The 280,000-nt window shown below is 46.2% G+C and overlaps 9 protein-coding genes across 14 annotated transcripts in view; 4 read left to right on the top strand and 5 right to left on the bottom strand.

Annotated features, from left to right (window-relative positions):
* Window positions 1-7,338, bottom strand: part of LOC131198287 (uncharacterized) — a 14,321-nt gene extending 6,983 nt beyond the window's left edge. Inside the window, exons 1-4 of the mRNA XM_058182773.1 lie at window positions 7,168-7,338; window positions 6,380-6,487; window positions 4,772-4,855; window positions 3,537-3,593 (exon numbers count right to left, since the gene is read on the bottom strand). Coding sequence (XP_058038756.1) covers window positions 3,537-3,593; window positions 4,772-4,855; window positions 6,380-6,487; window positions 7,168-7,338 — 420 coding nt within the window. The remainder of the gene's footprint in view (window positions 1-3,536; window positions 3,594-4,771; window positions 4,856-6,379; window positions 6,488-7,167) is intronic.
* A 15,722-nt stretch (window positions 7,339-23,060) lies between these two features.
* On the top strand, window positions 23,061-27,944 carry LOC131196757 (cathelicidin-related peptide Oh-Cath-like). Its single transcript, XM_058179998.1, has 4 exons — window positions 23,061-23,248; window positions 23,809-23,916; window positions 26,282-26,365; window positions 27,814-27,944. The coding sequence occupies exons 1-4, from the start codon at window positions 23,078-23,080 to the stop codon at window positions 27,889-27,891; spliced, it is 441 nt and encodes a 146-aa protein (XP_058035981.1). The 5' UTR covers window positions 23,061-23,077; the 3' UTR covers window positions 27,892-27,944.
* Window positions 27,945-33,563: 5,619 nt separating this feature from the next.
* LOC131196755 (cathelicidin-6-like) lies at window positions 33,564-38,360 on the top strand. Its single transcript, XM_058179996.1, has 4 exons — window positions 33,564-33,798; window positions 34,343-34,450; window positions 36,042-36,125; window positions 38,077-38,360. The coding sequence occupies exons 1-4, from the start codon at window positions 33,613-33,615 to the stop codon at window positions 38,197-38,199; spliced, it is 501 nt and encodes a 166-aa protein (XP_058035979.1). The 5' UTR covers window positions 33,564-33,612; the 3' UTR covers window positions 38,200-38,360.
* Window positions 38,361-47,077: 8,717 nt separating this feature from the next.
* KLHL18 (kelch like family member 18) lies at window positions 47,078-68,011 on the bottom strand. 3 transcript variants are annotated; one of them, XM_058179952.1, is made up of 10 exons: window positions 67,790-68,011; window positions 57,115-57,245; window positions 55,678-55,818; window positions 54,540-54,738; window positions 52,360-52,520; window positions 49,848-49,984; window positions 49,052-49,289; window positions 48,626-48,730; window positions 48,432-48,543; window positions 47,078-47,464 (listed from the first exon to the last, which is right to left on the bottom strand). In XM_058179952.1, the coding sequence occupies exons 1-10, from the start codon at window positions 67,928-67,930 to the stop codon at window positions 47,078-47,080; spliced, it is 1,752 nt and encodes a 583-aa protein (XP_058035935.1). In that variant the 5' UTR covers window positions 67,931-68,011. The 3 variants fall into 3 exon arrangements, with proteins under 3 accessions (XP_058035935.1, XP_058035936.1, XP_058035937.1); XM_058179953.1 differs by having other exon boundaries at window positions 49,052-49,274; XM_058179954.1 differs by lacking the exon at window positions 48,432-48,543 and having other exon boundaries at window positions 47,126-47,464.
* A 283-nt stretch (window positions 68,012-68,294) lies between these two features.
* On the top strand, window positions 68,295-106,173 carry KIF9 (kinesin family member 9). Its single transcript, XM_058179941.1, has 21 exons — window positions 68,295-68,320; window positions 71,948-72,054; window positions 72,159-72,324; window positions 73,622-73,728; window positions 74,193-74,417; window positions 74,906-74,989; window positions 75,120-75,212; window positions 75,703-75,850; window positions 78,255-78,319; window positions 81,200-81,277; window positions 82,425-82,493; window positions 82,903-83,007; window positions 84,295-84,350; window positions 90,593-90,683; window positions 90,869-90,999; window positions 92,662-92,862; window positions 94,851-95,059; window positions 99,251-99,430; window positions 99,608-99,723; window positions 105,448-105,552; window positions 106,033-106,173. Exons 2-21 carry the CDS (start codon window positions 71,953-71,955, stop codon window positions 106,138-106,140), a joined length of 2,439 nt encoding a protein of 812 aa, XP_058035924.1. The 5' UTR covers window positions 68,295-68,320; window positions 71,948-71,952; the 3' UTR covers window positions 106,141-106,173.
* An 11,878-nt stretch (window positions 106,174-118,051) lies between these two features.
* SETD2 (SET domain containing 2, histone lysine methyltransferase) lies at window positions 118,052-185,643 on the top strand. 3 transcript variants are annotated; one of them, XM_058179916.1, is made up of 22 exons: window positions 118,059-118,323; window positions 121,405-121,548; window positions 133,269-133,284; window positions 134,037-138,451; window positions 139,936-140,067; window positions 141,705-141,833; window positions 144,399-144,522; window positions 145,526-145,603; window positions 146,805-146,902; window positions 149,465-149,591; window positions 152,501-152,635; window positions 161,746-161,874; window positions 164,678-165,328; window positions 176,619-176,667; window positions 178,053-178,212; window positions 179,458-180,136; window positions 180,681-180,815; window positions 181,924-182,063; window positions 182,208-182,319; window positions 183,253-183,333; window positions 183,788-183,889; window positions 184,685-185,643. In XM_058179916.1, exons 1-22 carry the CDS (start codon window positions 118,286-118,288, stop codon window positions 184,844-184,846), a joined length of 7,836 nt encoding a protein of 2,611 aa, XP_058035899.1. In that variant the 5' UTR covers window positions 118,059-118,285; the 3' UTR covers window positions 184,847-185,643. The 3 variants fall into 3 exon arrangements, 2 of the variants coding, with proteins under 2 accessions (XP_058035898.1, XP_058035899.1); XR_009154811.1 differs by lacking the exons at window positions 178,053-178,212; window positions 179,458-180,136; window positions 180,681-180,815; ... (3 more) ...; window positions 183,788-183,889; window positions 184,685-185,643 and adding an exon at window positions 169,625-170,256 and having other exon boundaries at window positions 118,055-118,323; XM_058179915.1 differs by lacking the exons at window positions 161,746-161,874; window positions 164,678-165,328; window positions 176,619-176,667; ... (6 more) ...; window positions 183,788-183,889; window positions 184,685-185,643 and adding an exon at window positions 154,538-158,375 and having other exon boundaries at window positions 118,052-118,323.
* Window positions 185,644-193,102: 7,459 nt separating this feature from the next.
* On the bottom strand, window positions 193,103-220,181 carry LOC131196740 (tumor necrosis factor receptor superfamily member 16-like). Its single transcript, XM_058179973.1, has 6 exons — window positions 219,745-220,181; window positions 212,373-212,505; window positions 210,765-211,148; window positions 198,217-198,436; window positions 196,773-196,918; window positions 193,103-195,669 (listed from the first exon to the last, which is right to left on the bottom strand). The coding sequence occupies exons 1-6, from the start codon at window positions 219,793-219,795 to the stop codon at window positions 195,362-195,364; spliced, it is 1,242 nt and encodes a 413-aa protein (XP_058035956.1). The 5' UTR covers window positions 219,796-220,181; the 3' UTR covers window positions 193,103-195,361.
* Window positions 220,182-223,204: 3,023 nt separating this feature from the next.
* Window positions 223,205-244,795, bottom strand: LOC131196744 (D-serine dehydratase-like). 2 transcript variants are annotated; one of them, XM_058179979.1, is made up of 9 exons: window positions 244,693-244,795; window positions 243,342-243,384; window positions 241,452-241,603; window positions 239,556-239,836; window positions 237,437-237,614; window positions 234,387-234,508; window positions 229,007-229,196; window positions 227,336-227,441; window positions 223,205-226,934 (listed from the first exon to the last, which is right to left on the bottom strand). In XM_058179979.1, the coding sequence occupies exons 3-9, from the start codon at window positions 241,598-241,600 to the stop codon at window positions 226,845-226,847; spliced, it is 1,116 nt and encodes a 371-aa protein (XP_058035962.1). In that variant the 5' UTR covers window positions 241,601-241,603; window positions 243,342-243,384; window positions 244,693-244,795; the 3' UTR covers window positions 223,205-226,844. The 2 variants fall into 2 exon arrangements, with proteins under 2 accessions (XP_058035962.1, XP_058035963.1); XM_058179980.1 differs by lacking the exon at window positions 243,342-243,384 and having other exon boundaries at window positions 244,693-244,791.
* Window positions 244,796-249,575: 4,780 nt separating this feature from the next.
* Window positions 249,576-280,000, bottom strand: part of NBEAL2 (neurobeachin like 2) — a 161,784-nt gene continuing 131,359 nt past the window's right edge. Inside the window, exons 36-55 of the mRNA XM_058180000.1 lie at window positions 278,127-278,284; window positions 277,297-277,430; window positions 276,098-276,205; window positions 273,509-273,604; window positions 273,071-273,195; window positions 271,005-271,145; window positions 270,578-270,708; window positions 269,173-269,282; window positions 268,231-268,348; window positions 267,465-267,562; window positions 265,726-265,842; window positions 264,011-264,100; window positions 262,893-263,002; window positions 262,623-262,795; window positions 260,423-260,517; window positions 260,166-260,282; window positions 258,637-258,798; window positions 256,953-257,101; window positions 255,724-255,859; window positions 249,576-253,502 (exon numbers count right to left, since the gene is read on the bottom strand). Of these exons, the coding sequence (XP_058035983.1) occupies window positions 253,401-253,502; window positions 255,724-255,859; window positions 256,953-257,101; window positions 258,637-258,798; window positions 260,166-260,282; window positions 260,423-260,517; window positions 262,623-262,795; window positions 262,893-263,002; window positions 264,011-264,100; window positions 265,726-265,842; window positions 267,465-267,562; window positions 268,231-268,348; window positions 269,173-269,282; window positions 270,578-270,708; window positions 271,005-271,145; window positions 273,071-273,195; window positions 273,509-273,604; window positions 276,098-276,205; window positions 277,297-277,430; window positions 278,127-278,284 (2,470 nt within the window). The 3' untranslated portion in view covers window positions 249,576-253,400. The remainder of the gene's footprint in view (window positions 253,503-255,723; window positions 255,860-256,952; window positions 257,102-258,636; window positions 258,799-260,165; window positions 260,283-260,422; window positions 260,518-262,622; window positions 262,796-262,892; window positions 263,003-264,010; window positions 264,101-265,725; window positions 265,843-267,464; window positions 267,563-268,230; window positions 268,349-269,172; window positions 269,283-270,577; window positions 270,709-271,004; window positions 271,146-273,070; window positions 273,196-273,508; window positions 273,605-276,097; window positions 276,206-277,296; window positions 277,431-278,126; window positions 278,285-280,000) is intronic.

Raw genomic sequence — 280,000 nt, 5'->3', positions numbered from 1 at the left:
TCGAAGCATTGTCGAGGGTGACATCACACGGTTGTGCAAAGGACACTGATTGTGCAAGGCCTAATTGTTGTGGGTTTGCCCCTCCCGTTTGTTGTAAGACCCTTCGAAGGAGGGTTGTGATGAGGCCAACTCCAGAGAGGAGAAGGACATGCTGAGTCACTTGAACTTCGTGGGGAAAGTCCTCGCAAAAGACGGAACCCACAACTCAGCCGGTGTGGGGTGAGAAGTGCAACAGGGAGCATTTGGTTCTGACTCTTAGCAGAACCTGGAATCCCAAAAAGGGAACTCTTGAATCTGTGTCTCACGATATCACCTGGTTTTATTATGTACTCCTTTGTTCCACTGATTATTATTTTGCCTTTATTATTTTTATAAACCATTCAAGGGGGCTAATATTCCATCCTCCTATTTTCCCCACAAAAACAGCCCTGTGATGTGGGTTGGGCTGAGAGAGAAAGACTGGCTCAAGGTCACCTGCTTGGCATTCATGGCTACGGCAGGACTAGAACCTCAAGTAACATATCTGTCCTTGGATGGACCCCATTTTAATTTAAAGCACTAAGTAACACCATCGGTGCTAGAAGGGAGGGGGGGATTGTGGGGTCCTTGGTGCTCTCTGAAACTGGTATTTTTCTTGCAGGCATTTCATGACCCAAATAGGTAGCATTATCAATGCTAGAAGAGAGTGGGGTTTGTAGAGAGGAGGAGGAAGAGGAGGAGGAGGAAAGAAGACAATAACTATGGGCTCCTTGGTGCTCTCTGAGCTTGGTGGTTTTCTTGTAGTTTCATTACCTAACTAGGTAACATTATCAGTGTTAGAAGGAGAGGGGATTACGGGGGGGAGGAGGAGGAGGAGGAAGAGGAGGAGGAGGAGGAAGAGGAGGAGGAGGAGGAGAGGGGATCAATAAATCAATTGCTGAAGTCCAACCATGGTGACTGGAGACTTCTGGGAGCTGAAGTCCAATCATGCCGGCTGGAAAATTCTGCGAACTGAAGTCCGCATTTGGTCTTAAAGTTACCAAATCTGTGACTGCTGTCAATCACCCCCAATCTCGCCCCCTCCCCCCCCGAGACCAACTACAAGCTGCAGTTTACGGCCCCGACCAACGCCAGCCAGTGAAGGTAGGCCAAATGAAAGGTGAAGAAGACTCGAAGTCTCCTGGTTTTAGCTGTCTAAATTTTAGCAGGAGGAGAGACAAGGTGGGTTTGGGGGGGGAGGGGAAGCGTCACCCCAAAGCTGAAGCCCACCCAAATCCTCTACGCATTTGACCCGCAACAGTGACAATCCATTCCTCCATCCAAGCCCTGGCGGGACGTCCAGTTCTCAGCAGAGTAAAAGTGATTTTCCCATAAAGAATCAATCCCACCCCCCCCACCCTTCTGGATTCCTCACCTGTCACTTTTGAAAATCAGTGGGGTGTGTAATTGTGTAACAACCCAATTGGGCATTTTTGCCCAGTCAAGTGTGACCTCTCTTTGTGTATGTGTGTGTGTGTTTTGTGGTTTCTCAGAAACCGGGCGGGCCGATAAATCGTATTTTCAGCAAGTGAACACAATCGCTTCTTCCTTTGTTTGCTCCGCTTGAGAACACCAAAGCACAAAACTTTAACCTAGCAGATTAATACAGTTAGAAGGGACCATGGAGGTCATCTAGTCCGACCTGCTGCTCAAGCAGGAAGCCCTAACAGAATTACAGGATAACAGTTAGAAGGGACCTCGAAGGTCATCTAATTCAGCCGCCTGCTGTAGCGGGAGAACCTTTATGGAATCACAGAATAACAGGGTCAGAAGGATCTCAGAGGTCATCTAGTCCAACCCCTGCTCAAGGAGGAGACGGAGACCCCATTGCTGGCTGGGAAGGTCACATGACCCTGGGATGCTACATCTGCATTAAGTACAGGTAGTCCACAACCTACGACCACAATCGAGCCCAAAATTTCTGTTGCTAATTGAGACAGTTGTTAAGTGAATTTTGACCTATTTTATGACCTTTGTTGCCACATTTGTTAAGTGAATCCCTGCGGTTGTGAAGTGAGTCACGCGGTCGCTAAGTGAATCTGGCTTCCCCATTGACTTTGCTGGTCAGAAGGTCACAATAAGGGGATCACGTGACCCCAGGATATTGCGACTGTCATAAATACGAATCAGCTGCCAAAGGTCTGAATTTCGATCCTGTGACCATGGGGACGCGACAGTCGTAAGTGTGAAAAAGGGACCTCAGTCCCTGTTTTCAGTGCCGTCGTAACTTGAAACGGTCACTAAACAAAAGGCTGTAAGTCGAGGTTCTGAATTTGCCTCTTCTTTCTAATTTTATTTTTGATTCTCCTTCAGGTCAGCAGTGGGGATGGCCGGGTCTTTGGTAGGAGGAAAAAGCAGATCCAGAATTACGACAAAGTGCAAGTCTTCCCCCCCCCCCAAAAAAAAACCCCCCGGAGCAAATGCAGGAAGGATTTGTGGGTTTGGATGGTTAGGGAGGAAAGCAAGGAAGGATCTGGCTCTGCTGACCAGGGAGAGAATTTTGGAATTAAGGTTTATATTTGCTGCAAAGGAAATGGGAAATTCCTTGTCTTTCTTTTGAATTTTTCTTTCTGCATTCTGTTTCTTTTTTGTGGGTCTTGGTGTAGTAAAACCTTCCTTCCTTCCTTCCTTCCTTCCTTCCTTCCTTCCTTCCTTCCTTCCTTCCTACCTTCCTTCCTTCCTTCCTTTTTCCTTCCTTGTTTCTTTCCCCACCAGTTTCCCCTTCCTTCTTTTTTTTTCTCCCCTCCCTTCCTCCCTCTCTCCCTTCCCTCCCACCCGCTTTCTTTCTTTCTTTCTTTCTTTCTTCCTTTCTTTCTTTCTTTCTTTCTTTCTTTCCTTCCTTCCTTCCTTTCTTTCTTTCTCTTCCTTCTTTCCTTCCCTCCCACCCTCCCTTTTTCTTTCTCTTTCCTTCCTTCCTTTCCCCACCACTTTCCCCTTCCTTCTTTTTTCTTCTCCCCTCCCTTCCTCCCTCTCTCCCTTCCCTCCCACCCGCTTTCTTTCTTTCTTTCTTTCTTTCTTCCTTTCTTTCTTTCCTTCCTTTCTTTCTTTCCTTCCTTCCTTTCTTTCTTTCTTTCTCTTCCTTCTTTCCTTCCCTCCCGCCCTCCCTTTTTCTTTCTCTTTCCTTCCTTCCTTTCCCTGCCACTTTCCCCTTTCTTCTTTTTTCTTCTCCCCTCCCTTCCTCCCTCCCCTCCTTCCCTCCCACCTGCTTTCTTTCTTTCTTTCTTTCTTTCTTTCTTTCTTTCTTTCTTTCTTTCTTTCTTTCTTTCTTTCTCATCTTTACCATCAAAAGTGTTCTCCTCCCCCCCCCCAAAAAAAACCAGAAGATTCCAGTAGTTGTGGTCCAAGGGACATTTTATTATGCAATTCGGAACATATCAAAACGAGAGGTAAAAAAAATAATAAGTTGTGGAATTTGTAAGATGCAAGCGAAGTTTTCGAAAGCGAAGCTGTCAGAGATCTCGGAAGTGGAACGGATATTTTCCCCCTCCTCTGTTTCGGTCTGTATCTTTATCCGATCAGCCACGAAAAATCCTCCGGATGATGCTGAAGATTCTAAACCTAGTGATCCGTTTCAGCTGAATCAAGAAGATTTTGTGAAATCAAGCAGGGGAATTTCCTTTCAGGCCTTCTCTTAAAATATCCATAGAGCAGAATTTCCCTAAGTCCGCCACTTTAAGACACATGGACTTCAACTCCCAGTATTCATGGTGGCTGGGGGATTCTGGGACTTGGAGTTTTCCCATCTCAAAGTTATCAATTTTTGTAAAAAACAAAACAAAACACCACACCCCTCTGTGTACTCTGTGGTTGTATACTGTTCAGAAAGATCTTCAAATTTTGGCCACTTTAAGACGTGTGGATTTCAACTCCCAGAATTCATGCCAGCTGGGGGATTCTGGGAGTTGAAATCCACCCGTCTTCAACTTTGAAAAAAACTGATCTAGACACCTCCAGATTGATGTACTTACATAAATATTTGTTTAGTTTAATCTGTGTTTAAATTTAATTTAATGTGTTTGTTAGAACACATCTTCTGAATAAACCACTGACGGCAAGCTTTGATCAAGCCATTAATCATGCTTTGCAAAGCACAGAAGCTGGATTGACAGTGTCTTAAACGCAACATTATTTCGCAAAGACATGATGGCTTAGTGCATTGAGGTGCATTGCAGATGATAAAATGTCAATTACACGAAAAATTTTGAGTAGATTTTAGGCAAATGCAACACAATTATATTCTCCCAATATATGTGTTGTGTTGTGTTGTGTTGTGTTCTGTTTTAGGCTAGGGCTAGACTAAAGCAATATACAAGTACTCCTTGACTTACGACCACAACTGAACCCAAAATTTCTGCTGAGACACTTATTAAGTGAATTTTGCCCCATTTTATGACTTTCCCCCCCACATTTGAGGAGTGAATCACTCCAGTTGTTCAATTAGTAACCCCGTTGTTAAGTGAATCCATCTCCCCCACTGACTTTGCTCATCAGAAGGTCACAAAAGGGGATCACATGACCCCGGGGACACTGCAACCGTCATAAATATGAATCAGTTGCCAAGCGGTCTTAATTTTGATCGCACAACCATGGGGATGTTGCAACGGTCATTAAGTGTGAAAAATGATGATAAGTCTTTTTTTCAGGGCTGTCGTAACTATAGTGACATAACGGTCGCTAAATGAAATGTCCTAAATCGAGGACTGCCTGGGGTGCCTTCCTAATTTAAGGAAAAGGGATTAGAAACAAAAATTACCTCTTGATTAACGTCCTCACACTGGATGCTGTGAACTGGAGGTTGTTTTTGCGCCGAATAGATTCCGGAACAATCTTTATCCAGCTGTCCAAGACAATGCGACAAGGGTCAGCCGTGGAGAACACACAAAAGTTGCACTTCACAGAGAGACGGGAGGGGGGGGGGAGTCTTTATGGGGGAGCCACACCCAGAGGGCAGGAAAACAGGCAAGGTGGCCACTGTGTGGATTCCCAGCCCATAAGCAAAGGCCCTCTTCCTGGTCAGGGGCCACCACACCCCACAAGCAGAAAGGGACCCTCCCTGTCGGAGACCCACCCATCCACCCACCCAGAGGAGTCAATAGAAGAGGGCCTCAGATGGACCCCCAGCTCCTCCACTCCTGAGGACCTTCAGGACAGAATGAGGGAGTTGGGAGGGACCTTGGAGGTCCTCTAGTCCAACCCCCTGCTCAAGCAGGAGACCCTCTTTACCACAGAAGGTCTTCAAACTTGGCAGCTTTAAGACTTGTGGACTTCAACTCCCAGAACCAGCTGGAGAATTGTGGGAGTTGAAATCCACAAGTCTTAAAGCTGCCAAGTTTGAAGACCTCTGCTCTACGATGAGGTGTCTAATCTCTTCTTAAAAGCCCCCACCGATGGAGCAGGAACTCAAGCAGGAGACCCTATACCCTTTCAGACCCTGTCTCCTTGAAGGCCTCCAGTGATGGAGCACCCGCAACTTCTGGTGGCAAAGAGTTCCACCGATTAATTGTCCTCCCTGTCAGGAAATTTCTCTTTGGTTCTAGATTAGTTCACATCCGTTGCTTCTTGTCCTGTCCTTCTGGTGCTTTGGAGAATAGGTTGAGCAATCCCTCAAACATCTGCAGATGCTATCATGTCACCCCTAAGTCCTTCTTTTCATTAAAATAAAGGTAAAGGTAAAGGTTCCCCTCGCACATAAGTGCTAGTCGTTCCCGACTCTAGGGGGCAGTGCTCATCTCCGTTTCAAAGCCAAAGAGCCAGCGCTGTCCAAAGACGTCTCCGTGGTCATGTGGCCAGCATGACTCAATGCCAAAGGCGCACGGAACGCTGTTCCCTTCCCACCAAAGGTGGTCCCTATTTTTTCTACTTGCATTTTTTACCTGCTTTCGAAACTGCTAGGTTGGCAGAAGCTGGGACAAGTCACGGGAGCTCACCCCGTTACACGGCAGCACTGGGGATTCGAACCGCCGAACTGCCGACCTTTCGATCGACAAGCTCAACGTCCTAGCCCCTGAGCCACCGCGTCCATTAAAATAAAATTAAAATAATAAATAAATAAATAAATAATCATTAAAATAGCCATCCCCAATTCCTGAAACCGTCAGGAAACCGTTTTAGCCCCCTAATCATCTTGGTTGCTCTTCTCTGCACTCTTTCTAGAGTCTCCACATTAGTTTTTATACTTTGACAATCACAACTGGATTCACGAGTGCAGACTGATCACAGGCAGGGAGCCCTGGAGTGGTCCAGCTGGAGACCCCCATGATGTGCTTCTAACTTTGAAGCGTGCAAGACGTCTCCACCAACCCACCAACCCGAAGGAAACCCGCAAATGAAAGCAAGGCAAGCAAGGGCTGGAGATGCTCACCCCATCGTCTTTGAAATCGCACTGGGTCAGGTTGCTGGTTTGTGAGGAGGGACACACCGTCTCCTTGATGGAGAACTTCAGCGCCTGGGCCGTTTTGCTGTTGGGGTCCTACAGGAAGCAAAGGGGAGACAGAAAGAGGACACGGGATTAAAGGGACCCAGGGGATTTCCCCAACTCACAAAGTTCTTGCGACACAAAAGCCTCCGCCTTGGGAAACCCCAGAATGAAGTTGAACGCTTCATTCCTTCCTCCAAACAAGCCAGGTTTCTCGGCAGAAAGTGGATCTGCCCAGGAAATAATGCAAGTCTTTATATCATGGCTAGATAATCTGCAGGTTGGTTGGTTGGATGGTTGTTTTTGAGAGGTCTGCTTCCTTAAACTCAGAAATGGAGTGATGAGGGGAGTATGAACTGGGAGGGGAAGGAAAGGGAAGGGAAGAAAGGGAAGGGAAGGGAAGGGAAGGAAAAGAAAAGAAAAGAAAAGAAAAGAAAAGAAAAAAGAAATTCTGCCCCACTGAGATTACAGGGAAAGAGAGAAGGAGGAAAGGAAGGGAAGGGAAGGGAAGGAAAAGAAATTCTGCCCCACTGAGATTACAAGGAAGGACAGAAGGAGGAAAAGAAGGGAGGGGAAGGGAAGAAAATTCTGCCCCAGTGAGATTACAAGGATGCAAAGGCCCCCAGGGCAGGGAAACCCCCACCAATGGCTGGTGGGGAGCAGCAGAAGCCTGGGGATCCCACCACCTCTCCTTCCCATGGGGCCAAGACCCCCCCCAATCCCCCAAGACTTACCCAGTTTGGCTGGGGTTCAGCCTCCAGCAGGCGGAAGGCAAACTCGGAGGGTCTCTGCTGGTTGTAGAGGTTAACGGCCGAGGCGACGGCCTGCTCGTAGGTCAGGATCTGTGTCTGGGGGGCTGCGGCAGCCAAGCCCAGGAGCAGCAGAGCAGTCCAAGCAGTGGTCATCTCGCCCAGATGTCTTCTCCAAGGGACAAACTGAGTCTTGCTGGCACAGCCTGGAGATGCCACTCAGGACTGCCCTAGTTATAGCCCCTCACTTCCTCTCCAACAGGTGTCTTCCAGCCATCACCGCCACCGGCCCCACCCCTCAGCTCAGGAAATGTGGGTTTGGGGGTCCAACCGACCAGGGAGGGGGGAGAATACGGTTGGAGGGCTGGAGAAGCCCTGTCGAAATCCCTCTTGTGCAACAGAGCATTTGGGGAAGCTCCTGGGGGTCTCTGGGTTAGGAGGGACTGGAGGGATGAGGGGGGGTCTCCGTTTCAGGGGGGAGACCCCACCAGAATGGGGCAGCCAAGCAGCCCATCAATTGGAAGAAACTGAGTTGGGGGCTTTCGATCAGGATTATGGTTTCTGTTGTGCTTGTTTGTAGTTTATTTTCTTTAGGTTAACATTCTCATTCTCTCTCTCTCTCTCTCTCTCTCTCCCCTATCTATCTATCTATCTATCTATCTATCTATCTATCTATCTATCTATCTATCTATCTATCTATCTATCTATCTATCTATCGTCTGTCTCTTTCTCTCTCTCTCTCTCTCTCTCTCTCTCTCTCTTATTTATTTATAGCTGACCTCTATTATTTATACAAATATCTCAAGACACTGAACATATCCAACACATTTTCCTCCTCCTATTTTTCTCCACAACAACATTCCTGCAGAGTTCTGAGAGACCAATTGGGCAAAAGGTCACCCGGCCAGTTTTCCTGCCTAAGCTGGCACTAGAACCCCCAGTCTCCTAGTGATTGGCCCAGAGTCACCCAAATGCCTTTCATGCTGAAGGCAGAACTAGAATTCCCATCTCCTGGTGATTCACCCAGCCGGCTTTCACGCCTAAGGAGGGACTAGAACTCACCAAATGAAGTTATAGCTAGTAGCTTGCATGGGTTTGTTAAAAACAGATCATGCCAAATCAATCATATTTCATTCTATGACAAAATGACTACGTTAGCAGAGCAGTGAAATGCTGTGGACGTAGTGTATTTAGACCTCAGCAAGGCATTTGACACAGTAGACCACAACCGATTTCTGGGTAAGTTAGAAAAATGGAAGATAGACAGAATCACCACCTGATGGATTTGTAGCTGGGTGACAAATCATACTCAATGAGTCGTCCTTAATGCTACTACACCTACATAGGGCAGGGGTCTCCAACCTTGGCTACTTTAAACCTGGCGGACTTTAACTCCCAGAATTACTTACTTACGGGACCGCCTGCTGTTACCGCATGCCTCCCACCGACCCGTACGCTCTCACAGAGAGGGACTTCTCAGGGTGCCGTCCGCCTAACAATGTCGGCTGGCGGCCCCCAGGGGAAGATCCTTCTCTGTGGGGGCTCCTACTCTTTGGAATGAACTTCCCCCTGGTTTACGCCAAATAGCTGACCTTCGGACCTTTCGCCGCGAATTGAAAACATATTTGTTTATTATGCGGGCTAACAAACTTTTAAACTGTTTAGTTTTAAATTTTAAATTCTATTTATGTTTTAAATTGGGGTTTTTAGATTTTAAATATTTTAATTTCTCGGCCAATTGTGTAATAAGTTTCTTAATTTAGTTTTTAAATTGTATATTGTGTATGTTTTTAGCCTGGCTGTACACCGCCCTGAGTCTTTTGGGAGAAGGGCGGTCTAGAAATTTAATAAATAATAATAATAATAATAATAATTCCCCAGCCAGTTTGAAGTCCACCAGGCTTAAAGTTGCCAAGATTGGAGACCTCTGACATAGGGGGGAGTAAACAGTGGGATACCACAAGGTTCAATACTCTTCCATATCTTCCTAAGTGACTTAGACGGGAGAACAGAAGGGAAATTTGCAGAGGACACTAAGTTAGCATGAGTAACCCAGAAGACAAAATCAGGATCCCAAAAAGATCTTGACAAACCTGGACAATGGGCGCTATCCAACGAAAAGAATTTTAATGTGGAGAAAAGAAATGCAGGAAATAGCCAAAGGGACAAAGTGCAGATTAGGCAAAACCTGGCTCGAAAACAGGAACTGTGAGGTGGACCTTGGAGTCCTAGTGGACGATCCCTCGTACAGGTAGTCCTTGACTTACAACAGCTTGTTTAGTGACTGTTCGAAGTTACACCAGCATTGGAAAAAAATGAACCTTTTTCACAGTTACAACCTTTGCAGCGTCCCCATGAACATATGATCAAAATTCATTTTGCGACCCTTATGAGAAGCAAAGTCAATGGGAGAGATAGATTCATTTAACAACCAGATCACTAATTTATCAACTGCAGTGATTTGCTTAACCGCTTTGGCAAGAAAGGTCGTAAAATGGGTCAAAAGTCACTTAACAAATGTCTCGCTTAAAAACATATAGTGGGTTACAATTTAGTTTGCTACTGTTTTGCTCATGCGCACGGGAGCTCGTGTGTGTGTGTGTGTGTGATGCTTCTGTGCATGTGCAGAAGCATCTGGGCGGTTGGGTGGAGCCTCCTGCCGCTGCTGCTACCAGCTCGCCCAACCCAAGGTGAACTGGTAGCAACCCACCACTGAACATAAATTTTGGGCTCTACTGTGGTTGTAAGTCGAGGACTACCGATATATGAGCCAGGCAATGTGCTGCAGCAGCAAAAAAGCTAATACGATCCTGGGTTGTCTAAAATCAGGGGTCGGCAACCTTCAACACTCAAAGAGCCATTTGGACCCGTTTCCCAAAGAAGAGAAAACACCAGGAGCCACATAACGCTATCAGTGGTAAATGATAGTTGTAAGCCATACTTACTGTAAGCAATACTTATTGCTTCAAACGTAAAATGTTTTAATCTATAGTCACATACACTCCAATAACAGTATTGCTTACAGTATATGTTCTTATAAAATCTATATACCTGTATTTATTATTTTATTTTATTTTATTTATTCATACTTTTATACCGCCCTATCTCCCTAGGGACTCAGGGCGGTGTACAGCCATATAAAAAACACATAAAAATACAAAGTAAAACATTCATCTAAAAAAATTATTATATAGGCCAAATATTTAAAATAGACATATAAATAATAATAATAATAATAATAATTCCCCAGCCAGTTTGAAGTCCGCCAGGCTTAAAGTTGCCAAGGTTGGAGACCCCTGACATAGGGGGGAGTAAGCAGTGGGATTCAACCACAAGGTTCAATACTCTTCCATATCTTCCTAAGTGACTTAGACGGGAGAACAGAAGGGAAATTTGCAGAGGACACTAAGTTAGCATGAGTAACCCAGAAGACAAAATCAGGATCCCAAAAAGATCTTGACAAACCTGGACAATGGGCGCTATCCAACGAAAAGAATTTTAATGTGGAGAAAAGAAATGCAGGAAATAGCCAAAGGGACAAAGTGCAGATTAGGCAAAACCTGGCTCGAAAACAGGAACTGTGAGGTGGACCTTGGAGTCCTAGTGGACGATCCCTCGTACAGGTAGTCCTTGACTTACAACAGCTTGTTTAGTGACTGTTCGAAGTTACACCAGCATTGGAAAAAAATGAACCTTTTTCACAGTTACAACCTTTGCAGCGTCCCCATGAACATATGATCAAAATTCATTTTGCGACCTTATGAGAAGCAAAGTCAATGGGAGAGACAGATTCATTTAACAACCAGATCACTAATTTATCAACTGCAGTGATTTGCTTAACAACTTTGGCAAGAAAGGTCGTAAAATGGGTCAAAAGTCACTTATTTTATTTTTTTATTTTTTTATTTTATTAAATTTTTATACCGCCCTTCTCCCGAAGGACTCAGGGCGGTGTACAGCCAAGATAAAACACGAAATATATACAAGTTAAAACATTTAAAACCTAGCAAATTACAAAAAGGCTGAATATTAAAATTTAGTTTTAAAATTTTAAAAATATTAATAAAACCCCAAATTAAAATTTGACACTATTATGCCAGTCCCGCTTGAATAAATAGGTGTGTTTTTAGCTCATGACGGAAGGTCCGAAGATCAGGCGCTTGACGTAGGCCAGGGGGGAGTTCATTCCAGAGCGTCGGGGCTCCAACAGAGAAGGCCCCTTCCCCTGGGGGCCGCCAGCCGACACTGTTTGGCGACGGCACCCTGAGGAGACCCTCTCTGTGAGAGCGTACGGGTCAGTGGGAGGCATGTGGAAACAGCAGGCGGTCTCGTAAGTACCCGGGTCCTAAGCCATGGAGCGCTTTAAAGGTGGTAACCAAAATCTTGAAGCGCACCTGGAAAACCACAGGAAGCCAGTGCAGGCTACGGAGCAGTGGTGTTACGTGGGGCCACAGCTCCCGTTACCACTCGTGCAGCCGCATTCTGGACTAACTGTAGCCTCCGGGTGCACCTCAAGGGCAGCCCCATGTAGAGAGCGTTGCAGTAATCCAACCTAGATGTAACCAGAGCGTGAGTGACTGTGCATAAGGCATCCCGGTCAAGGAAGGGACGCAACTGGCGGACCAAGCGAACTTGGTAAAAGGCCCTCCTGGAGACAGCCGCCAGATGTTCATCAAAGGACAGCCGACCATCCAGGAGGACGCCCAAGTTGCGAACCACCTCCTTTGGGGCCACTAACTGCTTAACAGTCAGCTGCGGATGCAGCTGACTGTACCGGGATGCCGGCATCCACAGCCACTCCGTCTTGGAGGGATTGAGCTTGAGTCTGTTTCTCCCCATCCAGACTCGTATAGCTTCCAGGCACCGGGACAGCACTTCGACCGCTTCGTTGGGGTGGTCTGGGGTGGAAAGGTACAGCTGAGTATCATCAGCGTATAGATGATAGCTCACCCCGAAACCACTGATGATCTCACCCAGCGGCTTCATATAGATGTTGAACAGGGTAGGCGAGAGAATCGACCCCGAGGCACCCCACAAGTGAGGCGCCTCACGGTCAATCTCTGCCCCCCCGTCAACACCGACTGCAACCGGTCAGAGAGATAGGAGGAGAACCACCGATAAACGGTGCCCCCCACTCCCAATCCCTCCAACCGGCGCAGCAGGATACCATGGTCGATGGTATCAAAAGCCGCTGAGAGGTCTAATAGGACCAAGGCAGAGGAACAACCCCTGTCCCTGGCCCTCCAGAGGTCATCCACCAATGCGACCAAAGCCGTCTCCGTGCTATAACCGGGTCAGAAGCCGGACTGGAACGGGTCTAGGTAGACAGTTTCCTCCAGGTGCTGGGGAGCTGCCGACCATTCTCTACAACCTTCGCCACAAAGCGAAGGTTGGAGACTGGACGATAATTTCCCAAAATAGCTGGGTCCAGGGAAGGCTTCTTGAGGAGGGGCCTCACCACCGCCTCTTTCAAGGCGGCGGGGAAAACCCCTTCCATCAAAGAAGCATTTATAATCCCCTGGAGCCAGCCTCGTGTCACTTCCTGAGCAGCCAGCACTAACCAGGAAGGACACGGGTCCAGTAAACATGTAGTTGCATGTAACCTCCCCAGCAACCTGTCCACGTCCTTGAGAGCCATAGAATCAAACTCATGAAACACTTAGCAAATATCTCACTTAAAAACATAAACAGTAGTGGGTTACAATTTAGTTTGCTACTGTTTTGCTCATGCGCACGGGAGCTCGTGTGTGTGTGTGTGTGATGCTTCTGTGCATGCGCAGAAGCATCTGGGCGGTTGGGTGGAGCCTCCTGCTGCTGCTGCTACCAGTTCGCCCAACCCAAGGTGAACTGGTAGCAACCCACCACTGAACATAAATTTTGGGCTCTACTGTGGTTGTAAGTCGAGGACTACCGATATATGAGCCAGGCAATGTGCTGCAGCAGCAAAAACGCTAATACGATCCTGGGTTGTCTAAAATCAGGGGTCGGCAACCTTCAACACTCAAAGAGCCATTTGGACCCGTTTCCCAAAGAAGAAAACACCAGGAGCCACATAACGCTATCAGTGGTAAATGATAGTTGTAAGCCATACTTACTGTAAGCAATACTTATTGCTTCAAACGTAAAATGTTTTAATCTATAGTCACATACACTCCAATAACAGTATTGCTTACAGTATATGTTCTTATAAAATCTATATACCTGTATTTATTTCTAATTTGTTTAACCTTCTTTCGTTGTTAAGTTTCTAATCTCTGCAATCTGTTATCTAACCATTTGTACAATAAGTCCCATGTTGAGTAATACTCCGTTTCCCCTTTATCTTTAAATTGCAACGTTAAGCTGTCCAGAATGGCACATTCTAATCTTTTCTTTATTACTATTTCATCTGTAGGTGTACTTCCGTTTTTCCAGTTTTGTGCATATGTAATTCTAGCTGCTTGTTATTACATGTAACATTAAGTATATGGTTCTTTTATTGTATTTCCCCGGTTGCATACCTAATAAGAATAATTCTGGTTTTAGATCTATTGGTTGTGCTGTCATCTCTTCTAGCCACCCTTTTATCTTTGACCAATATTTTTTGGCCGATGAACAGATCCACCACATATGATAGTAGGATCCTGTGCCTATTTACATTTCCAGCCCTCTGGTGACATATTCGGGAACATTTTTGCCATTCTTGCTAGTGGCAAGTGCCATTTATAAACATTTTGTACAGATTTTCTTTATATGCTGTTGACATCGTTAGTTTGTAATTTCTTTCCCACAATTTTTGCCAATTCTAGAGTGTACCCAAATTTTTTGGCCCTGGTTTCCTTTACATATTCTTCTTCCATTTCAAAATTCAATAGGTATTTATAAAATGTATTTATTAATTTTTCATCTGTCCCTAATAGTATCTTGTCCAATTCTTGGGGCTGTCTATAAAATCCATATAATTCTGTTTCTTTCTTATGTCTCATTTGTATTTGGATATGTGGCCACCAGTCCAAGTCAATTCCCTGATTTTTTTTAGTCCCTGTTTAATTTTTAAATCCTCTTGTTTGTTTAGTATATCTTTGTACCTTACTATTTTATCCAGATCTAAAATATTAGGGTATATTAGAGCTTCTGTTATGTATTAACAGTTGTGCCTTTAAATATTTGAGCGGGAAATCAGCACGTTGCTGATTGGACGAAGCCTCCAGCAGAACTGTATAAAAGGAGAGGTTTTTCTCCCAGCCTGTTGCTGGGTTCACCATATATTAAAGAGCTGTTGTCACTACCCTGGTCTCCAGCCTCGTTACTTCCCGAACATAACATTGGCGACGAAGGTGGGATATCGAGGCTAAGGGGAACCAGAACCGATCTGAAGCACGCTAGTTCCGAACCCAGCAAACTCAGGGCAGAAACGCGGAAATGGCAAACACGCCACCCGCACCGTACAACCGGGCAAGGAGAAATGGGAACATATATGACCCGTTTGAAAGCTTTCTAGAAGCCAACGAACTACAGGATCCTGATAACGCAAACGGGCTTACTTCCTAAGCCATTGCGGGCCCAGGTAATCGAGATTGCGGAAGCCCTGGCAGAGCCAACGCCGATACAATCGGTATCGTGGCCGACTCTGCAGACTTTGCTGAAGAACCATTTCGCACCGGCGTCCGTCAAATCGTGCAGCGGTTTGAATTCGGAGCGTAGACAGATGGAGGCGAGTCCGCCGGTGACTACATGGCGCGTTGAAGGCGTCCAGGACTGTGGATACCGAGACTTAGGCGAAGTGCTACTCGAGCAACTCATCCGAGGGTCAAGGACATCCGCCTCGGCGGCGACTAGCCAGGAGCAACCTGTAGCCACCGCTCTGGGCGAGGCCAGAGCACACGAAATGTCTACTAAAGCAGCAGAGACTCTGCAAAGCCTCTTCAATCCAAGGCGGCGCCAAAGCACAGCGCCAGAGTGACCAGGAGGAATCGCATCCTGTTCGAGGACCACCTCCGTCCGAGTCAGTCTGCCCTCACAAAAGACCTGCCCATCACGTGGAAGGAACTCTGCCCAGTCTGTTGGGACTAGACTGGTTTCGTGCCCTGGGCATGGGGTGACTGGCATCTACAAGTGACTGCAATTTGAAAGACATTCTCTTTAACGAGTTCGAAGATGTCTTCAAGGACTGCCTGGGCAAGTACAAGGGGACCCCTATTTCCTTCAACTTAGACCCCAGGTAGCCCCATTAGGCTTAAGGCGAGGAGAGTCCTTTGCCCTAAAACCAAAATTGATAAGGAGCTGGACAAGCTCATAAATCAGGGTTTTGGTGCCAGTCGATCACGCAAAGTGGGAGGCGCCAATCGTCACCCATCAAGTCGGACGGGTCAATTAGAATTTGCGCTGACTACAAGGCGACGCTAACAAAGCCTTACAGAAAAGCGCTTACCGGTTCCGTGGTGCAACATTTATTGCACTCTTTGGGGCAAGGCAAGTCTTTGCAAAGTTAGACTTGGCCCAAGCCTACCAACAACTGCCAGTGACGCCCGCTGGCGAAGCCCAAGCGATTGTGGCCGCACAGGGGGCATTCAAGTGCACCGATTGCAATTTGGGGTTAGTGTGGCACCAGGGCTGTTCCAAAACCTGATGGAGCGACTGCAAGGGCTCCCAGGGTAGTTCCCTACTTGATGATGTCCTAATTTCAGGGAAAACATGGAGGAATTGGGGGCGGTTAAGAAAGGTCTTGAGCATTTTCCGGACAGCGGATTAAAAGTCAAGACAAATAAATGTCAGATAGGGAATTGAATCGTCGATTTCTTGGGCTACGGATAGACAAGAGGAATTCACCCTACTGAGAGCAAGGTTAAGGCAATTAGGAAGGCTCCAGCGCCCAAAAACAAAGCAGAGCTGCAGGCATTCCTGGGATTGGTTAATTTTCGCGGTCTTTTTAAAGAACAAAGCAACCGTTCTTGGAACCGCTGCATAGGCTCTTAGGAAAAATACTGTTTGGTCTTGGGGAAAGTCAGAAAATAGGGCTTTTGAAGCAGTAAAGAACCTGCTCTCAAGTGATAGCCTGCTCATCCAATATCACGACTCACTACCCTAGTGCTGGTTTGCGATCGTCCCTTATGGGGTGGGGCTGTACTCAGCCATAGACTTCCAAACGGCACAGAAGCCCCTATAGCTTTCTACTCTAGAACGATGTCCTCCCCAGAGAGGAACTACAGCCAATTAGACAAAGAAGCATTAGCCATTGTATCAGGGGTCAAAAATTCCATGAGTATGTCTTTGGGCGGAATTTTGAAATTGTGACTGACCACAGACCGTTATTGGGACTACTGGCTGGCGATCGCCAACGCCTGTGGCACTTTCGCCACGCTTGACTCGATGGACTATATTTTAGCCGCTTACTCATACAAGCTGCAGCATCGACCGGAAAGAAGTGGGGCATGCAGACGCTTGAGCCGATGCCCACTGCCAGGGGCGATCAAGACCCCACTCCGGGGACACCCATCCTCCTTATTGACTGACTCTGGCCCAGTCACATCAAAGGAAGTGGCTCGGCATCATACCGACATTGTGTTAAGGACTGTACCGGTTGGGTACAGAGAGGGTGGCCGCTGCGCCGGGCTTAACGGTTCAAAGAATTTGTTAAGAAACGTGATGAGCTCTCGCCCAAGGGGGTGCCTGTTATGGGGTGATCGTGTAATAATTCCTGTTGTTAAGGGGCAAGGTATTGGACCTCCTCCACGAGGTCACCCAGGCATCGTAAGGATGAAGGGTTAGCTAGAAGCTATGTATGGTGGCCACTCATGGACGCAGAGATTGCTGAGAGGGTAGGGAAATGCCAAGCTTGCCAAGAGTCCAGACCGCTACCCCAACAGCCCCAGTCAGAGAATGGGAAAAGCCCCAAGGGCCTTGGTCAAGAATCCACATTGACTTTGCTGGCCCTTTCACGGCCAAACATTCCTAGTGGTGGTGGACGATTTTCCAAATGGTTAGAGATCATACTTATGAAGTCCACCACAGCCGAAGCAGTAATCGCAACCCTGCGCCACCTATTCGCAACTCACGGGTTGCCGGACACTCTGGTGTCCGACAATGGGCCCCACCACGGCAGCCCAGTTTGAAGAGTACCTGGCAGAGGAAGGCATCCGACATGCCCTCTCTGCACCTTTCCACCCTGCGCCGAATGGTTTTGCAGAGCGTCCCCGAGCGCTAAGGAGGCATTGTCCAGGCTCAAGCCAGGTGACTGGCAAACAAAATAGACTTTTTCCTAGCCGCCCAGCACAGAACCCCAAGCACAGCCACTGGGAAAAGCCCAGCCGAATTGCTAATGGGACGAAAACTCCGTGCCCACTTGACTGCTTGAACCCCATTACACACCGAGGGTTACAAGGGAGCTAGAAAAACAAGGAAATGAGCATAGGCGACCGGGTGTCCCGAACTATGGGGACGGCCCTAGTTGGCTCGCAGGACAAGTAACAAGAGTAACAGGGCCAAAATCGTACGTGGTAGAGCTACCAGACAACCGAATGTGGCGCCACATAGATCAGTTAAGGAAACGAATAACTGACCAAACCAACCAACAGAGACAGGTAATGACCAATACCACTTTGAATCCACAGCTGACAATGACCGGGAGGCGCAAGACTTAGCTGAGGTCCCAGAGTTCCAGCGACGCCATCAGGTCCCGAGGAAACAGCAAGGAAAATTCCAAAATTAATCCAAGGGATGGCCAAGAAAAAGAGTCGGCTAATAATCCAGAGCCCGATGGCCCAGAGAAAGAGCTGGGAGGAGAAAACAGCCCCTCCGACCAGCTCAAACACCACCCAGAACTGAACCGCGAGGTCAGAAAGAACTAGGAGACGCCCAGGTTATTTGCGTGACTACGAAAAATAACATGTAAATAAATATGTAAATAAGACCAAGTGTTTTCTGGGAGGGAGGAGTGTTATGTATTAACAGTTGTGCCTTTAAATATTTGAGCGGAAATCAGCATTTGATTGGATTGCCTCCAGCAGAACTGTATAAAAGGAGAGGTTTTTCTCCCAGCCTGTTGCTGGGTTCACCATATATTAAAGAGCTGTTGTCACTACCCTGGTCTCCAGCCTCGTTACTTCCCGAACATAACAGCTTCCATCGTGAATAGCCAGACCGGTATTTTCATATAGTTATTCTGTTTGATTTTTTCCCATATTGACAACAGAGAATTTCTAATATAGTATCTTTGGAAGTGTGGTTTGCTTTTTCCATACCATATAGAATGCATGGCATCCCAACTGTAAATCATGCCCTTCTATCATCAATATTTTTTTGTTTGTTTGTTTGCATTTATATCCCGCCCTTCTCCGAAGACTCAGGGTGGCTTACACTATGTTAGCAATAGTCTTCATTCTATTTGTATATTTATATTCTTTTATTTTATTCTTTTATTCTTCAAATTGATCCATTCTTTTAGCTATGTGAGCAAACCAAAGCCTGGTAATACAGCTTCCAGTCCAGTAGCCCACATCCTCCCTTGTGTTTGGTGTTCGGCATTTTCAATTTGATTTTTGGTTTTTGGCCTTGCCAGATGAGCTTTGATATGTCTATTTAAATCCTCAAAAAACTTCTTTCCTAATTTTATCGGAATTACTTGAAATAGAATTTTCGGTAGAATGTTCATTTTTGTTGTGGCTATTCTTCCGACCAATGACAGCTGTAAATTTTTCCATTTGTCCAGATCCATCTTTATTTGCTGTATGAATTTAGTATAATTGTCTTCTTTAATAAATGTACATCTTGCTTTTAGCCAAATTCCCAAATAAAAAGTTAAATACTTTTTTGGTTATCTGCATGTCCATCTTGGACCTGTATACTGCACGAATCAAGAAGAGGGCCGTGAAAATATTTGCAGATCCCTCGCATCCTGGACATAAACTGTTTCAACTCCTACCCTCAAAACGACGCTATAGAGCACTGCACACCAGAACAACTAGACACAAGAACAGTTTTTTCCCGAAGGCCATCACTCTGCTAAACAAATAATTCCCTCAACACTGTCAGACTATTTACTGAATCTGCATTACTATTAATCGTTTCATAGTTCCCATCACCAATCTCTTTCCACTTATGACTGTATAACTGTAACTTGTTGCTGGCAATCCTTATGATTTATATTGATATATTGACCATCAATTGTGTTGTAAATGTTGTACCTTGATGAACGTATCTTTCTTTTATGTACACTGAGAGCAGATGCACCAAGACAAATTCTTTGTGTGTCCAATCACACTTGGCCAATAAAATTCTATTCTATTCTATTCTATTCTATTCTATTCTATTCTATTCTATTCTATTTTCTATCAGTTTGATTTTCTGTTTATTTGTAAGGTTCTTTGTCAATATCTTGGTCTTTTCCTTGTTTATTTTAAGTCTTGCACCGCACCGAACCAAAGTACTGCAACCAATTTTGGTCACCATACCAAAAAAAAAAAAAAGATGTTGAGACTTTGGAAAAAGTTCAGAGAAAAGCAACTAAGATGATCAAAGGCCTGAAGACTAAAACATATGAAGAACGGTTGCAGGAACTGGGTATGTCTAGTTTAATGAAAAGAAGGACTAGGGGAGACATGATAGCAGTCTTCCAATATCTCAGGGGTTGCCACAAAGAAGAGGGAGTCGGGCTGTTCTCCAAAGCACCTGAGGGCAGAACAAGAAGCAGTGGATGGAAACTAATCATGGAGAGAAGCTACCTGGAACTAAGGAGAAATTTCCTGAGGACAGTTTGCTAGATAGCTCATTTGTCATTATTATCAATATTCATTTTTAACATCAAATTGACTGGGATCGGACTGGACACTAGTCTAAGTTAGCTTCATTTGAAGAGACTTCTAAATCTTTCCAGAATAACGAATAAAATAAAATCTGAATGCATTTAACTCCGTGGGAAAGCCAAGAAGGGCAGGTCACCCCTTAAAATTCAGGGTGTAACTCCTGGACTTTCTCGAAATGAGATCCCTTCAGAGGACCACAAGTGAAAATCCACTTATATAATATATATATAATATATATAATATATATATATAATATATATATAATAGATATATAATAGATATAATATATATAACAACAGAGTTGGAAGGAACCTTGGAGGCCTTCTAGTCCAACCCCCTGCCCAGGCAGGAAACCCTACACCATCTCAGTCAGATGGTTATCCAACATTTTCTTAAATTTCCAGTGTTGGAGCATTCACAACTTCTGCAGGCAAGTCGTTCCACTTATTAATTGTTCTAACTGTCAGGAAATTTCTCCTTAGTTCTAAGTTGCTTCTTTCCTTGATCAGTTTCCACCCATTGCTTCTTGTTCTACCCTCAGGTGCTTTGATCCTTTTCACTCGCACGCCCTTGAAGAATGGCAAGAATGATGAAACCATTGATTTAATCAGCTCCAGGTGGAATCTGTGGTGGGATTAGACAATTTTTTGGGAAGGGACCATCATGCTCTACTCAACACCCCAAATTTTGAGGGGGGCATCTTGAGATCTCCCTGGAATGTTGAGAACATCCATCCCTCAACACCCCCTCCCAATGGCTTGAACCTACTGCAGGAACCACTTCCTAACTGTTGGACCAGGTCAACACGGCCAGGAGGTATCTGAAGAGGTTCCTCAAATAAGTGCCAAGTCAGCCAACGGTGGGGAGCGAACCTGCGGTGGAGCGTTACCCAATTTATTTCCTGAAGGAGAAAGACCTCCTCCAGATCCCCCACCACCAAAAAAACCCACCGACCCTGAAACCGTTTCCTCTCCAGGTGCCATGGGGGTTGTTAGACTTGTGTCATTCACCGCTCGGGTGGTAGACCAGCCAGGTCATTCTCTTACACACCCAACATTTGTGGCATTCATGCAACGTGAGTGGGTTTGGCCTGCCAGTTTGATGAGTTCCCTTTCTATCCCCACTCCTTCCTCCTGTAAATTCTTCATGAAGGTGTTGAAGAGTAGGGGGCCTAAGACAGAGCCTTGGGGCACCTCACTTTTGGAGAAGAGATTGGACTGAAATAGTTCCTATTAGAGTAGGGGGTTGAACTAGAAGACCTCCAAGGTGTCTCGCAACTCTGTTATTCTGTAATTCTATAAAGGTCTCGTGCTTGGGCAGAGGGGTTGGACTAGATGACCTCCAAGGTCCCTTTCAATTCTGTTATTTCTTAATTCTGTAAATGTCTCCTGCTAGGGCAGGGGGTTGGGCTAGATGACCTCCACGGTCCCTTCCAAGACTCCGGCTAGCCTTTCCTCCAAATCACATGGAGTTCCACTAAAATGCAATGCTCAATTTACAATCTTATATTTACAGATAGGACAGCGCTCCAGAGGGTCAACGTCATTGCCCAGAGGGTCATTGGTTGCCCTCTCCCCTCTTTGGAATAGCTTCATGGCTCCCGCTGCCTTAAGAAAGTTCAAAACACATCCTTAAAGATCCATCTCATCCTGGGGCCCCTTTTATTTGAACTATTACCATCTGGCAGACGGTACAGGACAATAAGAACAAGGACAAATAGGCTGAAAAACAGCTTCTACCCCAGGGCAGTAGCTATATTGAATTCTGCGGTATAGTGCAATACTAATGCAGTATCAGGGGTTTTCACTTCAGTTGTATAGAATGTGAAGGAGGTGTGTTTGTGTTTTGTTTTTATAGTTATAATGTACACTGAAGATGGCATTTAATTTCGTTGGTGCAATGACAATAAACTAAACTAAACAGAAGTTCTTTAGTGAATGTTCAAAGCTACAATGCCACTGAAATATAATTCTTATGACCCTTTTTCACACTTACGACCATTGCAGCATCCCCATGGTATTTGCGATCAAAATTCAGACGCATGGCAACTGACTCATAGTTGTGACGGTTGCAGAGTCCTGGGCTGACACGAACCTCCTTCGTAAGTTGTCGAAGGGGAAGCCGGATTCACTTAACAACCATCTGACTAACTTAATAACTGCAGGGATTCACTTAACAACAGCCAGAAAAGTCGTAAAATGGGGCAAAACACACTTAACAAATGTCTCACTTAGCAACAGAAATTTTGCACTGAATTGTGGTTATAAGCCGAGGACTATCTGCACACCTGTATTGTGGTTTGCCATTCTGGGACTTGAAGCCCACCCCTCTTAAAGCATAGCTGGCTTTGGGATTAATGAGCTGAAGTATGGGATACAAATTTATTTATTTATTTATTTATTTATTTGATTTTTATACCGCCCTTCTCCCGAAGGACTCAGGGCGGTGTACAGGCAAAATAAAACAGATAGTACAATATACAATTTAAAATGCAATTAAAAAACTTATTTTAAAATTGGCCTGAAAAGTATACAATGAACTAAAAACCCCATTTAAAATTAGTTAATAAAATTTAAAATTTAATAAAATTCAACAAATAAAGAATAGATGAATAGCTAGCTAGCTAGCTAGATAGATAGGGGAGAGAGAGAGAGAGAGAGAGAATGAGAATGTTAACCTAAAGAAAATAAACTACAAACAAGCACAACAGAAACCATAATCCTGATCGAAAGCCCCCAACTCAGCTTCTTCCAATTGATGGGCTGCTTGGCTGCCCCATTCCGGCGGGGTCTCCCCCCTGAAACGGAGACACCCCCCTCATCCCTCCAGTCCCTCCTAACCCAGAGACCCCCAGGAGTTTCCCCAAATGCTCTGTTGCACAAGAGGGATTTCGACAGGGCTTCTCCAGCCCTCCAACCGTCTTCTCCCCCCGCCCTGGTCGGTTGGACCCCCAAACCCACATTTCCTGAGCTGAGGGGCGGGGCCGGTGGTGGTGATGGCTGGAAGACACCTGTTGGAGAGGAAGTGAGGGGCTATAACTAGGGCAGTCCTGAGTGGCATCTCCAGGCTGTGCCAGCAAGACTCAGTTTGTCCCTTGGAGAAGACATCTGGGCAAGATGACCACTGCTTGGACTGCTCTGCTGCTCCTGGGCTTGGCTGCCGCAGCCCCCCAGACACAGGTCCTGACCTACGAGCAGGCCGTCGCCTCGGCCATTGACCTCTACAACCAGCAGAGACCCTCCGAGTTTGCCTTCCGCCTGTTGGAGGCTGAACCCCAGCCGAACTGGGTAAGTCTTGGGGGATTGGGGGTGGGTCTTGGCCCCATGGGAAGGAGGGGTGGTTGGATTCCCAGGCTTCTGCTGCTCCCCACCAGCCATTGGTGGGGGTTTCCCCTGCCCTGGGGGCCTTTGCATCCTTGTAATCTCACTGGGGCAGAATTTTCTTCCCTTCCCTTCCTTTCCTTTCCTCCTTCTGTCCTTCCTTGTAATTTCAGTGGGGCAGAATTCCTTTCCTTTCCTTTCTTTTCCTTCCCTTTCCTTCCCCTCCCAGTTCATACTCCCCTCATCACTCCATTTCTGAGTTTAAGGAAGCAGACCTCTCAAAAACAACCGTCCAACCAACCCGCAGATTATCTAGCCATGATATAAAGACTTGCATTATTTCCTGGGCAGATCCACTTTCTGCCGAGAAACCTGGCTTGTTTGGAGGAAGGAATGAAGAGTTCAACTTCATTCTGGGGTTTCCCAAGGCGGAGGCTTTTGTGTCGCAAGAACTTTGTGAGTTGGGGAAATCCCCTGGGCCCCTTTAATCCCGTGTCCTGTTTCTGTCTCCCCTTTGCTTCCTGCAGGACCCCAACAGCAAAACGGCCCAGGCGCTGAAGTTCTCCATCAAGGAGACGGTGTGTCCCTCCTCACAAACCCGCAACCTGACCCAGTGCGATTTCAAAGACGATGGGGTGAGCATCTCCAGCCCATCCTTACCTTGCTTTCATTTGCGGGTTTCCTTCGGGTTGAGGAGCTGGGGGTCCAGGTCAAGATCTCTTGTATTGAGTACTTTGGGGGGGGTTCCCTGCCATGAGGGGCCCCTTGTTTCTTGTGAAGTATGGTGGCCACTGACCAGGAATGGCCTCTTCTCTTATGGGACAGAAAGCATGGGCAATTCATGCTTCTTTGAAACAGTCAAAGCATCTGATGCAGTATTGTAATTTCTGTCTGTCTATCTATCAATCATCTATATCTATCTATCTATCTATCTATCTATCTATCTATCTATCTATCTATCTATCTATCTATCATCTGTCTATCAATCATCAATCATCTATCTATCATCTGTCTGTCTATCAATCATCTATCTATCTATCTATCTATCTATCTATCTATCTATCTATCTATCTATCTATCTATCTATCTATCTATCTATCTATCTGTGTCTATTTATTTATCTATCATCTGTCTATATGTCTCTCTATCTGTCTATCTATCTATCTATCTATTATCTGTCTGTCTATCAATCATCTATCTATCTATCTATCTATCTATCTATCTATCTATCTATCATCTATTTATTTATCTATCATCTGTCTATATGTCTGTCTATCTGTCTATCTATCTATCTATCATCTGTCTGTCTATTTATTTATCTATCTATCATCTGTCTATATGTTTGTCTGTCTGTCTGTCTGTCTATCTATCTATCTATCTATCTATCTATCTATCTATCTATCTATCTATCTATCTATCTATGCAGAAATATTTTACAAGAAGAGTTCTCCACTCCTCTGAATACAACAAAATACCTTATGCCACCAGACTTGAAATCCTGGGTTTAGAAAATTTAGAACTACGCCGCCTTCGACATGACCTGAGTTTAACTCATAGAATCATCTATTACAATGTCCTTCCTGTCAAAGACTACTTCAGCTTCAATTGCAACGATAAAGGAGCACACAATAGATTTAAGCTTAATGTTAACTGCTCCAATCTTGATTGCAGAAAATATGACTTCAGTAACAGAGTTGTTAATGCTTGGAATACACTACCTGACTCTGTAGTCTCTTCCCAAAATCCCCAAAGCTTTAACCAAAAACTGCCTACTATTGTCCTCACCCCATTCCTGGGGTGCCTACTGTTCCTGTCCTATTGTTTCCTTTCTTTATATTCAATTAATTTAGTTATTACATACTCATACTTATACATATACTTATATATTCTACAGTTATTTCATGCTTACGCTTATATATACTGTGTGACAAAATAAAATAAAATAAATAAAATAAAATAAATCTATCTATCATCTGTCTGTTTATCCCTTTTTCTCTATCGCTCCTTCTCAGCCTCCCTCACTCCTTTTCATTCAATCTCTCTCTGTCCCCAGCCCCTGTGCTTTTCCAGGAGAACAATAGCTGTAATCCTGGATCCCTGCATTGGCAGCGGGGTGGACTAGATGCTCTCCACACGATCCTCTTAACTTTAAACCCTATAAGTCCAGGCAGGTGTTTCTCAACCTCAGCCATTTTAAAATGCACGGACTTCAACTCCCATAATTCCCTCACAGGCGTTGAAGTTCAAGCATGCTGGCAGGGGAATTCTGGGAGAGGAAGTCTATGCTTGGACAACGGAGAGCACGGCACATACCCCACGGGCCATAACAGTCGGGGGGGGAGCACCTTGACCCCACGGCCAGTGTGGCTATCTTGCCTTTTTTTTCTCACCTCTGGGGGTGGCTCCCCCATAAAACAGGGGTCTCCAACCTTGGCAACTTTAAGACTTATGGACTTCAGCTTTGCTGGCTGAGGAACTCTGGGAGTTGAAGTTTATTTATTTATTTTATTTTATTTATTTTGTCACAACATCATACAAAAAGATTATATAGTATATAAATATATATATGAGTAAATGTTAGGAGGTATAAGCATATATATATATAGGAAGAAGAAAAGAAAAACAATAGGACAGGAACGGTAGGCACTTTTGTGCTCTTATGCACGCCCCTTATGGTCCTCTTAGGAATGGGGTGAGGTCAATATTAGAAAGTTTTTGGTTAAAGCTTTTAGGATTATGGGAAGAGACCACAGAGTCAGGTAAAGTATTCCAAGCACTGATGATTCTGTTATAGAAGTTATATTTTCTGCAATCTAGATTACAGCAGTTAACATTAAGTTTAAATCTATTGGTTGCCCTTGTATTATTGCAATTAAAGCTGAAGTTGACAAGGTTGGAGACCCCTGCCATAAAGACCCTCCTTTGCCTCTCTCTTGGTGTGTTTAAGTGCAACCTTTGTGTGTTCTCCATGGCTGACCCTTGTCGTATTGTTCTGGACAGCTGGATAAAGATTGTTCCGGAATCTATTCGGCGCTAGAACAACCCCCGATTTTTAACGTCCAGTGTGAGGACATTAATCAAAAGGTAATTTTTGTTTCTAATTCCTTTTCCTTAAATTAGGAAGGCATCCCAGGCAGTCCTCGATTTAGGACATTTCATTTAGTGACTATTCAAAGTTACGACAACCCTGAAAAATTGACTTAGGAACGCTTTTCACACTTACGACGGTTGGCAAAATCCCCATAGTCCCGTGATCAAAATTTCGATGCTTGGCAACTGACTCGTATTTATGACGGTTGCAGTGTCCTGGAGTCACGTGGTCCCCTTTTGCGACCTATTGGCCAGCAAAGTCAATGAGAAACCCAGATTCACTTAGCAGCCGGCTTATTAATTAATCAACTTCAGGAATTCACTTAACAATTGTGGCAAGAAAGATCGTAAAATGGGGCAAAACTCACTTAACAACAGAAATTTTGGGCTCAACTGTGGTCATAAGTCAAGTTTTACTTGCTATATAACTATAATATAATTATAATATAATTATAACATAATGTAATGTAATGTAATGTAATAAACATGATATATTGGGAGAATATAATTGTGTTGCATTCATCTAAAATCGACTCAAAATCCTTTGTGTGGCAATTAATCAACGTTTTAGCATCTTTACCACTGAATGCACTAAGTCATCATGTCTTTGCGAAACAATGGTGCGTTCAGGACATTGTCAATCCGTGCTTTGCAAACTGTGATTGATGGCTAGGTCAAAGCTTCCCATCGGTGGTTTATTTAAAAGATGGCCTATAACAAACCAACACGTGACCAGAATACAGGAAACTCCGACCTTCCATCCCAGTTTCCAATTTTACCAAAAGTCTGTTTGGGTCAGGTGTAAATATTATTTATCTTCCAACGATCTTTCTCTCTAAAATTGCTGTTTTCCTAGATAACCAATCTGGTCTTCTTGGATTAGATTAAATTAAATAGGCATTTATGCATGTTTATCAGTCTGGGGGTGTTTAGATCAGTGTTTTTCAAAGCTGAACACTTGAAGATGGCCAAACTTCCACTCCCAGAATCCCCCAGATGGCATGCTTTAAGGCAGGTGGACTTCAACTCTCAGGTTTCCTCAGTGAGCATCTATCTTATCTTAAAATAGCCAAGTTTCTTTTTTTTTCTTTTTTAAAAAAAATCGTTTAGATCAGGGATCTCCAACTTGGCAACTTTGAGCCTGGTGGACTTCAACTCCCAGAATTCCCCTCCCAGAATTCCCCAGCTAGGAGTTGAAGTCCACCAGGCTCAAAGTTGCCAAGGTTGGAGATCCCTGATTTAGATAGCAAGATCTGGGGTTGCTTATCTTAAAGAGAAATGGACTTCAACTCCCAGAATCCCCCAGCCACCATGAATTCTGGGAGCTGAAGTCCCCTTGTCTTAAAGGGGCCGACTTTGGGAAACTCTGCTCTATGGATATTTTAAGAGAGGGCCTGAATGGAAATTCCCCTGGTTGATTTCATGAAATCTTCTTGATTCAGCTACAACGGATCACCAGAATTCGCTGGAGGAGAGTGGCAAGGATTGCAGGTCGTGTGGCGCTTGCCCTGATCGGATAAAGAAACAGACCGAAACAAGTTGGGGGGGGGGTGTAATATCCCTTCCACTCCTCAGATCTCTGACAGCTTCAAGACTTTGCTTCCATCTTACTCATTCCATAGTTTGTGAGAGTTTTTTAACCTCTTTTTTTTAATACGTTCCGAATTGTATAATAAAAATCACGTTTGGACCACAGCTGTTCGTTTTTATTTTTACTTTGGAAGGAAATGCTTTTGATGGTAAAGATGAGAAAGAAAGAGAAAAGGAAGGAAGAAAAGGAGAAGGGGAAAGGGGAAGAGAGACGGGGGGAGGGAAGGAAGGAAGGGAGAGTGGGGAGAGAGAGAAAGAAAGAAAAGAAAAAGAAAGAAAGAAAGAAAGAAAGGAAGGAAGGAAGGAAGGAAGGAAGGAAGGAAGGAAGGAAGGAAGGAAGGAAGGAAGAAAGGAAGCAAGGAAGGGAGATGGAAGAAGGGAGGGAGGGAGGGTGGGAAGGAGAAAGGAAGGAAGGAAGGAAGAGGGAGGGAGGGAGATGGAGGAAAGGAGGGAGGGAGGGAGAGAGAAAGAGAAAGAAAGAAAGAAAGAAAGAAAGAAAGAAAGAAAGAAAGAAAGAAAGAAAGAAAGAAAGAAAAGGACAGGGGTTGTTCCTCTGTCCTAGTCCTATTAGATCTCTCGGCGGCTTTCGATACCATCGATCATGGTATCCTGCTGCGACGGCTGTGGGGGGGCTGGGAGTGGGAGGCACCGTTTATCGGTGGTTCTCCTCCTATCTCTCTGACCGGTCTCAGACGGTGTTGGCAGGAGGGCAGAGGTTGACTCCGAGGCGCCTCCTATGTGGGGTGCCACAGGGGTCAGTCCTCTCGCCTCTTCTGTTCAACATCTATATGAAGCCGCTGGGTGGCTTTGGGGTGCGATGTCATCTGTACGCTGATGACACCCAGCTGTACATATCCATCCCAGGCCACCCCAACGAGGCCGTTGATGTCATGTCCCGGTATCTGGAAGCTGTACGGGTCTGGATGGGGAGGAACAGACTTCGGCTCAATCCCTCGAAGACCGAGTGGCTGTGGATGCCAGCTTCCCGATACAGCCAGCTTACTCCATTACTAACTGTTGGGGGCGAGTCGTTGGCCCCCACGGAGAGGGTGCGCAACTTAGGCGTCCTCCTGGATGCACGGCTGTCTTTTGATCATCTGACGGCCGTCACCAGGGGGGCTTTTTATCAGGTCCGCCTGATCCGCCAGTTGCGTCCCTTTCTGGACTGGGTTGCGCTGCGCACAGTCACCCATGCCCTCGTCACATCTCGCCTGGACTACTGCAATGCTCTCTACATGGGGCTCCCCTTGAAGAGCACCCGGAAGCTCCAACTGGTCCAGAATGCGGCCGCGCGGGTGACAGAGGGAGCGCCTCGTGGCTCCCATACAACACCTATCCTGTGCGGGCTGCACTGGCTCCCGGTGGTCTTTCGGGTGCAATTCAAGGTGTTGATTACCATCTTCAAAGCACTCCATGGCTTAGGACCAGGCTATTTACGGGACCATCTACTGCCACAAACAGCCTCCCACCGACCTGTGCGCTCCCACAGGGAGGGCCTCCTTGGGGTGTCGTCGGTGAAACACTGTCGTCTGGCGACCCCCAGGGGTAGGGCCTTCTCTGTGGGGGCTCCTGCCCTCTGGAACGAGCTGCCTCCGGGGCTTCGCCAACTCCCCGACCTTCGGACTTTCCGCCGTGAACTGAAGACTCTTTTATTCCGTCGAGCTGGGCTAGCCTGATTAAGTAATTTTAAATGGGGTTTTAGTTTTTATATTACTTAGTTTTTAATTTTGGCCACTATTTATATAAATTTTAGTTTTATTGTATATTTATTGTATCTTTTAAATTGGCTGTTAATCGCCCTGAGTCCTTCGGGAGAAGGGCGGTATACAAATGCAATTAAGAAAGAAAGAAAGAAAGAAAGAAAGAAAGAAAGAAAGAAAGAAAGAAAGAAAGAAAGAAAGGGAGGGAGGGAGAAAAGGTGACTTACAAGCAGTAATTGTATTTATGGCCATAAGAAAATCTCCATGGTCATGTGATCCAAATTTGGACACTTGGCAACCGGTATATATTTACGGTCCGTATTTGTGATCTTCTCAACTGGTTTCTGACAATTGCAGTCAATAGGGGAAGCTAAATCCACTTAACAATCACTTGATTCCCTTCAAGAGTATGGCAAAGAGGTCATAAAATGGAGTCCAGTCATGTGATGACTCACTTAACAACTCCCTCACTTAGGGATGGACCTCCCGGTCCAATTGCAGTCATCAGTGGAGGTCTACCTATATCTCTCTGAACAGTCTCAATATTGGACGGATTCAGGAGACCAACTGAAACTTCTCTAGAACATTTTCAGTGGCAGATTGATCTACTGTTGCATGGTGTCCAGGAGTAGGAGGTGAAGAGTTTGCAGGGACCACTTTCTGATTTGATCCTCGGGGGAGATTATGGCTTCACCCTGGGTTAGGAACATGGTTTCTTCTAAGCTTATGGAATTTGAGAAGGTGGAGAAGGTTTCTTGAAATGCCTGGACCTGTAGGCCAAAGCTATACGTCCCTGGCTCTTTGACCATCCAGTCATCAGTCATTTCAGCCAGTTGGGATTAATTGACAGTGGCTGATCCAGGACAAGGCCTTAGATCCTCTAAGGTCCTCTCCTCTGAAGAAAACATGGTGCACCATCTGTTGAAGATCTCCTCTCCAACTTTGACCTGTTCTGAACTTCCTTCTTGAGGGACGCTGTTTGCAAAAGGGATGCATTGGGCAATCCAGAGTTGGGTTGGGAGATCCTAAGTAGGAAATGATTGGTTTCTCTATCCATGGTGTGGATAAAAATAAAAATATAAAAATCGAAATAAATAAATAAATGAATAAATGGTGTGAGGATGTCCTAGGAACTCCGTTTTTGCTGCTCCTGGTATTGTGTTGTTCACAGCTGAGGTCCGTTAAGGTCACCTTGGTCTGTTCCAGTTGTGAAGCATCTTCTCTTCACCCAACCCAGTTCATGCCAAGGATGTGATTTAAGGAGCTGCACCAGCAATGGAGAAGTTGACCTGACCAAGGATTGGGTCATTCTTGGCCTTGGTGGCTGACCATCAAGAGATGGTGGCAAGAACAGACACCCTGAGCTTCAGCGGACAGTGGGGTCCGACCAGACTTTAGGCAGCCTTTCACAGATCTGATATGAGATCCTTACATAAGTCTTCATCTTACGACCACAATTGAACCCAAGATTTTGGTTGTTAAGTGAGACATTTGCTAAGTGGCTTTTGCCACATTTGATGACATTTGTTGCCAAAGTTGTTAAGCGAATCACTTTAGTTGTTAAGTGAGTTACACGGCTGTTAAGTGTTTCTGGCTTCCCCCTTGACTTTGCTTGCCAGATGGTCGCAAAAGTGGATCACGTGAGCCTCCAAGATGCTGCGACTGCCGTAAATAGGAGTCAGTGGCCAAGTGCCCAAATTCTGATCACGTGACCATGGGAGGCTGCGATGGTCGTAAGTGTGGGAAAACAGTCATCTTCCCTTTTTTCCGGGCTGTGGTAACTTCGGACGGTCACTAAATGAACTGTTGTAAGTTGAGGACTACATCTATTTTCAAGGGTGCCGGATCTGTGTTTTGAAATAGTGTTTTGTTGTTAAGATGATTTGCATGTTCTAGTTACATCACAATTAATTTTGCAATAGGGAAGGGAAAGAGAAAAAGAGAGAGGGAGGGAGGGAGAAAGTGAAAAGAAGATAGGAAGGAAGGAAGTGGAAGGAAAGGAGGGAGGGAGGGAGGGAGGGAGGGAGGGAGGAAGGAAGGAAGGAAGGAAGGAAGGAAGTGGAAGGAAAGGAGGGAGGGAGGGAGGGAGGGAGGGAGGGAGGAAGGAAGAATATAGATGTGTAGGATGGAAGGGACCTTAGAGGTCTTCTAGTCCAACCCCTTGCTCAAGGCAGAGACCTTATAGCATCGTTATCCTGCCTATTTTTGAAAACCTGCAGTGAAGGGAGGGAGGGAAAGAAAGAGGGAGTGAGAAAGAAAGAGAGAGAGAGAAAAGGAAGGAAGGAAGGAAGGAAGGAAGGAAGGAAGGAAGGAAGAAAAAGAAAAAAGACTGAGAGGGAGGGAGAGAGGGAGGAAGGGAGGGAGGAAAGAAGGAAAAGAGAGAGGAAGGAAGGAAGAAAAAGAGAAAGAAAGAAAGAAAGACAGAGAGAGGAAGACAGAGAGAGAGGGAGGAAGGGAGGAAGAGAGGAAAGAAAGAAGGAAAAGAGAGAGCAAGAAAGAAATAAAGAGAGAGAGAGAGAAATAAAGAGAGAGAGAGAGAAATAAAGAGAGAGAGAGAGAAAGAAAGAAAGAAAGAAAGATGGAGAGAGGAAGGGAGGGAGAGAGGGAGAAAGGGAGAAAAGAAGGAAGGAAGGAAAAGAGAGAGCAAGAAAGAAAGAATAAGAAAGAGAGAGACAGAGAAAGAAAGAAAGAAAGAAAGAAAGAAAGAAAGACAGAAAGAAAGAAAGAAAGAAAGAAAAAGAGAGAAGAGAGAGAGGAAGAGGGAGAGAGGGAGGAAGAGAGGAAAGAAAGAAAGAAAGAGAGAGGAAGGAAGAAGAAAAGAGAAAAGAAAGAAAGAAAGAGAGAGAGAGAGAGAGAGGAAGGGAGGGAGAGAGGGAGAAAGGGAGGAAAGAAGGAAGGAAAAGAGAGAGCAAGAAAGAAATAAAGAGAGAGAGAGAGAAATAAAGAGAGAGAGAGAAAGAATAAGAAAGAGAGAGACAGAGAAAGAAAGAAAGAAAGAAAGAAAGAAAGAAAGACAGAGAGAGGAAGACAGAGAGAGAGGGAGGAAGGGAGGAAGAGAGGAAAGAAAGAAGGAAAAGAGAGAGGAAGGAAGGAAGAAAAAGAGAAAGAAAGAAAGAGAGAGAGAGGAAGGGAGGGAGAGAGGGAGAAAGGGAGGAAAGAAGGAAGGAAAAGAGAGAGCAAGAAAAGAAAGAAAAAGAGAGAGAGAGAAAGAAAGAGAGAACGAGAGAGAGAGAAAGAAAGAAAGAAAGAAAGAAAGAAAGAAAGATGGAGAGAGAGGAAGGGAGGGAGAGAGGGAGAAAAGAAGGAAGGAAGGAAAAGAGAGAGCAAGAAAGAAAGAAGGAAAAGAGAGAGGAAGGAAGGAAGAAAAAGAGAAAGAAAGAAAGAGAGAGAGAGGAAGGGAGGGAGAGAGGGAGAAAGGGAGGAAAGAAGGAAGGAAAAGAGAGAGCAAGAAAGAAAGAAAGAGAGAGAGAGAGAAATAAAGAGAGAGAGAGAGAAAGAAAGAGAGAGAGAGAGAGAAAGAAAGAAAGAAAGAAAGAAAGAAAGAAAGAAAGAAAGAAAGAAAGAAAGAATCTATGACATGGGAATCACTATCCCTGATTTATCGCCAGTGCTGCTTCCTATCCGCTCTGCTTATTGAGAGACTTTCTCAGCCCACCCCCCCACCCCCCCCACCCCGCCCCCAGACCTCCGTCCAAAAAAGCAGAAGTCAGTAAAAACCCTCTTCTTCTCCTCTCTCCCCCCACTCCTTCCTTACCTCTGAGCAAACGCCCCCTTTCGGGGAAACCCACCCTGGGGAGGGTTTTTTTCCTTTTCTTTTTTCTTTTAGCCGGAGTCAGCCAATGACAAACCGCGAGAGGGAAGGGCTGGGGAGGGGGCAGGCAGGGGTTTATAAAAAGGCAGGGGGAAAGTGGATGGAGGTCACTTGTACTTGCACCCCAAGATCTCCACAGCATGCAGACCGGCTGGGGCAGGTTCCTACTCATGCTCAGCCTCGCGCTGAGTACCAGCGGTTGGATTGCCGAGGGGGAGACCCCCAGCGACCGGGATGCCCTTTCCTCAGCCGTTGAGCTGTATAATCGGAACTCAGGACTGGATTCTGCCTTCCGGCTATTGCAAGTCAAATCTCCGCCAGCCGGGGTAAGTTTGAACCCTCGTCCCCCTTAAATTTGGGACCCCCGTTTTCTGACCCACATGTTCAGCTAGCCCAGCCCAGCCCCAAACATCTGCATCGCGGAATGGCTGGAATTTACAAACCGTTCCTCGACTTACAACTGTAATGGTTTTCACGGATGGGAAAGGCCATTAAGCAAGTGAGTTGAGCTGCATTTGTAGGGAAGGTGATTAAGCGGGTTGAGGGCCCCATTTTGCTGGGGGGGGTGTTGGTGCAGAGGCTGTTAAGCAAATGCCATGGTTCTTAAGTGAATCCAATTTTTCCTAAAACGGGCAGAAAACCATCAAAAATTAACAGTCCGGCAATGGCAACCGTCGTAAATGCGAGTCAGTTGCCAAGCACCCCAAAAGCACCTGACTGCAGGGTGTGAGATTTGACCATCAGAGCTTAGAAAATGCATTATAAGTAGCTCTGGGGAGATCGGCCGTAATTTGGAACGGCCACTAAGCAAGCGGTCGCTAAGCGAGGACTACTTTGCCTTTTTCCTCTGCTGGGGTTGTTCGGCTCCAGGAACCTTCGAATCCAGATCTTCAGAAGCTGGAACTGACCCTGAAGGAGACCACGTGTCCAAATTCTCTGGATTTGAACCTGGACGATTGTGACTTTAAGGAACACGGGGTAAGTTTTCTCTCTTGTTTCTCTACAAATGAACCATTCAACACAAAATTGTCTTGCACAATTCTGTAAATGCCGCTTCCTCTTTCGTTGCTGCCCTCTTTGTTTTGGGCGGGAGAACCTCAAGAAAATCACACTGGGGTGAAAAAAAATATAACACGCACCTGTTCTCTCTATAGGCCGTCCTCGACTTACAACCACAGGGTGAGCAAGACACTGGTTAAGGGAGTTTTGCCCCATTTTTCAACCTTTCTAGGTACAGTGGTTAAGTGAACCCCTGCAGTTATGAAGTTAGTAACATCGTTGTTAAATGAATCCCTGCAATTGTTAAGTTAGTAACGCGGTCGTTAAGTGAATCTGGCTTCCCCATTGACTTTCCCGCAAAAGGGGATCACGTGACCCTTCAGGTCACTGTGACCGTCGTAAATACGAGTCGGTTGCCCGGTGCCTGAATTCTGATCACAAGATCCTGGGGATGCTGCAGTGGTCGTAAGTGTGAAAAACGGTCATAAGTCCCTTTTTTTTAACGCTGTGGTAACTTTGAACGTCACTAAGTGAACTGTTGCAAACCGAGGACCGCCTATACTTCTTTAATTTTTATTTATTATATTTAAGACCTTTACTTTGATTCGGGAATGGACAGAGAATTAAGTTCCTAAGATTGGAGCAGTTACACGTAGCCCTCGATTTACGACCAATCGTTTAGTGACCATTCAAAGATACAGCAGCCCTGAAAAAGTGACTTATTCCTGGTCCTCACACTTACGACCATTGCAGCATCCCCACAGTCCACTTGATCAACATTTGCTTGCTTTGCAACTGGCATGTAAGATAGTCCTTGCCTTATAACCATCCATTTAGTGACCATTTTAAGTTACAACACCACAGGAAAAGAGACTTATTTTTCACAGTTACGACCGTTGCGGCATCCCCATGTTCATGGGATCAAAATTCAGGCGCTTGGCAGCTGACTCGCATTTATGACGGTCGCAGTGTGCCGCCGTCATATGAGCCCCTTTTGCGACCTTCTGACAACTCCATGGGGAAAGCCGGGTTCATTTAACAACTAAAAACTGCAGGGATTCACAACTGTCGCTAGAAAGGTTGTAAAACAGGGCGAAACTCAACTTAGCAACTGCCTTGCTTAGCAACATAAATTCTTGCCTGAATTATGGTCATAAGTTGAGGACTGCCTGTATTTACCCTGGTGGCAGCATCCCAGGATCACAAGGTCACTCTTTGCAAACTTCTGGCAAAGTCAATGGAGAGAGCTGGAATCACACTTAACGGCTGTGTGATTCACTTAACAACTGTGGCCAAAAAAATCTTCGTAAAAATGGATTCTGCTCACTTCTAGCAACCGCTTTGCTTAGCAATTCTGCAGGGGGGGGGCGTCATAAGTCAAGGACTACCTATGTAATGGTGCTCCAAGGTGGGTCAATTGACTCCCAAATAAGTAAGTTGAATCTCTCTTTAGATGCTAAAAATCACCGCGAGATTTTGAACCGGTCACTTTCTCTGAGCCCAGCCAACCTCACAAGGGTGTGGTTGACGTAAGCAAGACCTATCTTCGTCTTCTGTTTCTTGGATACAGGTGGTGAAAGAATGTTCTGGAACTTCCTCGGCCCAGCCGGGATCCCCCGTCCTCCAGATCAAGTGTGACACCATCACTCAAGGAGTAAGTTTCTCGGGAAAGTCTTCCTTTTCCAGGCTTCCGTTGCATTAAAGGTAGTCCTGGACTTACAACCATTCATTTAGTGACTGATCAAAGTTTGGATGCCCTTTGTGGGTGGGTGGCCGTTTTGTGACCGGCGCCTCAATGTCATTGTCGGGAATTGTGAGCTTTTCCATTGATGGAGGTTTCCCCCAAAAAGATTGGACAGCCAGTTTGGGCAAGGTGGGGGGGAGGGGGGTTGGACTAGAAGACCTCCAAGGTCCCTTCCTGTTAAGTTCGGGCAGTGAAGAGGCAGGAGACGATACAAGTGACAACAGCTCTTTATTGTGATCCCAGCGAAAACCAACAGGCAAAACCCCCTCTTTAAATAGTAATTTGGCTGAGGCATCAGCCAATCAGCAATGTGCATTTTTTAGGCATGAAAGCCAAATTTCCCTCCTAAAATTCAAATACATTACACTTCCAGTCGTAGGATTCTGTGTAATTCTATGTCCCATCAGGTAAACAATGGAAGGGCCAAAGGGCAGCCATATTTGCTCAGGTTTTAGAGCATCGGTTGCTGAATATCTGAGTTTGAAGATAGCAGGAAGTCCTGCTCCTTAGAACAGGGGTCTCCAACCTTGGCAACTTTAAGCCTGGAGGATTTCAACTCCCAGAATTCCCCAGCCAGCTTTGCTTTGCTGGCTGGGGTATTCTGGGAGTTGAAGTCCTCCAGGTTTAAAGTTGCCAAGGTTGGAGACCCCTGCCTTAGAAGATCTGGAGAACGTTTGCTTGAAGGTCTCTGTTGTGCCTCGCCCGCCCTCCTCTCCTCAGCCGGGTCCCTCCCATCTCCTACTATCTGAGCCAGAGACTGATAGTGAAGAAGAATGGCCTGGCATGCCTCCAGCCCTGGCACCATGCGTGGACAGACTGAGCAAACAAACCTCCCTCCTACAACGTGTGAGCACGAAGCCAGCCACGAGCTAGAATTGCCGGCAGCAGAGCAGGAGGACGAAAAGACACAGTGGATGGATCCCCGCTTCCGGAGAATGGAGAGGTGATGTCAGCAAAAGGAATGGAGGGGCAGGCCTGGATAAGTGCTGAGTCATGGAGCCACACCCCATGGTCTCTATAAAGGATCTGCTTTTTGGCATTCCTTGAATCAGGCAAAGTCTCATCTGGTTGCTGAAGTCACACCTTGGATTTCTGCCTGCCCTGAGAACTCTGACAGGAATTTGGCAAAGCTGCAGAGGCTTCGTGGCCACGCTTGAGACAGACTTCCCGGCCGTCAGAGGGGGAGGGGGACGCGACAGTCTCCTTTTCTTCTCGTGTGATCCCCATCCTCTTTTCCTGCACCTATCCCATCAACAACTTCCCTAGAGACAAGGAGTTCTAGTCCCACTACAGGCATGAAAGCCAATGGGCCAACCCACCAGGAGATGGGGAGTTCTAGCCTTGCCTTAGGCAGGAAAGCCGACTGGGTGACTTTGCTAGAAAACAGTGATTTCTAGTCCTGCCGTAGACAGGAAAGTCAGTTGGGTGACTTAGGGCCAATCCCTGGAAGAGAGGTGAGTTCTAGTCCCTGTGACCCTATCCATCTTTGGCATTCTGCCTTCCTTCTCCTTCTTCTTCTTCTCCGCGAACTTAAAACCTACTTATTTCATCTTGCTGGATTCGCTTAAATTTTAAATTATCAAATTGATTTTATGGGTTTAAATTTTTTTGTAAATTTTAGAGGGTAATATTATATCTATAAGTAGCCATATCAAATAGGTTTTTTAAGGGTTGTTTTTAGTTTTGTATTGTTGTTTTCTTTCTGTATTTTATTCTTGGCTGTACACCACCCGGAGTCCTTCAGGAGAAGGGCGGTCTATAAATAAAAATATTCTATTCCATTCTATTCTATTCTTATCAAAACCAGCTGAAGGACTCTTGATGAACTTCTGGTCTCACCTTCCTCTCTTCTCCCCTCCAGAACCGTCGTGTCAAACGGAACGATAAAGTCCGCAGGTTCTTCAGGAAGCTGAAAAAACGATTACTCACCGGAGGCGGGTCAGTCATCGCTCACGCTAAGCCGATCAGATTCCATATCGCGTGAGAAGATGCCCAGATGTTCCCACGCACGCCTGGAAGAAGCCCCCACCCAGTGAAGATGGTGAGGCGGCCTTCAAAACTGCACCTTCTCCCAATCTGGTCTTTGAGAGGCCTCCTCCATTCCTTCATCTTCTTGTTTCATAATAAAACTCCTTAAGTTCTGTTCATCCCTGCGTCATGTTTTCTACAGGTAGTACAACCTCGATGTATGACTCCCAACTGAGCCCAGAATTTCTCTTGCTAAGTGAGACATTTCTTAAGTGAGTTATACAACCTTTCTAGTCCCAGTTGTTAAGTGAATCACTGCAATTGTTCAGCTACTCACACGGTCGTTAAGTGAATCCAGCTTTCCCTATTGAGTTTGCTCGCCACAAAAGTGGATCATGTGGTCCCGGGTACAGTCTCAATTTGGATCACGTCACCTTGGGGATACTGCAATGGTCGTAAGGATGAAAAACAGTCACTTTTTTCACCATTGTTGTAATTTTGAACGGTCACTAAACAAACCATCATTAAGTTGAGGACTACTGAGACACATTTGGGCCAGGTAGTTCTTGACTTACAATAGTTCGTTTAGTGACTGTTCAAAGTTCTAATACTGAAAAAAAGTGACTTACGGCCATTTTTCACTCATGACCATTGCAGCATCCCGTGGTCACATGGTGTCCTGCTTAACGACCAGGAGGTCTTGATCCTTAAAATCAGAATCTATCTACTCTCAAGAGTAGTCCTCGACTTACGACCACAATTGAGGCCAACGTTTCCATTGGTAAGCAAGACAGTTAAGTTTTGCCCCACTCTGCGGCCTTTCTTGCCATTGTTGTTAAGCGAATCCTTGCAATGGTTCAGCTATTCACATGGTCGTTAAGTGAATCCGGCTTCCCTGTGGACTTTGCTTGTCAGAAGGCCGCGAAAGCAAATCATGGGACACACCCCAGGATGCCGCAAGCGTTATAAATACGAGTCAGTGGCCAAGCATCCAAATCTAGTTTGGATGACCCCAGGGTTGCTGCAGCGGTCGTTAAGTGTGAAAATCGGTCACAAGTCACTTTTGTAATTCTGGCCACTAAGCGAATGATTTTAAGTTGAAGACTGCATATGTATGCATGTATTTTATTATGTACCAAATTAAAAAATGGAGAAAAAAAGATTTGGTGCAATAAAATATGGGATGGGGAGAAACTTGGATAGGATTTCAAAAGTCTCTTTAAAATTTTCCACAACTTGATTTCTCAGCCTTGACTACTTGAAGACTTCGGATGTGGCGGGAAACAATGGTCCTATATGCATCTCGGAGGTCCCTGTTTTAAGGCGACCAACTACCCAGTTAGAAGCAAATACAGGAAGTCCTTAACTTACGACCACAATCGATCCAAACATTTATGTTGCTAAGTGAGAAGTTTCGTTAACTTGAGTTTTGGCCCCATTTTACGAACTTCCTTGTCACTGTGGGTTTTTTTTTTTGAATTGAAAAAGTTTTACAAAAAAAATTTTCCCCTTTCCCCCCTCCCCCCCTCCCCCCTCCCTTCCCAAAGCCCCTCCCCCGACTTCCTGGAACAAACACAAGTAAAAATAAAGCAAACATATACTAAAAAATTTTCCTTCCTAACTAAATTATAATCCTTCAATGCTCATCAATTCCTAACTTCCCCCAAAACAATCAAAAATAATACATCCTAATCATTCAAAGGCAGTCTGATAACTCTTAGTCTGATATCTGTTTTGAATATAGTCAATCCATTTTTTCCATTCACTTAAATATCTTTCTTGCGTATTGTCTTTCAAAAAGGCTGAGATTTTTGCCATCTCAGCCAAATTGGCAACTTTCAATATCCATTCTCCTATTGTAGGTACTTCTTTTTTCTTCCAATACTGTCCTATTAGTAATCTTGCCGCTGTTATTAAATTTAAAATCAACTTAGTCTCAATTACTGTACAGTCCGTGATAATTCCCAGCAAAAAAAACTTGCGGCAGGAACTTAGAACATTTTGTACAATCCACCAAATTCTTATCCAAAAAGCCTTAATATTTTTACAAGTCCACCAAATATGAAAATATATAGCGTCATCACAATTACATCTCCAACATTTTGCTTGCATATCTGGATATATATATAAAGGCCACTGTGGTTTTAAGTGAATCCCCACCACTGTTCAGTTAGTCACATAGTTAAGTGAACTTGGCTTCTCCCTTGCTTTTCTTTGTCAGAAGGTCACAAAAAGAGGGTCACGTGAACCGGGGACACTGCAACCCGTTGCAAAATTGAGCCAGTTGCCAAATCTCTGGATTTTGTGTGAGTATGCAAAGTCTCCCAAGGTCATTCGCACATACCCTGAATGCTTTAGCAGGTACCGTGTTGCTCCAAAAAGGCAACCCACCTTGAAAAGGAGCCCTAGCACGTTTTTGAGCACAGGCGATCAAATTAAGCCCCACCCACAAAATAGACCTAATTATGACCCCGCCCACCCTGGGGTACGGAGGGTGTACAGGTAAAAAATAAGCTGGGGGGGGATGGAGGGTGGAGCTGCCCTACTTACCAGGCCTCACACACCTCGACACCTGCCCTGCCTTCTTCTGCGGCCACTTGCCGCCACTCGCACGCATTGCCCCGGCCTCCGTTTCACTTTCAAATGCCCGCCAGAAGGCATCTGCAGCCAATAACAGAGCTCCGGAGACATGTGGCCGGCATGACCCAACGCCAAAGGCACACAAAACGCTGTTACTTTCCCGCCAAAGGTGGCCCCTGTTTTTTCTACTTGCATTTTTACGTGCTTTCGAAACTGCTAGGTTGGCAGAAGCTGGGACAAGTAATGGGAACTCACCCCGTTACACGGCAGCACCAGGGATTCGAACCGCTGAGCTGCCAACCTTTCGATCGACAAGCTCAACGTCCTAGCGTCCCCACCAGTCAATAATTAGAACCCTCCAAAAAGAAGGCCTACCCGTTTTTTCAGGGATTGAAAGAAAATAAGACCCAGTAGTCCTTGACTTATGGCCCCAATCGACCCCCAAATTTTAGTTGCTAAGGGAGACATCAGGAATTTTGCTCCATTTTACAATCTTTCTTGCCGCTGTTAAGTGAATCAGTGCAGTTATGTTAACAATACGGTTGTAAAGTAAGCTTGGTTTCCTCGTTGCCTTTGGCGGTCTGAAGCTCGCAAAAGGGGATTATGTGACTCCGGGACACTGCGACCATCATAAATATGAAAGTTGCCAAATGTCTGAGTTACGTGTCGGCACGAACACAAACATACATAAATTGTGTGTGTGTGTGTGTGAGAGAGAGAGAGAGAGAGAGAACCCAAACAACTTCAAAATGAAAGCCATCCACATGGGCCCGAAGGGATATCTATGATTATCTATGATTATGATTTATCCCTTGTTACAGTACTTGTGTGTACATTGAGAGCTTATGCACCAGAGACAAATTCCTTGTGTATCCAATCACACAGCAGCGGTGGGTCTTATCCGGTATGGCAATGAAGATGCTTATAGAATAGAATAGAATAGAATAGAATAGAATAGAATAGAATAGAATAGAATAGAATAGAATTTTATTGGCCAAGTGTGATTGGATACACAAGGAATTTGTCTTTGGTGCATATGCTCTCAGTGTACATAAAAGAAAAGATACCTTCATCAAGGTACAACATTTACAACACAAATGATGGTCAATAAATCAATATAAGTCATAAGGATTGCCAGCAACAAGTTATAGTCATACAGTCATAAGTGGAAAGAGATTGGTGATGGGAACGATGAGAAGATTAATAGTAGTGCAGATTCAGTAAATAGTCTGACAGTGTTGATGGAATTATTTGTTTAGCAGAGTGATGGCCTTCGGGGAAAAACTGTTCTTGTGTCTTGTTGTTCTGGTGTGCAGTGCTCTATAGCGTCGTTTTGAGGGTAGGAGTTGAAACAGTTTATGCCCTGGATGTGAGGGATCTGGTGGACTGGTAGCAATAAAAGTAACCTGGTTCTAAATGTTTATAAAACAAAAGGGAGCATCGTAGAGTTTAGAAAAAGCTGGCATGGTCATACTCCATTCAGTATCAAGGATACAGGATGTAAAGGTGGCCAACAGTATTAAGAGTCTGGGGGTGCAGATAATTAACAACCTGGTCTCTCCACACATCATCCTTAGTGAAGCGTGCAAACCAGCGTCCGCATTTCCTGCGTCGGATGAAGAGAGCATGTCTTTCTCCTTCTGTCCTGGCTACTGTTTACAGTGCAACAGTGATGCAGTTTGGTTTGGTGGCAGCAATGCCTCAGATAGAAAGTCCCTACAGAGAGTGGCGAGGACAGCAGAAAGTCCTTACAGAGAGTGGTGAGGACAGCAGAGAAAATTATAGGAAGCTTGCTTCCCATTATTCAGGATGCTGCTTACAAGCGCTATGTACTTAGAGCCCGAAGTATTGTTAGAGACCCCAACACCCACTTTATGATCTGTGTCTGTTGCTCCCCTCTGGGAGGAGGTTTCGAAATATTTCTAGGACTACCAGATTCTGGAACACCTGTTTCTTATGCTATCTGTCTAGTAAACTCGCAAGATTCATTTCTCTTGCCATGTACATGTAAACATCCGAACTAGAGTGTGTTGCTTTTCTGTGTCATATACGTGAGTATATACATACATTTCTATTTATTTATTTAGTCATGTTTTATGTAGTGTATATTGGAGGTGGAGACCCTTTGAGAGCTGTATGCCACGAAATTTCATTTTAATGCATGCCGATTATTGTGCATTCAAAGTGACAAAGTTATTCTAAGTCTAATTTTTACGGATAATTTTTTTTTTAAAGAATGAGGGCCATAAAACGGCCAGGTCCGATTTTAATTTTATGCATACATTAACTGAATCTTGTGATTTTTATCTTCCTTCCATCTCCCAAGCTCACTCGCACTTACCCTTATGTATAGTGGTCCTTGACTTACAACCACAAATTTTGTTGCTAAGCGAGACAGTGTGAATTTCCCCCCTTTTTACCAACTTTCTCACCCCGGTTGTTAAGTGAATAGCTCTGCAGTGGTTAAGAACACGGTTGAATCTGGCTTTCCTGTTGACTTCGCTGATCTGAAGATCGCTAAAGGGGATCATGTGACTCCGGGACGCTACGACCGTCATAAATATGAATCAATGGCCGAGCGTCTGCATTTTCATTGCCTGACCGTGGGGATACTGCAACAGTCATGTGAAAAAGACTTAAGCCCCCTTTTTTCCAGGGCCCTTTGTTACTTGGAACGGTCCCTAAGTGAATTGTCGCAAGTCCTCCGATTTCTAAAGCGATGTGGTACGTCCGTTTTCAGCCAAATTTAGCAGCCACCGAGAACGCGCTGGCGAAGGAAATAAAGAGACTCACAAAGCCCTTTGGATTTAAAGTTAAATATATTTGCAAGAGGGAGAACAGAGATACGGTCAGCTCCCCTCTTCTCTATACAGAGGCTTGGTCCACCCCACCCCACCCCACCCCCAAGGATCATGGAATGGTCCACATACATGATTTCACATTAACACGTGTCTACGGTTTTACATTCACATGGAGACGCTCGCCGAGGTGATCTGACCGCCCTCAGCAATCTGGAACACAGCTCACAATGTGTTAAAAGAGCCGAGATTCATTTGCATCCGTTTCGGCTGGAGGAGCATTTACAGGGTTGTTCACGTATGATGGAGACACAGAACACAGGCGGGAAACACGAGAGTCCTTCTAGACACCCTCTAGAAACCCCTTCCTGGTTTCAACGTTGGCTGGCCTTCGCAGAAAAAAAAACAAAAAAAAAACAAAAAAAAACCCTTTGGGCCGCACGATCCGCCAATAATCCTCTTTGCTGGATTTTCACAACCATGTGTGGCGACTGCAGGAACCATGGTGCTGGGAAAAGGCCTACGAGCTTGGTAGGGCACAACTGTTTCGGGAGCTTCCCATTTGATAAAACAAGGATTTCCAAGGCTGTTAAACAGGGACGTTTTATTACAAACTAGGTAACATCATCAGTGCTAAGAGGAGACGGGGTACGCAGGGAGGAAGAAGATGACTGTGGGGTCCTTTCCCTGGCCTTTTACAAAGCTAGGAGGCTGGGGAGCTAAACAGATAATACTCTTATAAACACTGATGATGTTACCTAGTTGGGTCACGAAACGTCTGCAAAAAATACCACCAACCTCAGAGAGCACCCAGGACCTCCCACAGGCGTTCCTCCTCCTCCCTGCAACCTCCCTTCCCCTCTAGCACTGATGATGTTACCTAGTTGGGTCACGAGACGTCTGCAAGGAAAATAACCCAGCCTTTGGGTTAAACCCCTGTCTAAAACGGCCTCTTCGTACTTCCAACATTTTCAGTGCTTTTAGCCAGCTGTATATTGGAACTGAAAAACCGTGCAGGGGGACACAAACACACACACACCACTCTTTCCAAGGAAAAAAAATTGTGCTCTTGGTTTCAGCTAAGAGGGTAGGGTTTTTTTTTTCCCTTAATTGCAAAGAACAAACCAGCATAGAAAAAGAAATTTGGCCTGATTTTTTTTAAAAAAAAACAAATACGACACCACCTGGATGGCTTCCCTCCCCCACCGTTTCTTACGCAACCTATTAAAACAGCTGTAATTTGGGTACGTGAGGATTTTTACATTCTCCCCCCCCCCTCCCCTGGCATGTGAATCTTGTTCATTTTACCCAATTGTTTGCCTTCCCTAGCTCGATTCCTGGCTTCATTCAAGGACAGCCGTTACAATTGTGCAGCAAATTGTAGGGTTTCTTGTTAGCAGCAAAACTAAAAGGAAAACCCAACGAATGCAAAACGTAAAATGTAGAGTTTCAGGAGGATTTCTACGTGGATCGAATCAGAAGCCAGATACTTGGGCTGAGATAAGTCAACCAGAATTTAATCAGAATTATAGGGACAGGAAAGTCATTTCTGTGCCAATCAACCATAGACGTTTCTGGTTGCGAATTGTGCGGTTGTGTTAGAGAACCAAGACCAACGAATTCCTGAGCCCACACCAAAATGATTTCTGATATATATTTTTTTTCCCTTTCCAAATTCAGGATGGATACTTTAGCTGGCAGAATGAGACACAGCAAGTCTCTTTTTGGGATGCAAGCTTTATCTCGGCTTGTTGTTACGCCCGAGCTGCAAGCTACCTCTGAAGATGAAGGATGGGGATCCTCTCCTGAATTTTGACGGTAAGCAAGGAAGTTGCAAATCAAAACCAATTTTCCAAACTCGGGTTGTCCGTGATAAACCCAGGTGGTCCCTACGAAGGCCATATCGTTAGGTACTTATGGGAGGTGCAGTCCACCCCAAAGGTTGGGGACCATGTTAGAGAAGGCTGTTTGTCAAACCGTGCCGACTTCCTTGGGAGGTCCTGCCACACGTGGGTGAGGAAATGGCAGAATGTGCTAGAAACCCATATGTTTATCCCAAACTATGGTATGATATGCTGGTCAGGGTGGCGGGGTACCAGATGCAAGTAAACGAAAGTTATTTTGCCCGTCATTGTAGTGTTTTACTCATTCAGAGGGGGAGGAAAGTCTCTCAGCCTCCTCGGGGGGGGGGCAGGAGAAGGAAAACAGAAGAAGGAAGGAGGAGGAGGAAGAGAGAAGGGGATGAAAGAAAAGGGGAAGAAGAGGAAGGAAGAAAAGGGGAAGGGGAAGAGGAGGGAGGAAGGAGAAAGAGAAGGAGGGAGGAAGAAGGAAAGGAAGAAAAGAGGAAGGGGAAGAACAGGAAGTAGGAAGAGGAGGAAAAGAAGGAGAAGGAGAGGAAGAGGGAGGAAGAAGGAGAAGGAAGAAAAGGGGAAGGGGAAGAGGAGGGAGGAAGGAGAAAGAGAAGGAGGAGGAAAGGGAGAAGGAGGAAGAAGGAGAAAGAGGAGGAAGAGGAGGAGAGGAGGGAGGAAGAAGGAGAAGGAAGAAAAGGGGAAAGGGAAGAAGAGGAAGGAGGAAGAGGAGGAAAAGGAGGAGGAAGAAGGAGAAAGAGGAGGAGGAAGAGGAGAGAAGGAGGGAGGAAGAAGGAGAAGAAAAGGGGAAGAGGAGGGAGGAAGGAGAAAGAGGAGGAGGAGGAGGAAGGAGAAAGAGGAGGAAGGAGGAAGAAGGAGAAAGAGGAGGAGAAGAGAAGGAGGGAGGAAGAAGGAGAAGGAAGAAAAGGGAAGGGAAGGGAAGAGGAGGAGGAGGTGGAGGAAGAGAAGGAGAAGGAGGAAGAAGGAGAAAGAGGAGGAGGAGAAGAGAAGGAGGGAGGAAGAAGGAGAAGGAAGAAAAGGGGAAGGGGAAGGGGAAGAGGAGGGAGGAAGGAGAAAGAGGAGGAGGAGGAGGAAGAGAGGGAGGAGAGAAGGGGATGAAATAAAAGGGGAAGGGGAAGGAGGAGGAAGAGGAGGGAGGAAGGAGAAAGAGAAGGAGGAGGAGGAGGAAGAGAGGGAGGAGGAAGGGAGGAGGAGGAGAAAAAAAAGAATTGATCAGTATTAACAGTAATACTTATGACCTTTCTTCTCTTCCTCTTCCTCCTCCCCATCTTTTCTCACCCGCCACCCCTCACTCCTACATAACCACAAAGCCTGAGGCAACAACCACAACGTTTGGCCGAGGGTCAGTAGCTTTCCTTTATCACACGCCTCCCCAGCTCTTTGGATTGACCCAATTCTGTGGGATCTCAAGAATTCCCCCCATACCCATGGACAGCGCACGGAGGGGTGTGTGTGTGTGTGTGTAGGGGGGGGAGGAGGCCACACCTGAAGCACCCCTTGAAATGATGTACCCCCTCGGCCGTGCCCGCATGGTTCCTCACCTTGCCCCTCCTACGGCTTGCATGCAATGCACGGGGTACCCCCAGCCTGTCCCCTCAAATGGCAATCAGTGGGACGCAGCCCAACCCCACCCCTCCCTCGCCACGCATCAAATGGCAATCAGTGGGACGCAGCCCAGCCCCACCCCTCCCTCGTGGCACACCATAGGGGCCACGAACGTCCAGCGGTTGCTCTCCGGGTCGTACATTTCTACCGAGCTGAGGTTGGACTGTCCGTCGTAGCCGCCCACGGCGTACAAGCGGCCGCAGGTGGTGATCAAGGAGACACGGCTGCGACGGGTGTTCATGGGCACCAGCAGGTACCACTGATCGGAGGCTGAATTGTAGACCTCGGCGGCACTGAGGAAGGCCGAGCCATCGTAGCCCCCGCAGGCGAAGAGCTTGCTGCCCAGGGAGGCCGCCCCGTGCCGACAACGCTTGTTCGACATGCTGGCCACGCTGTGCCACGAGGCGGTGTGGGGATTGTAGTATTCCACCTGGAGGCAGGGACAAAACCACGGGTCAGCAGAGGGCAGACGGACGCGACAGAGGTCAGAGAGGGGGATCAACTTCCAGAAAGGACGCGCAGCTATTTGGAGGGGCAACAAGGCCTTGGAGGCAGTTTTGAAAGAGAAAGAGAGAGAGAAAGAAAGAGAGAGGGAGAGAGAGAGAAAGAGAGAGGGAGAGAGAGAGAGGGAGAGATCAAATTCTTCAGGCGTTTATACCCTGACTTTGTTATTAATAAATAATCGGGGATGGCAAACATCTTATAATAGGCCTTTTGTCTCCTATTTTCCCTAAAACAACAACCCTGCGAGTTGACTGGCTGTCTCAGCCCCAACCTAGCTACTTTTCATGTCAAAGGCGGGACTAGATTTCCCAGTCTCCTGGTGATTGGCCCAAAGTCACCCAACTGGATTTTGTGGCTAACGTGGGACTAGAATTCACTTTCTCCTGGTGACTGGCCTAAAGTCACCCCGTGGCTTTTATGCCTAAAGTGGGATTAGAACTCACCGTCTCCCGGTGACTGGCCCAAAGTCACCCAGTCGGCTTTCATACCTAAAACAAGACTAGAACTCACCGTCTCCTGCTGATTGGCCCAAAGTCACTCAGCGGCTTTCGCACCTAAGGCGAGACTAGAACTCCCCGTTTATAACTAACCCCTAAATAAATAGTAAATAACAAAATAATAAGTTACGCTGCCTGAAAAAAACCAATAAGTTAACAGCTTCAGGGTTCTGCTCCAATCCTTCTCTTTTAGAGAAATGCTGGTTTTTAACAGAATAACAGAATCGGAAGGGACCTTGGAGGTCGTCTAGTCCAACCCGCTGCTCAGGCAGGAGACCCTATCCCACGTCCGTCAGAGGAACGGTTGTCAAATCTCTCTCTAAAAATCTCCAGCGTTGGAGCATCCGATTATTAGGGACGGGCCAGAAATAAACGACAGTCCAAAAACAGACTTACGCTATTGAAGATTTGCAAGCCATCGTGTCCGCCGGAGACGAAGATGCGGCCTTCAAAGACGGTGACGCCGGCCGCACTGCGGTTGGAGCTCATAGGGGTCACCACCGTCCACCTTCACAAGGTCAGCAAAGGAGAGGGGGGAAGTTGCGGCAGTGGCAACACACACCTCACAAAAAGTATTCAAAGATACTCACTTGTCTGTCTCGGGCGAATAGGCCTCCACCGAATTCAGGGAGGAGGTGCCGTCGTAGCCCCCGCAAACATAGATCTGTCCGTCTAGAACTACAGTTCCCATCGCACTGAAACAGGGCAGAAACCAGAAACTTTCAGAATGACCGACTTTAATAGCGCACTTTAAAGAACTGTGGCTCAACCGTCATGACTTTAAGGGGGGAGGACTTCCACTCCCAGAATCCCCCAGTCGGCTCTGCTTTAAGAGGGGAGGACTTCCACTCCCAGAATCCCCCAGCCGGCTCTGCTTTAAGAGGGGAGGACTTCCACTCCCAGAATGCCCCAGCCGGCTCTGTTTTAAGAGGGGAGGACTTCAATTCCCAGAATCCCCCAGCCAGCATGGATTGGGGACCCTTCCTGACCGTTGGGAAGCCCACCCCAACACGCACCTCCGTTTGCTGTTCATGCTGCCCCCTCTGGACCACGAATCGGTCTCGGGGTCGTAGATCTCCACGGTGCTCAGCCGCCACTGCCCGTCGTATCCCCCAATGGCGTACAAGAGTCCATTCACCACGGCCACGCCCACCCGGCTGCGGGGCGTGGTCATTGGCTGGCACTTCTCCCAGTGGTTGGCTACGGGGTCAAAGACTTCCACCACGTTCAGCGAGTCTCCTGCGTAGAAATTTGCTGCTGGCATTTTAAAAAGCGATCGGCAAAACTGACCGTTTGCGTGCGGTCAGCCTTAACTCTCTCTAAAGTAAGAATGCGCTGCAGGTAGCCCTCGACTTACGACCATGACGGATTCCAAAGATTTTCACTGTGAAGCAAGACGATTAAGTGAGCTGTCTCATTTTACGACCTCTCTTGCCGTAGTTGTTAAGTGAATCGCTGCGGTTGTTAATTTAGTACAGGCATGAAAGCTGGCTGGGTGACTTTGGGCCAATCACCAGGAGGCAGCGAGTTCTAGTTTTTGCCCAAAACCAGGCAAAAACACAAAAATGATCCATTAAAGTTTCCTCAATTATGGCAGCATTCACTTCATTACAGCAGATTCACTCAACAATCATGGTGACTCACTTAGTGACTGCTGCATTAAAAAAAAAAAAGTTATAAACTCGGATCGATCCAGGGAGGAGCTGCTTTAGGAATGTCATGACTAAAGACCATCACTGGCAAGTTTTGTTAATGGTCGTAAATCGAGGATTACCTGTCTAGACCTCGGGTGCTGGCGGAATTGAAATTTACCTGCTGAATTGAGTCCTCCCACCGCGTAGATCAAACCGGGGATGGAGGTGCAGCAACGGGGCCGGGTCTTGAAATCGAGGAGAGGTCGCTGGCGCTCCGGCATGAGGTGGTAGTCTTTGGCTTCATCCACAAGGTCCCTAAAAGAAGAATAAAAGTTGGAAGGGACCTTGGAGGTCATCTATTCCAACCCCCTGGTTTAAGCAGGAGACCCTTAACAGAATTACAGAGTTGGAAGGTACCTCGGAGGTCATCTATTCCAACCCCCTGCCCAAGCCAAAGACCCCTTACCGAATCATAGAATGTTAAAGAGATGGAAGGGGCCTTGGAGGTCATCTAGTCCAGCCCCCTGCTCAAGGAGACCCTTTACATAGAATTACAGTGTTGGAAGGTACCTCCGGGGTCATCTAGTCCAACCCACTGCTCGACCAGGAGACCCTATCCCAACTGGCTGTCCAATTTTTTTTTTTCTTGACAAACTTCCAGTGATGGAGCCAGGAAAATAGCTGAGCCAAGCTGACGAATACAATTCTTGTGGTGCCTTTCATAAAACCTTATACTCAGGGGGAACCCTTGAGATCATCAAGGCCAGCCTTCATTCCACGCAGAAATAGGATTAAAAGGCCCATGATTATGGGTAAGGACGAAAACCGGTATCTCCCGATTTAAAATATAGAGATGCCAATTTAGAAAGACCAGCATTTCATTCTATACGAAATGATTGCCTTTTTATATTTGCATTTCTGTGTACGAATATACCATATACTATGTAGTAAACATACTGTGTAGTATATACCAGGGGTCTCCAACCTTGGTCCCTTTAAGACTTGTGGACTTCAACTCCCAGAGTTCCACAGCTTTGCAAAGCTGGCTGTGGAACTCTGGGAGTTGAAGTCCACAAGTCTTAAAGGGACCAAGGTTGGAGACCCCTGGTATATACTACACAGTATAACATATACAAACTGTTTCCGTCTTCCGTATTCTTTGCCTTGAAATATTTCTTAAAGCATCCAGATCGCGCTCAGTTATGCATTTTTAAAGATTGCTGGCTTTATTACGGAGGGATTTTATTTATTTATGGATTTTATTTATTTTGTTGTCAGAAGGAAGTGCGGTGACGAATAATAATAGCCAGATCGCCATAAGAAGCACAGCACGAGCAAATAACCCCGAATGCTGAATACATTAGCTTTTAAATCAAAGCCACTGAATTATTTAATCCCCGTTAATAATTGCGAGATTTCCAGCAGAGCGCTACAGGGAATTTTCACCGAGAGACCGAAAGGGAGACTGAGGCACCCGATTCCTGCTGGATGAACTACCCTCAAAGCAAGCAAAAGGCCAAGAGGTTGCAAAATGGAAAGAAAGTTGTTTGCGTTTCCATCGGTTTCGTTTCACAATTACACAAAGTTGCATCCCATTGTAAAAGGCCTAACTAACACCAATAGATGCAAACTTGGAGTTACTTGTAAAAATGCAGGTTAACTGAAGCGGGGAGTTTGGGGGAGGGGGGAGGGGGAAGGAGGGGAGATGTTTGTTAAAATTTTGTAAAACTTTTTTAATAAAAAAAAAACCAAACACGTTAATCCTGGACTTACGACCACAATGGAGCCCAAAATTTCCACTGCTAAGCCGGACAGCTGTGAAGTGAGTTTTACCCCCCGATATACAACCTTCCTTGCCACAGTTGTTAAGCGAATTACAACAATCATTAATTTAGTGACACGGTCGTTAAGTGAATCGGGCTTCCCCCTTGATTTTGCTCGTCAGAAGGTCGCAAAAGGAGATCACGTGGCAGCCCCCCCTCCCGGGACACGGCAAACGTTCGAAGTTACAACAGCTCTAAAGAAAATGTGATTTATGAACGTTTTTCAGATTTACGGCTGTTGCAGCATCCCCTGATGGTCACCTGATCAAAGCTCAAGACCCTTGGCAACTGACTTGTACTTATGACGGTCACAGAGTCCCGAGGGTCATGCGATCCCCTTTTGTGACCTTCTGATGAGCAAAATCAATGGGGGAGTCAGATTCACTTAACAACCACGTGAGTAACTCGAACAACGGCAGGGATTCACTTAACAAGAGTGGCCAGGACGGTCACAAAATGAGGCAAAACTGAAACTTTCTCACTTTGTGACGGAAATTTGTGGTCATAAGTCAAGGACGACTTGTAGGCTGTCTCTTGGCAGAACAGTAGCACAACCATAGGATCCTTCCCTCCCTCCCTCTTTTAACCCTCCTACTTTCCTCTCCTTTTTTCTTCCTTGCTCCCTTCCTTCCTTCCCTCCATCATCCCCCTTCCTTCCTTCCTATCTTCCTTTCTCCTCTCCCTCCTTCCTTTTCTTCCTTTCTCCCTCCCTTTCTTCCTCTTTCCTCCCTCCCTTCCTTCATAACTGCCCATCTCACACTGTGACCAGTATACCACAAAACCCGAGGCAAACTCCTGTTAGTGTGTGTGTGTGTGTGTCGTGTGTGTGTTCTGAGGCCCTCCAACTGGGTCTTTTGTGCAGCCCACCTGCACTTGTAGCAGTTGCGGACGAGGTCATCCTGCTGCACGCGGTCAGACAGGAACTGTGGCCGGCAGAGGGGCAGCCGGATTCTGGACAGGAGCTCCGGCAGGAAGGCCTCCCGCTGTTCCCGGTCGTACCTGATCCAGGACAGAGCAGCTTCGTAGACCTGGCGGGAGAGAGAGAGAGAGAGAGAGAGAGGGAGGGAGGGAGGGGAGAGAGAGAGAGGAGGGAGGAGAGAGGAGAGAGGAGAGAGGAGAGAGAGAGAGGAGGAGGGAGGAGAGAGAGAGAGAGAGAGGAAGAGAGGGAGGGAGGGAGGAGAGGGAGAGCGGGAGGTAGGGGGAGAAAGGGAGGGAGAGAGAGAGAGGGAGAGAGAGAGGGAGGAGGAAGAGAGAGAGGAGAGAGAGAGAGGGAGGAGAGAGAGGAGGGAGAGGAGGAGGAGGAGGGAGAGAGAGAGAGAGAAGGAGGGAGAGGAGGGAGAGAGAAGGAGGGAGAGAGAGGAGAGAGAGAGAGAGAGAGGGAGGGAGGGAGAGAGAGAGAGAGAAGGAGGGAGAGGAGGGAGAGAGAGAGAAGGAGGGAGAGAGAGAGAAGGAGGGAGAGAGAGGGAGAGAGAGGGAGAGAGAGAGAGAGAGAAGGAGGGAGAGAGAGAGAGAGAGAGAAGGAGGGAGAGGAGGGAGAGAGAGAGAAGGAGGGAGAGAGAAGGAGGGAGAGAGAGAGAAGGAGGGAGAGAGAGGGAGAGAGAGAGAGGGAGGAGAGAAAGAGGGAGGGAGGTAGAGAGAGAGAGAGAAGGAGGGAGAGAGAGGGAGAGAGAGAGAGGGAGGAGAGAAAGAGGGAGGGAGGGAGAGCGAGAGAGAGGAGAGAGAGTGGGGGGAGCTCAGCATACACAGGAGCAGCTTCCAGGACAAAGAAGGCTCTGCGCGGGACACCCCGGCCCCCTGCTTTGATCACACCACAATTCAGACCAAAATTTATGTCACTAAGGGAAACACGTGTTAAGTGAGTTTTTCCCCCCATCTGCCAACTTTCTTGCAGTAGTTATTAAGTGAATCACAGGGGTTGTTAAGTGAACAACCTGGTTGCTAAGTGAATCTGGCTTCCCCGTTGATGTTGCATGTCGCAAAAGGGGATCACGTGATCCCAGCACACTGTGACAGTCGTAAATATGAGCCACTTGCCAGAATTTTGGTCACGTGACCATAGTGATGCTAAAATGGTCGTAACTTTTTTTCAGTGCCAATGTAACTGAGTGGCCACTAAATGAACTGTTGTAAGTCGAGGACTGCCTGTACAGTATTTATGCCTGTCTTAGCACCTCCATGGTCCCGTCGTAAAACACAGGTAGTCCTCGACTTACATTTCATTTAGTGACCGTTCAAAGTTACAACAGCACTGAAAAAGTTTACAGTGGTTGTGTTTTTCACACTTACGACCGCTGCAGCATCCCTTTGGTCATGTGATCAATGTTCCATAATCAAAAATTGTCGGCTTGGCAACTGACTCGTATTTATGACGGTTGCAGCGTCCTGGGGTCACGTGATCTCCTTTTGCGACCTTCTGAGAAGCAAACTCAATGGGGAAAGTCTGACTCACTCAACAACCATGTTAACTTACTTTACAACTGAAGTGGTTCACTTAACAACCGTGGCAAGAAAGGTTGCAAAACGGGGGCAAAGGTCAACGGAAATTTGGGGGGGAGGGGGGCTCAATTATGGCGAAAGAAAGTCAAGGTTGTCAGTTACCATATTTAGCAACGTCGTAACTTCGAATGGCTGTTAAATGAATCGGCATTAAGTCGAGAGCTACCTCTACAGAATAACAGGGTGTGTGAACAATTGAACTTTCAGGGAATTTACACTTTTGTATCTAAAGAGTGTGTGCAGGTAGTCCGATTTACGACCATTCATTTAGTGCAGGGGTCTCCAACCTTGGTCCCTTTAAGACTTGTGGACTTCAACTCAACAAAGCTGGCTGAGGAACTCTGGGAGTTGAAGTCCACAAGTCTTAAAGGGACCAAGGTTGGAGACCCATGGTTTAGTGAGTGTTTAAAGTTTAGCTGGCTGGGGAATTCTGGGAGTTGAAGTCCAACAGGCTTAAAGTTGCCCTGGTGTAGTTGGTTTAAAAACAAAACAAGTGAGGGCGGGGGAAAACGAAAACCCGAAGCGTATTTCAGGATTTGGAAGGGTCCCACCTGCTCCTCCATCTTCACGTGGAGTTCATCCCTAGAAATCAGCTCCAGGACATCTTCGTAAGGCAGAGCCAAGAATTCCTCCGACATGGAGACCTCCACGAAATGCTGGTGGACGAAGCGGTTGGCTGCATCGTACAGGAGGGCGCACATCATGGTCTCCGCAAACTGGCGCACGCCCAAGCAGTTCTTGGGGTGGAGCCTTCGGACAGCAGACAGAGATGGAGAGAAAGAGAGGGAAAGAGAGAGAGAGGGTTGAGCGGAAAACATCTGGCCAAGCCATGTGTGTGTTTGTGTGTCTGGGTGTGCATCACCGCCAAATCGTCTTGCACAGTGGGTATTGGCAGGTTAATTCTCCTCTAAGCCCTATCTGGGGATTGGCCTATGGTTTATTCCTGACATTAGTGGGCAGCAAAAATATCCTTTTGGGTGAGGCGAGATTTCCTCTTGGCCTCCTCTCCAAAGGCTAACCTGAGCTGCAAAGGAGAGGAGCGAAGGCTGCCATCTACTGGGATAATGTGGCATGACGTGCAAATGGCCTTGGGGGAAGGAAGGGAAAAGGATGAGGAAACCATTAGATAAGGGAGACAGGAGCTCCCCAGTCAGAAGGAGAAGTAGCTAAAGAAGGACCGATCTTAATGGATCAGTCGGATAACCCCCAACTCCTGGGAATCTCAAATGCCTCATTTGATCCCTTCCTGTGCAGAGGGGAGTGGTTGGCACGAATCCCTTCGTCCTGAGGCTGCGTTTGGGGAAAACACCATGGCGGCAACACCGTTTCGCCAAAAACAATCATTTTTGTCCAGTTTTCGGCAAACCGACGGTCTGTTTTAATAACCACGGTGAAAAAGTTGCAAAATCACAACAGGCCTGCTTTACGGCTGCCACAACCCTAGACTCTATGAGGGTCGTAACTCGAGGGCTACCTGCAATGTAAATTTCCTTGGTATTTCTGGCCCCGGGATATTGGAAATTCAAAAATAAGACTGGACCAAGGGGGTACATAGAAGGCAGGTGAGGGCTAACCTTTTTGCTGTCGCATGCCAAAAGGGGAGGGAGGGGGAGGCGGGTTTCCATCATGCGTGTGCCCACACCCATAATTCAATGCACCCCGCATTTTTTTTTTTGCATCCGCGCTCACCTCTCTTTGAGGAAGGAGCAACAGGCATCCTTGATGTTCTGCAGCTGCAGGAAACTGGCTCCCATCAAGAGGGACTGGACATTTTGCTGGTCTATGGCCAAATGACCATTGTAGGCAAAATTGATCAGAGCTTCCAGTGCGCTAAAAGGGGTCAAAGAAGGGCCGATAGTTATATCGCCTACTTAATTAAATTCATTTAAAGGACCGCTTCACGGAAAGTGACGTGGAGAGCAGTGTGCAAATACCCAGTTTTAGTAACCCAAGCCATCCGTAATACGTGTATCGCTACATAATTCAGAATTCTTGGTCAAATGGGAGACCCTTGCCGATTCTAGATCTTCGTCACATCATGCTTCTGGTCCTCAAGAAGGTAGATATCAATTAGAATACAATAGAATAGAATTCTTTATTGGCCAAGTGTGTTTGGACACACAAGGACACAACATTTAATCTGATGTTTTATTTTGTATCCTATATGTATTTTTATTTTGCCTGTGAACCGCCCTGAGTCCTTAGGGAGATAGGGCGGTATATAAATATGAATAAATAAATAAATAAATAAATAAGGAATTTGTCTTAGTGCATATGCTCTCAGTGTACATAAAAGAAAAGATACGTTCATCAAGGTGCAACACTTAATGGTAGTCATAGGGTACAAATAAGCAATCAGGAAACAATCAATATCAATATAAATCGTAAGGATACAAGCAACAAAACCACAATTTCTCCTATGAAAGGTGGCAGTCAAACATATTTTCTAATTGCTAGTTACCTCTTACATAGGAAATTCAGAGGGGGGGGGAGGAGGAGGAGGAGGAGGAGGAGGAAGAGGAAGAGGAGAACTTGGTTGTTTTCTTGCAGATAGAATGGGAATAGGAATAAGAATAGAATAGAATGGACACTAATTGGCATGCATTAAAATGAAATTTCATTGCAGGCAGCTCTCAAAGGCCACCACCTTCAATATACACTAAATAAACATGACTAAATAAATACAAAATTATGTATATACCCGCTTATATTATAGGACAAACAACACAGTCAGATGTGTACATGGCGAGAAAAATGAACCTCGCAAGTGTACCAGGCGGAAGGCGTAGAGAGCAAAGACGTTTCATGTCTGAATTAGGTAACACCATCAGTGCCAGAGGCAAACCATGCTCCCTTCTAGCACTGATGATGTTCCCTAGGTAGGTCATGAAACGTCTGTAAGAGAGAAACAAAGCTCAGAGAAAGCCAGTCCTCCTCCTCCTCCTCCTCTCCACAACCCTCTTCTCTTCTAGCACTGATGATGTCACCTAGTCGGGTCGTGAAACGTCTGCAAAAAAACCACCCAGCTCGGACAGCACCAAGCACCCCACAATAAAATAGAATTTGGCCCATCCCAAGGTGGGTGGGATGGGGGAAATGTCCTCAGCCTCCAACCCTCCGCTCTACCTCGGATCCAAGCCCTGCATGGCGATTTCCTCCTGCTTGCATTCCATCATATCATTGGTGAACATGGCGTGGAAGTAAGGAATGGAGGCTGCCAGGACGATGCGATGAGCGCTGAATTTGTGGTCTCCCACCTAAACAGGAACAGAAGCAGACAGGAATCAATTCTTCGACTCGCAGCTCGAAGGGAAGGGGCTAAAAGTCTCGTCTTGTCTGCAAGCTCTTCCAGTTTTTTTCTGTTTCTTTTTAAATTAAAAAACGAAAGACACTCTCAAATCCAAATCAATTCATGGTGAATGAAAAAATGTTGGCAGGCCCGTGTCGTTTTCTCTCTCTCTTTTTTTGGAAACAATAAATATTGGTTTGCAATTTTGCATTTTCTTTGTGCCTTTTTCCCCCCCTCCCCTGAATTTCTGTCTGGGTTTTTGGACTGGGCTCTCTTCCAACTGCCGACCACGCCTGACCCAGCTTAGCTTGGGGTGATCATCCAAGGTTGACAAAATGGTGCCAAGCATCTTCGCTCGGGGTAAGACCAAAAAAAAAAAAAAAAAAGGCCTTGTTTTTATTAAAGAAAGATTGCTAGCCGGATTAAATCGCTTTCTCTAACATGCCAGCCTGCATTTGAGCTACATTCGGCTTATTTAACTCCAGTTTATAGGAAGATAAATACATTAAAAACAAAACAACAACCCAGTAACGTTCGAAATGCAAAGGTTTGTAGCAGGGTTTGCAATCCGGCACCGTCCCAGATACAAAAACCCTGACATATGTACACAGGTAAGTCCTTGAATTGCAACTGTTCATTTAATGACCATTCGAAGTCACAGCAGCACTGAAGAAAGTGTCTTATGACCGCTTTGCACACTTACGGCCGCTGCAGCCTCCCTGTGGTGGTCACAGGATCACAATTCGGACGCCGCTTTTTTTTTTTTTTAACATTTATATCCCGCCCTTCTCCGAAGACTCAGGGCGGCTTACAGTGTGTAAGGCAATAGTCTCATCCTATTTGTGTATTTATATACAAAGTCAACTTTATTGCCCCCAACAATCTGGGTCCTCATTTTACCTACCTTATAAAGGACGGAAGGCTGAGTCAACCTTGGGCCTGGTGGGACTTGAACCTGCAGTAATTGCAGGCAGCTGTGTTTAATAACAGGCTTCTTACAGCCTGAGCCACACCGCTTGGCAACTGACTCGTATTTATGACGGTCGCGGTGTGCCAGGGTCACCTGAACCCGCTTTTACGACCTTCTGACAAGCAAAGTCAATGCAGAAAGCCAGATTCACTTAACAGCCGGGTGACTAACTTAACGACCGCAGCGATTCGCTTGATTAACGGGAGGCAAGAAAGGGTGTAAAATGGAGCAAAAGAAATGTCTCGCTTAACAGAACCTTTTGAGCTCAATTATGGTCGTAACTTGAGGACCCACCCACCCCCCAGGTCAGTCTGATCGCCTGTCATGGCCGAAAGAATAATTATTCTGCAATAATTCTGATTTTGCCTTGCAGGGATACGGTCTGGTTGTGCATGCCCCGTAATTGGCTGGTTTGCCACTTCTAGTGTACTTTAATTATATTTTATTAAATCTACCCCTGGATTTTTGGCAGAAGCTACGGCCACTCGTCACTCCTCCGCACTGTCTCCCCTCTCAAAGCTTTTATATCTCAAGGCCAACGCAAAATCTCTTTTTCTAAGAAGGACGCTTCAGAGAGCTCATCTCAAGCTTTGGGTTATTATATTAACGAAAGCAAAATTGCAAAAATGCCCTGCTATGAAAACAATCAAAGGCATCGCTGTAGCTGCAATGGTGGCCATACCTCTCGAGGGTCCTATGCCCTGGGGCAGGGGTCTCCAACCTTGGCAACTTTAAGCCTGGAGGACTTCAACTCCCAGAATCCCCCAGCCAGCAAAGCAAAGCAAAGCTGGCTGGGGAATTCTGGGAGTTAAAGTCCTCCAGGCTTAAAGTTGCCAAGGTTGGAGACCCCTGCCCTGGGCTGCCTTGCACACTCGGTGGTGCAACCAACAGGGAGAAATTACAATACCAGCTTGCAATGTTCTCACTCCTTTGAAGGAGAAAAGGAAGCAAAGCCAAGGGCTCCAGCGAAGCTCAGGCCGCTGCGACCCATCGCTCTAGGGCTTTTCAACTATGGGGTGGGGGTGGGGGCCCTCACAGAAAAAAGACTCGGCAGTATCAATAGAAGAGCATATTTTGTAGCTCAGGGTTGAAATGTGGGGTCCTTGGCGCTCTCCGAGCTGGGTGGCTTCCTTGCAGACGTCTCACCACCCAACTAGGTAACATTATCAGGGCTCGAAGGGAGGAGGCGTTTGCAGAGAGGAAGAGGAGGAACGACTGTGGGTTCTTCGTGCTGTGTGGTTTCCTTGCAGACGTTTCATGACCCAACTAGGGTAACATCATCAGTGCTAAAAGAGAGGAAAGTCTGCAGGGGGCAGGAGGAGAAGGAGGAATAGGGGTAGTTCTTGGGGCTCTTTGTGGTTTTCTTGCAGCCTAACCAAGGAACCGCTAAAAACATTGACCGGGCGAGCCACTTGTTCATAAACAGAGAGCAACCCCCACACACTCCTTCGAGCCCAGATGACGCTCCCTAGTTGGGCCATGAAATTTCTGCCAAGCCAACTACCCAACTCAGAGAGCACCCAAGATCGGTCACGTTGCCAGAGAAGACGGGCTGTTCAGTTTCCTGAAACCTGAAATGGGCTTCCGAAACCAGACGAATCTTTCCTGGGTTCCCCACCCACCCCCCGGGATCTCCTGTGCTAGGCAGGCAATGATGAGCCAGGTAAAAAGAAAACGGGAATCCAATAGGAGCTATTTATGCCCGGGGGAAAACCAAAAGATGTCTAAAATTGCCCGCTGAATCAGAATTACAGAGCAAGTCCTCTCTCAAGGAGAAGTGGTCCATTTAGTTCAGCGGGTCTCCAACCTTGGTCCCTTTAAGACTTGTGGACTTCAACTCCCAGAGCCCACAAGTCTTAAAGGGGCCAAGGTTGGAGACCCCTGTTCTAAATAACAACAAAACTGAATGCACAACACAATCAAAGGCTGGTGTGTGTGAGAGTGTATGTGTGGGGCAAGGGTCTTATTAATGGGTGGGGTGGGGCCCTCACAGAAAAAAGACTCGGCAGTATCAATAGAAGAGCATATTTTGTAGCTCAGGGTTGAAATGTGGGGTCCTTGGCGCTCTCCGAGCTGGGTGGCTTCCTTGCAGACGTCTCACCACCCAACTAGGTAACATTATCAGGGCTCGAAGGGAGGAGGCGTGTGCAGAGAGGAAGAGGAGGAACGACTGCGGGTTCTTCGTGCTGTGGTTTCCTTGCAGACGTTTCATGACCCAACTAGGGTAACATCATCAGTGCTAAAAGAGAGGAAAGTCTGCAGGGGGCAGGAGGAGAAGGAGGAATAGGGGTAGTTCTTGGGGCTCTTTGTGGTTTTCTTGCAGCCTAACCAAGGAACCGCTAAAAACATTGACCGGGCGAGCCACTTGTTCATAAACAGAGAGCAACCCCCACACACTCCTTCGAGCCCAGATGACGCTCCCTAGTTGGGCCATGAAATTTCTGCCAAGCCAACTACCCAACTCAGAGAGCACCCAAGATCGGTCACGTTGCCAGAGAAGACGGGCTGTTCAGTTTCCTGAAACCTGAAATGGGCTTCCGAAACCAGACGAATCTTTCCTGGGTTCCCCACCCACCCCCCGGGATCTCCTGTGCTAGGCAGGCAATGATGAGCCAGGTAAAAAGAAAACGGGAATCCAATAGGAGCTATTTATGCCCGGGGGAAAACCAAAAGATGTCTAAAATTGCCCGCTGAATCAGAATTACAGAGCAAGTCCTCTCTCAAGGAGAAGTGGTCCATTTAGTTCAGCGGGTCTCCAACCTTGGTCCCTTTAAGACTTGTGGACTTCAACTCCCAGAGCCCACAAGTCTTAAAGGGGCCACGGTTGGAGACCCCTGTTCTAAATAACAACAAAACTGAATGCACAACACAATCAAAGGCTGGTGTGTGTGAGAGTGTATGTGTGGGGCAAGGGTCTTATTAATGGGTGGGGGTGTGGAGGTGGGGTGTAGAGAAATCTCTTTGGAGCATTTGCTGAAGCATCTGGACTTTGCAGAAGGGGCATCTTAGCAGCCACTTTCCTCCAGCTCTAAAAAAAAAACACCTCCCTTACTCAGGCTGCAGTTTTTTGAGCAACCAGCCAGCCAGCCTGCCTGCCTGGCGAGCCTTTGGCAGCGGGAGGAGAGACCGTCACAATCTGGAACACTGGACGCAACCCAGAGAGCTTATTTTGTCAGACGGAGGTCAAGGCGAAGTATCTGAGCCAGAAGAATCCAAGGGAACGGATGTACGAAAAGTGGGGGGGGAGACCGCGCAAGGAGAGGCAGTTTGGCCTGAGGGTGCTTGGCTCAGAAACTGGCACACAGGGAGTTCTAGTCCCACTTTAGGCATGAAAGCCGGCTGGGTGACTTTGGGCCGCTCACCGGGAGATGGTGAGTTCTAGTCCTGCCTTTGGCATGAAAACCGGCTGGGTGACTTTGGGCCAATCTCCAGGAGATGGTGAGTTCTAGTCCCTGCTTAGACATTAAAGCCGGCTGGGTTTGGGCTAATCACCAGGAGACAAGGAGTTCTAGTCCTGCCTTAGGCCTGGAAGCCATCTGGGTGATCTTGGGCCAGTTGCCCTCTCTCAACCCAGCCCACCTCACAGGGTTGTTGTTGTGGGGAAAAGAGAAGGAGGAAGCGTTAAGGTACGTTCTCCACCTTGAGTAGTAGACCAAAATATATAAAAACAGGTGGGATAAACTCGTCAGAGGCAGGAACAGCAGGGCACCTGAAAAAGAGCTCGGTGACTCATGAGTGAAAGCTGAAGAGGAAGGAAAAACATTGTGCAACTGCCAAAAAAAACTAAATAGCATCCTTGCTAACAAGAGAGAGACGACAACTCTTCACACCCGGAACATCAGCACCAGTTCTTGGAAATGCGTCTTGGAAAAAGGGACATTGAACAAAGAGGTGTCTAGTCAGAAATTAGGTATTTTTAGCCTGGAGACAGCACAACCTGTCCTGTGTCATTGCAGAACACAACACACATACACACACACAAAAGCTAAGCAACTACAGGTTGTCCTCAGCTTAAGACAACAACTGAGCCCAAACTTTGTCACTAAGTAGTACTGTTAATTTTTTCCTCATTTTACGAGGACTAACTGTGTGCCTTTTTGAAACCGACACAATTGTAAGCCGCCTAGAATTACCTTGAGATAAGATAGGTGGCATATAAATTTTATCAATAAATAAAAGAAATAGACCCCTGGATATTGTGCTTCTTAGAGGAGTTCAATCTTTACAGGTACTCATAGCCATGATTGGCCCCAAAATTTTTGTTGCTAAGTGAAACATTTGTTAAGTAGAATAGAATAGAATTTTTATTGGCCAAGTGTGATTGGACACACAAGGAATTTGTCTTGGTGCATATGCTCTCAGTGTACATAAAAGAAAAGATACCTTCATCAAGGTACAACATTTACAACACAAGTGAGTTTTGCCCCATTTTAAGACCTTGACACAACTGTTAAGTGAATCGCTGTGGTCGTTAACCTGGTTGCTGAGTGAATCTGGATTCCCCACAGACTTCGCTTGTCGGAAGGTCGCAAAAGGGGATCACATGATTCCCCGGGAACACTGTGACCGTCGTAAACATGAGTCAGTTGCCGAACATCCGAATTTTGGGCATATAACTCTGGGGTGACGTTAAGGGTAAAAAAGTCATGAACTGCTATAAAATGCAAGGAAATAGATTTCAGCTGGACAGCAGCTGAACGACCAGGAAGAGGGGTCAACCGCTTGGTATGAAGAATGGCTGCAGTAATTGGGGATGGCTAATTTAATGAAAAGAAGGACCAGGGGAGACACGATAGCAGTCTTCCAGTATTTGAGGGGCTGCCACAAAGAGGAGGAAGGGGTCAAGCTATTCTCCAAAGCACCTGAAGGCAGGAGAAGAAGCAGCAATGGATGGAAACTCATCAAGGAGAGAAGCAACCTGGAATTAAGAATAAACTTCCTAACAGGGAAGACAACGGAACTGCTTGCCACCAGACGTTGTGTGTCAGCCTCCCCATGCTGCATTTATTGTTTTTTTACTGATAGTTAATTGTTTTATTGCTGTCTCTTTTTTTTTTGCTAAGCATAGGTAGTGGGTAACTATTCCTGATTAGGGTCTAGCTGCTTCGCCTGTTATAAAATGGAGGACAGGGGTGGGTGGGAGGGAGGAAGGACAGAAACGAAACCTATATTCAGAAACGAAACTTATTGTGCGTGGGATTATTCGGAGGTATCCAAGGGGTTAGAAGGCAGGCTGATAACACTCGCAGCTAACGGTCCGTGCATACCAGAGAGATGAAGCCATCTGGAGATGCTCCTCACGTGGCATCGGTGAAGAAGATGGATTGGACAAGAACTTTGGAGGATTAATGTGAAAACTTCCAAGGTCTCTTCCAACTCTGGTGGAATCTCAGTTGCTGGAGGGCTGGAGGGCTTCGTGGTGGGAATGGGGTTGGCCTAAATGAGCTCTAAGGTCCATTCCAATCCTTTTATTTTCTGATTTTATGAAAGGGTTTATACCTCCTCTTTTTGGATAGATTGGGGGGGGGGGGAAAGCAAAATAATAGTATAACCTCAAGCACCAAAAACATAAAATTGGCCCCCCGACTAAGCATAGAAGCTTTTTCGTGCTTACAGACCGTACCGCATTAAAAAGCAGTGATGAGCTACTTATATAAACAATAAATGGATTCCGGAGGCTGAAAATAAGAATTGTGGGAAATGGCCTCCAAGGAGGCTTCCTAGAAACATTTAGCTGCTAGGAATAAAATTGTTGGACTTATCCCAAGGCTAATGGGTAATGTCTCCTGGACTTGTGAACAAACTACCTCCTAGCCCTGGTGATGTTACCTAGTTGGGTCATGAAACGTCTGCAAGAAAACCCTCAAGCTCAGAGAGTACCAAGGACCGCAGGGATATGTTTGCAAGAAATCAACCAAGCTCAGAAAACTTACCCCACAATTCTCCTCCTCTTCCTCTACCCTGCAACACCCCCCCTTCTAACACAGATGATATGACCTAATTGAGTAACGTCTGCAAGAAAACCACCCAGCTCAGAGAGCACCAAGGGACAACCCCCCCCCCCCTCACAGTTCAAATCTCCAGATTATTCTGTCTGAACAATAATTTTCTACATTTGGAGGATTTAAAAAACACAATGAAAACCTTTGATAAGCATCCCAAAGGTGCTTCCCCCTCCCCTCAAGAGGCAACTGGACTTTCTGGTTTTTCTTCGAAGATGTTTCGCTTCTCATCCAAGAATGGATGAGAAGTTCTTTGGGTGAAAAGCGAGATGTGGTTCAAAGGAAAACCAGAAAGTCCAGTTGCCTCTTGGGAAAAGCACCTTCAATATTGTCTGTCAAAGACCTCCACAGGTCTTTGACAGACAATATTGAAAAATCGCAGAACGGTGCCCACTCTGTCAAACCACCCTCGTTACTCTGGTGCAGTTAAAAACCTGACTAACAAAAAGAATTCCTCCTTCCGTGAGTCATTCAATTCTTGGAAGAATATCTTGCGTGCAAAGTTAACATATGCGACTGGAGACAAGGTACCAGAAACTGGGCTGCAATTAAAATCTAATTTTCACAGGCTTCTCCCCAAGAATATATAAAAACCAGGCATAATTATCAGCGGGGTTTTTATTTTATTTTTTACAGTCAAGCCTCTGTAAAGTAGCCTGCGACACATTCTTAAGAGATTGTGCGATGCACAAACGCACAAACTATGCCAGAGGGGCTACACCCGATATTTGGGACATTAATCATCTTGAAGATGACGTCATGCCCCGGAATGACATAAGGGAAGAAAATTGTGTCGGAAACAAAATTTTAATTGGCAAAGGCTGAAAAAGGAAAACCCTTCAAAGACAGCTAGTCCTGGACTTACAACCGTCCATTTAGTGACTGAAGTTACAACGGCACTGAAAGAAATGACATGATCGTTTTTCACACTTGCGACCGTTGTGATTATGTGATCAAAATTCAGACGTCCGGCAAATGACTCGTAATTATGACGGTCGCAGTATCCTGGGGTTACGCGATCCCCTTTTCCGACCTTCTGACAAGTAAAGTCAATGAGGAAGCCAGATTCACTTAACAACCATGTTACTCACTTAACAACTGCAGTGATTCACTTAACGATGTGTGGCAAGAAAGGTCATAAAATGGGGCAAAACTCAACAAATATCTCAGCTAGCAACTGATATTTTGGGCTCAATTGTGGTTGAAGACTACTTGCACAGGTATTTCTTTTATAATGTGATTTTTACAGGTAGCAGCATCCTAGTCAGGGTAGGTAGGAGGGTGTGTATTGGTAGGCAATTGTTCAATGACCTAATTTGTTTAATGACCGTCTCTGCACTAGAAAGAGTGCAGAGAAGGGCAATAAAGATGATGAGGGGACTGGAGGCTAAAGCATATAGAGAATGGTTGCTAGAATTGGGAATGGCTAGTTTAATAAAAAGGACTAGGGGAGACATGATGGCAGCCTTCCAGTATTTGAGGGGCTGCTACAGAGAGGAGGGGTCAAGCTATTCTCCAAAGCACCCGAGGGCAGGACAAGAAGCAACAGATGGAAACTCATCAGAGAGAGAAGCAACTAAGGAGCTAAGGAGAAATTTCTTAAGGACAATTAACCAGTGGAACAGCTTGCCACGAGAAGTTGTAAATGGTCCAACACTGGAAGTTTTTAAGAATAGATTTGTTACTTCCAGACGTTTTCTATTTAAGCTCCTAACATCATGGTGTAAATTGTTTGTCAAGAAATTTTAAGATTTGAAGTTCAATAAATTTAAAAAACAGCAAGTCTAAGAAATGGGGGTTTAGGGTCCTTTAAACTGGTGACAAGTTTTCAGCCCAAAGCCAATTATCCTCTGATTTTCTATCTAAAATTATGATCTATGACATTTATACTACAGGGGTCCTCGATTTACAACCACAATTGAGCCACAATTTTCCACTGCTATGCCAGACAAGTGTAAGTGTAAGTGAGCTGAGGCTCATTTTATGACCTATCTTGCCATGGTAAATGAATCATGCAGTTGTTAAAGGAATCCAGCTTCCCCAATGGACTCTGCTCGTCAGAAGGTCGCAGAAGGGAATCACGTGATCCTAGGACATGCAGCGATCATAAATATGAACCAGTTGCCAAGCCTCCAAATTTTGGTCACGTGACCACGGGGATGCTGCAAGGGTCGTAAGTGTGAGAAATGGTCACAAGTCACTTTTTTCAGCGTCGTCGTAACTTTGATCACTGAGCAGACGGTTGTAAGTCAAGTACCACCTGTACTTTTCTATCCCGCTGCCTTTACAGAGGAAACCTAGCAAGAAAAGATTGACTGATTTGGTCAATTTGTACTGCTCCCTGTTTCTTCCATGTGAGTCTGAGAGGCCGCACCTGCAGAAAACACAGCCACAATACAAACAACCTGTCCCAAAATGTAATCACTCACACAGACCCCACCCCAAAAAGCAGGGGTTTCCCCCCCCCCTAAGCTGCAATAGAAGGCACTCAATTTTGGTGATCCTCAGCAGCGATGGTGCTAAAATGAGGGGGTAGTCCTGCAAGGAATCAGAAAGGCTGCTGGGGGCATGAGCCGCCCCCCCCCACCCCCGCAGCCTTCTTTAGAGGTTAGAAGGTAACGCAGGATCCCTTCAGCCCCCCTCCATCTCCTCCTCCTCTGTAACCTCCTCCCCCTTCTAACACTGAAAATGTCACCTAGTTGGGTCATGAAACTTCTGCAAGAAAGCAGCCAAGCTCAGAAACCACCAAGGACCAAGGACCCTCCTCCTCTCCTTCCCTCCCACTCTCTTCCCCTTCCCTCCCACTCCGGTTTCTTCTCCCCTCCCCTCTCCTTCTCTCCCTGGCCTCCTTTTCTCCCCTCTGCTCCCTTCCTCCCCATTTCCTCCCCTCCTTCTTTTCCTCCCTTCCTTCCTTTCCTTCCCTTCTGCTCCTTTTCTTCCTCTCCTTCCCACCCTCCCACATTTCTCTCCTTTCCTTCTCCCTCCTTTCCTCTCCCTCCGCTTTTTCCTTCCCCTGCTCCTCTTCCATTCCTCCCTCCCCTTTTCCTCTCCTTCTCCCCGCCCTCCTTTCCTCCCCTCTGCTCCCCTCCCTCCCCTTTTCCTCTCCTTCTTTTCCTCTCCTCCTCCCTCCTTCCTTTTCCTCCCCTCCTCCCTCCTTTCCTTCCGCTCCTCTTCTACCCCCTCCCATATTTCTCCCCCATCCCCTCCTCCTCATAACCCACCCACCCACCCACCCACTTAGCACTGATGATGTTCCCTGGTCGGGTCATGAACGCTCAGAGAGCACCGACGCCCCCCCCCCCAGATATTGTAAATTGATCAGGTTCTTAAGCGGGGATGGTAGGTGGAGGGGGATGGGTGGGGAGAGCCCAGGAGCGCCCAAAGGTCATCCAAACGGTCCCCCCCTCCCCACTTCTCCCCCGCCTTGCCCTCTCCTCCCTAATCCTCCATACCCAGCCCCTCCTTCTTGCTCCCTCCTCCTCCCCTCAGGGTCCCCCTTCCACCTGTCAATCACGCCCCCCCACCCAACCCCGGGCCCACCTTGAGGGTCACGTCGCACAGCTTCCCCTGCCTCCTGATCTCGCCCATCACCCCGTAGCCGCGGCTGGGCAGGTCGCCCACCGAGAAGTGCACCAGGTCCTCCGGGTCCAGCTCCGGGTCCAGCCCGGCCGCTTCCAGCATCTCGTCGGCTTCCACGCGAAACCCGGCTCTGCCGGGATCAACCGTCCTGATCGCTCGCTCGCTCCTCGCTCGATGCGGTTTGGCTCCGCCCGGCCACCGTCGCCTCGCTGCCGGGAGATCGCCAGACCGGAAACCAGGCAGGCCCCGCCCCCTCGTTCCGCCCTCGCTCGGCGGAAGCGCCCGTCGCCGCGGCAACAGAGCCTACGGAAGAAGCCGTCGCCACGGCGACGGCGTGCTCCGCGCATGCGCCGTTACTCCTCACTCCCTTCGGAGCCGGTCGTGAGGCGGATTTTTTTCCCCTGAGGGGATGGCGCCGCTGCCGCCTTCGAGTGGGCCCTGCTAGGTCGCGACGGCGGATGGCGGCTCTAGACGGGAAGGCCCCGGGGCAGGGTAGGGGGGCAGAGCCGCACCGCCCCCGTCCTTCCGGGTCCCCCAAATGTCTGAGGGCGCTTGAGGGGGGGGGATGGGGGGAAGGCCTTTCTTGGCTTCGTCTCTTCTTTGGCCTTGGAGGGAATTTCTGGCCTTCTGCCTGGTCTTCCCGCCCTTTTCTCTTATCTCTGGGAGCCTCTGCTGCCCCTGAGGAGTTTGTGGGTTTTTTCTTTGCTTTTTTCTTTCTGACAGCCCTGCTCTTCTCTTTATCTTTGAATTTAGGTGGGTTTTTTTTTATTGTAAGCAGCCCAGAGTCTGTTTATCATCTATCTATCTATCTATCTATTGTATCTATCTATCTATCTATCTATCTATTGTATCTATCTATCTATCTATCTATTGTATCTATTTATCTATCTATCTATCTATCTATCTATCTATCTATCATCTATCTATCTATCTTTCTATCTATCCATCTTTCTATCTATCATCTATCTATCTATCTATCTATTGTATCTATCTATCTATCTATCTATCTATTGTATCTATCTATCTATCTATCTATTGTATCTATTTATCTATCTATCTATCTATCTATCTATCTATCTATCTATCTATATCTATCTATCTGTACCTTGGTTGCCACAAAGAAGAGGGAGTCAAGCTCTTCTCCAAAGCACCTGAGGGCAGGAGAAGAAGCAATGGGTGGAAACTAATCAAAGAGAGAAGCAACTTAGAAATAAAGGGAAATTTCCTGACAGTGAAGACAATTAAACAGTGGAACAACTTGCCTGCAGAAGTTGTGAATGCTCCAACACTGGAAATTTTTAAGAAAATATTGGATAGCCATCTGTCTGAGATGGTGTAGGGTCTCCTGCCTGGGCAGGGGGTTGGACTGGAAGACCTCCAAGGTCCCTTCCAACTCTATCTATAGATAGATAGATAGATAGATAGATAGATAGATAGATAGATAGATAGATAGATAGATAGATACATGATGAATAGATAGAGATGATAGATAAGAGGTGATAGATAGATGATAGGTGATAGGTAACATAACATAATAACAATTATGTTATGTTACCTATCACCTATCACCTATCTATCACTTCTTATCTATCATCTCTATCTATTAATCATGTATCTATCTATCTATCTATCTATCTATCTATCTATCTATCTATCTATCTATCATCTCGATCATCTATCGATCATTATCATCACGATCATCTATCATCTCTATTGATCATCTATCAATCATCTATCATCTCTATCATCTATCTATCTAGCTGTCATCTATCGTCTATATCTATATCTGTTATCTATCTACCATCTGTTACCTATCTACTATCTATCATCTCTATCAACTATCATCTATCTATTCTATATATTGTATCTATCTATTATCTATCATCTATCCCTTTCTATAATCTCTGTCTTTATATCTTTCTTTCTCTCTCTCTCTCCAATCATCCATGCATCATACATACCTATTATTTCCATCCATCCATTCACTGAATATGTCTAGCCCGTCTATCTAGTCATGTCCTGTACATGTCTATCTGTCTATAAATCCCATCTGTCATATATACCTATTATCTCCATCCATCCATCCACCATATATTATTCCATGTATCTACGGTAATATCCATGTATCAAAAATTCATCCATTTTACGTGCCTATTATGCATCCAACTGTAGGTTCTTTCTTTTATCTTCTATCTATCTATCTATCTATCTATCTATCTATCTATCTATCTATCTATCTATCTATCCATCTATCCTGTACCTACTTACCTACCCATCTACTAATCATTTATCTATCTTTATTAGTTACCTATATTCTGTTATATTGATCTGTCATCTACCCATATTTATTTGTCACATCTATTTTCTCTAACACTCCACCTATTGCATTTATTTATCTGTTAGCTATCAAATGTCTTTTGCATCTATCATTACTCCTAAATGAGATGGGCAACACATAAATCAAATAAATAAAATTTATTAATTATCAACATTCTGTCATACTGGTTGATCTATCATTAACATCTATCCCTATGTTGCATCTATCTTTCGCATCTCTATTAATGATTTATATTCTGTCTTAATGATTTATCAACTAACATGGCATCTTTTGCTTCTCAATTGCATTCCGTCTTACTGATCTATCATCTGTTTATTGCATGGTTTACCTTTTGCATCTGTCATTATCTTCTACCTATCTCTATTATTTATATTTGTCTTATTGATCTATCCTCATTCGCATCTATTATCAGTTTTCTAACCATTCTGGTTAGTGATCTATATTCTTGATCTATCTATTACATCTTTCTGATTGCATCATTCATATCTATCAGTCATTAGCATCTATCCATTATTCAGCTATATCAGGGGTCGCCAACCTTGGCCACTTTAAGACTTGTGGACTTCAACTCCCAGAATTCTGGAAGTTGAAGTCCACAAGTCTTAAAGTGGCCAAGGTTGGAGACCCCTGATCTATATCTATCCCATTTAGAAACTGCCCAACTCTCTCACAGGAGAACTTTGGACAGTATACAGTTAAAATGTTAAAAACATAGAAGCTGAATATAAAAGTTAAAAGAGAGGCGAGACTAGATAAATTCAACCTTACAAGACCAAGGAAGGACTTACAGGGCACCCATTGGGAGTTGAGTAGCCTATAACTTACATTACTGAATAATAAAAATATTAATTTCCCTCCTAATTACTGTATTTTTTGGACTATAAGATGCACCGGTGTGTAAGACGCACCAAGATTTTGAAGAGGTAAGCAAGAAAAAAAAGTTTCTGCCCTCCCCAGCCGCCCGGGGCACTCTGCAGGCCTCCCAAGCCCTCTATGGATCTTGTTTTGGCAAGAACGGGGCGTGCAGAGAGTTTGGGAGGCCTGCAGAGTGCTCCTGGGGGTTGGGGAGGGCAGAAACGTGTTGCGTGGGGGGTTTGGGAGGCCAAAAACGGGGGCATTTTTGCCCTCCCCAGCCCACAGGAACACTCTGCATGCCTTCCAAAGCCTCTGCGCGCCCTATTTTTGCAAAAAACAGTCCCGTTTTTCGCAAAAACGGGACATGCAGGGCGAGGCTTCAGGAGGCCATAAATGGCTGCATTCAGTGCATAAGAAGCACCAACATTTCCACCAGGGGTGGGTTCTACTTAGCTTTACTTCTGGTTCACAAATCTTTGTTGCTAAGTGAACCAACCATTTGTTAAGTGAATTTTGCCACATGAATTTAAGCGAAATCCCTGCAGTTGTTAAGTCAGTAACACAGTTGTTCAGTGAATCTGGCTTCCCCGTTGACTTTGTTCTCAGGAGATCACAGAAGGGGATCATGCGGCCCTGGGACACGGTGACCGCCATTTCGTCTGTCTGTCTATCTGTCTATCCTACCCATCGTCTGATCTTCCTGTCTTATCATTTACCTCTATCTGTCCATCCATCCACTTTATGGCCATCATATATATGAACCAATTGCCGAGTATCTGAATTTTGATCACCTGACCGCAGAGATGCTGCAATAGTTGTAAGAGTGAAGAATGGTCATAAGTCACTTAGTCAGTGCCATCATCACTTCAAATGGCGAACTAAGCAAATTCGTAAGTCGAGGACCATCTGTTATTTCTTTCCCCCAGACCTCATGGCCACATCCATCAATTCGAAGAAAGTGAAGGCCTTCGCACGGGTCAAACCCACGGCCGACTTTCCTCAAGACGTCATCAAATTTGGAGCCGACAACAAGGTAAAAAAAAGGATTACGCTGGATAGCCTCTCCTCTCAGTCCTTTTTTCCATTGGTGAAATGGATGCACCTTAAAAGCAGAACTCACCCAGCTTCCCCTTCCAGACGATCGAGATTCATATCGAACGGGATCGTTCCAAAGGCATTGTCAACAACAAGCTAACCGACTGGTCATTTAAGATGGACGGAGTTCTCCACAACGCGTCGCAGGATATGGTTTATGATGCAGTCGCGAAAGAACTGGTCTCACAGGCCCTGAACGGCTATAACGGTAAACCATTAACAATCGCTGTTAGCAGAATAACAGAGTAGGAAAGGACCTTGGAGGTCTTCTAATCCAACCCCCTGCCCTTTCAAACAATTGACTGTCCAGTCTCCTCTTTTCTTTTCTTTTTTATTTACATTTATATCCCGCCCTTCTCCGAAGACTCAGGGCAGCTTACAGTGTATAAGGCAATAGTCTCATTCTATTTGTATATTTTTTACAAAGTCAACTTATTGCCCCCCCCAACAATCTGGGTCCTCATTTTACCTACCTTATAAAGGGTGGAAGGCTGAGTCAACCTTGGGCCGGGCTCGAACCTGCAGTAATTGCAGGCAGCTGTGTTTTAATAACAGGCTTCTTACAGCCTGAGCTACCACGGCCCTTGAAACCCTCCAGTGACGGAGCACCCACAGCTTCTGCTGCCAAGCTATTCCACTGTTTAATTGTCCTCACTCACTGTCAGGAAATTTCTCCTTAGTTCTAAGTTGCTTCTCTCCTTGATAAGTTTCCACCCATCGCTTCTTGTTCTACCCTCAGGTGCTTTGGAGAATAGCTTGACTCCCTCTTCTTTGTGGCAACCCCTGAGATACTGGAAGACTGCTATCATGTCTCCCCTAGTCCTTCTTTTCATTAAACTAGGCATACCGAGTTCCTGCAACCATTCTTCACCCTAGGATTGCATTTTTTGGCATCTAATCCATGTATCGGCATTGGTACAGATTCATTGCAACCTAGAATCAAGCAGAAAATTTCAGGACAGTGGGAACAATTAATCAGTGGGAAGGCTTCCCTCCAGAAGTGATGGGTGCTCCGTTACTGGAGGGTTTTTTTTGAAAACTGGACTGGACAACCATTTTGTTTGAAAAGGGTCTCCTGTTTAACCAGGGGGTTGGACTAGAGCAGGGGTGTTAAACTCAAGGCCCAGGGGCTGAATCCGGCCCGCAGAGTGATTAGATCTGGCCCATGGGGCCACCCTGGAAACAGTGAAGGACCAGCCCCCGGTGCCTCTGCCAGCAAAAACAGGAGGGTTGCATGCGGCAGGAGGCCATCGCAGCCCAAACGGAGCTCGGGGGCCCTTTTTCACTGGCAGACCACCACAGGCGCCCCCGACACGAGTGACATCAAGCTGACCCTTCCAGGTCAGACACAGCCCCGATGCGGCCCTCAATGAAATCGAGTTTGACGCCTCCAGACTAGAGGATCTCCAAGGTCCCTCCCAGCTCTGTTATTCAGAACGGAGCTTGCCACCTCTAGGAAAGAGCCAGAATTGTTCTCTGTTTTTGACCCCCAAACCATCCCCTAGGGACCATCATGTGCTACGGGCAAACCGGAGCCGGCAAGACCTTCACCATGACAGGAACCACCGGAAACTTCAAGCACAGGGGGATCATCCCTCGGGCTCTCCAGCAGGTGGTTGACAATTATTTATTTATTTGTATATTCGTGAAGGAATGAATGAAAACTTGCATGCTCCCCCCCAACTCAGGTCTCCAGTCAACTTGTAACTGTGAATAGAAGTTAAATTAAAAAACCAATAAGCTTCCACCCCCGATGACAACAGTCAAGCCCGCCATTTGATAGGTTCCGTATCACCGTGGAGTCCCACTTAGGCACAAAAGCGACCTGGGGGGACTTTGGGCCAATCACCAGGAGACGGTGAATTCTAGTCCTGCCTTAGGCACGAAAACCAGACTTTGGGTGAATCCCTCCCTCTCTCCCCAGCCCACCTCACAAGGTTGTTGTTGTGGGGGAAATGGGAGGAGGAAGGAGTATTAGTCATGTCCCCTACCTTGAGTTAGTCAAAGATTAAAGGCAGGATGGGTACGTAGGTAAGTAGATAGATAAAGGTCGAATGAGCTCCCCTTCCCCTCCAGGTGTTCAAGTCCATGGAAAAGCACAGCAGCCAGTTTATCACCGTCCGGATTTCCTACCTGGAGATTCACAACGAGGTCATCTCGGACCTCCTCCCCTCCCTCCCTCTCGGCTCAGAGAGCGACCTCCCCTTGTCCATCGTGGAGAACCCCCAGGGGGTTTCCATTAAAGGCCTCTCCATCCATCCTGCTCCCAATGAAGAAATTGCATTAAATTTCTTGTTCGAGGTAAGGGAACCCACTCTCTTTATTTATTCTTGTGTTGTTTATTAAATTCACTGTTGCTGAGGGCCTGATTCTGGGGACATTGCAACAATTGTTAAGCGTGTGGACCGGCCATAACTCGCTTTTTCCAGTGCAAAGAAAGTCCCCCTCCCCTCCCTCACCCATCCAGTCAGGTACAGTCGGGGAGGGAAGATCTCTTCGCCTTCTCCTCAGCACAGCTGCAGGGCTTCTTGGCCTTGGCTTTCTAGAAAGAATTTTGTTTTGGCTTCATGTCTTCTTCACTCTATTCTATCCTCCCTCCCAGCTTGCCGCGGTAGGATTTGTGGCAGGCCTGGAGCCTGAATTCTCTGACACTGTCCTAAGTCGAGGACTACCTGTATTGCACTTTTATGCACTTCAGGGCTATTAGGTAGCGAATTCTTTTTAATTCCACTTTGGAAGCTGAATAAATGAATCTTCTTGCTGCCTCCATTGTTCCCTTTCTCTTCCAGGGCGACACCAACAGATCTGTGGGTCAGCATGCCCTGAATAAGCATTCCTCTAGATCTCACTGCATCTTCACTATCTACATCGAGGTCAGTAGTGGAGAAACGTGGCTTGGCTTAATGCCCGTAGCTTGTAAAAACTCAGCAGCCTGTGTGATTCAAAGTGTCGTCGTTTTCTTTCTTTTTTTTCAAACATGCCCTATCTGATCTCTCCCTTCAGTGTCACTCGAGAATCCTTTCCGACGCCAGATACGTCACTTCTAAAATTAATCTGGTCGATCTTGCAGGCTCGGAGAGGCTGTCAAAGAGCAAAGTAAGACAATAAAAGTCAAATTTTGAGTTCACGAAGTGGCTTTTAAACCAGGGGAAGCGGGCAATCCTCCGCTTAACAACCAAACCCGAGCCCAACATTTCCAAGAGGGTTGTTAAGTGAGTTTCGCGCCATTTGACGACCTTGTCTTCCCATCGTTGTTAAGTGAATCACTGTTGTGGAGTTAGTGACACGGTCGTTAAACAAATCCGGCTTCCCCATTGACTGCTGGTCAGAAGGTCGCAAAAGGGGATCACGTGACCCCCCCCTTGGGGGGCACTGCGACCGCCATAAAAGTGAGTCGGTTGCCAAGCACCCAAACTTTGACCACGCGACCCTGGGGGTGCTGCAATGGTCCTAAGTGTGAAGAAAGGTCATAAGTCACGTCTTTCAGGGCCGTTGTAACTTGGAATGGCCACTCAGTGAACTGTTGTAAGCCAAGGACCACCTGAACTCTTTCAGATCCATTGACCAAAATTTTCTTTTTGAACAGTCAGAAGGGTTTGGGCTGAAGGAAGCAACTTACATCAACAAATCGCTGTCGTTTCTGGAGCAAGTGGTCATCGCCTTGTCGGACTGCAGCCGGGACCACGTCCCCTTTCGGCAGAGCAAGCTGACCTACACCTTGAAAGATTCCTTAGGTAGGGATTCAAATCCCTGTGAAGCTCCGACCATCCCTTCCAGGGTCGTAACCATCAGTTGCCATCTGAAGCCTGGTTTAATGTAAGCGCGACTGACATTATTGAACCTGGGTGCAGCAGCCTGTTCAATAATGCCAGGATGGCAATCAACATATATAGAGGAAACAAGGCAAAACGATTAAAAAGTAGTGGTTCTGACTGGGGTAGATTGTAGGGGTGACACCAAAATATACCCTGGGGAGAAATGATAGCAGAGCTCCAATATCTCAGGGGTTGCCACAAAGAAGAGGGAGTCCAACTATTCTCCAAAGCACCTGAGGGCAGGACAAGAAGCAATGGGTGGAAACTAATCAAGGAGAGAAGCAACTTAGAACTAAGGAGAAATTTCCTGACAATTAGAACAATCAATAAGTGGAACGACTTGCCTGCAGAAGCTGTGAATGCTCCAACACTGGAAATTTTTAAGAAAATGTTGAATAGCCATTTGTCTGAAATGGTGTAGGGTTTCCTACCTGGGCAGGGGGTTGGAGGCCTCCAAGGTCCCTTCTAATTCTGTTGTTGTTGTTGTTGTTGTTGTTGTTGTTGTTGTTGTTGTTGTTGTTATTATTATTATTATACCTGATAATAAGCCTGATAAGATAATGTGCTTCCTTTAGAGAGAATATATATGATTATCTATGAATAAGAAAATGTACATTTATAATATGTGTATAAGAAAAATTAAAACTAAAAAACTTTTTAAAAAAAAGCCCAATCGGGCTTTGGAGAACATGCGCTGAAATAAGCCTCCCCCGAAAATAAGCCCTCCCAAAAAATATTTAAACACAGAGCTGGAAATCAGGTAAGACAACAAGAGAAGCCCCGTCTTGCTCCACCTGTTCCAAAATAATAAGACCTCCTGAAAATAAGGCCAAGCGCTTATTTCGGGGTTGAAAAAAAATATAAGACAGGGTCTTATTTTCGGGAAAACATGGTAACTTCATCATATTTTATCTATATCTTAAATTATTGTATTTTATCCCATTTTCATCTTAGATTGTATTTTATTCCAATTTCATTTTAAATTGCTTTTATCGAATTTCAGAAATAATTTGTCTCTGGAACTCTGCACTTTGATGTGGTCCAAGGGCTAATCAATCAATCAATCAACCAATATTAAAAGATAGAACAATGAAAAAATGTTCTTGGTTACAGGTGGTCCTCGACTTAGATCCATGCATTTAGCGACCGTTTGAAATCACAATGGCACTATGATCCAGACTCAGGCGCTTGGCAACTGATCCATGTTTATGACGGTTGCAGTGTCCCAGGGTCACATGATCCCCTTTTGCGACCTGCTGACAAGCAAAGTCAGTGGAGAAAGCCAGGTTCATTTAACAACAGTCTGACCGATTTAACAATTGCAATGGTTCTCATAATAACTGTAGCAAGAAAGGTTGCAAAATGGGGGCAGATCTCACTTCATGGTTATCTGCAGAAAAAATAATTGCTACCAACCTGCCTTCCATTGAGGACCTGTATACTGCACGAATCAAGAAGAGGGCCGTGAAAATATTTGCAGATCCCTCGCATCCTGGACATAAACTGTTTCAACTCCTACCCTCAAAACGACGCTATAGAGCACTGCACACCAGAACAACTAGACACAAGAACAGTTTTTTCCCGAAGGCCATCACTCTGCTAAACAAATAATTCCCTCAACACTGTCAAACTATTTACTAAATCTGCACTACTATTAATCTTCTCATCGTTCCCATCACCCATCTCTTTCCACTTATGACTGCATGACTGTAACTTTGTTGCTGGCAATCCTTATGATTTATATTGATATATTGACCATCAATTGTGTTGTAAATGTTGTACCTTGATGAAGGTATCTTTTCTTTTATCTACACTGAGAGCATATGCACCAAGACAAATTCCTTGTGTGTCCAATCACACTTGGCCAATAAAAAATTCTATTCTATTCTATTCTATTCTATTCTATTCTATTCTATTCTATTCTATTCTATTCTATTCTATTAAGGTGCCGGTTGCCACCTTCAAAGCCTTACTTGTGGGAGGGGTAGGTTATCTGGAACAGGGGTCTCCAACCTTGGTCCCTTTAAGACTTGTGGACTTCAATTCCCAGAGTCCCTCAACCAGCAAAGCTGGCTGAGGAGCTCTGGGAATTGAAGTCCACAAGTTTTAAAGGGATCCCAGTTTACATCTACCCAGCCAAGCAGGGAGGAAGGTGTTACGAATCCCCTCTCGAGATCCATCTGATGGGACTCAGACCAAGGGCCTTCTCTATGGTGGCTCCTCCATGTTGTTGAAAGGGCTGCCTTTCCCCAGAGCGGGGAGGCAGGGGATGTTATGGGTCCCCTCTCTCTTAAGGAGTTCCCTCTTTTTTCTTGTTTCCTAGGTGGGAACTGCAACACTGTCCTTGTGGCTAACATCTGCAGTGAGTCCATTCACATCGTGGAAACGGTAAATGCCAGATCAGGGATGGGTGGGTGGGTGTCTGTCTGCATGGAAGGATGGATAGAGCGATGGAAGAAGGGTGGGTGGATGGATGGATGGATGGATGGATGCATGGAAGAAAGATGGAGGGAAGGATGGAAGAAGGATGGGTGGATGCATAGAATTGGGTGGATGAATGGAGGGAGGGAGGGATGGAAGAAGGGTGAATGGGGGAAGGGAGGGAGGGATGGAAGAAGGGTGGATGGGTGAGTGGGTGGATGGAGGAATGGAGGGAAGGATGGACGGAAGAAGGATGGGTGGAAGGATGGAGAGATGGAAGAAGGAGGGGTGGAGGGGTGGATGAATGGAGGGATGGAAGAAGGGGGAGTGGGGGAAGGAGAGGGAGGGAAGGATGGAAGAAGTGTGGATGGGTGAGTGGGTGGATGGGTGGATGGATGGATGGATGGATGGATGGATGGGTGGATGGATAAGGGAGATAAATGGATAAGATCTATTGTTTGGTCGCCGTGATGTAAAAAAACATGTGGAAATTCTGGAAAGAGTGCAGAGAAGAGCAACAAAGATGATTAAGATAATGGAGGCTAAAACATATAAAGAACGGTTACTGGAATTGGGTACGTCCAGTTTAATGAAAAGAAGGACTAGGGGTGAGAGGATAGCAGTCTCTTAATATTTGAGGGGCTCCTACAAAGAGGGATGTGTGTGTCAATTTATTTTCCAAAGCACCAGAAGGCAGGACAAGGAACAATGGATGGGAACTAATGAAGCAGAGAAGCAACCTGAACTAAGGAGAAATTTCTTGACAGTGAGGACAATTAACCATTGGAACAGCTTGCCACCAGAAGTTGTGGGTGTTCCAAAACTGGAGGTTTTAAAGGAGAGGTTGGATAGCCATTTGTCTGAAGTGGTGTAGGGTTTCCTGCCTAAACAGGGTTGGACTAGAACAGGGGTCTCCAACCTTGGCAACTTTAAGACTTGTGGACTTCAACTCCCGGAGTTCTTCAACCAGCAAAGCTGGCTGAGGAACTCTGGGAGTTAAAGTCCACAAGTCTTAAAATTGCCAAGGTTGGAGACCCCTGGACTAGAAGACCTCCAAGGTCCCTTCCAACTCTGTTATAAAATTTAAAAAAAAAGATGAATAGAGGGATGAATAATGTCAGATCTGTCCCGACTTAGACATTTACGAAAAAAAGACCCACAACTCCATTTGTTTGAGTGGAAGGTTCTTACTAAAGCTGGATCTGACTATTCCTGCACAAAGGTTGCCATTTTCCCCTTCCCCTGGCCCCCCCCACCCTTAACCAGTCCCTCAATAGTATCTCCTTCTGTTGTTTTGGGAACAGCTTTGAAGGTTGGCGCTTTCCTGGAATAGTTTTGCGTGGCGTTCTCTGGGTTCGTCCTTGGCAGCTGGCTGACTCCGGTTTGACATCCCAAGCTTCTTATCAGCCTGTCTCCTCCCGTCCTTCGTTTTGTCTTCCCCGTCCACATGCCTGATCTTTACTTCCCCAAATTCCTCCCTCCCCCCCCACTTGCGTTTTTACACCAGGATGCCAGCAAAGGAAGAAGCTGGAGAGTTATTTTTACTTATTTTATTCATTTATTCAGTCAATCGTATATAAGATAACAAGTCATATAAACATAATTTGGATACTTGAAAAGAGTAAGTAAAAATGCAATGTCCTTCCTGTTAAAGACTACTTCAGGTTCAATCACAACAATACAAGAGCAAACAATAGATTTAAACTTAAGTTAACCGCTTCAATCTTGATTGCAGAAAATATGACTTCAGTAACAGAGTTGTTAATGCCTGGAATGCACTACCTGACTCTGTGGTCTCTTCCCAAAATCCCCAAAGCTTCAACCAAAAACTGTCTACTATTGACCTCACTCCTTTCCTAAGAGGTCTATAATGGGTGTGCATAAGAGCACCAGCGTGCCTACCGTTCCTGTCCTATTGTTTCTTTTCATTATATCTAATTAATATAGTTATTACATACTCATACTTATATATATGCTTATATATTGTATAGTTACTTTCATGGTTATGCTTATATATACTGTTGTGACTAAATAAATAAATAAATAAATAAATAAATAAATACACTATCAGGCCTGACATTAATCCTCAGGCCAGATAGACCTAGATAAGGCCTGGGCACCTTCAGAGATTCAAGCGGCCATTTCAGACTTTTAAGCTACTGTCTGAAAAAACCTAGAATGTTTTGGAGGCCTATTTTGGACACGGAACAAAACATGAATCCTTCCTCCACGGGGAGCGTGGCATTTTCCAGTGACTTCCTGTTTTGTTTTTAATAAAATATTTCGGCTAGAAACCTTGCAAATCGAGTAAATAATGATAGATACTTCTTGGTTTTCAGGAAATCTAAAACCATGATAAAGGTAGTTCTCGGCTTACAACAATTCATTTAGTGACTGAGGATACGACAGCAGTGAAAAAGGGACTTATGTTCATTTTTTACACTTGCAACCCTTGCAGCATCCCCAATGGTCACATGATCAAAATTCAGACGCTTAGCAACCGGCTCATATTTATAACGGTCGCCGTGTCCATGGGGTCACACGATCCCCTTTTGTGACTTTCTGACAAGCAAAGTCAATGGGGAAGCCAGATTCACTTAACGACCGGGTTATCGGCTTCACAACGTCAGTGATTCACTTAACAATTAGTGGCAAGAAAGGTTGCAAAATGAGGCAAGCAATTGTCTGACAATTGTCTCTTTTAGCAACAGAAATTTTGTGCTCAGTTGTGGTCGTAAGTCGAGGACTACCTGCAAGTAAATTTTTGTATAAAGATTATCTTCTAGCACAAACGGTTGGGAGCCCCAAATAACTGGTAAACGGGGTGATGCTCATATTTTTTTCCAGCTCTCCACACTTCGTTTTGCCACCAGAATGAAGTGGGTGACCACCCAGGCGATTGTCAACGAAAAAATCGACTCGGAGGTATGTCCTGTGGAGCTCTTTCTGTTGTCTCGAAGGGGTGACTGGGTGTAAGAAAATATCAAGTACAAGGGGTGTTATCATCAATACTAGAAAGGAGTGGGATTTGCGAAGAGGAGGAAGACTGTGTGGTCCTTGGTGCTCTCTGAGTTTGGTGGTTTTCTTGCAGACGTTTCATGACCTAACTAGGTAACATCATCAGTGCTAGAAGGGAGTGGGGTGTGTGGAGAGGAGGAGGTGGGCAATTTACTAAATCTGCACTACTATTAATCTTCTCATTGTTCCCATCCCCAATCTCTTTCCACTTATGACTGTGACTGTAACTTGTTGCTGGTAATCCTTATGATTTATATTGATATTGATTTTTCCAGATTGCTTATTTGTACCCTATGATTATCATTAAGTGTTGTATCATTAAGTGTTAATTTTGTACCCTATGACCATCATTTGTGTTGTAAATGTTGTATATCGATGAAGGTATCTTTTCTTTTATGTACACTGAGAGCAGATGCACCAAAACAAATTCCTTGTGTGTCCAATCACACTTGGCCAATAAAAAATTCTATTCTATTCTATTTATTCTATTCTATTCTATTCTGTTCTTAGTGCTACTTGAGCTTGGTGGTTTCCTTGCAAACATTTCATGACCCTACTAGGGAACATAATCAATGTTAGAAGGAAGTGAGGTTTGTGGAGAGGAAGAGGAGGAGGAGGAAGAGGAGGAGGAGGAAAAGAAAGAGAAAGAGGAGGAGGAGGAGGAGGAGGAGGAGCTGGGAGAACGGCGGGGTCCTTGGTCCTCTCTGAGCTGGGTGGTTTTCTTGCAGACGTTTCATGACCCAACTAGGGAACATCATCAGTGTTAGAAGGGAGTGAGGTTTGTAGAGAGGAAGAGGAGGAGGAGGAGGACTGTGGGGTCCCTGGTGCTCTCTGAGCTGGGTGGTTTTCTTGCAGACGGCTTTCATGACCAACCTAGGCAATGTCATCGGTGCAGGGATGATCAGGGCATCCTCGTAGTCCCTTGTCTCGCTTAAAGGATTCGGATTCGGATTCTAAGGAACACCTTGTGCTTCCTGGGATCTGTTAGCATCTTTGGGCAGCCCCTGACTTTGACTCTCCTACCACTCAGTCCGTGCCATTCTTGTCTGCTTAGAGGATGGTGAAGAACTTGGAGAAAGAGGTCCTCTACCTGAAAGAAGAGTTGGCGATGCACAACAGTTTGGTAAGAATCAACCTCCTAGGCCAGAGGTCTGCAAACCTGGCTCTTTTAAGACTTGTGGACTTCAACTCCCAGAGTCCCTCAGCCAGCTTTGTCGTTCTATGATTCTGTAAGAGTCTGCTGCTTGAGCAGGGGTGTTGGACTAGATGGCCTTAGAGGTCCCTTCCAGCTCCGTCATTCTACGATTCTGTGAGGGTCTCCTCTTTGAGCAGGATGGGGTTGGACTAGATGACCTCCGAGGTCCCTTCCATCCGTCCTTCTATGATTCTGTAAGGGTCTGCTGCTCGAGCGGGGGGTGGTGGTGGTGTTGGACTAGATGACCTCTGAAGTCCCCTCCCATCCTACGACCCTGTGTTTTACTTAAGGCGATTAAAGAGAGTCCTTGATCGATTCTTTGATCTTCCCCCTTTAGCTCAATCGCCCACCGGTGACCTACGAGCCTCTGAACGAAATCCAGATCACAGAAATCAACTCTCAAGTCCGTCGCTTTCTGGAGGGCTCCATTGATGAGTTAGATGTGAGTCGCTCGCTGGCGGAGACGAAGGATGTTTAAGTCCTTCAGAGGGTCTGGATATATGTATATCTTTTCCCCCCCCCACCCCACCCCCATCCGATTCTGAAAGACTGCCTGGACAAGTCTCCCCTTGGCAACCTGCCCGGCAAGGTTTTCCCAGAAAAGATTTGCCGTTGCTTCTTTTCTAGGGCTGAGAGAAAGTGGCTGGCTGAAGGTCACCCAGTTGGCTTTTGTTCCCTAGGCAGGAGTAGAATTCAGGGTCACCCAGTTTCTAGCCTCAAATATCCAGTCTGGGAAATCTGTACAGGTAGACCTTAACTTACAACAGTTCATTTAGTGACTGTTACATGCAGCACTGAAAAAAGGGACTTAGGGCCGTTTTTCACACTTAACGATCATTGTGGCATTCCCTAAGGTCATGTGATCAAAATTCAGCCGCTTGGTAGCTGATTCATATTTATGACGACTGTAGCATCCCGGGCTCAGCAACCTTCTGACCAGAAAAGTTAACCAAACTCACTTAAAACCATGTGACTCACTTATGAACTGCAGTGATTCACTTAACGACGATGGCAAGAAAGGTCGGCAAATGGGCCGAAATTCACTTAATCAATGTTTGTTTAGCGACAGGAATTTTGGGCTCATATGTGGTCATAAATCGAGGACTCCCTGTATCCAGCCCGGCAAATCTATTTGAGGGAGTTAGCATCCCTGAGAAGAAGGTTGATTCTCAACTCTGGCAATTTTAAGAGGGAAGGACTTCCACCCCCAGAATCCCCCAGCCGGCTCTGCTATCTGTCCTAGCTGGAAACTGCCAGTCTAGGAAGATTCCTATGAAATACAGGAAGTCCTCCACTCTCCTGCTGGTTGGGGAATTCTGGAAGCTCCCACACCTCTTAGAGGCTGAGAAACACTGCAGGGAATGATGGGGTTTGTAGGATTACGCTCCTGTGTTTAAATGCATAATAGACTTGGTGGATGATTCAAAACCACCCACCCAGGGCAGGGAATCATGTGGATGGGATTCCTTGTAGCTCAGGTTGGATCCAAAGTGGCGGGCAGTTGAATCCGTAAAGTGGATCTCCATAGGATTGAGAACAGAACAAATGGATATACACTTCGAGGGAAAGAATTTGCTTCTTTTCACTTTGGTGTGTGTGGGGGGGGGGGGTCTGTGATTTTTTTTTTTTTAAGCCAGCTTTGTCCAATAAGATTTGTGGGTCACTCCTGGCACAAACTTTAAGGGTGATCCTGAGCTCCCAATGACAACCTTCTCCCTTTTTCCTACAGATCACGAGCATCCGTCAAATCCAAGAGATCTTTAACCAGTTCAAAATCATCTTAAGGTAAGAGCTTTGGGAATGCAGGTAGTCCTCGCTTAACGACCAGTCGCTCAGCATCTGTTCAGGGTTTTGATGGGTGTACGGAAACTAGGTATTTAGCCCAATTTCAAAGTTTTGGTTGCTCCCTATGCATGGACACACACACACAATCACATGGGGGCTTCACATTTAGGGCCATTTGCAGCCATGATTTTTAATGTTTCTAGCTAAAAAATGCCCGTTGGGCAGAATGGATTTAGCAAGAAAACGCCCTCCTGAGACATCATCTATTCCTGTACCTCCAAAACTAGAAGGAGAAACTGGGGTCTGACTGTTAGAGGAGGGTTCCCTTGGTCTGGGCTTTCCTTGGTAGACTAGCCTCCAGAGGCAACACCTGACAGCTTCTCCAAGCAGCCCTAAGGCAGGAGCCAAGATTCCTACCAAAAGGACCAAGACTCCAACATCAGGCTGTCTTTATTTACTGGACTTTTGAACACAGTAAAAGTATGGAACGTGTTTTAAAACCCTGAAATACAAGAGGAAAAGACAGGGACAGAGATAATCAATAGGTAAATATAAGATATTTAGATGGTTAATTAAGGTAGGTAAAGGGTATATGAGATAGATAATAGGTAAATGAGAGAGGGAGAGAGATATAATGATAAATAAGTAGTAGATGAAACTAATAATAGTAATAGATAAATGATAGATAATAAGGATAAATAAGTAGTAGATGAAACAAATGATAATGCCAGATAGATAATGGATAAATGGTAGAGGGATAATAGACATAAAGATATAGGTAATATTTATAACTAAAGAACATAAGAGATAGATAATATAAGTAGTCCTTTACGACCATAATTGAGCCCAAAATTTCTGTGGTCAAGTGAGACATTTGTTTAGTGAGCTTTGCGACCTTTCGTGCCTCATTTGTTAAGTGAATCTCTGCAGTTGTTAAGTCAGTAACCCTGTCGTTAAGGGAATCTACCTTTCCTCTTGACTTCGCTTGTCAGAAGGTCGCAAATGGGGGTCACATGACCCCCCCCACCTGCCCACCCCCACCCCTGGGGGTACACAACAACGGTCATTAATGTGAACCAGTTGCCGAGCACCTGAATTTTGATCGCGTGACCACGGGGACGCTGCGAAGGTCATAAATGTGAAAAGCAGTCATAACTCACTTTCTTCCTTGCTGTTGCAACTTTGAACAGTCATCATTGTAAACTGATGACTACCTTTATATAAATGATAGATTAGTATATTTTTTTATTTTTGTCAAGCATGTATTTTATGACATACAAATGTAAACATAATTATAAACATATGTAAAGGGTACGAATAAAAGAAAGCATTAGGACAGGGACGGTAGGCACGCAGGTGCTCTTATGCCGGCCTCTTACAGACCTCTTGGGAATGGGGTGAGGTCGACAGTAGACCATCTAAGGCAGGGGTCTCCAACCTTGGTCCCTTTAAGCTGGCTGAGGAACTCTGGGAATTGAAGTCCACAAGTCTTAAAGGGACCAAGGTTGGAGACCCCTAGTCTAAGGTCAAAGTTTTGGGGATTTGGGGAAGAAACCTCAGAGTCAGGTAGTGCATTCCAGGCGTTGACCACTCTGTTACTGAAGTCGTATTTTCTGCCGTCTAGTTTGGATCGATTTATCATGAGTTTGTATCTATTGTGTGCTCGTGTATTGTTGTGATTGAAGCTGAAGTAGTCATTGACAGGTAGCAGATGATTTTATGTACTACGGCGAAGTTCTAAGTTGTCTAAGCCCAAAATTTGGAGTCTGGTGGCATAAGGGATTTTGTTGCGAGCGGAGGAGTGGAGGACTCTTCTCGCGAAATATCTCTGGACTCTCTTGATTGTATTAATGTCCGATACGCATTATGGGTTCCAGACAGACGAGCTGCATTCAAGGAATTGGTCCGGCAAAGGTTTTGTATGCCCTAGTTTGCAGTTCAATATTACCAGCAGAAGAAAGGATGGATGGGTGGGTGGGTGGAAGGAAGGAAATGGGGAAGGGTGGGTGTCAATCCATCAGTCAGTTCCAAAGGTAGATTTTTTTTTTATTGAAAAAGTTTTACAAAGAACAAATTTTTAAACCATTGTTCCCCTCCGCCACTTCCCCCCTCCCTCCTCCTTCTGCCCCCCCCCCCCAGACTTCCCAGAACAAAATGCAGGGTATAACATTTATCCATCATAAGCTAAAATACCACAAAAATCTTAACTCATATCCACTCTCTTCCAACACCCCCTTAACTCCCCTTTCCCATTTAAACATATACATTAATTAATATATGCCATTCATAACGTTATTCATAAGCTATTTGATACTTTTTAGTCCGATACTTGTTTTGAACATAATCAGTCCTGTTCCACTCCAATACATATTTTTCTTGTGAATGTTCTTTCAAATACGCAGAAATTTTTGCCATTTCTGCTACGTTTGATACTTTAAGTATCCATTCTTCAATCGTAGGTAAATCTTCTCTCTTCCAGTATTGTACAATCAAAAATCTCGCTGCTGTTATTAGATTTAGAATCAGCTTAGCCACTATAACTGTACAGTCTGTAGTTATACCCAATAAGAACAACTCTAGAGTAAATTTTATCTTCTTTTTCAAAAGGTAGATTTTGAAAGATGAGAACAAAGGCTATGCCAAGAACAACGCCTAGCTGGTACTTGGGGCACTAGAAGGGCAGGGACCGAAGGTTTCCTTCCATTCTTCAGTTTTATTTTTATTTATTTATTTATTTGAATTTTTATACCGTCCTATCTCCCGAAGGACTCAGGGCGGTGTACAGCCAAATAAAAACATAAGAATAATACAAATAAAAACAACAATTAAAAAACTTATTAATTAGGCCGAAATTAAAATATCACTAAAATAGTATAAAACCCCATTAAAACTAAATTTAAAACTAAAAACCCTAGGCTAGCCCTGCGCAAATAAATAGATGTGTCTTAAGCTCGCGGCGGAAGGTTCGGAGGTCGGGAAGTTGGCGCAGCCCTGGGGGAAGCTCGTTCCACAGGGTGGGAGCCCCCACAGAGAAAGCCCTTCCTCTGGGTGTTGCCAGTCAGCACTGCCTGGCGGACGGCACCCTGAGAAGACCCTCTCTGTGAGAGCGTATGGGTCAGTGGGAGGCATAAGGTAACAGCAGGCGGTCCCATAAGTACCCGGACCCCAAGCCATGGAGCGCTTTAAAGGTGGTAACCAAGACCTTAAAGCGCACCCGAAAGACCACAGGAAGCCAGTGCAAACTGCGCAGGAGTGGTGTTACAACGTGTGGCTCCCTCTATCACCCGCGCAGCTGCATTCTGAACTAACTGAAGCCTCCGGGTGCACTTCAAGGGTAGCCCCTTGTAGAGAGCATTGCAATAATCCAAACGAGAGGTGACAAGAGCATGAGTGACCGTGCATAAGGCATCCCAGTCAAGGAAGGGGCGCAGCTGGCGGACCAAGCGTACTTGGTAAAAGGCCCTCCTGGAGACGGCCGCCAGGTGATCGTCAAACGACAGCCGTCCATCCAGGAGAACACCCAAGTTGCGCACCCTTTCCATTGGGGCCAATAGCTCGCCCCCAACAGTCAGCTGAAGTTGCAGCTGACTGTACCGGGGTGCCGGCATCCACAGCCACTCCGTCTTGGAGGGATTGAGCTTGAGTCTGTTTCTCCCCATCCAGACCCGTATGGCTTCCAGGCACCGGGACAGCACTTCGATAGCTTCGTTGGGGTGGCCCGGGGTGGAAAAGTACAGCTGCGTGTCATCAGCGTACAGATGATACCTCACTCCAAAGCCGCTGATGATCTCACCCAGCGGCTTCATATAGATGTTGAACAGAAGGGGCGAGAGAATCAACCCCTGAGACACCCCACAGGTGAGGTGCCTCGGGGCCGACCTCTGCCCCCCTGCCAACATTGTAGAGTTCATGTTGTCCTGCTGGTGCCCTTGTATTATGACATCAAAGAGGCTTCAGAGAACAAGGGGCCCATCATGGAAAGCTCCATCAGAAGCCCTCTGCCTGAGAAGTAGGAGAGATGGGACTGGGGGGGGGGAATGGGGGGGGAGGTGTCCCCAAGTCTGATCCCAAGACCCTTCCAGCAAGCTCCCTCCCTACAGCCTAGACCAAAGCGGTGGAGTTAGTATTACAGGCTAGGTAGGTCAGGCTAAGATCTGGAGAGCAGCTGGAGGTTCTGTGGTTCTGGCCGCAGCAGCCGTATTGTATTAATTTGTCAAGCTGGGGTGGGGGGTCTCTAAACTTTGGCAGCTTTAAGGCTTGTGCAGACTTTGGCTCCCAGAGTCCCCTGGCCAGCCAAGGCTGACTTGATGGCAGCTAAAGAGTGAGAGAAACCCTCAGGTGGAGCTTCATGGCACTGGCTGCATCCAGGCTCTTTCCTTGGTCACAGTGAATCCTGGACACAAACTGTTTCAACGTCTCCCCTCCCCTTCCTGCTGTAAGGCATTGCAGAGTAAATAAACAAAAGGATAGTTTTCTCCCGCCCCCCCCCCATGTACACCCCTCCCTCCTCCTTCTCCTCCTCTGCTAAATAACCAATTTCCTCAAACTATTTAGTAATAAATACTAAATAGTATTTATGCCGTTTAACGGGGTGAGTTCCCATTACTTGTCCCAGCTTCTGCCAACCTAGCAGTTCGAAAGCAGGTAAAAAATGCAAATAGAAAAATAGGGACCACCTTTGGTGAGAAGGGAACAGCATTCCGTGCGCCTTTGGCGTTCAGTCATGCCGGCCACATGACCACGGAGACGTCTTCGGACAGCGCTGGCTCTTCGGCTTTGAAACGGAGATGAGCACCACCCCCTAGAGTCAGGAACGACTAGCACGTATGTGCGAGGGGAACCTTTACCTTTTTATTTAGTAGGGCTGTATTGCTATTCTTCGTCTCTTCTTTCCTATCATCTGTCTCAATCTTGTTGCTTATGTCTTATGATTTATATTGTTCTAATCTATTCTGTTCTTTCTCTATTCCTATTTTATTCTATTTTTGTGAGTCCTTCAGGAATTGTTTTCTTCTATCTCCTGGTCTTGCCTTCGACCCTTGGATTTCCTGGTGGTATTCCATCCAAGCATCTATCACTGTTGATCTTACTTAGACTTCCAGGCCTAACTAGGTCCACCTCTTGTCATCTCCTAATATGGCTGACTTTTTGTCGGACCTTAATGGTCTCTGAGCTTAGTTCTTTTCTTGCAGATGTTTCATGACCCAACTAGGGAACAATTTCAGTGCTAGAAGAGAGGGGGCTTCTGGATAGGAAAAGGAGGAGGAAGAGGAGGGTGGGTGGGTGGGGAGGAGGAGGAGGAGGACTGGGGGGTTCCTTGGTGGTCTCTGGCCTTGGTTGGTTTCTTGCAGAGGTTTCATGAACCAGTGAAGGAGCATCATCGGTGCTAGAAGGGAGGGGGGTTGCTCTCTCTATACATAGACCCTTTGAGCACAGCTGATGCTAGTTGTACCCAAGGTCTGCATGGAAACAAACAAGTTGAAAGAGGACCATATCATTTTTCCACTCTTATCTTTTTCTTCCTCCTCCTCCTAACACCTACCAATGAGATGTTTACTAGTTGGTTCAAAAAATATCTGCAACAACACCACCCAGCAGAAAGAGGGAGGATCCCACAGTTCTCCTCCTCCTCTTCTTCCTCCCTCCTCCTTCTCCTTCCCCACTTCTTTCTAGCTGTGGTGATGTTGGATCATGAAACATCACCAAGTAAAAAGACAAGCTCGGAGACTACCAAGGAGCTCCGCTCTCCTCCTCCTCCTCCTCCTCCTCCTCCTCCTCTTTCTCCTCCTCCTCCTCCTCTTTCTCCTCCTCCTCCTTCTCCTTCTCCTTCTCCTTCTCCTTCTCCTTCTCCTTCTCCTTCTCTTTCTCCTCCTTCTCCTCCTCCTCCTCCTTCTTCTCCTCCTTCTTCTCCTTTTCCTCCTCCTCCTCCTCCTCCTCCTTCTCCTTCTCCTCCTTCTCCTTCTCCTTCTCCTCCTCCTCCTTCTTCTCCTTTTCCTCCTCCTCCTCCTTCTCCTTTTCCTTCTCCTCTTTCTAATCCCCCCTCTCTCCTAGCACTGATAACATTCCCTAGCTGGGTCATGAAACATCTGCAAAAAAACCCCACCGAGTTCAGAGAGCACTGAGGAGCCCAGCTTTCAAGCCTCAGCTACAATTTTTCTCTTCTATCGGTGGCTGCTTTTGTTGATGATAGGCAACTTAGTTTAGTGTCTTGTGTGAACTGAGCCAATGCGTGTTACTTTCAGCCAACAAGATCAGGAAGTGGAAGCCCGATTGCGGAGCAAATATGCCCTTATAGACAAGAACGACTTTGCGACGCTGTCGGCTGTTCAGAAGGTAAGTGAAGAAGAAACTTTGTGGGGCTTCCTATCTTAGATGATCTTCTCCCCGGTTTCAAAAATTTTAAGGCAAACCCAGGTTTGGGAAGTGGGAGTTCAGAGTTTAGCCTGATGGATTTGATCCGGCAAGGAGGCTGATTCCAGATGGATTCACACCTGGCTCCTGCTCTTCGCTCTCCCCAGGCAGGAATAGTGGACGCTGAGGGACATCTGGTTGGAGAAATGGACGGACAAGGGTTCGGCATCGGCACAGCCCCTTTCTCCTCCAAGCCTGGCAAGAAAATAAAAGCCAAGAAGGGGAAAGAACAGACCAGGTTGGTTTCTTTCTCTCCCTCCCTCTTTTCCTTCCTTCCTTCCTCCCTCCCTTCCCCTGCCTCCCTCCCTCTCCTTCCTTCCCTCCCTCTCTTCTCCTTCCTTCCTTCCCTTTCTCTCCCTCCCTCCCTCTCACTCACTCCTTCCTTCTTTCCTTCCCCCTCTCCCTCCCCCTCCCTCCCTCTCCTCTCCTTCCTTCTCTCTCTCCTTCCTTCCTTCCTTCCTTCCTTTCCTCCCTCTCTTTCCTTCCTTCCTTTCCTCCTCCTCCTTCCTTCCCTCTCTCCTTCCTTCTCTCCTCTCTTTCCTTCCTTCCTTTCTCTCCTCCCTCCTCTCACTCACTCCTTCCTTCTTTCCTTCCCCCTCTCCCTCTCCCTCCCCCCTCTCCCTCTCCTTCCTTCTCTCTCTCTCCTTCCTTCCTTCCTTCCCTCCTTTCCTCTCTCTCATTCCTCCCTTCCTTCCTTTCCTCCCTCCTCCCTTCCTTCCCTCTCTCTCCTTCCTTCTCTCCCTCTCTTTTCCTTCCTTCCCTTTCTCTCCCTCCCTCCCTCTCACTCACTCCTTCCTTCTTTCCTTCCCCCGCTCCCTCTCCCTCCCCCTTCTCCCCCTCCTTCCTTCTCTCTCTCTCCTTCCTTCCTTCCTTCCCTCCTTTCCTCTCTCTCATTCCTCCCTTCCTTCCTTTCCTCCCTCCTCCCTTCCTTCCCTCTCTCTCCCTCTCCTTCCCTTCCCTCCCTCCTTCCTTCTCTCCTTTCCTTCCCTCTCTCTCATTCCTTCGTTCCTTCCTTCCTTTCCTCCCTCCCTCCCTCCCTTCCTTCTCTCCTTCCCTTCCCTCCCTCCTTCCTTCTCTCCTTTCCTTCCCTCTCTCTCATTCCTTCGTTCCTTCCTTCCTTTCCTCCCTCCCTCCCTCCCTTCCCTCCTTCCCTCTCTCTCCCTCCTTCCTTCTCTCCCTCTCCTTCCTTCCTTTGTTCCTTCCCTCCCTCCTTCCTTCCCTCCCTCCCTCCCTGTGATGGGTATAAGCACAAGGACCTAAGTAACTTTTATTAGTGTGTCGGTCCTGGAGACCATCTTTTCTCTTGGATCGTCAGGGCTGCTACCCCTAGTCTGTGGGAAACTGGGAGGAGGGGTTTGTATGGAGTTGCTAGAAGTATTTAGCCATAATAGGATTCCTTTCTCTAAAAGTCAAGGACATTTGGGCCTGCACCTGGAGTGGCGTGACGGGGGATGGGGGGCTCTCCAGTGGAGACGGTGCATTGATGAGACCATGTGGTGGACTCTTGGGTGCAGGGGAAGGAACTTGGACTTCCTTTTGGGTGGGGGAAACCTGGAACCTTTCAGATTCGGCTTGTCCCAGATGTGCCAAGATGTCATCTCGAATAAAATGGAACTTTGAGGAACTTCTAGCCTCGGAGGTTTATTTCATTGGGGGTGTTACTTGGATCCCTGACGTTACAGTGCTGTTGGTCACTAAATGAATAGTTGTGAGTCAAGGGCTGCCTGCCCTCATCTTTTCCCTTAGTTTTTGACCTGCCTTTGATGAGATCTGCCAGCCCCTGGGATCCTCAGGCGGCCATGCCCACTTTCCGCAAATGGCTCACACGGGGCTCCACAACTGAGCTCAGCCTGCTCCCCACTCAGCCCGCTGGCATTCTGACCTTGTCTTTGTCTTCCAGCCCCACCACTCGCAAGGAAGGCCTGGGGAGCCCACTTTCCGGAAAGGACCTGGAAACCCTTTCGGGATCTCGCAGCCAAGTGGTGGCCAGCACCAAGGACCTGGAAGGGAAAGAAGGCCTGTTCCGTGACCAGGAGGCCTCCAGCCTTGACACGCATCGTTCTGACTCGGCCCCCAGGGATGACAGCAGCATCAGACCCAGGTAGCCTTGGTTCCCTGGTTTAAGCTTGGGCCGTTCTTTGTAACCAGTCTCCAGCCTGCGAGTCCCGGTCCCCCTCTGCAAGAGGCGGCGATTCTGGCATGAACGAGCTGCCACGTGAGGATAGACCTTGGGAGATCGAGCGAAGAGATGGTGCTTAGGGAACAGCCGGATAAGACACCTCAGAGCCCACAGCTGTGCAATGGGCAGAGCAAGAGGCTCAGAGGAGACTGTCCCTCATTTCTGATTCTGTAAAGGACAAAGATTTAATAGCAGGTTTCCCCCTTGAGCATCAGGTTGCACTAGAACAGGGGTCTCCATCCTTGGCAACTTCAAGACTTTGTGGACTTCAACTCCCAGAATTCCCAGATGTCCACAAGTCTAAGTTGCCAAGGCTGGAGATCCCTGGACTAGAAGACCTCCAAGGTCCCTTCCAATGCTGTCCTTCTGCTATTTGAGAAGGACCTTGGGGGAAAGAGCAAAGAGATACTGCTCAGGGAAACAGTCTGATAAGGGGCTGCAGAGCCGACAGCTGTACAACAGATGGAGAAAGAGGTGCAGGAGGGGACTTGTTTTTTCAGACGGCAGTGAAAGGTCCACTGCGCCTTCACTATCTACAGCAAGGCCAGTACCAGTGAAACTTGGCTCAAGAGCAATAACGTTGAGAGGGACAATCACTTAAACCTGAGCCAGCCATGTGGTGCAGCTGCCAAAAAGGCCAATGGCATCCCTCGGTCTCATTGACAGAAGGACAGACTCAAGATCACATGAAGCGTTGGTATCGTTTTATAAGGCCTTGTTAAGACCACCCTTGGAATATTATGTCTAGTTTTGGTTGCCATGATATAAAAAGGATGTTGAGACTCTGGGAAGAGCACAGAGAAGAGCATGGAGGCTAAAATATATAAAGAACAATTGCAGGAACTGGATAGGTCTAGTTTAATGAAAAGAAGGACATGAGGTGACATGGTAGCAGTTTTAAAATATCTAAGGGATATTGAGAAGGAAGAGGGGGCCAAACTATTCTCCAAAGCCCCTGAAGGCAGGACAAGAAGCAGTGGATGGAAACTCATCAGGGAGAGAACCAAACAAGAATTAGGAGAAACTTCCTGACAGTGAGACCAATTAATCAGTGGAACAGCTTGCCATCTGAAGTTGTGGGTGCTCCAGTACTGACTGCTTTTAAGAAAAGTCTGGACAGCCATTTGTCTGAAATGTTCCAGAGTCTCCTGTCTGAGCAGAGGGTTGGACTAGAAGACCACCAGGGTCCCTTCAAACTCTGTTATTCTGTGTCTTGCAAGATTCTGTCAACGTAGCCTTACCATAAAGCAGAGTTGGTTCATCTGGTCCTGTTTCCTGTTTTGTCTGCTTGGGAAGACCGACAATAACAGGGTAAATGATGCGCAGATCGGTGGCTAAGAGACACTTGCTGTAAACCAGGGATGTCCAAACTTGGCAACTTTAAGACTTGTGGACTTCAACTCCCAGAATTCAAAGCTGGCTGAGGAATTCTGGGAGTTGAAGTCCACAAGTCTTAAAGCTGCCAAGTTTGTAAACAGACAAGTGTCACATCGGTCAAATGGGCAGTCTAGAAATTGAACCGATCAATTACAGGTAGTCCTCGCATGACGACCACAACCGAGTCCCAAGTTTGCTAAGCGAGATAGTCAATAAGTGGGTTTTCCCTCATTTGAAGACCTGCAGTCGTTAAGGGAATCCAGCTTCCCCTGTGACTTTGCTTGCTTGTACGAAGGTCGCAAAAGGGGATCATATGACCCCGAGATGCTGCAACTGTCGTAAATACGAGTCAGCTGCTGCCAAGTGTCTGAATTTTGATCACGTGACCATGGGGATGCTGCAGCGGTCGTAAGCGTGTGAAAAACAAGTCCCTTTTTTTCAGTGCTGTTGTAACTTCAAACGGTCACTAAACAAAGGGTTGTAAGTCGAGGATTATGCCTAGCCAATAACCTTCCCTCTCCTCTTCCGGACAGTTCCCCGCCAGCCAGGACATCGGCCTTCGAGGACTTCAAGGGCGAGCGAGGCAGTGAGATTAACCGCATCTTCAAAGAGAACAAAACCATCCTGAACGACCGCAAGAGGAAACTCGCGGAGGTGACCCAGAGGATCAACCTGGTCAAGCAGGAGATGGACGCCACCCGCCAGGCCCTCGAGATCCAGAAACTGGAGCGGGAGCAGCAAGGTGAGCAGGAGGGACTTCAGAAGGAAAGCTGTTTGCTCGCTTTCCCAGTTTGGCAGCCGATGGAACTCCTGGCCACCAGACCGGCTGAGCTGGGCTTTTGCCCTGGCTCAGAGCGCAGTTTTATTTTCTGTATTGATTCAACAACAACAACAACAACAACAAATTATGCTGCCTTTCTCCTTTACCAGGCGACCCTGGGCGGCATCAAAAGAGGCTACTCCAGTCACGATGCATGGGAGGGTTTGAAAAGTACAGTTAGTCCTTGTCTTATAACAGTTCATTTAGTGACCATTCAAAGTTCAAAAAACTGAAGAAGTGACATAGGACCATTTTTCACACTCAGGGGCATTTCAGCCCCATCCCCCGAGGGCCACATGGCCAAAATTCGTGTGTTTGGCGACTGATTCATATATATGATGATTGCAGGGATTCAGGCAGTGGTGAAATCCAACTTTTACTACCGGTTCTGTAGGCGTGGCTTGGTGGGCGTGGCTTGGTGGCTGTGGTAGGAGAAGGATACTGCAAAATCTCCATTCCCACCCCACTCCTGGGGGAAGGATATTGCAAAATCTCCCTACTCCCCACACTGGGGTCAGCCAGAGGTGGCATTTGCCGGTTTTCCAAACTGCTCAAAATTTCCGCTACCAGTTCTCCAGAACCTGTCAGTACCTGCTGGATTTCACCCCTGGATCCAGGGTCATGTGATCTCCTTTTGGGACCGCCTGACAAGCAAAGTCCATGGGGAAGCCTGATTCACTTAACAACCATGTTACTGGCTTAACAATTGCAGTGATTGGCTTAACAAATGTACCAAGAACGGCCGTAAAATGGAGCAAAATCGATATAACAGCTGCTTCGCTTAGCAACAAAAATTTTGGGCTCCATTGTGGTCGTAACTTTAAGGATTACCCAAGCACTAAATGGGCCTTCCCGTGATGTGATGTTTTGAAATCTCCATTATGAGTATTCCTCAACTTGTGACTGTTCACTTAACTTGCCCGTGACAGTCGTATGTCATGACGATCACAAGCCAGGTTCGTTACATGACAGCGGTTGTTAAGCGAAGATGGCAGCTGTAGAGTGAACCCCATGCTCCTTAAGCGAATATTGCAGTGAACCAGTGAGTGGTGATAGGTGCAGTTTTGCCAAAAAAATCGGAAGGAATAGGTTCAGGCAAAACCGTCATAAAACGAAGTCACAACTGCAGATGCTGCAAACGGCCATAAACACCTTATGTGTTGCCGAACACGACAGGAGTGCAGTCTGGGGGAGGGGCCCACTGCCAGAACTTCAGATCGGGACCACAAGTTCCCTTTTTCGGATGCATGGTAACGTTGAACAGTCACCAAGCGACCGGTTGTAAGTCAAAGACCACCTGCGGGTGACTCAGTTTAGTTCTGAATCCTCTTTGGTCTTCTCTGAGCTCGGAGGTTTCCTTCTGGATGTCTCGTGACCCAACTAGGTCACATCATCAGTGCTAGAAGGGTGTGGATGTATGCTCTCTGTTTATGTTCTAGGCCAGGGGCTTGCCCTGTCAATGTCAACGAAGGAACTCATGGAGCCCCTTTGGTTCCTTGGTTAAGAACAGAATAAAAGAGTTGGAAGGGACCTTGCAGGTCATGTAGTCCATCCCCCTGCTCAAGCAGGAGACCCTAGACCAAGGGTGTCAAACTTGATTTCATTGAGGGCCGTATTAGTGTTGTGTTTGACTTGGGGGGGCTATGGGGGGCACTTGTGTCAGGCCCGAGTGCTCTGCCAGCAAAAGTGGGCTCCCGAGCTCCGTTTTCGGCTGCGGTGGCCTCCTGCAACCCTCTGCTAGCGAAAATGGAGCTCCGTGTTTGCTAGCAGAGGCACCATGGGCCGGTCCCTCGCTTTTTCCAGGACAGCCCTGTGGGCCAGATCTAAGCACTCCGCTGGCCGGATCCGGCCCCTGGGCCTTGAGTTTGACACCCCTGCCCTCTACCATTAGAGACAAGTGGCTGTCTAGTCTCTTCTTGAAGGCCTTCAGTGATGGAGCACCCACAACTTCTGGTGGCCCGCAGTTCCACTGATTAATTATCCTCCCTGTCAGGAAGTTTCTCCTTCATTCCAGGTTGCTTCTCTCCTCCCCTCAGGTGCTCTCCACCCATTGCTTCTCATCCTCCCCTCAGGTGCTTTGGATAATAGCTTGACTCCTTCTTTGGGGCAGCCCCCGAGATATTGAGCACCAGCACCCCCTCATTTAAACCCTGAGCTACAAAATAAATTATTATTATTATTATTATTATTATTATTATTATTATTATTATTATTATTATTATTATTATTATTATTATTATTATTATTATATTCTCCTTTATTAAATTCTCCTTATTGGAACAACAATCCAAGGCGTGGCTGGTACTGGCCACGCAGGAGGTTACACGAGGCTGGCTCCTGGGAATTATTAGGGCTTCTTTGGTAGAGGGTGCCTTCCCACCTGCCTTGAAAGAGGCAGTAGTGAGGCCCCTCCTTAAGAAGCCCTCCCTGGACCCAGCAGTATTAGCTAATTATTGTCCGGTCACCAACCTTCATTTTATTGCGAAGGTTGTTGAGAGTGTGGTGGCATGGCAGCTTCCCCGGTACCTGGAGGAAACTGTCTATCTAGACCCGTGCCAGTCCGGCTTCTGGCCTGGGTACAGCACGGAGACGGCTTTGGTCACATTGGTAGATGATGGAGGGCGCGGGACAGGGGTTGTTCCTCTGTCCTGGTTCTGTCAGCGGCTTTTGATACCATCGACCATGGTATCCTGCTGCGGCGGTTGGGGGGTTTGAGTGGGAGGCACCGTTTTTCGGTGGTTCTCCTCCAACCTCTCTGACCACTCGCAGATGGTGTTGGCAGGAGGGCAGAGGTCGGCCGCACGGCATCTCACTTGTGGGGTGCCACAGGGGTCGATCCTCTCAACATCTATATGAAGCCGCTGGGGGAGATCATCCGTGGTTTTGGGGTGAGTTGTCAACTGTACGCTGATGATAGTCAGCTGTACATTTCCATCCCGAACCACCCCAACGAAGCCGTCGATGTGATGTCCCAGTGCTTGGAAGCCGTCTGGGTCTGGCTGGGGACGAACAGGCTTCGACTCAACCCATCCAAGATGGAGTGGCTGTGGATACCGGCGCCCCCGCACAGTCAGCTGGTCCCATCGCTGACTGTGGGGGGGGCGAGTTGTTGGCCCCCAGGGAGTTGGTTCGCAACTTAGGCGTTCTGGATGTACGGCTGTCTTTAGAAGAACATATAACCGCCGTCGCCAGGAGGGCCTTTTATCAGGTTTGCCTGATTCGCCAGTTGCGTCCCTTCCTGGACCGGGATTCTTTATGCACGGTCACTCACGCCCTCGTTACCTCCCGCCTGGACTACTGCAATGTCTCTACATGGGGCTCCCCTTGAAGAGCACCAGGAGGCTCCAACTGGTATAGAATGCGGCTGCGCGGGTGATAGAGGGAGCACCACGATGCTCCCATGTAACACCTCTCCTGCGCAGGCTGCACTGGTTGCCGGTGGTTTTCTGGGTACAGTTCAAGGTGTTGGTTACCACCTTTAAAGCGCTCCATGGCTTGGGACCGGGATGTTTACGGGACCGCCTACTGCCACCAATAGCCTCCCATCGACCTGTGCGCTCTCACAGGGAGGGACTCCTTAGGGTGCCGTCAGCCAAACAATGCTGGCTGGCGGTTCCTAGGGGAAGAGCATTCTCTGTGGGGGCACCTGCCTTATGGAATGAACTACCCGTGGGGCTACGCATCCTCCCTGACCTCCGGACCTTTAAGCGGAGCTCAAGACTTTCTTATTTCATCGAGCAGGGCTGGCCTAATGGGAATTTTAATGGGGTGTTATAGGGTTTTATAGGGTCTTTTATAATTTTTATCTTATTATTTTTAACTTTTAGCCAAATTGAATTAGATTTTTATTGATATATTGTTTTTAACCGTTGTGTTACTGTTTTATTCTGGCTGTACACCGCCCTGAGTCTTTGGAGAAGGGCGGTATAAAAATATAAATAAATAAATAAATAAATAAATAAGTAAATAATAAATAAAGAAAGAAAGAAAGAAAGAAAGAAAGAAAGAAAGAAAGAAAGAAAGAAAGAAAGAAAGACAGACAGACAGAACACGGGGAGCCCATGTTGATGTGCTGGGAGCCACTCCATCTCAGGATGCCTCCTTCTCACCTAGGGGAATACCTGAACGATGAAGGGCAGATCATCATCGATGAAGAAGAGTTCCTCCTCATTATGAAGCTGAAGGATCTCAGGAAGCAATTCCGGGATGATTACGGCGAGTTGCGGGATCTCCGCTCCGAGGTCCAGTACTGTCAAAACCTGGTGGATCAGTGCCGTAATCGGCTGCTCACAGGTAAGGCAGGATGCACTGGATGCGAAGCCAGAGGTTCTGCAGCACCCAGGGGTGGGGGGAGCATGGTGGACGTGGCGTGCGGTGGCTCCGCTTGGTGGGTGGGTGGTTTTCTCAGCCTGCCTGTTGGTGACCCCCCATCGTCTCTTTCTCTCTCCCCCCCCCCACAACCCCCCACAGAGTTTGATATCTGGTATAACGAATCCTTCCTGATCCCTGAAGAGGTCAAGGAAGCCCTGCGGCCAGGAGGATCCATCAGGCTCGGCATGATTCCCATAAACAGAGTCCTGACCCTGGTAAGTCACCTGTCCCCCTCCCCATGCAGGCTGGGGGCAGCTCTAAACCAATCAGGGAGAGAAATAAAACCTAGAATTCAGAGGAGGCATTTCCTGATGGTGAGAACAATGAACCAGAGTAATGACTTTGCCTGCAGAAGTTGTGGATGATCCAACACTGGAAGCTTTTAAGAATAAGTTATAATAATAATAATAATAATAATGTTTTAATTCGTATACCGCTCTTCTCCCGAAGGACTCAGGGCGGTGAACAGGCAAATAAAATACAAACAAACAAACTCAATAATTAAAACAACCCTTTAAAAACTGATTCAAATATGCCAGAAAATTTAAAATGACATTACACCCCATAAAATTACAAAATTTAAAACCCATCAACAATTCAATTAAAATTTAAAATTAAAATCAGGCCAGTCCAGCCATATGAAATAAATAGGTTTTAAGTTCGCGGCGAAAGGTCCTAAGGTCAGGTAGTTGTCGAAGCCCGAGGGGAAGTTCGTTCCACAGGGTAGGAGCCCCCACAGAGAAGGCCCTCCCCCTGGGGGCCGCCAGTCGACACTGTTTGGCTGACGGCACCCTGAGGAGTCCCTCTCTGTGGGAACGCACCGGACGCTGGGAGATAGAGGCCGGCAGTAGACGGTCCCGTAAGTAGCCCGGTCCTAAGCCATGGAGCGCTTTAAAGGTGGTAACCAATACCTTGAAGCGCACCCGGAAAACAACAGGTAGCCAGTGCAGTCTGCGCAGGATAGGTGTTACGTGGGAGCTCCGAACCGCTCCCTCAATAACCCGCGCAGCCGCATTCTGGACTAGCTGAAGTCTCCGGGTGCTCTTCAAGGGGAGCCCCATGTAGAGAGCATTGCAGTAGTCCAGACGAGAGGTAACGAGAGCATGAGTGACCGTGCATAGGGCATCCCGGTCCAGGAAGGGATGCAACTGGCAGATCAGGCGAACCTGATAAAAAGCTCTCCTGGAGACGGTCACCAAATGATCTTCAAAGGACAACCGACCATCCAGGAGCACGCACAAGTTGCGCACCCTCTCCATCGGGGCCAACGACTTGCCCCCGACAGACAGCCGCATCTGCAGCTGCCTGTACCGAGGTGCCGGCATCCACAGCCACTCCGTCTTGGAGGGATTAAGTTTGAGCCTGTTCCTCCCCATCCAGACCCGTACGGCTTCCAAACACCGGGACAGCACTTCGACAGCTTCGCTGGGGTGGCCCGGTGTGGAAAAGTACAGCTGAGTATCATCAGCGTACAGTTGGTATCTCACCCCAAAGCCACTGATGATCTCACCCAGCGGCTTCATATAGATGTTGAACAGGAGGGGTGAGAGAATCGACCCCTGCAGCACCCCACACATGAGGCACCTCGGAGTCGATCTCTGCCCCCCGTCAACACCGTCTGCGTCCGGTCAGAGAGGTAGGAGGAGAACCACTGATAAACGGTGCCTCCCACTCCCAACCCCTCCAACCGGCGCAGCAGGATACCATGGTCGATGGTATCAAAAGCCGCTGAGAGGTCTAATAGGACCAGGGCAGAGGAATAACCCCTATCCCTGGCCCTCCAGAGATCATCCACCAGCGCGACCAAAGCTGTCTCCGTACTGTATCCGGGCCGAAAGCCGGACTGGAACGGGTCTAGATAGACAGTTTCATCCAGGTACTGGGGTAGCTGACATGCCACCACACTCTCTACAACCTTCGCCGTGAAGCGAAGATCGGAGACTGGCCGGTAATTCCCTAAAACAGCTGGGACCAGGGAAGGCTTCTTGAGGAGAGGTCTCACCACCGCCTCATTCAAGGCAGCGGGAAAGACCCCCTTCCGCAAAGAAGCATTTGTAATCCCCCGGAGCCAGCCTCGTGTCACCTCCTGAGTAGCCAGTACTAACCAGGAGGGGCACGGATCCAGTAAACATGTGGTGGCATTCAGCCTACCCAGCAACCTGTCCATGTCCTCGGGAGTCACAGAGTCAAAATTATCCCAAACCACCTCAACAAGACGGGTCTCGGAACTCTCACCTGGATCTACCCAATTTTGATCCAATCCGTCCCGAAGCTGAACGATTTTATCGTATAGATAACCGTTAAACTCCTCGGCACGCCCTTGTAGGGGGTCCTCCCGCCCCTCCTGTTGAAGGAGAGAGCGGGTCACCCGAAACAGGGCGGCCGGGCGGTTATGGACATCCATTTGTCTGAACTGGTATGGGGCTTCCTACCTGACCAAGGGGGTTGGACTAGATGATCTCCAAGCTCCCTTCCAACACTGTTAAAATTACCCTGGCCCTACAATGCGAGAAAAAAATGTGACATTCCCCACAGCAGCTGAAAGTTCCCGGAACGGAGAGATTCCTGCGGAATCCTGTTTCTTCTTGCAGAGACTTCGGATCTGGTCAGGCAGGGCTTCCTGATCTCCTGAACCAGGCTGGGCTCTCTTTAGGCATGGGGGTTGTGGGATGTGTGAACAGTGGCACACGGATGGCTTCTCATGATTGTGCCTAAATTCTGGCTCCTGACTGAGACACCTGAAAGTTTGTGCCCTTCAAATTGGTGTAGCCAATTTAGGTTATGTATGTTGACTTTTTGGGACAGTCAGCATGTTTTGAGACGGGTGAACTTCAACTCCTGGAATTCCTCCTCCTTTTCCTCTCTCTAAATCTCTCTTCCTTCTACCACTGATGACGTTCCCTGGTTGGGTGATGAGATGTAAGCAAGAAAAGTTCACAAAACTCACAAGGACCCTGCATTTCTCATCCTCATCCTGCTCCTCCTCCCCACAACTCTTCTCTTCTCCACACTGCTGGTGTGACCTAGTAGGATCATGAAACGTCTGTGAAAAAGCCACAACCACAGAGACCAACAAGGACCCTGCATTTCTCCTCCTCTTCTTCCTTTTCCTCTTCTTCCTCTTCCTCTTTTCCACAAACCTCACTCCCTTCTAACACTGATGCTGTTACCTAGTAGGGTCATGAAACATCTGCAAGAAAACCACCACCAACAGAGTCCAACAAAGACCCTGCATTTCTCCTCCTCCTCCTCCTCCTCCTCCTCCTCCTCCTCCTCCTCCTCCTCCTCCTCCTCACTGCAAACCTCACTCCCTTCTAACACTGATGACTAACACTAGTAGGATCATGAAACGTCTGTGAAAAAGCCACAACCACAGAGACCAACAAGGACCCTGCATTTGTCATTCCCCTCCTCCTCCTCCTCCTCCTCCTCCTCCTCCTCCTCCTCCTCCTCCTCCTCCTCCTCCTCCTCCTCCTCTTCTCCCTCCTCCTCTTCTCTGCAAACCTCACTCCCTTCTAACACTGATGCTGTTACCTAGTAGGGTCCTGAAATGTCTGGAAGAAAACCACCACCAACAGAGTCCAACAAGGACCCTGCATTTCTCCTCCTCTTCTTCCTTTTCCTCTTCCTCCTCCTCCTCCTCCTCCTTTTCTTCCTCTTCCTCTTTTCCACAAACCCCAGTCACTTCTAACACGATGGTGTTACCTAGTAGGGTCATGAAACGTCTGTGAAAAAGCCACAACCACAGAGACCAACGAGGACCCTACATTTGTTCTCCTCTTCTTCCTTTTCCTCTTCCTCCTCCTCCTCCTCTTCTTCTTCTTCCTCTTTTCCACAAACCCCAGTCACTTTTAACACTGATGGTGTTACCTAGTAGGGTCCTGAAATGTCTGGAAGAAAACCACCACCAACAGAGTCCAACAAGGACCCTGCATTTCTCCTCCTCTTCTTCCTTTTCCTCTTCTTCCTCCTCCTCCTCCTCCTCCTCTTCTTCCTCTTCCTCTTTTCCACAAACCTCACTCCCTTCTAACACTGATGCTGTTACCTAGTAGGGTCATGAAAAGTCTGTGAAAAAACCACCAACCACAGAAACCCACAACGACCCTGCATTTGTTATCCCCCTCCTCCTCCTCCTCCTCCTCCTCTTCTTCTCTGCAAACCTTACTCCCTTCTAACACTGATGACTAACACTAGTAGGGTTATGAAAAGTCTGTGAAAAAGCTACAACCACAGAGACCAACAAGGACCCTGCATTTATCCTCCTCCTCCTCCTTTTCCTCTTTCTCCTCCTCCTCCTCTTCTTCTACTCCTCCTCTTCTCCCTCCTCCTCTTCTCTGCAAACCTCACTCCCTTCTAACACTGATGGTGTTACCTAGTAGGGTCATGAAACGTCTGTGAAAAAGCCACAACCACAGAGACCAACAAGGACCCTGCATTTCTCCTCCTCTTCTTCCTTTTCCTTTTCCTCCTCCTCCTCCTTTTCTTCCTCTTCCTCTTTTCCACAAACCCCAGTCACTTCTAACACTGATGGTGTTACCTAGTAGGGTCATGAAACGTCTGTGAAAAAGCCACAACCACAGAGACCAACAAGGACCCTGCATTTCTTCTCCTCTTCTTCTTCCTCCTCCTCTTCCTCCTCCTCCTCTTCTTCTTCTTCCTCTTTTCCACAAACCCCAGTCACTTCTAACACTGATGGTGTTACCTAGTAGGGTCATGAAACGTCTGTGAAAAAGCCACAACCACAGAGACCAACAAGGACCCTGCATTTCTCCTCCTCTTCTTCCTTTTCCTCTTCCTCCTCCTCCTCCTCTTCTTCTTCTTCCTCTTTTCCACAAACCCCAGTCACTTCTAACACTGATGGTGTTACCTAGTAGGGTCATGAAACGTCTGTGAAAAAGCCACAACCACAGAGACCAACGAGGACCCTGCATTTGTTCTCCTCTTCTTCCTTTTCCTCTTCCTCCTCCTCCTCTTCTTCTTCTTCCTCTTTTCCACAAACCCCAGTCACTTCTAACACTGATGGTGTTACCTAGTAGGGTCATGAAACGTCTGTGAAAAAGCCACAACCACAGAGACCAACGAGGACCCTGCATTTCTCCTCCTCTTCTTCCTTTTCCTCTTCCTCCTCCTCCTCCTCCTCCTTTTCTTCCTCTTCCTCTTTTCCACAAACCCCAGTCACTTCTAACACTGATGGTGTTACCTAGTAGGGTCATGAAACGTCTGTGAAAAAGCCACAACCACAGAGACCAACGAGGACCCTGCATTTGTTCTCCTCTTCTTCCTTTTCCTCTTCCTCCTCCTCCTCCTCCTCCTTTTCTTCCTCTTCCTCTTTTCCACAAACCCCAGTCACTTCTAACACTGATGGTGTTACCTAGTAGGGTCATGAAACGTCTGTGAAAAAGCCACAACCACAGAGACCAACAAGGACCCTGCATTTCTCCTCCTCTTCTTCCTTTTCCTCTTCCTCCTCCTCCTCCTCCTCCTTTTCTTCCTCTTCCTCTTTTCCACAAACCTCACTCCCTTCTAACACTGATGGCGTTACCTAGTAGGGTCATGAAACATCTGCAAGAAAACCACCACCAACAGAGTCCAACAAAGACCCTGCATTTCTCCTCCTCTTCTTCTTCCTCCTCCTCCTCCTCCTCCTCCTCCTCTTCTCTTCTCTTTTCCATCCTCCTCTTCTCTGCAAACCTCATTCCCTTCTAACACTGATGGCGTTACCTAGGAGGATCATGAAATGTCTGCAAGAAAACCACAACCACAGAGACCAACAAGGACTCTGCATTTGTATTTCTTCTCCTCCTCCTCGTCTTCCAACCTCAAGTAATCCCCACACGATTCACATACTGCGAGCAGAAATACCCCCACCTCAAATGTCTGCGCTGTTGTTCCCAAGAAGCCCCCTCCCTGTTCAGCCTGTCCTTTTGTCCTCCGAACAGGATGAAGATGAGCAAGAGAGATTTGACCGAATGCAGCAAGAAGTTTTGCCTTTCTGCCCAGCTTCTGTTTCATTCTACAACGCCAAAGCAAAGGTGGAACGTAAGGTAAATTTTACGGGTGGCCCCAAGATTCCCCCTTGTTCAGAGAGCCCTCTAGATAGTCCTCAACTTACAACACCAATGGGCCCCACTGTTGTTAATGAGATAGTTATTAAGTTAATTTTGCCCTGTTTTATGACCATTCTTGCCATGGTCATTAAGAAAGGCACCCCAGTTTTCAGGTTAGCAGCAGGGTTATTAGGTGAATCTGGCTTCCCCGTTGACTTTGCTTATCAGAAGGTCGCAAAAGGAGAATCACGTGACCTCTGGGAGGCTGCAACCGTCATAAATACCAGCCAGTTAACAAGCGTCTCTCGAGTTTTGATCAGGTCACCAAGGGGAATGCTGCAGGGGTCGTGAAAAATGAGCCTAAATCCCTTTTCTCAGTGCTGTTGCAACTTCAGTCACTAAACAAAGGGTCGTAAGTTGAGGACCACCTGTAGTACAAAAAACCCATCTCTTTCTCTCTCTTGTCTTCTTTGAAAGCACAAGTATTCTCGAGCTATGAGCGCCTTTGAGCAAATGAGGAAGAAGCCGGGACGCGTCCAAGCTGCGGTGAAGAACAAACCTCCATCTGTCCTGGACATTGTGTAGCCGACCAAGAACAATGCTTGTCTCCTTTCTTAGAAGTAAAACCACTGGCACAGTTCACAAGTCACAACTTTACTTTCTCCCCACCCCCGTAAATGTTCAGAATTTACATTATAATAAATATTTGAGTATTTCTAAGTATGACGAGCATTCATAAACACACCAGGGGACAGAGCGACTTCACCCAGGAGTATTAACAAGGGTGAAGCCGTGATGAACAGTGAGTCGTCAAATTTGCAAACAACAACCAAGCTGGGGAAATTACCAAGACTTTTGGAAGTCAGGCTTATAATTTCAGAAGGACTTTGACAGATTTGAACACTGGGACGTGTTAAGAAAATGCAGTACAGTCAGGGGTGGGGCTGCTGGGGGTTTGCAGGTATTTGGGAGAACCTCTAGCTAAGATTCTGTGCAGTTCAGAGAACCCCCAAATCCCATTCCTGCCTGACCCCACCCTCCCCTCCCCTCCCAGGAGTCCCCACATGGTTCATTTTGGGGGCAGGTAAGTGAAAAGCATGAATGGAGGCTTGGAGGGGGGGAAAACGGGCCTGTTTCCAGACTCCGGAGCCTGAGGAGGCCATTTTTGCCCTCCTGGAATATCAAGGAAACCCTTTGGAGCCCAGGGAGGGCAAAAACACTTCCCTCCCCCTGCCGTGGTGCAGGAGGCTGACTAGGCCACGCCCACCCAGCAACCGGGCAGAGAACCCCTTGCTAAAAATTTTAAGGCCACTCCTGAGTCCAGTGGTGAGAAAAACAAGGAGCAGGGAAAACCAAATGTACAGAGATGGAATTGGAGTCACTTGACTCTCTACAGGTAGCCCTTGACTTACAACAGTGACTGTCAAAAGTTACAGCAGCCCTGGAAAATGTGACTTGCTACTTTTTTTCACACTTCGAATCATTGCAGCCTTCCCACCATCGTGTGATCAAAACTCAGACGCTTGGCAACTGGCATGTACTTATGGTGGTTGCAGTGTTCTGGAGGGGTGTTCGTGAGTTCCCCTTTTGCGAGCTTCCTGACAAGCAAAGTCAATGGGGAAGCCAGTTTCACTGAACAACTGTGTGGCTAACTTAGTAACTGCAGTGATTCACTTAACAACTGCAGCAAGAAAGGTCACAAAATGGAGCAAAACTGACTTGACAAATGTCTCACTTAGCAACAGAAATTTTGGCCTCAATTGCGTTCGTACGTCAAGAACTACCTGTTGTAGTAAGCGTGAGAGGGATCTTGGAGTCCTAGTGGACAATCACTTAAATATGAGCCAGCTGCCTGCTGCAAAAAGACCAGTGCAATAGCATCAAGATCACGTGAAGTGTTAAGACCACTTTATAATGCCTTGATAAGGCTACACTTGGAATATTGCATCCAGTTTTGGTCGCCATGATGTGAAAAAGATGTTGAGACTCTAGAACAGGGGTCTCCAACCTTGGCAACTTTAAGACTTGTGGACTTCAACTCCCAGAGCTCCTCAGCCAGCAAAGCTCTCTGGGAGTTGAAGTCCACAAGTCTTAAAGTTGCCAAGGTTGGAGACCCCTGTCCTAGAAAGAGTGCAGAGAAGAGCAACAAAGATGATGAGGGGACTGGAGGCTAAAACATATAGAGAATGGTTGCTAGAATTGGGAATGGCTAGTTTAATAAAAAGGACTAGGGGAGACATGATGGCAGCCTTCCAGTATTTGAGGGGCTGCTACAGAGAGGAGGGGTCAAGCTATTCTCCAAAGCACCCGAGGGCAGGACAAGAAGCAACAGATGGAAACTCATCAGAGAGAGAAGCAACTAAGGAACTAAGGAGAAACTTTCCTTTTTTTTTTTTTTTTATAAAAAGTTTTATTTTTACAATCATATCAAATAATTCATCCAATGTACAGTTATATACAATTAGTCGGGCTTGCCCAGTCACCACCACCCTTTTTAACACTCTTCCCTCTTCTACCTTCTTTTACTTTCCAAACCTTCCTCTCCTTCTCTTATCTACATCCGCTCCTCCTCCACCCTACACCTTCCTTCTCCTCTACTATCCCTCTTCCTTCCTCTTCTCCTCTTTCCTACCTCCTACTCTCTCTTTCTCCCTCCCCACCGTTCTAAAATGGTAACTATGCAGACCCGACCCTACATTAATTATATTTCTTCAATAATCCCTGTAAATTAACCATCACTCCATCTCTACCAACCCCCCAATTCCCTCCCCTTACCCCCACCCCCACCCCGACTTTCCAGAACAAAATGCAGGGTATCAAAACTAACAATCATAATCCAAAATAATTCCTAAATTATAATCTCTAGTCTCTCCACACTTAATCACACTCTCAATTCCCCTCTCCTTCAAAAATATATCTAATACAAAATATTTCCTAAATTTACTCATATGCTATTCAATATTTTTTTTTTATCTGATACTTATTTTAAATATAATCAATCCACATTTTCCATTCTAAAATATATTTTTCTAGTGTATAGTCTTTCAAGTAAGCGGAGATTTTTGTCATCTCTGCAGATTTGAAACTTTCCTGATAGTATGAATAATTACAGATAATCCTTCAGTGATAACCGGCATCACTGAAAAAAGTGACTTATGACCGTTTTTCACTCTTACGACAGTGGCGGCATCCTTATGGTCATGTGATCAAAATTCAGACGCTTGGCCACTGATTCGCACTTATGACCATTGCAGAATCTTGAGGTCACCTGATCCCCTCTGGCGACCTTCTGGCGAGCAGAGTCAATGGGGAAGCCGGGTTCCCTTCGCACCCGTGTGACTAATACAACAACGGCAGTGATTCAACTTAACCAACTGCAGCAAGAGACGCTTAGCCAATGTCCCGTTTAGTGACAGAAAGTTTGGGCTCCATTGTGGTTGTAAGTCAGGGACTGCCTGTAATCAGTGTAACAACTTATCTCCAGAAGAGTTGCGGGTGCTTAAAGACTGGAGGTTTTCAAAATTCGGGTGCTTGGCCTTTGGGGTGTATTTATGATGGTTTTGGCATCCAAGGGTCTCCCATCTGGCTTCCAAAAAGCGAAGCAGCAAAGTCAAAGCCAGATTCAATTAACGACTGCCTGATTCGCTTAACAACTGCAGTGATTTGCTTTACACCAATGGCAAAAAAGTCATACAATCAGGGGTGACTTATTTAACATCCCCTTTGCTTTACAACAGAAATTCAGTTCCCAATGGTGTTCGTAAGTGGAGGACTCCCTGTGTTAAAAAGCTTAGGTGGCACTTTTCACCCCAAAACCCCTTTTCCAAATAAACTACGGTTAAAGCTCTTGTGTGGTAGTTTTGTGAAAACCCTAGCAATCTTTCTGGATAGTCTTGATATTCTTTCCAACTTGTCCATTTTTTTTCTTCCCTGCTTATAAATAAAACTGTTCTCGAAGAGATGAGAAAAAGACCATTTTAATTATCCGCTCTGGGTTCATCGTCAGATCCTAAATTCTTGCCTGGAGGCCAAAACCTCTGCCTCGCCCTTCATTCCTGGCTTATCATCGACAGAAACCCTGATTCCCACACTCCGAAAAGAGACTGGTGTGTGTGTGTGGATGGCCAGGGGGTGGGGGGGAGAGAGAGAGAGAGAGAAAAAAGGAGCCCACAGTATCTTCCTTTGAGCTCCACGAAGTCTGAGATACTAAAGTTGAGAGATTAAGGAAGTAAAATAGGCCCACAAAGAATGTAAAACAAACCGAAGATACTGGGGCAGGAGATAATAAGCGGGAAGAAACGAAGCGGAGAAGAGAAAGCGAAAAGAGAGATAAGGTTGGGTCAGTTTTGAAAAAGAAAACTCCCGGAGCACAATTGCGCAACCTGTAAAATGAGGCCCTTAACTAGGATTAGTAGAAATTCAGGTCAAAAGTGAGGACTAGTTTAGAGGTTATGAGAAACTGCAGGATCCGAACTCCAGGGTGGAGCAGGTATATCTGAAATATCTCAGGTGCCTCTGGAGGGGGGGGGAGAATGATGTCAGACCTACCTGAAGGTAGTATCCTTCAGGTAGACTGCGATTCTCTGTCACCGTGATTTGCATACTCAAGTGGCCACTCAATGAGGAAGGGTTGTCAATAAAACATTCGTAGCTGAGGGTTGAACTGTGTGGTCCTTGGTACCCTCTGAGCTGGATGGTTTCCTTGCAGACGTTTCATGACCCAACTAGGGAACAGCATCAGTGATAGAAGGGAGGAGGGTTTGCAGGGGGGAGGAAGAGGAGGAGGAAGGACGGTGGGATCCTTGGTGCTCGGTGGGGTCAAAATGTCCTGCCAGATGGCTTTCTTGCAGACATCTCATGATCCCACTAGGGAACATCATCAGTGCTAAGATGGCCACATGCTCAAAATTCAGAAGCTTAGCAAGTCATTTAGTGACCACTCAAAGTTAACAAAGTTCACTTAACAACCATGTTACTAGCTTAACAACTGCAGGGGTTCGCTTAGCAACTCTGGCAAGGTTGCAAAACGGGGCAAAACCCATTTAACATCTGTCTTGCCTAGCAATGGAAGCATTTGGGCTCAATTTTTGGTCGTAAGTCGAGGACTTCCTCTCAATAAAAGAAGCCCCAGAAGCTCACAGACTGGACCACGATTCACTTCTTGGCTTTAGGGAGACACCTTGTGGACGCAACAATTACAACAGGATCCCAAGGGATCTAGAGAGGGATCAGCTGAAGTCTGTTTCCAGAGATTTTGAAGGGTCGGGATTCCTCAGGAATGCCGCTGGCAGAAGATTCACTTAAAGTTCGCTTAACGACTGTCCAAAGTTACAACAGAATTGAAAAGGGTGACTTGGGACCGTTTTTCATACTTACAACCCATTCCCACGCTCCCATGAACGAAATTCAAACACACGGAACCTGATTTATATGTATGATGGCCCCTGCAGCACCTTTGTGGGGGGGGTCACGTGATCCCCTTTTGTGGCCTTCTGATAAGCAAAGTCAATGGGGAAGCCAGGTTCTCTTTACGGCGGAGGCGGAGGAGGAGGAGGAAAAGAGGAGGAGGAAGACGGTGCTGTCCCTAGCGCTCTCTGAGGTTGCTGGTTCTCTCGCAGATATTTCATTACCCAGCTGGGTAACATCATCAGTTCAAGAAGGGAAGGTTTTATATACAAGGTTGTTGATGACCCCTTCCTTCCTTCCTTCCTTCCTTCCTTCCTTCCTTCCTTCTTGTCTGCCTGCCTGCCTGCCTGCCCTGCCTCCCTTCCACATTTTGTGAGGATGTTCCCTAGTTGGGTCGTGAAACATCTGGAAGAAACCCCCCCAAGCTTAGAGAACCAATGACCCCCCCAGTCTTCCTCCTGCTCCTCCTCCTGCTCCCCATAATCCACCCTCCCTCCCTCCTTCCTGATGATGCTATTACCTAGTTGGGTCATGCAAGGTCTGCAAGAAAACCATCAAGCTCAGAAAGTCCAAAGAATTCCACCTTTCCCATCCTCGACTTCTCTTGGTCCTGGTGAAAACCTGCCAGCCACTCCAGCCAATCTGAAATTATCCTGTGGACATGGACTCCAAAAGACAGAAGCCTGCAGGGGCAAAATTACAGTAAAATTACCTTTCAGGGGCAAAATTACAGTAGTGGCTAAATACTGGACAGCCTCTGTTTTATCTCCTGCATCTCTCCCCCCCCCCACACACCCCAAATGTGGAGGGATAAGAAGTTCCCTACCAAGGGAGCTCACAATGAATCACAAAAGGCGGCCCTTTGTCCAGCTGGCGCCCACCCAGCCCCTCACAATGAGAGGGGAGGCTAGAGGAACAAAGGCAGACATCCAGGAAAGGGGGGGGGGACCCAAAAACTTTTTGTTTTGTTTTGTGCAGCATCTCCCTCAGAAGCACTGCCAGGAAAGGAAATTAAGCATTGATTATCTTTAAGAAGGCGGTGATTGTTATGGAAACACTTTTGGTCACTTCAACATAAAAGAATAACAGAACAACAGGGTAATTTAGCAGAATAGCGGAGTTGGGAGGGACCTCCCAGGTCATCCAGTCCAGCCCCCTGCTCATGCAGGAGACCCTGTACCATTTCAGACAAAGAGTTGTGCAGTCTCTTCTTAAAAGACCTCCAGTGATGGAGCAGCCACGACTTCTGGTGGCAGGCTGTTCCACTGGTTAATTGTCCTCACTATTATAAAGTTTCTCCTCAGTTCCAGGTTGCTTCTCTCTTGATTAGTTTCCGCTCATTTTTTCTTGCCCTGCCTTCAGGTGTTTTGGAGAATAGGGGGGTCCCCTTTCTTCTTTGGGGGCAACCCCTCAAATACTGAAAGACGGATATCATTTCGCCGCTAGTCCTTCTTTTCGTTAAACTAGACATACCCAGTTCTCCTGCAGCTGTTATTTGTTACGTTTTAATCTCCAGGCCTTTAATCATCTTAGTTGCTCTTTGCACATTTTCCGTAGTCTCAACATCTTTTTTGTACTGTGATAACCAAAACTGGATTGTTGTTGTTGTTAGTTGCTAAGTCGTGTCCGACCCATCACAACCCCATGGACAACATTCCTCCAGGTCTTCCTGTCCTCTACCATCCTTTGGAGTCCATTTAAGCTCATGCCTACTGCTTCAGTGACTCCATCCAGCCACCTCGTTCTCTGTCGTCCCCTTCTTCTTTTGCCCTCCATCTTTCCCAGCATTAGGCTCTTCTCCAGGGAGTCCTTCCTTCTCATCAGGTGGCCAAAGGATTTGAGTTTCCTCTTCAGGATCTGGCCTTCTAAAGAGCAGTCAGGGTTGATCTCCTCTAGGACTGACTGATTTGATCGCCTTGCAGTCCAAGGGACTCACAGGAGTCTTCTCCAGCACCAGAGTTCAAAGGCCTCCATTCTTTGGCGCTCAGCCTTTCTTATGGTCCAACCTTCACAGCCATCCATTGCAACTGGGAAAACCATCGCCTTGACTATACGCACTTTTGTTGGCAGGTTGGCAGGGTGATAGTCAAGGATTATCTACAGTCAAAATTACCCAGTAATTACCCAAAATTACCCAGTTTTTCCCAGTAGTAAATATATGTGTGTATGGCTGGTTGGTTGGTTAGTTAGTTAACTGTGATTAGTTGGTCCATAAGGAAGTCTGAGCACCAAAGAATTGACGCTTTTGAATTGTGGTGCTGAAGAAGATTCTTGGATTACAAGGAGATCCAATCAGCTGATCTAAAAGAAAGCAACTCTGGCTATTCTTTGGAACCAATAACGGAGAATATTTGTAGCTCACAGTTGACTTGAGAGATCCTTGGTGCTCTCTGAGCCTGGTGGCTTTCTTGCAGACATTTCATGATCCAACTAGGTAACATCATCAGTGCTAGAAGGGAATGGAGTTTGCAGAGTAGAGGAGGGGAAGGAGGAGGACTTTGGAGTCCTTGGTGGTCTCTGAGCTTGGTTGTTTTCTTGCAGACATTTCATGACTCAACTAGGTAACATCATCCATGCTAGAAGGAAGAGAAATTACAAGGAAGAGGAAGACTGTGAGGTACTTAGTGCTCCGTGAATGTGGTGGTTTTCTTGTACAGCTGAGGCCAAAATCATGGAAACCTTTTGGGAAAAGTGTATTTTCTAAAACTAGCTAATAACACCATTTTTTTGGGGGGGGGGAGTAGTACATAAAATTATATATCAGTGGAAAGATAATTTAATCAAGAATGTAATGAAGGGTTTGCTATTAGAAAAGCAGTTATAGTATAAAGAAGAAAAGTGAAACACGTAGAAAAAACAAGATATACAAAAATGATCCCCATGTCAGTTAATCCTTAGTTGCGCAACCTTTAGCATAAATAACAGCCTTACAACGTCTTCCTATGGAGTGAACCAAGTCTTTTAGTTCTGTAGCTGTTATCATGTGAAACCAAGATTGAATGATGGCTTTTATTAACTGGGTTTTATTGCTGGGTCACTTCTGGCTAACCAGTTTCTTTAGTCGGCTCCATAGATTTTCAATTGGGTGAAGGTCCGGGCTATTCCCAGCCCATTCCAGCAGTGGAATAGGATTATCTTGAAACTCCCCCCAAAAAAGTGGTGTTATTAGCCATCAAACCTCAAAAATACACTTTCCCCAAAAGGTTTCCACAATTTTGGCCACTACTGTAGATGTTTCATGACCCAACTAGGTAACATTACCAGTGCTAGAAGGTGATGAGGTTTGCAGAAAGGAGGAGGAGGAGGAGAACTGATGGGTCTCTGAGCTTGGTGTCTTTCTTGCAGAGGTTTCATGACCCAGCTAGGTAACTTCATCAGTTCTACTGGCGTATTCTTTGGAAAGACCAATAGTGGAGCTGAAGCTCAGATACCTTGGCCAGCAAAGGAGAATAGAGGACTCGTTGGAGATAGGAAAGATGGAAGGCAAAAGGAGAAGGATGAGGATGAGATGGGTAGATAGTGTGATTGAAGCTATGAACATGATTTTGGGAGAACTCCAGTGGCTAATCCCTCCCCCCTCTCTTCCCATCTATCCCTCCCTCCCTCCCTCCCTCCTTCCCCCTCTTCATCCATCCATCCATCCTTCCATCCCATCCATCCATCTTCTTATTTCTCAGGTCTGCCATTTCCAGCTTCTCAGCTTTGCTGGCCTCCCGCCATGAATTGGGAGGGAGGGGGAGAAGGAATTTGGGGCAGAATGTTCTGTGGGTCTGGGAATAAGGAGACGAAGGGCCCAGTGGGGAGGCATATTGGCAAAACAAGCCAGCTATCAAGGACACCTGGCTCGGGAACCGAAGGGGAGTGTGTCGTCAGAAGCGCCAAAGAACCCAGCCGTTTCCAAAACATCTCAAAGCCACCCTGATAAACCAGCCAAGGAAGGGGTGGAGAAAAGATACTCATATCTAGCTTTACTTTTGCTGTAACCGCAGGATTTCTGTGAAATAACCTTTCGCTTCAAACAAAATGGAGTCCAGATCTTTCTTTTCAAAACATCTGAACTGGAAGCAGCCTGACATTATCCATCCATCCATCCATTTCCCTTATTCATTCATTCATCCTTCTTCCTTAAACATCTCTCCATCCCTCCCTCTTATCTCTCCACCCTTACATTCTTTATGGCAAGTCATCCTACAAGGCTTGGTTACCTATTTTCATAAACTCCAAATAGGGTCCACTTAAAGAGTTTAGATTAAATGTGAAATCTAAGATTGAATTTTAAAGAATGATCAGGACCAGAGGCCTTGCACAGATTTAACGGATTTAACAAAATAACAGAGTTGGAAGGGACCTTATAGGTCATCTAGTCCAACCCCCCCCAACCTACACCATTTCTGACAGATGGCAGTCCAGTCTCTTCTTGAAAGCTTCCAGTGATGAAGCTCCCACGACTTCTGAAGGCAACTTCTCTTCTCACTGTCAGAAAATTTCTCCTTGATCAGTTTTCCTCCACTATTCCTTGTCTGGCCTTCAGGTGTTTTGGAAAATAGCTTGACCCTTTCCTCTCTGTGGCAGCCCCTCAAATATTGGAAGATGCTATCCTGTCTCCCCTGGTCCTTCTCTTCACTAGACCAGCCATGCCCAGTTCCTGCAACCGTTCTTCATATGTTTTAGCCACCAGTCCCCTCATCATCTTGGTTGCTCTTCTCTGCACCTTTTTCTAGAGTCTCAGCATCTTTTTTTATAGTATGGTGACCAAAACTGGATGCAGTATTCTAGGTGTGGTCTTACTAAGCCTTTATAGAGTAGTATTAGTGCCTCACTTGATCTTGAATGTATCCCTCTGTTCATGCAGTTTAGGATTGCATTGGCTTTTTTGGCTGCCGCTCCACACCGCTGGCTCATACTTAGCTGGTTGTCCACTAAGACTCCAAAATCCCTCTCACAGTTACTACTATTGAGTCTGGTTTCTCCCAATCTATATTAGTACTTTTGGCTTTTATTGCCTAAGTGTAAGACTTTGCTTTCCTCTACCTTGAATTTCATTTTGTTAGAAATGAATTTTGTTAGCGTTTATTTATTTATTCATTTGTATCCCTTTATTTTATAAATATCTTAGTTATTTATGGCGTTGCCCTATGGTAAGATGGATGGCCAATAAAAGTTGATCAACCAACAAACAAACTTCAGGGCAGCAATCATACCTGATCCTCCTCACTCTATTTTTTTACCCAACAACCACTCTGCAAGGTAGGTCAAGCTGAGATTAATTATTTGTGATATATATACATTTATAAATTTACGGTTGAAAATTGCACACCTATTTGTCGGGTTGTTAATCACTGTGCAAAAAGCAGCAAAACCAAAGGAATAGTATTACTAGAACTATGAAATGAGTCAGAGTAAGTTAACTTAACATAATAACAGAGTTGGAAGGGACCTTGGAGGTCTTCTAGTCCAACCCCCTGCAGGAAGGGGCAGGAAACCCTACACCATTTCAGGGTGTATTAGAAAGTCAAGTAAATGAGGGCACTTATGATCTCCATAACTGTATGAAACAGAATTAAAACACGAATTAATGTGATTATTTTTATACCGCAGGTGCCCAGAAGGCCAGGTAAATAAAAGGTACCCTTCTTGTCCCTCCAGCTCTCAAAACAGGGAGAAGACCCTCACTCACAATTTAGGAGGGGGAGTGAGGTCGCTGCCCATGACGTCAGAGGGGCTAATACTGTAGCCGGGTAGTAGGCAGTTGGAAAGTCACGAGGTCAGTCTCAATTTCCCATTTGTAAAATTGCTTTTGGGGGGGGGGGCTGTAGGCTCTCACACAAGGTCAAGGCTGGGGGAGAGGGGGACGACAAAAGAGGATATTGAATCCCACTCAGCCAGCCTTGTTGGAAACCAGTTAGTTAAATTGGGAGTCCCTTCGGGGGCGTTGCAGGAGCCCCCACGCAGTGCAGCCAAGAATCCCAGCTAGGGCGGGGACTCCATTTCCCGTGGGGCACACCGGCTGCAAGCCCCGCGGGTGGAAGAGCCCCCACAGCACGGTGCAATCTACCATTGCGCGTCGGACGGGAAAAAAACTCTCAGCCGGGGACTCCAACTCCCATGGGGCGCGTGGGCTGGGCGCCACGGGCTGAACAGTGCAACCCCCGCGGTCAAACGAGCTTTTACGGCACGGTGCACTCTATGACCCCGGTCGGACTGGGAGAATCTCTCAGTCGTGGACCCTTGACTCCCAATGGGGTGCGCCGGCTGGGGCCGATGGGGTGGGTGCAAGCGAGGAGAATTTCTCCATCAGGGACCCCAACTCTCATGGGGGTGGGTGGGAACGATGAGCTTAGCGATGCAGAGCCCCACGGCGCGCTGCAATCCACCATCCCCGGCCCGCCGGTGAGAAACTCATTTTTAATCCAGGGACTCCAACTCCCATGTGTCGCGGCGGCCGGGGACCTTGGACTAGGCGGTTAAAGCGCCCCGCGGCCAGCCGAGCCCTTCACGGGCGACGTTTTGCAAACCACCCTCCAGGATCGGGCGGGGAGTAACTACATAGTCGGGAACTCCAAGTCCCATGGGGCACGTCCGCTGAGGACCCCCGGAGCCAGACTATCCCCCACACACACACACACACCCATGGCACAACTTATTTATTTATTTATTTTATTTATTTTGTCGCAACAGTATATCTATAAGCCTAAGCATGAAAGTAACTATATAATATATAAGCATATATATATGTAATAACGATATTAATTGGATATAATGAAAGGAAACAACAGGACAATTCAATCTACAATGATTCCCCAGGAACAAGAAACGCTCTCTGTCTCGCTTGCTCGCTCGGGGACTCCAACTCCTATGAGGCGCGCCGGCTGTGGACGATGGGAGGGGGAACACTTCCCAGCGAGGCGGTTACACACACACACACGTGGGAAAGTGGGGGCGGGGGGAAGCGATCGCTCGGGGAGGGAGGAGGCGCGGCCGGGGAGGGCGTGGCCGGGGAGGGTGGGAGGCGTGGCCAGGGCGGGGTTTACGAACGCCGCTTGGCCTCTCGCTCGCCGGGGACTCGTCTCAGTTCGAGTCGGCTCGGCCGGGTTAGGTCGACGCTCGGCTGAGGTCGGCTGGGGTTCGGGCGGGCTAACTCGACGCTCGGCTGGGCTCGTGCGGGCTCGTTGGGCGCGTTCGGGCGCCGTCGGCTGTTCTCGGCGGAGTTAGAAAAACGATGTGAGCGGGAGGCGGCGGCGCAGAGGGCGCGGAGCATCCCGTCCGGGCGCCCGGCGGCGGACGTATCGGGGCAGGGGGTTCGTGCAGGGCAGGAGCCGCCGCCATGGAAGACTTCTACGACCCCGAGCACCCGACCCCTGAGTAAGTGGGGCTGTGTGGGGGGGGGAGGAGGAGGGGAGGAGCGATCCTGAGGGTGGGGGAGAGAGAAAAGTCTCCTCAGACCTCGCGCGCCCCCCCTCCCCCCCGCTGGAACAGGAGCAACGGTCGCCCGACCCCTCACGAGCCCCCTCCCCTCCTCCCTCCCCTCCCCTCCCACAGGCCTCTCTGAGGCGGCCGAGGGGAGAAAGAAGCAGAAGCCGGGCCTGACTAGGCCGCGCATCCCCGGCCTCGCGTGAGCGCCGCGGCCGGGCCCCGGACACCCTAAGCCGGGGGCGAACAAAGCGGCCGCGATTTCCGCCTTTTTTTTCTGGTCCGGCTCGTCTAGAAAACCGAGGTTTGGGTTTTTTTTGTTTTTTTTTTAAGCATTGAAGAGGGCGCCACCCCCCACCCCCCCCACCCAACCCGCTCCCCTTTTTCGTCCTCCTCCCACCCTGGAAACCATTGAGGTGTGTGGGGGGGGGGCAGCAGTTTCCTCACAGAAAGATCCTGGGGAGGGGCTTTTGGGGGGAGGGACTCGAGGCGGGGGGCTTGACACTGCCCCCACCCCAATTCCCCTTCTGCCCGGTGGGCGAGACCCTCCCAAGCTCCCCTTTTGCGGTGGGGGTGGGGGGCGGCGGGTGAAATTGGGGCACGGAGGGGGAGGTTCCCCCCCTTTTTTTCCCCTCCCTTCTGAAACAGCCGAGAGTGGTTTTTTTTGGGGGGGGGGAGATCGCAGTGTGGACGAGACCCCTGCCCCCCCCTCCCTTCCTCCCTCCCTAGAATAAATTTTTGGATTTTGGACTTGTTTGGTCTGGTTTTTTGGGGGGGGGGAAGAATGTGTGTGTGTGGGGGGGGGTTTCTTTCCTTAAGAGAGCAGCTGCCGATTTGTGAACCTGTCTTCCAGAACAACAACCTCTGATCAGTTCTGTATTTTGAGTATTTTGTTTGGGTTGGCTTTGGTGCAGGGAGGATTATTTCTATAATACTGTTTGGTTAGTTATCTTTCCAGAGCCGGAAAAGTTGCCCTTAGGGAAAGATTAAGGTCTCCTGCTTCTGGGTACGGGGGTCAGACTAGAAGGCCTCCATGGTCCTTTAGATGGAGAAGGAAAGGCTGGTGTCTCCTGCCATGAAGGGGGGAGGTTCGGGGGTGGGGTTGTGCTGGACTAGAAAGACCGCCAAGGTTTCTTAGCCAAAGGAGGAAAGATAACATTTTCTGCCTTGGGGAGGATGGCAGTAGAAAACCACCAAGGTCTCTTAGCTGGAGAAGGAAAGATTAAAGTCTCCTGCTCAGGCACGAGGCTGGATTAGAAGACCTCCAAGGCCCCTTCCAGTCCTGTGATTCTAGGTCAGACCTGGTCAGTATATTGGCCCCTTGGCTCTCCCTGTCTGGTCGGTGTGGATTGCATTCATTTTTCTAGATAACCCACTATTTCCCTCCCCACAGTTTACATGTGGTACCTGTGCATCTTCACAACCCTGTTGGTTTGGCTCTTCACAACAGCCCCAGTTTCTTATGCAGCCCCCCTGGGCAAATAACCCATTAAACTGAAGTTGCTGCATGATGGCTGCAAGTACCTGACATAATAAGTTGAGCCTTGACCTGGATCCAAAGGTGACCATGTGAGTCAGAGCATGGCTAGCACATGTGGGGGAATCTTTTAAAGCACCTGTCTCCTTTCCTGGGCTCTAAGCAAGCCATGATTGTGGCAGAGAGATTTGGTTGAAAATGTCCCCCACAGGTGTACCTGTGCAAGCTATAATTCACATTTTCTCTTTAAATCCAGGTCTCTGGTGGGTAAGTTTGAAGCAGCAAGCCCCAAACATGGAAGATTGGGAATTGGGGAACTGTGTCTGTAACAACAGGCTCTGCAGCTATTTTTTTTTTTTTTAAAAAGTCTTCAGAAGCAAACTTGAAAAAGACAAACGGTTGCTATTGTTTGATAAGAATTTGAATCCAGCTCTAGGGGAGAGCACCTGCTTGGAAGCACTTGATTTTTTCTATAAGCCTATTAGGATTTTCTTTCTAAAACTTCCTCCTTTTATATACATAGGGTCTCCCCTACCTTTAAGCTCAAAATTTTTGTTGCTAAGCGAAACATTTGTTAAGTGAATTTTGTCCCATTTTACGATGTGAATCACTGCAGTTGTTAAATTAGTAACATGGTTGTAAATTGTAAATAACACAGCTTCCCTTTTGGCTTTGCTTGTCAGAAAGTTGCAAAAGGGGATCACCTGACCCCAGGGCACTGCAACTGTCATAAATATGAGTCAGTTGCCAAACATCTGAATTTTGATCACGTAGCCATGGGAATGGCTGCAATGGTTGTAAGTGTGAAAAATGGTCATGTCACTTTTTCAGTGGCGTAAGTTTGAACGTTCGCTAAATGAGCTTCTTGTTGTAAATCGAGGACTATCTGTATTCTTGGTAACTTGTACCCAATATTCTTTCATTTTTATTACACAAAGGGATACTTTATATTGTCTCAAGGCATGGCTGAACTAATGGTATTCAGAAATTAGACTTTTTAAAATGCTTTTATAAGGGAAAGAGTTAGTTGTGAATTTGGGGGACTTCATCAGTGTTATTTATTCAATTTATATGCCACCCCTCACTGATAACTGCAATTCTGGGTGGCTTACAGACAATTTAAAAAGATAAATATCCAGTAGAGGACAGAAGCACCCATGTTTTTGTGATACTTAAAAAAATGCATTATTGATAGTCCTTTGGGCCCAGTGCATTAATTCTAATCCAGGAGAGAACCAACCTAGAAATAAAAGAGAAATTTCCCAACAGTGAGAACAGTGAATCAGTTTGCTTCCAGAAGTGGTGGGTGCTCCATCGCTGCACTTGTCAGAAATGGTACAGTCTCTCCTGCTAGAGCAGGAGGTTGGACTAGAGGACCTCCAAAGTCCCTTCCAACTCTTGTTATCCTGTTAATCCCTGCCCTGAGGAGAACTGGGCTGCCGTTTTTGTTTTCTGGCTAAAATGGGTTTCAGCAGCTCAGTCCTTCCTTTCTCCCTTGGCTCACCTGCGCATGTAACCCTCAACTGTTTCTTTTGAATCCTGTTTTGTTTTTATAGCACGGCTTTCACACAGAAGGATCCCAGTGGACACCAAAAGGCTAATGCACCCAGCAGCGCTGAAATTGCAGTCACCTCTGAGGTGGAAGGGGACCACAGGTGCATCTTTGCAAAGAGTATGGATGGGTCTGAAGAGGTAGAAAGGTAAAAGCTTGGACCAAGGAAATAGGGTAAACCTTCGTTTTTGCAAATTGCTCTCCTTGGTTTTATGCAACATTATGCAATTCCAGAAATTAATTGTACCAAAAAAAGAAAAAAAGAAAGAAAGAAATTCAGCTTCTGTTTTGCTATTGTAAGTTCAACATACACACACCCACACCCATGGATGTCTTTGCTTAGCAGGTGTCGAAACAGGGAACATTCAACAATTCTTTGGGGTAGAATTACTGGCAGGAAGTCCCCCCTTTTCCCTTCCTTCCCTTCTTCCTTCTTCTCTTATTTTCTTCTCCTCTTCTCTAGTCCTTACCTTCCTTCCTTCTCTTATCTTCTTCTCTTTTCTCCTCCTTCCTGTGCTTTAAAATGTTAAGTCTTTTGACTCAATTGGCAGGAAGCAAATTTTGCCTTTTAACATATTCCTCCTTGTTATCTTTACTCAGGGTGGGGTGGTGGGTGCTTAAATAAATTCCAAAATTGCAAGTAGTGTCTTTAGAGTAGGGCCTCTAAAATGTGTTACATTCGGGGGGGGGGTGACTTCTGCCCCATGTTTTCAGGGATCACCCCTTTAATGGGCTATATGGTATCTGTCATTCTGTTAAAACCAGACAATCATAACTTTTTTTGGCTTAGGTGAAATGGAGGTAGACATGGTTTGGTGTTTGAATTTTTAAGTTGCTCTCTGAATTGCATCTTGAGCAATATTTGTTCCCTCCTGGCCTTGCTCTCCAAGTGCCATAAATTTTTTAAGAGGTGCGTGCCTCCAAGAGCCGAGTGTCAAACTTAAAACAGCAAAAGGACAGAGAACAATTTGGAAATAAAATCCATTATGTCTCGGAGATGCTTTTTGCTTCCAGCACGGAGGGAACTTAAATAGGGGAAATTATTAGCGTATGGTTGATCGTTACAGGAAGTTACAGTTAACAGGAAAATTTCAGGTAGTCCTCAACTTACGATCACAGTTGAGCACAAATTTTAAACAGGACAATTGTTGAGTGACCTTTGCCCCATTTTACAACCTTTATTGCCGTTGTTGTTAAGTAAATCGCTTCAGTTTAACAACTGAAGTGATTCACTTAACAACGGTGGCAGTAAAGGTTAGTAACCTGGTTGTAAAGTGAATCCGGCTTCCCCATTGACTTTACATGTCAGAAGATCACAAAAGGGGATCACATGACCCTAGGACACTGCAATCATCCTAAATATGAGCCAGTTGCCAAGTATCTGAATTTCAATCATGGGGATGCTGCAACGGTTGTAAGTATGAAAAACGGTCATAACGCCTAATGGTCACTAAATGAATGATACTACAGTTAGTCCTCAAGTTAAAACCATTCCTGCAGTGACTGAAGTTGCAGCATCTCTTTAATGCCTTGCAGCATCCCTTCAGTCATGTGATCAGAATTTGGGCATTTGGCTTCTGACTCATACTTAGCGATGGTTGCAGTGTCCTGGGGTCATGTGATCCTCTTTTGCGATCTCTCAGCTGGCTTCCGTCAAGCAAAAGTCAACCGGGAGAAAAACCCAGATTTGTTCAATGGCTGCATGATTTGCTTAACCCCCGTGAGAAAATCGGATGCAATTCAACTCAACTTAGCTTAGCAACTTATGGTCATAAGTCGAGGAGTCCCTGCAGTTACAGATTGACTTATTTAGATTTTCTTGGCAGGGAGAAAGAGATTCAGTGCTTATTTTCTCTTTGCTGAACATGGAGAGATAAAACCCCAAAAGCGTGAAGGGCTGTCTTGCAAATTCAGAAATGGCTATTTGTCTTAATCTTTTTTAGCTGAAACCTGACAGATCTGCCATGCCTGCAGTGCAAATATATATATAAATATACATGCACATGCGCGCGCGCACACACATTTCCCCCTTCTCTGGGATAATTGCTGAGAAAAGCAGTTTTGAATGGTGGCTGGCAGAGGAAGTAAAGTGTTCTGAGATCAGCTCTGGTATTTTATAAGTAGACAAGGTCAACTGCATTTAAGGGGTTCGTTTTCTAAAGGCAGGTGGGAAACAGGTGAAACAGTTCCGTTACTATGGGATGGCTGCTGCGACACGTGCTCCATTTTCAAATGGAAATGAGCTTTATTTCATTTGGTTTCAGTTGTGAATAACACTGTAAGCGACGAAGCAATATATATGCAGTGTGTCTGTCTGTCAGACCTGCCCCAACTTAGACATTTAGGAAAAAAAGACTCAAAATTTTTACTTCTTTTACTCAAGTGCTTGCAGCTAGATGTGAGTATCTCCCCCTACCTTCCTGGCCCTCCCTCCTTGGCTGGTCTATCAGGGTAGCTTTGGGGTGTTTTGGAAATGGTTGGGTTCTTTGGCGCTTCTGACGACACACTACACTCCCCTTCGGTTCCCGAGCCAGGTGTCTTTGATAGCTGGCTTGTTTTGTCAACATGCCTCCCCACTGGGCCCTTCGTCTCCTTATTTCCAGGCCCACAGGATGTACTGCCCCAAATTCCTTCTCCCCCTCCCTCCCTCCCTCCCTCCCAATTCATGGCGGGAGGCCAGCAAAGCCGAGAAGCTGGAGATGGCAAGCCTGACATTGTGTCTTGTGTCTAATACGCACACAGACACATACCATATATCTCAATTTGAGATGAGTTCTAGTCCCACCTTTTAAGTATGAAAGCTGAATGGGGGATTCTTGGCCAATCACCAGGAGATGGTGAATTCTAATCCTGCCTTAGGCCTGAAAGTCAGCTGGGTGATTTTGGGCCAATCACCAGGTGACAGTGAGTTCTAGGCCCACTTTAGGCATGAAAACCCAAGTGGATGACTTGAGATCAATCTCCAGGAGATGGTGAGTTCTAGTTGTGTCTTCGGCACAAATGCTGGCTTGGTGGCTTTGGGCCAATCATCTGGAAGACGGTAAGTTCTGTTCTCACTTTAGGCATGAAAGCCGGCTTGGTGACTTTGGGCCAGTCCCTCCCTCTCAGCTCAACCCACTTCACGTGGGGAAAATTGGAAGAGAATAAGTTATGTTCGCTGCCATGAGTTATTTGTAAAGATAATAAAAGGTGGGATACAAATAAATAAAAATAAATTTATTTTTGTTTTATTTATTAGCATCTTACCTTTTAAATAATATTTATAAATCATTCTATAAAAAATAAATTTGTTTTTAGCTCTGAAAAGCATTTCTTTTTGTCCTGCTTTCTCTTTAGAGTTGTTAGTTTTTATTTCCAGGTCAGGTTCACCAAGCCCTCAGATCAGAAATGTCTTTGGTTAATATTTTACTCGTTAGGTAGATCACGAATCCCAAGAGTTAAGTAATAAATCATGGTTCACTTCAGCCAGTTTAATGCCTTGTGCAAACCCAGGCTTGTGTTAATCTAGAATAAATGAAGGCGGGGTCTCCTCCTTGAGCAGGGGGTTGGACTAGAAGACCTCCAAGGTTCCTTCCAACCCTGTTATTCTATTTCTGGAATTTATAGGTGCCAACTATCATTTTGCCTTTCACTTAATAGGAACTTTCCCATTTGTAGCCTGGCAACCCCATTTTGTGAGATGGTTTTCTCGCATAGGCTATTGTGAGTCCTGGTCCTTTTAGATCTCTCGGCGTCTTTTGATACCATCAACCATGGTATCCTGCTGCGGCGGTGGGAGGAATTGGGGGTGGGAGGCACCGTTTATCGGTGGTTCTCCTCCTATCTCTCTGACCATTCGCAGACGGTGTTGGCAGGGGGGCAGAGATCGACTTCTAGGCGCCTTACTTGTGGGGTGCCACAGGGGTTGGTTCTCTCACCTCTCCTGTTCATCATCTACATGAAGCCGCTGGGTGAGGTTATCCGTGGTTTCGGGGTGGATTATCATCTGTACACTGATGATACCCAGCTGTACATTTCCACCCTGAACCACCCCAACGAAGCTGTCGAGGTGATGGACCGGTGTCTTGAGGCTGTGCGGGTCTGGATGGGGAGGAACAGGCTCCAACTCAACCCCACCAAGACAGAGTGGCTGTGGGTTCCGGCGTCCCGGTACAGTCAGCTTACACCTTCGCTGACTGTTGAGGGTGAAGTTTTGGCCCCCAGGGGAAGAGTGAGCAACTTGGGCATTCTCCTGGACGATCGGCTGTCCCTAGAAGAACATTTGACGGCCGTCGCCAGGGGAGCATTTTATCAGATTCGCCTGATTTGCCGCCAGTTGCGCCCCTTCCTTGACCGGGACTCCTTACGCACGGTCACTCACGCTTTTGTCACTTCTCGCCTGGACTATTGCAATGCTGTCTACATGGGGCTCCCCTTGAAGAGCACCAGGAGGCTCCAGCTAGTCCAGAATGTGGCTGTGCGAGTAATAGAGGGAGCACCACGTTGCTCCCACATAACACCCATCCTGCGTGGCCTGCACTGGCTGCTGGTAGCCTTCCGGGTGCAATTCAAAGTGCTAGTGACCACCTTCAAAGCGCTCCATGGCTTAGGACCGGGTTATCTACGAGACCGCCTTCTGCCACCGATAGCCTCCCAACGACCTGTGCGCTCTCACAGAGAGGGACTCCTTAGGGTGCCATCAGCCAAATAATGTCGGTTGGTGGCCCCCGGGGGGAGAGTCTTCTCTGTGGCAGCACCGTCCCTTTGGAACGAGTTACCTCCAGGGTTATGCCAACTTCCCGACCTCCGAACCTTCAAGCGGGAATTGAAGACTTTATTATTCAATCGTGCGGGACTAACCTAAGTGCATTTTAATTAATTTATTTATTATAATTTTAAATTTTAAAGGGTTTTATCGGTCTAGGACCGTTTTAGTGAATTGGCCTATTAAATATTTCGTTTTAAATTTTAAATATGTTATTTATATTTTGTATTATTGTGTTTTAATATGGCTCCTTCGGGAGAATGGTGGTATAGAAATTAAATTATAAATAAATAAATAAAATAAAAAGACAACACAGTTCAGATTTCTCTCAAGCGGTTTTCATTTGTTCCAGTTGTGGCCTAACAGAAACTAATTGCATGGTGCTCTTTTGTGTATTGTCCCCTCCCAGCCAGGGATGCAGGAAGCTGTGATGTTGCTTGATGCCATATAGGTAGTCCTTGAGTTGCAACCAGGTATTTAAGGACCATTCAAAGTTACGACGGTGCTGAAAAAAGTTGACATGCGACAATTTTTCACCATTGCCGCATGCCAACAGTCATGGGGTCAAACTTTGGGCGCTTGACATCTGGCATGTATTCATGATGGTTGCTATGTCCCGTTTCCCCCCCCCCCCAGGCCACCATTTTCAAGCTTCTGCCCAGCAGATTCACTTTAAACAAGTCACACGGTTCACTTAACAACTTCAGTGATTTGCTTAACAACCGTGACAAAAAAAGCTCATACAGTGATGCATGTCTCATTTAACAACTGTCTTGCTTAGTGATGGACATTTTGGATGCTGTTGTCATAAATCAGGACTCCCTGTACCTCACAGTTCAGACACAGGGATCACAATCCCTGCTGAGCTGCCAGAACTCCGTGGTGGTGAGTTTACATCTGGATTACAGGCCCTCCTTGACTTATGACCACAATGGAGCCAGATGTTTCTGTTGCTAAGTAAGACAGTTTCACCCCATTTTACGATCATTCTTGACACAGTTGTTACGGGAATCCCTTCAGTTGTTAAGATAGTCATGTGGTTGTTAAGCTAATCCAGCTTCCCTGTTGGCTTTGCAAAAGAGGATCGTGTGGCTCCTTCAGTGGCCAGGCGTCCAAATTTTGGAACACATAACTGCGGGGTTGCTGCAACGGTCCTACGTGTGGGGCACTCGCAACAGTCCCTCTTTTCTGTGGCACTGTAACTTCCGTCACTAAATGAACTATTGTAAGTCATAATGGGCAAGAGGGTTTTTCAGAGACTGGGTAACATTGGGAGGTCAGCAGAATCCAATGCTGGAAGAATCAGAAATACAATTTAATTTTTTTTTTTGTACAAGCTTTTATTGATTTTTTTAGTTTCAGCCCCTCCTCCACACATACACAATTCATGAACAGAGTAATGGCCATATCATATCTTATACAATTCAATATATTCAAATATATTTTATTCAGTTGCAGTTCTTGCCAAAACATTCTTTTTTCATAGTTTTTTATTCATTTCCTAATATTTCCTTGCTTATTTTATTAAATCACATTTTCTTTCGCCCTCAAGTTCTAATTTCTCCATTTTTATTCATATTCATTCCCTTTCATTCTTTTTTTTTAACTATTTCAATTTTTATCCTAATATATTCAGGGTTGTCTTTCCTCCATTTCCTTTTCATAGCAATCCTTTCTTCTCCTGTCACTTTTCCCTCCCTTCTTTCTCGTACCTACTTTCTCACTCCTCTACTTCCCATTCCTTTCTCTTCCTCCACCCTACTTCCTCCCTGTCTGACCTTCTCTCCTACTCTTATTTCCCCTACCTTACCTCCTCTCCTCTTCCCTTTCTTCTTTCTCTCTCCCTCCTTCTTTCCATCTCTCCTTATCTCTCTCCATTGCTGTATTTTCAATATTTCTAGTGTCCAGACAACCCCGATTTTCTCACTTATTATACATATTTTTCAAACCTCCTCTCCTATATTTTAAACATTAACATTGTCTTCATCTTATTCCATTTATATCATACTGTCAATTAATATAACTTTCCACCTCTTATTTTCTTAACATTTCTGTTCACAATTCACTTATTTTCTTCCAATAATGTACATCATTTGCTAACATTTCAATTTTATTCCCTCTTACATCTTAATTTCAATCATTTTCATTTATAAACCATGTTATCTTTCTGCTGGGTTTTCCACTTTTTTATGTTTAAAATTTATTTCTTTACCATCAACTTTAATTCTCTCTCATTCCATGCATTCTCAGACACACACACACACAAAGAAAACATATCTATCACTATTTTAATTTCTTTTCTTCTATTCATTTTTCTCCTACTTTTAACCATTTTCTTTCAGCCTCTCCCAAATCTCATCTCTTAATATTTTTCTCCCTTTCTCCCATTCTTTCATTTTCTTTTTCCCTTTCTTGCATCCTCTTTTTCACCTTTCTCTAACTTTTACTCTTTTAATATTCCCCCTCAGTTTTTCTTTATTTCCTCCTCTTCTCTTTATTCTATCACTGCTAATCCCAGTGTAATTGTCTGTTTTTTTTTTTCATTCTTTTTATTTTTTCCCTCTATCTTTTCTTTTTTACTTCCCCCCCCCCTTTTTAAAGATTTCTTTCCCTTTTTCCATTTTTATTTTTCATTATCAGAAATACGATTTAAATTTTAATTTCCCTGGTTAGCTCCATCTTTGCAGCATTTTCTTGTGATTTGAGCCTCGGTGTGTGAGCCAGTGGACAAAATTTTGTGTTGTTTCTTTTTCCAGTCCTCCCTTGGCTCTTCTTATCTTTTGCTTCTTTCCCCCCCCCAGAGGGAGTATTAATTGGTAATTTCAGCTCTCAGCCCAACTGTTTGCTGGTTGCAAAACACAGTTGGCAAAATGAGTTAAACAGAGCTGAGCAGTTGCTGCAATTATGTGGTAGTGATTATAGTGCATCGGGGAGACCGTTGTGGCTCTAGAAAACAATTGTTTGACATCTGCACTTTTTCATTTTCCCCCTTCTTAATGACACTGTAATGACCCTGTAGGTAGTCCTCGACTTACAACCATTTATTTAGTGGCCATTTGAAGTTACAACATCACTGAAAAAAGTAGACATGACCGTTTTTCACACTTACAGCTGTTGCAGCATCCCTGTGGTCACGTGATCAGGATTTGGCCACTTGGCAGCTGGCCCATCTTTGTGACGGTTGCAGTGTCCCAGGGTTACGTGATCCCCTTCTGCGACCTTCTGACAAGCCAACAGGGAAGCTAGATTTGCTTAGTCACTGCACGATTCACTTGAGAGATGTGGCCAAAATGCTGTAATATGAGGTGCAATTCTCTGAACCCCCCCCCCCCCCCCCGGCCTTGCTTTGAAGCAGAAATTCTGAGCTCCATTGCGATCGTAAGTTGAGGACCCCCTGTAATGTGTCTTGCATCGCACTCTCTTGACTTGAGCAAAGATTTTGGAAGAAGTTGGAACAAAGGGATAGTAGTAAAATACCCTTTAAGGGGAAAATTTGGTCAGCCTAATTTTACATGATGGGTCTGGTTTTTATGGGTGAAATGCAACCTGGAATTTGCCCAAACAATGGAGAATGAGCATCATCTCAACTCCTTGACTGTCTGCCTATACAGCAACTTGGAGGTACAGGTAGTCCTTGACGTAGGACGCAGCTGAGCCCAAAATTTCTGTTTCTGAGCGAGGCCTTTGTTAAGTGAGCTGTGCCCCATTTTACGAACTTTCCTGCCATGGTTAAGTGAATCCCTGCCATTGCTAGGAACACGGTTGTTGAGCGAATCTATCTTCCCCATCAACTTTGCTTGGCAGAAGGTCATTAAAGGGGATCACGTGACCCCGGGAGGCTGCAACCACCATAAATATGCATCAAGTGTGTGAATTTTGATCACGTGGCCGTGGAGATGGATGCTGCAGTTGTAAGTGTGGAGGGAAAAGGATCACAAGTCCCTTCTTCCCAGTGCCATTTTAACTTCAAATGGTCACTGAGTGAACTGTTGTAAATCGAGGACTGCTTGTATAGCCCAGGTTTGGTTTTTTTTGATTCTAGAAAATGAACTTTCCTTACAGCCTGCAAATGGGACTTTATTGAGCCTTAGAATTCTGTATTTTCCTCCACATCGCTTGTGTCCCACCCATTCCAGGTTTAAGTGGCAATTCTGACCTGCTGGCAAACTGTTCAGCCTCTCCTGGTTGCATTGTCTGTTTCCTCAAGCAAATAATGTGTCCACAGCAACCTGCTCGATGCACCACAGTGGTGTAGCTGGCCCTCTTTTTATGCTTCCTTTGAGATCTGCTTCCTTGACACACACACACACACACACACACACACACACACACACACACACACACTGCGTGGGGTTCAGAAGCTTCTTTTTAATCCAGGTGATCTATTCAGATCCAGGGAATCACCCTTTCATAAATCATCTACAGGTCTGGGCAATTTTATTTTAGCTGCCATTCTCTAATCGGAACGATTCCATGTTTTGCAGAATTGTCACCAGCCGTTATTCCGGATAACATTTTCCCAGCCCCCATCCCCTTCATGTCTTGGTGCATAAGGAAAAGTCTAAATATACATTTAGTCCTCCAGTTATGACCACAATTGGTCCAAAAATTTCGGTTGTTGAGCAAGACAGTTTTAAAGTGAGTTTTAATCTAGTATGCTGGATTCTATGCAAAATAAGCAACTTTACAGTGATACTATCTTTCCTGTTAAAAATGGATAAATAGAATGTGTTTTAAAGGACGACTGTATTAACAATAGTACATAGTATGATTTATGTAACTTGTCAATTCCTCCAAAACAGTGTTTCTCAAGTTTGGCAACTTTAAGATGTGGGGACTTCAACTCCCAGAATTACTCAGCCAGCCATGGGAGTTGAAGCCCTCCCCTCTTAAAGTTGCCAAGTACAGACAGTGTTGTAACAAGGTAGACATGTAGCAAATCGTTTGGAAAATATTGTATTTGTGTCAGGAAGAAATTTTACCAACGAAATTGATTTGAGGACGGTTTGGAATATTAAAATTAGCAAGTCAGCAGATATTTTCCTCCACATCCCTTGTGTCCCACTGAAGGTTGTAAGAAGAAAAATGGTCCTGAGCACTTGTAGTGAGAAGGAATTAGGAGGAAGAGAATAAGAGCTGATGTTTTTAGTAGCAGTAATATTTTTTTATTCCTCAAAGGAGGCTTCTTTTAAATTCAAAGCAGTTTTTTGCTTATTCAGCTTTTGCCTCAAGCTGATGGAAATGACTTTGGGACTGAAGACATTTCTGGGTTTTACCATGTTTTTGTGGCATAGAAAGATATTATTTCAGTTGCTTGCATGAACTGTAGTCTTAGGGCATATCTCCAGAACCTGGAGTTTCATTTTCTCCTAGTGAGGTTATTGGTGCTCTCTGAGGTTGGTGGTTTTCTTACAGACATTTCATGACTCCAGTAGGGTACATCATCAGTGCTAAAAGGGGCATTTGCATCAAACCTCTTTCCCTTTTAGCACTCATGATCATGTCTAGGCAGGTGAGCTGAGCTACTTACCATATGATAAAATATGCAAATAGTAAAATATTTTAAAACCAGATTAAAATTGCAAATAATTCATACAAACTGAAAACTCTTTTTTGATCTGTAACCATCTGTAAAAAAAAAAAGATTGGAAACAAATAAGCTTGCCATTTAACTTAACAGGTCATTGATGAAAATTTGAAAGCCATTTTCCTTTTAAAAAAATAACACTCCATCAACAACCAATAGCAGCTATGTAATGATAGTGCTGGTTTAAAAGCTGGTTGAAGTGTATTTTTTGAAACTTGGGGTAATTTTGAGGATGAACAATTTGGGGCAAAGTTCTAGTGACGCAAACCCAACATGACTGAACTCAGCTGAGATCAGTTTGTTGTGACCTTCCTTCTGTACAAGCATTCCTCGACTTACGACTGCAATTGAGCCCACAATTTAGTTTGCTAAAGCAAGGCAGTTAAGTGAGTTTCCCTCCCCCCATTTTTCGAGCTTTCGTGCCATAGCTGTTATGTGAATCACTTCAGTTGTTAAGTTAGTCACACGGTTGTTAAGCAAATCTGGGTTCCCCATTGCGTTTGCTTGTCAGAAGGTTGCAAAAGGGGATCATGTGACCCCAGGATTTTGTGACCGCCATAAATTCAAGTCAGTTGCCATACATCTGACTTTTGATCATGTGACTGTGAAGATGCTGCAGCGGTTGTAAGTGTGAAAAACTCATAAGACACTTCTTTCAGTGACATTATAACTTCAAATGAACACCAAAGAAATGGTTGTAAGTCGAGTACTACCTGTATTACAACTGCCTTGCTTAGTGACGGAGGTTCCCAGTTGTGGTTGTAAATCAAGGACCGCCTGCATGAGAACACACACCATTCTTTTCCTGTTTTATTTTCCCAAATATTTCCCTTTTCCACTGCTTTCTCTTAGTAAAACTAGAAGCTGAATTCTTTGGATTACATTGGGATTCCGGAATGAGGAACCAGAATAATTTTTTTTGCAAGACTTGTGCTGCAATTTGCTGTAACAAGGTTTACCCTATCAACGCATGTAAAAGTTCCTGGAAAATGGCATTTCCAGACCCTCTTCCTCCTTGGAGGTGGCTCACATTTCTGATATCGGAAGAATTGTACCTGCAGAAGGCCCTCAAAATACTTTGTGCTTTGTTTTTATTCTTTTTATATTAGGCTTTTATTATTTGTAAGCTACCTGGAATCACTGTGAGTGAGTGGGTGGCCATATAATCTCCTAAATAAATAGTTTTGGGAAGGAAAGGTGCTGCGCTGCTGGACTCTCGATATGACTGCACACATGCTTGAAAATTGACAATTTTGCTGGGAAAAACCAAGGATTTACTGAAGAGAGATGCTAGAACACTTTTTTTTTTGGAGTGACCCATAACATGGCTAGAGAAATAGCTTATACCACCCATTTTGACAGTTTGTAAGTGAGCCAGGTTACTGCCTGTCCTCGCTGCAAATTAGCATTCAGCACAAGTGAAAATTGTTAAATCTGTAAAGCAAGCGGTTTTTTTTTTTCCTGTTTAAGTTTTCATGCTGTGTTTTTTCCTCCCCTTCCCTCCCCCCTTTGTATGGTTTCATCTGGATCGCAACAGGGAAGAAGAAAATGAGGTAAGCACTAATTTAACTCCACTTCTGTTTTGGGGGGATGTAAGGAAGACTTTGTGAGAGGTTTTTTTGTTCTGTTTTGGGTGTCTGGAAAGAAAGATTTGTGATATGCCAGGAGTCAGCCATAGAGGAGGAGAAGTGGCCAAAAGAATGGGTCAAAAGAGTAATTCCTTTACCTGCTTCATACTGGTAGCCCTTGACTTAACGCCCACAATTGAGGCCGAAGTTTCCGTTGCTAAAAGTGGCAGTTGTGAGTTTTTGCGCTATTTTGTGAGATTTCTTGCCACAGTTGCTAAGTGAATCAGTAAAGTCAGTAACACAGTTATTAGGTAAATCTAGCTTCCCATTGACTTTGCTTGTCTGAGGGTCTCCAAAGGGAATCACGTGACTGTGGGACACGGCAACTGTTGTAAATACGAGTCAGTTGGCAGTTTCTGGATTTTGATCATGTGACCCCAGGGAATGCTGCAACGGCTGTAAATGTGAAAACCAGTCATAAGTACTCTTCTCAGTGCTGTTGTCAGTTTGAACGATCGCTAAACGAACTGTTGTATGTCGGGGACTACCTTCGTTTGCCAAAATACTACATAGTGTTAAAAGAAAACTCATAGATATGAAATCTATTATCAGTCAACCAACTTGACCTGCCATCTTATCTGGGAGATTTTGCTTTTCTTTGGTTCACAGCCTTTCTTGTATTCATTCCTCTTTTTGGAAACCAAACAACTCTAACTGGCTGCCGTTTTGCGTTGCAGGGCAAGAGTGAAAATGTCCAGAAACCTGGCTTTCTCAAAGGCCCCGTCTTCAAAGGAGTGGCGTCGAGCCGTTTCTTACCCAAAGGCACCCGGACAAAAGTGAACCTGGAGGAACAAGGGAGGCAGAAAGTGTCCTTCAGCTTCAGCCTTACCAAGAAGACATTGCCAAACCGGTTTCTGGCCGCGTTGGGGAACGAGAAGTCCAGCGAAAGTCCAGGCACATCGCTTCCACCCCTTCCGAGTGACTTCACTTCTAAGCTGAAAGCAGAACTCGATGATCCTTTGGGAGCCCCCGAGGAATTTTCCCCCCCAAAGCCGAAGGCGGAACTGGGCAAGATTCATTTCAAGAAACATTTGCTAAATGTTACCACGAAACCTTTCCCGGTTTCTGCATTGCCACCGGTCCCAGTAGCTCCGCTGCCACTTGCTGCAGCAGAATTGGGGGAGATGCCGTCATCCCCACCTCCCCCACCTCCCCCTTTCCCCCCACCACCTCCCCCTCCTCCACAGATAAAACCAGCTCCCACAACAGTGCTGATTCCAGTAGGTGCACCCCAAGTTGCAATACCGGCCCCCGTTGGCCCTCTCTTGACATCCTCTGTAGAAACCATCATCCGAACAATAAAAGAATCATCACCCAGCCCACCACAGCAGGCTTTGGAACTACAAAACACTGTGCTAGGGGACTCTGAAGAACATCTGGCTCCAGGTGTTTCTGAGGAAGCCGAACCAGCATTGGTGAAGAGGCATTCCCACATTGGGAAGGAAGAAGAAATTGCAGACAACTCCAAGGGTACCCCAAGTTCAAAGAAGCCGAGGAGGAAGTTCTCATTGTCAGAAGGGGCGTTGCCAGGATCCGAGTCGGATGAAGATTCAGTGAGGACCTCCTCAAGTCAGCGATCTCACGAAATCAAAGCAGCAGCCAGCTTGGAGAAGGAAAAGGATTCACGAAAAAGCTCTGTGGCTTCAAAAATGGAAGAGCCGCCAAAGGTCTCTTCACGGTCTAGATCGGAAAGGGATGACAAATATTCCAGCTATTCCCGATCGGAGAGAGATTCAAGGTACTCCTCACGGTCCAGATCAGAAAGGGAGAGGAGGCGAAGCCGCTCCCGTTCTAGATCTGAAAGGGGTTCTAGAACCAGCTCGTCTTACTCTAGGTCTGAGCGGTCCCATTACTACGATTCTGACCGGAGATACCCCAGAAGCTCACCGTACAGAGAGAAGGCGCGGTACTCCCGTTCTTACGTGGACAGTCGGGTGAGAGAGAGTTCCGATTCGGAAGAAGAGTACCGGAGGATGCATTCTAGATTGTCTACAGATTCACGGCATGCATCTTCTCATTCCTCATCTTACAGAGATTCCAGGACCTCGTCCTCTTACTTAAAGTCAGAGAGGGAAAGCAGCAAGACAGATTCCACTTACCCTGACATGGAGAGAAGAGGAAAGCAGGCCAGGTCAGAAAGAGAAACACGAAGGATTTCTGAAAGTGACTTAACAAAAAAGTCCTCACCCGTCAATGAGCCGCGACATCGGCGGGAAGCCTCCCATTCTAAAGCAGAAGGCAGCGGGAATTCGTCCCGATCCAAGTCCACCTCTTCCAAGACATCTGCGCCCAAGTCAGATAAATTTAAGAGTTCTTTCTGTTGTACAGAATCTGAGGATGTCAAAGATCAGTCTAATTGTGTAGACTCGGAGACTTCTAGTGTACCAGGCTGTGAAATGAAAACCGCTCTTACCCAGATGCCAGAAACGGAGAGGACTGTCTCTCCAGTAAGTCAGTTCAGTGACTCACTGATGTTCAGAAAGCTAGATGAATCAAAAACGGGTTCTCCTCTTTCTACGGTAAATGAACTTGCAGGAATCGATAGCCATATCAGTATTAAGGACACGGGATCTTTAGGTAAAGTAAGAGTCGAGCAGTTAAGGACATCTTCTCCAGTAGAACTGGATAGAAATGGGTCCCCCGAAAGGAGGACCCGGAAGAGGTTGTCCTCTTCCTTTGAAGTAGAAGAGATTGACCTGTCTTCCGATGATAATTTAGATGGATCTGATCTACCCCCTCGAGCCAAAAGTCCTAAGCTATCATCAAAGGGTCTCCAAACCCTGTCTATGCCCAAAGGGGACAATCCAGATGAGTCTGTCATTTTTTCTGGTGAATCCAATGTCCAGTTGCTGGAAGTAAAAATGGAGGTTTCAAATCCTCCTTCACCTGAATGTGTATCTTCTTTTACCAAGCAGGTCAGTCACTCTAAAACTTTGTCTAAAGAAGGGAGTGATCCAACAGATTCCTCTTGTAAAACCAAAGATCCCGCCCCTTGCTACTTGCCAGATGACACCTCTGTTTCTTTGTCTTATTCAGAAATTGAAATTGAAGTGGAGCCTTCAGACACAGAAGCTGCTCAAGAACCTCACATGGGCATTCGCGCAGAGATCCCTGCTCAAACATTCGCATCGACTAATGTAGAGGATCAAAATCCATCCGAGTTGGCTCAGGAAAATGAGAAATACGCAGGTTTCAGTTCAGCGGAGCCCACACCAGTCAGAGGTTTTACAACAGAAGAGTATGTTGTGGAAGTAGACAATCAGCAACAACCAACTTCTGAAAATGTGCTCCATCTGGAGACACCCATCCAACAGATAGCTAAAGAAGTCTTAACATGCCCTGAAGTTGCACTTGAGTTAGATGTCCTGCCTGCAGCAGATTCCTTTGTCCCAAAAGCAAAATCTCCTTTGAAAAATGAGCACTGTTATTATTTAGAGATGCCAGTGAAGGAACCCGAGAAGGTTCCGGAGAAGGAAGAACTTGAGGGGAAAGATGAAGTGGTCTTTGATGAAGGGATGACATCCAGCTTAGACAAAGCAGCTCCTGGCGTTTTGGTGATGAAAGACAAAGAGGATTCTCCGATGGAATCCGCCTTTTCGGAAGTGTTGTCCCCTTCTTGTCAAATTGTTGTCACCGTAGAAGAAACTGAAACCATAGAAGAAGAGCCCAGATATGGCAGCAGCAGCAATACTCCAGAAGTCTCTTCCGTCCACAACGAAGATTATTCTGATATGGCCGAAAGTGCAAGTGAGCATCTGAGCGATGAGAGCGAGAGCGAGGACTCAGATTCGGACGATAGCAGTGTTCCCAGGAACCGCCTCCAATCCGTGGTGGTCATTCCCAAGAATTCCACTCTAACCCTGGAAGAGAGCAGCTCATGTTCTTCACGGAACAGCCAGAGCAATCGACGTTTTGTGGACGCCTGGGAAAATGGCCGGCCTGAGTCTACCAAGCCGTTCTGTGAAGATGTGCCAGATAGCTTGGAGCTGAATAACAACCTGTCCAATGAAACCAGGACTTTGCCTTCTAGAGAGTCAGAGAGAAGCTTAGCAACGTCAACAGAGCTCAAGAGAACCGAGGGGTCCGGGGGCCCTCAGCCGGAGGCCTCCCAGCCTCAGAGTGATGACGTTGACAGCACCAGCCACTCCGAGCCAGCTACTGATTCTTTCCATAAGCCGGACGAAAGAATCGTCTACAACGAGACGACCTCGGTCACTCGATCGGTCGGCGTGTCACAAGGAGAAGATCTGCACTACCATTCCAGTTTTGAAATGACTAACACAATGGCCGGTGTTTCCAAATTGGACCGTAGGCAGGGGAGGTCTGCTTTTGCGGGTCTTTCCCATCCTGCCGATTTCTCACGGGAGGATGGCTTTCATTCGACGGAGGACTTGGGGAGTTTGGGGTGGGATTTCTCCCAACCAGAGAAGCCCAGCAGCACCTACCAACAGCCTGATAGTAGCTATGGAGTTTTCCCAGGATATATTTATCCCCCGCCCCCAGTCCCATACGTGGGGTCTCACAGCTACTGGCCTGACAATGGCTACTGGGATCCAAGGCTGACCAACCGACCTTCCGCCATTAGTTATGAGCGTCTCCAAGGACAGGTCCCTGATTCGCTCACTGAGGATCACGAGGAGTACGAAGAAGTGGACCGATGGGTGGACGAAACCCAGCTCTATTTTCCTGACCAGTCGGTGAAGTTCCAGTCACGGGACCCCAGGGAAAAGGGGTCGGTGCAGGCCCACGAGATCAGCAGCAATTCGGCTAAAGACTTCCCGACGGCGAGGGAAAGGAAAGAACAAGGGACGAAGACAATGGAAAGAAATGACATGAAGGAACGGGGGCCATTAAAGAAAAGGATAACCGACTTGGGGAGCGATTCGGAAAGCGACGGGGGCTCGCAGGAAAGGAAGAAGCTCAAAACAGAAAGTGAGCCATTGAGCATCCTGCCCCAGGGTTCGTCGGTGGATCGTCCGTTGTGCTTTATGGAAGACTTCCGGGACCCCCAGCGTTGGAAGGAGTATGCCAAGGAAGGGAAAATGCCCTGCTACTTCGACCTCATTGAAGAAAACGTGTATTTGACAGAAAGGTAATATTTGTTCACATGTATTCAGTCTTTATTATTTCTCTACAAATAGCTCATATCCACCCCAACTTTCTTCCCCTGTTCTAACAACCTATGAAGTGGATTGGGTTGAGAGAGAGTACTCAACCCAAAGTTATCCAGTCACCTTTTGTGCCTAAGGTGAAACTAGAACTCATTGTCACCTAGTGATCGGCCCAAAGTCACCCAGCCAGTTTTCATGGCTAAGGTGAAACTAAACACACCATCTCCTGGTGATTAGTCCAAAGTTACCCAGATGGATTTCATGCCTAAGGCATGACTACAACTCTTCCAATGATTTGGCTCAAACTCTTCCAGCCAGCTTTCATGCCTAAGGTGAGACTAGAACTCACCGTCGCCTGATTTACTGTTAAAAACCTGTGCGCAGGAATCTTTTCAACTACCGGGTAGCCAGTGGTGAAATCCGATTTTTTTTTACTACTAATTCTGTGGGTGTGGTATGGTGGGCATGGTTTGGTTGGCGTGGCAGGGGAAGGATAGTGCAAAACCTCCATTCCCACCCCACTCTGGGGCCAGCCAGAGGTGGCATTTGCTGGTTCTCCAAACTACTCAAAATTTCCACTACCAGTTCACTGAACTGCTCAAAATTTCTGCTACTGGTTCTCCAGAACCTGTCAGAACCTGCTGCATTTCACCCCTGCGAGTAGCTCCTGCTAAGAGTTAGATAAATAGAATTCAAGAAGAGTTGGACTTAACTTGCTTGTGGCTACGTAAGGATTCTAGGTTATGCCACTTTTCACTCCACCCCACAATTCTGCCACTCTTTCTGTTGCAAGGGGCATGAAATTCCAAAAAACAGGGGCCTGAGCAGAAAATGCTCTCCTCTTGGATCCCGAAAGCAGGAAATTCTTGGCTGACATACCCCTTTTGCTGGACCAAGTGGGGCAGGATTTGGCTGCCCCATAGAATCTAAAAGGTTGTACCTAAGGGTGTGAGAACGGGGTGGATCATTCCATCCTGTACTTTTGACATGCTCAGGGATCTCTAATGAGGGGAAAAAAAGGAAGAGCCAAAGAGATTCTCCATTCATATCCAGTGAGGAGAAAATGCTTTGGATCGGTTGTGTGTCTAATGGCTCATTAAAGTAGCTACATCTTTTTGTATGTTCATGTATCCACAGAATTCAGATTGGATGTGAATTTACTCATGTCTGAAGGCTCATTAAAGCAGCTACGTTTTTTATGGGGGTTCGTATGGCTGCAGAATTCAGCCTGCAGTGGATATGTAGGAAGGCCAGCACAACTGGCAGCTGTAACTTCACATAGTTGTGAATATAAGTAAGCACAGTTAAAAATAAAGAGCTTATGGAGGTTCTGGAACTGCTTGGCCTTAACCTTAAAGACACTGAGGTTAAGAGGTAGCAAAATAATCAGGCCAGGATTATTTATCCTGTTCAAAAGGAAATTTCCCTAATTTTTTTTTTGGTCAATGTAACACCATCTCCCTAGAAAAAAGAATAAGTCGCACCGAGACATCAAACGGATGCTGTGTGAATGTCCAACCGTTTCCAAAGAAGAACTAGCCCAGGGAGAGGCAGCGTGCGGAGAGGATTGTCTGAACCGTCTGCTGATGATCGAATGGTAAACCCCCTTTTGCTGTCCTTTTCAATGCCCTGCAGGGAGAAAAACATGTTGCAAAGTGGAATCCGTTTTCTGATAGTTAACATTTGCATACACTCGTTTTTATTTTAATAGCATTGGTGGATGAGGAATACACGACTTTTCCCCCCTCTTTTTCCTTTGCTAGCGGTCATGACGTTTATATCATATCACCTAACTAGGTGGCTCAGTGGCTAAGACACTCAGCTTGTCAATCAGAAAGGTCAGCAGTTCAGTAGTTCATATCCCTCGTACAGGTCTCCAAGGTCCCTTCCAACTCTGTTACTGTAGGTTGCTAATTTTTGCCCGTAACAAATGTCGTTCCCTCTTACAAGTAGTCCTCGACTTACGAATGCAGTCAAGTCCAAAACTATGATCAGCAGTAAGGCTGGACATTAATCAGGACACCATATGCCCATGCTTGACTTTATGACCTTTTTGTGTAGGTCATTAAGTGAATCCTTTACCTACAATGTTTTTGGTTTTTTTTGCCAAAAATGAAAAGTAAATACTGTTTTTTTAGTGGGGGGGAACCCTATTGGGAATTGTAGTCATGGTGCAAACAGCTGTAAGTCCAGTCGTGTGTAATGCAGTCATTTGACCAGTAGGAGGACAGGTGTCAAAGCTTTAAACCGGGGTCGTAAGCAGACTTGGAGAGGTTTGTCATATCAAGGACTATCTGTATTGATAGGATTAAACCTTTTTCTCCAGTTTTTATTCATTTGGCTCTTGCCTTCCTGTCTCTCTCTCTCTGTCTCTCTCCTTTATGTTCAGTGATAACTTCCTAAGAAAAATAGAATCTTGCTGTTGAGAGTATCAAAATAGAGGCCAGTTTTATCTCTGTAGGAATGATGTTCCACAGGGAAGGAGCCAATAAGAGCAGGCCCTTCTTCTGAGCCCCACCTGATGGACTTCCTTTAGAGAAGGGACCATAACATCTCCTGCCTCCCCATTCTGGTGGGTCAGGTAGATGTAGCTGGGTAAAGATGGTCCTTCAAATAACATGGAGGGAGCCACCATGGAGAAGATCCTTCTTCTGGATCCCACCAGATGGACCTCCTTAAGAGAAGGGACCCATAACATCTCCTGCCTCCCTTCTCTGGTGGGTCAAATGAATGTAACTGGGGAAAGAGGGTCCTTCAAGCAACAGGGAGGGATCCATCACAGAGAAGATCCTCCTTCTGGGCCCCACCAGATGGACCTCCTTAAGAGAGGAGACCTATAACATCTCTTGCCTCTCTGCTTTGGCAGGTCAGGTAAGTATAACTATAGAAAGAAAGTCCTTTAGATAACATGGAGGGAGCCACCATGGAGGAGACCCTTCTGGGTCCCACCACATGGGCCTCCTGAAAAGAGTAGACCCATAATATCCCCTTCCTTCCTGCTCTGGTGGGTCAAATGAATGTAACTGGGGAGGGTGGTCCTTCAAGCAACAGGGAGGGATCCACCACAGAAAAGATCCTCCTTCTGGGCCCCACCAGGTGGATCTCCTTTAGAAAAGGGATGATAATCTCTCCTGCCTCTCTGGGTTGGGTAGATACGACTGGGAATATATGCCTTAGAGCCATTCTGCATATGGGTCCCGTGCGCTTGTTTAACTTGCTCTCTGTTGTCCTCAGTTCCTCCAGGTGTCCCAACGGAGAGCATTGTTCGAATCGGCGGTTTCAGAGGAAGCAGCACGCAGACGTGGAAGTCATCCTGACAGAGAAGAAGGGCTGGGGGCTCAGAGCAGCCAAGGACCTTCCTCCGTAAGTCTCCACCAGCTGCACTCGCTTTTGAGAAGCACAGAAATCTTGCAAAAAAGAAAGCCGTTTCTGCTCTGAAGTCCTGGGTTGGCTCTTTAGTCATACGTGTGTCTTCGTGATTCTATGGATCGTGGGGGGTTTTATGCTTTTATGGGTATTTTACAAATGAGGGTGAACATACACAACACAACTTCCTCTTTTCCCCACAACATCAACTCTGTGAAGGGGGTTCGCTGAGAGAAGGGACTGGCCCACAGCTACCTAAGGTGGTACTAGAACACTGTCACCTGGTCATTGGCCCAAAATCACCCAGCCGGCTTTCATGCCTAAGGCTGTACTAGAACTCACCATCCTTTGGTGATTGATTCAGTCACCTAATTGACTTAGGTGGCACTAGAACTTACCATCTCCTAGTAATTCACCAGAGTTACCCAGCAGGCTTTCATGGGTATGGCGGGTCTAGAAGTCTCCGCCTGCTGATTATTGACCCAAAGTAATCCCGATGGTTTTCATGCCTAAGGCGGGACTAGAACTCACCAACTCTTACTTTCTAGCCTGGTACTTTCACCATTAGACCAGGACTCTGCAACCTTAAACACTCAAAGAGCCATTTGGACCCGTTTCCCACAGAAAAGAAAACACTGGGAGTCACAAAACATGGGTGGGTGTGGCCAATTCAAAATCACTCCCACCCACTCACATGACCACCACCCCCAGCCATGCCTACCCAGGTTTTGTGGCTCCTGGTGTTTTCTGTGGGAAACAGGTATCTCTGTCTTTCTCTCTCTCTCTCTCTCTCTCTCTGTCTCTATCTTGCCTTCTCTCTCTTCTTTCCCTCTTCTATCCATCCATCTGTGCTCTCCTGCCCAGCTTCATGTGTTGTGTGAATCCAACCACTTGGGCTGTGGATAGGGAGTGGAGACTGGGAGGCAAAGCCAAGCGTTAGAGATCCATGCAAAATAAGGGGACTCCAACCCGGATCCTGTTGGGGAGACACTCCCCCTTCCGTCTCCCCCCCTCTCCCCCCCCCCCCCCGTGATGGGGCCCCAGGCGGCCTGAGGGCAGCTCCCTCCTTGGAGACTCCTAGCAAACAAACAAATGTGGTGCTCTGGCTTGGAGCTCTGGCCTGTGAGAGTGGAGCAGGAAGGGCGCGCATCTTCACTACCGCCATGATGGTGCTGGCCGACCTCTAGACAGGTAGGAGGCAGAGGCGCCACTGAGGGGCTCCTGTGGATGCTGTGCCTTGCAGGGAGCCCCAGTAGGGGCTCCACCCTCAGCCCCGGGAAGGCTCTGGGGCTGGCGCCACTGCATTCCCTGTCAGCTGGCGAGGCGGCGGCGTAGCACCTCCTGGCTGGAGGGAAGCTGGGTGGCGTCGAGAAGTGGTGGCTCAAGGCTGTAAGAAGCCTGTTATTAAAACCAGCTGCCTGCAATTACTGCAGGTTCAAGCCCCACCAGGTCCAAGGTTGACTCAGCCTTCCATCCTTTATAAGGTAGGTAAAATGAGGACCCAGATTGTTGGGGGGGCAATAAGTTGACTTTGTAAATATACAATGAGAATGAGACTATTGCCTTACACACTGTAAGCCGCCCTGAGTCTTCGGAGAAGGGCGGGGTATAAATGTAAACAAAAACAAAAAAAAGTGGGCAGAGGGCGGTAGGCGCCCTCTCCCTGCTCCAGGAGGGAGGGATCAGCCATCCAGGTGGAGGCAGACGACGCAGCACGTGGAACGGAGCTGGGGAAAAAAATGACATGACCATTTTTCACACTTAAGGACCGTTGCATGGTCTCATGTGATCAAAATTCGGATGTTTGGCAACTGACTCATTTATGATAGTTGCAATGTCCTGGGGCCACATGCTCCCCTTTTGCGATCTTCTGACAAGCACAGTCAATGGGGAAGCCAGATTTACTTAATAACCATGTAACTTAATAACTAGTGATTCACTTAACAGTGGTAGCAAAACGGTCGTAAAATGAGGCGAAACAACTGCCTTGCTTAGCAATGGAAATGTGGGGCTCCATTGTTGTCATAAGGCTAGGACTTCCTGTACTAGGAGGAAAGTGCAGCTGTGATTCACTTGAAGGCAGCAAATTTGCTAGGGAGCATATCCCCTCACTCCCTAAATTCAGTTGTGGATCAAAGCCAAGGTACTAGTGTGATAACCATTATTGTCACGTTCGAATTTGATCATGTGGCCACAGGGATGCTGCCACGGTCGTAAATGTGAAAAATAATCAGAAATCCATTTTTTTGGGTGCTGTTATAAATTTGAACGGTCATTAAATGAATGGTTGTAATTCATTTAGCTGCATTCATTTACAGGAATATGAATGAGAGAGTCCAGCATATTCGGCCCTTAAATATTGGAAAGGATTTGCAAAGCCCCAGACTTCTTATAGAGAGATAGAGATACCTGTATATATCTATAGAGAGATAGAGAGATAGAGACTTAGGTAGGTAGGTAGATAGATATAGAAGCATACAAACATACTAATATTGCTGTGTTTTAGTTGTGCACGTTTTACCTTTTTTTCAATCTTGTATTTTTTATTTTTATTTTGCTTAGTAACACCTTTGTCCTCGAATACTGTGGAGAAGTCTTGGATCACAAAGAATTCAAAACTCGAGTGAAGGAATATGCCCGAAGCAAGAACATCCATTATTACTTCATGGCCTTGAAAAATGATGAGGTGAGCATTTGTTTTAAAAAATTATAGCGGATAACTTGCTATAAATCACTCTCAACTTATGACCATTCATTTAGTGACTGTCTAAAGTCACAATGGCTCTTGTTTATGTGTTTTACTTTAGTTAATTTGATACAGGTTGTCCTCCCCTTAGCACACCTTAGCAACCGTTTGAAGTTACAACAGCTTCCAAAAAAGTGATGTATGACCAGTCCTCACACTTACAACCGCCTCCATATTCGCACACTGTCATGCAATCACCATTTGGGTGCTTGGCAACTGGCTTGTATTTATGGCAGTTGCCCCCACGGCACTTGGCACCCGGTGTGTTATCCATGATTTGCAGTGTCTGTGGGTCACATGATCGCCATTTGCGACGTTCCCAAATGTTTTCCGAGAATTAAATCTAGGAGAAGTGTCTTAACGACTAAATGATTCATTTAACTGCAGTGAATTGCTTAAGAGCCATGGCCTTTAGAAAAGTCATAAAATCAGGCAACCTTGCTTAACAATGGAAATTCTATTATAGTCGTAAATCGAGGCCTGCATTTATAGGGAACCTCTGGACAGTAGCAGCTGTTTTTTTTACAATGGAACTGGCATAGTAGCTCACATACCTGTGTGTGTTTTTGTATGTTTTGTTCATTTTTTTTATTCCCTTTTTTTAAAAGAGGTACAGGTAGTCCTTGTTTAACCACAATAATTTGGAGACACTCCTCACCAAGCGAAGCGGTCATAAAAATGTGATGTCACGTGACTCAGGGCAGGCGTTCCAGGACTTCCAGTTGCCGTTGTTAAGCAAAACCTGCATGGTTCTTAAGCGAGGACATCTCGTGACTGAGACTTGCGATTTCCCGCTGGCTTTGCTTGAAGAAAACCAGCAGGAAAGGCCACAAACCAACCATCAGTCCCACTTCTTCGGCTCCATCGTAACTTTGAACGGTCACGGAACAAGTGGTCGTTAAAACGAGCACTGGCTCTGTAGCGATTTCCTTTCCCTTTTCAGATAATTGACGCCACGCAAAAAGGGAACTGCTCTCGTTTCATGAACCACAGCTGCGAACCAAATTGTGAGACACAGAAGGTGAGTCATGGAACAGTGATGTGGACACAACTTTGTTCCGCCCCCCCCCTCCCGCCCCCCCCCCCCAACTGATAGACATTTTCAAGAGAAGTATTTTTAAATGAAAGTAGATGACCAACCTAGGAGCAATTTACAACCTGGGTTTTAAGTTCCAATGGTTGTGTGTCCTCTTGTTCCCCCTTTTGGGGTGTGACAGTTCCTTAGCTGTATATATGTTCATACTAGCTGGATACCCATGCTCTGCTATGAAACTTTGTGATTGGGCTTGATAAATCTTGCAGCTTGAAAATTAATGAGTAGTTACAATTGATCTCTCCTATCCCCTTCTCTCCCTCAGGTTTGCCCCACAGAAGCCTCTTCTTTCCTATACCCCTCCTCTCCCTTAGACTGACCCCATTGATCCTCTCCTGTCCCCTGCTCTCCCTCAGGCTGGCCCTGTTGATCCTCTCCTATCCCCTCCTCTCCCTCAGGCTGGTCCCAATGAGCTTCTCCTATCCCCTTCTCTCCCTCAGGATTGCCCCACAGAAGCCTCTCCTATCTTATCCCCTTTTCTTCCTCAGGCTGGCCCTATTGATCCTCTCCTATCCCCTTCTCTCCCTCAGGCTGGCCCCAATGAGCTTCTCCTATCCCCTTCTCTCCCTCAGGATTGCCTCAGTGATCTCCTATCCCCTTCGCTCCCTCAGCATTGCCCCACAGAAGCCCCTTCTATCTTATCCCCTTCTCTCCCTTTCAGGTGGGGAGTAGAATGTCTAAACTCCCAGCCTGCAGGCCGGATGAGTCATGTGCTGGCCATGCCCACGCCCAAGTGGCAGTTGGAACAGAGTTCTTTTCAGGTGGGGAGGGGGAGTAGAACGCCTAACTCCTTAGCATCAGAGCGTGTTAATAATAATAATATAACAAATACTAATGAGCTGATAGTCATTTCAAAAAATCCTATTTTAGTAAGCACCTAGAAGCCGAGAGGAACATAACGTGCCAAATTTCAAGTTTGTAGGCTTTACAGTTCTGGAGATTTCGTGATGATGTGCGAGTAGATTTAGCTTGTATATATTATATAGAAGATAAACCTATGTCTTTTAGCAGTCTGAAACCAAGAATTTCAAAGCAACCACAATTTCTAGCACACTTAAAAATTAAGTTGCCACATTTGTAAAGTTGCAATTTAATCCTATTGTTCTCTTTTGTCCCTCCTCTTTTTTAGTGGACAGTGAATGGTCAGCTGAGGGTGGGTTTTTTCACCACCAAGCTAGTAACTTCTGGCTCGGAGCTAACCTTCGACTACCAGTTCCAGCGATATGGGTAGGTGTTGCTTCTTCGTTTCATCAAATGTCATTTCTGTTTTTCCAGGGGTGAAATTCTACCGGATCAGATGAGTAGGTAGCAAAGAACGGCTGGCTGGCCACGCCTCCGAACTGATCCATGGCCTACAGTCCTGCCATGCTTGCCTGCCTTCCACGCTGCCTTCCCGGGGTCCCGGTGGCCAGCTTGCGAAGGCAGGCAAGTGGAAGCCCCCGTGGAAGGTAGGCAAGCATGGCAGGGCTTCGGGGAAGGGAGTAAGCTGCCCCTCCCACTGCTTTGCCACTCCATCTCTTCCTCCTCGCCAGCCGTATCCACTCGTCCAATCTCCCTGCAAACTCCGCCGACGCTTCCATACCTCTGCCCACTTCCTTTCCTCCCCCCCCCCCCCATGCCTGCAATAAGACAGCTGCAGGAATTACAAACCCATCGGCGGGCACTGGAAGCCCAGGGGGGAAACGCCACCCTTACAAGAAGGGGGACAGTCCTCTCTTCTTTATGGAGCTCGACTTTGCCGGACTCTTCTTTTCTCTGCCCACTCTTAACGCCGCCGATGCTGCTGGGAGAACGGCTGGACACGCCCGAATGACAGAGACGAGAAAAGAACGTCTCTCCAAGAACTGAACCTTTTTTCAGCTGACTCGGAGCTCCCAGGCAGCCCGGAGGTCCTGCTACAAGGCGGATCTGGGCTAATGCCATTGCGATCCTGAGCGTAGCCTGGATCCTAGGCACTTTCTATTAATTAATTGTGGCAGGACAGCAAGCCCCATTGGGCTGCGTCCAGCCGGTTTCCCAGCAGCATTGGCATTAAGAGTGGGCAGAGAAGAGAAGAGTCCGGCAAAGTCAAGCTCCATAAAGCAGAGAGGACTGTCCCCCTTCTCGTAAGTGTGGCTTTCCCCCCCTGGGCTCCCAGTGCCCGCTGACGGGGAGGTTGTGAGGGGGGAAAGGAAAGGAAGTGCACAGAAGTGTGGAAGCATCGGCCGAATTTGCAGGGAGATTGGCCGAGTGGATGCTGCTGGCGAGGAGGAAGAGATGGAGTGGGAAAGTGGTGGTGGTGGGGCAGCTTACTCCCTTCCCCGAAGCCCTGCCTCCTCTCTGTTTCGGGTCCTGCTGCCTGCATCCAGCCCATGGCGGCTGAAAGGCCATGCACCTTCTTCCTTCTCCTGCAGTAGCCGCTGCTCAGACCAGGTGTGTGTCTGTCTGTCTGTCTGTGTGAGAGAGAAGAAAATGAGAGAGAGAGGGGGGGGAAGTAAAGAAAGAAAGAAAGAAAAAAAGAGAAAGAAAGAAAGAAAAAAAAAGAAAGACATGAGTGATGTCATGTTGGCCATGCCCACCCAGTCACACGCCCACCAAGCCACGCCCGCAGAACTGGTGGCAAAAAAAAATTAGATTTCACCCCTGTGTTTTTCTCTCTCTTCTGAGCAGGAAGAGCTGTAGTACTTTCCAGGTCACCTTCTTGAAAATATTCCAATATTCTTGGAGAGAAGAAATAGAACTCTGTAATATATTTGAGAGTGAAGTTGATTAGTTTAGAGAATCTGATCTTTCCATCTTCTTGTTAAATCTCTTTTTAATTGAGAGTGGGAAGGAGGGGAGAAGGAAAGGAGGAGAGGAGAAGAGAGGAGAGAGAGGAGGAAGAAAGAAAGAAGTAGGGGAGGGGAAGGAAAGGGAAGGGAGTTGGGTGGATGGGAAGGAGGAAGGAAAGGGAGGCGGGAGGGAAGTAAGAAAGAAGGAAGGAGGGAAAGAGGAGAGAGACAAAAGGAAAGGAGGGAAGGAAGATGGAAGGGGAGGTTAGACAGGAGGAAGAAATGAAGGAAGGTGGAAAGGGAGGGAGGAAAAGGAGGAGGAAGTCAGTTGTCTTAAAATTTGAGTAGATGATGTAGCTAGAGTGATTATCTTGAATGTGAGAATAAGAAACTTGCATGGTACATGGTGTTGTCTAAATGATACTGGATATGTTTTAATTCAGGGTTAATTAATATTAGTTCTTTAATATTTATCTGACAAACTGTTCTTTTCTTTCATGTGATTGTTTCATAAGACACTTTTTTTAAATTATGTTTTGGCAGCTAAGGCTTGTTTTAATATCTACAAAAACAGATATAGGTTTGATTTTTAGAGTAAGTACAGGGACTCCTCGACTTATAACCATTTATTTTATGACCTTTCGAATTTACAACAGCACTGAAAAAAGTGACATGACCATTTTCACATTTATGACCATTGCAGCTTCCCTGTGGTGACATGTATTTATGATACAAAGTCGATGGGGACACCAGATTCACTTCACAACTGTGTGACTAACTTAAGAACTGGAGGAATTCATTTTAACAATTGTGGAGGGAGGGAGGGAGGGAGAGAGAGAAAGAGAGAGAGAGAGAGAGGTGGGTGTGTGGGTGGACAGACATGCATACAGGTTGGTTGGATGGATGGATGGATGGATATAGATAGGTAGAATTATATTCATATTGGATGGATGGATGGATGGATAGATAGACAGAGAGAGAGAAAGATGAGATGAAGTCTGTTTCAGTCCCTCACTATTGTGATGTGTGTTTCCAACAGCAAAGAAGCCCAAAAATGTTTCTGTGGCTCCACCAACTGTCGGGGTTACCTGGGCGGAGAGAACCGGGTCAGCATTCGTGCTGCGGGAGGCAAAATGAAAAAGGAGCGGTCGCGTAAAAAAGATTCGGTAAGCATGGAAGCCGTGGGTGGGGCAGGATGGTTCTCTTAAAAGAACGGGCCGCTCGAGTGATTGCTTTGGAAGCCCCTGGATCTCCCACAATCCCCCAGAAACTGTGAAGGGCATCCTTGACACCTTCTTTGGCTCAAGAGGGGACTGAGGTGTTTAGTATGGCACTTAAGATCTCAGTCCTATTGGATGGCTTTGGAGTCCTTTTGTGCTGCGGCCCTCCATGTGCATGAGAGCCCTAAAGCCTAATTGTTACATTGGGATAGTGTACACCTGTTAATTCACTGTCATGCTTTCTCCCGTGCTTTTCCTCGTGTAAGTGTAGATCTGTATTTCTCTGGCCACTACTGCAAAAAGCAACGTTGTGCAGCTTTAGACCCATGGTTCTCAAACTTGGTTACTTAACAGGGCCAGACTCCAACTGCCAGAATTCCCCAGCCGGCTCTGCTTTAAGAGGGAAGGACTTCCACTCCCAGAATCCTCCAGCCAGCATGCTTTAAGAGGGAAGGACTTCCACTCCCAGAATCCCCCAGCCGGCTCTGCTTTAAGAGGGGAGGACTTCCACCCCCAGAATTCCCCAGCCGGCTCTGCTTTAAGAGGGGAGGACTTCCGCTCCCAGAATCCCCCAGCCGGCTCTGCTTTAAGAGGGGAGGACTTCCACTCCCAGAATTCCCCAGCCGGCTCTGCTTTAAGAGGGGAGGACTTCCACTCCCAGAATTCCCCAGCCGGCTTTGCTTTAAGAGGGGAGGACTTCCGCTCCCAGAATCCCCCAACCAGCTCTGCTTTAAGAGGGGAGGATTTCCACTCCCAGAATCCCCCAGCCAGCTCTGCTTTAAGAGGGAAGGACTTCCGCTCCCAGAATGCCCCAGCTGGCCTCCTTTAAGAGGGGTATGCTTCAATTCCTCCTCCTCACCCTCACCCTCCATGCAAAGCCCAATCCTTTCTATCATTGATGATGTCACTTAGTTTATAATAATAACAGAGTTGGAAGGGACCTTGGAGGTCTTCTAATCCAACCCCCTGCCCAGGCAGGAAACCCTACACTATTTCAGACAAATGGTTATCCAACATTTTCTTAAAAATTTCCAGTGTTGGAGCATTCACAACTTCTGCAGGCAAGTTGTTCCACTGATTAATTGTTTTAACTGTCAGGAAATTTCTCCTTAGTTCTAAGTTGCTTCTCTCCTTGATTAGTTTCCACCCATTGCTTCTTGTTCTGCCCTCAGGTGCTTTGGAGAATAGTTTGACTCCCTCTTCTTTGTGGCACCCCTGAGATATTGGAAGACTGCTATCATGTCTCCCCTAGTCCTTCTTTTCATTAAACTAGACATACCAAGTTCTTGCAACCGTTCTTCATATGTTTTAGCCTCCAGTACCCTAATGGGACTGGGATAGTGTAGATTTAAAGTGTAGATCTGTATCTCTCTGGCCACTACTGCAAAAAACAATGTTGTGAAGCTTTAGACCCATGGTTCTCAAACTTGGTTGCTTAACAGGGCCGGACTCCAACTGCCAGAATTCCCCTTCCAAGATGCTTTAAGGGGGAAGAACTTCCCACTCCCAGAATGCCCTAGCCGGCTCTGCTTTAAGGGGGAAGGACTTCCACTCCCAGAATGCCCCAGCCGGCTCTGCTTTAAAAGAGGAGGACTTCCACTCCCAGAATCCCCTAGCCGGCTCTGCTTTAAGGGGGAAGAACTTCCCACTCCCAGAATGCCCTAGCCGGCTCTGCTTTAAGGGGGAAGGACTTCCACTCCCAGAATGCCCCAGCCGGCTCTGCTTTAAAAGAGGAGGACTTCCACTCCCAGAATTCCCCAGCCGGCTTTGCTTTAAGAGGGGAGGACTTCCGCTCCCAGAATGCCCCAGCCGGCTCTGCTTTAAGAGGGAAGGACCTCCGCTCCCAGAATGCCCCAGCTGGCCTCCTTTAAGAGGGGTATGCTTCAATTCCTCCTCCTTACCCTCACCCTCCATGCAAAGCCCAATCCTTTCTATCATTGATGATGTCACTTAGTTTATAATAATAACAGAGTTGGAAGGGACCTTGGAGGTCTTCTAATCCAACCCCCTGCCCAGGCAGGAAACCCTACACTATTTCAGACAAATGGTTATCCAACATTTTCTTAAAAATTTCCAGTGTTGGAGCATTCACAACTTCTGCAGGCAAGTTGTTCCACTGATTAATTGTTTTAACTGTCAGGAAATTTCTCCTTAGTTCTAAGTTGCTTCTCTCCTTGATTAGTTTCCACCCATTGCTTCTTGTTCTGCCCTCAGGTGCTTTGGAGAATAGTTTGACTCCCTCTTCTTTGTGGCAACCCCTGAGGTATTGGAACACTGCTATCCTGTCTCCCCTAGTCCTTTTTATTAAAGTAGACATACCCAGTTCCTGCAATTGTTCTTCATATGTTTTAGCCTCCAGTCCCCTAATCGTCTTTGTTGCTCTTCTCTGCACTCTTTCTAGAGTCTCAACATCCTTTTTACATTGTGGCGACCAAAACTGAATGCAATATTCCAAGTGTGGCCTTACCAAGGCATTATAAAGTGGTATTAATACTTCACGTGATCTTGATTCTATCTGTTTATGCAGGCCAGAACTATGTTGGCTTTTTTGGCAGCTGCTGCACACTGCTGGCTCATATCTAAATGGTTGTCCACTAGGACTCCAAGATTCCTCTCACAGTTACTACCATTGAGCAAGGTACCACATACGGTACTTGTGCATTTTGGTTTTTTATGGCTAAATGTAGCACCTTACTTTTTTCACTGTTGAGTCATGTAATATCTGCAAGAAAACCACAGAGCTCAGAGAGCACTGAGGATCTCCTCCCCCCCCCCCCCCCCCCAGCTCAGCTTTGAGCTGCAAGTATTCTGTGGTTGTGCACCTTATCTAGAATCTCTCCTTTGGCTTTTCATAGGTGGATGGAGAATTAGAAGCGCTCCTAGAGAATGGTGAAGGGCTCTCTGACAAGAATCAAGTCCTCAGTTTGTCCCGCCTGATGGTGCGAATTGAGACACCGGAACAAAAGCTCACGTGTCTCAAACTCATCCAGGTGAGTCTTTTGCTGGATGACTTGGTTAATCCAGGGGTGCTCGTTGAAAGTTCTCAGAAAAGGAAAAATGAGATTTTCAGTGACTTGGGGGTTGGGAGTTATTGGTGTAGGAAATGTTTGGGATTCTCATTTAAACGGGGAAGATTTTCAGTAAAAGTGAATTAGATGTTATCGTCATTCTTTGAAACCAGTTAATTTTTATCTGCATTGTTTAGAACAGGTTTTCTCAACCGTGACTCTTTGAAGATGGGCGGGCTTCAACTCCCACAATCCCCCAGCTTTATAAGAGGGGTGGGCTTCAGCTCAGTTTGCTGGCTGGGGAATTCTGGGAGTTGAAGTCCACACTTCTTCAAGGGGATCAAAGTTGAGAAACATTGAATTTAGAACAAATTCTTATCTGACTGAGTGGAGAATTCTGTAATGAAGAAGCATGAAAAAGTTGCCCCTTGCAAAATTACTGGCAGTCCTCGACTTACAACAGTTCGTTTAGTGACCGCTCAAAGTTAACAGCAGCACTAAAAAAGTGACTTATGACCATTTTTTCACACTTAGAACAACCATTACATCCCCTTGGTCATGTGATCAGAATTCAGATGCTTGGCAACTGGCTCGTATTTATGATGTATCCCAGGTCACATTATCCCCCTTTATGTGTCCCAGGTCATGGGATCCCTTTTTGTGACCTTCTGTCAACCAAAGGCAATGCACAAGCCAGGTTCACTTAAGTAAATCACTGCAGTTGATAAGTTGTTAACAACTGTGGAAAGAAAGATCATAAAATGGGGCAAAAACTCACTTAACAAATGTCTCACTTAGCCACGTAAATCTTGGACTCAATTGTGGCCCTAAGCCGAGGACTACCTGTACTTCCAATAATTTTTCAGGAAGCATCCAAGAATTCCTCGTAGGGTTTCTGGCTCCCTTCCTAGATCAAATCTCCTGGATTTTGTGCCAGATTGTAAATTCTGCCTTTGGAAAGCTGTTGCCGAATTGGGCTAAATGCCTTGGTGCTGTTGCCTAAATGCAGGAAGGGTTCCTATCGTTGATTTTCTCATAAGCTGATGCAACATTATTTTAGCAGCTGCTTTTCCCTCCTTTCTCAATTACAGTAGGAAAAAAATAACAACTTGAACCTCGTCTAAGGCTGTCCCTGTTTAGCAAATAACTCAGATAGCCACCTGTCAATAGGGGCGATCCTCGGCTTCCAACCATTTGTTTCGGGGTTACGACTGCACTGAAAAAAGTGACCTGAGAAAAAACCCTGGACCCTCGTGGTTATGACTCGTTGCAGCATCCCCACAATCACAAAGATTAAAGTTTGGGCACTTGGCATGTACGTATGGCGGTCGCAGCGTCCTGGGATCACATGATCGCCATGTGTGGCCTTCCCAGCTGGCGTCCGACAAGCACAATCCGTGGGGGAATCCAGAATTAATGGCCACGTGGCTGATTTAACCACCGCAGTGATTTGCCTAACAGCATGGCAAAAAAAGGTGGTAAAATCGGATGTGACTCCCTTAAAACAGCTGTCTCTTAGCAACAGAATTTGTGGTCCCAATTGTGGTCGTAAATTGAGGACTCCCTGTAAAATAATCTAGCTTTGCGACCAATGTCTTCTTTTACGACCTTTGTAGTAGCTTACTGTAGATCAGGATTAAAAGAATAACAGAATTGGAAGGGACCTTGGAGGCCTTCTAATCCACCCCCCCCCAAGCAGGAGAGCTCTATAAGATTTCAGAATAATAGAGGTGGAGGGGTTCTTGGAGGTCTTCTAGTCCAACCCTGTACCATTCGAGTCCTGAGTTTGTCATTGCAGTTAGTTAAACCGCTCTCGCGTATAACCTGCTCTTAAATTTTCACTTGCTTATTTACTATTTACGCGCCTTTGTACCCCATACCAAGAACCCCACTTCAGATGAAGGAAGTAGCGGGGAGCAAAGCAAGGCCGTCGATCTCAATTCGAAGATGAAAGACCTAAGTGCCCATGATGCCGGGGAGAAGATGGACACGATAGAAGGAGGAGGAGGAGGTGGGCTGGCCTGTTCCACCATCCCAGCCATGTTGAAGAACAAGAAGAGGCTCAGAAAGGAGAATAAAAGAACATCGGGGATGAAGACAACAGCAGCCATACAGCAGGAAGGTCTCACACACAAAGTTGCACCCCATACCGAGATGTCTTTGAAGCCAGAGGACCCCACTTCAAATGAAAGTAGCAGCAAAGAGTTCAGAATGGATCTCAGTCAGACAGTGACGACCGTCAATAATGCCCAGGATGCCGAGAAGAAGGTGGATCCAATAGCAGCAGAAGAGGACCTGGCCTGTTCCACCATCTCTGCCAATTTGAAGAATAAGGAAAGGGTCAGAGAAGCCATGAGTGGGTCACCAAGGACAGGAGAGCAAAAGGCCCTTCCCCAAACATCTAGACGCCTTACCAAGCGTAAGACCCTCATTTCAACGGAAGGAGGCAGCAAGAAGAAGAGGTCCATCAGTCTTGATCTCAAGATGAAGATCATCAAAGCATACCGTGCCAGGAAGAAGATGAAGATTGTAGCAAAAGAGGAAGGTCTGTCCTATTCCACCATCTTCACCATCTTGAAGGATAAGAAAAGAATCCGAGAAGCCCTCAAGGTATTTCCAGGGACGAGAAAAATTATCACAAAAGCACGGAAATGCCTCCTACGTCCACTCATACCCCACACCAAGATACCTGCAAAGCCAAAGACCCCCAGTTCAACTGAAGGGTGTAGCAAGAAGTCTAGGAAATCCATCAGTCTTGATTTGAAAATGAAGATCATCAAAGCATACGAAGCCGGGACAAAGGCACAGGTTATTGCTCAAGAAGAAGGCCTGGCCCGTACCACCATCCTCACGATTTTGAAAAATCAGAAAAGGATCAAAGAAGCTATGAAAGAATTAACAGGGACAAAAACAGTTATCACAGAACCACAGATGAGCCACATCCAGCCGCCCACAGCCCACACCAGTGTGTCTGCAGACCCAAATCCCGCCCCATCTCCCCCCAAACCAAGATGGCCGCAAACCCAAATCTCAACCAACGTATCTACAAAGCCTACCACCCCCAATTCAACTGCTGGAAGAGGCAAGAAGCGTAGGACACCCATCAATCTTAATCGGAAGATGAAGATCATTGAAGCGTACGAAGGTGGCAAGAAAGTGTCAGCTATAGCCCGAGAAGAAGGCCTGGGACATACCACCATCTTTACAATTTTGAAGCATTCAAAAAGGATCAAAGAAGCTTTGAAGGAATTACCAGGCACAAGAAAAATGATAACAAGGCGACAGAAAGCCATCGTCCACCCGGAAACATCCCACACCAAGGTGTCTGCAAACCCAGAGACCCCCACTTCAGCCAAGGTGTCTACAGACTCCGAGACCCCCACTTCAGCCAAGATGTCTACAGACTCCGAGACCACCACTTCAGCCAAGATGTCTACAGACCCAGAGACCCCCACTTCAGCCAAGGTGTCTACAGACCCAGAGACCCCCACTTCAGCCAAGATGTCTACAGACTCCGAGACCCCCACTTCAGCCAAGATGTCTACAGACCCAGAGACCCCCACTTCAGCCAAAGAGCGTATCAAGAAGCAAAGGAAGTCCATCGATCTCAACTTCAAGATGAAGATCATCAAAGCGAACGAAGCCGGGAAGAAGACGAATGTTATCGCCCGAGAAGAAGGCCTATCCCGCACCACCGTCTGGACGATTTTGAGGGATAGAAAAAAGATCCGAGAACTGTACAAAGGATCCACAGGAACAGACAGCTCCATAACAAGGAACCGAATAGCCCTCATCCACCAGACGGAACAGCTCTTGGTGCTTTGGATCGAGGATCAGATCCGCAAGGGGGACCTGGTCAGCTTCCATTGCATTCAGGAGAAGACACGCAGCATTTTCGCCCTGCTGAAGGAGCGAGCCGGTGAGGCGTTTGCCAAAACCTTTGACGCCAGCCGCGGTTGGTTTCTGCGGTTTCAGCGAAGGTTTAATTACCGAAACATACCCACCAAGGGGAAAACCACAGGCCTTGACGAAGAAGTTGCCAGACGGTTCCGGGACGAGCTTGATAGTGTCTTAGTGGAAGGGGAATACCTGCCCGAACAGATATTCAGTGTGAACTCAACCAGGTTATCCTGGAAAAAATTGCCAGAGGGCACCTACCTGCACCAAGAAACCCAAGCTGTGCCTGGATATAAAACCTTTCATGACCGAGTCACCTTGCTGTTGGGCGGAAATGTTGCTGGGTTCAAGCTGAAGCCATTTGTGATCCACAAATCGGAGGATCCGTATGTGTTCCAAAAGGACACCATTCCCGTGCATTACCAATCCGATCGGAAGATTTGGATGACCCACATCCTCTTCGAGTCCTGGTTGATGACTTATTTTGTACCCCAAGTCAAGGACTATTGCTCGCAAATGAGGATTCCTTTTAAGATTCTCCTGATCTTTGGCAGCGCACCGGGACGTCCCTCGAATCTGGACAATCTCCAGGCAGATGTGAAGGTTGTTTACCTGCCCAAAAACACCAGCCCTCTCCTGCATCCGATGGACCAGGGGGCCATTGCGGCATTCAAGGCTTATTATTTACGGGAGGTCTTGACCGAAGCGGTAACTGCAATGGAGAAGAGCAGGGTGAGCTTGAACGAATTTTGGAGCCGGTACGATATCCTCCGTTGCATGGAAAAAATCGTCGTGGCGTGGCAGGCTGTTGGTGCGACATGCATGCAAGGCATTTGGGAGAAATGTTTAAAACGTTTTGCGGATCTCGTCAAGAACTTCGAAGGATTCGACCCTGATGAAGATTTGGACAAAACAAACCAAAACATTTTGGCTCTCTCGCAAAGCCTCGGTTTACAGGTTGACGCTGAAGCTGTGAAAAAGTGGTTAGCGTCTATGGAGGGAGACCTTTCCAACGAAGATTTAATTGAGCTGAGGGAAGAACTGTCAAGCCAGGAGGTGGTGGAGGAAAAGGAAGCAGAAAAAAAGCAAAAAACCCAGGACGACATTAAGGCAAAAAAATTCACCAAATCAAGATTGGCTTCTGTTTTCAGGGAGGTTGACACTATTTTATCAGAATTAAAAAGCATGGATCCGAATCCAGAACGTTATGAAAGGGTACATGGGAGAATCCATGAAATCATGCAGCATTACCGTGAAATATATGAAAACAAAAGACAAAACAGAATGCCAACTAAAAATTAGTCAGTTCTTTAAGAAAGTTAGTTCTTCCTTTCTTTTCCGGGGACTGGAATAAAACACCCAAGCAATTGTCAGCTCTCAGCTATGTCCATCTATACGAAATTTTCAAAAACACAGAAAAAGACTTTTAACTTGCCTTCATTCAAAAAAGACTAATTTTGTGGTTTATTTCTGAACAGTATGATCTTTGCAGGCCCTGTAACTGCAAAAATCAGATGTTGAATGTTTTATTTTTATAAAGCAACATTACAATGGCCAGTTTTGTACTTCTGTAATAAACCAACTTTTCGTACATTGGGATTCAGTTTAACCCTTTTTGTTTTCTATGTAGGCTAGTTGTGTATAAACTTATGGCTACAGTTTTAAGGCTTTAAAAACATTGGTATCTTTAAATTGTCATAAAGATATGCAAAGTTTTTGAAAGGTAGTAAATTATTACAGTGTATTTTTATGGCAAAAGTATGTTGGAATTGAAGAGCTCTTGGAAATGGAATGTTCAAAAGGTTATTAAAAATGTCTACTTTTATGAAAAATAAAAAAATATTGAATATAGAAATCTGTAGTCAAGTCGTAAGTACAATGGTCGCGCTTAGGCTGCTGCAATTTTCACTTAGTGACAATTTCACGAGAGTTGCACTCACCAAATGAGAACCTACCTGTTTATGTTAAACAGATTTCAGCCTTCAGAGACCTCAACGGAATTAAATATATATTTATATGCTAAGTCCAACTAATTATTTTTTAAACCGCTTTTTAAACTCCCCTGCTGGATTCCAGTAAGTAATAGGATCCATAAACGATCCAGCAGGACTTTTCAAATCGCAATCCTGTGATGTCTTTGAGTAACGAACGCTGTTACTGTTATTGTAAGTCGGTTACAGTAACGTCACATTTCACTTAATGGCTTGTTTCCCTTTAGTGACGGAGCTGCCAATCCCAGTTGCCATCGGTGTGAGCACTGCATATAGTTCTGTGTTGCTTAACGTTGGAGATAGTCCCATTGTTTTCTTAAGAAGTTACAGGAAATCCTTGTTAAAGGATTGCACTTGGTTTCAGCAACTTGGTCCATTAAAGGAAGCGATCAATAAGTGAAAATCAATTTTACTTCAACTTCCCTGTAATCTGCAATGACAGAAGGTCATGACTCCAGAGGTGGCAGGGAATGTTTTCAGTGCTCAAGTCACGAAAGTGGATAGAAAGACAAATCTTAACAGCGCTTTGGAATGCTTAGCAAGAAAAGAACTGAAATTTGTACAGGTAGTCCTTGACTTAGGACCACAATTGAGCCCAAAATTTATGTTGCTAAGTGAGACATTTAAGTGAGTTTTAACCTTATTTTACGACCTTGCTACGGGTGTTAAGTTAGTAACGCGGTTGTTAAGTGAATCTGACTATCCCATTGACTTTGCTTGTCAGAAAGTCACAAAAAGGGATCATGTGACCCCCCCAGAACACTGCAACCGCCATAAATATGAGTCAGTTGTCTGAATTTTGATCAGTTGACAGTTGGGATGCTGCAACAGACATAAGGGTGAAAGATGATCATAAGTCACTTTTTTCACAACCATTGTAACTTTGGACAGTCACTAAACTAACTCTTGTAAGTTGAGGGCTCCCTGTATTTACATTCATCGGAGAGAAAGGGGTTATAAGAGAGTAAGCAAACACACAATGGGGAATATACATTGAAAGGAACACACTAAATAAACATTGCCAGCCACTGGAAAGATCAATGTAACAAATTGAGGTCAGGGAACTGACCTTGTCAACTACTGGATAGCATTTTTAGAGACCTGCTGCAACTATAAAAGCAGCTCAGGAAAATACATTTCTTAGGTAACGTTCCCACTGTGTGGGTTGGGAAGAGAAAAAAGCCAGTCGGGCACAAGACAATGGCTACTAACTGTAATGACAGATACACGACAGATGGAATGATGGTCGTAACTGTGAGCATTGGTCGCAAAGTGGCTTTTTCGTTGGTTGTAGTCACAACCAGTCCCTACCCAAGGCAGAGAACTAAATCAGTTTTCCTAAATGAGGACTATATATTTTAATAACTTGGTCATTAAATCTTATGGGGTTCTAAATAAAATACCAGAATAAGCTAGCAAAAGGGTCTTACATGCTGGAATCCTGACAATGCAGAATAGAAGGTGGCACGGCACCTGATCCTGAAGATTAAAATTCTCCTCCAGCCAAGTAGATGGGTCACTGACTAACAATACCTACATTCTGTCTGGTTTGACTCTCTTTTGACCTTCATCCAATGCATTGACTCTTCAGAACTGAAATGAAACCTTCTTTGGTTTGGTCCCTAAAGCACAACGATTCCTGAACTTGGGCGAACAAATCACAGTTACCATATTCACTTAATAACAATGGTCTGTGTGAAGAAGTGGTTAGTTTCCACCACACCCTTGAACTGCCAACCACACATTGCATTCAGGTCGAGTTGGTTAAGCTGGACATTTCTCCATCTAAATCAAGCATAGGTTTCCCTTGGTGGTAATGTCTGATAGAACAGGGCTCTTCAAATGGAGCAACTATAAGACTAGCGGACTTCAACGGTCAGAATTTCACAATCGGCCATGCCTTAAAGTTGCCGCATTTGGAGATCCCTGTCATAATACATCCCAGGAGAACGTCTGCTTGGCTGCCAACTTCAAAAAGCTGGTTCTGGAGGACAAGCCGAGTTTTAATTTGGATTTGATTCTGAACTCACAAGCAGAAACAATTCCATCACTCGTTTTAACTGAATTCTATAAGTCCTCAACTTATAGAACTACAGTTGAGGCCAAAATTTCTGTAGCTAAGCAAGACATTTGTTAAGTGAGTTTTGTCCCATGTTACAGCTTTTCTTTTCACAGTTGTTAAGTGGATACCTTCAGTTGTTACATTAGGAACATGGCTGTTAAGTGAATCCGTCTTCCCTTTGCTAGTCAGAAGATCGCAAAAGGAGATCATGTGATCCTGGGACACTGCCACCATCATAAATATGAGTCAATTGTCAAGTGTCTGAATTTTGATCACGCGACTATGGGGGGGGGATGCTGCCAGAGTCATAAGTATGAAAAATGATCATTCACTTTTTTCACAACCATTGTAACTTTGAACAGTCACTAAACTAACGCTTGTAAATTGAGGGCTCCCTGTATTTACATTCATCGGAGAGAAAGGGGTTATAAGAGAGTAAGCAAGCACACAATGGGGAATATACATTGAAAGGAACACACTAAATAAACATTGCCAGCCACTGGAAGGATCAATGTAACAAATTGAGGTCAGGGAACTGACCTTGTCAACTACAGGATAGCATTTTTAGAGACCCGCTGAAACTATAGACCCCGGTTGTTAAGTGAATCCGTCTTCCCCATTGACTTTGCTAGTCAGAAGTTCACAAAAGGGAATCACATATCCCCTGGACATTGCAGTTGTAAATATGAACCAGTACCCATGTTTCTGAATTTTGATTACGTGACTGTGCGGATTGCCCCAACCGTTGTAAGTCAAATGGTCCTAAGTCACACTTTTCAGTGCTGTTGTAACTTTGAACAGTCACTAAATGAACTGTTGTAAGTCAAGGACTACCTGTAGTCCACATAAGAGTGGTTCCATCACACACACCTCCCTGGCGTAATACAGACAGGAATTTGAAAGGTCCACCCTACCCTTGTCTTCTCCGAGAAGATCAATTCACCAAGGGACCAACATCTGTTATACAGATCAGTTGAGAAACTCGGGTCAGGAGAAAAATATATATATCTATATCTGGCTAGGTCTTAAAAATGATAAATCTAACTGGCTGATCCACATGATCTCAACCTTGTTTTTTTTAACTTGAGGTTCCAAAACGGTTTGGTCAACTTCTTCCCTTCCCTTCCCTTTTTTATTTAAAGAATACCCATTCTCAGGCCTATCTGAAGTCCTTCTTGGAGTGCCACGGCCTGTCCCTCCTCTGGATCTGGATGGCAGAACTCGGGGACAGCAGAGGAAACACAGCCAACAGTTTGAAACTGCAGCTGGAGGTCCGTGGCTGGAATGGCATGGTTGCGTCTTGACGGGCACATGTTGTGATGAACGAATGAGCCGAAGAGGGGAGACCTAGGGGAGACCTCTGAGCTTGGGGGTTTCCTTATACACATAACCCAGCTGGGGAACATGACCATTGCCAGAAGGGAGTTTGCAGAGGAGAAGAGAAGGAGGACAATGACCGTGGGGTCCTTGGTGCTCCCTTGAGCTAGCTTTGCTTACCGACGTTTCATGACCCAACTAGGGAATGTCATCAGTGTTAGAAGGAAGGGGGTTTGCAGAGGGAAGGAGGAGGAGAAAGGAAAGGACTGGTTTCCTTGGTCCCCTTTGAGCTGGGTGATTTTCTTGCAGACGTTTCATGACCCAACTAGGGAACATCATCAGTGTTAGAACTGAGGGGGCGGGGCTGTGCAGAGGAGGAGGAATAGTACCTTGGTCATGATCGAGCTAAGTAACATCATCATTGCTAGCTGAAGAGACAATGGAGAGCATGAATCCCTTTCCTATTTCCCACGTTGCATCATGTCCTTCCATCTGAGTATTGTTCTATTTGCTCACAATTATGCTGCCGATCAGCAAAGCAGTTAGTGGACAATGTTTTTCAGGGAGAGGGGAAAAAAAACACTTTGCAGAATCCTTTGCATAAATTGGATGCCAATAGCTCTCCTTCTGAGAACATTTTTAAATCTCCCTCTGAGGTCATATCCCTGTTCAAACATGGAAAAACAGTTGGACTTAACACATAAGTAGAAGACATTTCCTGATTTGGCTTCCTTACACTGATTTCAAACTACATCACAAAATATATGGGTGGATATATTTTAAGATGAGTGGACTACAAGCCTCAGAATTCCCCAGCCAGAAGCCTTTTTTAAAGTAGGTGGACTACAACCCCCAGCCAGCATGCTTTAAGAGGGAAGGACTTCAGCTCCCAGAATCCCTCAGCCAGCATGCTTTAAGAGGAGGGTATCAGCATTCCTGAGTAACATGCAAAGAAATCAGACCCACCAGGCAGTTTATTGTACACATATTGGCACAGCCAGTGAAAACCAACTCTAAACGTTTTGTGGTTCCCATGTAATTAAAAGAGCAAAAGTTTCCCTCCCCAGGTGTCACAGGTCACGTTGTCCAATCAAAGCAGTTGGGCTCCCTCGATTATTTTTGTTCCTCCTCTTGCCACCTGTTGGGATGATCATGGTTCCCACGGGAGAATTTTTTCTTCTTTTTAAATACTTTTAAAAAAATAAAAAAGAAGACATAAAAAACACTAACGTAAAACATATATTCCTTCTTTACATTACCTTCGTTTTTATATTCCTCTATTATTTACATTTCCCCCCTCTATTTTAATTATACTTATCTTTTTTGTCCCATTATCCCTTATTTCTGTATATATACCTATCATTAGGTTCATTTTCTTTCATGTACTACCCCTTTTTGTGTGTGTTTTCCCTTTATCATTTCCCATTTATAATTTCTATCCAATTATACAATTTATTCCATACCATATAATATTCTGTATCTTCCTTTTCTTTTATCCCCTTTATTAATTCCAGGAGAATTATTTTGTCCGCGAGACGGTCTAGCTATTTTCCCCTCATCCTCCCCCAGAGGTGGGTTTCAGCAGGTTCTGACTAGTTATGGAGAACTGATAGCAGAAATTTTGAGTAGTTCGGAGAACCAGTAAATACCATCTCTGGCTGGCCCTGCTCCCATCTATTCTCTGCCTCTTGAGTCCCAGCTGATCGGGAGGAAATGGGGATTTTGCAGTAACCTTCCCCTGCCACGCCCACCAAGCCATGCCACGCCCACAGAACTGGTAGTAAAAAAAATTGAATCCCACCACTGTCCTCCCCTATAGTCTGTGGCAACAGTGAAGCAGCGCAAGACGGCTTCATCAGGTTTGATTCAGAGTTGACAGGGTGGCTTCAAATCCCAGAATTCCCCAAGCAGCATACCTAAGGGGGAATTCTGAGAGTTGAGGTCTACACAACATAAAATTGCCATGTCTGAAAAACGCTGCTCTAGAATAGGGGTCTCCAACCTTGGCAACTTTTAGATTTGTGGACTTCCAACTCCCAAGAATTCCCCAAGCAGCATACTTAAGGGGGAATTCTGGGAGTTGAAGTCCATAAGTTGCCAAGGTTGGAGACCTGTCCTCTAGAAGGTCAGTGTTGGAGCTTGTAATTAGACAGCTCTCAGTTGCCAGAAAATATGAGGGGCGAGACCTGCTTTTCCAGGCAACTTGAAGGGAGAACATTGAACCTATGATGCACTGCCACTCCTTTTACTTCTATCCTCTTTGCTGATGTACACATAGTGTATCTAGTTGTTCCTCTGTAGGAAGCAGCATTGATGTAGTCTTCTCATGAACCTCGTACAGTGGGTGGCCAACATCTAGAATTGTGGAGGTCCTCTCTGAGTTGGGTGGTTTTCTTGCAGACTTTTCAGGACCCAACTAGGGAACATCTTCAGTGCTAGAAGAGAGTGGGGTTTGTGGAGAAGGGAGAGAAGGAAGAGGACTGTGGGGTCCTTGGTGCTCTCTGAGCTTGGTGGCTTCTTTGTAGATGTTTCCTTATCAAACTAGGTGACCTCAACCACCAGGCTGAGAGACCACCAAGGCCCCCACTGTTCAACCCTGAGCTACAAATATTTTCTTGTATCAGAACAACCTGGGGTGGGGAGGGGTGGGGTGGCAGTCAAAAATCTGACAAGGTGTTCCTCCCTTCGAGGACTTGATCTGTAACCCAGGCTCTGTTAACGGAAAACTGACCATCCTCGTGTTGTGTCCGCTGACAGATCATCAAGACGTTGGAGCTCCTTCCCATCCCTAACAAGAACATGCTGGAAGAGAGCAAAATCCTTCCAATCATCCAGCGTTGGGCCCGGACCAAATCCGCCATCCCTCAACTGAGCGAAGGAGACGGTTATTCCAGCGAGAACACGTCCCGGGCTCATACGCCCCTCAACACGCCCGACCCGTCCTCCAAGCCCATCCTGGAGAGCGAGATGGACACCCCCAAGAAGGTGGCCTTCCGGAGGCTGAAGATCATCAGTGAAAACAGCATGGACAGCGCGCTCTCGGACACGGCCAGCGAGATGGAGCTGAAGGAGAACAAGGAAGACCTTGACCTTCCCGACTACCTGCCGACCGAAGCGGTGAACGAGCAGCCCTTGGAGCAGGAGGCCACCAAGGAAGCCACCACAGAAGTCTCGATGGACGCCACCAAGGCTCCCGCGGCTGCTGACCAGGAGGCGGAGCCCGAAGGGGAGAGCAAGGAGAGCCACACCCCCAAGCTGGAGGACCCCGTGGCTGCCGAAACCCCTTCTCAGGACGAAGAGGAGGGCGTATCCGACGTGGAGAGCGAACGGAGCCAAGAACCGACCGACAAGTTGATGGATCTCAGCGACCTGGCTACCAAGCTGCTGGATGGCTGGAAAGAACTTAAAGTAAGTTGGATTCTCTGATTAAAAAGTTGGTAGTTTGGGCTTCAGATTTTGAAAGATTTTTTTTTAAAAAAGCCTCTTATGTGTGTGGTTGCATTGGCATGTGCAGGTTCCCTTTTGAGAGGAGGAGGAACGAATGAGTAACAGAATGGGATAAATTAAGTCACAGACGTGCTCAGAGGCTTAAGGTTTAAGGCTTCCCGTTTTGTCCTGTTTTGTACTTTTTGCTGTGCGATTTTAAACCAGAAAAAAAGCTTCCATTTGTCTCAGCCACAGAACAGAAATGAAAAGTCAGACCGTCTCTCGACAGGGGTCCTGCAATAGTATAAGTAAATAATTAATAACAGATTAGTGAATTAATGATTCAGATTCGAGTAAACTGGACTTTCAGCAGGTTAATTTCCAACAGGATGGAAGCCCTTCTACTACAAAGTGGTAGTAGAGTTTAGTATTTTTAAACGCCAAAGTAGATTTGGATTTCTTGACCAGTGCAGGTATTCCTTGACTTACAACCGTTCATTTAGTGATGGTTCGAAGTTACAACAGCACTGAAAAAATGACTTAGGACCGTTTCTCACGCTTACCTTTGCAGCCTCCCCAGGGTTGCACAATCGAAATTCAGAAGGGTTGGCCACTGACTCACATTTATGACGGTTGCAGTGTTCCGGGGAGGGCCATGTGATCCCCTCTTGCGACCTTCTGACAAGCAGGAAGCCAGGTTCACTTAACAGCCATGTGACTAACTTAACAACAGCCGTGGCGAGAAAGGTCGTAAAATGGGACAAAGCTTACTTAACAATTGTCAGGCTTTGCAACAGAAATGTTGGGCTCCATTATGGTCGTAAGTCAGAGGACTACCTGTAAAGTGCATTTTTATCAGTCATGTGATCAAATTCTTGTCCATAGGACATCAAACACAGTCTCCTGCAAAGCATTTGAAGGATGTTAGAAACCTGTTTTGCATTTTCAAGAATAGCAAATAGGTCAGGAAGGTTCGGCCGAACCAGAGGGCTGGAGACGTTATTGTTACTGAGTTGTTAGTAACTTAGCACAGAAAAGAAACGAAGTGCTTGAAAAACCAACAAAGGGAAAATCCCTGTAGAAGGAAAGAAAGATGTAGGGAAATTGGATACTATCTTTTGGTTTTGATTTTTCAGAAGTTACAAATCTCCATAGCAGTAATTCTAAACCTTAACAAGTTTAAGAGGGGAGGACTTCAACTTCCAGAATCCCCCAGCCGGCATGCTTTAAGGAGTCAAAATATACTGGCTTGGGAATTCTGGGAATTGAACCCCTCTTAAAGGTTGAGCAACGCTGCTCTATGTAGTAAGTGAAGAGGGGATACCTTGGTGTAATCCATTATTTCTTATTCTTAGTTGCATTTTTGTGCATATATATATAGATATATATGTATATGTGTGTGTGTGTGTATATCTATCTATCTATATATGTATGTGTGTGTGTTTGTATACACACACACACACACATACACACACACACACACAAACGTATATGTATATACCATGTTTCCCTGAAAATAAGCTGTCCCCCAAAAATATTTAAATGCATGTGCAGCTAGTCTGGTTAGGGTTAGGGAGACAGAGCTGGAAATCAGGTAAGACAGCAAGAGGAGCCCCGTCTTGCTCCACATGCCCCAAAATAATAAAACCACCCCGAAAATAAGACCAAGCGCTTATTTCGGGGTTCAAAAAATATTAAGACAGGGTCTTATTTTTGGGGAAACATGGTATGCATATACATACATAGATATATATTGAGGGTGTACATCTAGAATATTGGTTTTTCTGTATTCAGGGATTCTCTATCATCCTGGATTGAAGTAGAATTTATTGTGAGTTTGTGACAGGCTGCTTTCTGGCATTAAGGGCCTTAGGGAGAAAACCTCGCTGCTTAAAGTATAGTTTTTCAAACAAGAGGGGCTTTGTTTGCGTGTTTACTTCTTGTCCCAGTTTTTTATGTGTCAGCCTATGCCTGATAGCTGCGCCAGGAAGAGGGGGGAAAGCTAGATCTGAAAGAAACTTCTAAAAGCAGTTTAATGACATTGAAGCTTGAGAATTGACAGTTTAAGTTCGGTATGAAGTCAAGGAGAGAAAAATACATATATTTGCTAAGATCATTTTTTTGTTTTGTTTTTCATTTCCTTTTGAGGGTACCTCTGGCTCTTGGCTCAAATTTTGGGCAGTTCTGGAATCATTCTCTACCCAAGGTTACCATTTCAGACATTACAGCTAAATCCAGTTTACTCTTTTGGTGATCCCATAGCTGCAATTCAGAAAGGTTTTAAGGGGCTGATTTTGGATACATGGATTAACAAGATCTCCAATGCAGGATCCCCGTGCATTGCCAGCCATGTATCTGAAATCTTATATTCTCCTATTCCCACATGTGGGAATATCTTATATTGCCACATGTGGGTGATATCCTCCTATCTGTTGTCATGGCATTAAGAGTTAGCTGCTTCTATCTGGCTTTCCCAAGCATTTGATGTAAGATCATTAAAGAGAAATCCAACCTAGAATTAAAGAGCAATTTCCCAACAGCCAGAACTATTAATCAGTGGAATTAATCAGCTCGCCTCCAGAAACTGTGGGCGCTCCCATCACTCGAGGTTTTTAAGAAGACAATGGACAGCCATTTGTCTGGAATGGAATAGGGCCTCCTCCTTGAGCAGGGGGTTGGACTAGAAGACCTCCAAGGTCCCTTCCAACCCTCAGCTCCTTGTTCTAAAACATTGGACAGCAATTCACCCTGAATGTTATCAGGTAGACCTGGGCATTTCACTGTCCTTCTACAGCCTGTGTGGATAGCTTTAAATTAGGGCAGCTCCTTTTTGTTTTTTGTTTGTTTGGGTTTGTTTTGGGTTTTGGTGGTTGTTGTTTTTTTTTGTCAATTTACGTCTGTGCTTGCGTGCATCCCTACGCACCTTCACAGCCCTACAGAACAGTTGCAGTTTCTCCTGGGGAAAGTGAATTGCTGGTATAAGGCCTCCTGCTTTGGCCAAGGGGTTGGACTAAGAAGACTTCCAAGGTCCCTTCCAGCCCTAAGATGGTCCCTTGACCCTCAGAGAAACGTCTCTCTTAACTTGATCCCAGGTTGGAAGCACTACTAATAAACCACCTGCTTTTCTTTTCTTTTCTTTTCTATTCTATTCTTTTCTTTTCTTTTTCTTTTCATTACTTTTTTTTTTGATCAGATGAAAAGCTAAGATGTAGGTAGTCCTCAATTTATAACCTTTCATTTAGTGACTGTTCAAAGCCACAACGGCACTGAAAAAACGTGACTTAGGACCTCTTTTCACCCATTACGACCGTCATAGAATCCCCATGATTAGGTGATGGCAAAATACGGACGCTTGGCAACTGGTTCATAATTATGATGGTCGCAGCGTCCCAGGGTCAGGTGACCCCTTTTGCGACCATCTTGACATGCATAGTCATGGGGGGGGGAGCCAGATTCATTTAACAGCCATGTGACTCACTTAACAACTGCAGTGATTCATTTCATCCCAGTGGCATGAAGTGTTACAAAATGGGGCAAAACTGTCACTTCGCAGTTGTCTCGCTTAGCAACGGAAATGTTTGGGCTCCGTTGTGGTCACATGTCAAGGACTACCTGTAGACATAGGCAGCCTATTTTATACCCTTTTTTTAATGACCCGTTAAAAAGCTATCCAAGGAAAACCCAGCTGGATGACTGCAACTGAAAGCAAGAAGGTTCGTACGGTGGAGCTCCTCCATCATGGTCCACTGGTCATGGTTGTCCCTGAGGGAAGATGCTTTTCTTCCCAAAACACAACTGGACTTTCTCGCTTTCGTTTTTTCTTCTTTCTTGCAAACCTTTTGCTTCTTGTCTAAGAACCGAAGAATCTTCTTGGATGAGAAGCAAAACGAGTTTTCAGCGGAAAGAAAAAAACAAGAAATTTCCAAAAGTTGCCCTTTGAAAAGGAAAGCACTTTTGGGGACTAGAGCAGGGGTCTCTAACCTTGGTCCCTTTAAGACTTGTGGACTTCAACTCCCAGAGTTCTTCAACCAGTAAAGCTGGCTGAGGAACTCTGGGAGTTAAAGTCCACAAGTCTTAAAGGAACCAAGGTTGGAGACCCCTGGACTAGAGGATTGGGTTTGAGGGTCTTGGAAGCAACATGCCGGTCATACCCCCCTTCCAAGCCGTCCCTCAGAAGCCTCCTTGTGTGGGTGGGTGGGACTTCAAAGCCGTGTCCTCCCCCCTCCCCAACCTCTTCACCCTGAGCCCCTCGTAGTAATTGCAACCATTTCCATGCAGCTTCTCAGGGCAGCAAGGAGCTCCTTAACATCCCCAGCTGGCCCACAACTCCCATTTTCAACTCCGTCCTCCCGAAGAATGGAAAAACCTGTGGAAGAGAAACAAAATCCCAGCGAGATGCTTGGCAAGCTGCCTGATGTATGAGGGATAGGCTGAATTCAGGTCGGAAAAATGAAAGCACAGAGGTGGCTAAACTCTTTGAGGCTGACGTAAATTTGGGGGCGTCCGGCAACGACGCTCGGGGAAGCACCCCCTTTATCCCTGGCGGGAGAGCCGGATCGTGTGAGCTATTTGTTTTGATTTTTACACACCACGCGTACTTCTTCACACACAACGGATCGCCTTGGCCCTGGCGCGTCGAAGGTTTCGCTGGCGGGAAGGCCTCGAACCCAAGCCAGGGTCCATCCGACACAGAATCCACCTCGCAGACCAGCACAACACATACAGACCCAAAAACAAAACCCTGTACGTTTTCAGCATGGGTTTTATGCACCCTTTTCCCCGCCCGTAATGGAAAAGGGTGCATGGCTCTCCCCGTGCTGAAAACGGACACCATCGCGCTAACGAACTGTCATCGCCTTTGTTTACGTGGGCTCGCGGGAAGAGCCGGAACTGGGATGTATGAGTGACAGGTAAGTCTTGCATAAAGACAGATGAAGTTAGCCCTGCGGGAAAGCGCCCGACGTCTTTACGGTAGGGTGAGTAATGATTCCAATGCTGGCCACCTCTCCAAATTGGGAAAAGTGACAGTGGTGGCTGGCCTTGAACGTTATCCAGGCTGGAAATTCTTCACCGCCGTCCCACCATCCTGAAGCCCAAGCGCCAGTGGGGTCTCCATAAATATTTGCTTCCATTACCTACAAGCTATCAGTTAAATAAATATAGATCTATTGAGCACCCTTTAGTCATTATTGTCAGGCTAGTTTCATGCTATTTGCGTTGGGTTTATTTTGTGGCTGCGACTTGTGAGTTAGTGGTGGACAGTTTTCTTGCAGGTGGGGGGGCATTTGAGAAGGGGTTGGCTATTGTCACCTTCCTAGGGCTGGGATGAGTGAACTGGCCCAAGATCATCTCTAATTGGATAAGGCAGGACTAGAACTCCCCGTCTCCTAGTTTCTAGGCAGGTGCCTTAAGCACTGCTTCTCAATCTCCCCCAGCCGGCATGCCCTAGGCAGCATGCTTTAAGAGGGAATGGGCTTCCCCCAGCCGGCATGCCTTAAGAAGGGAGGACTTCCACTCCCATAATCCCCCAGCTGGCATGACTTAAGAAGGGAGGACTTCCACTCCCATAATCCTTCAGCCGGCATGCCTTAAGAAGGGAGGACTTCCACTCCCATAATCCTTCAGATGGCATGCCTTAAGAAGGGAGGACTTCCACTCCCATAATCCCCCAGCTGGCATGCCTTAAAAAGGGAGGACTTCCACTCCCATAATCCCCCAGCTGGCATGCCTTAAGAAGGGAGGACTTCCACTCCCATAATCCTTCAACCGGCATGCCTTAAGAAGGGAGGACTTCCACTCCCATAATCCCCCAGCTGGCATGCCTTAGGAAGGGAGGACTTCCACTCCCATAATCCTTCAGCCGGCATGCCTTAAGAAGGAAGGACTTCCATTCCCATAATCCCCCAGCTGGCATGCCTTAAAAAGAGAGGACTTCCACTCCCATAATCCTTCAGATGGCATGCCTTAAGAAGGGAGGACTTCCACTCCCATAATCCCCCAGCTGGCATGCCTTAGGAAGGAGGACTTCCACTCCCATAATCCTTCAGCCGGCATGCCTTAAGAAGGGAGGACTTCCACTCCCATAATCCTTCAGATGGCATGCCTTAAGAAGGGAGGACTTCCACTCCCATAATCCCCCAGCTGGCATGCCTTAAGAAGGGAGGACTTCCACTCCCATAATCCCCCAGCTGGCATGCCTTAAGAAGGGAGGACTTCCACTCCCATAATCCTTCAGCCGGCATGCCTTAAGAAGGGAGGACTTCCACTCCCATAATCCCCCAGCTGGCATGCCTTAGGAAGGGAGGACTTCCACTCCCATAATCCTTCAGCCGGCATGCCTTAAGAAGGAAGGACTTCCATTCCCATAATCCCCCAGCTGGCATGCCTTAAAAAGAGAGGACTTCCACTCCCATAATCCTTCAGATGGCATGCCTTAAGAAGGGAGGACTTCCACTCCCATAATCCCCCAGCTGGCATGCCTTAAAAAGGGAGGACTTCCACTCCCATAATCCTTCAAACGGCATGCCTTAAGAAGGGAGGACTTCCACTCCCATAATCCCCCAGCTGGCATGCCTTAGGAAGGGAGGACTTCCACTCCCATAATCCTTCAGCCGGCATGCCTTAAGAAGGAAGGACTTCCATTCCCATAATCCCCCAGCTGGCATGCCTTAAAAAGAGAGGACTTCCACTCCCATAATCCTTCAGATGGCATGCCTTAAGAAGGGAGGACTTCCACTCCCATAATCCCCCAGCTGGCATGCCTTAAAAAGGGAGGACTTCCACTCCCATAATCCTTCAAACGGCATGCCTTAAGAAGGGAGGACTTCCACTCCCATAATCCCCCAGCTGGCATGCCTTAAGAAGGGAGGACTTCCACTCCCATAATCCCCCAGTTGGCATGCCTTAAGAAGGGAGGACTTCCACTCCCATAATCCCCCAGCTGGCATGCCTTAGGAAGGGAGGACTTCCACTCCCATAATCCCCCAGCTGGCATGCCTTAAGAAGGGAGGACTTCCACTCCCATAATCCCCCAGCTGGCATGCCTTAAAATCTATCCTTAGTAAGCATCAGATATGCAACCTACCATATTGGAAGACACAATAAAATTTCTCTGTAGCTTGCAAATCTGTGGCCTCATGCTTAAGATCTCAACTCTGCTAGTGGACAAAACGTGGATCATTTTTTCATTTTCAAGGTGTATTAAACCTCTAAACTTTTAGCATTTTCCCCATGATTGGAGGTTTATATAGATGAGAGGTGGTCCTTGACTTACACAACTGAGAGTAGAATTTCCAATCGCTGACCTACCTGTCAAAGTTCTGACAGACCTATCTGGGGGTTACTTTCTCCCCAGATCCAAAGTCCCAGTGGCCATTCCTCTTCTCACATGCCCACTGGACGGGCGCTTGGCAATCGATTCTGTGTTTATGGCCATTTCTGCTTTAAGATGTTTTTGGAGAAAAGTGACATTCTATTTGCATTTTTTTTGGCAAAACTGGCCCATTGTGAACAGATGCTTCACTTAATGACCAACCTACGGGGTGGGGAGAGTTCCTTATACCCCAGATTTGAAGTTCCAACAGTTGTGCACACATACACATACCATGGTCATGTGGTTGCACTTCAGATGCTTGATATCTGAGCTATTTGCAGCATCCCGTGGTCATATGACTGTCTTGGTTTTGTCAAAAATGGCCGGAGAACAAACCATGGGTTCATTTAATGACCATGTTGTTCTCTTAACAACTCTCACAAATGGAGTCAGAAGATGCAGTTGCTTGCCAGTGCCATGGAAGAGAGGGAAAGGAAGGATAGAAAAGAAGGAAGGAAGGAAGGAAGGAAAGAGAGAGAGAGAGAGAAAGAAAGAAAGAAGAAAAACTTTTTACAACCCCTCACATTTACCATAATGGGCAGACTCCATTACAGTCCTGCAGTCTGAAACCACACACTGAGTGTTGTCTGTGTATAACAGGGAAAGAGAAAAGGATGAAAGCAAAGGGACCTTTTGTGCTCTATTTGCATCGTCCTTTTTTTTTTTTTAATGCATGGCAACAGCAAAAAGTTGGGGAAATTATTTATTTTTGTTCTTTTTCCAAAACTCTTCTCACAGACCGTGGGAAGGTTTTTTTTTTTCCTTTCCAGTTTGGCTGTGTGGCAAGATTTTTGCTCGCAAAGTCTTTCCTTGGAATCTCTTACATGTCTGAGAATTTCTTTTTCACTTTTCACACTTAGTAGATTTGGTTAAAAAACTTTCCATTCCTGTCTTCGTGGTAGGGGGAAATGTTAGTTGGCCCTTCAATGAAGACAAAAGGAATTGATTATTTAGGCCTCCCAGATGTTCATACTTTCATGCAACTAACCATAATCTCCACTGGATCTTCGGGAACTGATTCATATTAATTATCTATACATATGCAAGCAAAATCCCACTCGCACATCATCACGAAATCTCCAGAACCGTAAAGCCTACAAACTTGAAATTTGGCACGTATGTTCCTCTTGGCTTCTAGATGCTCACTAAGAAAGGATTTTTTGAAATGACCATCAGATCATTAGTATTTCTTATATTATTATTATTAACACGCTCTGATGCTAAGGAGTTAGGCGTTCTACTCCCCCTCCCCACCTGAAAAGAACTCTGTTCCAACTGCCACTTGGGCGTGGGCATGGCCAGCACATGACTCATCCGGCCTGCAGGCTGGGAGTTTAGACATTCTACTCCCCACCTGAAAGAGATAGAATAGAATAGATAGAATTGAATTTTTTTTAATTAATTTTTTTTATTGGCCAAGTGTGATTGGACACACAAGGAATTTGTCTTGGTGCATAGGCTCTCAGTGTACATAAAAGAAAAGATACCTTCATCAAGGTACAACATTTACAACACAATTGATGGTCAGTATATCAATATAAATTGTAAGGATTGCCAGCAACAAAGTTACAGTCAAACAGTCATAAGTGGAAAGAGATTGGTGATGGGAACGATGAGAAGATTAATAATAGTGCAGATTCAGTAAATAGTTTGTCAGGGTTGAGGGAATTATTTGTTTAGCAGAGTGATGGCCTTCGGGGAAAAACTGTTCTTGTGTCTAGTTGTTGTTCTGGTGTGCAGTGCTCTATGGCGTCGTTTTGAGGGTAGGAGTTGAAACAGTTTATGTCCAGGATGTGAGGGGTCTGTAAATATTTTCATATTTACATATAAGATAGAAGAGGCTTCTGTGGGGCAATGCTGAGGGAGCAAAGGGGATAGGAGAAGCTCATTGAGGCAATCCTGAGGGAGTGAAAGGGATAGGAGGGGATCAATAGGGCCAGCCTGAGGGAGAGAAGGGGATAAGATAGGAGTGGCTTCTGTGGGGCAATCCTGAGGGAGAGAAGGGGATAGGAGAGATCGATTGTAACTACTCATTAATTTTCAAGCTGTGTCAATTTATCAAGCCCAATCACATGGTTTTTCATAGCGGAACATAGGTATCCAGCTAGTAAATTATAATATTTATATTTTCTGCCCTAGCTTGTAATAATTTTTAAGCAGGACTAACAGATTTAACTACTATCAGTAATCCTCAGAGTATGGCCACAATTGAGCCCAAAATTTCTGTTGCTAAGCAAGACAGTAGTTAAGTGAATTTTGCCCCATTTTACAATCTTTTTTTGTGCCACAGTTGTTAAGTGAATCACTTCAGTTATTCCCTTAGTCACAAGGTTGTTAAGTGAATCCGGCTTCCCCATTGACTTTTGCTTGTCAGAAGGTCGCAAGAGGGGGATCGCATGACCCTCAGGACAGACTGCCACCGTCATAAATATGAGTCAGTTGCCAAGCGCCTGAATTTGGTTCACGTGACTCTGGGGATGCTGCAACGGTCGTAAGTGTGAAAAAGAGTCCTAAGTCCCTTTATTCAGAACTGTTGTAACTTCGGACACTAAGCGAATGCTTGTAAGTCAAGGACTACCTGTATTTGAAAGCAGCATTGCAGTAGGCATCTTAGGGAAAGTAGTACTGTGATGGAAGCATTAACAGTTTTGTTTAATAACACACACACACACACACACACACATACACACACACACAAGTTTATGTATTTGTTTAGAAACCATCTATGGCCACTCAACTCACTCAGTGCCCTTACAGAAATAATACTTCCATAAATCCACACCAACAACTTGACGGGCTGCATATCTCCCTGGCCTCTCCAGCTCTGTTGGGAAATCCACGTTTTCAGAGAATGTCAATGTGGGCACCAGTCTCACCTCTTCAGGGCAGATATTCCACAGGGAGGGAGCCACCACGGAGAAGGCCCTTCCTCTGGGTCCCCCCAAGAGACGGGGCCCACAAGTGAGGTGATGTTCCTCCCTCATGCCTGGGGTTTAATTCATGGCTTCCTGGCTTAATTCAAACCATGGTTTCCTTATCCATGGTAGCTCATAAACATGCCCTGCATGCGAGGTAGAACTTCCATGTCCTTCAACCAGCATGGCACGTCTGCTGTGGATGATGGTGGGTGTGTTTCATGATCTCTGGTGGGCACCAGGTTGATGAAAGATGAACTATGAACCATTAAGAGCAAGCTTAGATTTTGAAATTTGTGGTGGTGAATACAGTATTTTTTTACTTTGGCAAGGGTTGCGTTCTTTCTGATTTTGTATAATCATTTATTCTGTTTATTTTTGTTATTTTTATTATATGTTATGTTACATTGCATTACATGATATTGTGTTATGACGTGTTACTGTCGTCAGCCCTGGAAGTTATCTTTTGCATGGGGCCTTCAGGCCCGCCACCTTTCCTACTGTGGGAAGCTGGGAGGGGGGATTGTGTGGAGCCAGGGTGATATATAGCCATAATAACATTCCCATCTCAAGGACATCTTATCCTGCACCTGGAGGGCTGGAACTGGGAGGCATCTCCAGTTGGGACGGTTCATTGATTGGGCCATGTGATGGACTCGTGGGTGCTGGGCAGGGACTTGGACTTTCTGTTGGGTGGGGAAAAACTGGAAGCTTTCAGATACAGCTTGTCCCAGATGTGCCAAGATGTCATCTCAAATAAAACGGAACTTTAAGGAACTTCTAGCCTCGGAGGTTTATTTAGTTGTGAGTGTTACTTGGATCCCTGACATTTGTATTATTTACATTAAATATTATAATATAATATATTATTATATTACATTACAGTACTATAATGTTTCATATATATTGTATTATATCAATAATATTGAATGCACAGCCTTTGTGTTTTTAATTGCCTTTGTGCCTTTGGTGTTTTTAATTGTAGGAAGTCTACCGGATCCCGAAGAAGAGTCAAGTGGAAAAGGAGAGCAGCGGTATGTATGCAAAGACTTCCAGAACAATGCTTCTTAACCTTGGCAGCTTTAGGCTGGGTGGACTTCAACTCCCATAATTGTGGGCATTCCAGTCCACCCATCTACAAGCAGCCAAGGTGGTGAAGTGCTAATTTATAAGCTTGCAGCCGGAGCTGGAAGACGTACTGTGACCATTGTGAAAGAGAAGGAGAACTGGGCCGCTGATTGACTGACTGATTGGGATGGATGGATGGATGGATGTAGGAAGGTAGGTAGATGGATAATGGATGGGTAGGTAGATATGGATGGATGGATGGATGGATGGATGGATGGATGGATGGATGGATGGACGGACAGGCAGACAGATATTTATGGGTATGTAGATTATGTATGTATGTATAGATAGATAGATAGATGTGGCTGGATGGCTGGATGAATAGATAGATAGATAAATAAAGGGATAGATAGATAGATAAATAAAGGGATAGATAGATAGATAGATAGATAGATAGATAGATAGATAGATAGATAGATAGATAGATAGATAGATAGATAGATAGATGTGGGTGGATGGATGGATTGAATGGATAGATAGATAGATAGATAGATAGATAGATAGATAGATAGATAGATAGATGTAGGTGGATGGATGGATGAATAGATAGATGTGGATGGATGGATTGGATAGATAGATAGATAGATAAATAGATAGATAGATAGATAGATAGATAGATAGATAGATAGATAGATAGATAGATAGATAGATATGGGTGGGTGGATGGATGGATGAATAGATAGATAGATAGATAGATGGTGGGTGGATGGATGGATAGATAGATGTGGGTGGATGGATTGAATGGATAGATAGATAGATAGATAGATAGATAGATAGATAGATAGATAGATAGATAGATAGATGTGGGTGGGTGGCTGGCTGGCTGGATAGATAGGTAGGTAGATGTAGTGGATGGATGCATGGATGCATGGATGAATAGATAGATGGATAGATAGATGTGGGTGGATGGATGAATAGATAGATAGATGGAGAGATAGATAGATGTGGATGGATGGATGAATAGACAGATGTGGGTGGGTGGATGGATGGATGGATGAAAAGAAAGAAAGAAAGAAAGAAGGAAAAGAAATATAGGAGAGAGAGAGAGAAATTAGTATTTTTAAACACTAACAACCCTTCTGTTTATTGCTATTCTGAACTGTCCAGATAAGAAAAAAAATATGTTTTTATGAAATTTGTTTGTTTGTTTGTTTTGCCACCCATCTCACCACAAGGTTGATTAATTTTCCCTTTGTTTTTTTCTCCCTCGTTTCCCAATTCTGGTTAGATCTGGCGTCGTAGTTAATGAAATGTCCCTCCTGTAAACCACCTTTGTTTGTTCTGTTGCCAGATCATGGGAGAGAGGCGATGGGCCGAGACACTCCAGCTACCCCCAAAAACCAGAGCAGAGAACGGGACCCCGAAAGGCAAAGCAAAGAGAAGAAGAAACGGAGGGAGTCTTTGTCCCCACCGTCGGCCTACGAGCGAGGCACCAAGCGACCGGATGACCGGCAAGTTGGGAAGGGTTCAGCTCACTTTTCTGTTAACCTTTTCAGGTAGTTCTTGACTTACGACCATTTGTTTGGTGGCGGAAATTGTGACTGCTGAACGAAGGGATTTGGCAGGCAATGCTCAAAGTTAGGACTGTTTGTTTAATAGGAGGGCCAACGCAGCGATCCTGAGCGAGGTGATCACAAAGGCGCCTCGCTTAACGACTGCAACAGACAGCCACTTTGCACTCATTAAGTGAAGTATGCCTGCGACAGCCTCACTCAACAAATACCATCCATTGCAGTCCTAACTGGAGGACTATCTGCACGGGTGCATATAAAACAGGTTGAAAGGGTTTTTTACTTCATTTTTAAAACCTTTTTATCTTATACTGCCCATGCTTCATAACAGCCGTCCTAAGAAAATATAAAATAACCCTTGTAAAGTTTTTTTTTTAATACTGAAAATAGCAGATTGAAAAAAAGGAATAAAATGGTTTGAACCCAATAGGAATCAATGCTTGTGCTGGGAAGAATCAAAATTTAAAAATGCCTAAAATTCTATTTAATCGCTTCCAAAGACTGCGTGGATTTTAAAATGTTATTGACAGCCTCACTGGACACCAGAGCTGCCAAGAGTTGCCATGGGGGATGGCATCACGAAACAACTTTTAAGCCAAGACACTTAAATACAGCTAGTCTTCAACTTACGGCCGCAATTGAGCCTCAAATTTCTCTTGCTGGGTGAGACTTTTATTAAAAGTGAGTTTTGCCCCATTTTACGACTTTCTTGTCACAAGTGGCTGACTGTGGTTGTTAAGTTAGCAACATGGTCGTTAAGTGAATCTGACTTTCCATTGACTTTGCTCATCAGAAGGCCACAAAAGGGGATCATTGCAAAGATCATAAATGTGAGTCAGTTGCCAAGCATCTGAATGCTGATCATATGACCACAGGGACGCTGCAACAGTCGTAAGTGTGAAAAACAATTGTAGGTTGCTTTTTTCAGTGCTGTTGTAATTTCGAATGGTCACTAAACAAAACTGTTGCAAGTCAAGGACTACCTGAATTATGGTGTCTCAGAGTCCAAGCTGTTTAAGCTTTTGAACAGGGCAGTTTGGTCTTGTGGCTACACTGCTGGCTAGGTGCTGGGGAGTTCTAGTCCCACCTGATTCATCCCACGCAGCCATCTCGCACCAGGACTCTCAGCCCCGTTTTCTCTCTCTGTCTCTCTCTCTTTCTCTCTCTCTCACTCTCTCTTTGCAGCTACGACACACTGGCCACGAGTTCGAAGAAGAAGGTACGGCTGAAGGACCGCAGCAAGCTATCCACTGAAGAACGGCGGAAACTCTTCGAGCAGGAGGTGGCCCAGCGCGAGGCACAGAAGCAGCAGCAGCAGCTGCAGAGCCTGGGCATGGCTTCCCCCCTGCCCTATGACTCCCTGGGCTACGGGGCCTCCCACCCCCCGTTTATGGGGTACCCCCCAGGCTACCCCATGCAGGCCTACGTGGACCCCAGCAACCCCAATGCAGGCAAGGTGCTCCTTCCCACCCCTAGCATGGAATCTATGTGCTCACCAGCCTCGTACGAGCCCTCTCAGACTCTGGTGGGCCATGCCATGGAGCCTAGCCTGGCCACTTCACAGCCTGTGCCGGTGGTCCAGCATGTAGGAACACCCCTGGAGGTGTCCACTCCCCAGTATGTGGCCCCAAGTGACCCCATGGTCCACCAGGAGCCCGGCGTGGCTGTCTTGCCCGTGGCGGCACCTGGTCCAGTCCAGGGACAAAGCTACGGTGTCTGGGACTCCAGCCAGACGACCGTAACGGTGCAGCCCCCTTACTCTCCAGCTCAGTCTCAGCCCACCATCTATTACCAAGGACAGGCCTGCCCGACTGTCTACGGAGTCACCTCGCCTTATTCTCAGGCCACGCCGCCGATCGTGCAGGTAATCTCGCCATGGTGAAGTTATGACAGAATTGGTCTTCCATCAGGGCGGTCTTTTGGGGGAGACGCTCAAAGCAGGACTGCCCAAAACTTGTTGAGACCATCCACGGGTTGTCCTCGGCTTATCACCACAATTGTTTCCAGAATTTTCATCGTTAAGCAAGGTGGGGGATTCAGAGAGTTGTGCCCAATTTTATATCCTTTTTTTACCACTGTTGTTAAATGAATCACTGCCAGTCAGTGAGTCATGTGGTCATTAAGCAAATTCACCTTACCCCATTGACTGCTTGTCAGGTGGTCACAAAAGGGGATCCTGTGATCCTGGGACACTGCGACCGTCATAAATACAAGTCAGTTGCCAAGCGTCTGAATTTCGATCATGTGGCCCTGGAGATGCTGCATTAGTCATAACTCTGAAAAACAGTCCTAAGTTGCTTTTTTCAGGGCCATTGTAACTCTGAACGGTCACTAAATGAACTTTTGTAAGTTGAGGACAATATGTATGCTGACTAATCCCTGGAAATGGCTCTTCCTTTTTGTTGTAGAGTTACGCCCAGCCAAGTCTTCAGTACATCCAAGGACAACAGATTTACACCACCCATCCTCCGAGTGTGGTAGTGCAACCCACAACCGCCGTCGCCACTATTGTCACAACTGGACAGCCCCCACCGATCCAACAGGTAGAGACGGGAGGAAGCTTTTGCTCATTTCATGTCGTGGCGCTGTCAGACTTACAAAGTCGTTTTGCAGAAGCCTCTCTCTTCAGTGGGAGGGGTCCTCATTTCACAGTGGTAATTGGGTCTGGAAATTGTGCCGCTTATAAGTTTGAAAAGCCACCTTGGGAAGGAAACTTCCGCCAGTCTCAGTTGCTGTTGTTAAGCGAGGACTTTGTGGGCTGTTAAACGAGGACCTCACGCGACAGGAAGTTCCGATTTCCGGCTGGCTTCCCCACTGACTCATTGGAAACCATCAGGAAATGTCACAAGGGGCCCTGGAGACACTGTGATGGATGGAAGTATCGAGTCGGGTCGTTGATATTTATTCAGCGCTGTGATAAGTCCAAATGGGTGCTAAATGAGTAAGTTGTTAAATGAGGAGCCTTTTACAGCCGTATTTCTGAACTTGTCAGAATTCCACAGCCAGCCGCATAACTTCAAGGGGCCGAGGCCGAGGACACTCCCTTTATTGCAGGTGTTTCAGGTTACACTTCCCAGCAGGGGAAATATTCCTAAAAAGAATCCTGTCCTGTTTACCATATTTTTCAGAGTATAAGACGCAGCTTAGTTTTTGGGGAGGAAAATAGGGGGGTGGCGGGGAAATTTGCGTACCAGGTATTCATCTGGATAATATCCTTAGTTTGGTCAGCTTCAGCATATCAGATCGCTTCACTCGCTAGCGCCTCCTTAGGGCTGAAAAAAAGCTTTGAAAAAGCTACATTTGGAGTATAAGACGCACCCAAATTTTCAGCCTCTTTGGGCGAGGGGAAGGCGTCTTATATTTCGAAAAATACGGTAAGTATAAAAACAGGCTAGAAATATTGGAAGTTTTTGAAGAGGATTGATTTGCAGATTCACTTCTTCTCTCCTCTCCTCTCCTACCCTATCCTATGCTTTTTCCCTTTTTTTCTCCTTCCCCTTCTCCTCTCCCCCTCCCCTTTCTCTTTTCTCTCTTCCCTTCTCCTTTCCTTTTTTTACTTTTCCCCTTCCTTCCTTCCTTCCTTCCTTCCTTCCTTCCTTCCTTCCTTCCTTCCTTCCTTCCTTCCTCCTTCCTTCCTTTCCACCTTTTCAGCCAGAATTGGTGGTGGCCAACAACCTCCTGGACCTGCCTCCTCCATCTCCTCCCAAGCCCAAAACCATCGTCCTGCCCCCCAACTGGAAAACAGCCCGCGATCCTGAGGGCAAGATCTACTACTACCATGTAGTCACCAGGTAAGACCGGCCTCTGACCTCTGGCTCGGAAAGAAGCCCTGTGGACATTTGCCATATGGCAGGGCCTGTTCCTGTCTCCAGGGGTGTTGTGGGTTTGAGGTTTTGCTTTGGGGGGATCCAGGACTGACACCCCTCTCTGTGCAGGCAAACCCAATGGGACCCCCCCAACTGGGACAGCCCAGAAGATGATGCCAGCCTGGAGCATGAAGCCGAAATGGATCTTGGCACACCAACGTATGATGAAAACCCCATGAAAGTGAGTTGAATAGAAGCTCCCCCCGATAGGCTTAGAAAATCCATTCTATGCCTCAGCACTCAAAATACAGTCATTGTAGGTGTTTGTGTTGGAAAACGAGTCATAAATAGGTCTTGGGAGGTTTTGTCATAACTTTGAGCGGCCGTTAAGCAGCCCCATCGTAAACTGAGGATTATCAGTAATCTCCTCATAAAGAAAATATAATTACAGAACTTCTCAGATGAATCCTGAAAGGTTCTCTCTAAACCATGGGTCTCCAATTTCGGCAGCTTTAAGACTGGTGGGTTTCAACTCCCAGAATTCCCCAGCCCAGTAAGGTTGGAGGCGGAATTCTGGGAATTGAAGTTCACTGGTCTTAAAGATGCCATGGTTGGACAGCTGCTGCCTGCCATTGAGCTTCAGCCCTCTGATTATCAGAACTTCCTCTTCCTCCTCAACTTCCCCCCCCCTCCCCCGTCCCAGAGCTCGCCTTCTAACACTGATGATGTTACCTAGTTGGGTCACGAAACGTCTCAGCTCAGAGAGCAACCAGGACCCCCACAGCTGAACTACAAATATAATATTTCGTGGCTCTGAATTTGCCCTTATGTTTTGTTTTGAGTCACAGAAGCCTTCCCGTGTCTTGCTTCCAGTTACACTTCCTCTGAAGTTGTTATTGTTACCAGATGCAGGAAAAAAAATGGAAAATGCAAATAAAAGAATAAGTAATGAAGTAACTCTGACTGCAGAGTTACCTGACAGGGGAGAAGGGGAGCGTAAAAAGTTTAATCAATCAATCAATAATAAATAAATTCCCAAAGCAAAACCATCATAAAATTTCTGGCTTCTCAGTTGCCTTTTCCTCTGTGCGGGGAGAAGCCCTTTCTTTACTCGCAAAATATAACCGTTTTCCCCCCTATAATAATTCTCTGTTTCTGTCGGTCTTTTTTCTAGTCTTCCAAAAAGCCCAAAACTGCTGAAGCAGACACTTCCAGTGAACTGGCTAAGAAAAGCAAAGAAGTCTTCCGTAAAGAGGTGAATTTGTTTTTGTTTTCAATTTTATTTTCAATATTTTGGGTTTTTGGGGGTGGGTGGGTTTGTTTTTTGTTTTTTAGTTTATTTCTGTTTATTTTTTGTTTTATTTATTTATATCCTGCTGTTAATATTTTTATCAATAACTGAAGGTGGCAAACGGACCTAATGTACCTTCCTCCTCCTATTTTCCCCACAACAACAACCCTGCGAGGTGGGCTGGGCCGAAAGAGAGTGACTGGCCCAAAGTCCCCTAAGGTGGGACTAGAACTCATCATGTGACTAACTTAACAACTGAAGTGATTTTACTTTACAACTCTAGCAAGCAAGGTGATAAAATGGGAAAAAAACAAATGTGTTTCACTTGGGAACATAAATTTTGAGCTCCATTGCGGTCATAACTCAAGGACTGCCTGTATAGGGTCTCATATTGCCTCTCTTCCCCTCCCCCCACCAGATGTCCCAGTTTATCGTGCAATGCCTGAACCCCTATCGCAAACCTGACTGCAAAGTGGGGCGTATCACCACAACTGAAGACTTCAAGCACCTGGCACGAAAGGTGAGCAGTCAGCCTCTCAGGACAAGCAGGCCTAGAGGTCCCTGCCAGGGGATAGATGGGTGAAGGGAGTCAGACTCCCAAGCCCAGGTTCTTTCTCTCTTTTTTGTTTTGTTTTTCTTTTCTTTTCTTTCATTCTTTCTTTTTTCTCTCTCTCTCTTCCTTTTTTCTCTTATTTCCTTCTTTTTTCTTCTTTCTTTCCCCTTTTCCTCCTTCCTTCCTTTTTCTTTCCTTTCTTCCTCTTTTTCTTTCTTTCTTTCTTCCTTCCTTTCTCTTCTTTCTTTCCTTCCTTTTTTCCTTTCTTTCCTTTTTTCTTTTTTCTATTTCCTTCCTCCCACCCTCAATTTTTCTTTCTTTCTTTCTTTTTCTTTCTTCTTTTCCTACTTTCTTTTCTTCCTTCTGATATTTATAGAACCTTGTGGTTGCAATGCAGAAGCTTAGAGACACATCTCAGTGGCCTTCCTGAGTGGGGAAGATGTACCTGCCCCACTACGCTCACGGGAGGGGGGGGGGTCCAAATTCTGCCTCCAAAATCAGGAAGACAAAGATAATCCCTAGTGTAAAAGGAACCAAGGCTGAGGGAGGGAGGGAGGAAGGAAGGAAGGAAGGAAATAGGGAAACAGGGAGGGAGAAATTTCTCTTCTCCTCCTCAACCCCACCCTCCCTTCTAGCACTGATGATGTTACCTAGTTGGGTCACGAAATGTCTCAGCTCAGAGAGCATTTAGGGCACCAGAGTTGAGCCACAAATATAATATTCTGGGGGGGGTCTCTTCTCTCCCCCTCTCCCTCCTCTCAGCTCACCCACGGTGTGATGAACAAGGAGCTGAAATATTGCAAAACTCCTGAAGACCTTGAATGCAACGAGAACGTCAAACACAAAACGAAGGAATACATCAAGAAATACATGCAGAAATTCGGCACCGTCTACAAGCCCAAAGAAGACACTGAAATGGAGTAGAAGGATATATACATATATATACATATACATATACATACATGCATACATACATATATATGTATATATGTGTTTATGTATGTATGTATGTATATATATAGGTTTTAGGGACTTTACCCTCTGCTTTTCCTGGGCAGAGTTCACACTGTTGTGGGTCCGAATACACAAAACACAAGATTTTTGGCTCCAGAAACGTCTTCTTTTCCCAGCCGAATTTGGAGGCCGGTGTGGCAAAAACAGGGGCACTCAAATGTGTTTGCACAACCCCACTTGCTCACAAGCACCTCACTTTGCAAGCAGACCCCAAAACTGACCACCGGGCGGTGCTTCCATGCGCAACACAATGTGTGAGTCCATTCCCTGCCCCCCACCGAGATCTGTATAATATTCTTATGTGAATATATTGAATTATTTTTCCCCTCTTTTCGTTTGGCCCGGCCTCTTTTTTGCAGCCCAACACCTGTTGATATCATGGGAACACTTTGTAAGAATAGTTTTGGAAAAAAACAAAAAAGGAAAAAAAAAAAGAGGAGCGGTTGTTGGTTTGTTTTTTTTCCTTCCATTTTGGGTTTTTCCCCCCCAGTTTTTTGGTTTTTTTCCCCATGGTTCTCTGCAAAGGTTTCATCCGTTATCATGTAAATATTTGCAAAGAGGCCACCTCGACGTTTGGGGCAGGCCGTGCTGTCTGTTGATAAGATTGATTTTACTTGCTTTGAAATCACTTTAATTTCTCCAATTTTTACGGAAGTTTTTATGTAAAATGAAAAAAAAATTAAAAAATTAAAGAAAATGGTAATGAAGGAATGTGGAAGAAATTGATTTTTTTTCCCCCTCGTGGGAAGTTGAGTAGCGCTGAGGTAAGATGGGCGGCCTGTAAATTTTATAAATAAAAAATAAATAAATATTTATTATCAAAACAAAAGAAGGGAAAGAAAGTTTCTATAGGCAGTCCTCTCGACTTGTGACCGGATTCAGAGTTACGATGGATTACCTGGAGGGACCCATCCCCTGGATTCGAACTTCCAATGGGTGAGGGGAATACACGTTGGCAACACAGCAACATGGCCCCATTAATTTTTAATTTTTATTATTTAATTTTGTCGTAACAATATACACAAGCATCACACAAAAAGATTATATAATATGTAAACATATATGATGAGAAACAAGGAAGTATAAGCATATATATATATGTAGGGAAAAAACAATAGGACAGGAACGGTAGGCATGTTTGTGCTCTTATGCACGCCCCTTAAAGTCCTCTTAGGAATGGGGTGAGGTCAACAGTAGACAGTTTTTGGTTAAAGCTTTTGGGGTTATGAGAAGAGACCAGGGAGTCGGGTAATGCATTCCAAGCACAGACAATTCTGTTACAGAAATCACATTTTCTGCAATCCAAATTGGAGCGGTTGACATTTAGTTTAAATCTCTTGGTAGCTCTTGTAATATTGCAGTTGAAGCTGAAGTAGTCATTAACAGGAAGGACATTACAATGGATGATTCTATGAGTTAAACTCAGGTCCTGTCGAAGGCGATGGAGTTCCAAGTTTTCTAAACCCAGGATTTCAAGTCTGGTGGGATAAGGTATTTTGTTGGTTACAGAGGAGTGGAGAACTCTTCTCGTAAAATACCTCTGGACACGCTCAACTGTATTGATATCAGAAATGTGGTGAGGGTTCCAGACAGGCGAGCTGTAATCAAGAATTGGCCTAGCAAATGTTTTATATGCTCTGGTCAGCAGTGTGGTGTTCTTGGAAAAGAAGCTACACAGGATTAGGTTAACAACTCTTAGAGCCGTTTTTGCTATGTAGTTTTACATTTTATGATGGTTTTGCCAAATGTGGCCTTTATTTCCATTTGTAGGCAGAACCTCCCTGTTTCAAACTATGAATTCGCTTTTTTTTTTTAATTTACATTTATATCCCGCCCTTCTCCGAAGACCCAGGGCGGCTTACAGTGTGTAAGGCAATAGTCTCATTGTATATTTACAAAGTCAACTTATTGCCCCCCCAACAATCTGGGTCCTCATTTTACCTACTTTATAAAGGGTGGAAGGCTGAGTCAACCTTGGACCTGGTGGGACTAGAACCTGCAGTAATTGCAGGCAGCTGTAATAATTCCTACAGATGTAATAATTCCTACAGAGGAATGATTGAGTCTGTCATTTGCACCTCTATAACTGTCTGGTTCGGTTCTGCATCCCAACAAGAAAAACACAGACTTCAGAGGATAATTAGAACTGCAGAAAAAACAATTGCTACCAACCTGCCTTCCATTGAGGACCTGTATACTGCACGAATCAAGAAGAGGGCCGTGAAAATATTTGCAGATCCCTCGCATCCTGGACATAAACTGTTTCAACTCCTACCCTCAAAATGACGCTATAGAGCACTGCACACCGGAACAACTAGACACAAGAACAGTTTTTTCCCGAAGGCCATCACTCTGCTAAACAAATAATTCCCTCAACACTGTCAGACTATTTACTGAATCTGCACTACTATTAATCGTCTCATAGTTCCCATCACCAATCTCTTTCCACTTATGACTGTATGACTATAACTTGTTGCTGGCAATCCTTATGATTTATATTGATATATTGATCATCAATTGTGTTGTAAATGTTGTACCTTGATGAACGTATCTTTTCTTTTATGTACACTGAGAGCATATGCACCAAGACAAATTCCTTGTGTGTCCAATCACACTTGGCCAATAAAATTCTATTCTATTCTATTCTTCTATTCTATTCTATTTTAATAACAGGCTATCTTACAGCCTGAGCCACACCGCGGCCCAGTGTGCTTAATGTCCGATGCAAAAGTTGTAAAACCAAGTTGGTCATGTGAGTGATGCCATTGATGACTGTCACAACTTAACAACTGTGAAGGGTTCTGTCGTAAGTCAAAGACTCCCTCTAAGTTCCTTCCTCTAACAAGCTTTGATCCTTCAACGTTGATGGAGTTATGTGTGATTACAGGTAGTCCTCGACTTACGACAGCAATGCAGCCCCAAATTGCTGCTGCTGAGTGAGATGATTGTTAAGTGAACTTTGCCCCATTTTATGACCTTTCTTTTCACCATTGTTAAGTGAATCTCTGCAGTTGTTTACTTAGCAACACGGTTGTTAAGTGAATCCAGCTGCCTCCTTGACTTGGCTGGTTGGAAGTTTGCAAAAGGGGATCATGTGACCCTGGGACATTGCAACCGTCATAAATACGAGTCAGTTGCCGAGCGTCTGAATTTTGATCACATGAGCAGGGGGCGATACTGCGGCGGTTGTAAGTGTGAAAAACAGTGAGTCCTTTCCTGCAGGTTGGGCTGGCCTGCATGCAATGCCTAGTGTGGCCTGCAGGTGGCAGAGTTGCAGTGCCTTGAATAGGCTCTTGCCCAGGAAAGCATCAGACAAGAGGGCTGCGCTCTCCAACCTGGCGCCCTCCGGATTCTCCTTCCCATGGTTCCCAGCTGATTAGCTACCTTGGCAGGGGAGGGGTCTTGCGCCCCAGTCCCTCCAAAGAGGTAGCCTCGGGGATGGCAAAGGTTTTGGTTTCCTCTACTGGAGGCTCCTCAAAGGATGGTGACCAGAAGAGGCAAGCTTCACTGCCCCCACTCCCCATTACCTTCGGGACCCCCTTTGACCCCCAGGAACGATGGCATCAGCATTTCCTGCCCCTCTGAAGGGGGAAGCTTCTTACAAAGCTGAGATCCCAGAACAGCTTTGCTTCAACCTCTGCAATTCCCAGAATCCCCCAGCCGGTCATGGTGGATGGAAAACTGACAGTTTACTGGTCAAGTGTCCAGGGGATCCCTTGGTTCCTGGTGGTGGGGGGTGCCCCATTGCTTCAGGAAGCTTCTGAGGGCTCCACTTTCTCTTTCGTACTTCAACCTTCACCTTTCTAGCACTGACACGTTAATCAGCTGGGTCATTAAACATCTGCAAACAACGAAGCACAGAGAACGCCAAGGAACCCAGTCCCCTTCTTCCTCCTCCTCTTCTCCTTCTCCTTTTTCTTCTTCCATCTCTCTCTCCCTTCCTCCTCCTCCTCCTCTTCCTCCTCTTCCTTTTCTTCCGTCTCTCTCTCCTCCTCCCCTCCTCCTCCTCTTCTCCTCCTCGCAACCCCTCCTCCTCTTCCTCTTCTTCCTCCCCCTTCTCCTTGCAACCCCTCCCTTCTAGCACTGATGATGTTCCCTGGTTAGATCATGAACATATGCAAGGAAACCGCCCGGCTCAAGAGAGCACCAAGGAACCCACAATCTTCCTCCTTCCTCTCCCATATCTCCTTCCCAGCTGGCTTGCATCAAGAACAGATGCTTCTCCGGCTGCTCCCCTCTTCGAGGCTACGTCCGCGGGGCTTTCTAAGCAGCCAAGCACCCCAGGAAGGACACATGTGCACCACGCCTGGAGGTACCAGCCAGCCCGGACAGCCACACAATCTGGATTTCCCCTTGAGATTATCAGGGAAGCGCCAGCTCAGCCCAACCGATTGTGTTATCACAAGGCAATTAAAAGTAAAAGCGCTCCAGGAAGGGAGGTTGTTGGCATCCAAACATGGTGCTGCAGGATGCCTCCCTTACAACCATCCCCTCAGTTGGCATCATGCCCGTTCTTGGACTAAACCTGGCGGTCCCTGGATGTCCTGCCTCCCAGAAGAAATCCTGCTAGCACCCTGTTGCAAACCTTAAAAGAAATAATAGGGGACCAGAATTGCTAAATAAGGGGGGGAGGCTGTTAAGGGAGCTGTACCTGATTTTATGACCTTTATTTCCATAGGTGTTAAGCAGGTCCCTACAGTTGTTAAATGAATCTCCCTCCCCCAACCCACTTGCCTGAAGCCAATGAGAATAGTTGCGAGAAGGGAGGGTAGGAGTGGGAGGGAGGGAGAGAAGAAACGAAGGAGGAAAAGAAGGGATTGCAGGACTAAGGGGAGAACTAAGGGCCGGAATAGCTCAGGCTGTAAGGAGCCTGTTATTAGAACACAATAGCCTGCAATTACTGCAGGTTCAAGCCCGGCCCAAGGTTGACTCAGCCTTCCATCCTTTATAAGGTAGGTAAAATGAGGACCCAGATTGTTGGGGGGGCAATAAGTTGACTTTGTAAATATACAAATAGAATGAGACTATTGCCTTACACATTGTAAGCTGCCCTGAGTCTTCGGAGAAGGGCGGGATATAAATGTAAATAAAAAAATAAAAAAAACTAAGACATAGAGAAAGAAGAAAGAAAGAGAGAGAGAGAGAAAGACGGAGTGGCCGTGGATACCAGCGTCCCGGCACAGTCAGTTGGTCCCATTGCTGACTGTGGGGGGCGAGTCGTTGGCCCCCAGGGAGTTGATTCGCAACTTAGGCGTTCTCCTGGATGTACGGCTGTCTTTAGAAGAACATATAACCGCCGTCGCCAGGAGGGCCTTTTATCAGGTTTGCCTGATTCGCCAGTTGCGTCCCTTCCTGGACCGGGATTCTTTATGCACGGTCACTCACGCCCTCGTTACCTCCCGCCTGGACTACTGCAATGTCTCTACATGGGGCTCCCCTTGAAGAGCACCAGGAGGCTCCAACTGGTACAGAATGCGGCTGCGCGGGTGATAGAGGGAGCACCACGATGCTCCCATGTAACACCTCTCCTGCGCAGGCTGCACTGGTTGCCGGTGGTCTTCTGGGTGCAGTTCAAGGTGTTGGTTACCACCTTTAAAGCGCTCCATGGCTTGGGACCGGGATGTTTACGGGACCGCCTGCTGTTACCTTATGCCTCCCATCGATCTGTGCGCTCTCTCAGGGAGGGACTCCTTAGGGTGCCGTCAGCCAAACAATGCGGAGCTCAAGACTTTCTTATTTCATCGAGCAGAGCTGGCCTAATGGGAATTTTAATGGGGTTTATAGGGTTTTATAGGGTCTTTTATAATTTTTATCTTATTATTTTTAACTTTTAGCCAAATTGAATTAAATTTTTATTGATCTATTGTTTTTAACTGTTGTGTTACTGTTTTATTCTGGCTATACACTGCCGTGAGTCTTTGGAGAAGGGCGATATAAAAATATAAATAATAAAATAAAAAAAACGAAGACACAGAGAAAGAAGAAAGAAAGAGAGAGAGAGAGAGAGAAAGACGGAGTGGCCGTGGATACCAGCGTCCTGGCACAGTCAGCTGGTCTCATCGCTGACTGTGGGGCGAGTTGTTGGCCCCCAGGGAGTTGGTTTGCAACTTAGGCGTTCTCCTGGATGTACGGCTGTCTTTAGAAGAACATTTGACCGCCGTCGCCAGGAGGGCCTTTTATCAGGTTTGCTTGATTCGCCAGTTGCGTCCCTTCCTGGACCGGGATTCTTTATGCACGGTCACTCACGCCCTCGTTACCTCCCGCCTGGACTACTGCAATGTCTCTACATGGGGCTCCCCTTGAAGAGCACCAGGAGGCTCCAACTGGCGCAGAATGCGGCCGCGCGGGGGATTGAGGGAGCCCCTCGTAGCTCCCATATAACACCTATCCTGCGTGGCCTGCACTGGCTGCCGGTAGCCTTCCGGGTGCAATTCAAGGTGTTGGTTACCACCTTTAAAGCGCTCCATGGCTTGGGACCGGGATGTTTACGGGACCGCCTGCTGTTACCTTATGCCTCCCATCGATCTGTGCGCTCTCTCAGGGAGGGACTCCTTAGGGTGCCGTCAGCCAAACAATGCGGAGCTCAAGACTTTCTTATTTCATCAAGCAGGGCTGGCCTAATGGGAATTTTAATGGGGTTTTATAGGGTTTTATAGGGTCTTTTATAATTTTTATCTTATTATTTTTAACTTTTAGCCAAATTGAATTAGATTTTTATTGATATATTGTTTTTAACCGTTGTGTTACTGTTTTATTCTGGCTGTACACCGCCCTGAGTCTTCGGAGAAGGGCGGTATAAAAATATAAATAGGAAAGAAAGAAAGAAAGAAAGAAAGAAAGAAAGAAAGGAAGGAAGGAAGGAAGGAAGGAAGGAAGGAAGGAAGGAAGGAAGGAGAAAAAAGGGAGGGAGGGAGGTATTGTGGGGTGAAGGAAGAGGGAGAAAAGGGAGGGAGGGAGGGAAGGAAAGGGAGGGAGGGAGGGAAGCAAGAGAAGGGAGGAGAGGAAAGGAGGTATAGATAAATTAACATCTGTGGAACATCTGGAAAATACTGGCTAGCTTCCCAGAGAGCTCAGTTTAGCAGTTTTAATTTTTTATCAGCCCACCAAAGTTCCCCATCTGGCTCACCCTGAGGTTTTTCCACGTCTCCCTCTCAGTTCTTCCGCCTTTCCAGAAATCAAACCAAAAAGCATATCGCATCCGATTGCACTCACAAATCCCGGCACGTTACACCAGTTATCTATATAAGCAGGTCAGAGCTTCCATTGCATAATCCTGGGCTCTATCTTGGCCTTTTTTTGGCCGTGTGCAGTTCCAGCAATTCTGTCAACTCTCAAATTTGGAAATATTCCAGCGAAAAGTTACTTTTCTTCTACCCAGTTTGGTCAACTGGAAGAATTTAAAGTTGATGTCAATCTTGTCATATTATCTAATACTTAGGTCGTCCTCGACTTATGACCACTATTGAGCCCAAACTTTCTCTGGCAATTGGAAGAAGTTCCTTCCCCTTTCCCCTTCCTTCCTTCTCCTTTTCCTCCCACCCTCCTTTCTCCCTCACTTTCTCTACTTTTTTCTTTTCCTTTCTTCCCTCAATCTTTTCTTCCTTCTTCACTTTTCTTTCCTACTTTCCTCTTTCCTGCTTTGTCCAGCCTTCCTTTTTTCTCTCTTTTTTCATTCCTCCCTCCCCCTTTTCTTTCATTCTTCCCTCTCCTTCCTTCCTTCCCTTTCATTTTTTGCTCTCCTCTCTCCCTTGGTGTGCATTCATTTTGCTAAGGCCACACCCTTCTAAAACCTTTGGGGGAAACACACACACACTGGCTGGCTGGCTGGGTCCTAGGAACTGACTTTGCAGGGAAGGGATGAAAGCGGAGACCCTCTACCCAGACAGACCCTCCACCTCCTCTTACCTCTGCTGCTGGACTTGACCTTAAGGCCTTTCTTGGTGGTCAGCCCGGGAGAAGCAGAACCCTTCCAAGGTGGCTATTCTAATGCCCTCCCTTAGAAGATTCTGGCACTATCTGGAGAGCTTCTGTGGTTGGGGGATTCTGGGAGAATCCGGTGAGACGCAGCATAATAATTTCATTTATTTGGAAGATACCAAAGCCTGCTTTTAAATCCTTCTACCCCCCCCCATCCTCCCACACCTGAATGATTACCTTCTACTCCTCTCGTACAATCAAAACTTTATTTAAACTGTAGAATTGTGGAAACGACGACAGTTTGGATATTTACAATTCTTCTCTTTCAAGGACATTAGCAAAACTCCAGGATTATTTACAGAAGGGAAGTTAATTTTATTACCCCCCCAAAAAAATACCAGCATCTTTCTTCTCTCGGCAGCCAGTCCTTGGTTTATGACATGGTCGCTTAACAAGCATTCAGAGTTACTACAGGATCATTAAGTTACCGCTGGAACGTACGACAGCATTGAAAGAAGTAAATTATGACCATTTTTTCACACTTAACGACCGTTGCAGCATCCCCATGGTCACATGATCAGATCCTTGGCAACTGACTCATGTTTATGACGGTTGCTGTGTCCACGCGATCGCCACGCGATCTCCTTTTGCAACCTTCTGACGAGCAAAGCCAATGGGGATGCCGGATTCACTTAACGGCCGTGTGGCTCCAGTGATTCACTTAACAACTGTGGCAAGAAAAGTTGCAATATGGGGCAAAGCTCACATGACAATGGAAATTTTGGGCTCAATTGTGGTCGTAAGTAGAGGACTTCCTGTATTTTACTTATTTATTAGGTTTGTGTGCTCATTTTGAGGCAACTGCCACGTGACGGACAACGAGCCGTGATAGCATTCCACGCATTTGGCAACTGTTTCACATTTACGACCGTTGGCAGCATCCCATGGTCACGTGAATCCACTTTACGTTTTTTTTTTTTGGTTTTTCCAGCAAAAAACACCCATTGCATAAAATGTTTTCCCTTAAGAGCTTGGGGTTCACTTAAGGACTCTGGTGACTCACTTAATGACAGTCATAAAATTGTGTCTGGCAGTCGAAATCCACCCATCATGGCTGAGAAACACCACTGTGGAGCGCTGGGTAAACCAAGATAATCCATAATCCGCAATTTAATCTTGGCTAATAAAGTTGGTGATCATAGCCACTCGGATCAGTTAACTATGATTTATGGCTTGCCCGACGCAGCTTGTCTCATTTTGTGGGGAATAATAAAATTCAAGGGAAAATTCAGTCCCGCGGAAATGTTTTGGCCGGATGAAGCCACAGGAAGCAAACTGTAGCAGCCAGGAGAAGTCAAATAAGTCAAAATGGCAGCCGCAACCCTGTGATTGAAGTCCATCCTCGCTGTAAAGAGGATTGTCAGTCCCAGATCGGCTCAGGTTCCGTGAAAATAGGTTCCGGGAGTTCTAGTTCTCAGCATCTTGTGGGAATGTGAGCCTAGTTGTGTGGACATGCCCAGCCAGCCAACGCTTGAAGCCACCTGGGAGCTTGCTTGGGTAACAAACTGGGTTTGTTAAGCCATGTTCTGCTGGGAGTCAACCTGGATCCAGCACCTGATTGACGGTCACACCGGGGGTCAGCCCTGATCAAGGTTCCATCATGAGGTTAGCCAAAAGGGCTACCATGGAGAGAAACAAAAAGGCCACGCAGAGAACGGCCAGTGTGTGAGGAGGGGGTGTGCGTGTAAGAGAAAGAGAGGGAGAATGAGAGACAGAAAGAATGAAAGAATGAAAAAGAAAGCAGAGGAAGGAAAAAATGAGACTGGGAGAGAAAAAGAAGGGGAGAAAGAAAGAAAACCAGAGTTTTCATTCTCAGAAAGAATGAGAAAGAATAAGAGAAAGAATGAAAGACAGGGAGAGAAAGAGAATAGATAGAAAAGAGAGAGAGAGAGAGAGAGAGAGAGAGAGAATGAAGAAATGAAAATGAGAACAGGAGAGAAAAAGAGGGAAAAAACAATGGGAGAAAGAGAATGAAAAAAAGAATGAGGGAGAGAAAAAGAGAGAATAGATAGAAAAAGAGAATGAAAGTAAAGTAGAGAATGGGAGAGAGAATGAGAAAAAGAGGGAGAGAGAGAGAGAGACAGACTTAGGTTGGCCAATCGGAAGGACCAAAAACTAAACCGGTATGGATAGGGCACCACCAGGAAATCCAAAATACCTGTTCCAGAGAAGGAACTTGCTTGGAGGACTGATGGTACTTTTTTTCCTCTCTCTCTCCCGCTAAGCACCTTCCTAGCTTCCATCCAGCCCTCCCTGATGGCTTCTCCAAATTTTCCTTTTTTCTTCCAACCCCCCACCCACCCAAAAGCAAAGTCCTATCCCTCATCCACTGCCCGGCTAGTTAAAACCTTGTTTTTTAAAATCATTTTTAAGCAAAAAAAAAGTGAGAAAAATAAGGGTTGGATGTTCCGGCAGCCACAGAGGCGAGGCGGGGCGGGGTGTGTGTGTTCACACCACGGAGCTAACCTCCAGGGGCGCCTTCAGACGGTCCACCACGTCCCCCCGCTCAAGGGCCGTCAGGGCCTGGCACAGGGTCTCCAGCGTGGCCCCCTCCTGGGCCGACCAATCGGAGAGAAGCGTGTGGGCGGGGGCCTCCCCCCAGCCGATGGTCTCGATGGTTTCGTCCAGGTAGCCCAAGTGCTGAGCCAGACTGCGCCAGTCTTTGCCGCAGGGGGTGGGCGCCTCCAGCAGCTGCTCTACTTCCTGCTGCAGCGGGTGGGCCAGGCTGCTGTAGAGGCGGGGGTCGGCTCTGGGTCCTGCTTGGGGAAGAAAGTGGGAGGGGGGGAAGAAGGAAATTGATTCAGATTGATGCAGCCCCTTTTTCTTTCCTTCCTTCCTTTTTTTCTCCCCCTTTCTTCTTTTCTTTCTTTCTTTCTTTCTTTCTCTGTCCTTTTCATTTTCCTTCCTCACTCTATCTTTCCATTTCTTCCTCCTTCACCTTTTCTGCTTTCTCCTTCCATTTCCTTCCTTTTCTATCCTTTCCTTTTTCTCCTTTCTTCCTTCCCTTCCTTCTCTTTTCTATTTCCTTTCCTTCTTTATGTTCTTCCTTCCTTCTCTTTTTCTCCTTCTTCCTTCCTTTCCTTCCTTCCTTTCCTTCCTTCCTTCCTCTTTCCTTCCTTCTCTTTTCTATTTCCTTTCCTTCCTTCCCTTTTTTCTTCCTTCTGTTTTTCTATTTCCTTCCCTCTTTCCTTTCCTTTTACTCCTTCCTTCCTTCCTTTCCTTTCCTTCTTTTTTTCTCCTCCCTCCCTCCCCAATTTCATTTCTTCTTCTCTTGAAAGAGGAGTTGGACTCTACCTCTGAATAAAGGTAAAGGTAAAGGTTCCCCTCGCACATATGTGCTAATTGTTCCCGACTCTAGGGGACGGTGCTGATCTCCGTTTCAAAGCCGAAGAGCCAGCGCTGTCCGAAGACGTCTCCATGGTCATGTGGCCGGCATGACTCAACGCCAAAGGCGCCCGGAACGCTGTTCCCTTCCCACCAAAGGTGGTCCCTATTTTTTCTACTTGCATCTTTTACGTGCCTTCGAACTGCTAGGTTGGCAGAAGCTGGGACAAATCACAGAAGCTCACCCCTTTACACGGCAGCACTGGGGATTCGAACCTCTGAGCTGCCGACCTTTCGATCGACAAGCTCAGCGTCTTAGCCACTGAGCCACCGTGTCCCCAATATCTGAATAGGGAAGCAAAAAAAAAAAATCAAGTCTGAACAATTCCCCATCAAAGTCCTGTTTGGCTCTCAAGACCCAACTAGAGAAAGTGTTCCCATAACCTCTGTCTCTCTCTCTCTCTCTCTCTCTCTCTCTCTCTCTCTCTCTCTCTCTCTGTGTGTGTGTGTGTGTGTGTGTGTGTAGCAACCTTACCCTTGCTCAAGGGGTGCTGCTCCTGCAGGCTGTGAGTGTCGAGGAAGACCCCGCTGTCTCCTTGAAGTTTCTCGCCTTCGGGGGACGATGCCAATTCCACCATCCGGGCTTTGGCTAGCTGGTGCTTCTGCTTGCACGTTTTCCAGCTGCATCAGGGGAGGAGGAGACCGTGATTTGGGGACCCTCCCTCTATTTCCCCCTTCCAGTGGAAATGGCCGCTTGCCCCTCCAAATCACAGCCAGATCTTGCTACGGTAGATCTGGCGGCGCGCAAACTTTTTAAAAAATTGTAACTCGGAGACTGCTTTTGTTGGCTGTCTCTTAAAAAGCACTGCAGCAAAAGAGAGCCTCTCTTAGTGACGTCTCCAAACAGATGGCCAGAAGGGTGGAAAAGAGGAATGGAGCAGTGAGCAGAAGACAGATGAGTGGGGAGGAAGGGCTGGGGTGGGTGTGGGGGGCGGAATCGAAGAGGGAGGGACGGGTATGAAAGTTGGGCAGGGAGAGTGGAGAGAATAAGCAAGTAGAAAAGCAGATATCTGGGCTGGATTCAATGGCTAAATACTGATAGTCCTCGTCTTACGACCACAACTGAGACAAAAATTTCCTTTGCTGAGTGAGTTTTGCCCCATTTTACAACCATTCTTGTAAATGCATTCTTGGTGCAGTTGTTAAGTGAATCACTGCAACCTGCATTCTTGGTGCAGTTGTTAAGTGAATCACTGCAACCGAGGGATTTGGTTGTTAAGCAAATCTGGCTTCCCCATTGACTTCGCTGGTCAGAAGGTCGCAAGAGGGTATCGTGTCAGCCCCCAGGACGCTACAACCGTCATAAATGTGAGTCCGAAAAAAGTCGTGTGATCAAAATTCAGACGCTCGGCTACGGACTTGTATTTATGACGGGTCCCAATGCCCTGGGTCACATGATCCCCTTTTGTAACCTTCCAACGAACAAAGCCAATGGGGCAGCTGGATTCACTTAACGACCGGGTTATTCACTTAACAACTTCAGTGATTTACTCAACAACTGTGGCAAGAAACATCCTAGAAAGGAGGTAAAACTCACATAGCAAACGTCTCGTTTAGCAACAGAAATGCTGTTTGCCTCAATCGTGGTCGTAAGTCAAGGACTCTGTAGCTTAATTCTAGCTTTAGCGGGAGGGGTGAGGTTGAAATAAGATTTCCCCACAAGGAGAAAAACAGCATCTCAGGGGGAAATAAAGAGATGCTGCATTTTTTTAGATTTCTTCCTGAAGGGAATTTGATGAATTGCTCCAACACCGGAAATTTTTAAGAAAATGTTGGATAACCATCTGACTGAGATGGTGTAGGGTTTCCTGCCTGGGCAGGGGGTTGGACTAGAAGGCCTCCAAGGTCCCTTCCAACTCTGCTGTTATATGTTATATGAAGGCTGGGTAGGTCCCATAAGGATGGGGGTCCCCGCTCACCTTTTGAACCCCACGTAGGCGAGGAGTCCGACCACCACGGCGGCCAAGATGGAGCAGTAGACAGGGATTATGTTGTTGGGATGGTTGTCCATCAGCGAGGGCACAAACTCCGAGGACGAGTTATGAGAACCGCTGCCTTCTGCCTCTAGGGGCGCCATCCTTCTCGGATTGTCCTTCTGGGGCGCCCCTTCAGGCCGTTTCAGGATCTGCAGCTCTTTATCTGCCCCAATGAAAATTGAAATTAAACAGAAAGTTAAAACAAGGGGAAGGCAAACCCCGGGTCACAACAGTTTGCATGTGTTTGTGTATTTGTGTGTGTGTGTGAGAGAGAGAGAGGAAGGGAGGGAGGGAGAGAAAGAGACTTCAAGAAGTAGAAGAAAAAAAAAAGAATTCAAGAGTGGCGTTCCTCAAGGCAGCGTCCTTGGACCAACACTCTTCATACTATACATTAATGATCTTTGTGACCATATCTCAAGTAATTGTGTTCTCTTTGCTGATGATGTCAAACTATTTAACACCACAGACAATGCATCTATCATCCAAAACGACCTTGATCATCTAACCGCTTGGTCTAAAAATTGGCAGCTCCAAATTTCAACCAGCAAATGCTCAGTCTTACATATAGGAAAAAAGAACCCAAACACTAAGTACATGCTTGATGGACATTACCTTACAGATGACCCCCATCCCGTTAAAGATCTTGGAGTTTTCATGTCAAATAATCTAAGTGCCAAAGCCCACTGCAACTAGCAGTGTTGCAAAAAAAGCTCTAAGAGTTGTAAACCTAATTTTGCGTAGCTTCTTTTCCAAAAACACCACACTACTAACCAGAGCATATAAAACATTTGCTAGACCAATTCTAGAATACAGCTCACCTGTTTGGAACCCTCACCACATCTCTGACATCAATACAATTGAACGTGTCCAGAAATATTTTACAAGAAGAGTTCTCCATTCCTCTGAAAACAACAAAATACCTTATCCCACCAGACTTGAAATCCTAGGCTTAGAAAACTTGGAACTCCGTCGCCTTCGACAAGACCTAAGTTTAACTCACAGAATCATCTATTGTAATGTCCTTCCTGTCAAAGACTACTTCAGCTTTAATTGCAATAATACAAGGGCAACCAATAGATTTAAACTTAATGTAAACCGCTTTAATCTAGATTGCAGAAAATATGACTTCTGCAACAGAATCATCAGTGCTTGGAATACTTTACCTGACTCTGTGGTCTCTTCCCATAATCCTAAAAGCTTTAACCAAAAACTTTCTACTATTGACCTCACCCCATTCCTAAGAGGACCATAAGGGGCGTGCATAAGCGCACAAACATGCCTACCGTTCCTGTCCTATTGTTTTTCTTTTCTTCTTCCTATATATGTTTATATGTTTATATACTATATAATCTTTTTGTATGATGTTGTGACAAAATAAAATAAATAAATAAAAAATAAATAAAATAACAAGCGCTCCCCACAAATTATTTTGGAAAACTCAAAAAAAAAAAAAACAACAACCCCAAACTCCAGTTAGTCCTTGACTTATATCCACAATGGAGCCCCAAAAGTTCCGTTGCTCAGTGAAACAGTTTAAGTGAGTTTTGCTCCGTTTTACGACCTTTCTTGCCATAAATTGTTCAGTGAATAACTGCAGTTGTTAAGTTAGTAAGCCAGTTGATAAATGAATTTGGCCTCCCCATTGACTTTGGTTTGTCGGAAGGTTGCAGAAAAGCATCACGCGGTCCTGGGATACTGTGACCGTCATAAATATGAGTCCGTTGCCAAGCATCTGACTGCTGATCACATGACCATGGGGAGGCTGCCATGGTTGCAAGTGTGAAAACAGTCATAAGTCCCTTTCTTGAGTACCGTTGCAACTTTGAACGGTTATAAATCGAGGACTGCCTAGAGAAGCCAAACAAAAGACCAAAATTCGAAACACTCCCCCGCCCCATTTGCAAAAACCAGGCTAGATGGTGGAAAGGAAGAAAAACATCAGGAATTCATCATTTTCCCTAATTCCCCCCCCCATCCCCCATATCTGGCAGGCCTCTGTCTCTGCGCAGAGACACCGGAGAGTTCCAGGCTGGGATGGAAGCCCCGAAACCTCCAGGAATGTGCTTGGGAGCCAGCCGGGAAGCAGAATTCTGCATTGCCCCGGATTGCAAGATTCCCTCGCTGTTGGGATCAGATTCCCTCGATCCGGGCACTGAATTAACAAGAATCACAGAGTTGGAGGGACCCCTGGAGGTCTTCTAGTCCAACCCCCTTGCTCAGGCAAGAGAGACTCTTCTCTCCTCCACCTCCTTCTTTTCCTTCTCCTTCCTTCCTCCTCTTCCTCCAAATAGAAGAATCACGGAGTTGAAAGGGACTTTAGAGGCAGGGATGAAATGCTCCTGGTTCGGTCCGGATCGGCTTATCCGGTAGCAATGGCAGCAGGTGGTTTGGAGAATCGGTAGCAAAAATCCATGGCCCCACCCACCCACGCCCACCCAATCACCCGCTTGCCACTTCTTTTAAAAAAATGCTTTTTAAGGTTAAAAAAAAAAGATTGCATGCCACAGCTGATCATCTCCCCCATGTGCTGTTCTACCTACCCCATGCCTCCTTTCTGCGTGCATTGTGCATGGGCACACCTTGCATTTGGTGCATAGTGTGCATTGCACATGTGCGCACATGCAGCCAGAGAACCGGTAGTAAAGTGTTTCAGATTTCACCACTCTTGGAGGTCTTCTAGTCCAGGGGTCTGCAAACTTGGCTCTTTTAAGACTTGTGGACTTCAACTCCCAGAGTTCCTCAGCCAGCTTTAAAAGAGCCAAGTTTGCAGACCCCTGTTCTAATCCAACCGCCTGCTCAGGCAGAAGAACTTACACCATTCCAGATAAATGGCCGTCCATTCTCCTTCTTAAAAACCTCCAGTGTTCTTAAGCACCAGCAACTTACGGAGGGTTAAACATTTAACTGTTTCTTTGTCAGCAAGATTTATAATGCAATTCTGATAGTGTGAACTTTCTCTTGTTTGCTGAAATCAGTGTTGCTTTTTTTTTTATTTGAAAAGTTTTACAAAAACAAATAATTTTTTTCTCTCCCCCACCCCGTCGCCCCTCCCTCTAGAACCCCCCTCCCCCACAGACTTCCCGGAGCAAACACAAGGTATAGTTCAAAAAACTAACATTCATACATTAAATTTTTATAAAGTCTAACACAATTATAATCCTTCTCTTTCGCATATCCTGACTTCCTCCTTTAAAATCAAAAATTACGTCCTTCATTCAAAGGCAGTCTGATATCTCTTAGTCTAATATCTAACAGTCTGATATCTCTTAGTCTTGCTTTTAAGTTTTGCAGTTTTTCCACGATTTTAAGGGGTTCCTTTGACGGCAGCCTGCTGGATGGTCTTCTAAAGCCCACCAAGCTCAGGGTTATACAAATAGTCCTCGACTTACAACTTATTCATTCAGTGACCATTCAAAAGTTACAACGGCAATGAAAAAAGTGACTTAGGACCGTTTTTTCACACTTACGACCGCTGCAGCATCCCCAGGGTTCACGTGATCAAAATTTGGACCCTTGGCAGCTGACTCATATTTATGACGGTTCCAGTGTCCCAGGGTCACACGATCCCCTTTTGCGACCTTCTGACAAGCCAAGTCAGATTCACGTAACGACTGTGTGACTAACTCAGCCACTGCAGTGATTCGCTTAACAATTATATCAAGAAAGGTCGTAAAATGGAGCAAAACTCACTTAGGCAGCTGTCTTGCTTGGCAACGGAACATTTGGGCTCCGTTGGGGTCGTTAGCAGAGGATTGCCTGCATCGGATTATTTCACCCTGCTCGTAGCCACATTAAAATAGGAATAAGCTTGAAAGACTATACACAAGAAAAATATATTTTAGAATGGAAAATGTGGATTGATTATATTCAAAAGAAGTATCAGATAAAAAAATATCGAATAGCATATGAGTAAATTTAGGAAATATTTTGTATCAGATATATTTCTGAAGGAGAGGGGAATTGAGAGTGTGATTAAGTGTGGAGTGACTAGAGATTATAATTTAGGAATTATTTTAGATTATGATTGTTAGTTTTGATACCCTGCATTTTGTTCTGGGAAGTCGGGGTGGGGGTGGGGGAGGGAATTGGGGGTGGAGGCAAGAGATGGAGTGATGGTGAATGTACAGGGATTATTGAAGATGTATAAATATAATTAATGTAGGGTCGGGTCTGCCCGGTTACCATTTTAGAATGGTGGGGAGGGAGAAAAGAGGAGAGAGTAGGAGGTAGGAAAGAGGAGAAGAGGAAGGAAGAGGGGTAGAAGAGGGAGAAGGAAGGTGGAGGGTGGAGGGAGGAGAGGAGGTAGATAAGAGAAGGAGAGGAAGGTCTGGAAAGTAGAAGAAGGTAGAAGAGGGAAGAGTGTTAAAAAGGGGGGGTGACTGGGCAAGCCCGACTAATTGTATATAACTGTACATTGGATGAGTTGTTTGACATGATTGTAAAAATAAAACTTTTTTATGAAAAAAATAAAATAAAATAGGAATAAGCGCCAAAACTTGGATTCTACAAAGCAGGAAAAACCAAGAAGGGAAAACCTTGACTCGAATATTGGTCAAAAAAGTCAAGATTGTGGCCATGAAAGTCAGATCTCAGCTCTGCCTGTTAATTAAGGGCACGAATAACCCAGGTAAAGTTGTTGTATGTTGTGGCTTTTTTTTTTCACTCCAGGCTGCCGACTTCCCCGCACACCACACTAGCCTAGCCTCCACCCTGCTCCGCTAGATTTCAGCTTGCAGGGTTGCTGGAATAAAATAAAACCCATCTCCCCATTCGTAGTGAAGGGAACATATATACTGAAATGCTAGAATTAGGAATGTAAGGGAAGAGATATACCTGCAAGATGTAAATATATGTTTCCTGTGACACTGACATATAATTTATGTAATTTAGATAAATTTATAATTTATAAATTTATAAGATAAATTTATAATTTATCTAATTTAGAAGACAAAGGAGGGAAAGATAAACAATGCAGAGGGATGTAAATCTGGAGTTAGATTACATTCACTGACTTTTACTATGGGAGATACCCAAACCAGATCCCAGAATATGCAGAGTTGATGACCTTTTTGGTATAAGAAGACATTGCTTCCTCTCATGACTTTTGTAGCTTCCTTCCTTGCATGTATGTATCATCTATGTGTTTGGAACGACTATCCATTTGAACCTGGTCAGGATTAAATGCTATTTTACTCAAGCCTCTGTTTAGAATAGAATAGAATAGAATAGAATAGAATAGAATAGAATAGAATAGAATAGAATTTTTTATTGGCCAAGTGTGATTGGACACACAAGGAATTTGTCTTGGTGCATATGCTCTCAGTGTACATAAAAGATACGTTCATCAAGGTACAACATTTACAACACAATTGATGATTAATATATCAATATAAATCATAAGGAGCTTAAGACATATTAATAAGTGAACCTTTTATTTTCTCTCTGAAAAGCACCCCTGATTTCATCCAGCCTTCAAGGCACAAAAGCTGGTGAAAAAAAGAGAGAAAAATCGGAATTTTTTGTGCATGTGTGTTTGCACTCGGGTGGGATGCAATTTAGATGTGGAAAATTAACCAGAAATTCAATCTCCCTCTTTATTTCTCTGTTTCTCTCTCTGTGTGTGTTCGCTTCTCTTTCTCTTTCCCTCTTTTTCCCCCTTTCTCTGTTTCTCTTTTTCTTTCACTCTTTCCCTCTCTCTCTTTCTCCCTCTTTCTCTCTGTTCCTTTCTCTCTATTTTTCTCTCTTTTTCTCCTTTTCTTTCTATTACTTTCTTTCTTCCTTTCTTAATTTTCTCTCTTCCTCTTTGTCTCTCTTTCTTTTTCCCATCACTCTCTCTCTCTCTCTCTCTTTCTTTTTGTCTCCTTCTCTCTTTCTTTCTCTGTTTTTTTCTATCTCTTGCATCTGGTTGATCCTGGGTTGTTGTTTTTTTGTAGCACTACTGAAAACAGACAGTTGCCTCATTGTGTGTTTCTCCCCCAAAGCAAACACGAAAGTCTCATTTCAGGGCTTTAGAGTGCTTCCCTACCACCCCCCATCTCCCCCCACACCTTCTACCAGCTGTGCACCCACAGCCGGGAAATAGTTGAAGGATGAGGCAGCCCAGAGCTGACATATAGTGTGAATGTATCTGTGCGGAGGGGTGTACATGTGTGTGTGTGTTGTGAGGCTGTTGCTGTTGACTCACCACTCCGCTCCACCCTTTCCAGCTCAGTCTATGGGGGAGTCCTTCCCCCACCCCCCACTCCAACCCGCATCCCCCCTTCCGGCTGCAAGGATTAGAGATACGGACAAGGAACAAAAGGAAGAGATTATGACGAATACCAGCAACTGCAGGAGTCTAGCAGGCAGGCAAACACACACATACGGAGCAAAAAATCCTCCCTAAAATAGCCAAGAGACTCTAGAAACAGGGACAGGAAGCAAAGGGGTTTAAGCTTAAGAGGATCCGAATTCAGATCTCTCCACTGCGATGGCAGGAACAACTTCTAGGAGGTGAACTTGGTTGGGTTGACCAGGGGTTTGGGGCGTGTTGCCCCCAGTTTTTTGGGGTGCAAAGGGGTCAAATGGGAGAGCGAGGCAAGGAGATCAAGAGTAACCTGACTGGGTAAGCCACTGGTATAGGAAAATAAGAGGGAATCTCACTCCCTCATAGCACTGATGATGTTCCCTAGTGGGGTCATGAAACATCTGCAAGAAAATAACTGAATTCAGAGAGCAACAAAGACCCCACTGCTCTTTTCCTCCTCTTTACAAACCTCACCCTCCCTTCTAGCATTGATGATGTTACCTAGTTGGGTCATGAAATGTCTGCAAGAAAATTACCCAGCTCAGAGAGCACAAAAGACCCCACAGTCCTCCTCCTCTTCCTCTCTACAAAGCCCACTCCCTTCTAGTACTGATGATGTTGTCCAGCAGAGTCACAGAACATCTGCAAGAAACCCACCAAGCTCAGGAAGCACCAAGGACCCTCCCCACCCCAGTTCAACCCTGAGCTACAATTATTATCTTCTATGGGTCAAGGGTAGGGGGGGCTTTTATGGTGACATACAGAGGGAAAAACCCTCCAAGACACATCTAAATAAATAAATACATCCACTTATAAACTGATATGTACATAACCCTCTGTAAATGAAAATAGTCCTCGCCTTACAACCGTTCACCATTCAAAGTTACAACAACATGGAAAATAGTGACTTAAGACCAGTCCTCACATTTACAACCACTGCAGCATTTCCCACTGTCAAGTGATCCCAATTTAGGGACTTGGTAAACAGGCATAGATTTAGCGCTTAGTGCTTATAAACCGCTTCACAGTGCTTTATAGCCCTCTCTAAGCAGTTTCGGAGTCTGCCTGTTGACCCCAACAATCTGGGTCCTCATTTTTACCGACCTCGGAAGGATGGGGGGCGCGCACCCGATGTTTGCAAGCGGTCGCGCGCCCCGATCCCCCGTCCTTTTCCCGTTCCCCGGATGGTCATGACCCCCAGAGCCTGGGCCTTCGGCTGATGTTATGCAACGCACGGTCCGTAGTTAATAAGGCCCCTAGTATCGACCTTATTCAGGGGCGCTGCGGACCTTATAGGCGCACGGAAACCTGGCTGGGCACTGAAGGGGTGTGCCCTTGTTGAGATGTGCCCGCGGGTTTCCGTGCATTCCATCAGCCGAGGGCCAGGGTAGGGGTGGGGGTGGCGGTTGTGATTAGAAAGTCTAGAGCCGAGGAGACCACTGTACCTCAGATTGCGGGTGCGAATCCTCTTTGTGAGATGGGGCCATAGGTGCCAGATGGGTTTGCTGATCACGTACCTGGCTCCTTGCTGCGTGACAGCTGCCCTGCCCGAGCTCCTGGAGGTGCTGGCGGGGTGGCAGTTGAGACCCCAGACTTTTAGTCATGGGGACTTTAACTGCCATCGTCCGGCTCGTCATCGACGGCAGCTCGGGAGTTCATGGCTTCCATGACGGCCTTGCACCTGACCCAAGTACTTGATGGCCCTACTCACATTGGGGGTGGCACCCTGGACCTGATTTTTGTCTCTGGTCAGTGGTTGAGAGATCTGGACTTAAAGGAAAAAGTCATTGAACCTTTGTCATGGTCAGATCACTCTCTTCGTCTGGACTTTCTGACCGCCATTCACCACCGCAGGGAGACGGAGCCGACACGTTGGTTCCGTCCCAGGCGCCTGATGGACCCGGAGGGTTCGGACGGAGCTTGGGCCATTTCCTGAGGTCTGGCTCACGGCTCGGCTGAGGAACTTGTTGCGGCCTGGGAGCGGGCGCGGCGGGGGCCTTAGACCGGGTCGTGCCTTTGCGGCCTCTGACCCGGCGCAGGTCCCAACCGGCTCCTTGGTTCTCTGAGGAGCTGAGAGGGATGAAACGCCGGAGAAGACGCCTAGAGAGTTCCTGGAGGTCTAGCCGTTCTGAAGCTGATCGGACACTAGTGAAGTCCTATACTAGGGCTTACCTAGTGGCAATGAGGGAGGCGAGGCGTAGCTACGCCTCCTCCCTCATTGCATCGGCAGATAACCGCCCAGCCGCCCTGTTTCGGGTGACCCGCTCCCTCCTACACCAGGGGGAGCGGGATGACCCGTTGCAGGGACGTGCTGAGGAGTTTAACGGTTATCTATACGATAAAATCGGTCAACCGGGATGGTCTGGACCAAGATTGCGGTGATACCGGTGAGACGGCTGAGGGTGGTCTTGGTGACATTTTATGGGATGAGTTTGACCCTGTCGCTCCCGAGGACATGGACAGGTTGTTGGGGAGGCTGAATGCCACCACGTGTTTACTGGACCCGTGCCCCTCCTGGTTGGTGCTGGCCACGCAGGAGGTGACACGAGGCTGGCTCCAGGCGATTACGAGCGCTTCTTTGGTGGAGGGTGTCTTTTCCGGCCGCCTTGAAAGAGGCGGTGGTGAGGCCCTCCTCAAGAAGCCTTCCTGACCCGCTGTTTTAGGTAATTATCGTCCGGTCTCCAACCTTCGCCACGGCGAAGGTTGTAGAGAGTATGGTGGCATATCAGTTTCCTTGCACCTGGATGAAACTGTCTATCTAGACCTGCTCCAGTCCGGTTTCCGACCCGGTTACAGCACGGAGACGGCTTTGGTCGCGTTGGTGGATGATCTCTGGAGGGCCAGGATAGGGGTTGTTCCTCTGCCCTGGTCCTATTAGACCTCTCAGCGGCTTTCGATACCATCGACTATGGTATCCTGCTGCGCCGGTTAGAGGATTGGGAGTGGAGGCACCGTTTATCGGTGGTTCTCCTCCTATCTCTCTGACCGTCGCAGTCGGTGTTGACAGGGGCAGAGGTCGGCCCGAGGCGCCTCACTTGTGGGGTGCCGAGGGATCGATCCTCTCGCCTTCTGTTCAACATCTATATGAAGCCGCTGGGTGAGATCATCAGTGGGTTCGTGTGAGGTACCAGCTGTACGCGGATGACACCCAGCTGTACTTTTCCACACCGGACCACCCCAACGGCCATCAAGTGCTGTCCCGTGTCTGGAGGCCGACGGGTCTGGATGGGGAGAAACAGGCTCAAGCTCAATCCTCCAAGACAGAGTGGTTGTGGATGCCGGCGTCCCGGTACAGTCAGCTAAATCCGCAGCTGACCATCGGTGGCGAGTCATTGGCCCCGATGGAGGGGGGGCGCAACTTAGGCGTCCTCCCGGGTGGACGGGTGGCTCTAGGAGATCAATTGACAGCCGCTCCAGGAGAGCGTTCTACCAGGTTCGCCTGGTGCGCCAGTTGCGCCTTTCTGGACCGGGAGGCCCTATGCACGGTCACCACGCCTCGTGACGCCTCGCCTGGATTACTGTAACGCCTCACATGGGGCTCCCTTGAAGGGCATCCGAGGCTACAGTTAGTCCAGAATGCGGCTGCGCGGGTGATAGATGGAGCCCTCGTGGCTCCCGTGATAACACCTATCCTGCGCGGTCTGCACTGGCTACCTGTGGCTTTCGGGTGCGCTTCAAGGTTTTGGTGACCACCTTTAAAGCGCCCATGGCATAGGGCCGGGTTATTTACGGGACCGCCTACTGCGACCAGATACCTCTCACCGACCCGTGCGCTCTCACAGAGAGGGACTCCTCAGGGTGCCGTCAGCTAGGCAGTGTTGTCTGGCGACGCCCAGGGGAAGGGCCTTCTGTGGGGCTCCCGCCTCTGGAACGAACTCCCCAGGACTCCGACAACTTTCGGACCTTCGAACCTTCCGTCGCGAGCTCAAGACTCATTTATTCATCTGTGCAGGACTGGCTTAGTTTTTTAGATTTTAAATTTAGAGGGGTTTTTAAATTGATTTTAATATCTATATTTTTTACTTTTAATTAATTGGGCAGTAGAATAAGTTTTTTAATGATTGTTTTAATTTGTATATTGATGTTTTTATATGCCTGTGAACCGCCCTGAGTCCTTTGGGAGATAGGGCGGTATATAAATTCAAACAATAAATAAAATAAATAAATAAATAAATGGAAGGCTGAGTCAATCTTGAGCCAATGAGACTCGAACTGCTGGCAATCAAACTGCTGGCAATCGGCAGAGTTAGCTTGCAATACTGCATTCTAACCATTGCCCATCATGGAAGAGAAGGAGGGAGGAAGCGAAGGGAAGGGAAGGGAAGGAAGGAAGGAAGGAAGAAAAAGGAAGGAAGGAAGGAAGAAAGGAAGGAAGGAAGGAAGGAAAATAGCACTTAGTCTTATATATATCACTCCTTAAACCTTTTACAGCCCTCTCTAAGCAGTTTACAGAATCAACTTATGCCCCCACCCCAACCATCTGGGTCCTCATTTTACTGACCTCGGAAGGACGGAAGGCTGAGTCAACCTTGAGCCTGGTGACATTCGAACTGCCAAACTGCAGGCAGCCAGCAGCCAGCAGAAGCAGCCTGCAATACTGCACTCTAACCACTGCACCACCATGGCGCAGTGTTCCTGGGTCACACAATCGTCTTTTGTGACCTTCCCACTTGGCTTCCGACCCACCAAGGAAAGCGGATTCGCTGAACGACTGCCTGGTCTTCTTAACGACTGCAGTCATGCTTAACAGTCATGCTTAATAATTGTGGCATAAAAGGCCCTAAATTCAGGCATGATTCACTTTAACAACCGCCTGGCTTAGCCATGCTGACACAGTCATAACTACAAGGATCAGTTACAAGTCACTTTTGTTCACTTCCGTTGCAACTGCAAATGGTTACTCAACAAATCATTGTAATTCAAGGACTATCCACAAGGATCTAAAACTGGAAGAGGGACGGCTTGAAAATGACTTTTCCCAGTTCCAACTTTGAACAGTCACTAAACAGACAGTCATAAGTCGAGGACTACCAGTACATAAAACCTGACAGAATTTCTGCCCAGTTTCCAAACACTGGTAGTCCTTGACTTACAACAGTTTGCTTAATGATCATTCAAAGTTATAACAGCACTGAAAAAAGTCACTCCGGACCGTTTTTCACACTTATGACCTCTTGGCTACTGACTCGTACTTATGACGGTTGCATTGTCCTGGGGTTACGTGATCCCCTTTAGTGACCTCCTAATGAGCAAAGTCAATAGGGTTCAATTTACAACCATGTTACTAATTTAAGAACTGTAGTGTGATTCCCGTAACAACCGTGGCAGGAAAAGTTGTAAAACGGGGCAAAGCTCCCTTTTATGTCTCACTTAGCAACAGAAATTATAGGCTCGATTGTGGTCGTAAGTTGAGAACTACCAGTATGCCACAAGACCCAAATCTTTAGAGACAAGACGGTACAGCTGCGAGCAGATGCAATCGCACCCTTTGGCAGAACGGGTCTGCAGAATCCAGTAGATCCCTGCCGAGCAGCCGTGTCCTCCACCCCCACTGAATTCTCCCGAAGGATCCTAACCAGAGGTGAAATCTAAAAATTTCCCCTACCGGTTATGTGGGCGTGGCTTAATTGGTAGGCATGGCTTGGTGGTCAGGTGACTGAATGGGCATGGCCAATAATAATAAATGATAAAAATAATAAAGTATACAAAACTTGGGAGCGCACCGGTTTACCTTCTTTAAAAATAGAGGCACTGGTCTACTAATTGTCTCTTTTTGGGAGGCACTGGTCTACCTTCTTTAAAAATAGAGGCACTGGTCTACTAATTGTCTCTTTTTGGAGGCACTGGTCTACCTTCTTTAAAAATAGAGGCACTGGTCTACTAATTGTCTCTTTTTGGGAGGCACTGGTCTACCTTCTTTAAAAATAGAGGCACCGGTCTACTAGCCGCCTACAACGCTGATCAGCTGTAGTGCAGCCCTTTGAAGCGCTTCGGCAGTCATTTAAGGCCGTTTGCAGCTATATCACCACTGAGCGCTTCAGGGACAGAGAAGAGGAACAGAGAGGCGTGGGAGGGGGGCAGGGATTTTTGCTACCGGTTCTCCAAACTACCCGCCCCCATTGCTACCGGATCGCTCGGACCGGGAGCATTTCACCCCTGATTCAACCCTCTCCCATCCAGCTTTTCCCATGGCGCATCTACGTACCCATGCAGAGAGTGTCCGATAACGGGGTGCACGACTGGATCATAACTTCCTTCGGTCCGCATTCTCGTCGGCAAAGCAGACATGGCTCATACGGGCTCTTCACCTCAGAGTAGTAACCCTCAGGGCATTTTTGGCACAATGTGTCACTGCCAGGCTTGCACTCCTGGATCGCCCCATAGCCTTCCTCACATGCTTGGCAAGGAATGCAGGACCCTCGAGGCTGCGTCCCGTTTCCCGGCGTGAGGTAATGTCCGCGCGGACAGCTGGTGGCGCAAAGCGTATCACGGGTCGCTGTGCAGGAATCATGGATGGGAAGTTGTCTTGGGCACACGGAACATGGCTGGCACGGGTCTGTGGCACTCGCGGTGGAGGAGAACGTCACACCTATGTTAAGAGGAAACCACAATCCGTGTGCATGATGTCATTGTTCCCAGAACTTTTGAATTTGCACGATTAGAGTAAACGAGCAGATTAAGTTACATGTGAACAACACAGCCAGCAATACGGTAGAAAGACAAATGAATTCTATAGGTAGTCCCACGACTTACGACCGCAATGGAGCCTGCCCATGACAGTTGTGAATTGTGACAGTCCTCGTACTGACGACCCATGGTCACGTGATCAAAATTCAAGCACTTGGCAACTGGCATGTGCTTATGAAGGCTCCTAGAGTCATCTGGTCATCGTTTGTAGCCATTCCAGCTGGCTAAACACTTCCATCCCCTTAAGCCAGATTCTCTTAACGGCCTGTTGGACTTCAACTCCCAGAATTCCCCAGCCAGCTAAACTTTAAACACTCATTAAACCAGGGGTCTCCAACCTTGGTCCCTTTAAGACTTGTGGACTTCAACTCCCAGAGTTCCTCAGCCAGCTTTGCTGGCTGAGGGACTCTGGGAGTTGAAGTCCACAAGTCTTAAAGGGACTAAGGTTGGAGACCCCTGGTATAGGGAGTACCCATAGCACTGGTCTTTCTATTAGGGGAATTCCCACCCACCCCCGAGGGGGGAGTAATTTAGCCATATGCTACCTAGATCCATTTGCAATTTATTTTATATTTATCTCACTTCTTTCTAAATAACAGAAGATGGTGAACGTACCTAATTCTCTTTCCTCTACTTTTCTACACAACTACCTTGTGAGGTGGGTTGGGATGAGACGGAATCACTGATCCAAAGTCATCCAGCCAGCTTTCGTGCCTAAGGTGTGACTAGAACTCCTCTCACCTCCTGATGAATGGCCCAAATTCAACCACCTGGCTTTCATTCGTAAGGTGGGACTAGAATTAATGGTGATTGGCCCAAAATCACCCAGTCAACGTTTGTGCCTAAGACGGGACTAGAACTCACCATCTCCTGATGATTGGCCCAAAGTTACCAAGCTGGCTTTCATTCATAAGGAAGCACTAGAACTCCCAGCCTCTCAAGTCTCTACTACTCTACTATTATCCATCTCTAGAATATGGTCTGATTTTGAAAAAGGCACTAGAACTCCCAGCCTGTCTCCACTACTCTACTATTATCCATCTCTAGAATATGGGACTGATTTTGTTCTACATCTGTAGGGTCCAAACTGGGGTTCAATCCCCCCCACAAGGAACTGGATACTCACTTTCTTGGCAGGGTTCACAAACGGTGTTGGTGCTCCCACAGGGCACCTGTGCCCCGAAGCCTGGGGGACACAGGATGCAGCATTCTCCCGAAGAAGCCACCTCCCCGTTTTCGCAGCCTTGATGCGCCAGAAGCTGAAATCAGAGTCAGATCAGAGAATCAGACCAGGAGCTAAAAAAAAAATCAGGGTTTGCAAACTCCGTAGATTTGCAATCTCTTGAGATCCTTTTCTCTCCTTCCCAACCCTTTAAAAACCCCAGACGGTGAGAAAATTGAACAGGGTGACTTTAAGATGCACGGACTTCAACTCCCAGAATTCATAGCTGGCTGGGGAATCTTGGGAGTTGGAAGTCTACCGAGTCTTTAAAGCAGCCAAGATCGGAAAACCCGGAAATCCTTCTGCAGAAAAGGAACTGAGGAAGGAAAAGAATAATAGACTGGGTGCAAGGCTAGAACTCACCACCTACCCTGTGAGGTGGGTTGGGTTAAGAGAGGTCACCAGCTGGCTTTTGTGCCCAATGGGGGATAAGAACTCCCAGTCTCCTGGTGATTGGCCCAAAGTCACCCAGCCGACTTTCATATCTAAAGTGGGACTAGACCTGGTGATTGGCAGAACTAGAACTCATAGTCACCTGGTAATCAGCCCAGCACCTTCACCCGTACAACAAATCAACTCTCTTTGTCGCATCTTTTGCTAGATGTCCCTCCCCCAAAAAACCCTGTTCCTCTTTCAACCTTCCCAACACCATTACCCAGCTGCCTTGGGAATGATGGGCACTGTAGTTCTTCCTTCCAGATTGTCCCCAGATGGGACCAGTGAATTTCTGGCATCGCAAAGTCAGGAGGAGAAAAAAATAAAAAGTGCTTTGAATCCTCCTGAACCAGGAAGCATTTTAGCAGGATACCCCACCCGGCCTTCTCTGAAAAAAGAGCAGGGGTGGGTGTGTTGAGGTGTGTGTGTGTCCCCCCCCCCACACAAGACTTTTGAACGGCTTTGAATTCCAGCACTAATTTTCTGCATTTTTGGGGGGTTGTTCACAGTTGCGAGGGGCTTCTAGTTCCCCAGACACCGCCCTGCGGGGGTCTCTCTTAATAACCTTTGGAATGCATCAGAATACTCAGTCGTGCCCCCCCACAAAAAAAACACAACCCGTCGGTCCAGCGAGGAGGAATCTGCCTGGGGCGGAGGCAGCTGGCAGTCAGGAATGCCTTTGCACCGCACACCCAGGGCCAAAAGAACAAAACCACCTTTTGTTCCTTCCAGGGTCCCGTAACCCCCGTTCCCGAAACCCACCCGGCTGCTCCCACCCACCCACCCACCCCACACCCTACAGATCCAAGCCCCTCTTCTAATTAAGCTGAAACCTGCCCAGTCGCTCCAGGAGGAAAGCAGATCGTATTACAACCTCCTCCCCAAAAGGATACAGCCCATCCTTCTTCCACAGCGAGAGAAAAGCGGGTGGGGGTCTCCTCTGGAGAATTTCAACTCCCTTTTGGAAAGGCCTGGCCTTTGAAATAAAGTCCTCGATTTACAATGACTCGTTTAGTGACCGTCCGAAGTTACAACCACCATGAAAAAAAAGTGACGAGGGACCGTTTTTCACACTTAGGACCATCCTCGTTGGTCAAGTGAACGAAATTGACTCACATTTACGACGGTCGCAGTGTGTGTGGGGGGTGACGTGATCCCCTTTTGCGACCTCCTGCCAAGCAAAGTCCACGGAGAACCCCGGTTTGCTCAACCGTGGAGACTAACAGAATTGCAGTGATTCACTTAACAACGTTGGCAGTAAAATGGAGCGAAGCTCATGGTTTCGCTTGGAGACAGAATTTCTGGGCCCAGATGTGGTCATAAGTCAAGGACTACTTGTAAAACTGTTTCTCCCGGTGGAATGGCTATCTCTGGAATTGCCTTTCCGCAGCTGGTTGGAGATAAACTGCTCCTGAACCTGGAGGATCAAATTATCCCTCCTGACTTGAGATAGCTTCCTTCTGGTAAGGTTAAGATGGGTGAGACCAACTCCCAGAATTTCCCAGCTGTCCAGCTCTCTTAAAGCATCCTGGCTGGGGGATTCTGGGAGTTGTAGTCCTCCCCTGTAAAAGTATTCTGGCTGGGGGATTCTGGGAGTTGGAGTCGCTAAGCTTGGAAAATGCTTGAAATCTTGAACATTAGAAATGCCATCTTCCAATCTTGCTATCACAGAGAAGAGGGCTACAACTTATTTTCCAAAGCAAGGGATGGAAACTAATCAGGTAGAGAGATTTAACCCTGAAATAAAGAGAATTTTTCTGACAGTGAGAACAATTAACCAGTGGAACAGCTTCCCTCCAGAAGTTTTGAGTCACTTATCAGATTTGGCAGGGGGGTTGGACTAGAAGACCTCCAAGGTCCCTTCCAACTCTGTTATTCTAAGTTAAGGTTTCCTAGGCAATAATCCAAACAGCAAATGCTTTGCTATATCGCTGAGATTTCCTGGTGGTGCCCCATCCACAAGCCAGCCAATTCTCTCAGCCAGACCCAGACACCTCATGGGTCAATCTTTCCGTGAAAATACCTCCAGCATCTTCATTCATGAAAGGGAGAAGAGAAGATCTCTCTTTTCACCAACGGGAGAATGTTTCGCCCTGCGGCATTTTGGCAGGAAAAGCTGAAACTCACGTCTTCTGAATTCCTTCCAATTTTGAACACACAAATATGTGAACACACAGACCCTCACAGGCGGCCCCAATTCTCCTGCCACTTCCTCTAAGCCACAAATCCCTGCATGCAACATAGCAGCGTGTAAAAATCGAAAGGACAGGGAGTCCTCACCTTACAAGGGTTCATTTAGTGACCGTTCAAACCTACAACAGCGCTGAAAAACAGTAACTCATGGACATTTTTCAAACTTGCGACCGTTGCGTCTCCATGGTCACGTGATCAAAATTCGAACAATTGGCAACTGACTCGTATTTATGACGGTTGTAGCGTCCCGGGGTCACGTGATCCCCTTTGGCGACCTCCTAACAAGCAAAGTCAATGAGGAAGTAAGATTCACGTAATGACCACGTGACTCACTTAACAACTGCAGTGATTCACTTAATGATGGTAAGGAAGGTTGCCGCCAAATGGGGAAAAGTCACTTAGGAGCATAAATTTTTGGCTCAGTTGTAGTCGTTAAGTCGAGGACCACCTATATAAAAATTGAGTTTCTGACAGCCAGACCCCCTCCCCGTCTTTGCGACAGAGACAAAAATGTGAAGAGTGACGCTGGAAAAATGCACACTCTCCATTAATCCCAATGTGGAATCTGCTGCAGGGAAGGAAGCATAAAATCCTAACGCTGGAAGGAGCCCTGGAGATCATCTAGACCAACCCCCTGTCCAAAACAGGAATCTTTTATGTGCCATTCCAGACAAATGGTTGTCAAATCTTCTCTTGAAAAAAGAAAAAAAAAACGGGGGGCGGTGAAGAGGCTCAGCATACTCCCTTCTTTTTTGGGAAGGGGGGCTTAATCTGAATGAGCCCCCCTCCCCAGATCCTAGCGAGGAAAGTCCTCTGAACCCCAAAACCCTTGTGCAAATCCAGCCGGGATGCAGAACATGAGACCCAGATGGATGGTTTTGAGATCCTGTTGCTGAATCACAGGTGGGTTGTAGAGGAAAGGAGACCACAAAGTAAAGAGGCTGCATTTTCTAAAAGGGGGCAGTTTTTTTCCTGGTTTTTGTTAAAATCCATATCTTCTGCAAGTATCAACAGTAGAAACCTTCAAATTTCTAGGTTCTATCGTATCGCAAGACCTAAAATGGACAGCTAACATCAAAAACGTCATCAAAAAAGGACAACAAAGAATGTTCTTTCTGTGCCAACTCAGAGAGCTCAAACTGCCCAAGGAGCTGCTGATTCAGTTCTACAGAGGAATGATTGAGTCTGTCATTTGCACCTCTATAACTGTCTGGTTCGGTTCTGCAACCCAACAAAAAAGACACAGACTTCAGAGGATAATTAGAACTGCAGAAAAAATAATTGCTACCAACCTGCCTTCCATTGAGGACCTGTATACTGCACGAATCAAGAAGAGGGCCGTGAAAATATTTGCAGATCCCTCGCATCCTGGACATAAACTGTTTCAACTCCTACCCTCAAAACGACGCTATAGAGCACTGCACACCAGAACAACTAGACACAAGAACAGTTTTTTCCCGAAGGCCATCACTCTGCTAAACAAATAATTCCCTCAACACTGTCAGACTATTTACTGAATCTGCACTACTATTAATCGTTTCATAGTTCCCATCACCAATCTCTTTCCACTTATGACTGTATGACTATAACTTGTTGCTGGCAATCCTTATGATTTATATTGATATATTGATCATCAATTGTGTTGTAAATGTTGTACCTTGATGAACGTATCTTTTCTTTTATGTACACTGAGAGCATATGCACCAAGACAAATTCCTTGTGTGTCCAATCACACTTGGCCAATAAAAAAAATTCTATTCTATTCTATTCTACTCTATTCTATTTAGAGCCGGGGTCTCCAACCTTGGCAACTTTAAGCCTGGCGGACATCAACTCCCAGAATTCCCCAGCCAGCTAGCTGGGGAATTCTGGGAGTTGAAGTCCACCTTTCTTAAAGTTGCCAAGTTGCAGAAAGACTGTTTTACATATTTCCAAAAGATATTTTTTCAAATACTCCTTTAGGGAAAAGATGACATTTACGAAGCCAGATTCACTTAATGACCGTGTGACTAACTTAACAACTGCAGTGATTTACTTAACAACAGTGGTAAGAAAAGTTGTAAAATGGAACAAAACTCATTTAACAAATGTTTCGATTCCCAACAGAAATTTTGGGGTCATAAGCCTGCCTGTACATGGAAACCTTCCAAAGTATTTTAATTACTGTAGTTTTACGTCAACCAAACTCTTTAAACTGTGTGCTGTCTCGAGATTAGGAAAATGGCTCTTAGATAAAATATTACAATCTTCATTTCCAGCTTCAGTGGGAAGTATAATCCTCTTTTTTTCCATTATTTTTCATTGGCTGGGCTAGAAAGGAAAGCTGGGTGGGAATTAATGGGATGAGAACAATAGATATTTTGAGCTGCTTAACAATATGTTTTGCATTAGGCCAAAATCCTTGCAAGTCACTTTTTAAAAATTCTTTGCAATTCCTGTCCTTTTAACTGGTCTCTGTAACTATGTAGACATGATATTTAAATTGCAAGCTCTTAGCAGCCCAGCTTTGTCAAAATGATACACCATTCCCTTTGTCTCAAAATAATTTTGTTTAACTGTGCGTGCAAAACTGATGCTTCCCTATTTTTTAAATTTAAATAAATTAAGTTTATTGTGCCTCTCTTCTCTCTTTTCAGCCTAGATATTCATTCCTCTTTAAGAGGAAAAAGTCCTTCAGGATCCAATTAACTTCACCACAATTAACTTTTGTACTGGAAATTTATCTTTTCATTGGAAGTTTATTTTTGCATTGGGGTTTTATTTTCCTATTTGGATTTTATTTTTGGAACGGGGTTTTATTTTTGTATTAGGTTTTTTTTTATTTATCTTTTTATTTTATTTGCATTTATATCCCGCCCTTCTCCAAAGATTCAGGGCGGCTTACACTACGTCAAGCAATGTATTAGTTTTCTTTTTCTGTCTGAGTTTTAGTTCTGCATTGGGGTTTCATTTTTTTTTACACAGCCCAGAGCCACCGTGAGTGAGTGAGTTGGGTGGCCATATACATTGTCTTCATAAATAAGTAATAAAAAATGCATTTATAATGCCATTTAAATATTTATGCAAACGGAAAGAACAAGCCAGAAATGTCTTCTCAAATGCCCACCTTCCTTGTGATCCATTTATTTGTTGAGGGAAAACAAACCCGCTTGTGGCCTTCACATGACATCCAAAAATCACAGGAAGATAAAATTCAAAAGCATTCACACGTTAGTGTAGTGTTAGTGGAAGCTGGGATCAGGTTAACAGAATTTATGGTGCAGATGGTTTTAGGGGAGAGTAGTTGGCTTTGTTGGGGAGATCCACCCCACCCAACCCCCAAACAAGGTTCTGTGTGAATCAAGCAAGCATTTTAATCCATTCATCAGGTTAAGGATGTTGTGGGAATGCAACACCAAGCTCCTGCTATCTCATTTGCGCCTTTTTTTGTGGAATCTCTATTTTGCTGTATTTTTCTACTTCTTCTTGCAATAGCAGAGCTTAACTTTAAACTAAGCTTGAATGCAACCCCTAAAAATAGTAGTTTTGTGAACTCTGAGATGTGACTTTCAAAGTTGGGCCACTTTGCCAGGGAGTCATGAATGAGCCAAATCAATTTAAATTTAAAGGGAGCCCAACTGACCAAAGACAGAGAACGGACAAGTCAAGAGGCCTCTTTCCAGGGTCAGTGCAACCCTTGACTCGGGTTTGGGGAAATCCCTGATGCAAATTTAGCAAAAGTCCCTGGCTAAAAAAGTTCTCCCCATTTCATAGACTGGGAAACTGAGTCCAAATGGAAATCAGGAAAGGATTGGAGGAGGAGACTCAGGGATGTATCTCCCCACATCCTTTTTTTTTTTGGAAATTATTCCCCTTCTAAGGGTTTCCTCCTCCTCTCCTTCCTTTTCCCTACTTTCATTTTTCTTCTCCTATTCCTCCTCTTCCCTCCCTTTTTTCCTCCTTCCTCTTTTTCCTTCCTTCCTTCCTTCCTCTTTCTTCTCCTTCTATTCTTTTCTCTCTTCTTCCTTCCTTCTTCCTTTCCCTTCCTTCTTTCCTTCCTCCCTCCTTCTCTTTTTTCCTTCTCCTCCTATTCTGCCCCCCTCCCTCCCTCCTTCCTATGCCCCAGATAGACTCGAGACATCCCCACACACCTCTGCCAGCTTCATCGAATGGAGCCCCCATCCTTTCTGGGGGCCGGTGGGCAGTGTTCTCACGACCCTCTTACTCCTGCTTTGAAGAAGAAAGCCCCCTGCCCCGGCTAGGCTTTTCCCCGGTTCTGCCGGGCGTGTGTCCAGCGACCCTAACCCTCCGCAGCCCAGAAAAGTGGGCGCACTCAGGACGCGGTTTGAACGGGGTATCGGGTGTATGTGTGTGTAACAGACCCCTCCCCAGGGCCACAACTTGGGAGGCAGTTTGCGAAAGGACCAAAAACTCCCATCCTCCCCCTCCCCAACAGCCAGACTCTCCCACATCCCACCGCGGGGGCTAATCTCTTTGGGAGGGGGGAGACCCGAAGGGTCCTTACACCCAAGGAAACCCTTAGCCGCCCTTCTACAATTTCTGGACCTCCTTTTTGCTTGCACCCCCGTAATGAGGGGCTTTTCCCGTGCTTGGAATAGGGGGGTCTACTCTTTCCCCCACCCCGCAAGCGACCCCCGGAGCGACCCACCTTGGCCGCCAGTAGCTGCAGCGCCAGGACGAAGCGCCCGGTCAATTTCATCTCGTCGGGACGATCCGGAGGCAGGAGGGGAAGGTGGAGGGGGGGCGTTTATCCCTGCAGATCTGGCTGGCGGGGGACGCCGGAGACCCTCTTTCCTGGCCGCTCCTCGGAAGATCGCGAATGGGTGGGTGGGAGGCAGAGAAAGAGAAGCAGGCAGGCTCCGGGCCGGGGTCGCAGCAGCAGGAGCCCCGCAAACGCCCCCGCCCGGCTACTAGCAAGAGAAAAAAGAAAGCGACCCTTCCCCAATTTGCCAGCCGAGGGAAGCGGCGCCTTTGAAGCTGCCGGAGTTAGCTGCGCGGCTTGCTCGGGGGTCGCCGCTTCCCTCCGGCTTGGGTTGGGGGTCTCTCTGCTCCAGGTCTGCCTTTGCCGGGACTGCAGTCTGGCCCCGTTCACATGCTCTCCTCTCGGCCCCCTCCCTGCGCCTTGACCTCGCCCCCCGCCCGCCCCTTTCAGGCCCCCCCCCGCCCCATTGGGGGTGAGGAAGGAGGAGAGACAAAGAGGGACAGAGGCGAAAGAGAGGCTGTGTAGTACACACGGACACACTAGACATCTGGCAAACCAGATTGCTATACAAGGAGTCCTCGATTTATGACGAAGCCCGAAACTTCTGTTGCCAAGAAAGACAGTTGTTCCGTGAGTTTTGCCCCATTTTACAACCTCTCTTGTCACCGTTGTTAAGCGAATCATTGTGGTTGTTCAGTGAGTAACACAATTGTCACACCATTTGCAGCTTTCCCAAGATCACTGGAAGGCCATTTGTGACTTTCCCACAAGCAAAGTCAATGGGCGAAGCCAGATTTGCTTAACAACCGCCGGATTCATTTAACAACGACCAGGATTCGGTTAACAACAGTGCCAAATCAGCTTAAATCACTTAACAATCACCTTGGTTACTAATGGAGACTTCTTCTTCTTCTTCTTCTTCTTCTTCTTCTTCTTCTTCTTCTTCTTCTTCTTCTTCTTCTTCTTCTTCTTCTTCTTCTTCTTCTTCTTCTTCTCCTTCTTCCTCTTCCTCTTCCTCTTCCTCTCCTTCTCCTTCTCCTTCTTCTTCTTCTTCTTCTTCTTATTATTATTATTATTATTATTTTATTTACACAAAACAACAGTATACACAGCAAACGAGATAACTATGCTGGATTTCGTATCACAGATCACTAGTCGAACCCTTCCCAAGCGTTTAGGACTGAGTGATGTATCGGCGAATTATGCGAGCAGATCCCAGTAAGGTGGCCTTCTGCAGCTGACCAATGGTGATCTTGTCAGCGCCAATTGCTTTTAAGTGCTTGCCTAGATCTTTAGGCACAGCTCCCAGTGTGCCGAGTACCACTGGAACCACCTGCACTGGTTTATGCCAGAATCTCTGCAATTCGGTTCTCAAATCTTGATATCTGGTGACTTTTTCAAGTTGTTTCTCATCGATTCTGCTGTCAACAAGTATAGCAATGTCGACAATCCATACTTTTTTCTTTTCCACAATCGTGATATCCAGGGTACTGTGTTCCAAAATTTTATCAGTCTGTATTCGGAAATCCCACAGGAGTTTGGCATGCTCATTTTCAATCACTTTTTCAGGCTTATGATCCCACCATTTCTTTGCTATAGGCAGATGGTAGTTGTGACACAAGTTCCAGTGGACCATCTGAGCGACTGTGTTGTGACGTTGTTCGTAGTCGGTCTGAGCTATTGTCTTACAACAGCTCAATATGTGATCAATGGTTTCATCCGCTTCTTTGCAGAGTCTGCATTTGGGATCATCAGCAGATTTTTCTATTCTGGCTTTGATTACATTTGTTCTAATGGCTTGTTCTTGGGCCGCAAGAATCAGGCCTTCAGTTTCTTTCTTCAATGTTCCGTTGGTCAGCCATAACCGGGTCTTTTCCTTATCTACTTTTCCTTGGATCTTTTCTTTTTTTTCTTTATTATTATCTTTTTTAATTATTATTATTATTATTATTTATTATCTATTTTTCATTTTATTACAGGTAGTCCTCAACTTAGGACCCCAACTGAGCCCAAAATTCCTGTTGCTAAGTGAGGCGTTTGTTAAGCAAGACACTGCAAGTGTTATAAATATGAGTCAGTTGGCAAGCATCTGGATTTCGATCACGTGTCTACAGGGAATGCTACAACAGTCCTAAGTGTGAAAAACGGTCATAGGTCACTTTTTCAGTGCTGCTGTAACTTTGAACAGTCACTAAACAAACGGTTTTAAGTTGAGGACTACCTGTATTTAATAATAAAATGTATTATTTAATACATTTTATTCACTTCATTCACTTTATGTATTTACAGAATAATTAGAATATTACTTTCTATATAATATATATATATATAGAGAGAGAGAGAGAGAGAGAATTTATACGGATGCCCACTTACTTTTAGTGATTCTAGGGGGCTTAACAAAATTCTGAATTCTGCTCCCAATTGCAGCCATTAATACATTTGTAAATACATACATTTACTAGCTGTAAACAGAATCCCTGAATTCAAAGTTGCGCCTGATTTCAGAGTCCAAGGCAGGGGCAGTCCAGCCTCCGCAATTAAAATCCAGAGAGGAGGGGTCTTTCTCCTCCTCCCTTCAGCTATTTGGGTTATGGCTGAGACTCTGAAGTGCAGGACATAAACTTGTCCGGTCCCTCCATGCAGGGGGGCTTTGAGAATTGACCCACAGGCCTTTCTTTTCCCTCCTTTGATCTCTGCAATCTTCAAACCCTCCTGGCCCCCTCCCCAAATTCCAGGGGATGTATTTCCGGTCTCTTGCAGGAGACAAAGGGGGCAGGGGTGTGTGGGAGGGGGGGCCCGACCAGAGAAACCTTCCTGAAGAGACGGAGGAAGAGCAAATGTTATTCCAAGGGCTCATAAAAGCTCTTGCTGTAAAAATAAAAATAAAAAAATTATCAAATTCCTGGGTTGTTTTTTTTTTTTGGCTAGCAAGCAGTAGCTCAGAAAACCAGATGCCTTTATATAAAATTGTTATACAGAAAAAGAGCTACCACATTCCTTTCGAATGCATCAATTATGATTTCACAAATTCTGATGCCTTTTTATAAAATCGTTAGCTGGAAAAGGGGTTATTATATTCCTTCTGAATGAATCAGTTATTATTTTTATGAGCTCCGATGCCTTTTCATAAAACTGTAAGCCAGAAAAAAGGACTATCACATTTATTTTGAATGCATAAAAGTATATGAAATCATGAGACCTTTAGTACGGTGAATCCATTTTAAATAAATGCTAGCTGCTAAGTGCCTGGATCAGATGACCACAGAAAGATTGCAACACATGTTTAAATCAATTCAGATAGTAAATCATTTTTTTCTAATCTGTCCCAGTTTCTATAGTGGAATAATAATACGGAAAGAAGTCAGTTAAGAAAAAATAAAAATTGGACACACTTTGTTGAAAAGCTGTTTTATTTTTATTTTTTTAACATCAACATCTGCAGCTGAGGTTTTGATCCGAGATGGTGGCGCTAAGGACCTATCACAAGTCCTCAACCTATGACCACAATAGAGCCAGGACCGGTCGCAAGTCACATTTTTCTAAATATTACTATCTCTGTGTCCGCATCTGTGTAGCGGAATAAAACGGGAAGAAAAGATGCCCAGAATTTCTGTTGCTAAGTGAGACAATTGTGTTTTGCTCCAATTTACAACAAGTCCTGCCATAGCCCTTAAGTGAATACCTGCAGTTGCTGAGTAACATGGTCATTAAGTGGAATCTGGTTTCCTCATTGATTTTGCTTGTCAAAAGATCGCAAAAGCAGATCACTGCAACCGTCGTAAGTATGAGTCAGTTGCCAAGCAATTGAATATTGATCACATGACCTTTGGGATGCTATGATGGTCGTAAGTGTGAAAAATGGTCATAATTACTGGTCCCAACTGCTGCCACACCCCCCCCACAGGTGATCTTATATCCCAATTCAATGGGGTCTCCAGTTTTCTACTAGTTTTTTTTTTATTTTGTCACAATTTTTTCACACAATTTTTCACAAGGTTGAAAAAAAAAGGTTTTTTTCAACCTTGGGAAGTTTAGGTACACTTAAACAGTGTACCTAACCCTTTTGAGGTGGTGTTTTTTTTTTTTCCTGTTTTGAAATCGGGTATTCCACACTCAGATCTCCTTGTGGTCTCTCATCCCACCACAAAGCAGTTCAGCTTCTGATTGGCCTTTCCAGCTTCCAAATCGGCTATCGCTCAGAACCTGCCCCTAGTCCTTGCTTCCTTGTTATCCGACTTGCCTTATTTTAATTATTCTTTTTATCCTCATTCTCTTGCCCGCTGGAAAGTGCCCGGACTGATTCTGTATAAAAAAAATATAATCATAATGCCACAAAATAAAAGTCGTATCAAATAAAAACACCGCATAGGAGGAAGAAACAGAAACGGCATGCTTGGGCTTGCAACTTTGCAAGAACGGAAAAGAAGAGGCTACTTGGCCAAATTGCAAAAGAGCAGCATCAGTTTTAAAAAAAGTACAGTCTTCGAATTTTAATTTGCATAATTCTAATAACTTTAATGACTGGTCTTTTTAATCATCTGCTAAGACGCCCAGTGTCACCTTATAGGGGAGACTGGTTGCAGAAATATTGAATAAAAGAATATTAAATCCTGAAATGAAAGAATTGATCCCAAACAAGAAAGTCTCGGGAGATTAAAAAAAAACAGGAATTTGCAATTTATGGTCGAGGATTTACAAGGCTTTTTACAGCTAGCCTCTCTCGTCTGGCGGTTTGTACCTGCCCAATTTGACAATTCACAGGGTTGTGGGCTTTTTCTCTGCAGGATGCAAAGAAGGACCACAAAGGGCCACTTCAAAGGGGTCGTTGGGGAAGATCAGAGAGGCGGGAGGGAGGAAGGTGCCATCGGTCCCACCCACCGAGAAAAGGACATTGAATTTTATGAGGTCCTCTTTTGAAGTCCTCAGATGGCTCCAGGCATCAAGAATTGATCCATCCATCCCAGCTTCCTTCCTCCTTAATGTGGACTAACAGACTAGATGAAGGTGCATGGGAGAGAACGCAATTGATTCTGCTTATAACAGAATAACAAGAGTTGGAAAGGGACCCTGGCGGTCATCTAGCCCAAACCGCTGTTCAAACAAGAGTCCTTATTCTATCCTGGAGAAATGGCTCTCCAGTCAGTCTCTTCTTGAAAACCTCCAATGATGGGGGCATTCATAACTCTTCTGGAGGCAAGCTGTTCCACTGATCAATTGTTTCTTCACTATTAGGAAATTTCTCCTTAGTTCTTGGTTGCTTCTCTCCTGGTTCTTTCTAGGAAACTGGTTTAACACGGAAAGACCAACGGCCTAGCTATTGGGAATTGCATGTAAAAAACTGCACAACTGATCTGGATTCTGTGCATCGAAAAATACAAATTTGTGGTGTAGGACAAGCTGGAAGGTTTGTCAACATCATAAATGTTAAGATGAGTGGACTTCGAATTCCAGAATCCCGCAGCCGGCTATGCTTTTAAGAGGGGAGGACTTCCACTCCCAGAATCCCCCAGCTGGCTCTGCTTTAAGGGGGAAGGACTTCCACCCCCAGAATATCCCAGCCAGCCATGCTTTAAGAGGAGGGGGCTTCTCCCAAAATTCCCCAGGTCAGCATCCATTTAAGAAGAACGGACGTCTGGGAATTGAAACTATTCCAAAGGCTGAGAATTGACCATAGAAATTATCTTCAGCTTTGGGGCCAGAATTTGAATATTGGGGTCACAGCAGCAGCAGCAACAAAAGAGAGGGGATCCTTGGAGGGGTATCAAATCTGCAAGAGGGTGGGCGTGGCCTCATGGCTAAAATGGGCAGCTTTTCACCTTCCCACTAGGTAAGACAGCCTTAATTTCCAATTTGAAAGGTGTCTCCATGTGACATCCCGGAACCTGAATGCCAGTTTCAGATGGTTCTGAAAACCGCAAAGATTTAAACTAGGTTTGGACCCTGTGGGATCAGGCCTGAATCCATCTACCTAGACTACATCTCAAGGAGGGACTACCCTACCCCTAATCCCCTGCCTGGTGTGAAAAGCGCTCCTTCTTCAAGGGCTTTGCACACATTTCAAAAAAAACAGCAAAAATGCCACTGATACATCCACTTATAATCATTAATTTAGTGACTGTTCTAAGTCACGCCACTGAAAACCATGACTTATGACCATTTTCACACTTAATGACCGTCGCAGACCATTGCCAACTGCTTCATATTTATGATGGCCTCAGCGTCCCGAGGGGTGTGTGTGTGTGTCACGAGATCCCCTTTTGCGACCTTCTGACAAGCAAAGTCAACGGAGAAGCCAGATTCCCTTTACGACCGCGTGACTCACTTAACAACCGCAGGGATTCGCTCAACGACAGTGGTGGCAAGAAATGCCGTAAAATGGGGGGCAAAACAGATTTAACAAGAGTCTCATTTAGCAACGGTCGTTATGTCGAGGACAAACTGTACTTCTGGGTGGGATCTCTCTCTCTTCATAAACAGAACTGTTTCACCGGCTTAACTTGGCCATGCCTTTATAAGCCACCATTCGTGGCTTGATAAGGAATTGGACGGTCAATATTTTGGCAAAAACCGTAACTAAGTAACAAATATATTTGAATCTATTGAACTGTAAAAGATATGATATGGCCAATACTTTGTTCATAAACTATGTATGCGTGTAGGAGGGGGTTGAAACTAAAAAAATCAATAAAAACTTGTTCTAAAAAAAAAAAAGAATTGGCCGGTTGGCTTGACTTGGAGTGGACTTTACATACAGCTACATCGCCAATTCAGACCCTTGCGAAGTTGAAACCGGACATTCCCACGCCACCGGAAAGTTCAAACGATTGTGGGAACCGATCACCTTAAAGCAGGGGTCTCCAACCTTGGTCACTTTACGCCTGGTGGACTTCAACTCCCAGAATTCCCCCAGCCAGCTTTGCTGGCTGGGGGATTCTGGGAGTTCAAGTCCACCAGGCGTAAAGTGACCAAGGTTGGAGAGCCCTGATCTAAGAACCCTCAAATGATTCCACAAGCCAAGATCTGCGGATCTTCTTCATCTTGTCTTTTTACCAGCCTCGCACTGGTTTCCACGTCTCCACGATACGTCCCCCACTATGGACAAAGAAGACCGGGTGCATCGCGGCCGTGGCACACGCCTGCCGTTTGTTGCGGAGTGCAAAAAGAAAGAGAGAGAGAGAGAGAGAAAAGAGACAGTGAGAAACGTGGCTAGCTGAAAACACACTCCCCAGGGTCAAAATAAAATAAAATAAAATAAATAAAAATAAGGCTCAGCTGCTGCATTCACACAACCTGGGGGGAAAAAAACCCCCCCTGCTTGGGGTTAACCTGGATTAGGGTTGTTTTGTGGCCGGATGTCATGGGAACGTTTGCAAGGTTGGTTAATTTAGGGTTCTGGGCCTTGTTCAAAGCGGAAAAAACCGGAGGATTCAGAACCCAGGTTAAATGGATTGTGTGAATGCACTTTTGGGAGCGGTTAGACCAGCAGCAAACCAGCAAAGATGGGGGCAGTCTGTTTCTAGGTCCAAACCAGACTTACGTGATAAGGAATCAGAGCCAAGAGGCTGCCCAGAGGGAACTTTGCAAAATCCAGTTTCCCGATCATGGGTTCAATTTTTCCGTGCTCCTGGGTCATAGTCAGCAATCTGCAAAGGAAGATCAGAAGCCAAATGTTCTTTTCTGAAGGCTTGCCTTTTCATAGAGTCCTAAGGGATCTTAGAGGTCATCTAGCCTGGCCCCCTGCCCAAGGCAGGAGACCCTACACAGGTAGCACTCGACTTACAAACGGTTCATTTAGTTCATGAGTTAAGTTCACTTAACCAATGTTTCACTTAGCAACAGAGATTTTGGGCTCAATTGTGGTCGTAGGTTGAGGACCATCTGTACCATTCCGGATGGTCCTTGCTGGAAAATAATAGTGGAAGGGAGAACCACTCGACAGGCTGCTGTTCGTCAGGGTAACCCTTGAGGAAGGAGGGCCTGAGGGCAAGAAGGCGGAAGATCGGGACTTCTTGGTGGTGGCCTCACCCATCTGTGGAAGTCCAACTGTACTAAAGCCCCTTTGCTTTTAGGAAGGAACCGCTCCAGTGAGCCTTTGGCCCAAACCAAACCTGAAGGTTATATTTTATATGTTGATTTAAAAAAAAAAAGTATTATAATTATACATCCTATATGGATTGGGGCAACCTATAAATACTTGCTGAGATAGACGGACAGATGCATAGATCATTAATATATAATAAATGAAAGATAGAAAATTAGATAAAGATAGATAGATAGATAGAGATGGATAGATAGATACATGATAGATAGATAGATAGATAGATAGATAGATAGATAGATAGATAGATAGATAGATAGATAGATATACGATAGATAGATAGATAGGCAGACAGACAGACAGACAGACAGATAGATAAATAGATACATGATAGGTAGAGATAGATAAATACATGATAGATAGATGATAGATAGAGATGATGGATGGATGGATGAATAAATAGATACATAGATAGATAGATAGGCAGACAGACAGAGATAGAGATAGATAGATAGATAGATAGATAGATAGATAGATAGATAGATAATTAATATCAAAATAATAATGAGAAATGATAGAAAATATAAATGATAGGTAATAGATAAATGAATACAGACACAATGACAAAGATAAATATTGAAGCAGATAATTGAATACAAGTAATCCTTGACTTACAACCATTCACTTAGTAACCCTTCAAAGTTACAATGGCACTGAAAAAGTGACTTTTGACAATTTTTCACACTTATGACCATTGCAGCATTTGCTTGTGGACACATGATCAAAATTCAGATGCTTGGCAACTGGTTCACATTTACGACGGTCGTAATGCCCCCGGGGTCACGTGATCCCCTTTTGTGAGGGTCTGATGACCAAAGTCAATGGGGAAGCCAGATTCACTTAACAACCGTGGCAAGAGAGGTCATTGAAATGTAACTAAACTCACTTAACAACTGTCTCGCTTAGCGACAGAAATTTTGAGCTCAATTGCGGTCATAAGGTCGAGGACTACCTGTGGATAGACAGACAGACAGATGGATAGATAGTTCTGGGAGAGGGATGGATAAAGAGACCGATGGACAGATATCTTGATAAGATGACTGACTCGGGTGCGAAGCAGGGAGGGCTGGGAAGGAAGAACTAGGTGCCTGGGAATTATAGCTCTGTTACTTGAGGTTTGGGTGCCCGTCCACCAGGGCAAAGCCAGTCGGCAGCAGACCCAGGCTGTGCAGGCTCAATCCGGTCCATCCGCAGTCCACCAATAACTGGTTGCGGTGTGGGTAGTGACCGATCACTCGCGTCCAGACTCGTATGGCCACGTCCTCAAGCTGGCAGGAGCCAATCATCATCTGCTGGACATCTAGAAGGGAAGGAAATCCGTTGGGCCACTCGTGGTCTTTCAACCGGCCTACTTCACAGGGTGGTTGTTGCGGAGGGGCAGGAAGGTAGCAAAAACAGCAATGCAAGCCCAAGTGATTCTCAACATTTTTGTGAACTTCAAATCCCAGAATTCCCTAGCCTAATGGGTGGACTTCAACTCCCAGAATTCCCCAATCTGGCTGGGGAATTCTGGGAGTTGAAGTCCACCCATCTTCAAGTTGCTAAGCTGAGAAACATGACTCTCACTCATAAAAGGAGGGGAAAAGGGGTGAGAAGCAGGAGGAACTGGGTTCAAATCATTCCCTCTCCCCCTTGAACCCAGAGCTCAATTTGGACCAAGCCCTCCTTCTGGCTTATATGAGGCTACCTGGCAAGGAGGTTGTTTGGGGAATAAATTTACATTGTTTCTTGCTCTCAAGGGGGTAGAAGAAATCTATTGTTTACATATAAATGTATTTTATGTACATGTGAATGTATTTTGGAGGTAAATGCATTTAAATATATTTTAAGTGGGAATGTAATTTACGTAGGATATTTTACATTTGTATATTATTTTATATAGTTATATTCTATTTATTCATCTTTGCCTATGTATCTATATAATTTTATGTAAGTTTTGATGTCTGTCTCTGTGTACCGTCTATCTATCTATCTATCTATCTATCTATCTATCTATCTATCTATCTATCTATCTATCATCTATCTATCCCTGTCTTTCTGTCTTACTGCTCTCCCTCTCTCTCTCCCTATCCATCCATCCCCCCATCCATCCCTCGTTTTACTGTTACCTCTCTCTTTCCCTCCTTCCTTTCCTCCATATCTATCTATCTATCTATCTATCTATCTATCTATCTATCTATCTATCTATCTATCTATCTATCTATCTATCCCTTTCTTTCTGTCTGTCTGCTCTCTCTCTCCCTATCCATCCCTCCATCCCTCCATCTGTTATCTCTCTCCCTCCCTCCTTCCCTCCATATCTATCTATCTATCTATCTTCTATCTATCTCTGTCTTTCTGTCTGTCTGCTCTCTCTCTCCCCTCCCTATCCATCCCTCCATCCATCTACTGTTATCTCTCTCTCCTTCCTTCCTTCCCTCCATATCTATCTATCTATCTATCTATCTATCTATCTATCTATCTATCTATCTATCTATCTATCTATCTATCTATCTATCTATCCTATCTATCCATCCATCCATCCATCCATCCATCCCTGTCTTTCTGTCTGTCTGCTCTCCCTTTCTCTCTCCCTATCCATCCCTCCATCCATCCCTCCATCTGTTATCTCTCTCCTTCCCTCCATATCTATCTATCTATCTATCTATCTATCTATCTGTCTGTCTGTCTGTCTGTCTGTCTGTCTGTCTGTCTGCTCTCTCTCTCTCCCCATCCATCCCTCCATCCATCCCTCCATCTGTTCTCTCTCTCCTTCCCTCCCTCCCTCCCTCCCTCCCTCCTTCCCTCCATCCATCCATCCGTCCGTCCGTCCGTCCGTCCGTCTGTCTGCTCTCTCTCTCTCTCCCTATCCATCCCTCCATCTACTGTTATCTCTCTCTCCCTCCTTCCTTCCCTCCATATCTATCTATCTATCCATCCATCCAATCCTCTCTCTCTCTCTCTCTCTCTCTCTCTCTCTCTCTCTCTCTCTCTCTCTCTCCCCATTATTCCATGCATTATCTACAGTTGATACATCTATAATTTTATATATTTCACATTTTACATTGTATGAAAGAGGTTCAAGCTCCCAAAAGGCCATTTTGGCTAAAAAACACCCAGCAGGATCTTCACTGTCATTCCTGCCCACCCCCAGGACCCCCTCCCACCCTCGTTTTCTGGGGCTGCCTTTCTCCTGGCCTGGTCCCTCTGTGGGAGAAAGCCCGAGGCAGGGGAGCCGACACATGGAAGGTGTTAGTCTGAACACCTGCATCTGCTTAGCCTGGAAATGCCTGCCTGAGTCGGCCGAGACTGGTGGTTAAGGCACCAGGATAGAAAGTGGGAGACGGGGAGTTCTAGTCCCGGTTTAGGCATGAAAGCCCTCAGCCCCTTTCTCTCTCAGCTCAGCCCACCTCGCAGGATCGTTGTTGTGGGAAAACGAGGAGGAGGAAGGAGTGTTGGAGATGTTTGCCAACTCGATTTTCAAAAGTAAAAGGGATAAAAATAATAAAATTATATATATATAATTTTTTTGTCCTATTTTTTACATTTTATTTTTATTATTTTGCTTTATTTTACTTTATATTTTATGTCATTTGTTTGTATTTTATTTATTTATTATTTTATTCTTTATTCTAATTTTTTTATTTTTTATTTTATATATATATATGTAGGTCTTTGGTTATTCGGGTTTTCTCCCGCGTAAAATTGGAAGTGTCTTGGTGACGTTTCGACGAAGTCTCATACGTCATCTTCAGGCTTCAGCTTCGTGCTTCTGGGAGCAATGTGTGATTGCAGCTGTTTCTTCCTTTTTAACTACTAGTGGGGGTTTGAACTGGTTTGAACTGAAACCAGCCTGACCAAAATCAACCCGACGCTAACAAAATCAGACTCGAAATCACCAACATCCTCTGCAGCAGCAAGCCACCCAAAAGCAACTTACTCAAAGAGGAACAGACAGCACTACTTAACCTGAAAAAAGACACCAACATAATAATCCTACCAGCAGACAAGGGCAACGCCACGGTGGTTATGAACACATCTGACTACCAAACCAAATTAACCAACCTACTCCATGACCCTGCATACAAGCCCCTAAAAACAGACCCCACCACCTACCTAGAAAAAACCACTAGATCCAAAATAAAAGCCTCCCCCATCAGCGAAGAAATCCAACAAAGAATCATTCCCAGAGAGAAATCATCCAGATGCCCCAAGTTCTATAGTCTCCCCAAGATACACAAAGAAGGAACCTCATTCAGACCCATAGTCAGCTCCATAGGCTTACCTCTACAAAACCTAGCCAAATTTCTCGCCAAACAACTACAGCCCTATGCAGAATCCATTGCCTCACACGTAAAAAACTCATTCCAGTTCATAGAGATCATAAAGAAACAAAACTTACAGCCCAGCGACCTACTCGTGAGCTTTGATGTCATATCCCTCTTCACCCAAGTGCCAATCAAAGAAGCCTTGACAGCTATCCAAAACAAATATAACCCCCCCAAGCACATCCTAGATCTGACCAACCACTGCCTATCCAACACATACTTCATCTATAACGGACAAAAATACAAACAAATAGAAGGCGCACCCATGGGATCACCCCTCTCACCTGTCATTGCCAACCTCTACATGGAACACTTTGAAACCCAAGCACTAGAAAAATCTGATCACAAACCCAAACTCTGGCTCAGATACGTAGACGACACCTTCATAATCTGGCCACACGGGAAAGAAAAACTTGACAACTTCCTCACACACCTCAATAGCCTACACCCCAAAATACAGTTCACCATGGAAACAGAAGTTAACAACCAACTTCCCTTCCTAGATGTCTTAGTCTACAAGAAACCCAATGGCTCCCTAGGACACACCATCTACCAGAAGAAAACACACACAAACCGCTATCTGCACGCACTCTCACACCACCACCCAGCACAGATCAACTCCGTAGCCAAGACACTCATCTCTAGAACAAAATGCTTAGCTGACGAACAACACCTAAAAACCGAACTACACACTCTCACAAATGTACTAACATCCAATGGATTCCAGAGAAATAAGATTACCAAACTAATCCAAAAGAACCCCCACTAAAATCCAAGACAGAGAACAAGAAAACGGCACAGCCCTCCTCCCATATATAAAAGGCACCACAGACAGAATCAGCAAGATCCTCCACAAACATAACATCAAGACAGCATTCTGCACAAACCAAAAATATCCACCATCCTAAGAAACCCCAAAGACAAACCTGAGTTAGAAAATCAAGGAGTATATGAAATCCCATGCACCGCCTGCCCCACCACATACATCGGACAAACCAGCAGAAGAATAAGTGCACGCATTGAAGAACACAAGAACTCATTCAAAAAAGAGGAACCAACTTCTTCCCTGGTCCAACACTTTAAAGCCACAGGGTACGATATTGACTTTAAAAAGACCAGAACTATCGCCAAAACTGAACACTTTAACAACAGAATAATCAGAGAAGCCATTGAGACAGAAAAACGCCCACACAGCATGAACAAACGAGATGATACCTCCCGCCTACCAGCCATTTGGAAACCCGCCCTTATTGACAAACAAGTCCCTAACACGAGGAATGACACCAGACCCACACTCACGAGGTCCACACAGGATGTCACCACCACACATCCACCCAGAAAGCAGACCCAAACCCACACTGATCAGGAAGCACGACCAAGGACCAGAAGCCAGACCGCAGCTGCAACATTAGCCATTTCAAACCCCTCCAATCCATACATACAGCAGACACCCACTATGAAGATGTAGCACGACCACAAACACGAAGCCAAACAACAGCAATGCAACTCACCAGCTCAAATCCCCCTGCAACTCAGATTAATCTGAGCACAACCAAGCCCCCACCCAAACAGGACACCCCCCCAGCCAATCAGAGCACAAAACCCCCCCAGCCAATCAGAGCACAGCCAAGCTCCCACCCAATCAGTTCAAACCCCCACTAGCAGTTAAAAAGGAAGAAACAGCTGCAATCACACATTGCTCCCAGAAGCACGAAGCTGAAGCCTGAAGATGACGAATGAGACTTCGTCGAAACGTCACCAAGACACTTCCAATTTTACGCGGGAGAAAACCCGAATAACCAAAGACCTACATATATATATATAAAATAAAAAATAAAAAAATTAGAATAAAGAATAAAATAATAAATAAATAAAATACAAACAAATGACATAAAATACAAAGTAAAATAAAGCAAAATAATAAAAATAAAATGTAAAAAATAGGACAAAAAAAATTAAAATAAAATTATAAAATATTGGCCAGTCTGCACAAGGGGAGGGGGATAAGAGAGGACATCTAGAGGGGGAGATCTGTCATCTTGAGGGGCATCACTGGGCATCGTGGGACCCCTTGAGGTCCCCAAGAAGGCCAGGCCTGTTTCAGGAATGGGGCTGGTACAATGGGGGGCTGGGAGGTGGAAGAGCCAAGAAGGGTGAACCTGGGTTGCTTTCCTCCCACTTACCGTAAAAAATATAATTTCCTGGGTGAACTTCGCTGAGCATGCCCATGGCGGGCACCGGGTGGCTGCATGAGGGCGTGGAGCCGATGCTGGATTTCGGACAAGGCACCCCAGCTTTCCAGAGCCTGCGAGAAGAAATCAAAATGGTGCTTCTTGACTTATGACCGCTCCTTTAACGACCGATCAAAGCTAAACCGACTTTATCAGTTTCTATAATCAGTCCTCCACTTACGGCTGTTCGTTTAGCGAATGTCCCAAGCTGCAGATTATTCCCCCCCCCCACGCCCCGAGGGAGCACCTGGCTTGGAAACATCAGACACAGATTCTCACGTAGCAGGGAACCTGCTTCCGTTCCGACCTTGAGAATGTGGATCATGGGAGAGAATTGATGTAATGAACGAGTCACTGCATCGCAGTCATAGAGAAAGACTTTTCCTTCCTTCCTTCCTTCCTTCCTTCCTTCCTTCCTTCCTTCCTTCCTTCCTTCCTTCCTTCCTTCCTTCCTTCCTTCCTTCATTCTTCCCTCCCCTTTCTTTCCTTCCTCCTCTCTCCTTCCTTCTGCCATTCCTTCTTCTCTACTGCTCCTCCTATCTTTCTCTCCTTCTCTCCTTCTTTCTCTTTCCTCCCTCCCTCTCTGGATCACAGGGCTGGACTGGATGACCTCAAGGCATCCAAACAGACCACCGTATTCTCTCCTTGTTTTGAAGGGGGGGGGGAAACCGAGAAAGCCCCCTCCTCACCCATTTTTGTGAAGGGGCTGCTCCTCCTTTGGATTCATTGCCAGGATCTGCAAAACTTTACTTCCCATTTCCCTTTGAAGCCCAGCTCTAAAGCCTCTTCCTCCCCCCCCCCACAAACACCTCCTTTTCTCTATAGGGTTCAAATGCCCCCCTAGTTTTGTTTGAGCCGAGTGGGAGGAGGAGGAGGGGGACCCTGGAAAGGCGGTGGAGGGGAGGACAAAAGCCACTAAAGGCCACCTGGACATTGCTGGATCTTTGAAGAGGCAACTTCAAAGCGGCTTCAGTTCACCTGAATTTCTGGGAAGGACTTGGGGGGGGGCGGGGGGGGCGGGAGGAAGGGGGGAGTATATGGAAAAATCCTGCAAATAAACATCTTGCCGCCCCCCCCCCCTCCAATTCAGTTCAAACATTTATACCGGGTAATAAACAAGGATTAGCTTTTACAGCCTTTTAACCGGAATTGGAGATTCTGACCAGACCTTCGCAAAGGATGTTTAGCTGGGGGGGGGGGAGGGTGGGGGGGGGGAGGAAGGGGGGAGTATATGGAAAAATCCTGCAAATAAACATCTTGCCGCCCTCCAATTCAGTTCAAACATTTATACCGGGTAATAAACAAGGATTAGCTTTTACAGCCTTTTAACCGGAATTGGAGATTCTGACCAGACCTTCGCAAAGGATGTTTAGCTGGGGGGGGGGCAGGTTGGGGGGGGGCAGGAGTGTGGTCAAGAGACATGCATTTTCCCCAAATCAATAGATACAGGTAGTCCTTGATTTACAACAGTTTGTTTAGTGACCGTTCACAGTTGGCAACGGCACTGAAAAATCAACTTATGACCGTTGCAGGATCCCCATGGCCACATGATCAAAGTTCAGAGGCATGGCAGCTGGCTCATATTTATGACGGTCACGGTGTCTCCTTTTGCGACCTTCTGACAAGCAAAGTTAAAGGGGATCCAGAGTCACTTAACGGCCGTGTTAATAGCTTAACAACAGCCGCAAGAAAGATCATTCAATTGGGCCTAACTCACTCAACAAATGTTTTGCTTAGCAATGGAAATTTTGGGCTCCGTTGTGGCTATAAGTTGAGGACTACCTGTAATGCAAGAACAAACACAAAAAAAAAAGGGGGGGGGACAAAAATGTTGCAGCCCAAAGACACACAACAGGGATGAGATGGAAACTGGGCATGAGTTATAATCCTGCAGTGAGTTCTAGACTTGCCTTAAACAGGAAATCCGGCTGGCTGGGTGACTTTGGGCCAATCCCCGGGAGACAGGGAGCTCTATTCCAATTTAGGCACAAAAGCCAACTGGGTGATTTTTGGACAGATCCACTCTTTCTGCCCAAACCCACCTCTCCAACACCAAATGAAACATTTGTAGACGGATTGCTAATCCTAGAATTTTACATTCTAGGATTTTAATTTTAACTTCAGACCTTCATATATCTATATCTATATCTATATCTATATCTATATCTATATCTATATCTATCTATCTATCTATCTATCTATCTATCTATCTATCTATCTATCTATCTATCTATCTATGTGTTTTCTGAGGTTTTTGCGGGTGTTTGCATGTAGGTCCTTGGCTATTCGGGTTCTCTCCCGCGTAAAATTGGTAGTGTCTTGGCGACGTTTCGACGAAGTCTCATTCGTCATCTTCAGGCTTCAGCTTCGTGCTTCTGGGAGCAATGTGGGAACACATTGCTCCCAGAAGCACGAAGCTGAAACCTCAAGATGACAAATGAGACTTCGTCGAAACGTCACCAAGACACTACCAATTTTCCGCGGGAGAGAACCCGAATAGCCAAGGACCTACATATATATATATATATAAAATGCAATTATAACTTCGGGACACACTTGAGCTGTGAAGCTGTCAATAGTGGCAGATAAAGGGACATTGTCAAAAACAAAGGAAAAGAAATCTGTGCTTCTTAAACTTGTTACAGAAAGAGAAAAAAAGTTTTATGGAAATTATTTGCAGTTGATACTGGCAGTAATTTGTTTTTTTATACATGCAAATTGAAGATCTCTCTCTCTCTCTCTCTCTGTGTGCATGTGTTTGTATGCATGTATATGTGTGTGTGAGTCATTGCTGATTCCTGACAACTGTCTATAGAAGTCTCTGCAGTTTTCCTAGCAAGGTTTTGGAAGTGGTCTGCTGTTTCCTGCTTCCCAGGGCGGAGAGAGTGATCGGCCCAAAGATAACCTTGTGGTGAAAATAGGAGGAGGAAGATGTGTTTCGTCATCTTGTGTTATTTATAAAATAATAAACCAGTGATAGAAAGAAAGGAATAAACACTTACTGCTCCATAAACCTCAGAGTAAACTCGGTGGTTTTCTGGGCGACCGACTGGATATCCGAGAGGCCTTGGCACCCGTACGAGTTGCCACAATGGGCGTAGATGCCCACCAGCTCCGTGGAGCCTTCGGAGATAGCCTTGGCCAACTGCAAGGCTGCGGGGTCCGAGGGCTTCACACCGGCTGCAAGAAAGCAGAGAAAGGGGTCACACCCCCCCCCGACTTTACAGGAGGTCCTCGACTTATGATCACCATGGAGCCCAAAATTTCCCTTGCAAAAGCGAGACATTTCTTAAGTGAGTTTTGGCCCATTTTACGACCTTTCTGGCCACCGTTGTTAAGCGAATCCCTGCCACTGCCAAAGTTAGTCACACGGTTGTTAAAGTGAATCTCGGCTTCCCCAATGACTCTGCTTGGAGGAAGGTCACCAAAGAGGATCACGTAACCCCCCCCCCCACCCAGGACCACCGTCATAAGTATGAGTCTGTTGCCAAGCGTCCGAATTTGGGTCACGTGACCACGGGGATGCAGCAATGGTCGTAAGTGTGAGAAACTGTCGTAAGTCCTCTTTTTCTACCCCATTGTAACTTCAGTCCTTAAATGAACTGCTATAAGTCGAGGTTCCCCCCTGTAACGTTAGCGACGCCCGTTCTCTTTTGCAACCTGGCCCCTCCATCTTACTGGAGGGAATTAAAGGTTCAACCTCAAGCGCCTCTTTAAGAAACTTAAAAACTTGGGTTTGGGCAAACAAAACCTCCAGTCTAAGGAGTAGTCTATCTTAGAATTTCTTAAGATGGGAAAGCAAGAGAGATTGCAGCAGGCAGGACCTTAAAACATGGCTGGTGTATAACCAGCATCCTGTCCTGCAAGGAATCCCATAGATTCAAACTCATTACTCTGTTGATTATAAGGGGGGGGGGGGAGACGGAGGGGCACAACTTGAGAAGAAAGAGGGAGAGGGAGAAGCATACGCTTCCTCAATATGGACTTGTTCCTTATTTATGTGTTTGTTTGTTTGTTTATCAGTTTTCTATACTTATGTGCTGATTCAGAGTTTTCCAGGTTTAAAATGGGTGGACTTCAATTCTTAAAATCCCTTTCAAAGTCGGACTTAGTTTTTTTTTTGTCCACACGTAGTTCATTTAGTGACCTGTTCGAAGTTGCAACGGCACTGAGAAAGCTGACTTGTGACTGTTTTTCACACTTACGACTGATACAGCCTCCCCGTGGTCATGTGACCAGACGCTTGGCAACTGACTCGCATTTACGACGGTCACAGTGCCCTGGGAATCACGTGATTACCCTTTGGGAAAATGGAAGTTGAGGGGGAAGTCAGATTTGTTTAACGACCACGTGATCCATTTAACGACGGCAGTGGTTTTGCTTAACAATGTAGCCAACAAGATGATAAAAAAGGGGCAAAACTCACTTAACAACGGCCCTGCTCAGCAATGGAAATTTTGGATACAATTGCAGTCATAAGTTGAGGACTATCTGAATTGCCTAAATTTCTGGGTTTTTACCCGTTCTATGTCCTTTATTTTCCACTGGTTTGTTTTCTAGACCAGGGGTCTCCAAGCTTGGCCCCTTTAAGACTTGTGGACTTCAACTCCCAGAGTCCCTCAGACAGCAAAGCTGGGAGTTGAAGTCCACAAGTCTTAAAGGGGCCAAGCTTGGAGACCCCTGTTCTAGACCCCACTGGAAAATTTGGGGGTCACGACTAGCAGAAAGGAGGAAGAAGGACACAGCTAGTCCTTGACTTGCAACCGTTCACTTAATGACCGTTTGATCTTAAGACCTCGCTGAAAAATGTGACTTATGATGAGTCCTCATACTTACGACATTTGCGTGCGATCATGTGATCAAAACTGGCAACTGGCATGAACTTAGGTCGGTTGCAGCGTCCCCGATGGGGGGGGGGTCACGTGATCGCCATTGGCGACCTCCTCGTCCGGCTTCTGACAAGCGAAGTCAATGGGAGAACTCCGTACTCGCTTAACAACCATGTGATTCGCTTAATGGCCACAGCGATTCACATTAATGAACATGGCGACGAAAGTCCTGCTCCCTATTGCGGTCGTAAGTCGAGGACTACCCTGCACGGCCCAAGGGAAGAGCACGTACCTCGTCCGTTGTCGCAATCGACCTTCAGCCACACTTTCCAGGGCTGTCCGGTTCGCAGAGGCCTCCTTTTCAGCCGGTCCAGGGCCTGCGGATTGTCCACCATCACTTGGAAGGCGTCCAGCTTCTCTGCCAAGGAGGCACAAGCGCCCACCTTGTCGAAGGGCAGCGGGTAAGCATAGAGGATGTCATCGAAACCGCCGTTGGCAAAGTGGCGGGCCTCGGACAGCGTGGAGACCACGATTCCCCTCAGGGATCCCCCCGTCATGAGGAGCCCACCTTCCCTGCAAAGAAAGGAGGAGGAGTGTAGGGGGCCGCTGGTGCCTTATGAGCCTGGGGGGGGGAGCTTCTTGCAGACGTCTCATGACCCAACTAGGGAACATCATCAGTGCTAGAAGAGAGGGGGGTCGGGAGGAGGAGGAGGAGGGAGGAAGAGGAGGAGGAGGGAGGAAGAGGAGGGAGGAAGAGGAAAAACAGGAGGAGGAAGAGGAAGAAGAGGAGGAAGAGGAGGGAGGAAGAGGAAGAACAGGAGGAGGAGGAGGAAGAAGAGGAGGAGGAAGAGGAGGGAGGAAGGAGGAGAGAGGAGGAGGAAGAAGAAGAGGAGGAGGAGGAGGAAGAAGAGGAAGAGGAGGAGGAAGAAGGAGGAGGAGGAGGAGGAGGAGAGGAGGAGGAAGGAGGAGAGGAGGAGGAAGAAGAGGAGGAGGAGGAGGAGGAGGAAGAAGAGGAGGAGGAGGAGGAAGAAGAGGAGGAGGAGGAGGAGGAGGAAGAAGAGGAGGAGGAAGAAGAGGAGGAGGAGGAGGAAGAAGAAGAGGAGGAGGAGGAGGAGGAGAGGAAGAGGAGGAAGAGGAAGAAGAAGAGGAGGAGGAGGAGGAGGAGGAAGAAGAGAGGAGGAGGAGAAGAGGAGGAAGAAGAAGAGGAGGAGGAGGAAGAAGAAGAGGAGGAGGAGGAGGAGGAGAAGAGGAGGAGGAGGAGGAGAGGAGGAGGAAGGAGGAGGAGGAGGAGAAGAAGAAGAAGAGGAGGAGGAGGAAGAAGAAGAGGAGAAGGAAGAAGGAGGAGGAGGAGGAGGAGGAAGAAGAGGAGGAGGAAGAAGAGGAGGAGGAGGAGGAGGAAGAGGAGGAGGAGGAAGAAGAGGAGGAGGAGGAGGAAGAAGAGGAGAAGGAAGAAGGAGGAGGAGGAGGAGGAAGAGGAGGAGGAGGAGGAGGAGGAGGAGGAGGAAGAAGAGGAAGAGGAGGAGGAGGAGGAGGAGGAGGAAGAGGAGGAGGAGGAGGAGGAGGAAGAAGAGGAGGAGGAGAAGAGGAGGAGGAGGAAGAAGAGAGGAGAAGGAAGAAGGAGGAGAGGAGGAGGAGGAAGAAGAGGAGGAGGAGGAAGAAGAGGAGGAGGAGGAGGAGACGACTGTGGTGCCCTTTTGACTTTCTGAGTTGTGGGGGGTGTTTCTTGCAGACGTCTCATGACCCAACTAAGGAACATCATCAGTTCTACAAGAGAGTGGGGTTTGTGGAGAGGAGGAGGAGAAAGAGGAAGAGGAGAAGGAAGAGGACTGTGGGTGCTTGATGCTGAGCTTGGTGGTTTTCTTGCAGATGTCTCATGACCCAGTTAGGGAACATCATCAGTGCTAGAAGGGAGGGGTGGTTTGTGGAGAGTGGGGAGGCTGTTCACGCGTCTGAATATCACCCAGGGAAGATCCCGCTGCAAGCGAGCCAAGCTGCGCATCACTGATGAGAGGCCTCCCACCAGTTTCAGCCGGTTCTATCCGGTTCAGGCGAACTGGTTGTGGCGGCTGCGGGAGGCTCCGCCCACCTGCCCAGACGTCATCACGCCCCGTTTTTCATGCTCTGCGCATGCGCTTCCATCTGCGAACCGGTAGCGAATATCACCCCCCCCTCCCCGCCTCCCACTCACAGCGTCTTGTGGGTCTTCATGTGGGGCCTGAGGGTCACCCCGAGGGCTTTGCAACGGTCCCGCATGTGCTGCGCGTTCCTCGTGGCTATGTCGAGATCCACCGTGAAGGCTGGAGTGGGGAGCTCCTCCACCCGCCGTCCGTTCCACATGTTCTGCAAGGAAACAAAGATGGAAGTCGGGAATGACGGAAGCAGGACGCGACGGGTTCAAGGAGCTGCTGAAAGGGACCGAGGAGCGAATCCCACCATCCCAGAGGTAGAAGGTGACCCTAGGGGTCATCTAGTCCAGGGGTCTCCAACCTTGGTCCCTTTAAGACTTGTGGACTTCAACTCTGGGAGTTGAAGTCCACAAGTCTTAAAGGGACCAAGGTTGGAGACCCTGATTCTAGTCCAGCAGTCCTTAAACTTTCTCGCTTGGCAGAGGGGCGGGTGGGTGGGGGGAATGGGATGGTCCTGTTGGAGTGGTATACCTGCTCACCTCCCACGTGATGCACCAGTTGTGCGAGTGGTGGGCGTACACACACACACACACAGAGTTGTGAGCATCTGGCACTCGCCCACTCCTCCCGGGTGTGAATGATCCACGGCCCAGAATTGGGGACCCTGATCTAGTCGAGCCCCCTTTTCAAGCCCAATGGCCTTTTGGGGACCCTGGGAAATTTCTAAGGGGCCCAAGTAAAAAAAAAAAAAATGGTTAGTGGGGGTCCGCGGCATGTGGTGACCCAAACAAGCAAAGTGTATTTTAGTTAATCCTCGACTTACAACCACTTCTTCAGTGACTGAAGTCAGAATGGCACTGAAAAAGAGTTACTTCCACCATTTTCCAGTTAAAAGGGCCCTATGGCCGGTTCTCGCACTTATGACCGTTGAACCATCCCCGCAGCCCCACGATCAAAATTTGTGCACTTGGAAACGGCACGTTTTAACAACGGTTGCCGCGTTCCCCGGATCGCGCGGTCTCCACTTGTGACCTTCCCTGCTGCCTTTCGACGCGCGAAGTTAATGGGGGAAGCTGGATTCACTTAACGACCGATTCACTGAATGACGGCAGGGATCGTGAAGTCGAGCGTGATGCGCTTAACAATTCCCTCGTTTTGCAAGTCGTAAGTCGAGGTCTATGTCTATACTGCAGACGTCGTTGTTGTCAGCAGAAAAGGTACCTGATAGATACCATCCAATGCCCATGTTCGGTAATCGAACCCGGGTCGGGGAGGTAAGGGTCAGAGGATAAAAAGGAGGTCAGACGGGAACCCCGGCCAAAAAAATATTTAGATTTCCTTCAGTAGAGCCTCTCTAACAGAGGACTATCCGTTTTAATTTAAATTTCAAATAGTCCTCGACTTATGACCGCAATTGAGCTCAAAATTTCCACTGCTGAGATAGTTGCAAAGTGAGTTTTACCACCTTTCTTGCCACAATGTTAAGTGAATCACTGCACTTGTTGAGTCACAGGGTTGTTAAGCGAATTTGGCTTCCGAATTGTCTTTGCTTGCCGGAAGGTCACATAATATGACCGCAGGACAAAGCAACGGTCATAAATGTGAGTCAGTTGGCAACCGCGTGAATGTTGATCGCCATGCCCATGTGGAGGCTGCAATGGTCGTAACAGGAAAAAACCCAGTCACCATTCCTTTCTTCTGCGCTGTGGCTGTAACTTTGAATGGTCACTAAACAAACTGTTGTAAGACAAGGACTATACTTGTATTTTAAACGAGGCAATGAAAATGCAAAACCAACAGGTTTTTTTTTTAATCACAGTTTAACGATCCTTATTTATTCATTTATTTCCGCACTATTTTAATGTGTTATTAATACTGCCTTAGTTCCATAACGTTTCACAACCTCCCTGCGAGGGAGGATCAAATGTCAGAATTCCAGCTGAGATACCTACAGCCACAGGCGATCAGAGTTCTGAATGGAAGATATCAACAGATCTGCGGAGCAAAATGTTGATGTTAGATTTATATCCCACAGTGGTGTCTATTCCTCTATTTTTTTCCCTCATAACAACCTTGCGGTGTTGGCCAGGTTGAGAGAGATCCAAAGTCCTGTATAAGTAGCTTCTATGACTGACAGAAGGGGAAGCCAGACCCTGGGCCCCCTTGCTTTTAGCCCCCCAGTTTATATCCACTGCAATGCACAGATATGCGAAAAAGACTGTGCACAAGCTCTCAAAAATCTTTCACAGAGGATTAACCTAGGATTAAACCAGATTAAAAAACCCAGATTAAACCCAGATTAAACAAATCTGGGCCACTTTAAGATGGGTGGATTTCAACTCCCAGAATTCCTCTTTATTAAAAGTACAAACTTCAGCCCCACAATTCCCCAACAAGAACAAGTGGGATTTTTCGCCATCCAGAATTCCCCAGCAAGCAAATGTGGACTTCAAATCCCAGAATTCCCCAGCCAGCATGTGTGAATTAACACACCCCAGAATTCCTCTGCAAGGAAGTATAGCCTAAAATCCCAGAATTCCCCAGCCAGCACATAGTGGGTTTCACCACCCAGAATCCCCCTGTGAGCATGCACAGAGTTCAAACTCCAAAATTTTACATACAGCTTTGTGGGCTGTGGAATTCTGGGAGTTGAAGTCCACCTGTTGAAACAAAATGGATGAGATTGAAAAAAAATGGCTGTTTTCCCAAAGATTTTGCCACCCTCCCATGGTTTCTATTGTATTAGGTTATATATTATATTATACACATAATATATAGTACATATTCTATTCTATTCTATTCTATATACAATATACAGCAGCAGTCACCAACTGGTGGTCCGTGAGAAAATTTTGGGGGTCCACAGAAAAATTATTTGCATTTTTTTATATTGCACTAAATACTATTTATCTTTTTAAAAAAATCATATTAGTCGTCCGCGGGATTTACAATTATGAATTTAATGGTCCCTGAGGTCTGAAAGGTTGGTGACCCCTGAAATATAGTACATATTACATTATATAATTATAAAACTATAAATAAGGAAACGGAGATGCAAGTATATACATAGATACATACATATATGTTTGTTTGTATGTATGTATATATATATATGTATTTATGTATATTAATGCATCATTATTATATTTCCAAAGCTAATTTCTGATTTGCCAGCTTGGGGGCGCCCGGTTGCAGATCGTCCATTCAGCAAACTTCTTGCAAACTTTGCAAACTCGCAACCGTAGAGTCAAAGCAACGTTTGGAGGCGTCCCAGGGAAACGCGCAAGTTTGCACCCTTCATACCTCCGGGTCCGCTTGGGAAAAACGGGGTGCAGCGAGAATCACTCCGTACCGGCCCTTCGGACCTGGGTAAAGTCCAGCTGGGAGGGGCGTCACGTGAGAAAGTGGTCAGATTCGCCCCTTTTAAAACGCTCATGGAGCGCAAGTTCCAGAATGCTCAGCCAGCAAGCGCGAGGCGTTATGGGTGTTGTAGTTTATTGCATGAGAAAGTTGTAGGCTGGAGGGGACCGTCGGATTCTAGTTTTTTTGCAAGATAGAATAAAAGATGCCTATATATATATATATATATATATGTCTGCACAACTATAATTGTAACAAAATTATAAATAAGGAAAAGAAAGAGTTGCGATTATAGATATGAATGCATGCACAAATATAATAAAATTATAAATAAGGAAAAATGGATGCAAGTATAGATATGAATGTATGTATAATTATCATTATAATAAAATTATGTATATTATATAACATGCATATATAATGTGTAAAACATATAATTGTAATAAAAATAATAGGTTAGATATATACTGTATAATGAGAGAAAGCATAAAACTATATAATCAATGTATTCACAAATGTAATTATAATATAGAATAGAATAGAATAGAATAGAATTTTATTGGCCAAGTGTGATTGGACACACAAGGAATTTGTCTTAATATATTAATTAATATATCGTAATATAACGTATCTTTTCTTTTATGTACACTGAGAGCATATGCACCAAGACAAATTCCTTGTGTGTCCAATCACACTTGGTCAATAAAAAAATCTATTCTATTCTATTCTATTCTATTCTATTCTATTCTATTTCTTGTATGTACACTGAGAGCATATGCACCAAGACAAATTCCTTGTGTGTCCAATCACACTTGGTCAATAAAATTCTATTCTATTCTATTCTATTCTAAAAATAGTGTTATATATATTTTATATCATATGGAGAAGGAGAGGAGATATATTTATATTAATGTGTGCACAAATATAATTATAGTAAAGTTATAAAGAAATAGCGATGCAAGTAGGTATAGTGAATGCACAATTATAATAAAAATGATGTTACATGTATTGTATTGTATACCATGAGACAGGGAGGGAGATGTAAGCATAACACATTTTAATATAGGCACAAATATTATAATAGAAATTATGTTTTATATATATTATATATATATATATATATATATATAGATGGGCAAGTATATATATGTATGCATTATAATAATTGTAATAAAAATATGTCTAATATGTGTATGCACACACGCAGACTTATTTGCAAAAAGGTTGTAAAATGTAAACGTGTAAAAATATTGTAGAAGAAAAGCAAACCCTCGGACACGAAAGAGTTAACAAAGCGAACTTGCGGGCCGGGGAGGGGAGGGGGAGGGGGAGGGGAGCATTTCAAGGTCGTTGGCTTTTTTTTTCGCCCGCTTGCTCTATTTTCTCATCTCGCCGGGATTGAAGAACCACAAAGCTACTCTGAAGGGAAGGGAGGGGAAAGTGCGCCTGCGCGTTGCTAATAGATAGATGCCGCGTCGGCTCTGACACAAGCTCCGATTCCACCCATGGTGTGTTATGTTTGCCAACAGCGCCCCCTGCCGATGAGCAAAACTTTTAGCGGGCGATGCGTGGGAAGGGGCGTTTTTGTCGCGCTTTTTTTTTTTGCGGGTTTGGTGCAATCGAGCTGCTTTTGCGTCGGCCTCCGATAGAGGGGAGGCGGAGAGCCCGCAAGCCCCGTAGGATGAGGGGCAGTGAACAAGGCAGGGAGCCCAAACTGCACCTGGCTTGGAGTTGCAAAAGTTTTGAGTTTGCCCTCCGTTTGAAAAGGCTTAAAAAGCTGGCAAGCCTATTGATTAGTCCCAGCTTTCCCGAAAGAGCTCAAAACCCCTTCCTCTGATTTACCCTCTTCCCCCCATAGCAACCCTGCTAGGAAGGCATGAGAGAGGTGGGGCAGAGAATAACAGAATAATGGAGCTGGAAAGGACCTTGGAGGTCTTCTAGTTCAGGGGTCTCCAACCTTGGTCCCTTTAAGACTTGTGGACTTCAACTCCCAGCTTTGCTGGCTGAGGAACTCTGGGAGTTTATTTATTTATTTTATTTATTTATTTTTCAAATTTATATACCGCCCTATCTCCCTAAGGACTCAGGGCGGTTCACAGGCAGTTAAAATACATATAAATACAGATTAAAAAACAATTAAAAAGTCCACAAGTCTTAAAGGGACCAAGGTTGGAGATCCCTATTCTAGTCCAAGCCCCTGCTCAGAGAGTAGACCTTATACCATTTCAGACAAATGGTTTCGCAGCCTCTTTTTGTAGATCTGCAGTGTTGGGAGCACCCACAACATCTGGGCAAAGTCGTTCCACTGATTAATTGTCCTCAATATAGTTATTACATACTCATACTCAGTGGTGGGATTCAGCCAGTTCGCACCACTTCGGGAGAACCGGTTGTTAACTTTCTGAGCAGTTTGGCGAACTGGTTGTTGGAAGAGATCATTAGGGCAGAGAACCCGTTGTTAAATTACTTGAATCCCACCGCCGCTCATACTCATATATATGCTTACGTATTGTATAGTTGTTTCATGCTTATGCTTATATAGACTGTGCGACAAAAATAAATAAACAAAATAAATAAATAAAAAGTTTCTCCTTAATTCCAGGTTGCTTCTCGCCTTGATTTGAGTTGCTGTCCATTGCTTCTTGTTCTTCCTTCAGGGGCTTTGAAAAATAGGCTGACCCCCTCTTCTTTGTGGCAGCCCCTCAAATATTGGAAGACTGCTTGTCACCCCTAGTCCTCCTTTTCATTAATCTAGACATACCGCAATTCCAGCAACTGTTCTATGTTTTAACCTCCAGCCCACTAATCATCATTGTTGCTCTTCTCTGCACTCTTCCAGAGTCTCAACATCTTTTTCATAGTGTGGTGACCAAAACTGGATGCAGGATTCCATTGCAGAGAAGGAAGCAAGAAAGGGAGGGAGGGAGGGAAGAAGTCAGACAAGATAAGGCAAGACAGGAAAAAAGGAAGGAGAAAGAAAAGAAAAAAGAAGGAAGAGAATGGAAAGAAAAAGGAAGAAAGAAAGATGATGGATAGATGGATGGATGATTCCCAGGATCCAGTGATGCCTGGGGAATTCTGAGAGTTGAAGTCCACTCATCTTAAAATTGCTCAGCTTGAGGAAACTGAGTGATGAGTTCAAGAGCATCCCATTGTGTGGGGAAGTCCTGTTGATTCTTTTCACTTTTGGTTTTTTGCAATTATTACAGGAATGTAAGAAAAATCTGTTCTCGGTAATCATTTAGCTCCAGAGAGTAAATCTTCAGCATGATTTTACAGTTATGATTCTATATAAGAACAAGTCAAAAAGAGGGTCGTGAAAATATTTACAGACCCCTCGCATCCTGGACATAAACGGTTTCAACTCCTACCCTCAAAATGACGCTATAGAGCACTGCACACCAGAACAACTAGACACAAGGAGAGTTTTCCCCCTCGAAGGCCATCACTCTGCTAAACAAATAATCACCTCAACACTGTCAAACTATTTACTAAATCTGCACTACTATTAATCTTCTCATCGTTCCCATCACCCACTTCTTTCCATTTATGACTGTATGACTGTAACTTAGTTGCTTGTATCCTTATGATTTTTACTGATATTGTTTCCTGATTGCTTATTTGTAGCCTATGACTATCATTAAGTGTTTAATCATTAAGTGATAAATTTGTACCCTATGACCATCATTAAGTGTTGTAAGTGTTGTACCTTGATGAAGGTATCTTGCTTTTATGTACACTGAGAGCAGATGCACCAAAACAAATCCCTTGTGTGTCCAATCACACCTGGCCGATGAAAAATTCTATTCTATTCTATTAACAAAACTGTGGTTGTGTGTGTGTGTGTGTGTGTGAACACAGCATGCACACAAATGCATTCCATGTAAAACAAGTACCGCTTTTCAACTCGGTTTTGTCTATAGTCCTGTAAGGTATTCCTTGACTTAAGGCCATTTATAATAAATTGGTTATGACGATGCTCAAAAAAGTCTGATCCTCACATCTGTGACCAGTCCTCACCTTACAGCCATTGCAGTGTATCCGGTCTCATGATCAAAACTCACTGAACCTGGCCGACTGTGACCTAAGCTTGCTTAGTGACCAGGGGATTCACTTAATAACCATGGGGATTTTCTTAACCATCACAACAAAGTTGTAAAATCAGGGCCAACTCACTTAGCAACCTCCTCGCTTAGTAACAAAAGTTCAGGTTTTAATTGACTATCTCGACTTACAACCAGTTGAGCCCAAAATTTCTGTTGCTAAATGAGACATCTGTTAAGTGATTCCCCCCCCTCATTTTACGAACTTTCTTGCCACGGTTGTTAAAGTGAGCCGCTGAAGTTAAGTTAGTACACAATTATTAAGTGAATCTTGTTCGTCAGAAGGTCGCAAAAATAGATCATGTGACCCCAGAACGCTGCAACCGTCATAAATATGAGTCAGTTGCCAAGCACCTGAATTTTGATCCTGTCACCACAAGAATGATGCAACACTTGTAAAATAGTCATATATCCCATTTTTTCAATGCCATTGTAACTTTGGTCATTAAATAAACTGTTGTAAGTCGAGAACTACTTGTATAGATATGTTATGTGCTTGAGTTATTTATTATTTATTTATATTTTGTACTTCTCCATCATCATCTCCCTCAGAGTGGCGTACAACATAATATTTAAAAAATTAATATTAAAACGACTTACCTAACTCAACCTTGGGTGGAATGCCCTAATTTCATAATTTTCTTGCTTTTGTGTTTATACGCCTAACTGAAACTACAACCGAAGTGTCACATACACAACAGCCAACAAACTACACAACGTTGCTTTTTTTAGCTGTTTATTTAAACTCGGGTGAACAAGAATATCCTCCTTCGGCGAGGCAAAAACCAGTAAAATTCAAGGCAAGCAGTCCCATTCAAGTTTAAGGCATATTTTTACTTTTCTAAATTTAAAAATTCAGATTGTGCTTTTAAATTTTCTGGAAGGAAAAGAAGACGCAAGGCAGTGCAGTCTAAGTGGATTTGTTCTGTCCCAGAGGCCTTTTAAAACCAGACACTGTTTTTCCACGTCACAAAGAACGCTGGCAACATCCAAAAAAGTTGCAATCCCTTCCTTACTCATGGCTACCTCAATTTGCAAGGGGAGCTTTTAAATGCCCTTGGTTGCTCAGGATTTGCGCCTCCTTTCTAATTTATTCATTGCAAAATACAAATTTCCCCAATGGCCGTACATAAACCGAGAAGGCTGGGCTGGTACAATGGCTCAGATCGAAGTGGAGGATGGATCTTTGTCCTCTTTGGGAGTCTCGGTTCTGGATCGGGACAAAATGGAAGTTTTAGGGGTGTTGGGGGACAAATAAGGCACCCCGTCCCTGTATCCATCTTTAAAGCAATGCTTCTTAACCTTGGACTCTTGAAGATGGTTGGACTTCGATTCCCAGAATTCCCCAGCCAGCCTGCTGGCTGGGGAATTCTGGGAGTTGAAACCCAACCTCCTTCAAGCAGTCAGTGAAAAACATTACCTTAAAGCATTTTTCGCAATCCAGTTTTGCTTGTTTACAAATCCAAAATAATGTCGAATTCCAGAGCTCTCTTTTAATTTTAAAAACATCAACTTTTTTTTTAAAGTCTTTGCAACATTAGGAGGTTGCTGAGAATCATTTAAACCTCTTTCTTTTCTCTTGCTTCGCTTCCCGTGGGTCAAAAATGATGGATGTTCCACCACAATACAGACTGTACAAAATACGCATGTGGAAAAAGCACACTCTGGTACATCGCCCCCTACCAAGAGACACGAGTCGCCTCCCCACTTTTTTTTTTTGCAAGTCCCCCCAAAACGTTCAGCCGGGTGTCTGTAGCCTAAACCTGCCCCAAATAAACCCACCTAACTCAGATTCTCTCAAGCAAACTAGCCCACCAATCTTAGGAATTTGAGAACTGCAGTTAGTGTAACCAACAGCCACCAACAGTGCTAAATTTCACGCTGGTCGAAGGACTTCAGCTACTTTTTCTTGGAGTCGAAAAACTCTAAAAATTAACACTTTTACCCCCTTCAAATAAATTTTAAAAAAGGGCACAAAAGTTTTGGAATGCTGATATTGCACTTGGTGGAAATTGGTCTCTGTTCCAGAATTATTATTATTATAATGTTCTTTCAGAGAAAAGACCTGGAATGGATAAGAGATTAGGAAAAAAAAAAGATTTAAGAATGGTTTCAATCTGGTAGACAATTTGTGGAGCAATTGAGGATCTTGCTCTCTGGGTTTGGGGAGACACACTGGCTGGGGATGGTTGGATTTGTAGTCTCCTAGAGCAGGGGTCTCCAACCTTGGCAACTTTAAGACTTGTGGACTTCAACTCCCAGAATTCCTCAGCCAGCAAAGAACTCTGGGAGTTGAAGTCCACAATTCTTAAAGTTGCCAAGGTTGGAGACCCCTGTCCTAGAGAATGCTTACCTGGGGAAGAAAAAGACAAAACAAGAGAGTGGAAGGAATATGATAAAACATTCGTAGTCTGGCCTCAGTTTCCCTCTGTGTAAGAGCAGATGTATTAGTGGGCCAGAAAAGGTAAAAAAACCCACCATCTGAAACTTCTATTGAACTGTTTCTCAACCTTGGGAAGTTGAAGATGGCTGGACCTCAACTCCCAGAATTCCCAACCAGTATGCTTTAAAAAGGGGTGGCCTAACTTCCAGAATCCCCCAGCCAGCATGCTTTAAGAATTCTGGGAGTTGAAGTTCACACATCTTCAAGTTGCCAAGGTTGAGAAACATTGTTCTAACGCGTCACATTTGGAGTGCAGTATCTGAGGCAGCTTCTGGAAATTTGCAAATTTCTCATCTGCAAACAAGCAGAACAGCTGCCCTCTTCTCCATCTAACTAACAGGAGGATGAACCAACCAACAAACAGTAGAATAATTAAGAGTAGGATAAAAATCACAGAAGCTGAAATCTGAAACAATGGGATTGCTTTCTAGGGGTAACTGAAGACAGAAGATCTTCAGAGATGCTCCTGGAGGATGAAGTATGTTCTCCCTTTGGAAAAAGGCAGCAACAAAAGACAATGTAATCCTGGAAGGAAGCCACGTGAGGATGGAGACGGATACCTGTTCTTCTCTAGAACATTCAACCACCGATGTGCTTTGTACAGCCACAGAAGTGGGACACAAAGCGATAAGTCAGACATGAGTAGATGAAGGATCACCTTATTTTAGGTGTAACAAGTTTTACGTGCGAAGCGAGAGGTGTTCTCCTTCAGGAGTGCAGTTTTCTTCAACCATGTGGGCGAAGAGATGGAATGACCTGCCCAAGAAGTCTGGTAGTTGGACAACTGTGGAGTAGTTGAGGACTTTGTCTTAGTTTGGAGAGAACTTCACACAACCGCAACAAGGAACGGGAAGGTAGGACAAAGCTCATATCCAGCGTGGAATCTGCTCTGAATTTGTCTTCATGATGAAACGTGTATGTAGTTTCTGGTATCTCGGTGTCTCCTCCATCTTCTCCGTGAAGAAAGCCAGAAGGGTGGATATCAGAAGAGGCTTAAGAGGAAGATGATAAGACGTCTGAGGGAGTGTCTATTGAGTGGATTTTGTTGAAAAGCGAGGAACGAAGAGGACAACTGGCTGAGGGTACCATCGTCCACTCTCAGGGCGTTCCCCTCGTCTTGGGACACAGAGAAACATAAGGCCTTGAGGCAGGGTTGGGTGTAACCCATGGGCACCAAGGTTGTCTTTTATTGCTCGTGAAGGTACGCAGGACATGGTGTTGCAAACAGTTGGCCCCCAACGAACGAATGTCTGGGTCTCCCACATCCCTAACAATCAACTGTCCATGGACGTTCTTCAGTACCAAGCCACCAAAGGGCACCAGACCTGTGGGAAAAGCTCACTTTTTTCACACCGTAGAAGATTTGAGGATTCGCCACCTGCCCCACCTCTGGCGTTAACGTTTACGGGTTTCCCCGCCTTGTCCAACTTTCTTGGTTTCCAACTTGAGGATCAAGAGCTCCTGACCTTCCCGACTTCCCTTTAAAGCTTTCTTCGGAGTTTAAGTGAACTTCTCACCCTTCTCAGGACACGGAGTGGAACGGCTGTCCACTTCAGGCGCAGTATTCCACGTAGTGCAACAAACGTCTCCTTAAGGCCACTACCAAGAGACCACCCGCAGTCTTGAGGTTAGGGTGTCTACTGCTTCACTCATGATCCCCAGACTCGGACACATGGTGGGAGGGGGCAGAAAACACTCCTGCAGCCTTACCCCGTCCTCTCTCGCTCACGCTCTCCGGTATAAGACAATGAATACAAACATTTGCCGTTTCAAGCTCTGCAGGAATCAACAGTAGTATAGCATTGATCGGTGGGGAACAGCTAAATGGACTCAGGAAAACCACACGCACACATACACACACACAAAAAAAAACACCCCCCAGATTGTTCTGCTGCACAAACTGCACTTAGGAGCCTGCTCCAGAGGTGTGCAGGTTCTCGCTTCTGGGGAGTTGCCACAGGTTATCCCTGCAGCCACAAAGATCCGTCGGCCGCACAACGAGAGAATCAGACAGCAGCAGTGGTGGGCTTTCTCTTAGGAGAACCTGGGGACCACTGTGGCGGAGAGGTAACTACAAGGCAACAGGAAAGTTAAAAACGAGGCCTCTATTTGGACTCCGTCGGATGATATTCTGTCTCGCCTGAAGACACTTGAGAGATACGCCGTGTCGAACGCCACAGCCGCTGATGGAATTGGCCCCTCCGCACCTGGAGAAGAAGAAGAGAGGTGGCAACGGAGGATGCAGCAGAAGCACCATGAGGAGAACCTCAGAGCTTCCTGGGGTCTTCTCGGCCAAGACAAGGTCGTAGCAAACCAGTAGACGTTTGACCATCATATGGATTTCTAAGGTTGTGTGGACAGCAGTAGCCGCCACGTCCAGCCGTTAAGGAGGTTCCTCAACTAGGAGGCCGATCTAGGAGGAGGAGGAGTTAGGAATGAAGACTATGGTTGAATAATAGGGTTGGAAGGGTACCTTGGGAGTCTTCTAGCCAACCCCTTGCTCAAACAGGAGACTGTATGTCCCTGTTTTCCTGAAAATAAGACCTAGCATATTTTTACACGTGCCTAATATAAGCCCTACCCCCTCAAATAAGACCGATCGAAAGGTTGGCAGTTCGGCGGTTCGAATCCCTAGTGCTGCCGTGTAACGGGTGGGGCTCCCTTTACTTGTCCCAGCTTCTGGCAACCTAGCCGTTTCGATAGCACGTAAAAAATGCAAGTAGAAAAAATAGGGACCACCTTTGGTGGGAAGGGAACAGCGTTCCGTGCGCCTTTGGCGTTGAGTCATGCCGGCCACATGACCACGGAGATGTCTTTGGACAGCGCTGGCTCTTCGCCTTTGAAACGGAGATGAGCACCGCCCCCTAGAGTCGGGAACGACTAGCACGTATGTGCGAGGGGAACCTTTACCTTTACCTAAGAGCCTGTGCAGCCAGCAGTCCATCCATTCCATCTGGTTGCCGCGGCAATGAGGCGAGGCAGGATGGTGGTGGAGTTGTCTACGTGTCCTGCACCGGCTTACCTCAGGGTCCTGTCAGTGCCTTTGGAAGGCGATTTTCTTTTTTGCTTCTTAACTTATTTCGCTGGGGGTGTTCCTTGGAACCCTGACAGGTCCCTGCAGCCAGGTCATTCATCCACACCCTGACAGCTGCCTTGTGGTGGCAGCAACAGCAGCCATGTACAGCAGGAGCCTACGTGGCCGCCGGCCGACTTCTTCTGGTTGTGGCCGCAACAGAGTAGGGGCTGAGCGGTGTGTTGGTGTTGCGGCGGTGAATTGAGGCACGTGTCGGGGTGTGGATGGCCTGGCTGCGGAGGCCCTTAGGTAAGCCAGTGTGGGGCACGTGGAATAGCTCCACCACCTCACCTTGTGGCCGCGGTACCGGTGCGCTCTGTAGCCTCCTGCCCCGCTATGAGCAAGGAGAAGAAGTGGGTCTCCCGCATATGGAAAAAAATAAATAAGACCCTTCCTGAAAATAAGCCCTAATGCTTATTTTGGGGCCTAAAAGAAAATAAGACCCGGTTTTATTTTTGGGGAAACACAGATACAATCCTGGACAAATGGCCGTCCAGTTCTCTAGTGATGTGGTACTGTACTGATAAGCAATTTGAACGAGATGGGGAGCTGGTAATGTGCACTAACGCACCCCGAATCTTGTCCCTTAGAGCAGGGGGTCTGCAAACTTGGTTCTTTTAAGACTTGTGGACTTCAACTCCCAGAGTTCCTAAGCCAGCTTTGCTGGCTGAAGGACTCTGGGAGTTGAAGTCCACAAGTCTTAAGAGAGCCAAGTTTGCAGACCCCTGGGCTAGGGAATTCTGGGACTTGAAGTCCACCACCTGAAAGTCACCGTTTTAGACAATGGACGAGATTATGAAGGTGATTTCCATTGTTGGCTTTTTTCCAACTTTAGAGGGCAGACTGGAGAAGAATGGAGTGGCTGCATTTTTACTACTGGTGAAGAACTTCCTGTGTGGTCACCAAGTTAATCAAGAGAGTTTAATCCAATGTCACGGTCCGGCCATCATTGGAGCCTTGCTACAGAAGGTGAGTATCCCCATACACACCTCCATAGAGGGGCAGCCTCATCTAGGTTTCCAACATTTTGATCTGTGTTTCACTTCTCGGTTGTTTTATAGGCCAAACATGACCATGTTGCTTCCTGGTCAACAGTGTTTCAATGTAATCTTCCAATCTCTCTTTCAAGTTCTCAATCTCTTAGTGGTCTCCTGCCCCTTGCTAACAATGTTGTGTCCCTTGCTTAGCTTTCCAAACTCAGCCAGATCCAGCTGCCTCTGATGAACTAAATACAGGTAGTCCTTGATTTATGGCCATAATTAGGGGCCAAAAATCCCTTGTTAGGTCGTACGGTCATTAAGCAAGTGCTGCCTTAGAGGAATTAAGCTGAGGGAGGAAGACAGGTTGACACTCACCTCCGAAGGCTGCCCTGCGCCGACCACGATCAACTTGCCGTCCTCCAAACCCACCAAGATGTGGCTTTTCTCTTTTGTCACGGAGACGCTGTGGATGGGGACCTTCATGATCAAAGAGGGAATTGCCGGCTGCAGCCTGGGAGGAGGGAAAACGGAGTGGAACAACCAAGGCCCCGACGGCAGAAAATTCCCAGCCTGCCGCCTTTCGGATCATGGAAACTACGCTTCTCATCCTGCCCATCCCCTCTGAACAATCCCTGATGGACAGTAGTCCTCGACTTACGATCACAATTGAGCCCAAACTTTCTGTTGCTGAGTGAGACAGTTAAGTGAGTTGTGCCCCGTTTTACGACCTTTCTTGCCGCAGTTGTTTAAGCGAATCCCTGCAGTTGTTAAGTTAGTAACACGGTTATTAAGTGAATCTGGCTTCCCCATTGACTTTGGTTGGTCAGAAGGTCGCAAGAGGCGATCATGTAACTCTGGGAAACAGCAACCGTCATAAATATGAACCAGTTGCCAAGGGTCCGAATCTTGATAACATGGCCATAGGGACTGCGACCCAAGGCGGATTGTGAAACAAGAGGCAGCAAAGCTCAGAATTGAATCGTGAGAGGTAAAAAAAAGAATTAAGATAGCCACTCCCTAGAATCTCCCAGGATATATCTGTTAGGGTGAGAGTAGCAAAAGTTTAGTCTGGCAAGATTCTGTCTGTTGACTGTGAGCAAACAAAGAACTGAACCTCGAGTGGACTGTGGGCTCCTTGGTGCTCGCTGAGCTCGGTTGTTTACTTGCAGATGTTTGATGGTCAAACTGAAATGGCTGCAAGAAAACAAGCAAGCTCAGTGAGTACCAAGGAGCCCACAGAAAGAGAAACCCAGATAAGCGTGGATTAACGCCAGACAAACAATCAAGCAAAAAACAATACTCTAATTCAGGAACTACAAAAGGGAAAAAAACAACAACCCTACACTTCCACCAACACTGCTAAAATCTGATCCTTCCTTGAGTGTCTTGGAGTCTTGTCTGGTCTTTCCCAGGTGAATCTGCCAGTCTGGGAAGATTCCTGTAAATAGGCATTCAACAATAAAGTAGCAAGTTTGAACTCTACCCGTGCGGGTCTGTTTGTTCGCACCTGGCAATATGTTAAGCGTAGATACCGTAAGTCCCACCGAGAGAATAGGGTAGCCACGTGTCAAAAAAGAGAAACTGAGGAAGGAGAAGAAGGTTACCTCTGAAGGTCCCTGATCTGCAACGAACACTGAAGGGTACCCAACACGACATAGTCCTCCGTGACGCACATCGAGGTAACCTGCTCATCCAGAGGGACAGAAGACAAGTGCTTCCCATTGACGGAGTAAAGGTGGAGGGCGAATTTGTCCTTGAGTGAATAAGAAGGAGGAGAAGCTGAGGGTTAGCTGAGCAGGCCTGTATGAAGTAGAGACATTCCTCGACTTATAACCATTCATTTAGTGACTGTTCTAAGTTACGGGTGGCACTGAAAAAAGTGGCTTATGACTGTTTTTTCCTCCCCCTCCCCCTTCTTCCCCCAAGGACCCCACAGTCCTCCTTTTCCCCATCACCACAATCCCAACTCCCTTCTAGCACTGATGATGTTACCTAGCTGGGTCATGAAATGTTTACAAGAAAACCAACTCAAGAGAGCACAAAAATCTCACCCTCCTCCTACTCCTCCTTGCAAACTCCACTCCTTTCCAGCATTGATGGTGTTACTTAGCTTGGTAATGAAGCGTCTATAAAGAAACCACCAAGCTCTGAGAGCACCAAGACCCCACAATTCTTCCTTCCTTCTCTCCCTCTTTCCTTCCTTCCTTCTTTCCTTCCTTCCTTCCCTCCCTCTCTCCTTCTTTCCTTCTTTCCTTCCTTCCTTCCTTCCCTCCCTCCTTCTTTCCTTTTTTCTTCTTTCCTTCCTTCCCTCCTTCTTTCTTCTTTCCTTCTTCTTTCCATCTTTCCTTCTTTTTTTCTCCTTCTTTCCTTCCTTCTAGCACTGCTGGTGTTCCCTAGTTGGGTCATGAAATGTCTTCAAGGAAACCACTAAGCTCAGAGAGCACCAAGGACCCACAGTCCTTCCTTCCTTCCTTCCTTCCTTCCTTCCTTCCTTCCTTCCTTCCTTCCTTCCTTCCTTCCTTCCTTCCTTCCTTCCCTCCCTCCTTCTTTCCTTTTTTCTTCTTTCCTTCCTTCCCTCCTTCTTTCTCCTTTCCTTCTTCTTTCCATCTTTCCTTCTTTTTTTCTCCTTCTTTCCTTCCTTCTAGCACTGCTGGTGTTCCCTAGTTGGGTCATGAAATGTCTCCAAGGAAACCACCCAGCTCAGAGGGCACCAAGGACCCCACAGTCATTCCTCCTCCACTTCCTCCTCTTCCTCCTTCTCCTCCTCCCTTCTAGCATGGATGATGTTATCTAGTTTGCTAATAAAACGTCTGCAAGAAAACCACCAAATTCATCGTTCAACCCTGAGCTACGAGTATTCTCCCCCATTGATTCCTGTCTCCCTCCCTCCCTCCCTCCTTCCTTCCTTCCTTCCTTCCTTCCTTCCTTCCTTCCTATATTCTTCCTTCCTTCCTTCCTTCCTTCCTTCCTTCCTTCCTTCCTTCCTTCCTTCCTTCCTTCCTTCCTTCCTTCCTTCCTTCCTTCCTTCCTCTTTCTGGTGTTCCCTAGTTGGGTCATGAAACGTCCACAAGGAAACCACCCAGTTCAGAGGGCACCAAGGACCCCACAGTCATTCCTCCTCCACTTCCTCCTCTTCCTCCTTCTCCTCCTCCCTTCTAGCATTGATGATGTTATCTAGTCTGCAAGAAAACCACCAAATTCATCGTTCAACCCTGAGCTACGAGTATTCTCCCCCATTGATTCCTGTCTCCCTCCCTCCCTCCCTCCTTCCTTCCTCCCAGGTTGTACCTTGGGAGAGGCTCTTCCCCCCACGATCGTCTGGACCACGATCTGCCCCTCGTGACCTACAACCAGGTTGGAGATGGTGACCGGAAGGGAACTCTCGCACGGGGGCTTCAACGACTTCATGAACTGCCCTCGGCGGATGGTGTGAACAAGGATGGTGCCATCCTGACAAGACGGCGGGAAGGAAGAAAACATGTCCTAAATTAAGGTTTTGCCCAGCGAGAATGCCCACAAGATGATCAGGGGAAAAGAGTGTGCGGCAAGAATGGGGGAAAAAAAAAATTCTAGATATTGGGGTCTAGATTTCTAGGTAACAGTTATAAAACGGAACAATCACAGGACCATCCTGATTTTACAACACTGTCTGCAGCCGTCGTTAAGCAAATCACCATGCTTTTAACTGAAAATGCCTGATCTTTAAATGAACGTGGCAGTAATAAGTGGTAAATCATTGCTCGCTAGAGGTGTGTGGTTTTACTGAAAACTGGGTTGTAAGTAGGTCTGTCATTAGTGACCAGTCATAAATCAAGGACTACCTGCAAAGAGGCAGAGGACTGTTGTGTAAATAGTTTTGCTACCTTTCTCCAAAATTAATGAAAATAGGATCTTCTGTATGAGATGCTTGAAAGAACATAGAATAACACAGAATTGGAAGGGGTCTTTGGAGGTCTTCTAGTCCATTCCCCTGCTCAAGCTGGAGGCAAATGGCTGCGAGAATATGTCTATCCTGATGGATGTGTTTTAAGTAAGAAATAGTTCAATTTCTGTAGCCCCTTTGTTGTGACTCCAGCCCCCAAACCTGGCCCCATGCCCAACAGTGACTCCGAGAGTGAGGGGGAAGGGCCGGTAAGGCTTATCTCGGGAGCACCGATTCCTTTGGCTCGGCTCCAGGAGCCAGAACCAGGCCAGTCGGAGGACATAATGAGGCCGTCATGCCCTGATTCCTCCCTTCCCCAGGCTACGCCTTCAGACCCAGCTGATAATAATAATCAAGCTTGGCTTGATCCGCGCTTCAGAAGATTAGAGAGGCGGCATCATCAAAAGGAAGGGTGGAGCAGGAGCCCCACCCCATAGGATATGTAAGGAGCTTTGGGACTGCTCTCACTCTACGGGAAGCAAAGTTTAACTGATCCGTTTCAAAAAGGCTGAAAGTCTTGCTACGTGAGTCATTTGTTTGAACTTTGGCAAATAGCTGCGATTTCTCTGCCAGAACTGATAAGAGCCGTGAATCCACCGGCTGAAGGCTCGTGGGTCTGAAGTGGGGAAGGAGACAGAACATCCTTCCCTTTTATCTCAATAAATCTCGAGGAAGAAAACTTTCGTCTCAACAAATCTCGTTAAAGAAAACTTTCATCTCAATAAAACTCCTTCAAGAGAACTGCAGAAATCATGCCGCAAAAGGAATTGCTTTCCCTCAGAAACTTATGCTAAACACCTGAATCAGGGGTTTTTGACTTCCGGGGTCACCTGCCAAGCAATACTTCGATCGGGGCTCCCAAACAGGTGAGAAAAGAAGGAGGCGGAGTCTTTACCTTGGATCCTGAGACTGCCATGTCGAGCTCTGTGCTGATGCCAACACACAGGACTTCATCTTCGTGCCCGTAGAGGACCTGGACTGGCTTGGAAGCCAAGCCATAAGACACTCCACCCTGGTGGATAAGGGAAGAAGACAGAACCATAGTGTCGGAAGGGGCTTAGGAGGTCATCCAGTCTAACCCCCTGTGTGCTGCAGGGCTCGCGGCACCATCCCTGATAGATATAATGGGAGGAATCCGAGAAGTTCTCTTACCTGCTGAAGGACTTGCCACACCAGACAGGTGGTGTCTCGCGATCCAGAAATGAGGTAGATTCCGCACAGATCTAAGGCCAGGCAGGTGACGACATCTGTGGCGAAGACAAAAGAAGATTTCGTACAAAGCCAAGCAGAAATGCAAGGTCGACGCTCTGGAGGTTTCGCGTTCTAGTCGTGCTGTAGGTGTGAAGATTAGCGGAGGTGACTTTTGGCCAATCACCAGGAGACGGTGAGTTCTAGTCCTACCTTAGGCACAAAAACCATCTGAGTGAATTTGGGCCGATCACCAGGAGACGGTGAGCTCTATGGCACAAAACTGGCAGGGTGACTTTAGGTCAGTCACCAAGAGACAGTGAATTCTAGTCCTGCCTTAGGTATGAAAGCCAGTTGGGGAACTTTGGGCAAATTACCAGGAGATGGTGAGTTCTAGTCCGACCTCAGGCATGAAAAGCTGGCTGGGTGACTTTTGTCAGGAGACGCTCGAAGGTACATTACACCTCCCAAAAGCTACTTAAGTCCTAGTTCCAAAGTTATGATCATGTTGTGTCTGCGCCCCCCGAGCCGGGCCCCCTGCCAGAAAGTGACTTGGAAAGTGAGGGGGAAGGCCCATCAGGACTTATCTCAGGAGCACCGGCTTCCGTGGCTCAGCTCCAGGAGCCAGAGGCAGGCCAGGTGGAAGAGATAACGAGGCCTCCATCCCCTGACTCTTTCCCTCCCCCCAGGCCATGCCTTCAGACCCAGCTGATGGCAGGCAGGCTTGGTTGGACCCTAGGTTTCATAGGCAGGAGAGGAGGGAACAACAGAAGCGGGGTGGGGCAGGCCTAGGAAGTGCTGAGTCGTGGAGCCACACCCCACAGGATATAAAACCAGCGAGGGCTGCTATGCCTCTTCGTAGCAGGCAAAATCAACTGCTTAACTAAGAGCTGAAGTACTGTTTGTTCCTGGGTGACTCATCAGCATCAAGGGAGATAACAGAGTCACTTGGCAGACGCTTGCTAGTTTGCTGCCAGAGCTGATAGTGCCGGCTAATTAAGCCATCGCTCGGACGGAGGTGAGGGGGGACAGAACAGGTCACTGCAATGTCCCACCAGCCATTCACTCATATGACTGACCACAGGGAGACTGCAGCCTCCCCCCCGCATATTTCACCCCACCTACCGCACCAGCTTCCTGCAAGCCTTCAGCCTGCTTCCACCCCACCCCAACCTCCACCCCCTTCCTCCTCACCCCTTGTTACCCATCAGGCATGCCTCTTCATTCCTGACCCATGTGACATGATCCCAGGAGCAGCTACTACCCAGGGGAGGGGCAGGAAACGAAGCCCAGCTCAGTGGGGGGGTCCCCAAAAGATGGGAAACAAAGCATGGGGTACATCAGGATGGAGGAGACCTTGAGGTCTTGGCCAGCTGGTCAGTCTGTCCTAAGCCTCCCAGGGCATCTCCTGCCTCTAAGGTGTCCCGTGTTCTGCCTAACGACCACATCGGTGAAGGGATTGAGATTGTTAAGCGAGGTGCTCACGTGGTCGCCAGGCTTAAGAACTGTTCTAACTTCAGTGATTGAGACTAAGTTGATTTTGAACTTAATAACAGCAGCAAGACTGTTGATTGGACAATATTGGAAGAAAAAAGAATTACCCACAATAGAAGAATGGATATTGAAAGTTTCCAATTTGGCTGAGATGGCGAAGATATCAGCCTTCTTGAAAGACAGTACTCAAGAAAAATATTTAAATGAATGGAAGAACTGGATTGATTATATTCAAAATAGATATCAGATTAAGAAATTTCGGATTGCTTTTGAATGAAGGAAGTTATTTTTGATTTTAATGGAAGAAGTCAGGTTATGTGAGAGAGAAAGATTATAATTGTGTTAGATTTTAAAAATTTAATGTATGACTGTTTTGTTTAAGGAACTATACCTTGTGTTTGCTCCGGGAAGTCCGGGGAGGGGTTTAGGAGGAGGGGAGGGGGAAAAATTTAATTGTTGTAAAACTTTTTTAATAAAAAAAAAAAGAAAGAACTGTTCTAACTTGCCTCTCATGGGCGCACTCCATTACAGTCATATCTCAAGGACTTCCTGAAATAGGTCAGGGTAATGAAACTCATTTAAGCTGGTCCTGTCCTTATTTGTCCATCCACACCCGAGTTCCACAGACTAGATTTTCCAGGAAAAAGTTGGCAGAAACTTGGATTCCTACCAATGTGACGATTGATGTGTCCCACGACTTTTCCTTTACTCAACGAGGTGACCCGCAAGCTGTTGTCCCAGTGACCTCCGCTGAAGAGGAGCTTGCCGTCGTGAGAGACCACCAACGTCTTGGAGGACAACTCTGCCCCCGGAGCAAAGGGGCCGTACAGGTAGCGCTGCGTCCTGGCAGGAGAAATCAAGAAGAAGGTCGGAAGATGTGGAGGAAGATGAAGGGGCTTTTCAGAAGGTCCTTGTGGCCGGAGAAGAAGCTGGGACTCACTTTGGGTTGGAGACGGTGGAGTCTTTGGTGAAGCTGAAGTAATTGGAGATGTTTTTATCATACGGCAACCAGCTGTGAGTTCCCAGCAGCCCGTTGGCACTGACTGTGACCTGGACAGAAGGTGAGGAACATCAACTAAGAATGAGGGAGAAGAAGCAGTGGGGTGGGGTGGGAGAATATTAGTAGGGCCTTTTGGGTCCAGCCAAGGTCCAACTTATTGTTTCTCTTGGTGGCCATCTAGATGGGTCTGAGCAGGATGGAGAACTATCATCTTCTATGGTTGTTTCTCCATAACTGATCTTCAACACAGAGGTAACATGGGGTCTTCAAGATATGTAGACTCCAACAGACCTCCAAGAATTTATCCAATCCCTTGTGATGGCCAGCCAAGTTAGTGGTAACTACCATGTCCATGACAATGAATCCCAGAAGTTCATTAGCTCTGCATGAACAACTACTTCTTTTGGACTGTTCTACACCTCCTTCCTCGAAAAAACATGATGGACCAGGCCAAGGACCTCTTAGTCCTCCATTTTGCTCCTTGTGGTGGCCGACTTGAGCTCCTAAGTAGATGGACACATCCTTCCCTTTGTCTCCTTCAACTCAGATTGAGAGGCAGGTGGCTCCCAATTTGGAGATAACATGGTACCTTCAAGACTCACAATCCTCAGCAAACTTCTCTTCCACCAATTTATGTACCCTCTTCTGGAGTGTCTTGATGTTCCTGTCCATCCTTATCATTCCCTTGGGGTGGGGTTGGGGATGATTTTATTATATTAATTTATTTGATTCTTTTTTATTATTTATTGTTCTAAATGAGGTTTCATATTCCGTAAGCCGCCCTGAGTCGCCGTGTGCGAATAGGCGGCAATATAAATTTAATAAATAATAATAATAATAATCCCCTCTTGTGGCAATGAGTTCCACAGGTGAACTCCGCACTAGATGAGGAGGATCTGTTCTAGAACTTCTCCCAATCAACCAAAGGGGTAAAGGCAGACTCCGAGAGTGACTTATTTTGGGTTCTCCTACATCACATTGTCCACTATGTCAACTTTCTAAAAAATTGCTGGAAAAGCTCAAGGATTTCTTCACACACACACACACACACTTCTTACCATCATGTCAGGAGATCCCTGAGTCATGAAAGAATGACACTGGCTCTTGGGCACGATCACCTGGACAAGCGGGATCCGGTCGCTGATGCCCTAAACAAAGAAGAAGAGAAGACAGAGCGTCGTGTTTTTAATGATCTGGTGTACTTTTGAAGGTCGGTCCTAAAAGTGCTTTTCCAAAAAGGACCTCAGATATGCAGACGATACCACTCTAATGGCAGAAAGCGAAGAGGAACTGAAGAGCCTCTTGATGCGGGTGAAGGAGGAGAGTGCAAAAGTTGGCTTGAAACTCAGCATTAAGAAAACAAAAATCATGGCATCCGGCCCTTTCAATTCCTGGCAGATAGATGGGGAAGAAATGGAGGTAGTGACAGATTTTATCTTCCTGGGCTCCAAGATCACTGCAGATGGGGACTGCAGCCAAGAAATTAAAAGATGGTTGCTCCTGGGGAGGAAAGCTATGGCAAATCTAAACAGCGTACTAAAAAGCAGAGACATCACCCTGCCAACAAAAGTGCGTATAGTCAAAGCTATGATTTTCCCAGTTGCAATGGACGGCTGTGAAGGTTGGACCATAAGAAAGGCTGAGCGCCAAAGAATTGAGGCCTTTGAACTCTGGTGCTGGAGAAGACTCCTGCGAGTCCCTTGGACTGCAAGGCAATCCAACCGGTCAGTCCTAGAGGAGATCAACCCTGACTGCTCTTTAGAAGGCCAGATCCTGAAGAGGAAACTCAAATCCTTTGGCCACCTGATGAGAAGGAAGGACTCACTGGAGAAGAGCCTAATGCTGGGAAAGATTGAGGGCAAAAGAAGAAGGGGAGGACAGAGAACGAGGTGGCTGGATGGAGTCACTGAAGCAGTAGGCATGAGTTTAAATGGACTCCAGAGGATGGTAGAGGACAGGAAGGCCTGGAGGAACGTTGTCCATGGGGTCGTGATGGGTCGGACACGACTTCGCAACTAACAACAACAACAACAACTCGACTTTCTTGGTTTTTATTTTCCTTGAAAAAGTTTTGCATCTTGTCCGAAGAACCTTCTTCAGTTCCTTCTTCAGCACCTGTATGTGGTTGTTAAGTGAATCCAGCTTCTCCCCACCCCCATTGACTGGCGGGAGGGAGGGGGAAGGTCACAAACGGCAGATCACGTGGTCCCAGGACATTGCAACTGTACAGGAAATCCTCGACTTACGACCACAATTGGGCACCCCAAATTTTTTGTTGCTAAGTGAGAGATTTGTTGAGTGAACTTTGACCCCTTTTTACGATCTTTCTTGCTGCAGTTGTTAAATGAATCACTGCAGTTGTTAAAATGGGAGAAGGTCGCCAAAGGAGGGTCGCATGGTCCTCCAGGACACTTCAACGGTCATAAATGTGAGTCAACATCCCAAGCATCTAAATTTTGATCACATGACCATGCAATGGTCGTAAGTGTGAAAAAAGGTCACTTTCTTTAGTGTTGTTATAAACTCTGAATGGTCACTAAGTGAACTTTTGTAAGTGGAGGACTATCTCTAAGTACTGGTTGCCAACCACCTGAATTCTGATCATGTGACTGTGTGAGACGGTCACAAGTGTGAGGACCATTTTTCTCAGTGCTGTTGTAACTCCAAAGGGTCACTAAACGAATGGTCCTAAGTTGAGGACTCCCTGTATCGGTGGCTAGATGGGGAGCAATCAAAACTGACCCCTTTCGTCTCAATATGGGAAAAGACTTACTTCAACGAAGAACGATTTGAGTTGATCCAGGTTTTCAAAAATGTTCGGAGAATATGTATCCAGGCGAGAAAGCCTCTTGGCGGCATTTTCAGCCGAAAAACGAGCCGGGTGAGGTTCCTGCGAAGAAGAAAAACACTCAATTTTACAAGAACTTTTCGTTTTTCCATTTCCCTGAAGATACAGGTAGTCCTCGACTTACGACCACAACGGAACCCATAATTTCTGTTGCTAAGCGAGACAGTTGTTCAGTGAGTTTGGCCCCATTTCCCGACCTTTCCTGCCACCGTTGTTAAGTGAATCACTGCAGTTGTTAAGGAACGTGGTGAAGCGAATCTGGCTACCGACTTTGCTGGTCGAACGGTCGTAAGAAGGGATCACATGATCCCGGGGATGCTGCAATGGCCGTAAATAGGAGCCAGCTGCCAAGCATCCAAATATTGATCACGTAACCGTGGACGTGCCCCAATGGTTGTAAGTGTGAAAAGTCATCATAACTCACTATTTTCAGTGCTGTTGTAAATTTGAATGGTCACCAAGCGAAATTTACTTAATGACTATCTCGCTTAGCAACGGACATTTTGGCTTTCATGGAGGTTGTAAGTTGAGAACTACCTGAAAAACAAAAGCTTAAATGTTTAAAATGACCATTCCTCAATATTTAAGGAAGGTCTTATTCCTCAACCATTTATAGGCCTTGTCTAATCCTCGTCCGTCTTCCAAGATTTGGTAGCTCACTACTGGTAGTCCTTGACTTATGGCCACATTTGATCCTGCAATGGTTGTAACAGTGTTGGGTTGCTCCCAGTTTGCACCGGTTCAGGGGAACTGGAAGTGGCGGTGGTGGGAGACTCCGCCCACTCACCATCAAAAACACTCTGCGCATGCACAGAAGCACTGCGCGCTACCGATAGCAAATCAGTAGTGTCGGGATTTGAATCCTACTACTGGGTTGTAAGTGTTAAAACCAGTCAAAACAAGTGGTGAAATGCTCCTGGTTCGGACCGGATCGCCTGATCCGGTAGCGATGGCGGCGGGTGGTTCGGAGAACCGGTAGCAAAAATCCCTGCCCATCCCTCCATGCCCAGCTGAGCCGCGCGATCATCAGGTGTTTTTTTTTTTTACTTTTAAAAGAATTTTTTCTTCGGCAGAAAAAATGTTTTGAAAAGTTAAAAAAAAGAAAAGCCTCTGATGATCGTGTGGCTCAGCTGGGATTGTCAGAGGCTTTTAAAAGCATTTTTTCTACAACCTCTAAAAAATGCTTTTAAAAGAAAAAAAAAAAGCCTCTGACGACCAGGCAACTCAGCTGGGATTGTCGGAGGAACCTTTTAAAATCATTTTTTTTCGGCCGAAGAGGTTGTAGACAAAATGCTTTTAAAAGTAAAAAAAAAAAAAAGAAGTTGGCCACACCCACCCAGTCACATTACCCCCCACCAAGCCACGCCCACAGAACCGGTAGTAAATTTTACATTTCACCCCTGGTCAAAACCCACTGATTTCAGTGCCATTGTGACTTCGAACGGCCACTAAATGAATGGTTTTAAGTCAAGGATCAAATTAATAAAATTAAATTATAATAATTTAATTACATTATTAATTAAAATCAAATTAATAAAAATCAAATTAATAAGGACAACCTGTACTTCTTTATTGCTCATTCTGGCTAGGTCCTGAACCCTAGAAGGAAACCGCCTCTTTATCCACTGCGGAAACACAACAACTGCAATTATTAACCCCTGTACCTTCAACAGTTGGCAGGGGGTCTGCCCAAAGTTACTGATGATGCCTTCCAAAGCCTTGCGTTGCGTTTCATCTGCGATCGCGTCCAAATCAACTGCCCCTAAGTGAAAACGGCAGGTGTAACACCAAAACGGCGGACTGTATAGCTTACAGTACAGTACAGTGCAGTTCAGTACAGTACTGCAGTAGAGAATTGGAACAAGTTGTTTTGACATCTCTTCGGATGCAGAGCTGAACAATAATCAAAGGATCGTAGTATCTATCCCGACCCTCTTCTCCTGGTGGTTCTAGGACAACTCGCCCCATCTGACTCACTGAAGCACAACTCACCATGGCCAATGTGCCATGGGAAAATCTGCCGCGGAAAAATTCAACACGGGATAACTGTACTGTTACCTGCCACTGTTTCTTCGACATCATTTTAATTTTTGTCAACATGTGACCACATTTTGTCATTTTTGTGAATGACAAAAAATTAAAATAATGTCGAAGAAATAGTAGTGGATAATGGAACAGTTATCCTGTGTTGAATTGTCCTGTGGAGAGTTGGCTGCACTGAGTTGTCCCATGGTGCGTCGGTTCTGTGAATTGGCCAGGGCAGGTCAGCTGGGGCCGAGTTATCCCATTCTGGGTTCTGGTAGCCCCTCACCCAATTGTCGCTGTCCTTTTTGCAAAGAAGTTGAGAGGGTTGCTAATTCATATCGAATCCTTCCAGGGTCCCTGGGAAGGGAGCATCCCTGACTTAAAATCTTTGTTTTGTCCTCCTACCTTCATAAGTGCAATAATAGAATACATTCAGAGCCTCCACAGCTGCTGGCCCCCTCTGCTTATAGCCAAAGATCAAGTCGATCCATTCATGCAGATGGGCTGAGACATACTCGGATTCCTGTGGAGGATGCAACACAGAGATGGGAAGTCAAACAGTGTATTATTTCCACAGGAAAACAACTCAATTCAATTCATCGTGATGTGCGAAAACCGTTCCCAAATGAGGACATCCAAAGGTGTATTTAAAACCCTGAAATGTAGAGATAACTAGACAACTAGTATTTCAGAGATACTTTGCTATCTAAAGAAAAACATAAGGAACAATGCCTTTTGACTTCCTGCAGGCTTCCCCATTAACTTTCCTTGTAGGAAGTTGGCCGGAATGTTGGAAATGGCAGTCATGTGACCATGGCAGCACAACAGTGCAGCAACATGGCAGCATAAAGCAGTCATAACTTTGCCAAATTTCCATCCTATGGTAATCAGGAATCCTGGATTTTAGATGCATTTTGTAAGTTAACCTATTTGAGATACACTGATTCAAAAATTATTGACCTATGATGCCCCATTTTGCCCAACTGAAGGTTACAAACAGACACCAGAGTTTTAGTAGTATATAGGTAGAAGAGAATTTTTATAGCTGATGATGCACTGATGTTGTTCCATATTTGAGATATGAAATGTCTACAAGAAAACAACCACGTTCAGAGAGTACCAAAGATCCCACAGTCCTCCTCCTCCTCCTCCTCCTCTCAACCCTCCCTTCCAGCACTGATGATGTTCCCTAGTTGGGTCATGAAACATCTGCAAGAAAACCACCAAGCTCAGAGGCACCCCACAATTCTACATTTGCCTGGACTTTTTAGAGGTGCTTCGCAAAGTTTAAGATGGGACAACCTTCCTAGCAACCCCATTGTGCAGTCAACACTTGATTTCACATACTAGTGCTTGCCGGTGTTTGTGGATAAAATCTTCTGGGGATTTGGCCCATTTGGGAAGGACCACGTCCCCCACTTTCTCATTCGATATCTGAAGAGAGCCGAGATCGAAACCTGCGAAAGAGAAGAAAGAGGAAGGTTGCAACGTTTTCAAGACAGGAGACAGCGCTTGCTGGCTGAAATTGAAAGAGGATAAACTCCAGGTGCGAATATAGATAATATTAAGATATATAAACAATCGAGTAATATATTATCGTGTAATATAAAGATATGTATTGTATGTAGACCTGCCACAACTGAGCCCAAAATTTCTGTTGCTAAGCGAGATAGTTGTTGAGTGAATTTTGCCCCATTTTATGACCTTTCTTGCCATAGTTGTTAAGGGAATTACTGCAGTCGTTAAGTTAGTCACACGGTTGTTAAGTGAATCTGACTTCCCCCACTGAGTTTGTCAGAAGGTCACAAAAGGTGATCACATGACCCCGGGACACTGCAACCGTCATAAACATGGGTCAGTTGCCAAGCGACTGAATTTTGATCACAAGACCCCAGGGAATGTTGCGATGGTCGTAAGTGGTCATAAATTACATTTTTCAGTGCTGTTGTAACTTTGAACAGTCACTAAACAAATGTTGTAAGTCGAAGACTACCTGTAATGCTTTAGACCAGGGGTCTCCAACCTTGGTCCCTTTAAGGCTTGTGGACTTCAACTCCCAGAGTCCCTCAGCCAGCTTTGCTTCAACTCTGGGAGTTGAAGTCCATAAGTCTTAAAGGGACCAAGGTTGGAGACCCTGTCGTGTCCCACTCCTCCTGTGACGGCCGGGTCGGGGAAGTCCGTATCAAGCGTGGCTGCAAAGCCTCTGCAGCTTTGCCAAAGTCCTATCAGAGTCCTCAGGGCAGGCAGGAATCCAAGGTGTGACTTCAGCAATTCAGATTAGACTTTGCCTGACTCAGAGAATGCCAGAAAGCTGGTCCTTTATATAGGCCATGGGGTGTGGCTCCATGACTCAGCACTTATCCAGGCCTGCCCCTCCCTTCCTTTTGCTGACGTCGCCTCTCCATTCTCCGGAAGCATGGATCTGTCCACCCTCCAGCTGCCGGCAATTCTAGCTCGTGACTGACTTCATGTTCCTCATGCTCACACGCTGTGGGGGGTGGGGGAGGGTTATTTGCTCAGTCTGTCCGGGCATGGTGCCAGGACTGGGGCTGGAGGCATGCCAGGCCCTTCGTCTGCACTATCAGTCTCTGGCTGAGATAACAGGAGATGAGAGGGGCCCGGCTGCGGAGAGGGGGGTGGGCGAGGCACAACAGACCCCTGCTTTAGACTGCAAGTTTCGATATCTCACTTCCAATTTCTCATTGACACTGTTGGAAACGCGAACGGCCCACTGGCTGGGGACACTCCTTACCATTCTGGTTCTCCAGAAAATCGGTAAAGTAGAAGAATTCCGGGATCAATTCTTTCACATCCACCGGGTTCTCCAAGCGAGCCTGCCAAGCGGCAGGAACTGAGTGGAATTGGCGATCAGAACAATCAAATCTGAGACAGGAGGAGCAGAAGATGAAGTAATAACCATTCCCGCCAAGGACTGAGTGTGCAGACGCGACGTCAGGCTGAGATCTCATGACGTCGGTTCGACAACAAAACCCAACCAAATTCATTGTGAGACCTTCACCCCATTGTGGGACCTTCACCCCATTGTGGGACCTTCACCCCATTGCCAAATCAAACTTTTGCTAGATTGAGGAAATCTGGATATTATCGGGGTTTGGAGTGAAACGAGGACGCTATCACAGCCAGGATCAACGGCGGTCCATGGTCGTGTTCCAGCTCACCTCCCGCTCTGCAGCTGGATATGCAGCGTGGTGAACGGCTCTGTACGGATCAGGTAGTGCATGACACCGGCTGCGTTGGAGTAGTGGGTGCCATAGTGGAATTTGTCAATCATTCCCGTGGGGTCTTCGAAGCTCTCGTACCTGAAGTGACAGAGTGAGGACACAACAAGGTCAGGAGACGCTGACGCGAAGGATGAAGTGAGCAGGGTCCCTTGATCAGATCTGAGGATCTGCTCCGCAAATCCATTTGTGGATTCCTGCCTTACGAGGTGGAATGAAGACCCAAAGAACCACCCAGGAGACACAACCTGTTCCAAGATCGAGTCCGACAACTGTCGAGGGGAACGACATTCCTAAGACCACCACGGACGTATCTCTAGGAGCTTCAGCTGACCATTCACGGAGAACTTTAACAAATTCGACAACAACTTATAACTGGTAGGTGTCGACTCGCGACCGTAACGGAGTTGGCGCATTATGGCTGCAAGCCGTGATGTGATCACCTCGCTTAATGATCCCAAACTGATCTCTCCCCTGTGCTGTTATTAAGTGACTGATTGGGTCATTAAGTGGAATGCAAGTTGCCTCAGGGAGGTCCAGCACAGGGACTCCCAAGACCTCCTTCAACCCTTCCAGTACCTTGTGCTCTGCTTCCCACATCATAGGGACCCCAAAGGTTTTAGGCCTGCTTCACCTCGCTATTGGATTCCCAATGTCTGCAGGGACCCAGGGGGGCAGGATGGGAGTGATAGACAGGAGGTGCTGCTGCAGTATCCTTGCAGTTTATTCTAAGGGTCAATGATTATAGGGATGCCGCAGCAGCGGTAACTGAATCATTGCTCTGACCCAGCTCCCCACACACGACCAACCTTCTATACTTGAAGCAATGATTCCTTTATTAGGAGCGCCAGCAGTCCTGTCAAGGAGTCTCTTTCTCACAGCAGCCTAACAAGACCTTCTGGCTGGGAGATGAACAGTTGTCTGCCACATCTATTCATCTCCGCCCCCTGCCTTTTATCCCCAGAGCTAGGTTGGGGCTTCGCTAGCAGCGGTGGCTCTTCTGTCCCAAGGATCAGCCCCTAGATCTCCACTGCTCTCCTCTCCTCTGCCTTCTGAGCATCTGCACGTCAGGCACTTCCACCTCTTCCTCATCAGCCACCTCCAGACCTGGGGGCTCTTGACTCTCCATCTGAGGGCTGACGGACAGCCCAGGGTCCGCTTTTGTCTCTCTCTCTCTCTGACAGTTCCATTCCCTCTTCCCCCTCGGAGCCCTCAGGTTACCTGGATACTGACTCCCAGGCCGCCTCCTCATCCGATTTGGCTGTTGAAGGGGCTGACGGCCTACAGGTCACAACTGTCAAAAATAGCTTTTGGGGATCCAGTGTAACTTCAGTCACTAAGCAATCGCCCAGCGCCCACACATCCGTGCGTCATCCTCTCTTCTCCTGGCACACCATGGCCTGGCAGGCCCATTTTTCTCTCTCACGTGGCTCCAGAGCTTCTCTATGAATCTGGGAGGGTGAAAACTGCCTTTCCCACCCCCCGGAGACCCTCTGGAGGCCAGAAACAGCCCATTTACCAACTTCCAGTTGAACAGGAAGTAACGTTTTTTGCTGTCCTCAGCCTCTAGAGACTCCTAGAGAGGCTCTGGAGGCTGGGGACAGCAAAAAAGTCACTTCCTGTCCAACTGTAAGTTGGTAAATGGGCCATTTCTGGCCTCCGGAGGGCCTCTGGGGGTTGGATGTGGGAAAGGCAGTTTTCACCCTCCCCAGACTCATAGAGAGGCTCTGGAGCCAGGTGAGAGAGAAAAACGGGACTCCCCCCCCAGGCCCTCTGGAGGCAGGAAACAGCCCGTTTCCCTACTTCTGGTGGGCCCAAACGGCCTGAAAATCAGCTGGCCACCACGCGCATGCACACCCGAGCTGAGCTCGTGTGCCCATTGATATACCATAGGTTCACCATCACAGAGCTGTAACTTCAAACCATCTCTAAATGAATGGTCCTAAGTCAACGTCTACCTGCAGCTCCTCCCACCTTACTTTGCGCAGGAAATGCTCACAACTCACTTCTCTTTAACATCTTTGGCATGTTTCTCATTGGCCACCCCGATGGGCTTGGACAGATCCCGGAAAACGGCCGGGTTGTTGAGATCCAGGGTCTCCGAGACATAATCTTGCAGGATCCAGGGGAACTGAACGACAGGGAGAAAGAAAAAGATGCTCGAACCCCATCTCAGCGCCGCAGAGAAGTCATCCATGGATCAGGGGTCTCCAATCTTTGCAACTTTACGGCTTGTGGACTTCAACTCCCAGAATTCCTCAGCCAGCATGATTGGGACAGCAGAAAAGAGAATGTGCTGGCCGAGGAATTCTGGGAGTTGAAGTCCACAAGTCGTAAAGTTGCAAAGATTGGAGACCCCTGATCCATGGGATCCACATTGAGGGAGCTCCAGAAGACCCTTCCCCTTATCTATGCCTCAACCCCCTTTTATTCTGGGGTCTTACCACGGGATATTGAGAAAGGTCATTGTAGGTGCGTCCTGCAATGGTATTCAGCTGCATGAGGTATTCAAAGTTGGAGATCTCCCTATAGACCCATTTCTGGAGGGGAAAAAAAAAGGGATCCACTGAGATATATACTGTACCATGGGTGGACACAGGAACAGAGAAAACATGAGAAGGGGGCAGACAGACCCACCAAACTTTTCAATCTTGGAACTGTCTGTCTTGCCGCATGAATGAGAAAAAGAAAGCGAAGGTTCCAAAGGCGATAAACCAACAGGAAAGCAAGAGAATAGAAATACTTTTGTCCCATTACTGAAACTGAAGGTGGTAGCTGGGCCTGGAGACTGTTCTCCAGAGTTTTTCTAGATAATCCTCGACATACAACCATTCGTTCGGTGATCATTCAAAGTTATGACAGCACTGAAAAAAGGGACCACCCTTGCGACAGTCATGTGACCAAAGTTAGGATGCTTGGAAACTGGCATGGACTTATGACAGTTGTAACGTCCTGGGGTCCCTTTTGTGACCTTCTGACAAGCAAAGTCAATGGGGAAGCCGGGTTCGCTTAACAACTTCGTTATTAATCGTAACAACTGCTATGATGCGCTTAACAACCGGGGTGGCAGGAAACGTCCCAAATTGGGGCAAAGCTCACTTAACAAATGTCCGGTTTAGGAAAAGGAATTTCCTGTGGTCGTACGTTGAGGACTATCTCTACACTGGGGAAAGGGAGAGGATTGCAGGCCAAATACATCGATGGACAACGTCCCATGATATTGGCGACTTTTAACACAGTCCTCAACATACGACCACAACTGAGAACTGTTGTGCCTCACCCGCCCTCCTCTCCTCATCCGGGCCCCTCCTATCTCCTGCTATCTGAGCCAGAGACCGATAGTGAAGAAGAATGGCCTGGCATGCCTCCAGCCCCCAGCCCTGGCACCATGCCCGGACAGAATGAGCAAACAAACCTCCCTCCTACAGCGTGTGAGCACGAAGCCAGCCACGAGCTAGAATTGCTGGCAGCTGAGCAGGAGGACGAAAAGTGGACAGATCCCCGCTTCCGGAGAATGGAGAGGCGACGTCAGCAAAAGGAAGGGAGGGGCAGGCCTGGATAAGTGCTGAGTCATGGAGCCACACCCCATCGCCTCTATAAAGGATGTGCTTTTTGGCATTCCTTGAGTCAGGCAAAGTCTCATCTGGTTGCTGAAGTCACACCTTGGATTCCTGCCTGACCTGAGAACTCTGACAGGAATTTGGCAAAGCTGCAGAGGCTTCGTGGCCACGCTTGATACAGACTTCCCAGACCCGGCCGTCGGAGGAGGAGTGGGACACGACAAGAACAGAATTTCCACTGCTAAGCAAAGCAGCTGTTATACGAGTTATATGCCCCTTTTTGGTCAAATTTGGTAAATGAATCCCTGCAGTTGTTGAGTGAACAATGCAGTCGTTAAGCGAATCTGGTTTCCCACTGATTTTGCTGGTCAGAAAATCGCCAACGGCGGCCCACTCATTGTGTGATCCCATGGACATTGCAATTGCTAGAAAATACACCCCAGTTGTCCAATGCCTGAATTTTGACCGCTCGATTGTGGGATGCAGCGATGGTCGCAAGTGCGAGGACTGGTCTTAAGTGACTTTTTTCCAATGCCGCTGTAACTTCGAATGGTCGCTCAATGAATGGTCCAAAGCCGAGGACTCCCTGTGTAGAGCTGCTGATCCAATTCTACAGAGGAATTATTGAATCTGTCATTTGCACCTCTATAACTGTCTGGTTCGGTTCTGCAACCCAACAAGAAAAACACAGACTTCAGAGGATAATTAGAACTGCAGAAAAAATAATTGCTACCAACCTGCCTTCCATTGAGGACCTGTATACTGCACGAATCAAGAAGAGGGCCGTGAAAATATTTGCAGATCCCTCGCATCCTGGACATAAACTGTTTCAACTCCTACCCTCAAAACGACGCTATAGAGCACTGCACACCAGAACAACTAGACACAAGAACAGTTTTTTCCCGAAGGCCATCACTCTGCTAAACAAATAATTCCCTCAACACTGTCAGACTATTTACTGAATCTGCACTACTATTAATCTTCTCATCGTTCCCATCACCCATCTCTTTCCACTTATGACTGTATGACTATAACTTGTTGCTGGCAATCCTTATGATTTATATTGATATATTGACCATCAATTGTGTTGTAAATGTTGTACCTTGATGAACGTATCTTTTCTTTTATGTACACTGAGAGCATATGCACCAAGACAAATTCCTTGTGTGTCCAATCACACTTGGCCAATAAAATTCTATTCTATTCTATTCTATTCTATTCTATTCTATTCTATTCTATTCTATTCTATTCTATTCTATTCTATTCTATTCTATTCTATTCTATTCCATTCCATTCCATTCCATTCCATTCCATTCTATTCTATTCTAGAGGGGGTGAAAGGGATTCCTGTGGCAGTGCAATGCTTCCTGGATCAGGCGGGATCTCCCGCTCTTCCAGAAGGGGGGTTGACATTCCCGCACAAGGAACGTTCCAGAAAAGTGGGGTTTCTTTGTCCACAGAACGATAGGGTACCTGAGTCAGTCCGGAGGCCTTGAGCAAGTCCTGCGGGGAGCGGCTGCCTTGATAAATCTGGTTGGGAAGCTGCAAGCTGAGGATGGTGGAATAGACCTTGTTCCTCACCTGGGGAAAGAAGCCGGTGGGGGGATTAGGCGGCGTTCAGGAAGATTTAATATTTAATTTAATTATCATTTAATAATTTTATTTTTAATAATTTTTATTTTACTATTTTAATTTCGTTATTTCTTTGTTGCTTATTTCTATCCTGCCTGCATTATTTTTATAAATAGCTCAAGGCGGTGAACATATCTTCCTATTTTCCCAACGAAAGCAACCTGCGAGAGATGGCAGGCGCTGAGAAGGAGGGAATCACCCAGCCGGCTTTCATGCCTAAGGGGGGGGACTAGAACTCCCCGTCTCCTGGTGATCGGCCCAAAGTCACCCAGTTGGCTTTCAGGGCTAAGGCAGGGCTAGAATTCACTACCTCTTGTTTTCTACCTTAATGCTGTGACTGCGGAGCCTGTCCTCATGGAGGAGGATGACTCGGAGAGTGAGGGAGAGGAGCCGACAAGGCCTCCCTCTCCAGGTCCCTCCTTCCTGGCAACGCCTCAAATGCCGGCGGAAGGCCAGGAAGAAGGTGTGTCAGAGCCCCCACAGATAGAGGACGAGGAGGATCAATCGTGGATTGACCCTAGACAGCATCAGAAAGAGAGGCGTGCGCAGCAGAGGAAGAGGTGTGGCAGGCCCAGGGAGTGCTGAGTCACTGAGCCATACCCCACAGGGGATAAAAGCGGGTGGGGTTGCCATCTGGCCCTTGTGACGGACAAAAGCTACTAAGTGTGAACTGCATCGTGTGAGCTTCAGACAGTTTTTGGATTTAAGACTTGGATTTTTGTGAGTAACTCTTGACCGTTCTTTAGACTCCTGGTTGCTCTGGCAACGGACTGTAAACACACTGACTCTTGATAAGAAACTTGGCTGGCACTTGGAGAGCAGCTGCCAGAACTTTCTTCTGCCAAAGGAAACCAGGCCAACATGTAAATAAATTGCTGGCAGACATCCTTTGGCACTTGAGTTTTCTTAGGTGAGGTGGGGGGGGGGACAGAACACTTAACCACTAGACCAAAGGGCTGTTCTCTGTTTCCAAGATGGCACCTGCCCCAAGTTGTCCCTTCTCCTGTGTACTTTTCATGAGGGAAGGAACTTTCAGTTACCATTTTCTTGAAGTTGAGGAAATAATTCGCCTGGTCGATGAAGAAGAACTCCAGGGCCGAACGTCGAAGGTTGTAACGTCGCAGGTGCAGCTCCCGGAGCTGACCAAGTGGACGCTTGAAGTCGTGTCCGATACCTAGGAGTAGGCGCAGAAAACCACCATTTGCTCATTTCTCGGGGACTCAAAGAGGGGGATGGAAGGGACTCTGCACCCAGGGACAATGGGGAAGCTGCTGCTACCATCCCATATACAGGTAGTCCTTGACTTACGACCACAATTGAACGCCAGATTTTAGTTGCTTAGCAAGACAGTTGTTTCGCCACATTTTATGACTTTTCTTGCTACGAGTGAATCGCTACAGTTAATACATTAGTCACACGGTCGTTAAGTGAATCCGGCTTCCCTCATTGACTTTGCTCAGCGGACGGTTGTCAAAGGGGGAATCGCATGACCCCCGGGACGCTGCAACCGGGACGCTGCAAGATCATGGGTGGGATACAATGGTTGTAAGTGTGAAAAACAGTCATGGCATTGTAAATTTGATTGGTCATTAAATGAACGGCCTCTACACTGCATGCCGGAGGGAAGAAACTCCCTTCCTTGACACCTGTGTTGATTTTCAAGTCATTGTTTGCATCAATACAGGTAGTTCTTGACACGCAATTACTCACTTAGCGACCGCTTCAAGTTACAACAGCACTGAAAAGAGGGACTTACAATTCGTTTTCACCCTTACGACACTGGTCCCAACGGTGTTCATAAGTCAAGGACTATCAGTACTCTTCCTTTTCTCTCCCAAGGCCGTTCTCGCATCCCGTCGCACTCACTTACCGTCCTCGGTCTCCTCTTTCTCGCTGTTGCTGTCGTAAAAATAGATCTGTTGGGTGGTGATCTCCAGGCGCCCCGGGATCACCGCCACAACGGTGATGAGTTCGCAATCCTCCGAGATCAGCAGTTTCTCTCGCTGGTTTTGTTCTTTGGGTTCTAGGCTGAAAGAGGCAACGCGTCTGGTGACTTCTGCGGCCTCAGGATTCCCGCAGAGCTTCAGCGGGAACCGTCAGCAGGCCCAGGAAAGGTCGGGGAATGGTGAAACCTTAATGTGGGCTGGGAAGGGTTAAAAAAATGAAGGCTCTCCCTATAGCTAGGTGGAAAGGAACCCAGGGGAGGACTTCGCTGAAGATCTAAGGAGAGCGCCATTGGCGCTCTCTGAGCTTGGTGGTTTCCTTGCAGACCTCACATGATACAACTAGGGAACATCATCAGTTTTGGGAGGAAGTGGGAGGAGGAGGAGGAGGAGAAGGAGGGGAGGAGGAGGAGGAGGAGAAGAAGAAGAGGAAGAAAAGGAGGAAGAGGAGAAAAAGAAGAAGAGAAGAAGAAGAAGAAGAGAGGAGGAGGAAGAGATGAAGAAGAAGAGGAAGTAGCGAGGAGGAGGAGGAGAAGAAGAGGAGGAAGAGGAAAAGAAGAAGAAGAGGAGGAGGAGGAGGAGGAGAAGAAGAAGAGGAGGAGGAGAAGAAGAAGAAGAGGAAGAAGGAGGAGGAGAAAAGAAGAAGACGAAGAAGAGGAGGAGGAGGAGGAGGGGAGGAAGAAAGGAGGAGGAGGAGAGATGGTGGAGGAGGAGAAGAAGAGGAGGAGGAGGTGGTGGAGGAGGAGAAGAAGAGGAGGAGGAGGAGGTGGAGGAGGAGAAGAAGAGGAGGAGGAGGAGGTGGAGGAGGAGAAGAAGAAGAAGAGAGGAGGAGGAGAGGAGGAGGAGAAGGAGAAGAAGAGAAGAAGAGAGGAGGAAGAGAAGGAGGAGGAGGAGGAGGAGAGAAGAAGAAGAGGAGGAGAGGAGGAGGAGAAAGAAGAAGAGAAGAAGAGGAGGAGGAGGAGGAGGAGAGGAAGAAAGGAGGAGGAGGAGAGGTGGTGGAGAAGAAGAAGAAGAAGAGAAGAAGAAGAGGAGGAGGAGGAAGAAGAGAGGAAGAAGAAAGGAAGAGGAGGAGAAGGAGAAGAGGAAGAAGAGAGGAGGAGGAGGAGGAGAAGGAGGAGGAGAAGAAGAGGAGGAGGAGGAGGAGGAGGAGAAGAGAAGAGGAGGAGGTGGTGGAGGAGGAGAAGAAGAGAAGAAGAAGAAGAGGAAGAAGAGAGGAAGAGAAAAGGAAGAAGGGAGGAGGAGGAGGAGGAGAGGAGGAGGAAAAGAAGAAGAAGAAGAAGAAGAAGAAGAAGAAGAAGAAGAAGAAGAAGAAGAAGAAGAAGAAGAAGAAGTAGAAGAAGAAGAAGAAGAAGAAGAAGAAAAGGATTGAGTGGTCCTTGGTTCTCTCTGAGCTTGGTGACTTTCCTGCAGACATTTCACGACCCAACTAGGGAAAATCATCAGTGCTAGGATTAGGGTGTGCAGAGTGGTGGAGGAGGAGAAAGAGGAGGAGGACTGCAGGATCCTTGAGAATACTCCTTCCTGGGGGAGGGGAGGGGGGGGCATGACAAAACTCACTGATTGTCCAAGAAGGAGAGGTCTTCTTCTGCTAGCTGATCGTCCTGCATCTCACTGACTTTGGCTTCTTTGGCCACCGCTAAAGGTAGGGATTCCGCTGGGTTGTGTAAGCCATCGGCACCTGGAAGGACATGGGATGGAATGGTTAAATGGTCTCCTTTCTTCTTCTGCCCATTCTCCATATTTAAGTAAGGAATTGGCCATCGACAGCTGTTGGACCTTCCTTAGTTGGGAAGGATGTTCT

Source organism: Ahaetulla prasina, chromosome 4 (genome assembly GCF_028640845.1).
Source record: "Ahaetulla prasina isolate Xishuangbanna chromosome 4, ASM2864084v1, whole genome shotgun sequence".
Lineage (NCBI taxonomy): Eukaryota > Metazoa > Chordata > Lepidosauria > Squamata > Colubridae > Ahaetulla > Ahaetulla prasina.
The sequence above is the reverse complement of the archived record's forward strand: the minus strand, read 5'-3'. Positions and strand labels throughout refer to the sequence as shown.

Bases quoted from the DNA above. Each gene is read 5' to 3' on its own strand.
- LOC131196740 (XM_058179973.1), bottom strand. From the start codon at position 219,795: ATGAAATTGACCGGGCGCTTCGTCCTGGCGCTGCAGCTACTGGCGGCC. The intron at 212,506-219,744 runs GTGGGTCGCTCC...CTCTGATTTCAG, and splicing joins TGCAGCTACTGGCGGCCAAG to CTTCTGGCGCATCAAGGCTG. The intron at 196,919-198,216 runs GTGAGCGGGGAC...CCCCTGATGCAG, and splicing joins GCCTACGTGGGGTTCAAAAG to CTGGAAAACGTGCAAGCAGA.
- SETD2 (XM_058179915.1), top strand. From the start codon at position 118,286: ATGGAAGACTTCTACGACCCCGAGCACCCGACCCCTGA. The intron at 118,324-121,404 runs GTAAGTGGGGCT...TTGTTTTTATAG, and splicing joins CCCGAGCACCCGACCCCTGA to CACGGCTTTCACACAGAAGG. The intron at 140,068-141,704 runs GTAAACCCCCTT...TGTTGTCCTCAG, and splicing joins CGTCTGCTGATGATCGAATG to TTCCTCCAGGTGTCCCAACG.
- KIF9 (XM_058179941.1), top strand. From the start codon at position 71,953: ATGGCCACATCCATCAATTCGAAGAAAGTGAAGGCCTTCGCACGGGTC. The intron at 81,278-82,424 runs GTATGTCCTGTG...TTGTCTGCTTAG, and splicing joins ACGAAAAAATCGACTCGGAG to AGGATGGTGAAGAACTTGGA. The intron at 90,684-90,868 runs GTAAGTGAAGAA...CGCTCTCCCCAG, and splicing joins CGCTGTCGGCTGTTCAGAAG to GCAGGAATAGTGGACGCTGA.
- LOC131196755 (XM_058179996.1), top strand. From the start codon at position 33,613: ATGCAGACCGGCTGGGGCAGGTTCCTACTCATGCTCAGCCTCGCGCTG. The intron at 33,799-34,342 runs GTAAGTTTGAAC...GTTCGGCTCCAG, and splicing joins TCAAATCTCCGCCAGCCGGG to GAACCTTCGAATCCAGATCT. The intron at 34,451-36,041 runs GTAAGTTTTCTC...TCTTGGATACAG, and splicing joins GTGACTTTAAGGAACACGGG to GTGGTGAAAGAATGTTCTGG.
- LOC131196757 (XM_058179998.1), top strand. From the start codon at position 23,078: ATGACCACTGCTTGGACTGCTCTGCTGCTCCTGGGCTTGGCTGCCGCA. The intron at 23,249-23,808 runs GTAAGTCTTGGG...TGCTTCCTGCAG, and splicing joins CTGAACCCCAGCCGAACTGG to GACCCCAACAGCAAAACGGC. The intron at 23,917-26,281 runs GTGAGCATCTCC...TGTTCTGGACAG, and splicing joins GCGATTTCAAAGACGATGGG to CTGGATAAAGATTGTTCCGG.
- LOC131196744 (XM_058179979.1), bottom strand. From the start codon at position 241,600: ATGTGGAACGGACGGCGGGTGGAGGAGCTCCCCACTCCAGCCTTCACG. The intron at 239,837-241,451 runs GTGAGTGGGAGG...CTTTCTTTGCAG, and splicing joins ATGAAGACCCACAAGACGCT to GGAAGGTGGGCTCCTCATGA. The intron at 234,509-237,436 runs GTAAGTGTTTAT...TTCTTCTCGCAG, and splicing joins ACTCTGAGGTTTATGGAGCA to GCTCTGGAAAGCTGGGGTGC.
- KLHL18 (XM_058179952.1), bottom strand. From the start codon at position 67,930: ATGCTGGAAGCGGCCGGGCTGGACCCGGAGCTGGACCCGGAGGACCTG. The intron at 49,985-52,359 runs GTGGGCTGCACA...TTCTTCTTTTAG, and splicing joins CGCAACTGCTACAAGTGCAG to GGACCTTGTGGATGAAGCCA. The intron at 48,731-49,051 runs GTGCGTGTTGGG...GCCCTGTTTCAG, and splicing joins AGCATGAACAGCAAACGGAG to TGCGATGGGAACTGTAGTTC.